Source organism: Falco cherrug, chromosome 3 (genome assembly GCF_023634085.1).
Source record: "Falco cherrug isolate bFalChe1 chromosome 3, bFalChe1.pri, whole genome shotgun sequence".
NCBI lineage: Eukaryota > Metazoa > Chordata > Aves > Falconiformes > Falconidae > Falco > Falco cherrug.
The window spans coordinates 9,022,131-9,310,488 of record NC_073699.1 but is presented as its reverse complement, the minus strand read 5'-3'; the positions used below and the strand labels follow the sequence as shown (position 1 = coordinate 9,310,488).

Sequence of the window (288,358 nt, the reverse complement as noted above, 5' to 3'; positions counted from 1 at the left end):
TTTTCCCATTTGAAGTAAAGTAATCTTTCGTGAAGTTTGGACACTTAACAAACAAACAAATAAAACCAAAACAAAACACAAAAAAAAGGAAAATACTACTTGCATTTTCCTTCCTGAACAATAATGCACTACTAAAACATACACTCTGACATCTTTTATGTCTTTTATAGGAAGAAGTGGATAAAAATAATGTAGTAATATTCTTGGGAATGATAGTTCTGATTTTATGCTTAGCAGCAGTACCTGTACTGTACAATTCAGTAACATTGACAACCACTTCTTTGCTTTACTTATGACTTTAAAAAGTCCACTTGATTTTATTTCCTACAAGGGAGGTGTAGTGTAACTAGGGGGAAAAGACATACAATATATTTTTTTCTTCAAATTACTTTTGAGGGCTCATTGGTGGTAATGGGTAAACACCACTGCATTTGGAATGTTAGAAATAGAATGGAAAAGAAAAATACCATGGTGTCAGTGAGACATAATGTTGGTCGTTACGCCTGAAGTCATGCTTTTGCATTTACTGTGTTAGTAACATAATTTTAGACAAAGAAAATGTAGAAGGTCCAGAATTGATGAAAAGTTGTGAAAGTTTTATATTTAATGATATGCAACCTGAAAATGCAGGTAAATATCTGAATTTCTTTCAGTGACATACATATCAATAAGGTTTTGAAATATTTTGCCATTATTAGGATTTTAATGGTTTCCCATTCATTCTTCAAATATGTCATGAATTTGAAAAGAGAAAGAACCTCTTTGGTGGTATTCTCCCTAACTAAGCTCACATAAAATATTTTTCAACATTTATAAAAAGAGATCTGGTTTCCTATAGACCAGTGATTCATACAATAAAAAGGCTTATTTTTGCTGGCTTTTACTAAATCAAACTATCCTGTTCTGTCTTCTACAGTGCAGCCTTCTAGCGAGTCAAAAAAAGCAGGAGTAATTGTTAGTAGCTATACTGTGAGCTCATAACATTACTCGTTTTCTTGGCTAGCTGACTGCACTGTGCATAAATAAGTGCTGTGGAAGACAGAATCTTGTTATCATTTTATACTAAGGTACAAGGATGACACAAAATGGATCACATTAAATGTATGCATAAACTGATATAATTTGATAAACTGTTGGTGACATCTGAAAGAAAATACAGTATGTGCTTAGTTACATTTATATCATAGCTAAGGCCAGAAAGAAAAGAGCATTTTTCCCTCTTTTAAAAATAAATCGGGATATGTAAATCTGTTATTTAAACATAGACTGTTCTTTCTATTTTAATTATCCTACATTTTAGACTTTATTGTTGAACAGATTTATTTCTGCTGGAATACAGAAACCCCATATATTTTATATTAGCAGAATTAATTTTATAATAAGCAATATATCAAATAAGCATTACATAATGTCTGGGTTATTATTTAATAGCTCATTAATATTTTTTCACTGTTGTCTGAGTTTCGAAGTATCCAGGTATTAAAACACCACCTTTATTAACTACAGCTGATATTTTATTAACTTCCAAGAAATCATAGGCCTACAAGAACTAAATTTACAAGAGTAATATGATTTGGGTTTGGGGGGGTGGGGGGGGTGGGGTGGGGTGTTTGAAGTTATCTCTGCTTGGAAATCAAACTAAAAATACTTCCATACTAGTTCTAGATATGAAGAACACTTACTTGAAGTAGTATCCATGTCAACACTTACTGCTATTTTTCTTCTTTAAAATAATCTAGAATTATAGAAATACCCTGCCTTCATCTGCAGACATCCTTATGGATCTGTGTGATTTCCAAACATGTTATAAAATAGATTCTGTGAGAAAGACTGTTCTTAACCTTAATAATCTTGTATTCTAGAAAAGGAAAATATTATACATAATTTGTACCATCCATTTTATATAAGTAGCAAAACCTTGAAGGCTGCGTTACTTTATACTCAGAAGAAAATGAAAGCTTTAGGCAAATAATTAACATATATTTAGTCCATAAAAATGTAGAGAGTGATACATGAATCTCTACAACACTAACATCCTTTGGAAATAATTTGAATGATCCATTTTCCATATCAAAACATGAAGCAGCATATGAATTTCTTATTGTGAAGACCATTGCCTTTTAATAGCAGCTAAGGCATATTATCTTAAGTGATTTTTATAATGGAGAACCTATGAATATTTCTGAGAAGCTCTGAAATAAGCAGCAGGATTTCAGGGAGGGGGGGGGGGGGACCGTTAAAAAGGGGAAGAATGTTTTTCAAAATTATTTCTTCTCTCATTTTCCACAGGAGAATTTATTTCAGAAGATGTTGGTCATCTCTTTCTTTTTTCTTTCTATTTCTTTAATTCCCCAAAGTCATTGCAATTCAAAACTAGAGTAGTCTTGCCAAAGCACTATTGGTCCTTAAATATATGTAACATAAATACTTATTTATATTTTTAATGAAACAATCATAAGACATTGCAAACTTTTAAAGCTTCTATAGATCATTAAAAAACTACCCCACATATCTCTTTTATGGGAAATTTTACAGCCTAATTATCTTTACAAATAAAAGCTTTCTTTAGTATTAATTTGCATTGGGCCAACTGGAAATAAAGTTTATAGCTGTGCACAATAATCTGTTAAATGTGAAATGACACACTTCCTTAAAGTCTTTGTGCTGTAAAAACATGAATTGTTAAAATAGCTAAGTAAGAAGACATATATATTATAAAGTTTTAAGTTTTTATTGTGTTGAAATGAAACTTTATTTTGGCAGTAGACTTCTACTTGATATCTATTTCCAAACCAAAGCAAGTATGTGTATTTACTAAGCCATGAATAGAAATTATGAGCTGAAAACTTCTCTGATATTCATAATAAAGGTCTAAAAATTGTTGGGTATTACACTGAAGCTGTACATAAATTGTTTGGGTTTTTTTTTATGCTATAATTTCAGTGGAAATACTAGTAATTATTTTTTCATGAATCTTTCCTTAAACTTTTGTCTTCCATGTGTAATTTGGCACTTTATGTTAATTTTTCTCTATGTTCTGAAAAAAATTAATTTTGTCAAAATTTCCTATGTCACATTCACAGTATGTTAGTTAGTACTTATAGCTGCCACTGTACATCTCTTTGAAAGTGTTTGGAAGTTAACTACTTTGAATTTGATCAACCAAAAAAGCATCTTCTTGACTTTAACTATATAGATACTATCATGAAACATCCTTAGGCCTGAAGTGAAGGCAGTGTTTTAAATTCTGTTCCAGGTCTAGATTAGGGAGATCACCTTGTGGGATGAAAATAGTGCATTCTCAAGGTTTTTATTAAAAAGAAACAGCCAACCACCATCCCAAGCCCTAGAATCTTCCTTTTAATTATGCTGTGAACTCCAGTCTTTAGAGTAGTGTTAGATACAAATTCAGTTAATGAGGCTAAGTAAGGCTTTTCACATGGTTGTACTGCTTTGAACAGAATTTAACCTGAGAGAGGTTCCTGGGATTCAACGGAGGACATCTAATCAGAACCACAAACTGCAAAAGGCCCTTTTCTAGAATAGTCGAGGGATAGTTAAGTACTGAAGTTTATACTTCAGATACTTAATACTGAAATTTAAGTCCTTCTTCTGGTATTTCACCATTACCTTACCATTAAGTTCTTCAGCCATCTCTGTCATCTCTGTTGGATTTAGTGAATAACTTTAAACTAGAAAGTTATCTAGGAGAGATTAAGCCAGTAATCTAGAGATTCCAATTGGACTCCCAAGTAGGCATGACAGCTTGCATTTAAGATCCTGGCTTTCTATGCATCAGAACAATCCTGTAAGTTAATGGGCCTTTTTATACCTTAGATGACCATTCTAACTACTGGACCATCAGACTTTGGAGTATGAGAAAATGTATAAATGCTTTCTTTTCTTTTCTTTTCTTTTTTTTTTTTTTCCTCTCCACAAAGTTGAAAAACCTTTGTCCAAGCGTATGCTGACATCTCAGTTATTTAGAGGAGGTGTAAGCTATTTCTTATCTAGCCTCAAAACATAAATAAAAAAATAACATAAATAAAATGTTGCTGGGGAAGAAAAGCCCTGAAATGCCAAAAGGCCCAAACCACTGGAAGAAAAGCCCTGAAATGCCAAAAGGCCCAAACCACTGTTGAGAGTATAATTTTCTGGAAAACTTCAATTCTGCAGTTGAATCATTCTGAAGGATGTGATTCTACTATTTACCTTGCTCCCTTCTTTCAGGACTTTAAGTTCTTCCTCACTGCTATTGACTTTTGGTACAGGTTTTCACATCTTTTGTGATCACATTGCAACTGTGATCTTTCAAATCACAGTTCATCTTCTTTTGCGATTATCTGGTCCAGAAAAGCATCTTCTGTTCTTGGTTTATAGATTACATATGTCAAGAAACCATCTTCAGTACACTCCGTATTATCTACTGATGTATGTGCCCAAGCCTAATGTCCTTCCAGCAGATACTAGAATTATTGAAACCCTGGTTGAACATCCTGGCTCTGTGTGACTCATGAGTAACACAATCCATTTCAAAAAACTTTCATAGGAATAATCTGAGGTTTGTCACACTTATCTCTTTGCAGCTATTACATATCTATTAGGCTATCAAAATACATTTTCCTATTCATTTTGTTTAACACATACATAGTCTAGTCACTGTGCTCTAAATGGTCTTTGACCACAGTTAACATCCTGCATAAAGGAAGTAATTATAGCCATTTAATTATTCATTCAGTTCAGTTTATTATAAATCATTCCAAAATCTTATCAGGACCTCAAAGATTTCAGTGGAATTAATGTTAACTGATTATAACCGTTAGACCAGTTAGTTCAAAGAATGAACATTATAAAAGATAAACAGTAATTATTTTATATTTTAGTTATTTTGAGTGTGAGTGACCTATACTTTTTCAGTATAGATTTCCTTCTAGATTATGGATTAAATGACAAAGCTTATCTTTGGTTTATGTCAGGTGTTTGTTTGGGTTGAGTTTGCTATAACATTCTGTTGTACAACTTTAAAGATCAGAAGAAACTGTATATATGTCTACTTCATTATTCCATAGGAGATGGTCCACAGTAAACAAGTAATTTTTTATCACACTTGTAACTTCCAAAAAGCATTGTTTCATTTTGGCAATAAAATGATGCAGACACTATCAAAATATTTCAGCAATGAGATGTTTTTCCAGTGTTTCTAGTCTGGAAACAAGGTGATTTCAAATTTTATTGTGGGTCTCATATTTAGTCTGTCTGTCTTAAAGTACATATTATCTTTCTGAAGATTAATCCTTGGTTAGGTACTACTGTTAGCTTTTTTCTTAACCTTTGCTTGGATGTACTAAACTGATTTGATTGTTTACCTCTGCAGCGTCAGCTAGATTGCAAATCACTTTTCTGCCTCTTCTGTAAAGGAATCAATACTCTACATCTCTACTTTGTACATTTTGTTCACTGTTTCCATGGGAAATTTTTGAAAATCCCGACAGTTGTGTTAGCATCAACTATAGAGACAACAAGCAGTACAATTAACGTATGTTCCATAGTGTAAGAGGTTATACACACATGAATTTCAACTATTTAGGGCTCAATGATTTCAGTAATTCTTTTGATATGGTTAAAAAAATATATCTAATTTATGTACAGGATTAAAGACTAGATAAACAAAATTAGGCTGGAAAGTACGTATTCAGTAAAAAACCCTTCTTATCTGCAAATAAGTTTTACCATGTATATTCAAAATAGCCCAATATTCTCTGAAAAGAGTTAGGTGTTGTATGAGAAATGCCTATTGTGAATGAAGACTCAGCTGTCACCATAAAGCTTGTTGTTTATGATATATTATCCCACTAATTCATAAGCATTAATTATATTTAGTAATTAAGGGCATCATGGGGAATCTCTTATGAGCTCTTAAACTGAATTACCCTCTGTGCTCATAAAACACGTTTGATTTCAGGTTGACCATTTGTCAGACACATATACCTGTTTGCCTGCCTTCTGCTGCTTTCTACTTTGAGTAATGAGGAAACATGAGCAAATTAAGTTATTTCTTAAGCCATACACTTAAAAAGCAGGCAAAAGATATCTTTCTGGTTTTACGTGTACATGTGCTTGTAGATACATATGCATACGTGTGTGTGTGTGTGTGTTTGTTACCCAGTAAATTTGATCAATTTTCTCACTAAAGTAATAATTTATAAAGTTATGTTTGGCTTATTAGAAGTGAATTGTATTCATAGCTTAGAATTTTCTCCCTTGTTACTTTCGAAATTTAGCTCTAGCTCTACCAGTTCTTAAATAAACACACTTAAGTTGACTCCAAGTTACTCTAGTTATACCTTCATGCAATGCAACAAAGTCACTGGTTGGGTTATACCATGATATTATTTCATTCTAAAGAAACTTGCAGAGATTATAGGAGATCTGTTTTAGATTGCTACCATTGTAGTTTGGAATTTTTTTCAGATTGTAATTTTTATTATTTTATGAAAATCTTACATAAACTGTATGACACCTCTGTGAAATAATCACTATCTATTACTTACGAAGAGTGCTGAACTACTTTGGATAACAGATATGAAGTCAAAATATTCCTACTATTTATCAGGGTCATAATAATTTTAATTTGCTTATTGTGTTACCTAACTTGAAGTCTATTTTCTGTTCTTCCAGTCAATCTTTATATCATATTCACATTCATAATTACAGCCACTGTACAGGGGTAGTATAAGGGTTGATGAATGATCATGTAATCTGAAAAAAGCCAATTATCTATTTCACTATTTTTGATGAGAGCAAAATTAAATTGCATGTTAAATTTATGCCTTCTTCAGTAAGTGAAAGGATGTGGCAGTCATACACAGGAATAGACATTATCTTACTCAGTTATAACAAACTCAGTAAAACAAGGTGTACTGCAAGTCATATTGTCATGCATTAATGACCTTTTTTAAGAAAGTACAATAACTGTAATTTTAAATGCCTGAGTATTGAAATATTTCCCTTGTTCATAGAAAAAATTACAGATTCATAGAAAAAAATCAAATATTTTTCTTTTAATCTTACTAAAGCTGCCATTAAAAAGACATTTATAATAAATACATATTTTGAAAGAGCATGTTTCAACCTATTGTCTGCCTCAAAGTTCTAGAAACCAATACATTATTTAATATCAACAATATTCTGTCCTTTTCATGCCGGTATAAGAGAGACGTGAACAGCAGTGCATTATTTCCCAAATAATGCACTTTATCAGGGAGACAGAGACAGCAAAGACACAAAATTTATGAAGAACAGTATGAGCAAACCCATAGCAGAGCTGGAAGTGAAGTTTACATCTCTGCATGCTCTCTGTGCATGGTTCTACAAACCTGTGGAAGATCTACTCTCTGTAATTCCTGAGTCAGGAATGTCACCTCTAAAATCCCAGGTATTTAATAATAAAATATTTTACCCCTTTCTATTTTTATGTGTGGTGAGGATCCTGTTCTGTATACATTACTGCTCCTTTCATATAGTGTAAGCATATTTTATTTATACTGGAAATGTCGAAGAATTCTGGAGTCAGTAGTTTACGGGTATCTTTCTACAGTGTCCTACAGCAGTATGATGGCTTAACAAGAAATGAAGATATCAATGCAGACATGCATGGCTGTATCATATTATGCTAGCGTGCTTTCACTGTTTTTTCCTACTTTATACTCTCCCATGTCAGCTAAAAGGACTTTCCAGGGTTTCTCCACAATTGTTATGCTATAGTAACACTTTCAGGGGTCTGGAGTCTGGCCTTATATCCTAGCTGAGAATGATGCTAATTCAGTATTTTGTGCATGTAAATCAGCCTTCCAATAAATACAGTTTTTCTTAATAAAAGGTAGAATCTGACTGATTCAGTGTTTCATGAGCAACAGAAAACATCTAAAGCAATCAGAGACCTTCAAAAGTAATAACACTCAAACATTTTGTGCACAAATTCCTTTATTTCTCTAGCATATAAGGCTTAGCCTTTGGATCTCTGTCATGTCATGCAACGCAGCCAAGTTTGTGTGGGTTATCTGCTACAATAAAATATATTTATTTTGTTGCTTTTATGTTAGCACTACAAATTCTTACAGTCAGTATTAACAGAGAAGTGTTACAGCATTAACAAATTACTGAGATGCATTAGTAACTCAGTGCAATCTGGATGTAAAAACAAAGCTAACTCCAAAACAATTTGAATGTGGTATAACAACACAAGTACTATCAAACCTCAGAGGAAGTATATCCAAAGTGTTGGCGTAAGAGGAGTTTTGTCTTGGTAGATACTATAAGTTATGACTCTTGGAAGTGTTTTTTTTTTTTTCAAAGTGAACAAGATTGCTACATCTACTTTTGTAGTTTTGGGGGCTAAAATTGTTGCTAGTCGTGTACTGTTATGCAAGGACAAAACCAATTTCTTCATACCATTTATGCTACATTTGGAAGGGAAGAAGGTTCCTTGGATTAATTCTAGTTCTTCTAGGGTATTAGGAGGAATATGAACTGAGACAAGACTGGAGTAGAGTCTTCTGGTGAGTAATATGTGGCTCACTGTAGGCAATAAATCAGAACAAAATACACTTTGCGTTCTTCTTTTTGAACTAGATGTGACTGAGGTGTGGGCTTTTTGCCTAAAATCCAGCAAAAAGAACTCAATCCTGTGAATTCATGAAAGAAGCTGAACTACTCATAGTGATTACAACATACATTGTTCATATTTCCTTTGTTTGTGAGAAGTAAAACTATTTCCTCTATAACTTATTCAAATTGCTTTACAGAAATTTCTGTTCGTATGCTGGTTGTTATCTATAAAAAATGGTGATAGATGGTCTTCTGCCAACCTTTATATTGGAAGACTTCCATGGAAATTTAGATTCAATGCCTTTTCCTGAAGTCAGACAAGCATGTGAGTTGAGTGATATATCTAAGGTATACAAGTTTACCCATGAGTTTAATCAGGGAGAAGATGCTGTTTTGGCAGTGTGTTGTACAGGAGATTCCTTCCAGCTCTGTGCCTTAAAATGCAGTCTGCTGCTCTTGCAAAAAGCAGTTATATAGGAATTAACAAATTTATCAATCTGCATCTTACAAATTCCCTCCCAGTCCTGGGGTGGGTTGACCTTGGCTGAATGCCAGCTGCCCACCAAGCTATCACTCCCTTCCTCAGCAGAACTTGGCAGTGGTGGGGATAAGATGAAAAAACCCTACCTTGTGGGTCAAAATAAAGGCAGTTTAGTGAAGAAATAGCAAAGGTCACGCACATGGAAGCAAAGGAAAACAATAGATGTTATTCTCTACTTCCCATCAGTAGGTGGTGTCTAGCCACTTCCCAGGAAGAAGTTGCTCCAGAAGACAAACGTTGTAAATAACGAATGTCCCCAATTCCTCCTCCTTTCTCTTAGCTTTTATAACTGAGCAGATGCCATGTGGTATGGAATATTCCATGGGTCAGTTTGGGTCAGCTGTCATGGCTCTGTGCCTCTGAAGATCTTGCCCACCCCCAGCCTACTGGTGGTGGTGGTGGAAATGTTGGAGAAAGAGCTTTGATGCTGTATGAGCCCTGCTCAGCAGTAGTCACAACACTGGTGTGTTATCACCATCTTTCTAGCTACCAGTACAAAGCAGAGCACTATGAGGGCTGCTAAGGGGCTCAGCCAGGCCCAGTACAAGTCCTTATCCCATAATTCCACAGGGAGAATCTTTTGGGGAGACTCTCACTTTGGAGGTCTGAGCTAAATGTGTACACTGAGAGATTTTATGCACTGTGTCGGTGCCACCCCTACCTGCCTTTGTCCCACCATTTATGTATTCACCAGAGAGAAGGAACAGCTTTTACTATACCAGTTGAGGTATTGGAATAAAAATTAGGAAAATTCTACATATACATTCATTCTTCAGGTTTTCAGAGGATTATATTACTCTATAAATAGGTACCTGGTAGTTCTGTATCCTTAGTCATCTATATCCAGGATATAGATGAAATATATGTGGCATTCTTCTAGCCATGCACTTTTTCTTTTCCTCTGAAAACCAAAGAAAGACAGAGTAGTATGTGCCAATGTGTGATCTGCAGATTGAATCAGGATGCAGCCAAAAGGTGGTGGTGGTGGTTGTTTTTGTTAAGCTCAGTTGACAGCTAAGTACCACACAGCTGTTAACTCACTGTATCCCCTAACACCCACTGGGATAGGGGACGGAGTAGGAAAAGCAAAACAAGACAACTTGTGGATCAGGATAAAGGTAGTTTAATAAACAAAGGAAAAGAGGAAAAAGAAAGACACACACCCAAACCCACAAAACAATCAATGCAAAGGCAATGACTCACCACCTCCCCCAAGCAGACCAATGTCCAGCCAGTCTCTGAGCAATGGCCACCTTCCAAAAAAACCTTCCTCTTCTCTGTTTTTATTGCTGAGCAAGACATTACATGGTATGGAATATTCCTTTGGTCAGCTGGGGTCAGCTGTCCAGGCTGTATTCCCTCCCAGACTCCTTCCAACACCCAGACTACTCACCTCAGGGGCAGAGTTGGAAAAAGAGAAAGCCCAGACTCTGTGAAAGCACTGCTTAGCAGCAGCCAGAACACTGGCGTGTTATCAACACACAAATCCAAACCCAAGCACAATACAGGCTGTTATGAAGAGGGTTAACTCCATCCCAACTAGACCAAATACAGAGGTGTAGTAGACATAATTGCTGTAGCTGTCAGGGCCTTGGATATTTCTTTCCAATTCTATCACAAAATTCATATCCCAGCTGGATCTTAATTTTGCTCTTCTGTGGTCTTGTCTCAGTAAAGGCTCTGCACTTAGATTATCCAAATGGGTCTTCACTCCACTGATCTAGTTGGGATTCTTTTATTCTGACCATGGGTGCCTGAGCAATTTAGATGAGGTGTCACTAGTGTCTTTTTAATAGTGCTGTCACCTATCTTTCTGTACTGTAAAAATATTGATTCATACATCTAAGGGATCAAGTTGCCTTTTTACGGAAGTCCATTTCAGTGGCAATTGTCTGTCACTTAGTGTCCTTTCCCTCAGTATTTCTGATTACTTGACTTCCCAATTAAGAGTTAGTATTCTCATTAATCCTCAACGTATTTCTTCTGTTAAACATCTCATTCCTGAGACACACCAGTCCGACAGTGTTTTTCAGTCCTTTTCTGCATTACTGATGCTTCACAGCTTTGTGCAGTTCTATTCAGGTGTCAGGATATTTGGGCTTTTGTTAGTAGGACTTGTTGTTCAAGCAAAACAAGGGTGCAAACAGGTCATATGGGTGCTGATATATGAATGGCTGGTTCTCTTTTGTCTTTCTGATATCACAGTTACTTTGTGCTGAAAAGAGAAAATCTAATCTTTACACAGCATTACAAAGATACCATGCCTACATGGTGCTGAGCCTGAACTAACTGCTCTTGGGACAGACTTACTAGCCCAGGCCTTGTGCCAGGCTAATGTTCTGCATTCTGGGTTCACAGCAGTATTGTGCTCTTTTGTGCTATGTGAATATACTAGCCCTCTGGGATGTAGCTTAAGGCTCCTTGTGTATGCTTCAGTGGTCCTTATAGACATAGACACGCAGTCAATATTGAGGAGACATGATCTGGAATAAAATATGGAAATAATTATGGTTATTGAACAGTCCTAGATGTGTATTATGTCCCAAGAAGGGCAACAAAGCTGGTGAAGGGTCTAGAGAACAAGTCTTATGAGGAGTGGCTGAGGGAACTGGGGTTATTTAGTCTGGAGGAGACTCAGGGGGGAACTTAATTGCTCTCTACAACTACCTGAAAGGAGGTTGTAGGCAGGTGGGGGTAGGTGGGTAGGTCTCTTCTCCCAGATAATATGCACCAGCACTAGAGGAAATGGCCTCAATTTGCACCAGGGGCGGTTTAGATCAGATATTAGGAAAAAAAAATCACTGAAAGGGTAGCCAAGCATCGGAACAGGCTGATCAGGGAAGTGGTGCAATCACCATCCCTGGAAGTGTTTAAAAACATGTAGACATTATGCTAAGGAACATGGTTTATTGATGGACTTGGCAGTCCTGGGTTAACAGTTGGACTTGAGGATCTCAGAGGTCTTTCCCAGCCACAATGATTCTATGATTCTATGATTTTAAGTATCCTATGATAAATGAAGCTACTTTCTTACATCAGCATTGCTTGCATTTCTAGAAGCAGTAGAACTGTGTACAGTCTGAGATTGAACTCAAGAGGGGCAAAGAGAGCAGGGTGGTAAAACCAACACTTTTGAGAGGCTATCAGGTTATTTTCCTCTCGAGGAGTATGAAGTCTACATCAGTTTATGCTAGACCCTGATGCTTTTTTGTCAGTGATTTATAGCACTGATTTAATCCATTAATACCAAGGTGTCTCCATGGTTTTTTTTCAGAAAACACTATCTGGATGTCAGCAGGATACTGGCCCACACACTTTGCTGGCTGTTTGTTTTGGTTTTTTTTAAGTTTCTAAGTTAAATAGCACAGTTTTCCTGCTCAAGGTATCATATTCCTAATAATACTTACTGAGCTATGTAAGCATGTGTTTATCCCCAAATGGAAATTTAGGCATTCATTGTTATTCACAGTGGATAGATGCACTGTGATTTTTGTTGTAGCTTGCAAGCTTCTTTTTGTTGCTAAAATTTAGATGATCAGAGAGCTTTTATGTGAATATTTAATTTTTTTTCTGCAACCAAGGTGTTTTCCTTAAGTGTTCAAGCCCAATCAGAGAAGGCAGAGAACAAATTACAAATGGTAAAATTAATAATAAACCCCCATATACTGCTTTGTGTATTTTGGTTTTCGTTATCTGATGACTGACAGTTGCTGTTCAGGCTGATGTTTTGGCAGTGCCTTTGTTTGTTTGTTTCTCTTTGTCTTTCAGTATTGAACTATTTTTTTATTCCAAAACTATGTATCAAACAGATCTCTGGCGTAAATCCATTGACTTCAACACTTATTCTTCAGGGCAGTATTTGGGGGAAAATACATATGTCTATTTCTAACTACTCTAACTCGTTCTGCAGTAAATTAGAAATTGAATTACATGCATGTTAGATCTTGGTAAATTCTTTCATTAACAAGTATAGTGTTATAGTGATACTTAGAAATTAAATGGAATGTCGATCCATTTTATATTAGACAAATATAGTCAATGTTCATCAAACAAGTATCTTCTAATCACTTACATAAGGTGTTCTAACAACTCTAGCAGTTCAGAGAGATCTTTTTTAATTATTTGAATAGCTCTCCTTGGCCTGAATAATTGCTAAATTATTCACCATATATTGTCTTCAATTGTTTCATATAATCTAATGATCAGGAAACCATTGGAAACTCTTCTTATTTTTTGCTTTAATCAGAAAGTAAACAAGAGCTTTAAAAATTACAAGTTTTACTTTTTATGTATGAGAGGTACTATTTAGCCTTTTATCATTATTAGGCTTCTGTCTTCCTTTTAAGTTTCAGAAGTTCTGAAACAAAGTAGAAAATAATAGCGGCATGTAAAAGTAATAGTTTTGTTACGTTTCTCTTGAAAATATAGGGAGGCATTCAGAACTGGAAAGGAAAAATTATGACACCTGAATTATAACAAGTTTTTTTTCTTTTCATTTTTCCACCAGCTTTCTTAGAGTAATAAATTTCTTGGCATAAACACTATTTCTGTTTTAATATCATAAATATAGCAGAAGGAAAATCTGAGGGAAAAAATAGTCATGCCTTATCTGGCTTGATTTTTTATGTCTGTTCTTGTGTTACTCTCTTGTGCTGTGGACAGAAATGATAGGATTAAAACCTTTTCATAATTTTAGCAAGGAATTAGGGGCAGAAATGTTAGAATGTAGTATCTTTTCTTATCTGTGTTACAGTAGAGAGTGTGAAAAATTATAGCTCACCTTTTGCAGTACTTGGTCCTTCTGTATTATAGTAAGAACCAATTCCTACCTTAGATGCGGTATAGAGATAACACAGGATAAAACAAACAAAACAAAAAAAAAGTGAAACCCTTGAGGACTGAAAAGAAAGCAAGCAACTTTCACAAAAATGAGGAACTTGATCTAAAACCTGTTCATCCTCTGTAGAAGTCAAATGACCTCATGATCAATCTGTCAGTGTGCTTAAGGTCATACAGGAAAGTTATTCCAGTACCAGTCACTGACAGTTGATCTGTCCCCATCCAACAGCTGCAAGAAGAATTTCATCCTGGAACCTAAATGATGGAAATAACAGGAGTCAATATATTCATAACATCACTAATACTTGTGGTAGACAGAACATTTTGGTCTTCTCTCCCTTTTCTACCAGCTAAAGCTGTCCTACTCTCTAGTTTTTCAAAGCAATAGTGAGCATTCCTCTTTTACTGTTCTTTCCATTATCTCCAAAGTTTTCTATTTTTTAAAAAGAAATTTTCCACATTAAATGAAGGTGATGTAGTTATGTCAGAAATTTCATTTAAGAGCTCTGATGTACTGTGTAGGATTTGGGTGGGCATAATTGTTTTTCTTCAAAACATTAGTTATCTGCTGCTCGCCTGTGCCAGTGATCTGTTGCCCCAGTCTTTTTCACTATTGGTTGTACTGTGGGGGTGTATTTTGAACAGGCAGAACCAAATTTGTACGAGGTATTTTAGCATTCAGCTGTTCTAAGGAGGCCCTTCTAAGACTTTTGTATGAGACTTTGAAGTCCATTCTTGCGTCTTATAAAAAATAGTTAATGCAAACTGAGCTTTATTCAAAGAGGTAATGGCAGATTGACATTTGACTGTTCTTCCATATGCAAATTATTATTTCAAAGCAAAGTCTTTTATGGTTTGTAACACCAATGTATTTTTTCCCTGAAAAAAACCCCAAAACACTCTGCTGCGCATTCAGTAACTTTTAAGTATGCATTTCCCACTTAAACCAATACATTTCTTAAAAAGTAAAAAAAAAAAAAAAGTGAAAGGAGAACTGTTAATTCAATTTTTTTTTTTACTTCAATGAAAGCAAAACAGAAGATAAGGCTATATGGATAATTGCATTGCTCTTGAAAGAAACATTGAGTCTAATATCCTGCTAAGACTCATCATACTTTGTTCTTTGTAAAACCTTGTTAAGAGGTGCTAGAAGGGAAATAAAAAGTGGAAAAGATCTGATGCCTCCTTTGATGTGGGTAGTTAAAAATAAGAAGCTGTTTCAGTGATTTTAAAAGGTCATATTTCACAACTGTTACTAAAACATAGCCATTTATGTTAAAGCGATTCTTATGGAGACCCCCCAGAGTGATAATTTTGGACACAACAATGAAGACATTTAAGTTCTTCTAACACCTGTAATCCTTTAATTTGATTTGTAACTATTAAGCTTTCAAAGCCTCACTGTTGCAGGACCATATAATTGATTTTTCTTTACTTTTTGTTCAGTGGGCAGATCATTGTAACTTGACAGAGTGTTAAGATATCCATGATTTCTAGGCTCGAGAGTAGCTGTTTAGCAATTCATTGCCTCTGCTTAGGGAAACCAGTTTACATAATGACACTAGAGTGTCAAGTTTTACTTATTTACTTTTTCAAGATTTTAAGGTTAGGATATTAATATTTAGATTAACCTTGTTTAGAGGACAGGAGTTTCTGAAGGTATGATTGGTTCAGTCCTGAGCTGTACTGCAGTTTTGCTTCAAGTGCATTTTTCTTCTGATTTTAATTACAAAGACAGGTTAGTAAGTTCATTGCTGAAATGCATTGTTAACAGTTTGCTAATGCAGTCACGGGGAGACTACAGTCTGACAGGAAAGAAAAAATCCTTAAACTCATCATGACGATGTGATTAGAAAAAGTTCGTGGAGCAGTGGACAGAATAATTGAAAGCAGCTCAAGTACAAAAGGAAAATTCCATTCTTCATTGTCTAGGACTCTGAACTAATTGATTAACTAGTAGATTTTTTTTTGAATGTTTTATATATATATATATCTTTAATTGGTGGGTATAGATTAGCATGGCATTGGTATCCCATGACTTTCAGATTTTCTGTATAATTTGAATCATTCTTTTCAATATTATTGCAATCACAGCAACAGTTCACTGCTAACAGGTAGCAGAAGTCTCTGATAAAATAGCCAAAGCTAGTGTAGTCAGGGGAATTAGATAAATGGCTCCCAATATCCTTTCTGACTATTCATTACTTGTTGAAACATAGATATATGAAAATACTGACCTATTCATAGTGTATTAGTGAACTGATAACCAGCCCGACTACCTGATATTCGCTTGCAGCTGCTCTTGGAAACAGAAATATCCTTACTTTGGGTGGGAGGAATTTGCTGAGGCTAGTTTGAGGTTCAACACATTCTGGTATTGCGCCACACATTAACTCAATTACAATTTGTATGAATTGAATAATGAAAGCCAAATTTGTATAATGATAAATTCTGTTAATAAGGCAACAACTTGGAAAATTAAGGTACTTTGCCATCTTTTGATCTTTGTGATCCTTATAATTTTTAAGGGCATTGCTCCATTCAGCATTTGAAGAACGTTCATTAATGCTAACATTTCCTCTGAAGATTTTTTAAGAGTTTGTAAATATTAATATTCTTTAAAATTAAATTGGAGGCAGCAGTTTTAAATGTATAAAAGATATCTACATTAGGTTGCAGACTTATCAGAAGCTCTAAAAATGGGATAGCAGGGTGTGTTCCCATGGGTGCAGTGTAGAGTCTTGGGTGCCACTTGAAATGCCCACACAAATCGAGACATGACCCTTACAAATCAGATTCATGTCTTCCTTTTCCTAACCATAATTGCCTTTTTGTAGTTAACTTCACGCTTAACCTCTGGTATGTCCTGTTGCTTTTTTGCTGGGAAGGTGGAATGCAAATTTTGAAATACAAATCAACATAATGGAAAGTTGCTCAAAGTATTGCATTTATGTTCTGCAATTGCATTCTGAAAGGAGAGTTTTACTGACCTTGGGGAAGGCAAGTAGAAAAATTGTTTCCACAGAAATTGGATGTGTATTTTCCAGGAACCTTTAGATAGACCTTATGAGTCTTTGATTAGATAGGCACAGCTTTCTCATTTTTGAGCTTTATTATCTAGCTGAAGCACTTTGAAGTAGTCCCACAGATTTCTGCAGCAGGAAAAAGTCAATTACAGTCTTGAATTATTAGCAGTTAGAAACCAATACATTGTCAGATAAATTCAGAGACCTCCAAATTAGTAACTTTTTTATTGCACAGCCTGAAATTCTCAGCAAATACATGTATCTAAATTTATTCCATTAGGAGCTCATATTGTGTTTTGCATGATTGTGTCTAAGCTATGAAGATTTAAAAATAGATGTTAATTAAACACAACTCAAATACACACTTTTCTGGGAAAACTACTCAGTTTTCCACAAGTAGGTGAATATACTTTTAGTACCTTAGTAAATGTATGCTGGACAACTGGTAAAATAATATGGGCAGAGTCCTAGGACGTGCTTGCATGGTACACTGACACTCAGCCTAGCTTCAGACAAGCTGTTACATCGGCACAAAGCAGCTGAGCGCAGTTCTGCACAGATCTACCACTTCAGGTTGCAGAGTCCCAGCAGACCAAAGGTCTAACGGTGCTCCCTTACTTCATTGGACTCGTCTACTGGGTTTGCATGGCAAAGTCTCAGTAGTGAAGGCTACAGGAGTGGCTTCTGTGAGAAGAGGACGAAAGGTTCCCCCACGTCCAACATAGCCAATGACAGATGGATGGACCCACTGCTGGCCAAGACTGAGCCCCATCAGGGACAGTGGCGGTGCCTCTGTGACAGCATATTTCAGAAGGGGGGGGGAAAGGCTGCACAATTGCAGCAGGAGAGAGGAGTGAGAGTATGTGAAAGCAACAGCTCTGCAGACCCCCAGGTCAGTGCAGACGGAGGGCAGGGGCTGCTCCAGGCACCAGAGCAGAGACTTCCCTACAGCCCATGGTGAAGCCCATGGTGAGGCAGGCTGTGCCCCTGCAGCCCATGGAGGGTAACGGTGGAGCAGATACCCACCTGCAGCCTGGGGAGGACCCCACACTGGAACAGATGGATGTCCAAAGGAGGGTGTGACCCTGTGGGAAGCCCACACTGAAGCAGGCTCCGGCCAGGGCCTGTGGCCCCATGGAGAGAGGTGCCCACACTGAAGCAGGTTTGCTGGCAGGGCTTGTGACCCTGTGGGGGACCCATGCTGGAGCGGTCTGTTGCTGAAGGAATGCACCCCGTGGAAGGGACCCATGTTGGAGCAGTGTATGAAGAACTGCAGCCCATTGGAAGGACTCACTTTGGAGAAGTTCATGGAGGATCATCTCCCGTGGGAGGGACCCCATGCTGGAGCAGAAGAGTGTGAGGAGCCTCCTGAGGAGGAAGGAGTGGCAGAGGCAGTGTGTGATGAGCTGACCACAGGCCCTGTTCCCCATCCCCCTATGCCGGTCAGGGAGGGGAGGAGGTAGAGAAAGCAGGACTGAAGGGAATAAAGTCCCTGGAAGAAGGAAGGAGGGTGGTGGGTGGGTGTTTTAAGATTTAGTTTTATTTCTCATTATCCTACTCTGATCTGATTGGTAATTGTGGCAAAATGACTACAGTAACATTATAACATTAGAGACATTTTAGGGTAAACCTACAGCTGCTACGTCCAGGCTGCAATGAGGTTGCTATGCACTCTCCAGTAGTTCCCCAGCCAACACAACCTGCAACCTTAGGACATGCTGAAGGGAACCGACCTGAACGGGGCGCAGGGTGTGGAGCGGGGTGAAGACACCACAGCCTGGCCCTGTTGTACCCCCTGCAGGGAGGGGAACTTGAGGATACCATTTACTGACAAACCACATAGTAGCTGTCAGGCAGGGAAGATAAGCGAAGTTGTCAGCTGTTGAGCCAGCAACTGTGGCAAGATCACTTTCCTCGGATGAACTTTGTTCATTATAAACTTATTATAATACCAAAATACACTTCCATCTCAAAGCTACCTGCCTCCAAGGTACAACCACACTTCGCTGAGCATGCACTTTATATTTTTATTTGACTGTACCTTTAGAGGTAAAGCGAGAGAATCTTACACCTACCAGTAACAAAAGTTCATATGACTAGAGTTGCTCAAGCTCCACCTAGAAAAAAAGATATAATATAAAATAAGTTAGGAAAGGGAGAAGTTAGGGAAGACTCCATCATATATGTTGGGACTGGTTGACAGGCCAAACCTGTTTTTTCCCCCCATAGGGTTAAAACTGTACTATACTCGATGCACACTTAATGATTAAGTCCAGCTGGCTTTTATTAGTGATTAGACTTTGTGTGTATACTATTTTATGCTTGTTCTTGAAGTTGGTGTACTATCCACAGCAGTCTTGAACCTTAATATTTCATGTATCTGAGTAATAAAAAATTCTCAGCTGAGGTCTCTTTTGTGTGAGATTCCAGAAACATGAGTAATAGATTTAACTAGTGAATCTGTCACCATGAATCCCTGAATAGGATGGGTGAATCACCCTCCGATGCAGTGTGCTGTCCAGTAGAGTCTCTGTAGTGAGCTCTTGTAGAGGAATGAGGGCAGTGGGTTGATCAGCATTGATAACATGCAGCTGTGGCCTTGCCACGAAGGCAGGGATTTGATTGACTTGGATGATGTGCAGGTGTAGCTCGTTCCCACTAAGTGGTTAAATGGCACTGAGGATTGTGAGGGAGGTGCAGTGTGGTCTGACCTCTAGAGGAAGGAGAAACAGCATGGACAGTAGACTCTGAGCAACAGTAAAGGCCTTGTTGTAGCCTGTTAGTTTGTTTGTGCTGCAACAAGCTCTGACAAGCCAGTTGGGTGCAAGGGTCTTATATTTCCTGGGATGTTGGTAGGCTAGTTGAAGGTAAAAGGTTGGTGAAAAACCTTCCCCCTTAATGTGACAGATAACAAATTAAATTTGTTTTCCTTGAGTTAAGTCTGCTTTGCCTGTGATTGGTGAATGATCTCTCCCTGTCCTTATCTTGACTAGTGAGCTGTTCTTTGTATTTTCTCTCCCCTGGCCAGCTGAGGAGGGGGAGTAGTAGAGTGGCTTTGGTGGGCATCTGGTGTCCAGCCAGGGATGACCCACTGCAACCTGTCACAAAGCTGGAATCTGTATGGCACTACTGCTTTGAGCTCCAGAGCAAGCTTAACTGCAAACTAGATTGATTTTCTTTCTAAAATGGGGTACACTGTGGTGAGATGGATGCTGGTCTGTTCTGCACTATCATGTGATCAGGGACAAGCCCCTTAGTAGAGGATGCTTCAGCCTCCTTAGTGTTCCTGTGAATTGATATAATAAGGTTAATGCACCTTTACTGATAACTGAAGGGGTTTGGATCCCCTGCTTTTTCTAAGAAGTTAGTTTTGTTGCCATATTCTTGGTGTTGCTACTACTAAGAGAGAACAATAATCTTGTCGTCTGTCATTATAGAAAATGTTTCTTCTGAAAGTTAATGATGATGTTTCTAGCCAGAGTGAATGACTATAGCTTTATTCATAAAGTTCAGGAAGTTCATCTCTACAAGATAAATTCATAAAGGAAGTTCATCTCTACAAGCTAAAATAGAATACAGAAATACATGCTCAGGAAAGCACCAAATTACAGAATTATAGAATCATAGAATCATTTAGGTTGGAAAAGACCTTTGAGATCACTGAGTCCAACCATAAACCTAACGCTGTCAAGTCCACCACTAAGCCATGTCCCTAAGATCCATGTCTAGACATCTTTCAAATACCTCTAGGGATGGTGACTCAAATTAGATACCATACTTGCAGTAGTATAAAGCTGTTCTGTTTTCCAAAAAGCTTAAAAATTTGAAATGGTTTTGTGAAAATTCAGTTTTGTAATTGTGTCTTCTAAATCAGAAGTCCTTCCATGTATTTCTGTGAGTTGCTCAAGATTATATATGAAGCTAGCAGGAAAAAAAATTGACCCTTATATTTTTGCGCTGGGTTGAACACTGCTGTATGCCTTCAAGCAACTTTGTTTTTATTTAACATTATAAGCTATGTATTTCTGTGAAATTATTAAATAATATTATAGGGTGCTTGAAAACTAGTTCACATCAGACATCCATGGGTATGAAGATGGACTTTGGTATGCATGTCTTCTGAGATTTAGCCAGAATTTTTTTACAAGAGGAGAACTTCATTTTCAGAAATATATCTATATCAAATAATGCTTTAGCTCTATCCTTTGTTCATTTTCCTACAGATGTTACCCTTACAGTTCTTCCCACAAATGTAAAAGTTCTCAATTCTGAAATGGCAGTATGCATTTTGTGATGATAAAATGATGTCACTTCAAATGCAGTGTATTTTATGTCGTGCAATGCTTAAAAGTTCATGTTTATGCACATCTCTTCATGTGATGGTGTCACACATACAAAGGACGAACTATACCAGCATGCATTGTTATGATGTATCATTGTTTAAACAAGTGTTATGACTGGCTGGAATAATGAAGGTTTTGGGTCTGCTGATCACTGTATATGAACAATATGAAGTGAGCCAGTCTCTGCCCTGAAAAATCCATAGCCTGAACAACAAGGTACAACAAGGAGTGGGGAGGGGCAAGTAGTTCTTGGGAAGTCCAAGGAAAGGATTCCTAGTAGAACCTTCCTGGAACCTTGAACAGACTTAAAGAGTCTTTTCTTCAAAAGAATGTCAATTCAACTTTGAATTGTAGATATATTGAAATTATACTCCTCTGTATAGTATAAAAACCCTGTTGTATTGACAACACCATACTTTCTTTCATCAAGGGACTCTGTATGTCATCAGTTAAAGTGTGGAGACAAGTTCAGTTTTATAGCCAGCTTGTTCTCATTTGCTTTTAAAGTCTCAAGTTGCTAATTAGCAGTGCACAGTGTGCTTCCATATACAATAAATGAGACAAAGAACCACCTCCTCACCCATAAGAGTATCTGTATTTTATATTCCTTTGTCATTGCAACTATTTATACTTTATTTCATGTTATTAAGCATGAAAGATTAATAAATGTTTATTTTTTTCTAAATGTTATCTTTCTTTATGATTCATTATCTACCCAAAGAAAACAACGCCAACAATAACTTCTACCCAGTAATTTCACAGAGTGAGAAAATAGTGGCTTCCTCAAAGTTAGGGAAATAGTCTATTTAAATTTGACAAGTAAAGGTTGGTTAAGGTTTAAATGCAGGATGAATAATATGAGGTAGCTCTTAATAGGTGGGAAAGTACAGTGAAATTTTAAACGAACAGAACCCAGCCTTATGGCATATTAAAGTGCCAGATTCTACCATGGAATGAGAAGATGTAAATGCAGAATAATTTCAGCAATTTAAACAGAAAAAATCCAGATTTAGTCTGTTAGTAATGACAGCTGGATCTGACTCCAGGTTCCTTCATTATTATGTGACCTTGGTGACAAGATTTTCTAAGACGTTCTGATAAGAGCCTTTGGCTCAGCGTGTACTATGCATGTTTAAGGAACCTATAATTACATTTCTAAAAATGGTGTCTTTGCAATTCACTGCTATGATGTTTGTTTCTTCAGTGAATTTCACCTCGCAGCTTTCTGGCAAAAAATGAAAAATAAGAACTCACAGTTGAGGTATAATGGAAAAGAACTGGATTCTGTAGTGGATTAACATTTATGGTATATATAAATATAAATTATTTTTAAATGGTCAACATTTTCATAATCCTCATGCTCAAATGGTGGAATAAGCATTAAATAGTTCAAATCCATACTACTCATGGTTTATGAACATTTCCAAGTAGGATCCAGCAGAAATGTCTCCTGTTATGTCCTTGATTCCCTTAAGGAGCCACACCTCTCGGTTATGATCCACAACACATCCATATTAACCTCAAAAATTTTGCTTTTTTAAAAATGTTTTATAATATTAACAACGCTAGCAATCTGTGTAACAGCTATAAACAACCTAATAAAATCTATAAAAGCAGTCTTTTCACACTTTAACCTGCAGGACTATATTCATATGAAAATCCCAACCAGAATCAGAGGCCTCAGAAAAAAAACAGAAAGTAGAGACACAGCATCCTTCTTACCAGTCGTCTTCGTAGACCAAAGGATGGGAGAGAGAAATCATAAACCCAGAGACAAATTAAGGTATATGGGTGAGAGTACAAGTGTGCTTTTAGTGATGTAGTCAAGAGCATTCAAGGATTCTTGCTCTATTAGCAATGAGAAAATGGTGTGAAAAATGGCTGGATGGAATACCAGGAGAGCTCATTTGTTAATGTAAGGCTCTGCAACATCAGCACTTTCTTTCAAAGTAGCTCATCAAAGATTATAGCCTTTACACTAGTTTAAACCTTTATTTCATACCCCTATACTGCACAAGATAAGCACATTCCCTTGCCTTGAAAAAGACTGCCTAATGAAAAAGGATGTCACTGGCCACAATTGCACTGGAAACGATGCCTTTAACAGTAAATCACTGTAAAATTTGCTTGCATCATTTTCTTCTTCTGTGCCTTACCAAGAATGGATGAATTTGTTGATGGCTTTTCTTAATGCTGGAAACGCCACTTGATCTTGTTTTTGTGTTCTTCTGAAGGCAGAAGAGAATCATGAATTAGGTTGCATGTCAGCATATTATCCTTTTCATGCCTCTTTTTCCCTTTTTCTTTGTTATTTATGGAATGTTGGCAAAGTTGTGCAGTATTGTTTCCATTTTCTCTTCTGTGTTAAGTAGGCAGGAACCCAATTTTAAACAAAAGGAAGCAGAGTAAATGGAAAATCACATATAATACCTTGATAAGAAAGCACTGAATGCCTTGATACCACACCATTAAAACTACCTGACAGAACAGCAACCATAGCATTCAGAATGACTAGCTTAGACATTTGAAATTGTTACGCTTGTTTAAAGATAACAATTATACAACTGCCTGCACTACAGAATACATCTTGTGTGTCAGCCTCTTTTGATTTAATTTTTCTATTCTTCCACAGAATCTCTAGCAATAATAAAAATGAACAATCATAAATCATAGTAAGTAAAAGAAAAAAAAAAAAAAAGAGTTCTGTTTAATGGAAGTAAAAAAAGGTTGGGAGAGAAAAAAAATACATTTTTATAGAGCATTAGATAAAGAGGGAATTTACTTCTCAGGGTTAGTTTCACAAGCTGCATGCCCTCAAGAACAACTTTTCTTCAGGAAGTTTTTCTGTGGAGAATTTCAGTGATGGATACAGCTTGCCCTAACCTACAAGAAAAATATAAAATGGGCATGAATGCAATTAAATTTGCAGTGGTTCCCCCCTCCACATACACATTTTCTGTGTATTTTTACAAATAACACAGTAAAAAATACTGTAAAAAATATATTTATACAGTTTAGTCGCAATGTGCTCATGGTGTGGCTAATTCTTTAACTGCATGAGATATTTTTGCAGCATATATAAAGCAATGTAGACTACAACACTGTTGATGATATTCATTGGTGGTACAAACATTTTTGTGTGTGTGTGTATATTGACAGTGGAACAGAGTTAAATAAAGATTGTTAGGTATGCTGAGTCTGGAAAGGCAAAAAGAAAAAGATGTACGTAGCTGGGTATCAGAAATAGGTCAAAGTGGCAGATATTACTGGATGATATTGTCCAGATTGGTGTGCAGCCTCCATCTGTAGGTATATTCCAAAAATGACTGGACACAGACCTGGACAACCTGCTGTAGCTGAGCCTGCTTGAGCAGCAGGGTTTGACTAGATTACCACAAGAAGTCCCTTCCAGCCTAAACTGTGAATTTTGTGTAAATAAATACAGAATATGAATATGTAGTAGTTAATTTTTTTAAATGGTTATATAAAGTAAAACATTGATTTTTACTGTAAGAATTGTAACCGATCCTTTAAAAAAATAAATAGAAAAAAATCTCTGCCAGGAATAACTGAGGGAAAGATATTAAATCGTTTGACACAACTGCCTGCAGCAGTACTATTCCAAAAAGGTGGGGTTTCCATCTCTGTCTAACAGTGTGCTTCTAGATTTTTGTTATTAGAAATTTTTCATTTATGTAGTCTACTTCAGTCTATTCTGTGGATCAAGACCTTTCTACAGTGTTACCAGCCTTTGGCCACAGTCACACATGATTGACCAGACTGTGATATTTCCCATCATCAGTTCTGCTTTTTCTTCTTTTTACCTTTTTTAATCCTGATACTTGCATACTTGGATGCTCATTGTACAGTTGGGCATTTGCTACTGTCCAGAAAAATGAAGTTGTTTCACTAAAAAAACCCAAAATCTATTTTTCTCCAGAATTCTTGCTTCTGTGGTATGCATGAACACACTATTCATATTATCTAGTAAGAAATTCTTGACAACTCTACCCTTAGCATGGCGCACATGTATTTTTTCTTTTCCTTTGCAGTACTGACTTCTCTGCTAGGACAAATAAAGGGAAGTGGATACTGGGAAAGATTAAGCTATAGGTACCGCTCACTGCGTTCTGACTCCATTACCACAGAAAGTAAGCTGAATCACAAGTACAACATAAACTGTAGAACAAGAACACACATGCTTTATACTTTAGTTTTATTGCATTATACTTTGGAAATGGTAAGGTTTTTTTCATATTATGAATACATTTTTATTAAGACAAATCTTACAAAGACAATGCTAGCTGAATGAGCAGAACACTGCTAAGAGAAACTCCCTTTATATAGTTTTTATTTCTTTCTGAGCAAATACAGACAATACATTTCTGGCAAACAGAAATTCCAGGTGCAGTTATATAAAGTTAATTAAAGGAAACTTCATTCTAGAACAACAACTTTTGGTTGTGTGGTTGCTGGCAGGATTATGTTTATGGGATAACTGACAAGAGAAAGATGGGAATAGAATTCCTGGCAAGAAACAAATGCAGGTTGCAAACATTTAATAGGACATTTTTAATGATCATAATGAGGAGGATGTGTAGAAGTGAATTCCTGCCTACATAAATCCTGTATGGTGCCAGACAAAACAATTGTCCTCTTGGCAGGACTAAACTAAAGCATTTATTATGTGGGATAGTATAATCAAAAATTGCATTTTATATGAGAAAACAAAAATAAAGATTGATAACTGTCATTTGTAAATACAAATAAAAGAGGGTTGGGGTTTTTTGTTTATTTAAAAAAAAATATAAACTAACATTCCATTAAAAAGAAGGAAGAAACTGCGTAGTCTTAATTATGATGTTAAACTATTCTACAGGTGTAGTGTAATTTCAAAGTTGCCTGCTTATTGTAAATAGTATCATATTTTTATTGTGACAGGATAATTCGGCTTTCCATAGCTAAGAGGGAAAGGATTTGAATGTTTTTCACTGCATTAGTAGTCGTCCCGATTCCTTTTATTTTTATTTCTGTTGAGAGCTGTTTTCATGCGGAGTGAAACTACTGTTGTCATGAAACAGCATTGTACTTTTAATAACAGTCATTTGGACAGATTCATACTTCTTGCTGTGCACAAATCGCTTCAGGACAGCGCATAGGAAGGGCTGTGTGGAATCACATCATCTCTTATGGAGCAGAAAAGACTTTATGGCTGTAAGCATCTACTACACTGTAGGGATTAGTTTAGCGTCTCACCAGTGTCCTTAGTCAAGTCACAGAGAGGAGGCAGAGCCCAGACCCAGTATCCTGCTGGTACAGAATTTTGGAATTACTGGGCAAACTGAAAAAGTCTTATTTGTGCAGCAGTGTCATTTATTGAAAATCAGGCTTGGAGAGATTCTTTTCAGGCCATTTTGGGACATAAGCACAATTTAGTCTAAAGAAGGGAGTTTTGATAACCTGAAAAAAACAATGACTGAGCAGAGAATTTGTCTGGGTGTTCAGGTCAATATTAAAGTGTGCTCTAAGATCCCAGCTAGCCGTGCATTCCACCTACATCACGTTTGGAAGGGTAAGGCTGAGAAAGATGCCTATCCATTTAAATCAGAGGTTCAAATCCTGACATGACGGGAGAGGCTGAAATTCCTCTGAGATGAGATTCCTCAACTGTCAGTATAGAAATGAAAGCTAAAGTAAAGAGAAAAAAGTCAAAAGCCATATATTTGTATGGGGTATGAGTATATGCTTAGGTTAAAGGCAAAGCTGTGTTTTTTTGGGGCCACCTCTGGTCTGACTTTTTCAAAGATGCTCACCTAAGATTTTTATGAAACTCATTACAGCCAGTCCTAAGATCAGAGTGTATCATTGTTTTTCAAAACAGCGCATCTGGAAATGCATGGAAGTTTTTAATTTTTTGGATCTGGGGACCTGTTTGGATTGTTTTCATACCGTGATATGGAGAAAAATATAAATGTGCAATTCCTCTAGTTCTCAAAAAAATGCTGCCTGCAATTTTCACCGGATGTATCAATCTTTACTAAAGGACAATACTAACACCTTTGCTCAAAGAGACAGGATGGTAAACAAACGACATTAGATGACAGTATGCAGGATTGAGTAACTTGGTGACAATTCTAAACATCGAAGAAATGTTAAAGTATGTCAGATGAAGTTCACCCGGACGGACTTTCCACTTTTGTCACTCAGTTTATTCCTTCACTTCTTTCTGGGTGAGATTCTAGTGATTTAATAAGTAGATTTATTTTAGTGTTTATCTTCCTGAATTAGTGTGAACCTTATCAGGAGACCTTTGCATAAAGCCGATGGAATTGGAAAAGTTCATAGCAAAGTAAAGCAAGTTCTTTCATTTCTGCTCAAAATTTAGGAATGAAATTTGCAAGGAACAAGTGTCCTGATAGGAAATTCTCTTCTCAGTGATTTATGGAAAAGATTCACAAGGCTTTCACTGCAATGTGCAGTAATGAGGACAAAGAAAGATGACTGAGGACATACTTGGATAACCTAAATAGAGAAAACAAATATGTTCTGTGCCCAGAAGGCTTGAGACAAGAGAACACTTACAGGGGAAAATGAAACAGAACAAACAAACAACAACAACAACAAAAACCACAACACAAAAAAACCAAAACCCCCCAAATAACTTTACAGCACTTAATGATTCAAAGCAACAGTGACTTTAATGTCACTATAACAATATAGGATAGGATATTATCCTATCCTATTATATTATAAGGATTATAACAATAGGATAAATACAATGGGCATGTTGGGGAAGAAAAACCTCTTTTGCTTTGTCCTTTGTACTGTCTGACCTGACTTAGAGCTGTGGGTTAATTTCTGCCTTGTTTATTGCACAAGAAGAGGTATGCAGTTTCCCCCTATACTTTTCTACTACAGTTCAAAAGAAGGACAAGATGTGCAGGGAACCATAGGTGCCACTTTTTGTTGCTTCCTGAAAGGGCTAAATGGATGGGATATGCAAAGCACAAGATGAGCCTGAGCTTCCTAACTTAGTGGGTAGCAAGACGTTCCACTTTGGAAGTCAGCACTGCAAATGAAATCCCTGCAAATATTGGTGTATGTTTTACAAGACAAAGTAATAAGATCTCCAGAATGTTCCTTGGTTGGGGTGTGATGTCTACGCTGTCCTTTATCTTATGCTTTAAACACATACACAGCAAGATGAGTGTTTCATTGCAGTACAGGCAAGGGTAGTCATCTTTGTTTCACCTTGGTGTCAGATTCAGCATAGGCCAGTAGCTATAGTACAAATACTTAAAGGGTGTTTTAAAGTGCAATTTTTGCTAACTTACGTAAGAAAGACCCTAGATAATGCTTATCACCCCTTCAGTTCTCAGTACTCAGTTTAATCCAATGATAAGAATACCTTTATTTCCAAGCCATGTTTTCCTTTATATAGTTTAATGATGCAACAGTTGTTAATATTGCGTTCCTAGTGTGCAAGAAATATTAATGGCTATATTAAACCCTTGTACTCAGAGTACTTAAATTGTTACTGTGGTAGTTTGACCCTGGCTGACTGCCAGGTGCCCACCAAAGCTGCTCGATCACTGCCCTCCTCAACCAGACAAGGGAGAGAGAATATAACAGGAGGCTCATGGGCCAAGATAAGGACAGGGAGATCACTCAGCAATTACCGGCATGGGTAAAACAGACTCAACTTGGGGAAATTATTTTAATTTATTACCATTCAAATCAGAAAGAGCACACACACACACCCCATCACCCCTCCCTTCTTCCCGGGCTTAACTTAATTCCCCATTACTCTACCTCCTCCCCCCGAACACTGTAGATGGATGAGGAATAGGGGTTATGGTCAGTTCATCACACGTTGTTTCTGACGCTCCTTCCTGCTCACACTTCTCCCCAGCTGCAGTGTGGAGTCCCTCCCACGGGAGACAATCCTCCATGAACTTCTCCAGCGTTAGTCCTTCCCAGGGGCTGCAGTTCTTCATACACTGCTCCAACATGGGTCCCTTCCACGGGGTGCATTCCTTCAGCAACAGACCGCTCCAGCATGGGTCCCCCACAGGGTCACAAGCCCTGCCAGCAAACCTGCTTCAGTGTGGGCACCTCTCTCCATGGGGCCACAGGCCCTGGCCGGAGCCTGCTTCAGTGTGGGCTTCCCACAGGGTCACACCCTCCTTTGGACATCCACCTGTTCCAGTGTGGGGTCCTCCCCAGGCTGCAGGTGGGTATCTGCTCCACCGTTACCCTCCATGGGCTGCAGGGGCACAGCCTGCCTCACCATGGGCTTCACCATGGGCTGCAGGGGAATCTCTGCTCTGGTGCCTGGAGCAGCTCCTGCCCTCCGTCTGCACTGACCTGGGGGTCTGCAGAGTTTCTGCTCTCACATAGTCTCACTCCTCTTTCCAACTTCAGGGGTTTTTTTGTGCAGGTTTTTTTTTTTTTTTCTCCCTTCTGAAATTTATCACAGAGGCACCACCACTGTTCCTAGTTAGCTCGGCCTTGGCCAGCAGTGGGTCCACCTTGCAGCTGGCTGTCATTGGCTCTATTGGACATGGGGGAAGCTTCTGTCATGTCACAGAAGCCCCTGGGCTACCAGAACCTTGGCATGCAAACTTGCTACAGTTACACAATCGGATATCGTGTCAGGAAAGAGAAGAAGCGTTAAGAGCTGGTGAAAAAAGCCAAAGGAAATCATAGGCTGGATGAATTTGAGACAGAATACACATGGCATAGTTCCACAAAGTAATTTTCATCTAGAATTTTCCTTCCCTACTCTTATTTTATTAGTAAATTATCTTTTTTTCCTCTCCTTTTTCTTCCAAAATCTTTTGTCCTTTGGGCATTGCACCATCATGCACATACTGTATACAGACCTTCGTCTTCATTCTCTTTCTGGCTGTGGATTTTGTGATATAAAAACAAATTTTCAGAAAGCTTTCTGTAATAGGATGGCTGAGGAAAGGTGAGCTGCATATCCATGGTACAAATTTATATGGCAATTTTAATGGAATGATTTTGGAGTAAAATACTAGTGCTCAGCTTAAAAAAGGATGAAGACTGTAGATCTGGCATGTTTTACTTGCCTTTACGACCCAAGAATTTGATTTGGGACAAAACTCCCCTCTTGAGTTCTGGGCAGGTTCATTGAACAGTCTGTGGTGAGGAGTGGAAGAAGGGTGGGAAGGAGGCAGAGAACATGGTGTGAGTGTGTGTGGGAGAAAACCCAAAATGCTTAATTTTGACACTTCAACTTGCTGTTTCAAAATGAAATCTCAACCCTAAATTTGATTAAATTAAAAAAAAAACAAACAAAAAAACCCCACCCCCCCAAAAACAACAAAACAACCAAACTAAAACCCCACAAAACAAAACTAATCACAACAAAATAAACAAAAAACAGGCAACAAGAAAAAAAAAGAAAAAAAAAAAAAAAAGACCTCTAATTTTTTTAGCTTCAGTAAAGAATGTTTACTTTGACTGGGTGTTATGTTTGGAGGGGATAGAGTGAATGCCATTTCTGTAAGTAAACCTAAATCCTTTATTTTTGTATCTTACCTAAATACTACATTTTTTCATTGTTTTTGATGCAGGAGACAAATCAACACAATCACTTATTGCACAGTTGTACCTGCAAAATTAATTTTGTAATCCTCATTCTAAAAACCATGTTTTTTTCCTAAATAGCATAGTTTTGTTATTATTAGTAAATTGTCTAATTTACTGTACATATAATTTAATGTAGGTACATTGCTTAGTCTAGCAGAAATTTATTGTAATTTAAGATATCATCTGTTGAAATTCTCTTAAGTACTGTGACTTTCAGATGAGATGCAAAGTGTGAGGTACAAGATCCTGGTTTTAGGTTGTAAGCAGTATTTTATTACATCATCATTAATAAGACTGTAGAACACCAAACTGCTCTGGATTGAAGCACTAAAAATAAAAGGTGGTGTCTGAAATTTAGCTTGATCAAGTACTTTATATAATTAAGGATACTTTGACTTAGTTATAAAGTACAGCACAAAGCTAGCCAGCTATCTATATTTATCATTGTTCTGGTGATAAAATTAATTCAGAATGAGGGTGTGCCATAAAATCTTTCCTGCTAAATAATCTATAATACAATATTAAAGGTGATTTTGTTTGTAACATCAGAACAGGAGTTTTCATACCAAGTTATGCCTACATAAATGAAATATTCAGCTTGAAGTCTGAGGCACAAGGGAAAGCCTCACTTGGCTTCAGGCTCTCATCACTGTAATTGTTGAAACTATAAATTTCTATGAAACTACATAAATTCATATGAACACAAACCCTAGGAATTCCAAGCTGCCAGTTTTACCCATCTGAGAAATGCTATTGAAGATTGTTGCCTTAAGACAATTTCTGCATAAAGTCACCTCATCATGTGAACTCCTACTGTTTTAATGTTTTTGGATGGGGATGAACAAATAATCATTCTCACAGAGGGAATCTAGAAGGCATCTTATACTGTTGATAGTTGATGTGACTGTAGTTCATTGGTTGGACCATTGCTAGAAGTCCAGCCTAGTGCTGAATTAGCAGTAGTGAGGAATAACTGGCTCTGATTTTCCCAAAACATCTGATTCTGGACCTGTCCAGGTATCCAGAGGCGGCCTGCATATTACAGCTTCCCCATAAGTGCTCTTTCAAGCAATTACACTAATGCACCAAAGGGAACGAGGCAGTGATCCAGGCCTTCCACTTCTCCTGTATTTGTTGTCATGTCCTGGGACAACAGGGAAGAACCAGATGTCTTCCTTGCGTTTTTCTAATTCTAAATACCCCTTTCCAGGCACCATCTGTCTTTACAACAAAATGATGACAGAAGCCCTAATGTAACACATGCTGCACTGAAGTATTATCAAAACCGAGGTTTGGTTTGGTGGTTTTTAATGGCATTAAAACAGGTGCTGTGATTAGTTGTCATGAGGTACCTCATGAATATTGTAGGTAAGGAGAAGATTTCTCTCCTGTAAAGGAGAATAGCAAAGAATGTCCTGTTCCATCCAGTGATTGTACAGTTTTCAACTTCTCTGGTTTACAAAATGAAATGCATGCAAAGACTCATTTCCCAAATTAGCTGGTACAAGCCCCACTGCTTGCTGTGAGACGCCTCTTGGGATGCTTTTTCTCCTCCACAGTTCCCACACTGTTTTGAAGAAGTTTGCTATGCAGCTAAGTTCCTATTGCACAATGGTTTAAATAACTTTGGCACATGTATCTGTTCATTAATTCCCAGCTGGATCTATTTGAGATATTGTGAAAAGGGTCCCTCTGCCCTCCATGACCAACATGCCTGTATTTATTTTGGTTTTCTTTGAAATATATTTGCTCAACCCAAACTCTTAGGCAGAACTGCCAATTAGATTTGCTGTTGGAAACCACTGGCAAAAGTTGCCTTTTGACATAAAAAAAAAATAAAATTCTTTAAAACAAATTATTGTTTAGAAAACATGTTATCTGTAATATATTGTTGAAATTAATTTCAGTAATTTAAAAAAAAAAAAAAAAACCAAACAAAAAAACCGGAAACTTTTCAGGCTGCTTTCCTGAACTAATTAATGTTGATGTCAAGGAGCACTTGGAAAATTTTTTAACTTCTCCCACCAATTTCAGATTAGAATAATTTTCAGAATTGTCACAGAATGGGGAAATTTTCTTTCCTCTTTTTTTACACTCCATTAAAAATCAATGCCAACTTCTATCTTTGGAATAAATAATGTGAATTGAAAGCTAAACCAAATAGTAAATGCTAAGAACATTGTAACAAAATTCTTGTAACAAAATTGTTCCCTTTTTAAATTAATTGTTTGTTTAGATTAACATTCTGTAAAGTTGAAAGTCATGCTAAATTTACATTTTTTCTCTGTCCATGTTTGATGAATGTCTTTCTGTGATCTTCTTCATTATTCAGCACCTTTTCGAAGTGGAGTTGACCAGGTTATTCCTGAGACAAGGCCGATTAATCCCTGAAGCAACAACACAGTGCATCCCAGCAGTCAAACCAATAACTGCAGACTGAAAGTTAGCTGGTAAATGGGATTAGGAATTCTGTTATGCGACTGTAGATCTACACACCTCTAAGATGTTAGTTTTCTCAGCATCTTTGCCTTAAAAAGCTTATTCATTCTAGCAGAGGTGAATGAGTCCTGCTTCTATCAAGAATAATTGAGTACTACATACTTCATCTTAATTATGTGGCCCTGGGATATTAGTCAAGCAAACATCCAATTATGTCCATCTAAAATATTAATAGTAAAATTAATAATGATTGGTTTAAGTGTAGGCTAAAAGTGAAGTAAAAGTTCCTTTGTGGATACAAGCTTCCAACTACACAAGGCAAATACCAGTATTTTTATCTTCTACCCTGTCAAATAAGTACATTTCTTGCTTAAAGGTCATTTCTTTGAAATGATGGGATAGTTTACATGAAACTATCACCTCTCGTAGTGCTTTATTAGAAGCAGTATACTATATTCACTTTAGGACCTTATACCCTTGTATGATATGCTGCCCTCAAGAAAATGTTTGAAAAATGCTAATAGGAATCTGGGGAAAAGGGAGAAAGAAATGCCTGTCATTCTTCAGGCTCACCTGCAAGTGGCACAGTGCCTGTTATAGGTTAGAACATTCCCAAAGGCAACCTTTGTCAGCTGCCAGGTATCTCCACAGGCTGTTCAAACGGACTGGTGAAGTGCGGGAGACCTAGCTATATATTCTTACTTTAATTATAGTCCCCAAATAATTACACCGGGGAAAGGTAAGGCATTGCTTTGAAAAACTCACCAAGAATGTCATTAAGAATGGGAGATCTTCAAATGATTGTACTGAGTCTAGGCTGGCATCTGGCTCAAAAGAAAAGTTGGCATGAAGAATTATGCTAGAGTGTAATACAGTTAAAAATGTATTGGATTAATTTGTCTGTAATTTTCAAATAAGAAAATGATAAGGCAAATGTTATTCATGGTAGAAACACTCCAAATCCATATTACTCTCTTCAGTAACCTTTTTTTATAAAAAAGAAAGAAAAGGGAAAGAAGTTTATCCATGGAACTACTTTAAGATCTTTGAAAGATTTTTCCAAACAGCTGAGGGACAGTCAGCAAACCACTAGATGACTCTTCTAAACCTAAAGATTTCAGGCTTGCTAATTTTTGCTATTATTTTGATTATGATGGTTATTTCATAACGTCAGTAAAGCTTTAATATTGCCAGTGCTGTCTACATGCCACACAATGATAGGTGGTGGAAAAAATAATTTGACCCCTTCTGATGTTTCATAGCTGTGTTTTAGCTAAGGATGCAATCGTGTTTCCACCTAGCATCTTGCTGAACCTTAACTATTAACCTTCTATTTGATAGAAACATATTAATTCGCAGCATGAGCATTAAGTATTGTCATTTCCTAATAAGTCTTCCATAGTGATTAGTGGCCACAAGTAAATGGACGTATTTATCTCTGTTGCTTTTAGGATCAACAAGCCAGGAGGAAAAGGAACTATTTAAAACAGAACGAAACCATCTAGAAAATTACTTCATGACTGCATCTGCATATAATCAATTATTTGTGTTGAGCTCATAAATCACATCAGTCTCCTCACAGAGATCTAATATTGACAAAGGTTTTGGTAAAGGGATGTACACACAATCTCTTCCTGGGCATGTTGTTGAGAGCCAAGTTCTTCAGTTTGCCTTTTAGGAAAGCACCAATAATATCAAAATAAAGAACACCACCACTACTGCAAAAAACCCTCAAGAAACCCAACCCAGACAAGGTGAAATCTAATTATACTGTGGGTAGAGAATTTTTATACTTTAAAGACTGTTATTAAATCTATAATGTGTATAACAGTAATACTAACTGGGGAAGAAGAGGACTAATTAAATACATACTTGTTTAATAAACTGGTAGGTATATTGATGGAATTTCTTGAATTAAGTATTTAAAATCCCACCTTATGAAAATGCAGTGTTAAAAAATTACTACATATGATGCTTTATTTAAGACCTGCTATCACTGAGGTTAGAAACCAAAATACAAGATGGGATTTATAATCACCCTATAAGAGTTTAGGGACCTAAAGTGGCCATAGTAACATTTTCTGAAAAGATGGTTCTTAATGCCGACCTGAGGCTTGCATCATTAATGAGGTTTGGAAGCAGTATTACATCTTTGACATTATTACTCCATTTTGTAAGGACTAATACAATTAACAATGTCCAAAATAGATTTATTTTTCAATTAGCAAAATAGAAAATGACATGATCCTCTGCAACTATTGACAAAGAAATAACTTGTCAAAAATTGATGCAATCTGATGTTATGAATGTTAATATTAATGTAGGTATGGATTTAAAATAAAATTGATTTTGTCAAACCATTCTTTAAACACGCCACATCATATGCATGTATAAGAACAGAACACAACCCACAATTTTAAATGTGATAACTTCTTTTAACTTAAAGGGAAAAAAAATAAAGATTGCTGTAATAGATGTTTATACACCTCTGGACGTTTTTTAATAAATACTTCTGTCTGATTGTTCTTTTCATGTTTGAAAGAACCCCTTGTGGTGATTTAGATCTGATTCCACAGAACATGCGCACCTTCTGAAGACTGTTGCAATTAGTTTTCCTAAATGGGAAATCAGTTCAAGAAAAAAAAAAAAAAAAGGTGATGTTTACTGAACTATCTGTTTAGTTTCATAGAAACTTAATAATGGAATTTCATTTTAATACTCATAGTGGTGGTCCGATGTAGAGGAATGAAGCTGGCTTAATTATCATTGATAATACACAGCTGTGGGTTGGCTTCAGGGGCTGTGGGTTGGCATATGTAGATAAGGTGCAGCTGTGGCTGGTTAAGTTAAGTTAAGTTAAGTGGTTGAGAGCCAGTGAAGAGAGAGCAGACGAGGAAGAAGCAGAGACAAGGGAGAGAACACATGCCCTGGATGAGGTGAGACGAGGAGAAGGCAGCAGAGGTATGAAGAGTGTGTTGCTATGAGATGGTAAGAGACCTTGTTGGTGTTTGATAGTTTGGAGAGTGCTGTGACAGTCAGATACATCTAAAGTTGTACTACACATGGGAAGTGATTATCCCAGCTGGACCCATACATACTATTTGTCATGTATGCAAGTTTTCAAGTACAAAACTATGTAATGAAAATTGAGACAGAATGCCTCTTTTGAAGTGCATGGTAGTTTCTCGGTAAATTCCTATTGGTATTGAACATAAACCAGTTCACAAAACAGTACTATATCTTTTGGCAGCCGAAAACTGGTATAATAAACTATAACAAAACAGTCAAAGCATGAAGAGTATAGGTGTGAGAGTGAGGACAAAGAAATTGCCAGTCTAAAGCAGCTGAATATTGTAGTGGGACTTGGCACTGAGACTAGACCAAGCCACCTAAAGAAGAGGTCTAGAAGAAATGAGATACGGTATTTTACACATACCACTCATATATATATATATGTGTGTGTATATATATACATATATAAATAACAACATAATAGCAAAGTAATATAATGCCAATAGTATACTACAGTATAATAGTGACAGAATGGAGAAGCCTGAAAGTGATGAAAGATATAAAGACAGACATGTGAGAAGAGTGGTATGTTAATTACCAGACTTTCATAATAAAGATGAGGGACTAACTACTTTTTCTCAGAGGTTAATTATTTTCCAGTGAATGTATCTTACTCACTTAGAGAATTTTCTGGAGAGAAAAGGAAAATTTTAGGTAAAAATCTATCTACTTTTTCTTTCCCAGCTCACAAGCAGTGTGGTGGTGTACTTTATTTTGTGCACCCCTCCAACACCTGACCTCACCCCAACCCTGCTACTGGTTACATAGTTTTTTAAAGCTATTGAGTTCTTTTTGTCAAGATGGAGGAAGTTCTTACTGATCCTTAAAGATAATTTGACACAAGGACAAAAAAGGGTATTTTTCACTGGATCTATTATGCACATAGTTGAAGGGAACCAGAACTATAGTAGAAAAAAACATGAGTGTGTTGCTTTTAAGTAGTTTGGTGAATAAATCTATTGGTGTTGACTAAGAGAGATAGGATAACAGTTTGAGAAAATTGGGTAAAATATCACTGCATTGAAGACAGAAAAAGTAGAATATGCTAGACCTTGAAATGGAGAGCAAAATATTAAGGAGAAAGAGATAAAAAAGGGAGGCATGGGACTTAATTTTCATATCTATGATTACTTAAGTGACACACATAGTAGTTAGAATACAAGGAAAGCCTTTCCCAGGCAGGCTATATTTGTGGAGTGTAATTCTGGCAATGTAGAAATTTTGGACTCTTACTTTTGGCGCACAGAATTTCATGTGAAGGTATCCATTACTTTGTTATGCTTTATCTAACAACTTGGAAAAGCATGTTTAGCTAGTGGACATGTGTTCAGGTCATCAAAGATAACTGTGTGTATGAATCCTTAGATTAGATAGCTGAACGGCCCGTATGAGTAATGCATAAAGATTACTTCATTTTTTCAGTGTTACTGATTTGCTTGATTAAGACTACAGTTCAAAATTATTAAAATTACATGGATACTTGCCACCGATGTCAGTATGTGTGTCTTGAAGTCCCCTAAGGTAGAGTCATCAGCATTTGCTGTGCAGAAATAGAAGTACTTAAATGAAACTGTACTAAATAATGTACATAGGCCAGTATTCACCCCTTCCTGGAAAAAATGGGTTTATATCTAAAATTTACAAGGAATTTCCATATACAGCTTAAACTAACAAATAATTCTTAAACTCAGTTGAAGGAACTATTTACCTTCCACATACACCTTAAACATTTCTTCTCAAAGATATTATGACTGTGAGGATCTGCTGCTGAATAGTTTCTGAAATTTGAAGGATTTTCACATTGTACTCTATTGGCATTCACACTTTAAATTCATAAACCTTATTAAAAACATGTTAAAGGAGTGGACAATAATGCAGATGCAAGATTTCACTATCTATTTCTCAACTGTTAACATTTTCCTATTAATGGTGTGCACATTTAAAAGAGCCATGGTATAGACAAACATGATTGAATTAATACAGTGAAGAGAAAACAAGTTTGTCTAATGAAAGAGCTTAGAAAAATGAAATGTGAACTGCAAGCAGAGCCATACCCTCTTTCTCATACTTCTACAAATAATAAAGCTGAAGTGCTCTTTCTCAGAGAAACTGCAGTGGAAGAAGAAAAATTTTTAATTGTGGCCTTGTGACTTTCTTCAGTAGAACATTTGAAATCCCTTTGTGAATTAATTTCAAAGTTTATTTTTTTTTGCCAGAAGGCTGAAATCTGAGATTGTGAAAGCTGTTGTAGACTGATATATTTTAGTATAGCTATGCACTAACATACGCCATCCCAATTTAAACCCATAAGACTTGTATGATATTCTTTGCTGGATTCATCAAACAAATATTGTATTGGTTTTGCATATATGTATAGAAATGCACATTTTGCTTTCATGCACAAATAGTCTCTGCATGCTGTAGGAACCCTACTTCAAAAAATACAAGTATTTCTGTTGCTTTAAAATGGAATTTTTGCTTGTTTGCCTAAAAGGTTTATCTGAAAATTCTTAGAAAATAAAAGCTTGTTTATATAAATCATGGGAGTGGGCAGGAAAGGCAGAGAGTAATTACATTTGTAATTAAACAGTTCTTAACAAATATTTTGAATACCTGTAGTATTCCTCTGAAACTGGATGATACTTGTTTTCAGTTCAGCTTCTTTTTTGTTTGCAGAATTGAATCTATAATTTACAGTAGAAATAGGGATTGCTGATCAGGAAAAACTAAAGAAAAATAGATTTGAAAAGTTTATTCCCGTCAATGAGTAGCACAGTTTCACTTTATGTTCTTTTATATTCTCATTTACTTCAGAAGTTAAGTGCTTCCTAAAAATGAATACAATTTTTTTCCTTCCTCTGAGGCAGAAAGGTATTATTTTTCCCAGCTTGAAATGAGAACCAGTCTCAAAGAGATTTGTGTTATTGAACAACTAACAAAGGAACGGAATGTCTGAATTTCATGGTTACTGCTGTAGAGCCAAGGCTGGCAGATTGGTATGTATGGTAGGGAACAATATGGATACTCATATTAGGAAAAAAAACCTAACACCGAAACAAAACAAAAAACCTAAAAGTAGAGACAACTGAGACAAAATCGTGGGATACTTTCTGTTATATTGATGGGAGAATTTTGACATTTAAAGAATTTTAAAAGGGATTAAGGCAATTGGTCATTTCTTTCAGATGTTATTATTTAGCTGCTAATGAACCTTTGAAAGTATTGCCAGGAATCTAGAATTATTCTGCTTATCTTTAAACACTGAATTGTGACATGCAAGTTAACAGACTACTTACTCCAGAGTCCCTCTGTAATTGATGAAGACAGCTTGCCTCATATGAGACTGCATTACTCACTGGAGGATCCTGTCTTATTTCAGAATACAGAAGGAGACTAAATCATTCTGAGAAACTAGAACCAAAGAGAAAAGCAGTATGTGTCATTAAATATCTTCCTTTTCTTTTTTTTCCTTTTACATTTTTTTTATTTTTTTTTTTACACCAGCTTCTCTGGTATGCTTTTAAAGCCTGCAGGTCATTATTCTTTTAGACACTCATTCTGGCATATTCATGAGCTTGTTTTCCTCTGAGAAACAGCTTTTTCAGGGATTCATTAATTTCTGAGGTAGAGAACGAAACTGTTCTTGTTAAAGAAGGAGGAAAAAATAAAAAATATATATGAATATAGTTTAACATATCCATAAGAGTTGTATTATAATTAAGTATTTACTGTGGTGCAGCAAAGAAAATAATCTTATTTCTTCACACAGTCATTTCTGATGCAGAAGAAAGGCTCATTTATAATTGCGTGTACAATGGTGCTAACTTCAGCTAGTTTATGTAACTAGATTCTTTCTGCCTAGAGCACTCAAAAAATATCTGTCATTTAATTCAGTTTGTTGATCCTCATAGATCTCTGTCCTTCATGTTAAAACAGGGAGCAGGAGAGGTTTTCTAACATACTGAAATGCATTAAAAGCTTGTTTTCCCCATAGGTAGCCAGTGACTGTCAGTGCCACGGCAGCCAGTGAAGCTTCTAAAATGGCGTAGTTTCATGACACAATTTCTCAGGAAAAGTGGAAAATGTTTGTCTTGTGAGAGTGTGAGAAAGCTTATTTTCATCTGGTAGTTCCCACTCATTCATGACCTCAGTTCAGTATAGACAAATTCCTACCTTTAACAACATCAGGTTTGGAGAATTGAACAGATTATAGATGTGCCCAAAATGTTTATGTGAAAGCACTTTACAAAATCAAGCCAAAATGAAAGTTTAACAAAAACTTTTCTTCTTCTTTGCTCTTGCAAATCAGTATTTACAGATACTATTACAGTAACAGGGACCAGCAATAGCCATCTCTGCCTTTGTCACTGTAGGCTATTCTACATATTATTAGCAGCTACATGAAACAGCCCAGCTGGAAATCGGAGATGGAGAAGGATATACCTGCTTAGAAACCTGAGTTCCTTTTAGAAAGTACATAAAACCTGTGCACTGATACCTGCACTACTACTTATTAGTTTCCAGACAAATGGAAAATGGCTTTTGGCCAGTGCAGAGAACACTCAAAGCAACTTCACGCACATCTACAAAATCCCATTATGGACAGCTGATGCCGTGTTGACCTGATTTGTTACACTTACAAAAATTGTTTGACAATTATTTTTTACTTTTATTTTAGACAAAAAAATGCATCAGAACTGCTTAGGCTATATCCTTCTTTTGTTCACAGTAAGAAAAATTCCAGGGCAAGTTATAGGGGTTATCATCCTGACTTTCAAAATCTGAGTACTTTGCGGTTATGTTTGCCATATAAGGGTTCCAAAGAATGATTTATTTATTTATTAATGTCTGGTAGAGAAAAATGTTACATAATAAGTAGCCTTCATGGTCTGTGTGGTTGAACTTGGTAAATGTGGAACTAGCATCTGGTGGAGTTTCTCAGAAATTTTTATGGAAATAAGTTGTGTCTCAGTGTGTTGTTTCCTTAAGTTCTGTTTTACGTAGTTGCTTTTGTTTGTTTTTTGGGATGCGCAATGGATAGAATAAAAAAAAAAGGCAAAACACCTTCTAAAGACAGGAATGGACTTGCTCTAATCCTTTTGCATGCTTGAGAGTTATGTAGTATGAATGAGAATGAAGTAGGTTAAGAAAACCACATAAAACTGATAATTGAGATTAAGGAAATTCTGAAGATAAATGCATTTTTAGTTTTTCAAGAAAAAAAATTTATCTCTGAAAACTAATAATAGTGAAGACAAAGTGTCATGCTGAGAGTCTTTGAAAGGTCACAGGTAAAATTTAAATTGCATCCAAAATGTAAAATTTTACATATAGAGTGCTGAAATTTTGGCATAGATGTCATCAGAACTGATGAGTCTATAAAATCAACCTTAAATTAAAAGGAAAAAAAGTATATTTGCCCTTCTTCAGCAGTACTTGTCGTGTAATTGCTCACCAATATGAAAAGGGCTTATAGTTTTTGCCATAATTCATTGAACATCCACCTGCCAACTGTAGTAAAGCAGTTCAAAACCCAGATTTGTGTAACTCCTGAGATATAGATGTGAGCAAAAATCATCTATTTAAACAACCCCCTGGCAATGGGATCAGAACACTATGGCCTTTTTTTTACAGCTCACCAGGTTCCTAGCAAAACCTCTGTATCCAATGAAACTACTGAAAACCTCAGCCCGTCTAACTACTCCCATGTGTCTGTGAAAAAGATAAATGGTTTCAGTCACTTCACAATGAATTTTGAAAGTAGTTGTCAGCATTCTTTGCTGACATTGAAATTTCTGCTTATATTCAAAACCACTTCACATCTTTTCCTTAGTGCTTTTGAAGTAACAGTGAAAAAATACTCTGCAGTGGCACACTGTGCGTTTACATTATTTTATAAAATGCAAAGCTTTAAAATGTAGACTAATCAATATAAAGTTGCTCATTCAAAAATTATTATAATATACTGGCAATATTACTAATGTACATATTATAATTATTTCTCTAGGAACTTCTTCATATTCATATATCTTTAGTAGAAATTATGATGCCATTCAAGTTTCCTGTGTTAACACGCTAAAGAACACAGAGTTTTAATGCTATCAGCATAACAAAATAATGATTTAAGGACATTTTAAATGTCTTCACACATTTATTTATTAAACTTATGAAATATTCCTGAGTAAACTGCCACCAAAATAACCCTCAGAGCAACAAAAAAGTGAAAGAGGGGCCGGGGGGAGAAGGAGAGGCTATGTTTAGATTTGCTGTATAGAGGACATGGCTGTAAAATGCCCTCTTCCTCTTCTCCACCCCCACCCCCCACCCCCAATCAAATTAAATCAAATGGTTTGTCCTTTTCCAAATTAATAAAGGTTTCCCATAGGACTCCTAACATAATCCTGGAAAGCTCTTTCTGTTCAGAATATAGTGTTACGAGGGTTGTCCATCAACCGCACTTTAGTTTATAGCTAAAAGTCTGTTCTCAGTGTCTGAATAAAAAATCTATTCTAACTCAAAGTGCTTGTCATTGGAACTCTAAATTGCATAATGTGTCATTAATAGTAAAAGCAAAAAAATTCAGACACACAAACATTTTCTATCAGTGTTAAATAATCATGAAACATGTTTAATTAAAAATTCATAAACAAAGCCAAGAATATTTCTGTGCATTATTACTGGAATAAACTGATGTCAGAGAAGGTTGTCTCAACATTTTGAAAAGCAGGTTCAGCATAAAGAAATACTCATCAAAGCTTACAATTTCTGTTCTGTGAAAATGTTTATATTTGAATGTCTGATTTCATTTTATAAAACAAATTTATGACAGTATTCTGAAAATATTATGGTGTGCTGTGTTTCCAAAAACTAATATGTAGCAAATGATACTGGAAATTTCTAAATTCCCGGATCCTTTGGGCTGCCTAATTCCAACCAAATTGGGACCCAGGTGCAGCAAGTTCTAGCCCAGGGGCTGTCCAGCGGAGGTAAGAACTGCTGTTAGAAGTCGATGCACTTTTTGCCTGCTTCATTTATGCACATAATTGCATAGGATTCTAAGAGAATGATCCCACTGTGGGCATTAATTTTTACCCTAACAATAAATCAGTACTAGAGGCAAATTTTGAAACTGGACACTTCTGTAAGATGATGCAACAGGCTTGTAAGAGCCATACCTTGCCTCTTGAAATGGTAAGAAAGGATTGGTTTTTTATCATGATTAAGAAATTTCTTCCTCATTGAGGCCTCTCTGATGATCATACAGTTAAGTTCTGGTCATAAATAAGCGATCACAACTCTTTCTGACTTGGAGTGATCTGCACTTTTGTCATAGCTGAATTTGGTCCGTTGCTCTTAAAGTTGTGAGCACTCATCAGGAGAATCATTACACTAAATTACAATAAATACAATATGGAGAGCTGTTGTCTGGTACTTGCTATTAATTTATGTTTGTGAAGTGCACAGAATCCTCTACAATTTTACTACACTTGGCACACTGTTGTTTTGGTAGGATTCAAGCCTCTCTTTGCAGTCAGTGAAACTACTGGAAAGAGCTCAGAGCCTGTTGATTTCTCATTAGCTGGTATTTGATTGATAAACCATTTTATTCTTCTTTCTGTCAACGTCTGGGCGGGCTGAAGTGACTTCATTTTTGATAGAATTGTTATCTCTGGTGCTAGTGTATCACTGTAGATTACGCAAGGCTAAACTCCATACACCCTCATATGATACTTTTTAAAATATTTGCAGATTTTCAGGATAATAGTCCTTTCCCATAACAGTATTTAAAAAGCTCAAGGCAAGTAAATAAATGCCTACAACAAGAACTAACGCTGAAAAACATTTGCTTTGTGAGAAGAATAGAATGAAGAACTTGTGTGAATCAGTTGATTGCTGCTGCAGACTGAACAGGTTAAGAAATTGTACTTGTATGGAATTTAACATTGGTTGTATTAATTCCTTTTAAATTTCAATCTGAATTAAAATGAAAACCTAATTCTCCTAGAGTTTATCAGGATTTCACTGTTGACAGTAAGGTTATTTGCATTTAAGCCTTTCTATGATCTATTGAACAGATTTAAAAAAATAAATGGTTGTAGATACATTGCCATTTTTAGATCTCATTTCTTAATATACTTAAGACATTTTTGTTACTGGTAGTAGCAAGTAATCTTACTACCTCAGGATTAATTGACAATATCCAAGATTACTTTTATGATGAAAACACATGAGAAAATAAGCAAGCATGCATGCGATATCAAGGAATCATTTATCTTAAAAAGTAGAAATAAGTCAAAAAGAAATACCTAATACTACCTGCTTTGATCTGTTTCTTAAAGGGCACTTACTAAGTGTAACTAAATCCTATCAGATACAGTGAAGTTCAATGTACTGTAACAAAAGTGTATCTGCCCAGTGTTTGAACACACCAAGGACCCTTCTCTACCTTGAGAGGAGCCTTACAAATCTACCAGCCATCTGAGGGCAGCAAAGACCCAGACGCTCCGAGTCAGTTAGGTGAGCCGTGGACAGAACCAGATGTGTCAGAGTGCCTTTCTTCCACTTCCCTTTTTCTTTTCCCAGCTAATTTTCGGAAGCTCATGTCAGTGATGGTGGAAAGTCTGGCACTGCAGTCTTTTCAGGTAAAACTGGACAAGCCTCTGGTGGTACATACTTGATGGCACACCCTTGCCGTGAGAAAGGTTAAATGGCTTTCAACAGGCATTTCCTACATTAATTTGTAATCCCAGGACATATTGGTAAAGCCTGTTTCCTCCACACTATGAATGATATGAACTGAATCGTGGCATAAGAACCAAAACTTTTCTTCTTTGTTCCTAAGGTACAAAATATAGGAAGTTTTCTTGTGGTGCACTGCTTTAGTACTATTTCTTCTTTCAACTAGCATACTTTGCTGTTCACGTTCACACCTGCTTTTTCTGTCACATTGATTACAACGCATCTGACTACCATGATCTTTATTATTGTTTCAGTTCTCTATAAATTCCAAAAATGGAGACTTTATGTAGTCTTATGAGACTTAATGAGCCAAGAGAACCCCCAAATATCTAAAGCCTTTTTAGTGCTAATTTATCTTAAATGACAAGAATATACATTTCAGTTTCCATATATTTACTTTCTACTGTTTACTTGTCAGAAAATGAACTTAAAAAGAAACGTATAAAATATAGATGAATAAGCATGTATAACCTGCAGCCCTCTTGGCTTGTACTAGACAGAAAATTTCACAACTGAACACATGAAAAGAGTCAAAATTTCTGTCAGGACTGAGTCAAGTTCCTCAGAAATGTAAAGCAATTGTTGTAAATTGAAATTCTAAAACCTGCAAGCTGTATTGTTTGGTATGTCACTGGTGCTATGTAGCTATTGTTAGAATGTTCGTGAAATTCCCATGCTTTAAGCTTCTTCACTCAATGGTTTTCAACCAGTATAGTGCCATTTTTTGAAACTTTTCTTCTGTTTTCATTCATACTAATTCGTGGAAAAAATGCTTTAAAGCTATGCGTAAGTACATGTATTTGGTTTAAACACATTTCCTGTTGAAAGTACATTTCCTGTTCCGATGCCAAAGTAGGCTGTTATGTTTTTGTATAATTTTTAAATGAAACATCATAAATATTAACTAACATAGTAAATTATACATGATCTCAGTGAAAATGTGTTCTGTACCTAAGAACAGACTTTGCAACTAAAAATAACAATTATTTGCATATACAAGGCTTGTGCCAGTATAAATCAGGAGTGTCTCTAGTAGAGTTTATGGTGTCACATTACTGTAATGGATGACACCCAAAGTCAAGCATTCAAAAAAATATATCATGTGATAAAATTATGTACGTAAAAAAAAAAATTGTTCAATTTCTATCTTTTAAGTAGTTACCTAGCGTATCCAGTTGCCCTGTCACTTACAGGGAAAAGTGTTCTGATATCTCATTAAAATTTGCTTACTGTTTTCCCATGGATTGAAATGAAGATATATTTTTTTTTTCTCCTAAATTTTACTTCTCAAGCTCTTGGTTTCTGAGCATTACAAGAGGAAAGCAGGAAACAGTTTCCTATGCATATTTTTTAAAATCATGACCTGCAGTAGGCTCTCTTACAAGTACTTCTTATGCTATAAATAGAAAACAGAACAATGTTCTTCAGTTACATTAAATAGTGCTGATCCAGCATGTACAGCACAGACAAAATGAACAGCTATCGAGCACTTCTTAGGAAAAAAACTTTTGGACTTTCTTTTATTTTGTAGTTACAGAAAGCAACTTCAGGTAAGGAAAAAAAAGTCAAAACAGTGCTTCAAAATTGGTTGTCGGACTAGGCATCTGGGTTTTCTGCTTCAGAAAATTGAGTCAGAGCAGCCAATCTATTAGCCAAACACTGAGAGGGAATCGGCATGTACCTGGGTAGATCTAGCTGGAGCATCTTCAGTCCCAGTCCTAAGAAGCATTTAAAGACCAGTCTGTATTTATTCTTGATTGATCAATCCCAATCTTCTTGTAAAATAGGTATTTCTGTCTTCTTGTCAAATAAACATTCCTCAAAGGAATAAATGAAGGTTCATTCTTTCTTGAGGCAGGGAAGAGGAGTTTTCTGGGGGCTTTTCAGAGCCTGTGAAAGGTGAAGGATTAGCAGCGGGAGAAAAACCCAGACAGCAGAGTGCCTTGCTTGTGAGCCTAACCTTTCCTATGAAGCATGTTGATTATTTTTACTGGGTATGGGATAATAAATCATGTGCTTTTTTTGCACACAATTATTACATAGCTTCAGGAGGTGGTGTGAGGAGCACAATAGTGGCCTCAATATGCTCGTGGGAGAAGTAAGATGCTTATTTACTGTAACCTTCATAGGGCATTAAAACTGAGGCTCTTAAAGTTCTGTGTGCATGCTTAAACTGCTGAGCTGTTGCATAGGAGGGAGAGAGTTTCTTGTTCTGCAAGGTTAGTTTTTTCTATTGTTTTGATTGATTTCTGCAAGTGACTTTTGCAGACTTTGTGATACGCTAGGCCCATTATGCATGGGATTTCCATTGACAGTTTACAAGAGGGAGGATTTCCTTCTGCATTTCAGCAGGATGTAGATGTGTTACTGAGCACCATCAAGGCTGAGGCAGTTATGCAAATTTAAACAGGAACAGGCATGGAGCAAGAGAGGATTTTTAGGATTACACTGCATTCTGGTTTGTTCTGCAGCTGTCTTTCTACCTTAACCAAAAATCCTCCATAGATTTGGTGGATTTGGCAGTCCTGGGTTAATGGTTGGACTTGATCTTGAAGGTCTTTTCTGACCTAAATCACTCTATGACTATTGCTGAGCAGTCAAAGCTTTATTTTTCCTACTCTGCCACTCCAGTGAGTAAGCTGGGAGTGCACAAGACACTGAGAGGGGACACAGCCAGGGCAGCTGACTGCAACTTACCAAAGGGATATCCCACACCACGTGATGTTATGATCAGCAGTAAAACTGCAGTGGTCTTCCTTACACTTATTAAACTATCTTCATCTTGTCCCATGAATTATCTGACTCCCACTCTTCCTATTCTACCCCACTTGCCTGTGAGTGGTGGTGTGGTGCTTAGGTGCTGGCTGGGGCAACCCACCACAGAGCCTCTATCATATCCAGAAAAGAAGGTAGAATTCTGAATTCCTGAATACAGAGAAAATTATAAGCATGATGGAGCCATGTTCAGCTCAGACTTCTAGCAAAATGGAGAGATCAGTCATGGCTCACAACATTTTATCTGTTTCATGTTACGCTGTTTCATTTAGTCCTGCAATGCTTTAGCACGAATGCATAAATGGTCTCTGAATTACAAATCAGAAGTGGTGTGCTATTTCTAGAGAGGCTGTTCTTCCCTACAGTCTTTACAGACTATTTCAATGGGAAGAATGGTCCTATTTAGTTTTTCCCATGTATGTTTCCTCTGTTGCTTAGTGTTTGAAACAGGGGTTTCACTCTGCTCATGACAACAGTTTTCTAGAGCTATTATCTAGATGAGTTGTCAAGTCAATACGTTGTTTCATAAAATTTGAGCCCTGGCAGGGCATTCTCCTCTCCATAACCATCAAGAAAAAATTAACACTTCTGTCAGCTTGGGCTGCAGAGCACAATCGTCCAGACAGGCAACAATTCAGACAAATCTCTGTGCTCAGTATCTGTCACTGAATATCTATGGTCAGCAGATAGTTTCATTAAATCACTTTTTGAGTTTACTTACCATGCCCTCTTGACTACATATTAGGTACTTCTGTCACATCATCTGGACCAAGAACAACTAAAGTATGTGAGCTGAGATCATTTAAGTCGCTAAAATCGCAATTATAAAAATTAGTCCTATAGAGCAAAATTAATCACTTACCAAATGTGTGACAGCATTACTGAGAACAATAGGCATTCATTGGTGAGGTCAAGTCAGCAAACCTGAAAAAAGATAAACTGAATTTCTGTCCTCAGAGTTCTCCTTTTAGGAATTGAAAAGTAATGTCTTGCTGTACTGTATTTGAAACATGTATATGTATTTCATTTCTCATTGCTAAATTTCCCTTAGTTTCATAGAATTTATTTTTAGTAATTTAAGACTAAGAAATACAATTGAGCTAAGAAATATTAAGCTGTTCTTTATATTTACAAAGGAATGCTAAGTAAAAATAGCAGAAAAATCAGGACATAACTCCAGAGTCCTTTACCTCCTTTTTATGTGTCCTTCCCTTCACAGAAAGTACGTGAGTTGCATACTGTAGAATGTGAGAAAATATACTGCAAGTTTTGATACTGCCCTTAGATTTTCCTTATTAACTTCATAGTCTGATTTCTGCTGATGACGGTTTGCAGCACATTAAGTTGGTGTTTGTTCATTACAAAACATCTTATGTAAACCCAAACTAAAAAATTTGCACCTGTACTGCTGCATCATGTATTTTTTGGTTAGAAATTTCCACCATGAAAGTTCAGCTGTAATCAGATATGCAGCAAGATCCATAACTGCAAGAATAAAGAACTTACAGGAGGGAAAAGATCAAACTTCAAAGTAACCCAGAGAGGCTAAAGCAGCAGGGATTGAAAACAATGAGAGCATTCTGAATAATATTAAATGTGTTGCCCTGCCTTCACTGACTACAGAGAGAAAATGAACTCCAAGGACAAAATTAAAAATGTAACTATCTACTGCAAGCATGTGACCAAATAATATAAGACATTCTGTTAAGGCATATTTATTTTTGATCTCTCCTAATATGATGCAATTTCCTCTCTATACACCTTGATAGCTTCAGAGAAAGAAGGGGATTAAATTGAATTATCTTTTCTGACAAAGGCACACAGCAGAAAAGCATGCATTTGGCTAGTAAATGTATAATACTCAACATGTGAGAACAGTTAATCACCTCTACTATTACAATGCATAATAGGAAAGCGGTAGGCTGCTCTCCTGAATAATGGACTAACACTGGCCACTCATCCAGCCAGACAGTCACTATATTCCCCCTTTTCTTTCTTTCTTTGTCTGTTCTCAGGACACAGGGAAGTAACCAGGACAGCTAATTAAATGAAAGACATGCAAAAGATGACATGTAGAGGTTACCATCTTCATGCAGTAATTATTTTTTAAAAAAAGAGTAAGCCAAACTGTCATCATCACTGAGCAGTCAGTGTCGATGTCCCTGTTAAAGACAAAAGCATGTAAGTACTATATAAAGGTGTTCAGAATTGAGGGAAATATGGCAATTACAATATTTAAAATCTGAGGGGAATCATAAAATATGAATCTATATATGCATGTGATGTGTCATAAAAAAAGAACTGGCTTTATCTATGCAATTTAGAAAATGAGAACTGAGAGAATGATGATGTGAGGATCAATTAAATTTACAATGAGGAAATACGATTGGTCAAACTGGGATAGTAACCTTTTCCAGCACTGGCATAAACTAATGTCCCAGCAAAATATCTAGGAACAGACCAGGTCATGTGACTCCTCCATACGCTAATCAAACACTGTTCAGGGACTCACTGGGTAAAACGGGACTCGCCAGATGGGACTCCTGTATTAAGCAACCCACAAATTATTACTTTTTCATTAATTTGTCCAGCCTCTTTTATATCCTATGTAAACTCTGAGCCTCCACAGCTATCTCTACTACTCATCGTGTGAAGGCCAAATCCATTTTTTAATTTACATCCTGACTTCTGCTTGTTTCATGAGGTGCCCCTTACTTCTTGTACTGGAAATGGCAATGAATAATTTATCCCTTTCCAGATTATTCACATTGCTAGTAATTTTGTAGATTTCTAGCCTATTCCGCCACTTCTGCCTGAGCAGTCTCTCTAAAACAAGTATTGGTTACTACGCATATGTAGTTATGTCCCTAATGCCACTGAGTTTACTAGAGGTTAGAAGCCTAAGTAGACAGGATGGTTTTAGCATGTCACAGAATAGCTGAGGATGGAAGATGCCTCTGGAGATCATTTAGCGCAACTTCCCTGCTTAGAGCAGGTTGCAACCAGGACAAATCCAGCTGGGTTTTGAGTATCTCCAAAAATGGATACGCCACAACTTCTCTGGGAAACATCATCCACTTCCTGGCATCCTGACAGTAAAGAAACATTTTTCTTACATTTTAATGGAATTTCTTGTATTTCCATTTGTGTGCATTGCCTCTTGTCCTGTTACTATGCAGCACTAAGTCTGGCTCCATCTTCTTTACTTCCACTCACCAGGTATTTATACACATTGATAAGATCCCTCTCAGTCCTGAGAGTTATTTAGACTGGGACCACAGCAATGAAAGTAAGATAGACAAAAAACTATCTGGGTATTCTATTTGCAAACTAATGTTGAATTAGAAAAGTTTATCAACAAAGTAAATAAAACATTCAAAAAGAAAAAAAAAAACAAACAAACAGGAACTCATCCTAGTTTTCCTCAAAATACTAACTGATGCTCATGTTCTGAAAGCTTATCTGAATTTTGGTTTAAATAATAAAAGAAATTAAATCAGGTTATAGATTTGCCATTAAGAGAAGGTGGTGAAGGGGTGTAATATAAACTTTGATTTTCATTCACACTTAATTGTCACCTTAGTAGGGTTATTATTAGGAGTTACTTCATTATTTGTTCTCATGAAGATCTGTAGAGCTCAAAAATATTTTTATACACACAGGATTTGAATGTCTCTGTCAATAATAATAAAAGTAAGAAAATAACTGCAAAGAATTTACAAACCCAAATCTCAGCATGTAAAATCCAGTCACTAATGTCATACGAAATGCCTGTAACCCAGTGGATTATTATATTTTCTTCCTCTATTCATTTAATAGAGTTTCATTATTCCATAGCAACCAGTCTTAAGAACTCTTTCATAACAATAGAGGTAGATCTACAATGAATATAGGATCTGCAGAACTGTATTTTTTGCTACTGTGAAGGATCAGTTGTGTTTATGTGGATTTGTACACCTTATTCTTAAGGCAAGAATATTTTCAAGGTAGTATCTGGAATAATACTATCAGTAATCTGTTGAGTCATTTATTGCTCTTTTTTCCATAATGAACTCTACTTGCATAACCTAGAGTAAATGCTCAGTAACTATAATTTTAGTTTGAACAGCAAAATTTAGAGCAAATTTATAAAAAAGTAGAAATTGTGAAAGTATAACATATTCAAACATCTTCCTGCAAGAAACATCATCTATTTCATTGCTTACCAAACCCTTGCTGCATTTCAAAAATAGCATCAGTTTCAGATTTGTGTGGTAGCATTCCTAAATCCAAATATTAGCAGTCTTTTGTTTTCTGAGCCCACAAAGACATTGTGTAAACTTTCCTAAGTAGTGGCATTTTCAGCTTTCTTGGGAGGGCAGAGAAGACATTTCCTCCTTCTCTGAAATTCCTTTCAAATGATCTGTTATACATAATTCTTCAGTTCTGTATGCCCACAATGTAAGTTTATCAGCTAGATTTCCTTGGATACTTCCCTTCTTAGCCGAGTGCTTTACATTTAGACTTTAATTTCAGCACCACTAGTGCATGTCATAACTAACTTTAAAAGTGGATTTGTTTGTGTCTTGAAGTATCTCAATGCCTTCATGTGCAGAAGGCATTTTATAAAATGTCTTGTGATTTGCAAGGCGGGGGGGGTAACTTCTGAGACATTTAAGATGATGCTAGATGTTTGTGCACATGTTTAGAAATCTAAACAAAAACATTTCACTCAGTTCTGTCCCTTCTGTGCCTTTTAAGCTTTATCTTAGTTTCCTGTCACTCTGGTAGAATCTGAGGTTTATGGCTCTGTCCACAATCAAGAGAAAGACAGACATCCACATTAACATCTTGATTGTGCAAGTGGTGGTAAGGACTATTTTGAAAATATAGTGCTTGAAAACTGAAGTAGTTATCTGATACAATTTACAAAGGCACTGGAGTTCCTTAATTCCGTTGACTTCAGGTCATCCCAGATACCTTGAAATATTTTAAATCTTGTAAATTCAATATTTATCTAATTACCTTTTAAAAAATAAAGTGTTAAAAACCTGACAAGCACCTTTAAGGGGGGGGGGGGGGGGGGGGAAGTGAGAGAACATGGAATTAAACACAGATTTCCTGGATCCCAGCTTACACATAAATGAAAAGTAATTATTTTCTTTAATTCTACAGAGCTGTTTAGAAAAAATACCCATTAAGTTAAAATTGTTTGATCACTCTTAAAAGAAAGGTCTTAAAAGATTTTAATTATGATTTTACAGGACAATTGCATTAGTAATTACATACTTTAAAAAAAAAAAAATCTTCCTGGAGGTTTATTAATTATATGGTAGAAACATCTCAATTACAAACCTCTTGAATGTCAAAAATGTTCATTTGATATTCAATTTGGTATTAAATTAACATACAACAACTCACTCTCAAATATTAGATTGCATGTAGCAGTATGTTTAAGACCACGTTTTCTGTCTACCCATGTTGGAAGTCAGGCACAGACTGTTCTGCTTAGAGCAATTGCCAACCTAGTCAAGAGCGGTAATGTCCACCCAGTACCCACTACAAATACACGCAACTTTCTCAGGAACAAGCATGCCACGATGTCAAAATATCAAACACTGCTCTCACTTATGCTGACTTTACTAGTGAAATACATGTAAAGGACTAATGCAGTTACTAAAAGCAGAGTTTGGCTGCAGGACTGCACACCTGTAAATGAGCAGTGTCAGATGCTTATTTTATCTGTGGCAGCAAGGTAGGAAGCATGGCCATGCATATGCTACATGCATATTTAGCATTGCTACCTACGTTAACAAGTGGGAATTTTGTATGAATCAAATTTATGTTGTAACTAGTAGCAATGTTTTGGGTTGGTTGGTTTGTTTTCCCCCAGAGCTCTGGTTTAGGCCCACTCTGCAGTATTATGTTGCCTTTGCTATTCTATCAAGATGTGCAAAAATTAAAAACATCAGTTTCCATATGAAAGTTGCTCTGCTGGTAAATAGGCCCTGCCACTCCATCTGCTTCCTTGTCCTGTGAAATGAGAGCTTTTGTTAGCTTAGTTTGCCTTTCAGGGAACATAGGATATCTTTGCTGATAAAGAAAAAAAAAAAAAAAAGACCTTTCTTGTTACCATATGTTGTGTCATTTCCTCAGCACTCTGCTGATAGAAGCTATAACAATTGTGGTTTTAATACCACCCTGTCCAATTGTACCTAACGATCCAACACTTATTTAAACTATACACCTTTTAAAGTTTCATTGGGATATTAATGTATACAGCTTTGAAATACCTTTACATTTCCCCGAGAGTAAAGGGATCTTTGTGTACATTAATATCAGACTTGTGAGCTAACTATATCTGGTAGTTATTAATTCTTCAGCAGCAGCAGAAGTAAGCTGTAGAGCTGAGGTGAATAAAAGACCTCTGATTCATGAAAGACTTGGGCTGACCTTGCCAGTGCCATTAATCACGTGTAGAGCTCAAGCAGATTATATAGCACTGTGGAGATTTTAGAAGGAGAATATAAGGATATATGCACTTTGGGGGACATAAACCATTTTCTTACAAAACATCTTTGCCTTAGATCATCAGTAAAAGTCACATGAAACAGTTTTACAGGAGATCTTTCATGGCATAATGCCTTGTGCATATCTGTATTTCTGTTACCTGTACAGCTACATTTACGCGTGGATATGTACGTAAAGAGTGGACAAACATACTGGTTTATATTTTTATTCTGCCTCTGTTAATATTTTGGCAAGAGCAAATTCCCTCTTCAAAAGGCTTTCTGAAATGTATTATGTGGGTGTGACAGTGATATGCAATGATATGCTGAACTGTAGCAGATGGTCAGTTGAAAAAAAACCTATCTCTATAATATGTGTCTATAGTACCTACAGAGTAACAATCTAATTGCAAAGAAAGTGATGTGGAGTTCTTTACATGTACTTCTTTAGCCGTAGTTACAAGGGAAAAAATTCTTGGTACTAAAAATACAATAATACTTTTAAGAAACCCTCTCCATTTTACATTCTAATACTAATCTAATTTTAAAAGAAGAGGGTGAGCCAAGGGAAAACTTCCTTCACATAAAGGAATAGCTGCTTTCATCTTTTAATTATTTTGGAAAAATGTAATATTTGCATGAACATTTTAAATATTCACTGATGTATGCTAAGATCTTTTCCTTTTTAATTTGGGATTTACATGTTCAGAGTGAGCAATAGCATTTCAAATGTAATTTTTCAGTGAAATTTTGGAAGAAAAAATATGACATCTTGACATATTGTTTTCTTCTTTTAAAAAAACCAAACATAATCCCCAAACACAATGTACACACAACCCACCCCCCCCACCCTCCTTAGTTTTAGTCATTAGATATACTCCAGGAAGTGATCTCCATTTTTGTTCTAAAAGAAGTCAGCACGTTGCTATTGCTTCTTGTCTTAAAGTTCTTGTCCAATTTACCATTCAGTTTTGTAACACCATCCCAGCAGACTTTACCACTTAAATGATAAAAGTTTCAATAGGCACTTTAGTGGAATTACGAAAAAGCTACCACTCTTCCACCGTGATGCCAGAAAGCTATCTTCTTTCTAAGTCAGGTCAGTAAACTGTACCTTGTAGGCCTGAGCTTGTCTCAGTATAATTCCAGAGTAACAAAATAACAACAACAAAAAACTGTGTATATTACAGGATTTATCTTTCCTTTGCAGATCAAACCAAAACTGACAGTATGATAAATGCAGTAACTTGCTGGAAACAGTTGCCGTCTTTTATAATCAAATGAATCCTGTTGTGTATAAAGCTTAGGTTTATCTTTTAGATTTGTTGTTGGTTTACTTTTATTTTTGTTTCACTGTTGTAGTTGTACTTAAGTGACTTTGTCAGGGTTATAACTTTCTTCTTCTCCAAACATGTCTGCCAAGATCTTAAAACGAGGTCCCCAGTCACTCAGATAGTCGTAATCCTGGTCTGCCTCTGTAGTAAGGGAGTCTATAGAGCTGAGAGACTCTGCAACAGATCCATTTCCTTCATAAGCATAGGTTGCCAAGGAGTCATAAGGGGGTGCAGTCGGATCTACATCATTTTCCTGCAGCCTTTGATTAATGAAATCTCTTATGTCTGTGTTATCTTCCACTGGTGGTCTCTGACGTGGAAAACGCAAGGTGTCTGGTTTTATGTCCCTGCGTATTTTGTTATCTTCAATCACTTTGGGATTCCTCAGGGCACCTATGTCAAAAGCCTGGGTGTCCTCTTCTCCACCTCCTTCATCATCATAATGGATAACATTATCTCTGATGTCTTCTTTAGAGGTCATCAGAGTGTCCTTTTTCTTCTGCCTCCGTAGTGCTACATACAGTACCACAATGACTGTAATGAGAGAAAACCGAAGTTAAGACATGCTCAAAAATAATTTGCCACTCTGATGACATACCATTATATCTTCCTTTGAAAGTTGCAAGCAATCAAAGGGACCTTTTTCCTTAGAGGATATGCTCCTACTATTATTTTAAAAATAACAGTGCTCTAGCCAATGAAAAGTCATTTGCTGTTTGATGTATGAGTCTAACTTTCCTTAGTGCTTGCTGTGCTTCTGAAGGAAGTAACAAATAATTGTCTTACTGGCCTGCTTTGCAAACAAATATAATTGGAAAGACTTCAGATTTTTAATTCAGAAAGGGAGAGATGGGATTTTTTTTAAAGTGTCTTCTGTTGCCAAAAATCCCCAAATATCCATATTGCAGAGCAAAAAACCCTCCATAATATTAGAGAAGGGGGGGGGGGGGTGTGTGTGTGGGCATGATGACGACTGGTGAGAATCTCTGAAGTGGAGGAAAAATAATCCTACTTCAGCTTTTTATAGAGCACACTGGTTTCTTCAGGGATCTGCTTTGAAAAATCCCATGTGAAATGGTTCTGGAAAGAAAAGGGGTCCAAGAGAGTTGGTTGATTTTCAGGTATCACCTCCTCCAAGCTCAACAGTGCTCCGATGAGCAGTAAATCAAGCAAAGGCAGCTGGAGGTCTGCATGGATGAATGAAAAGCTCCTGACTAAGCTCACATATTTAAAAAAAGAAAGACACATATAGGAGGTGAAAACAGACAGGTGAAACAAGAGGAATATACAGTGGCTGTCTGAACATGCAGGGATGTTCATTAGGAAAGTCAAAGCCCATCTGTCATTGAATCTTGTAAGGGACATGAAGGACAACAAGAAGGGCTTGTACAACATCAGGGGGAAAAAAAAAAAAAGAAAAAAAGAAAGAAAAATCCGGGCCCACTCCTGAATTAGGCAGGGGCCGTGTTGACAAAGGACACAGAAAAGTCCAAACTACTCAATGGCTTCTTTGCCTCTGTCTTTATTGGTAAAGTTGTCCTTCAGGAATCCCATGTCCCTGAGATCAGAGGGTAAGTCTGGAACAAGAAAGACTTATCCTTGGTGGCAGAGGATTAGGTTAGTGAAGACTTAAACAAACTTGACGCACAAGTGCACAGGACCTGATGGGATGCACACGAGTGGTGAGGGAGATGACTAACATCATTGTGAGGCCACTTGTGATAATTTTTGAAAGGTCATGGGGACCGTGAGAAGTTTCTCAGGACTGGATAAAGTGTCACCCCTATCTTTAAGGAAGGCAAAAATGAGCTAGGGAGCTACAGGCCAGTCAACCTCACCTTGATCCTGGCAAAGTGATGGAGCAAATAATTCCGGAAACTATTTTCAAACATAGCAAGAACAGGAAGGAGATCAAGAGTAGTCAGCATGAATTTATGAAGGTGAAATTCTGCTCCACTCATCCAATAGCCTTCCACAGTGAGGTGACTGGTGGATGAAGGGTGCAAAGTGCATTATTTTTATCCTAACTTTAGCAAAGCTTTTGATGCTCTTTTCTGTAACAACCTTCTCAGGAAAACTGAAAAAGCAACAGTGATCAATAGACCAAAGACCAGACGGAGGTCAGTCACCAATGATGTACCCCAGGGTTGATACTGGAACCAGTTTCATTTAACATCTTCATAAAATACCTGGATCATGGGATTGAGTGCACCCTCAACAAGTTTGCAGGTGTTACAAAGCAGGCATTGTGCCACTATTCAAAGGGACCTCACCAGGCTGAGGGAATGGGACAACAGGAACCCCATGAAGTTCAACAAAGGGAAATGCCAAATCCAACACATGGTGAGGAATAATCACATACTGTAGATGTTGTTGGCTGACTGGCCAGAAAGCAGCCTGGTAGAGAAGGACCTAGAATCCCAGTGGACAACAAGTTCACCATGAGCCAGGAATGAGCCCTTGTGGCAAAGAAGGCCAGAAATATTTGGAACTGTATTAGGAAAAGCACTGTCAGCAAGACATTCCCCTCTGTTCAGCCCTAGGCAGGCACATTTGGAGTTCTACCTCTAGTTCTGACGGACGGACGTGGACTTTCTGGAGTGAGTTAGTGCAGAGCAAAAAAAAAGATTATTAAGGGATTGGAACATCTGCCATACAAGGAGAGGCTGAGAGAGTTGGATCTGTTCAGCTTGGAGAAGAGAATTCTCAGGGGGACCTTACCGGTGTGTAAATTACCTGATGGATGGAAGTAAAGATGGAGCCAGATTTCTCTCAGTGGTGCCCAGTGACAGGAAAAGAGGCAATGGGCACAAATGGAAATACAGGAAATTCCATTAAAATGTAAGAAAGCTGCTTTACTGTCAGAATAGTCAAGCAAGCATTGATCATATTGCCCAGGGAAGTTAGGTGTACTCATTCTTGGAGATACTCAAAACCCAGCTGGTTACTGAGCAACCTGCTCTAACTGACCCTGCTGTAAGCAGGGAGGTTGGACTACATGATCTTCAGAAGTGCCTTCCAGCTGTGATTCTATATAAAATAAAATGTTACAAACTGGTTTTATTCCAAATGGCATCTCAATGGCAATCAGCGTGTGGTAGGTTTTCTTTCGTTGTTTTTGGTTATTTTCCCAATAGTTTGTCTTTGGAGATATATTTCATCGAATGCAAAATCTTCTTATACAAAACTGGCCTTTTATTATTTTTTGTTCCCTAAACTGCCTTTGGTAGAACTGACAGTGTTCTAAGTGCTGTTGGTGAAGTAACACAATAATGAATACAGGAGTTGAAATGATTATAAACTCATGGTCAGGCTGTGTGGCCTAAAATAACTCCTGATTCTGGTGATATGTTGACTATCTTTTTTTGTAGAAATTAGTTCAACAAGAATGACTTCAACTACTATTTTAATGACTCTGTTTGAGGCCAGGTTCATAGCAAGAAATGAAAACCTAAAAGGAGATTTTAAATTGATCAATGGAATAGTAAGGAGAAAGTCTGGATGTAAGATAGACACCATTCTCTTAGGTTACACACAGAAGTGGAGATCTCATTATTTATACATTAGTTTTTCTACGTAATATTACCAGGCTGATTAGAATGAAGCGGGTTATTAAAGGACCAAAACCTCTTTTCCAAGCCTAATCTCAGTAATTCAGTCTAGCAATCTGAGCAGAGTGGGAATTAAAATACCTTCATTAGCTTTGTATTTTCCAAGAGCATCAATCAGCAGCAAAGCTGGTAAGGAGTCCTTTGACATAGTTATTTTTCATTGAACATGCTGTTTTTTTTAAAATAACCTGTTTATTTCAACAACATTAGGGAAACATAAACACAGTTCCATTGAAGGCCTCCATGATGACCCAGCAAATCTGGAGGAAATTCAGGCTTCCCACTTCCCCAGATACTCTGCCATTTTTACTGGACACAAATGTGGCAGCTTGTCCTGCAGCTGTGTGTTTAGGGATTCTAGGCACTTTGCTCTGTAACATAGAGGTTAAGACATAAGTCAATCAGAGCTCTCTCTTCATGTGAAAATGTTAAAGGTTTTTTCATAGTGGAATTTCTTTGATGCTGAGGCTCACCCCTGGCTGCCTTTATCCAGGAAACCTCTACAAGTAAAAAAGTAGTCCCAAGGTAAAGGAGACAGCATTCTTTTTGCTTCCAAAAAAAAATGATCTGTTTGTTTTGTTTTGCTTTGTTTTAAAATTCTTCAGAATGGGTGTACTTGTTAGTAAGTTCTATTCATGGGAAGTATGACTGTTTGCCATTCTTCCAAGCTGAAACAACTTTTCTCACAACATAAAAATTTTACACAGAACAGAAATTCTGACTTTTACCCACTGCTACTCAGAAGCTATTATAGTAATTTACTTAAATGGTGGATTACTGTATTATTCAAATGCAAGGCAGTATCCATATGTTATATTCTGTGTCTACAGCCATTTTTCCCTATGCATTAGACCTGTGTAAGGAGTATTATCAGATCTAGGAAGCCCAGAAGAGTCATAGGCTAGCATCTGTAAGCATCAGTCTGTTTTCTGCAGCCTACGTTGGGCCTGTGTGAGCTACAAAGTTGGTTTTATTTTGTTATCAGTTCCTTAAGGGTACATTATAAATAGGTTGCACATGACTATTGACTGCTTTGGGCATGCAGTAAATAAGGCAATATTTAAATATAATGTAGATCAAATGACAATGCCACCTTATGGAATCCATGCCTGCCTGAAATTAAAATGTGCCTGTAAAGTTTTACATGGATCTAGCCAGTCACAGTCTACATTACAATTATTTTAACCTCTCTCATTTCTTTGTTCTGCTTTTGCTCATGCTGTCTTGAAGAATTAAAGGCCCTTAATAAGTACTTACTGCTGTTACTCTCAGTAGGACCTGTCTACCTTAGTAATTATTTAAAAATATCAATCCTTCAGGAAAGGTATTTAAACAACACTGTTTCAGAGTAAAAAAAAAAAATGGTTTGGATTCCACAGAAAGCTTTTTTGTTTTTCATGCAATAAGAAATACCTAGGTATTATTCAGATTCATAGTCATGGTCGGTGCTTTGGAATGTTTTTTCAGAAACATAGAAGCATTAAAGTACTCATAAACTGCCACACATTTTCAATGGCTTTTGTTAAATGATAGATGAGGCTAGTAACAACACAAATCAGTTCACAAGTGAATAATCAGAGTAACGCACTTCCCACAGTTTCATAAGAACTAACCTAGAAGTATAACAATACACAGCAAAATGGCAATCAGTGCTCCTGTGCTGAGGCCTACTGGCAGGAATATTGCTTCCACATTGCAGGATTGGATGGTACCATCAGAATCACATCTGCAAACACGGATAGTCAATGTGTTTGTGCTGCTCTGGACAGGGTAACTGCTATCTTCTATTACTACTGGAAGAAAGTACAGCTCTTGCTGCCTTCTGTTGTAACCATTTCTCCTGGTTTCAATCCCAGCAGTGTTGTCTGTAAAACATGACACAGTCATTACAGGATTTTTATTGTGTACGTCAATTCACCTTTGTAGTTTGTATCACCTTTAATAATAGGCAGCCATTTCATTTTGGAAACTCAGTGAATGACATGATTTATGTAATTGCATTGTTTTATCGTTACAGAAGGTATTGTATTATGATTTGGTACAGCTGTTTCTTGCAGAACATTAAGTAATATTCTGTTTCTTGTAAACTTCTTAGCTTGACAGCTGAAATTTTGAAGAAAACATAAATAATAATTTGAAAAAGCATTACAGGTATTATATTAGGAAGGCTTTTCAGTTTTTCTTTTCTCCTTATCTCCTTATATTCCAAGCCTGTGGTCCAAAGGACTTTGCACATGTATTTAGAAACATCTCAATTAATTCATTTCTCCTTCAAACTGTAAGTAATATAACTGGACAAAATGCAAAACCCCTTCAACATTCCTGCCCGATTAAAAACAAGTACAGAAATCAACTGAGTACTTCATAATCAGTATATTTTCCCTCAATTAGTCATGAGTGTGTTCAGAACTCCTAGAAGTTATGTTTTATCATTTCTTCCCAGTAGATATTCAGTGATCGCTGCTTTTCTTGAATCAGAGTAGCAGATAAATGATGTGCAGATTAAAAGAATTACATTGAAAATAAACTCCAAATGAAATTAGCAGAGAATTAATTAGCTGACAGATTGGAATGAAGGTAGCCTGCAGAAGTTGCCATTTTTCCATCTCATCCATGTTCTTTACTATATCTTTAGGAGAGGTCACTTGCTGTCTATGTTACAACTTTTATCCCTTGGAGTTTTGTCACTAGGTAGAAGGATTAAGGGCTCTGAATTCCACGCTGAAATACTTGTGTGCAGTTCTAATTAAGGACAATAAGAATGAACCCTAAATATCTGAAATCAGATATGTTATGACACCTTTGAGAAAGCACTTGACTGAAAAAAATGCTTATTTCAGAAATTCCCTTTTATATCAAACTCAAACATGGCACATGAACTCATCAAGTTTAGTGACATTTAGTTTTGAAAAAGTGTCTCAAAATTGTATGAATCAAACAAACTTCCACCTTCAGCTTGTTTTTTCCCTATGATTAATCATCTACACTATATAAAGATTTTTAGATCTATTTTGGAGTAATCCATCTTAATCTTATTTCTATTATTTCTATTTCTATTAACAGAATTATTACTGTTCTTTTTCTTTTTTTGTCAAATTTTTGTGTTGAAGATCACTTTAATACAATGCAACCATCTGACTTTCTCCTTTGAGAAGAATCAAATAGATCAAGCTCTTAAGTCTTTGACTTTGAACAATTTTTGTTGCTCTTCTATGACCCCTTTCAATTGTTCAGGGTCCTTTTGAAAATATGGACACAGACACGTTTGAACTCCACAGAGCAGCCTAGAGCTGCACCGCGAAGTTGAGACAGCTTCTGGTTCTTCAGTCTGTTGGCAATAAATTCATTTTCAGGAAGTGTGTGATAGTTTGGAGAGAAAAAAATTCCCTCTTACAGGAGTGACTGAGTGTGCTCAGCAGGGAAGCCCCCTCTGGAGAGCAGAGTGGAAAGAGAAAGATGGGTGGTTCAGCTGGAAGCACTCCAGCTCTCCCAGGCCCTCTCACTTCTATTCACCCTTGCTGAGTTGGTCTTAGCACTGCTGAAGGCATAGTCTATAAACATAACATTTCCCTGTCTTTACATTTATAGAGACTCCAAATGCAGCTTCTGTCTGGCTCCTGTCCTCATTAAGTTATATTTTGAGTACGGAACTCAGAAAAGTTTATTCTCTTGAGTGTGCTACAAACATATTACACCTGCTGTGATATCACACCACCCATGATTTTTAGGTGTATAGAATAACATTGGTTATTGATCTTCCTGACGTTTAAAAATATTAAATGACACCTTTACTTGTAACAGCATTAATTGTTACACAGTGGACAAGATTGTTTCCTAAAAAAAAAATAATAAAATATCAAAATTCCTTTCACAAAGTAGCTGCTTGGGACTAACATAATTGCTAACTCAAAAGATAATGGCATTTGTGTTTTTAATTTAGGAAAAAGGAAAATAAGGTTGTGTTATTATACTTTTAAATTGTGCACAGAGCAGACCTTCCAACTTTCTGGCAAACAAAAGGCAGAAGATATTGAAAATATTATACAAAGTTTCTGTTTGCACAGATTTTTCTAATAGCTCTGTAAATCATCACAAATTAAAATGGTTTTTATGGTTGGAAAATACTCCCCAAAGCTGTTTTTTCTGTCTTCCTTTTATTTCAGTAAATAGTGTACTACTTTTGTCTTTTTTTATTAGGTGTTAGGAAATGCTTTTAACAGTATATGTATAGGTACATACACAAACAAATATTTATGCATGAAAAATTGTGTGTCTTGGTGGCTTGTAATTCCATTTTAATGGAAATACTGCAATTGTTTTTATACAGTAGAGAAAGTTTCTTAGCAGACTACTGAGATCCAAAGTAATCTGGCTGTCAGTATTACTGGTTAAACAGGGAAATTTAATTATCTAATATTTGAGAAATTTCCTCATCAAACTCATATACTAAGCACACATCACAAAAGCTGTAAATGAGAAAGGTCATTGAGTTTAATTACTGTACAGTATTTTAAAGTTTAAATATTCTTTTGAGGAATTAAGTATGTTAAAATCACCTGAGAAGAACTGGAAGACACATTTAAAGCAATAGTTTGTTATTATTAAAAAAATAATAATCTTGGTGAAATTAAAGGGTATTTTAGGAAATGGACAGAAAGAAAGAAATTAAAGTTCTTGCTTTAAAGAAATTTTGACAAAAAGATCAGCAAAGGTATTTGGAAATATGTAGTATTTATGTTATAAGACCACGTAATTACAAAGGTACTGCCCATATGGGCCTTCAAATGTGTTGAAAAGTGAAAAGATGAAAGTAATTCATGTAAAATATTTGGATGATCAAGAGGTATATTTTCTTGCTTCTGTTAAGATATAGATAACTTTTTTTTCCTCTTTAATTATAACCGTTACTTATAACCAAAGTTTATTATGCTGAGTTTTCCAAAGAAATACTACCAACAGCTAAGTAGGGAACAGAAAATAACAGAAACTTCAGTGCAGCATTAATGAGAAGCAAACTTAAGCATTGTCCAAAATTATAAATCCAGTGGGACACAGATGTAAAACATTTAAATGTTTTTGGCATAATTATAAATCCAGTGGGATACAGATGTAAAGCATTTAAATGTTTTTGGCATAATTACAGTTAGATATCAAAATATCACAACATTTTTATATACTAGTAGCTGTTAAACCCAGACTGTTTAGAGTAAGCACATCTGGAGAAGAGTAATGACCTAATCTTCCAAGAGCAGAAGTAAGCCCACTTGAATCCATTGTGAGGTTGCCCCTCATACTCGTTGAGCTCTCTGTCTCGAGAAACCTATTTGAATGATCTCTGCTAAAATGCTGAGCTACATATTTTTGGTTTCAGAAGACACTATTATTTAGGTCTGCAATATTATGAATTACTATGGTTTCATTACTGTATTTACAAATCATTAAATGAAATTCTTTGCTCATCTGTAAAAGGTTTTAAGCTATCTATGACATACCAATATAAAATTCACCTAATACATTTGGGAATAAACTGTATTTGTCTTGCCATCTTCACAAAGGAGCTATATAAAAAGACAAAATAAGCACAGTTTATTTTTCTGCTGTTTCAAATCTATTTCTTCCTGAATTTTCTTAATGATAAAGGTCTTCATGATTAATAGCCGTGCTTATTTTGTTGGCTTTAATACCATATGACCAAACATTGACAGAAGTGTATGGCTTCAAAAGCAATGTAGGTGATATACTTGAATGGTTTTAAAAAAAGCTAAATAAGTGACCTCTGCAATTTTTTTCATTCTATGTATTATCCATTTCTAGTACTTTTTAGGACTTGGATTACTTAATTCTCAAGAAAATAACCTTTACATCATCAGTATTATGTAAAATTTAAATTAAAAATAATAATGAATAAAATTAATAAAATCTAAAAACATAGTTAAGAATTATATACTTTTTCTTTAAGTAATACTTATAACCTACATAGTTATATAGGCAAAGGAATGTTACTGAACTTTATTGGATGGTTTTAGGTGTTCTTTCTCTGCTAAGTGAACACTTTTTGTGAAAAGTTTATCATATCACAGCTTTTTAAAGATCACCTAATAGCTGATAAACTCATTATTTTTTTTTCTTTATTCGGTTAAAGTAATTAGTGGTGAAAATTTGCTACAGTTTATTATGATGTTTTAGATGTGTCTGTTCACAACTACATTCTTGAAGATGTTTATGGTAGAAGAAAAGATCAATTTTTTCATCTTGGGCTGTTCATTCCCATTCAAAGAAGCATTGAAGTGAAAAAGAAAAAAAAAGATGATCAGTTATGAGAAAAATTAGGGGCGAAATCAGATATGTTAATTATATAAATCTACAAATTTTTAAGAGTGTTGTGGGGGTGTTACACTGCAGCAGCACTGTCCATATTTAGAACTAATTCTTCTGCAGGACTATGCATCCTCCAGAAAGCACAATAGGTGGTACTTTGAAAACAGTTAGCAAAGTAATAGTATTTAAACAAAGCAGCAATAGTGCCTTGTTTAAGGGTATACCTGCATTGGCATATGGGTTCTTCCTGAGATTTTGAATGATTAAAGGAAAATAAAACAGGTAGCAGTGTTTTTGCAGGCCTGTAGGGAAATCTCAGCCTTTGGTGTTCTGACAATTCCTGTCCCCTAAAAATGAGAAAAGGTGCAAACCTGAATTTATATTAATGTATGTCCTAGATAGTTTAGCATTTAGAAATGTCAAATAAAATTAGTCTGTAGACATGACTGTAATACAAAGTAATCATGTTTGTCATTATAATCACAGCCTGCTGCTCTGAAAGAAAGATACATGTAACCAACTTACTTCTGTAGTCATGGACTGTGAAATTTGGTTTGTTGGAAGCCTCAGTTGACAGTCTGAAGGAAAACCTTTGCCCAGCGGGTGACAAATCTTTGTCTGCTGCAGTGACAGTCTGTATCACCTGAAACCAGATTAAGATCAATTCTGAAGTCAGTTCACTCTTCTAAAAGAAGTTTTGTAGAAGTGTAAAGTGAACATCAAATGAAGCAATGGAAGCGGAATCTTGTTGGATTACTCTCATTCCCCTAACATTTGGATGCTGGAGGCAAGACGTATGAATAGTTTAGCTTCCAGAGAACTCATGATGTCTCCGAAGGTCTCACTTTGACATAGCTGAAGGAAATCAGAAAGATTTACCTTATATTCATAGCAGAAGTATTCAATAATTGTCCTTTCTACCAAAATACTAGTGATTGTTTTAGGTGAGTATTTAAAGACAGTTCACTTTGTCTGCCACTCCTACTATCACAGTTATGACCAGTACATGCTGTAGTACTTCACAAAGCTGCACCCTAATTTTACTAATTACTAATTAGTACTTCTAATTGAAGTAGAGATGGTTGAAAGGTCTGCACCATCTAGGTATGAAGAAACTTTTGGGTCCCAGAGTCTTATCCACTAGATTTCAGGTAAGTGCAGTACTTTTAAAATGTTTCATAGTAGGATTGCCACTGATCTTTTAAAGAGGAAGGCATTTTTTTATGTAACAAAGGTGTAAAATAATATTTGACAGCTCAGTGCTTGTCTCAGCCTTCCCTGTGAAGGGTTCCTCTTTCAATTCTTAGTGCCTGGATAAGAAACTAAAGGTGTCTAATAAACTAGAAGTTAAATTATGTTGTATGGTAGTTAACTGAAACACATTAAACAACAAAAAAAGATGAGATAGGAATATCATATGAAGTCATAGACAGATCTGTAATAATAGCAGTAAAAATCACACAGACTGATTACATGCTACACACATACAAAGATAAGTCATTGATTACACAGCAGGCTGAATATGTTCCTTCCATGGCTGGCATCCACTCTCTAAGTTGAACAACTGAAGTTACAAGTCTTGTCTTGGAAACAGTATTAGCTGCTAATATGTATGATGGTGGGCTTTGGTGTTTTGCAGCGCTGTGTTTAATTACACAAATTTTGCACAGAAGGAGCACATGCCAACAGCTTCTCGGGCCAGCTCTACTAATGCTGGCATCACTTATGGTGTCAGGTGATATTCTGCATCTGAAATAGGTTTTGCTTGCTATGTATATATATTTCAAATTGCTTAAAAGACCCAAGCTTTCAGGAGGATTGTCTTTAGGGTTGTGCGTTCTTTTTCTCAGAATAGGACACTGAAATGTGTGTAATTCATCCTACTCCATTTATGCACTGTAGTTTTACCCTTGTCTTTAAGGAAGGGATTCCTTCTCCTGTCACAGCTATTAAATGCACAATAAAGAGTGGTTCAGGCTCATATAATCAGGGATAATAAAAATACATAGACTACAAATAGACTATAAAGGTCAACAAACAGCACTCCAAAACGTATTTCCAACACAGACATTTTATTTGTAAAAGAATTCTAACTAAGATGTCATTTTCAGACCCAGAAATTTCTATTGCTATAAACAAGCAAAGAAAAGGAAAAAAAAAAACCCCAAAACAACAACAACAAAAAACCCAACCAAAACAGCAAGTATTACAAATTTGAAATACCTGTCCTGGCTTGGCATTTTCACATACAGATGTCTCATACGGAACTGCAATTTCAGGAGGAAACTCGTTGACATCCAGGACATTTATTATAACGTTGACTTTGCTGGTTAATAGTGGATTACCTATAAATGATTTTTAGGACAAAAACATTAAGGGATACTATGTATGTTTGTTGCATCACCAGTGTCCATGGGCTGTCATAAACTGTTTTGATCCTAGTACTGGGGAAAAGCCCTTGACTTCTGTTTATTTCTGATTTGTACTAAGGAGAAATCAGAAGCAAACTTCTTAACATTTCATACCAGACTTTGATCTGTTATTCTTCATTGGGTAAGGAAGCAACCAACATGATTACATTTATCAGACCATAAATTAAAGGATTTGAACTTGCACTTGTAATAAAAGATGCAAACTTTTCTCAGATCACTTTTCACGAAGTCTGTGGGAAATTCTTCCAATGATTAAAACAGAATTCTGTTTTGCACAATGGAATGCAAAAAATCAATATTTATTCCTTAGCCAGTGTTTACATCTTCAAAATATTAAGGAGGTAAGTGGACCGTACCCATTTAGAAGGTGAGGAAAAGTAAGAGAGAAAGATACAAAGAAAAATCTTGCTGAAAGCCAGAGTCAGTGTAAACTTAGCAGTGAAACATGTAAAGCTATCAATCAACTTATGGTTAAACCATTAGGCTATGTTGTAACAGATATTATTTTTTAACTGCATAAGTATTTGCAAACAGCAAATGCATTTGTGCAAAAGAAATGGTAAAAAAAACCAGTATACATTGTGCTTCTTTCCATTGTCATAACAATGCAGATAGTCTTCACAAGTCACTAGATGAATTTTATAAACAAGTTTACTGGCAAATGCAATCTATGACAGAAAGACACACTAATTCAATACAAAGGAGACAACAGTCTTTTTTACTTTATGCTGAGACCTCTTGCAACATAGATACATAAAAAAACAGTTTAGCTGGTGAGTGAAAAGGGTAATTATTTTGCATAAGAGTGGCAGCCACTAAACAAAACTAACAGTTCAAGAAATATATACTATGAATCAAGGTGGTGTAGGAGTGACAGCATGGGGTCATGATTTCAAGTACCAGAAAAGTTTTCTTGAATCTTCAAGCATAAATCTTAGAATCACAGAATGGTTTGGGTTGGAAAGGACCTTAAAGATCATAGAGTTCCAACCCCCCTGCCATGGGCAGGGACACCTTCCACTAGACCAGGTTGCTCAAAGCCCCATTCAACCTGGCCGTGAACACTTCCAGGGATGGGGCATCCACAGCTTCTTTAGGCCACCTGTTCCAGTGCCTCATTACCCTTGTAATGAAGAGTATCTTCCTTATATCTAACCTAAAGCTACTGTTTTTAACAGAACTACGTGATCACATAGTGGTCAGAGTTAAAAGGACCTCTTAAGATCATCTTGTCCAAGCCCCTGCTAAAGCAGGTTCACCTACAGCAGCTCACACAGTTGTGTCCAAGCAAGTTTTGAATGTCTCCAGAGAAGACTCCACAACCTCTCTGGCCAGCTTCTTCCAGTGCTCTGTCACCCTCAAAGTAAAAAAAAAGTGTTCCTTGTAAGCAGATGGAACTTCTGTGTTGCAGTTTGTGCCCGTTGCCCCTTGCCCTGTCGCTGGGCACGACTGAAAAGACCCTGGCCCCATCCTCTTGACATTCACCCTTAAGATATTTGAATGCATTGATAAGATCCCCTCTCAGTCTTCTCCAGGCTAAACAGGCTAAGCTCTCTGAGCCTTTCCACATAAGGCAGAATCTCTGTAGCCCTTTATACATCTTTGTAGCCCTCTACTGGCCCCTCTCCAGCAGTTCCCTGTCTCTCTTGAACTGGGGAGCCCAGAACTGGACACAGCACTCCAGATGCAACCTCACCAGGGCAGAGTAGAGGGAGGGATAATCTCCCTTAACCTGTTGGTCAGGCTTCTTCTAACTCCCCCCAGGACCTCACTGGCCCTCCTGGCCACCAGAGCACACTGCTGGCTCATGGGCAACTGTCCACCAGGACTTCCAGGTGCTTCTCTTCAGAGCTGCCTTCCAGCAGGTGAACCTCAGCCTGTGCTGGTGCATGGGATTGTTCCTCCTCGGGTGTAGGACCTTACACTTGCCTTGGTTGAACTTCATTGTGTTCCACTATGCACCAACTCTCCAGCCTCCCCAGGTCTCACTGAATGGCAGCGCAACCTTCTGGTATACCAGCCACTCCTCCCAGTTTTGTATCATCAGCAGAGATGAACACTTTGTCCCTTCACCCAGCTCATTGATGAGTAAGTTGAAAAAGACTGGACCCAGTACTGACCCCTGGGGAACATCCATAGCGACAGGCCTCCAGCTACACTCTGCACTGCTGATCACAACTCTCTGAGCTCTTCCATTCACCCAGTTCTCAATCCACCTTACTGTCCACTTGGCCTATCACTACATGTTCTTGTGAAAGATCCCTCTCCAGCTTTCTTGTAGGCCCCCTTGAGGTAGTGGAAGGCTTCTGTAAGGTCTCCCTGGAGCCTTCTCTTGTCCAGACTGAACAACCTCAGCTCCTTCAGCTTGTCTTCATAGGAGAGGTGCTCCAGCCCTCTGATCCATCTTCATGGTCCTCAATGGACCCTTCAGATTATTTGCATTAGCTGCTTACTTTGTAGTTTGAATAAATCTTCACATTTCAGTTGTTTATAACTAACACAGCAAGGAGCAAAGTCTCTTCATGGTGGCACTGTAGAAATTTTACATTATTTCTTTCTTGGTTTTAGCATTTTCAAGAGGCCTCTGTCAAAGTTAAAAGGTATTTCCCAATGCTTCCCTAGTTAAGTAGGATCAGCTGCAAGTAGAAGTGTGCTGTACCTGCTTACAGGTAGTGGGTAAATTGACCATCTTGCAAACTCAGCTTAGAATCTAAAAAACAACAACAAAAAAACCCAACGAAACCAAACACACAACAAAAAAACACTACCCATATCACACAATATTTAATGTTACTTCCTATGAACATACCTAATTAATAGTGAACATATCTAATAGGAACTCTTTGAATCCTCATTCATTTCCAATTTAGAGTCATCCCTGCTCACAAAATGTCTCTTTGGAGAAAGGCATTGTGTCCTATGAATGAAAACAGGTTGGTCTAGCAGCTGGCAATTAGGCAGTGATTCTATAGATGCCTAAAGAGCCAGAAGAAATCTAGATCACCTGCTCATAGTTGAATTGTTTCCTTTGTATAAGAGGAAACAAAAAAGTTCTAAGAAGTTATTTTAGTCAGTAGAGTGCAGGACCTCGACTCTGAATATATACAGAGAGCAGAAAACCGCTGAGTAGGTCAAGTTCACTCAGTTACCAGCAGAAACAACCAAACTTGAAATTTCTCTCCTAGAAGTACTCATTGCAAAGAACACAGCAACTCACAGAGAGCAACTTAGGTTTTCCTTTAGGTTTTGTGTGTTTATTTTAAGGTAAAACACTGTCGAAGAGGAGTTCAGGATACATTCTTCACATTAGAGATTAATATGTTGCCATGAAAGCACAAACACAGATGTTACCTTGTTTCTTTTCACAAATATGTTAACAATGCTTTTCCAGTAAAATAACAAATGTATTCAAAAATTATGTATCATGTACATGGGAGATATTAGCTGATTTTGATAATTTCTGTTAAAGATATTCGTTTCCATAGTATCTTACATTTATATATATATATATTTTAACAGTCTATATATTATGGAACTGTATATTTTTAAATTGAACAAATGGATTTGACATACAGGGTTTCATTTTGAAATCAGCTGGCAATTAGGCAGTGACTCTATAGATGCCTAAAGAGCCAGAAGAAATCTAGATCATCTGCTCACAGTTGAATTGTTTCATTTATATAAGGGGAATGATGGCAAAGCCAGTTTAATGTATTTTTTTCTCTGACTTGATAGGGATAAAGCTGGTGGGCTTTGTTTATAACTGGCCTGTTCAAGAAATGACAATTTGCAGAATGACCATTAGGGTGCGTGTAAAAGTTGGTAGAGGGGTTGTTGCTATTATTGTCTCACAGTAAGAAAGAAAATAAGTATTTTAACAATAATATTTTTTTAAGTAACAGAACTTACTATTTTGGATCCTGTATATTTTTAAAAAGGTAAGTTCATGGAGAACTGAAAATACTTGGGTAACAACAGTGCCCGTTCCTGAGGGAAGTTTATGCAACTAATTGCAGTACTGGGCCACTTTCCTTAGATAATCATGTATTTGTCGAGGCACTACTCAGTGCACTTTTTCTCTAACAAGATATGGCAGTTTCATTGTTTCTATGTCAGCAGTGAACAAGTCACAATTATTATTATTTTTTGTAACAGAAGTTCTTGAAATTTATCAATTTGCCTCCCCTCTTTTTCTTCAGATTTTTCTTCCCTTTATCTTTTTTTTCGGTTGTATGCAGTATGTCACCCCTCAAACCCCAGCTTTTTCTTCTGTGCTAGCTCTTAGTCAGACAACTGCATGTAAAGTTTTGACAGATAGTATACCTTAAATCCTTCAAAATATTGCCAATTACTGGCATAGTACAGGTATGGCAATTGTTTTTAATGCTGTGGATAATGGTCAATGTATAAATATTTTGAGGTACACTGAAATGAGCCACAAATATGTTTTAATTGTAGATTCTTGACTAGGCAATTGTTAAAACTGAGAATTTCATAATATAACTTACCTGCTACAGCTCTACATAAACATTACGTGTGCTGGGAAGGTGCACAGACAAGTAAACACGGAAGTTTTAGCCAGCTTTAATTACTCTTGGGAATAATAAACAGATTTACATCAAGTTTATGAAAACTTCTGCCTTACTGCATTAAAAAAAATTACAAATCTCAAATGTTCTTTGCCCACCAACAAATCTATAATAATTAAGCTTTACTGAAACATAGACCATTATGAGACCTTCCCTCAGCATCTACCTGCCTTTCAGTTTCTCTGAAAACAAATTACAGTTCTGCTGGAATTTCTGTGTACATGTACATATATCTCCATATACTCAAAATCACTTGTGATAGTTGCCTCTGTTAGTGTATTTTTTGCCCAGACTACAGATAAAATTCAAGTGTTCATTTGACTGGTGACCTCATTATATTTTCAGGTTTCAGCGAGTGAGCCCATAGGGTTGGGGTTTTTTTTTGACATAACTACAACCAAGAATTTATATTTTTATTTTTAAAAATGCCTAAGTTCTCTCTTTCCAAAATCTCCCTCTTCCTGTTAATAGCATGTACTACTTTTTGAAGACTCAGTGCCAAGCAATACATTGAGGAAAACTTGTTGTTTGTTTTAGAAACCTGCATTTCTGGACACATAAACACAACAGCATAAATAAGAAATATAGCAGAGGTCCTCTTCTACAACCTGCTGATGTCAACAGAAAGATGTCTCTGGCATTTACACAACCACTGAGTGACTTGTATTCAAAGGGTTGTATGAGAATTTCAATTTGACAGAATCATGAAGGAGGAATAATGTACAGAAGGATGGCAATGAAGAAAGTTAGAGCTGCATAATACAGTGGTAAAAGGGAGTTCTTATTTAAAAAAACCCAACAAAACAAACATAAAAACACACACACCCCACTATGTAGGAGAAGACACAAAGACAAGAAATAAAAAACAAACACACACACACCACAAATCATATAGGAAAAGAAAACAAATGGTTAGGTGTAAAGTCTTGGGCAGAGAAAAGACAGAAGAGCAGTGATGCAGCGCACAGATTGGTTAATTTAGGGCCTTAAATTTTGACTCAATTTTAGTGGAATTTTTGAATGAGAATCAAATGAGTCTTCAATTTTTTCTGCCTTTCAAATGGAGATTGGCAGACCTGTTATTTGACTAACCTAATTTCATATGGAGTGAATTACAAAATCAGAACTCGGAACTGGAAGGTCTCCATACAGCTCCTCATGCTCTCTGTGCTGACAAAATGTTTTTCAGCTTCTGATGGAACTGCAGCAACATGAGGGCTGCTAGAAAAACCTTAATATACAGGGCTGTTTGAACGTCACAGCTAGCCTCACAGTGAGTCTGGTGAAATGATATTTATTGAGCCTTCTTAAATAATCTCTTTGCAAAACATGCACTCTTCACAGTATATTTATGCCTGAGCACTACATTCTGAAAAAAACACCACCCATTAGCATATTAATTCAGTTTGTGTCATACTTACTAACTTTACTTGCAATTATAGAGAAATTGTACTGTGCTGTGCTTTCTCTGTCCAGTAATTCATTAGTAGCAATGGTTCCTTCAGTAGCATCTATTGTAAAGTAGTTGTCCACATCATTCTTCCAATCGATAAAGTATCTGTATGTGAAAAATATTAAACAAAGTAGATGCAAATGTTCAAAGATTATTCATTTATCATAACAGCAGTCTAGCTAGCTCAAGTTTTGTTATTTTACTTTTCCCAACTACTATCACTGCAGGAAGAAGACAATAAAAAATGATTTATTTATTTCTTTTTTTGCAGAGTTGGAATGCTCAAGGGAAAATGGGATATGATAAAAGATTTAGTATTTCTGGTGTTCATATTATTTGAAAACTCTGAGCTCTCGAGAAGTTGATGTACAGCTTCTGTGACCCTGATCACTTGTACCAGTCAGTTTGGAAAGCACTAGATAGGCTTAGAGGGAAAAAAGAGAAAAGATACGTGAAATAGTGCTTAAGGTATGAATAGGAATGAAGAGTGGATCAGATCTTGTCTCTTTACATTCATTTGTAGCTGCAATAGGCTGGTAGTAGCCTCACAGGGTGTACAAAGATGTTTTCTAGTGGATGTATACAGGCTGTTGGCACTGAGTCTACTCAAAAGTCCATCTCCTAAGGGATGTTGGCATTCACAGTATGGGAGATGGAGAAGAATGCGGTTGTTCCCCCACATATATAGGAGCAATAAAAGACTCTTTGCCTTTGGGAATAATAGGCAACTTCAGCTTTCACTGGGGGGAAAGGGTGTGTGTGGGATATACCATTGGTTGTTTTGTTCTCCTAAGCCTTTGTCGAAAGTAGGAACACAGAACAAATTCAAAACTCAGAATGTGTACTTATTTGTTATTTATACTTAGCAAGGACTTAATAGAAAGCAGAGATGCACTTGTAAACATAGCTGCTTAAAAGCAATCTGATAATTATTCCAAACCCATCTGCCTTAAATGCTAATTAATTTGAAAATCTGTTTTCACATTTGATGCTACTGTTTGTAGGTATAACAGAATAATAATTTTTCTGATGCAGTGCCACCAGCTACTAATTTCTTTTACATTGCTACTCTCTTCATATCTTGATGATGTTTCTCAAAAGCTAGGCAGGATGAAACTGAGAACGCCATTTGTGAGCAGTAGGCAATAAGAACAAAACCGCACTCAACAGCAAGTACATTTAGAAGATCATAAAGGCCAGAGGAATGTTCCTATGGCATCTCATTGCATGTAAACTAATGAGAACAAGCATAAAAGCTATTATTTCCTTCTCTGATTAGTGTGATTTATGGAAAGAATATATGGGGAATATAATGATAAACAATGTTTACTGCTGTAGAAGGAAGCAGTGGTAGAAAGGGATATTCCCAAAGGAAATATATCAGATTGGGACTCAAGAATGCCAATAGCTCAGGAAGACTTGAATAGCAAAAAAATCACCAGTAAGGTACCATGGTCATTTGGAAACATTTTGTTTAATCAGAATTACAAGAAAATCCTATCTGTAGATGAAATAAGTTATTTATTCAATTGACAGGCAACATTACCAGGTTAACACTTTATTTGAAAAGCCTCAGAAAAATTTTGCTGAGGCAAATTTTATACTTTTGCGCAGCTGACCAGGCACATTTTCTTAAATGTGATATTACTGTCTACCCACATTTCTAATTTCAATTTCATTCTGCAAAATCTGTTTGACATAAAAAATTTTGAAAAATATAAGCCATTTAATTAGAAATATCATTACACTGAGATACTCTTTAGGGAGCAGTAAAATTACTCTTTCAGGCTTTGCATGTTTAATAGATTGTAGTTTCTTCCAAAATTAAATATGCAGCCACAAACAAATAAATGGGATCAAAGCATGAGAAAGTAACTTTGCTTATCTTTCCCCTTAGGAAGATTAGTTTTGTCTAAGTACTCTACACACCACAGCATGAGCCAGGGAAGAAAACTCAGGACTTATTCAAAGCACGGCATAGGTGATAGCCTCCTCCACCAAGAAGCTTATATAGAAAATAGAATATGAAATAGAATAGAATATAGAAAAAGAAATATGAAAAATATGAATATATAGAAAATATATTCAGTTTGAAGACTGTTGCATTTGAAGTTGCATTCAAGCATGAATATTTTTAGGATCTGAATCTGATCGTTTATACTGAAGCATTCAGACAGGTGATTAACTTCATGCACAAGCCTAGTATGCCTACTCCAAAACATAATCATTGGCAGGATCAAAGTCCACAATAAGCACTGCAAGATTAGCACAATTCCTGCTGATACTAATGGCAGAATTCCTCTTTGCTTCTGTGGAAGTGGGTTCTGTGGGAATTGAACAGTTTGATTAAAACAGAACTGTAGCAGTTGTTCCAAATTCATTGTCTTCACCTGTGGTAACACTGTGTTAACTATTATGTCAGCATTGTTAGCATTTTTTTTTTTTTTTTAAACTGTGGCATTATCTTTAAAGACATTGCTTCCTTCTCTTTCCATGTACTGCACAAATGGTAAAATCAACAAGGGTGGAACAGTCAGCTTCTCTCATCCTAAGAAGCTATATATTCAATTATACTACAGAAGAAAGAGGAGTAGAAATTATTGGAGATGTATTGTAAAATATATATATATTTACAGGAAAAACTGCAAACAAGCAGCCATTCTTTTTCCTTTCATTGGTTGTCCATGCGCCATACACATGAAAACCTACCTGGCAGAAAATAATCTTACAGATAGCTCTTCTGGACATACTATTGCTCCCAGATACTTTAGTAAGTCTGTAAGGCTTAGTAAAAGAGTTGACCCCATATGGCTGCTTTTCAAATGGGAAAATTTCAAATACTTTTCAAATTTCCCAAAGGGAAGTAATTTTGGGGGGAGGCTGTAAAAGAAATGCAGTTTCCTTTTACATTCAAAAAATACTCTTTCATATCATCTGATGCTCAATGTGAGATTATTTGTAAACAGCACAGCAACAGTTAGTCTCTTTCTAAGGCAAATAGTACTGCCTGAGCTCTGACTTTTACTTGGAAACACGCTTTCAAGAACAGAAGAAATGGGAAAAGCGTCTCCCATCAAAAAAATCAGTAAGTTTCCAGGTATAAACCATGGTATCTGGGGCATAAAGCCCTACATTTCCTGTTAGACTGTGACACAAAGGGGAACACTGTTGAAATACTGGTATTAGGACAGCTGTCTAGATCTTCTAGTCATGGTCTAGCAGTCTGAAGCAAGTGTGATGGGTCTGTCTGACTGCTCATAGTGCCTGAAAGACAGATCATGGATAACTGCACTAATCCCAAGAGGCAGCTCCCTCCTTGAAAAGTTAAGAAGTTACTTGTTGACATAGGACACAACAGTATTATTTTTCAGAAGCACTTAAACAGGCCTGCTTGGCAGCTCTGAGTACCAGGACATTGATATACATTTCATAGTCACTGAGAGGGATGAAACTTTGAACTATATGTCCCCCTGAATATTCTTCCCAGCAGAGGACTGTATTCCAGATCATATTATTCAAGGCAGAGGATGTGTGGGATAAGTGTGGAAGGATAACACCTTTGCTAACATTGTCTGAGTATTCTCAAAAATAACTGTATTTGTACATCAAGTAGGACAGAAATGATAGAATGGAAATATTTGGTCTATAAAATGACAAGAGTCAAGTCTGTAGGACTGTCATCCAGAGTGTTCACAAAGACACACGATGTCCTCTTAAGAGGTCCAAGAATAATTTGCATTCCTCTTGCCTAAATGGTGAAGCTGTGTGTAGCTCATGGGATCTCACAGGGCGCTCCTCCAAAAGAGGGCTCATCTTCTTTTAAAGAGCAGAGGACAATAGGGAAGACCGTGTGGACTCTACTTGCAGCACAGAACGTAGCAGAGTGCTTGATGGAGTGCTGTTGAATACATGAGTGACTGCAGATCACCCTTGTGAGGATAACAGGAACTCTGAGCCATCAAGCAGACAACTGGAGTTGCTTCAGAGTTATACCATGACTAAAAGAAATGGACAGCTATCCTGCTGCTGCTATGGAAATATGCATGACAACATGCTCAGGACGGATGGGAAGTAGCAGGAAGCTAGGGAGGCTGTGAAGCTCAGGACTTCGGTTATGTTTTTTGTCCTAAAAATGTGGAGGGGAAGACTAGTCACAGATGGCCTTTGGAACAGTGGGTGTCCATCCTCACCACCAAAAGTTTACAAACCTTGCCAAAGTCCCTCTTTGTTGTTCTGTCTTGATAGCGACAGCAGTGGTGACACAATGCAACAAAAGAATCATGTAACTGCATGCAACAACTTACAATATATCTTTTTTTTTTTTTAATTTGATGCTTAAACACAATGCAGAGTATGTATTTGTGTGTCCATGCATTGGCCCTAATTGGGAATTTACCAGCTGTTCCCAAAATTGCAGAGGAAGGCATATTGTAGCTTGGACATAGCTCAAAAAGGGGCTTTTAGGAGAAAGTTACAAAGTCCTTTGCAAGGCAATAGCTATTTTTTTCCTTTTTCCAAAATTCAGCTGAGGATTCTAGTCTTGCTAGTATTACCTTGATAATGAATAACCTATACTGTTACGGTTTCATACTCAAATCCCCATTGAATTCCATATACATGCACACATTCTTATGTATGACAAGTTTCTGTTGAATTTCTACCAGCTAAAAAAATACTAGAACCACCATCGGTACTCAGTATCATTTTCTCTTCCCAGCTCTCTTTTGATAGTGTTTTATTGTCTCCAGAGGAGGACAATTGCAAAGTACTGGCCTAACTGTTTTTTTCTATGCTTTTCAAGACCATAAGGACACCTTATTGTGAGCTGATTGTGGTTGTTGGGATTGTTCTAGTGACAGAAGCACTCTCAGGTCTTCTTTTGAACAGGGTGTCATAAATGCAGAGAAGGTAAAACTAACAAAGAATCAAGAGGTACCAGAAAAATTTCCCGGTTACACAATGCTGGCATGGTGAAAGCTGGGTCATATCAAGGTCTAAGCGCTCTCTTGTGCATTCCTAGCCCAGAGGCACCCCAATGTATTTATCCTTGCTTGTACTCGCATGTAGCTGACAACTACATCTATCCATACTGAAAAGCAGTATCCAGGTCTCAGTCAAGCTGCTTTGACATTTTAGACTGAAAGGTCCCAGAGACTAATTAATGGAGTGAAGTTGCAATACCTTGCTAATATACACCCATGCCTCCTCAAAAGTAAGAGCAACTAGCAGGAATAGTCTTGCATAACTGCCATTTCACTGCCTGTGAGACATGAGGGGACTTATGAATGTGGAGAAAAAATATTTGTTTCCAGAAAGTTTTCTTTCTGATACTGCACCTGAAAGATGAACAGGCAGAGCACTTGGCAACATGGCTAAACTCAGAGCATCTGAAATGGAATATGCAGTTCTTAAAATTTGTTCATGATATCACAGCCATGCAATTCAAGCCAGGAAATGAGCAAGGTAAGACATAAATAAGTGTGTGTATTTTAGAAGAAAAGATTGTTTTAAAACCAGACTGGGAGGATTAAGGCCAAATGACACTGAAGTAAAACTCTAAAGCATAAACCTTAAAAGAGTGCTAAAGCACAGATGATCGGTACTACCATCACTTACCAGTGGTGGCAAACATAAGGAGGAGAGCTCTGACCTGTCCAAGCTGCTGAAAGTAACAGTGAAAAAAAGACACCGTCTACACCCTTTGTCACTGTTTGTATAGTAAACAGGGAAGGGAAACATGGACCATGACCCTAGAGATGCTGTTAAGCTAAAGGCACTCAGACCAAACTTGCTTCTGCCACGATAGCATGCATAAAGAAAATCATCTGAAGGAGTAAAGCACATTATTCAATTGGAATTGGCATGAAAATGGAAAGGAATAATCCAATTCAGTGAGCAGTAATGCATTTAACGTTTAATTACTGGCTTTCCCTTTTTGTTTTACTGTTCCATAAATAAAGAATAGTAATCACAACCAGCCTCCTCAAAGAAGAAAAGAAAAAAAGCCAATAACCAAACCTCAACAAAAAGCGAGGGGGGCATTCCTTCATTTTTATTTTTTTTTTTATTTGATATAGAGCTATCTTACATCATCTGTCTTACATCAGCATATTCTTGTCTGTATTTCAATTTCCGTTGTGGAATTGTACCTTAAGCAGACTCAGATGGTGAATCTAAGAAAATCCAAATGACAAATTTTCTGTGTACACTCAATGACTTGTCTGCCAACCCCAGTTTAGAAAGTATCTTATTACTGCAAGCTGACTACAGCTTGTCAAACCCAAGCAGTGGAATGAAGAATTTTAGATGTAAGAAAATTCCTGATGCAACGGGAAAAAAAGAGATTAATTACTAAGAAAAATTATGCTTTCAACTATACTTTTCCAACTAAAAATTTTTTCCAAGTATGTACTTGGTGCTAATCATACTCAGTTACATATCTGCTCTAAGGTGCAGGTCCAAATATTTTAAAATACAAACATATATTTTTTGATTGCAGTTATTAAAAAGTAGAGAAAAAGAAAAATCACTGCTACAATGAGAAACAAGAAATTCAGACTTCAAGTCAAGCCTGAAAGAGATTAAAATGTTAGAGAATGTAATGTGTTGAAGCGTGCAAACAATTTTGTGTCCTCCAGAATCCTATCCTGGCACTGAAAATTCCTTCCTGCAATTATTAAAATGATCCATTCACTAAGTTATCTTTGTGTAAAACTCAAAATAATTGTATCACCATACGTACATACATATATATTTGAAAAAATAAGCCAGTTCTTTGTTGCTCTTCTCAAACGTAAGTGCTGAACTCTGCTTCTTACTGGAAATATCTTCTATTCCAGTTAAGATTGAGGAATGATTGTCATAATTTTGCTAAAGGTGCCATCAAGAATTTTTAGAACAAGTCCCCTGTAGACCATGCACGCTTAGAGAAGCAATTAAGTTAAAACAACTGTAATTAGATGTAATGAAATATTTTATTTTCCTTTGCTAAATGATACAGTCATCTGATTTATCTACTTTTAGAGCTAAATAGGATAGTTAGATTTGCAAAGTTTTCCTCAGAGCTGCAGCACTTGAATCAGTATCAGTTTTCTAGTTTCTTTTTCATACCTTCATTTGATTTAAGGATTACCCTTTTTTTCTGAGTCTTGTGGTTTTCTATTGACTTAAAAATGCTGGCTCATGGGGTTTTACAGGAGCAGCAATGGTAAATACCATTTTTTGTCCTCTGTACAGCGTGATAACATGAAATAAGATGCAATGCAGTACTTGCCTAAGAGTAGCAGACAATATCATGCAGCACCCTTGCATATCATTCATGTTGTCCTGTGTTAATACAACCCCAGGGTTCCTTCTTATATTTTTAAAGTGCCTATTATGCTGTACAACCCAGCAACTGTTGTGCTGTATACATACAAAGTATTATTTATATGAAATTAGACATTTAAAAAATAAAACACCTTTTCTTGAATAACACTGTTAATATAAAAAAAAGATTTGAATAAATAATTTACTTAATATAATGAAAAGCAATAGCACCTCTTTTGTGCCAAAATTCCTAGTTTTTTAATACCCTGGGTTTGATACTGTGTTGCTCTGTTTGGAGGAAGTAAATCCAGTCAAACTTATCTACTCTCACATAAAAACGTAATCTGATATATTCATAGTAATAGTTATTAGAAAAATCTAATTTAATAACAGCAAAATAACACCTGAAGTTCTGCTGTAAAATTTTCCTGTCATTAAGCAAAAGATGTAAAGTCTGTGGTAATGTTCCAAAGTGGCAGATGCTGCTCTGCTAGGATGCCTTTTTTTGTTTATAGGTTTAAATAATTTATTAAGCCACCTCCCTTAATGGGAACAGAAGCTTTTTGAACCTTTGCTGAGTATCTTCAGAACACTGCTGAGATGTTAGAGGTCAAACCAAAGGAAAACCTTACTGGTCTGCCATCAGATCTTATGCTCTGGGTAATCCCTTGGGTATTAGCTGGATCCCGGAAGAACCCTAACCATGCTGATACATAATAATCTCAATACTTAAGTTTTTGGGCTTTGTTTTTTGTTTGTTTGTTTGGGGTTTTTTGGTTTGTTTTTTTTGGTTTTTTTTTTTTGGGCGGGGGGGGGGATACCAGGAATGAAGAAAATATCCCCCAAAAACCTCTAACAAACAAAAAATAAACTCTAGCTGAAATGTTAAAAGGAACCAGCTCTGCCATTCACTACTATCTGACTATTGCCATTAAATCTTAACATTTCTCCTAAATGCCCAGACATAGTCACAGAAGGGTTTCTGCTGCTGTTCCTGTTAAGTTTAAATGGTTATCTCCTACTCTTACTTCCCTCTCTGCTTCTAATCAGTATTAGTACTACAGTTCTCCCAAATGCATTTTCCTTTTAAAATGGAATGGGCCAGGTTGTAAAGGAGTAGTTTGTTTTCAGCTGGTTTCTAACCTAAGCTGTTTCACAAATTGGGTTAATTGACAGTTGTGCTTACAGAGTTGATATTAATAAAGCTCTCATGGGTAATGCTTTGAAATGAACATCTCAAAGTTGCATATTCAGATGCAACCAAAAAATGAGCAGCCAATGTAGTTGGTCTAACGTGCTCTAAGCATCTTTACTACCATATCATAACACAAAACCAACAAGGTGAATGTAGGTAGAAAGGTCTTAGTGGCATTGCTTTATTCACAGGTAGCAAAACCTAGAGATTGATGTGCGGGTGATGCTATCTATGTAAGTGGCACAGTTGTCTTTCATATTATACCAATCACACTTGCCACACCTAAAAATGAATGCACCCCCAATTTACTGATATGTTAAAATATTTCTGACAGTTTTACCATGACGTTTCTTTCATCATTCCACTCAAAATGACATATTTCTTTATGATTCAGTAGAGATTTTTGAAGGTATGTAGTACAGCTATAAAGCTGTTGTAATAGTTCAAGCTGAGCAATTTTGAAGATCCCACTGAAGTAATGTCTCTACTCTTTTAGTGGAAGGATAACTTTGTATTTGTTAATATATTTTGGCTTAAAAAGCGGAGAGGTTTTGGATTATTTTGGTAGAAGCCAAAATAAGTTGTTGTACTCCTCTGTCCCCTTTTCCAAAGCAGTTCAGCAGTGTAATTTCTTGGACTGATATCCTGTGATCTGTACTTCAGCCTTCCCAGAATGAATCTTGTCTATACTGCACATCAGATAGGGGATGCCTTGAAGAAGGACAGATGGAATTGCTGTATTTTGGGAGAAAGAGCAACCACTTCTAGTCAGAATGTCCCATGTGTATCATTTTCATGCCTTTCTTATAACACAGGATCTTTCACAGGAAAAAATAACACAGTTTGAATCTTCTGCATACAGCATGACTACGTTCACAGTCCTTCATACATGGCTGCATTCCGTATTTCTAATCAGGAGATTGAATCAGGTTAGTGATTTTAACAGTCTGTAGCTTACCTGATCTGGGATGAGAGATACCAGTGCAAACAAATTATACTTTGCTCCTTTAGTGAAAATCAACCATCATGTAGAATTAGCTGACAAGGAAGCAGTGGCTGGAGACAGCCAGACTGCAGCAATGGGTCAGAGTCAAGCGAGGGAAGTTGTTCAACACGAGGGAAGCTGTTAAACTTTTCATAAGATTTATAAATCTTACATAAGAACTTTAGTAGAACACACTAAGCAATATAGAAAATAAAATGTGCTGCAGTTCAGTTATCAGCCCTTCCAAACTGCCAGTTCTGCCTGTCTACAAATTCCTGTCCTTCCTCCCCCCTCTCCCTTTAAAGGTTTTGTTCATTTGCGTATCACACCCTTCAGTCAGCTCCACTGTCTGATCTGCGTTTCTCATTACCAGCTGGCTATCTTATCAAAAGCCATTGTCATTTCGAAAATGCATTGTTTTTATTCAATTTTAACATCATTTTTCCTGCTTCATTGAGCAGGCATAACGGCAAGACAGTCAGGCAGAAGGAAAGCTTTGTCCTGTGGTTTAATGAAGTCTCAGTTGTTTGGACTGTGAGCAGCAGCAGAAGACACGTTGGACTTAACACCCTCACTCCAGGCATAGCAGTCAATATTGCTGTGAAGGGAAAGCAGCACAGCACTTTCTCTAACAGCACCACAAATTACAGGCCCTGAATACCATTTCACCCTGATTTTGAAAGGTGCATATTTGCCCTCTGCAGTGCTGCCCAGGGCCTGTCCTTTCCACCTTCACCCTGCCCACAGCGTCAAGGATCCGCCACCCGCCTTCCCCAAGGCACCCAGTCCCTGGAGGGCGTGTTGACATTCAGTGAAGAGCAGAGCAGAGCTCCTGCTTTGCTGGTTTTAGGTGGGCAAAGGGTGCGCTGGGCTGGGCATCTGGACGTGCATCGGTACCTCTATCCATGGGCAGAGAGAGTACAGAAAGAGAGGGAGCAAAGGATTCTGAGCGGGCCTCCCCAACCCTCAAGAAAGCTGAGAGAAGGAAAACAAATGTGATGACTTTGTCAGAAATTCAGCCTCAATATATATACGCTGAAACTTTATTTTGTACTTGGGCACATGGGATCTAAACCCCACAGCGTAAGGTGGAGATGCTTCCTGGGCCTCTGTTTCCAGGCCTGGCCTGAAATGCTTCATCTCCTGACAAAGTGCTAAGGCAGTAAGCAGCATAGCTGCCATAGAACAGAGCAGGCCTAGTGACATAAATTCAACAGGAATAATCTTTGATAGCTTTACTTTTGCATCATGTAAATATTAGCTCTGTTCTACATCTTTTGGATACTAAAATCTGAACAAATCTCTCATATTTTTCCCAGAAAAAAGCTGACGTAAAAAGCTCATGCTGAGACAATCAAAGAAAAAGCAAACAACAGCAATCGTGCTGACCCTAAAGCAAACTGCATCACCCAGCAGAGAATTTATTGCTTCCTTAGATCGTCAGCTGGGACTCACTTGACTTGTCAGCTGGATCTGCAAGAAGAAACACTCAGTGAAGTCGGGAACTGGAGTCTGCATTGTTGCTTTGAAGCTGGTTTGGTGAAGCTCTCATAAAGCAAGAGATTTTTCAGGACAGCTCTGACAGTGCAGGAGCTGTTGCATTTTCCTTTTTTGTTTCTCCTCTCCAATCCTCTGCATGTATAAAGGAACCCAGAATCTGCAGAGATCAATATAAGGATGGGGTCACCTTTTCAAAGGTTTTACAGATTTCATGAGGGCCCCAGGCAAAAGCTGCTGTTGAAGCACCTCATTGCCCCCCCTTGCATACTAATGGTCTGACCTGAGCCAAGTCAGGTCCCATCATTTGCCTCTAAAATTGGTTCTTCTCTCCTCCTAGCTGAGCCGGAATTTCTGCGCTGTGTTTCCTCCACACTGTTTTCAGATTTACTGCCTAAAATAATCTGTTATTATAAATCTGTAGATACTATTTACATGAATGCTGACATCAGTTTTTTAAACTATTTGCTTTTGTGTTTGCCCATACTGAACCTCAGCTTTATATTTAGATTATCTTTGCTCCTTTTCACATCCAGCCATCTTAGATGATTCTAGATTGCCAGTCTCTCTGTTTCAGCTTAGAGAAGATGGAAGTGGCAGAATCACAGAAGACTGAGGTTGGAAGGGAACTTTGGAGGTCATCTGGTCCAACCCCCCTGCTCAAGCAGGGTCACCTATAGCCAGTTGCCCAGGACCATGTCTAGGTGTGGGTTTTTTTAATATCTCTGTGGAAGGATGCTCCAGCACCTTCCTGGACAACCTGTGCCAGGGTTCAGTCATCCACACAGTTAACAAAGAATTTCCTGGTGTTCAGAAGGAACCTCCTGTGTTTCAGTTTGTACCCACTGCCTGTGGTCCTGACACTGGGCACCACTGAAAACAGCCTGGCTCTGTCCTCTTTGCACCCTCTCTTCAGGTATTTATATGCATTGTTAAGACTTCCCTAAACCTTCCCTTCTCCAGACTGAACAGTACCAGCTCTCTCAGCTTTTCCTTATAGAAGGGATACTCCAGTCCCTTCACCATCTTCATTGCCCTTTGCTGGACTCTCTCCAGTATGTCCACATCTCTCTTGTACTGGGAAGCCCAGAACTGGACACAGTAAAAATACAAGTATCTGAGATCTGTCTGCATCTACAGTCAGGATGTAACTGAAACTGACGAACACATAGATGCCAAAAAGTGTGTAACTCTCAAAACCCCTGTTGTTTAAACTTAATTAAAAAGCCTGAAAGCCAAAAAAAACCCAAAAAAACCCAACCAAAAAAAAGAGCAACGACTCCCCCAAAAAAAACTACAAAAACCCCACCCACAACACCCACCCCCCCCCAAAAAAAAATCCCAACAAATATATACGAAACTATATGCCATTATTATTTAAACATAATAATAAACTTTAGCATTTTAGGACAGGAAAGTAAAGCCAATGTTTACAAGCAGACCTAAAGGAGAAATTTAGATTGAAAGGACTTGGTATCTGACTAGGTTGCCATAGTTAAAATACTTATTCTTTTAGAAAGGGATGTAAGATCTTTAATTAAAAATGTTGAGAAACTTAATTTTATGCTAGGAAGATGGTTTCAGGTTTGCCTTTGTGTACCACTGTGCAGAATAACCAACTAACATCCTTCCCTGTAGCATGTAAGTTTTTCTTAGATGGTTTAAGTCCTAAGCCTTCATAATTCTCTTGGTGTCAAGCCCTGAGAGGTTCACAGATTGTGGTGATATGGCTACAGCCATTAAACCTCTGTTTTAATCTCACAATTGCTTTCTAGAGTGCTTGAGAAATCCGTTGCTGGAGAACTTTGGAATAAGAGCCCTTGATCAAAAATCAGGAAGACTATTATTTGAGCTAAAGTAAAATTACAGTGTGTGCCTCTGGGATGTGAACTGGCTTTGTAAAATCATATCACCAGGTGGTACAAGTGCTGTGAAGTAAACCAGACCTATTATGGTCATATTGTTCCTTTCCCCTCACTCTGGCTGCTTAGCTATTCTCAATTAATTTAAAAGCTTTTCTGCCTTGGAGCTGAATGCATGCTTCTTGATTTTCAGCATCCACTTCTCTCACAAACAGGTCATTCACTGAAAGCTGTGGTCCATGAACTTTTGAATCTATACATACTTCTAGTTCTAAACTGACTGACATTTTATAGGTTAACTTGCTATTTTTCACAAGCTTCAGTAAATTGATGAATTACCAACTGTAAATAAATTTTACTGACCTCTCTCAGTTTTAAAATTTGGGTTTAGCTTCTTTTGACTTGCTGGAGTTGGGAAATAATATTTCATGCTGCAAGCGCTTCCAGGACATGATCTAGAAAATATGCATGTCAAATGAATCCTAGCAATCTTTTATTTGGGAAAGCCTGACTTTCCTCTAGTGCAGGCTTTCTGACTTGTGCCAGAAAGTACTCACCTTTGCTCCATGTTCCTGCAAGTCCTGTGAAAATCCACACAGACCGAAAGTCAGTCTGCATGTGCTCCAAAATGACAAAGAAAGATTTTTCAGCTCAAGCCTCTTGCTGTTTTCAATGAACAGGCTTCAGCATCACAGAGGACTAAGTAACAGTACGTTTACCTTCCCCACCAAAGAATTCTGTGTGCTCCCTTCGGCCTTAAGTCCGTAGATTTAAAAGTAATGTTAAAACAAATCTTACTTTTCTTGTAGTGGCTACTTCTAGTAGCTTCAAGCTGATCACTGGAACTGAGGTACCACAGTCCTTGATTTAATACAACTGAGTCACTTGTCAACTGAGCTGTGATAACTCTCTGCTTGTGTGCACCTAATCCATTGCAAATGTGAAATAAAACATGTTAATTTAAAGTACCATGAAGGGGATTACCATAATAATTTGTTACACACACCTTGCTTCAAGGTAAAGGTAGAGCAAACAGATAGAGTCAGTTGCTGTTGAATAGAAGGAATTCATTAAAATGTAAGAAAACAGTTCCTTTTGAAAGACAGTTTATACACAGAAAAGGAACATTTTTCTGCCTTGTGTTTGAAGAGAAGTCACCTTTCTGTTCACTCATTTAAAACCACCCAGCTGCTGAGGAGGAAGCCAGCTCATTCAAATCTAGAGAATGGCAGAGCAGTACATGGGATCATATTGGGGGGAGCTTAAGAGGAAGACAACAAAGGCATGGAGGATGCGATTGCCTGAGGTCACGACGACGAAGTCTAGGAGCCAGGGAAGAAAACAGAGTCAGAGTGAGAAAGTCAGGGAGAAATAGAAGGAGGAAGTAGGAATTGGTTGCCCTACTATCATTTCCAGTGTTGCTGGAAGGTAGGTATATGGGGTGGTTGTTGTCTATATGGTAGCTGAGTGCTCACTGAGCCAAATGAGACTGGAAATTAGGGAGGCTGGTGGCGAAAGAGCAGATGTGTCAGCCAAATATATCCATTGAGATTCAGAGAAAATGTTGGGATAGAAACCCAGTTTCTAAAGTTCTAGAAAGAAGATCAAAGTAACTGGAACAAAGAGAAAAAAGGACATCAGACCACTGAGATCAAAAAAGATGTCTATCATCAGCAGAAGAAAGGAAGGCAGCAGAACAGGTCACCAATGAAGCTAATGGGATGTGGTTCAGGAAGAAAAAAGCAGAAGCCAGCTGTGGGAGAAGGAAAGATGGACCGTGAAATAGGAGACTGGTATTAAGACTGCCAGAGTACAGGACATAATAAGAAAACAGTGAGCTAATAGGAGGACTGAAAAAAAAATAGTAAGAGATCTCCAGCAGGAACTGAGAGGTACTGGTGCAGGGATTTGGACTGGCTAGTGGATAAATTAGAACTCGGAGGAGGTCTTAAAAGTGGTTGAGGAGACTGGGACTTCAGTAAAAGGCAAGGGATGGAGTGGAGGTAAAATTGTAACAAGAAAGAGACAGGAGGTAACAGAGCAAGTGTGCAAAACTTACTAGAGCATCTAAAAACCAAGCAAAATGCATGAGTCCCACCATCTTTTATCTGTGCAAAACCAACTGGCAAAGCATCTTGTTCCCCTCCAGTGTGATACCATACACAGAAAAATAGTTATCACTTAGTCTGTTATTAAATGAAGAGGCCTGGGGTGCTAAAACTAGATGTCCTAGTCTTTCTATGTATGTATGTAACTATCAGATATGTTTTGATGTCACAGGATGGGACTTTCCTTTTTGAAGAAGCAGCAAATTCAAAAAGTGGATGCAAAAAATAGAAGAATTATGGGACTGGAAGGTCAAGCACTTTCCTGTTACATATGTCATTTTAATTCATCTTGTCTGCGGTTGTACATTAAGATAAACTGTTTAAGGATTCAGGAAGAAACTTACTATTTGTATTTTCTTGATCTTTACATGACAAAGTATTGCACTGGGAAAACAGAACCTATCTGTGAAAGTTTTCGGTTCACTGTGAACTAGTTCAGAAAATAAATAAGGCTTTTTCTTTGGAAGAACATGCAGGGAATACAATTTTGTCCCCAACATACTGAGGGCAGGATTGACCCGTGACTAGTACACATGACTTTTTTCTTTCTTTAGTATCACAGTTTCATGACTCTGGACTTGGACAGGAAAATGGACAGTCCCCATAGCTTTCCTGCTTTGAGTCGTTCTTGTGGTTCATAAAGAAAAACTCCTGAATCAAGCAGAGAAGACCTGAAGGGCAGTGTTGTGGCACAGAATATGAAACTCATTGTAACTGGAGTCGTATCTGAGATTCACATCAGGGACAATAATCCTTTCATGCTTTATGCCAGAAGATCATCTCCAAGGAAATCTGACAGCTTCAAGGGTGTCAGTGCAAAGTTGTTGAACTTCACTCACACCGTTAGATAAAGCTGTTCTAGAAAATATTGCAGATTACTCAGTCTTGCTATCCATTTGCACTGTCTTGTTATTTAGACAACTCTGTCTATACATTTATGCTGTATGGACATATATAAATGCAATTTTTAGGAAGTCCTAAAATTCCTTTTACCAGAAGTACAAGGATCTTTACTAAAAACTTTACATATTTATAAATTACGTATGTTGTAATACACTACAATACAGGTGCTTTTCTTTTTTTTTTTCTTTCCTTTTTTTTTTTTTTTTTTTCTCCCAGACAGAAAGTAAGCATCGTAAACTAGGGGAGTTTGAGAAGAATATGAGACCATTGTTTTCAGAAGTGCTTTGGGATTTTTAATGGCCATGAAGTACATAGGACTTCATATTGACATTTCTGCTGAGCATTTCTTGCAGCACTATGGATAAAATGGGAATAGACAACATAGCTCTCCTGAGACACATGAACTCCAGATTTAACACAGGTTGAAAATTAGGTTCACTGGGGTAATGTTCCAAAACAGCTTCAAAGCCGTTCACCCTTGCTGGTGTTGAATACTTGCAGCCCCTTTTCTCCTTGTGCTTAATTTCCAGTTTCTTACTGAATGTGTGCTCTGTACACTTTAATTTCAACATCTCTAACAAATATCCCACAAAATGAACCTTTTAAATTTCCTGACTTGTCCAAAAACTTGATTCCAGTAACAAAAGAGAAAAATAATATAAACCACATCATATTCAGTGGCTTCTGGTAAATTATTTTTCTTTTTCTAACAGCTGAATCCAGTCTTCATTCTTAGCTGTTACCTCCCCCTTCTTGATGTGTCTAGCATAACAGAGCTAAAGCTTTTGTCTGATAGCATGGATTTAGTTGCTGTAACTAGTGCTGCTTCCTTTCACGTGCGCTGTTCTAGCATGTTTTGTTCTCCAGCATTTTGCCTTCTGTTACGTGCAGTCCAGATTTTTTCCAAATCTCTATTGTTTGGCAGCTTGTTGATTTGGTTGCTGTTGTAATGAACATTTTAATGGCCAAACTGTTCTAGAAAAACATTTCAGAGAAAATCAATTAATTGGTAGAGAAACTGCCACACAGAAAATTGTATGGAGTGTTGTTTCAAAGAACATTACTTTCTTTTCTATGTTTGATTAGAAGGCATATTTACTTAAAAGATGCTCCAACCTTTTTTGAAATATGATGAAGTTGATGGAGCCGTTCTTTATATCTATGAGTCGATCTGGATTTTAAAGAGCTGAAAGACCATAATTGGTTAAGACACATTAAGAAGTTTTAATCACATGCTTTGTAACTAGTTTATGGTTTTCAAACTTCTGGTCGGGTACTTTTTTTTCTTGTAAAACTTATGGAATATTTAACACTAGTATATCAGCAACTATCAATTGCATATAATTTCTTTTTCTGATTGGACTAGTCAGCATTTGGATACAGGTAGGTTCTTCCAGAGCATAACAGCATCATCTGATAGATACATTAGTAAGAAACTTATAATGAAATTGAAAAAGCGGGAGATCAAGCTGAATACAGAGAATCAAATATATCCTCAAGTAAATGAGAGCAAATAAAGATAGTTCGAGACTAAAAAATGAAAATTGATTGAAATAAGTGATCTTACAAAGCTGGAAGAAAGCTGCATGAAGAGGTTTCCAGCTTAATCTTCTCAGCATGTCAGCTGGGTTACTGGAATACATCCCTCTCCTTAAAGCAAAGTATTTCCCTCCAAAGTCCATCAAATTCACTGTGTAACTTACTTCTGTGTAAGAATGGGTCCCTCGGAGAAAATGGTAATACTGGAAGTATTCATGTTTTTCCCCGGACATGAACCAGCTGAATCAGTTAATAAAAAGTGACCCTGGGAGCATGTCCATAGTTTGTCAGTGTAAGGGGTCATCAAGTAGAGCATTGGGACTAAAATGTAAGGGTTTTTTAATAATATTTCTGATTATTATTTTTTTTTTATTCCTGATATTGTAACTGTAGAGGGGCATTTGGACACCCACGTAGTGATTTCAAGGTTAACAAAGGTAGACACAGTCACTTTAAAACAGCTTAGGATTCAATATTACAGTGAGCAGTGTATGGAGAAACCATCGTGAGACTATTTTTCGTGTGTAGTTTCAAATATAAGATCAGTAACCAAAGCCCTTGAGTCTCCTAGGAGGGTTTGTGAAGTAAAAGACTCTCACTGAGGAGTGGTTATCTATTCAAATGACTCTGCTGTCATATCATTATGACATATGAAAATATGATTAAAGGCTTGCTGTCCAGTTGCAAGAAACTATGGTTTCCAACATAATATTGACTTCAGTGGATTATTTTCATAGGCTACTACCAGGTAAAAAGGTTCCTACTTCATTCTTTGTTAGTATATATTTCAATCCTTTATCAGGGTCAGGGAAGGAACGTGTCTCACAGATTCATGAACAAATACATTTCTGTATTAAAAAAGAATGAAGAATGTATTTTTTTTTTAAACAGTGAAACAAAAACATTAGTAATAGTTGTAAGCAATAATTAACAGTGATTCGACAAAGCAGGAGCTAAACAGTCACTGTTACATGTTAAATTTTTGCACATGATTACAATGCATAATCTACCATGTTTATTGTACATTTTGAGAATGTATGTACTAAGTCAAAATACATATAATTAATAAACATGGATTAAAAAGACCAAATTAAATTTGGAGTCAAATATGCATGAGTGTGTATGCACTTGGTAAACACTAGTGGCATTTTCCTGTTCTGTCATAGTCCCATTTGATAAATATTAATATTTAAAGATTGATGATTTCCATTATGTCTGCAATATTGCTCATGAAAGTCTGGGAATAAAAATATTTCCTGAAGTCAGTTAGGTCCAGCCTGAATTGGTATTGGAAGTATGTATAATGACTGTCAATGTCTTAGACAATGTCTGCGCAGGAGCTTCCTTATTGGTACATCAGTCTCGTTTACTTTATAGTTTCTAATGTGACTGGAAATACATCCACAAAATCAATATACTACATTTGTATAACAGCTCCCTTCTCCCTTTTATTTCAGGAAAATAAGCTATACCAGTAAATGAGAGGTTTTGCTGGCAGGGGTTTACTTGTGCTGAAGTCTGCTGAACAGAGCCATGTTGGTCAGCAATCATGTCCCCACAGCCTTCGCCAAGACAGATGTAGAATTATTTATCAAAGCATTTGTTCTTTGCCAGATGTAGAATGTAAGTGGATCTTGTGAAAGGGGCAGTGCTCACTGTCACCCATTGAGGTATAACACAGACACAGCATGTACAATCCCATTTTCATTACTATACTTCAGAGCTGCTTTTGTGGAAGCACCAGACACCAGGCAAAACAATGTATTTACTTCCTTAGTCTGAGCACACCATCTCTGAAGTCATGTCAGTAACTTATGTGATCTGTATGATAAGCAGCTCTCAGCACTTCTCGTATTTTTTCCAGATCACCCACCCAAACTATCATCTCTTTTCTATATGTTACAGTGACAGACTTGGATCATTTTAAATCTTTTTACTAAGCTCTTTGCCACCAAGTCTCGCTGTCAGCAGCCCTTTGGGTTGTCTGAGAATTACTGAAGGAAGAAAAGCTTTCTTACCTAACCGAGCTGCTGCCAGCATCGAGGTCTTGTGCCGTCACTGCACCTATAATGGTCCCCACAGGCGTATCCTCATACACCTCCATTGTGTACGTAGGCTTGCTGAAAACTGGAGGTTCATCCATGTCCAACACATTTATCTTCACTGTAGCAGTATCTTTGAATGGACCCACCGAGTGAAATCGATGGTCAAGATGGAGATTGGAAGCCTCAACTTTAAAGGTGTATGCCTTTTTTGTTTCAAAGTCTAACGGCTGTGGAAAGAACAAAAGAAAAACATCAGATTTGACTAAAAATTAAACATTGCAAAATCACTTTGGTAGGATTAATCTGCCATAGCTTAAAGATGCCTTCAGTATAAACTTCAGCTCCCGAGCTAATTGCCTAAGCTTGTTTTGCAGTTCTTCTCATGCCAAGGTGGTTTCTGAAATAGGCCAGATAAATCATACCCAGGAAACGACTGTTTCTCCACATCAAAAAAAAATCGCGATGACTGGCATGGATGTAAACAGTTACAATGTAGGTGTCTGAAGTTAAATGAGTGAAATTCATGTCTTGCAAATGAGCTCTGTGCAGGTTAGCCAGAGATTTGCATTCACAACTCCCATGCACAGGCAATCAGCTGTCTTTAGCTGATCCAGTTCTTTAAATAGAAGATTTCGTTTGGCAGAGAAACCTTTCAGATGACCATGAAAATGATGGAAGTGAGCCCAAATGAAAAGTCTGATATATACCAATGGGTCAAACCAAACTTTAGGTATGGCTTGGAATGTGATTTAAAACTTCTTCTGAGCAAAGTTTTTCCTGTAAAATGTCTCAGCAGTGAGCTGCTATTCATGCCACATATTTGACCCACATGTACTCTAAAAAATGTGGACTTTGACTCTGCCTTATGATCCTAGATGTAATCCATAAAGTCTTGAAGGCAGCATAGCAGCTCTGGGCGTTTGATGGAAATGCATTGCGCAATCAGATTGTTTTGGGGTGGGTTTCTGTCAATGTACATAAGTTTAGTGCCTTTGGTTTTAAAAAAGCAATCATCTCAGAAACCTTAATGCAGTCTTACTTAGTTGAAAAGACACAGAAGCTTTATTTTCAGTTAAAGGGTTTAGCTGCACTGGCTTTCATGTTGTTTTTAACGTTACTGACAAAGGCTTTTCCTGCTGCCTGGGTAACACTGGCACCTAGTGGTTTCTGGCGATTATAGGCAGGTTGGAAATAAACTAACAGAAAGGATATGCTATATGGAAAAGAGCAGGATCACAAGTGTATGAGCAAGAATATGCCAATGTCTGTCATTTTTTTCCCAGCTGTCATTACCGCAGTGTTTCCAGTCATTTGTCACAGCCAGGATAGATCTAAATTCTGGCATTTTCTGCCCTTATGAAGTAGCTCCATTAAAATCAATCAAGTTACCTTGACTTACATTAGCTGAACAGCTAGCATAATAATTTTAAATCCGTATGAAAGACATCGTAATTTTAATAGACTAGATGGTCAGTCTTTTCTGAGCTGGGGATTTAAAATTAGCCATCCAAGTTTATATGCCACAGAAATAATCAGGCTTGAAAGCCAAGTACTACTAACTGATCCACTACCACCTGCAACCGTCCTCCCACAGACAAAATTTCCAGTGGAAGCCAGTGTGAGTTGCACCTTTATAACTGGACTGACAGAAGAGCATAAACAAAGACTAAAAAGAAACAAACAAAATTAAGTGTGGAAGATCTTGTGCCCCAGAGTTAAAACCCTAAGCTGTTGCCTTCACTACAAATGGACATGCTGCTTCATTGTCCAAATTGTTGCCACTGTCTTTTCAGTTTCTATACTAGTCATGTTCACTGTTACACGTTGCCAAAAAAAATCCTCCCCAAAACAAACAACTCCCCCGTCAAATGCTTCTCCAGCTAATTACATAAATTGTTAACATGTTTAAAAAAATATTAAGGGGAGAAAACCTAGAGTTTAAAGAACCAGTCTGGAGTGGAAGAAGTCTAAGTATGAGCGGTTAAGCTAGAGCTACATGATTAAGACAGAGAAAGTAAGAAATCTAAGCTTTCAATTAAGTAGACATTCTAACTGATGCCTTGTATGTATCTTTGATACCCCCCAAAAAAGGGTATTAAAACTGTTCAGACTAGCTCCTGTGATGTATGAGAATATTTACAGATAGATGTACTAATGGTAAGAGCCATAATTCCTGCGGTCCTTGCAGGCTGTCTTTCACTGAGTTACTCTTCAAGGCAGGAGTACCAGATCACAGTCCTTGGCCAGTGCCAAGTCACAACTTTCATAATGTAAGGAGAACAGAGTGCTTGTTCGAGGACGGACAGAAAGGAATAAGGTTCCAAGCAATTCTATGTACTGGTGTGCTCGGGCTGGCATATTTACTGAACAGCAACCCACTAGACAGATAAAGTGACTGCATTATTTCTATCCCCTCAGCCTTATGGGGCAGCACTGATATATTTTCGGAAAGACGTTTGCCCCAAGAAAAGAAAATGTTTTGCCTCTGTAATATCAGAGCAACCCATCCTCTCTTTCTGTCCTTCTATGGGTCTGATGATAAACACAGTTAGAGGTTAAACAATACATGGCCAATGCAAAGCTCAGTTGGCACTCAGAACAAGAAGAGAGAGGCTGAAAGTGCTGAGCCATCGTCAGAGAAAGAAATCAGTGACAGAATTCCACAAAAGAGCAGAATTTAAACTTTTAATATAAGTGAGGCTAAACTGCAACTGAAATGTCTGTGGAAAGATGGGAAATGTTGCAAATGGTAAACTGAAGATTTTTTTTTTTTTTTTTTTTTTAAGATTTTATACAACATATATAATGCAGCAAAAGAGTATGGCTTTAATGTATTGTGTTTATGGGAAGTCCATGCTACAATCTCCTGATCAGTTCTGGTCTTCCCAGTTTTGAAGAGTTGAGACATATAGATAGCTATTGACAGTCTCAAATTTTGGCATTTGTCTGATATGTCCAGTCTATCTGAAAACAGAAGAATTGAATGTCTGTCTAGTCCTCAAGCAAAAACCTTTTGGGTTTTAGTTTTAAAGATGTTAAAATAGCATTTCTTTGGGTTTTGTAATTTGGTGTTGTTTTTTGGTTTTTTTTTTGTGGTTGGGTTTTTTTTTGTTTTGTTTTGTTTTTTTGTTTTTTTGTGTAGTAGATCCCACTAAAGTCTGTGAAGAAAATGAGTAGGCTACACAATATTTTAGCTGCCTTTTCTTTTTTTTTTTTTTTATTTTTAAACACATATTTTGCTGTTACATAGTAACTGTCTGACAGTGCTCAGTACTATTTTCACCTAAAACCTGGAATGCTGCTAAAGGGTACAAACATAGCAGAATGCTGGAATCTCATAGAAAAAAAACCTATGACATTATTGAAACATCTTTCAATTAACCAGATTTTAATGGAATGGTTTCATAGAAGTGTTGTTTTATAAATAACCAACAGGAATATTGATTCTTTCTATTAAAAAAATATATTCAGAAAGCTAAGTTTGAGTAAGGCTTTTATTTTACAAAAGTTATGAGTTTTTTCCAATGTAAACAGCAATTTCGGTAATACTAAGTCAATGTCCTATTAACTGTGAAATATTCAACAATTAGAGGAATATTTCTAATTGATATTCTAAGTACCAGTGACAGAATAGATGCATTTGGCCCCCCTATCAGTTCTTACCTGCCTTTTCCTATATTACAGTTACAAGCTGCTCTATATAGTCACATAGTAAAGCACTATCAGCATACACACAACTGTGTGCAGCCAAGGCATTCTACAAATCCCAAAATCAAATAACACATACTGACAAATCACTTTATCTTGCAACTCTGGAAGTACCATGAATAGATTTAGTATGACTAGGAAATCACATAAACAGCACTGTGTTAGAAATAAATACATTCTGAAATATTGGTTTCCCGTCTTCAAGGTAGACGTTAAGAAATGCTACTATACAGATGTATCTGTCTAAAATTACATATTAAATAGATAGATGGAAATATGGGTAGATAGATAGATATAAAGAAGTAAAGAATTGAAAGAAAAAAAAAATGGGCTGAAAGATGTAATGAATTCTGAGAAGCACGGCAAGAGTGAGAAAAGAACTATCCCGTGATTTTGCTCTGCTTTTTATCCACACATAAGAGATACAACAGCACTGTTTGTGGCACAAGCTTTCACAATCCACACCTACAATGATAGAGAAGCTGTATTTTGGGATGAGGTTGTAAGCCCTAGGTATATGGATAGTTATGGACAGTAGCACTGGGTTGAGAGAAGGTGCGTATCGTCCTTGGCTTGCCTTCATATTAGCATTGTGCAACTGTAGAACAACTCTATGTCATATGTGCCCATCCCAAAACCTGGCAACACTTTCCCCTTGAAGGTGAGTTGAAAGTCTATATATTTTGTGAAATATTGCCATCAAAGTGTTTGCTGTGGATTGACATGTTTCAGTAACTGCACTTCTGCACTGGATTTTAAATCGCATAAGGAAATAATTGGTATTACAGAGCAGGTTGATTTATTAAAACAAGCTCCAGATGAACCAGGAGCTCTCATTAGGTAGGGAAGAGAGGGCACAGTAAAAAATGAGATCTATAGGCCAGATCTGAAGTGAATATTTCAAAATTTGATGGGAAGTGGGCAAAATATATGTACGCTCTTATCTGGGGAAGGGGAGAAGCTGACCAATGTCAGCGATTGAGCTGTCTGTTGCTCTCAAGCCTCTTACCCATTTATGCAGGTGCCTTTCACTGTTCTAGAAAAAAAAAAAAAAACAAACCACAAAACAAAACAAACCTAACAGCTGTATCTGCAAACTACAGAGACTGAGCATTTCCCCTTCCTCATTCTTCCCGTCATTCTTCTCTGTGGCTGTCATGGTCTTTATGATTGCATCTGCACCTGGATCACCACTTTCTGCCTGTACAGAAGGATTTAATATCAGCTGCTTTTCCTCCTCAAAATGTAAAACCACAATTCCCACGCACAAACTCGAGTTATGATTATAGGCAGACAGTGCCTATGCACACACATGCAAAGGATATTCTCTGCCTCTGGAGAATCAAGGGGTGGAGTGAGCAGTCTGTACAGTCTTGCTAGTAAAGCAGTTAGTAGCTGTAATGCAATTCTGGCTGAGGGATATCAACAGTCTGCCTTATGCTCACCGTTGTAGTGTACCGATGCTATCAGACTGCTCTTACATTATAGCAATATCATACATGGGCTATCCCACAAGCAAGACAATTTGGCTTAGTCGACAGTCAAATTACTACTTGCTGACTCCAACTAAAGGCTTTTTAAAAGTGGCCCCTGAGGTTCCAAGGAAGCATACACTCCAAATACCTTCCTGGAGCTACGGAGTCTGTTCATTGTTTCCCCAGTTTCTGTTATTTTATCGTCACTAAAGTTATTGTTTCTCATTATGTGGTGCTATGTCTGCCCCGACACCGTGATTTCATGGTACTGCTTTGCCATCTGATCAGTTAGCAGTGGTACACAGCTTACAAAAAATAAGATGCAAATGTTCCCTGAGTTTCCACTGACCTACGTGGAGAAGCTCAAGCAGTACAGTACAGCAGTGTAGGATCATACCAGGTGAAGCCTAGAAACACTTTTTTCCTGGGTTTAATGACAGTCTGCACTAATTAGTAATGTTTGAGCTAGACTCAGTGCTTGAACCCTGATCAATTACTGGATTAGCTCATGCTGAGCCAGTTAAGGGGCTTCTGCACATAATAGGTTTATTCTATAAACTTATGCTTAGTTTAATAAATTTAATGCCAACTGTTCAGTGAAGCTTGGATCCTTCTGTTTTCTGTTGGATGTGGTCATTAAGGATTTCTTATCAGTTTCAATAAAATCGGGAGCTTGCCTGGGACTGACACATTTTCCCCCTGTACCCGGGAGCACTACCCCATGCTCCACCTGAGGCCACCACACCTGGTACAAAGGAGATGGTCCCTTCTGTCACCCTGCTTCTTGTAGCTTACACTCATTGTAGTTTGCTGACACATTCAGGTAGGATGACAGATAATACATAAATATAAAACTCAATAAAAACTTTATTAAATAGCTCAAGAGAAGGGAAGAAATTGGTCATTCTGTTCCTAAAATAGTAGTATTTCTACTTTTACAAACAACTGTATACAGCACTATCCTAAAGTCCACACTCTCCCACACTTTTTACCAATACTATTTTCTCTTTTTTTGAGAGAGAAGGGAAGCTCTTACAGTACTAACCACACAGTGGTGCTAAATAGCATTTGGATTTTTCTTTAGCAGACTATAAGAAAAGCTATTCCATTTTTAATATATGTAAATAGCACAAGAGTATTAGTAATCAAGCTTATATTGGATCATAGCATGAAAATAAATTAGCAACCAAAACAGATGACTTAAGATGTGCACATTGTCCAGCTGTAGCTGTTTGTGCCCATTTAGTGTCCTAGAAGCAGAGAATGGCCTTTTGCCTCCACCAATGCATTCAGCATGCTGAAAAGAACAGCTTGGCTTGTGCAATTTTTTATCATCAAATGTATTTTCCACCAAAAATAAATGCAGTCCAGGAAGGCTTCATTTTTCTCAATTTTGATATAGAAATGTCTCCATCTGGTTTTGCATAACAACAGAACACAAAAGCATTTACACAGTGAATGACAGTTTCTGGCTGCAAGAAATTTTTCAGGAAAAATAAAAGCAAACTTTATAAATGGTTTTGAAATGGCTCAGCACTGAATTAATGCAGTACATCCAACATCAGGATATGTTATGATACCAAAACCAGTCCAAACCGGTTTTTAAAGCACAGGTACTTTTTATTAGTGTCTTTGACTATTTATTATTTATAGCTCCGAATTGAAAGTGTGGTCGTATTCATTCACCAGCTTTGACTTAAAGAAGGACTAAACGCATACCTAACTTAAATATTTGCGTAATCCCACAAGGTCAAGTCAGTGTTTTGAACACCATGCAATGTGGAATTGCTTCTCTGCAGGCAAATGAATAGTGCTGTTGCAGTCTTGTACAGTTCAGGTAACATGCATTTTAATAGGTGTTCACAAAATTGTGTTTGTCTAGCACTTCTGAAAATCTGAAAACTGCAACCCATAAAGGCACATTTGTATTATTACAAGCACAGAGGACAGGAAAAGACAACTGAGTTAACAGTATCATTATGAATCAGTATTGCTCTTGTTTAACCAGGATCCAGTAAGGAACTTAAGTGGATGGATTTTGGGTGATTCAAAAATGTCTTAAAACACTTGGATCATTTAAAGCTTGGTGAAAGGGAGCTTTTCCTAGAGAAAGGGTTTGTGAAGGACAATGTGTAGAGTCTGTATAAAGGCATTCTTTATGGGATGACCTGCATATTGGGTTTATTTTCTTTCCACACTCCGGCATAGAACAAGGATAGTATTCCCTGACCTTCACAGCCTGTCACCATCCCCAGGCTCACTACGATGAAGAAGATTAAGAAGGGATTAGGACTATATTTTTTCCCCCTCCTCTTCAATGGCAGAGAGCTAACATTTACATTAGGCAACATCAACTGATGTTCTGCTGTTGTAAAGGTGCCCTAAACTTTCAGATATGCTGTATCTCAATACTGAAAAGGCTGAATAAATGCAGTAAAGTATCTGGACATAGAACTAATTATGTTTGTTTGTTTGTTTGTTTGTTTTAATTAGTGGTTCATACAGACATTATATAATTCCTGATGTAGCAGTCTCAAAAGTACCAGGTGTTTTGCCTGTGCTGCTCTTAAGATAACTGTGTCAGGCAAATTCATATGTGAACACGCTTCATCAGTAAAAACTACTATATGTGTGCTGTTTGAATCTGCATAGCCAATTTGAATGTTTTGACTGTACAGTCTAATACATACCTACTTAACCATAGGTATGGAAAAATTCCATTGCTGTGTATAAAAACAGTCAGCACAGCTGAGACTTTGAACTAACCCAGGAAGAACTGAATCCTAGCAAAAACCTACTTCTGATGCTCAAGCATACATTTTTCAATGGTTCCCACTCATTGACATTTGTGATTGTCAGTGCATACAGAGGGGCATGCAGCTGGTCAGCCTGACAGTCCCAGGTGGAGCTATTTTTGACTCATCTGCACAGAGGGGAAAAAAGTGATGAGAACAATTTTTAAAAATTAAAAAAAAAATTACAAATTCACATAAGGAGGAAGCAGTACATTAAAACTCTTAGTCAGAAAAGAAGGGGGTCTGTGAAGAGTGGAAAAAGTTTGCGTCTCATTGACAAATTACATCTTGTGGGTATCGTAGCTTCTATTTTATGTCACTTAAAACTAGCAGAAGAGTAAGTGACTTGACATCATCTGGTCCTTTAATGCACCTATAGATAATTTACTTTTTTCTGTGTCAAGAAGCTAAAGCCAGGAATTTTGCTGTTAGAATGAGTATAATGCAAATACAGATCATTGGTCAGAGCCAGGGGAAATTTAATTACCTAAATTCTAAATTTTATTGGAACTAACACTTCTTTACTCCTAAAGCTTGTTTTAATATACATGTCCAGAACTCTTTCTTTCCCAGACCCTGACGAAGTGCTCAGATCATAGATGTGTTTATTTTACAAAAATTACACCTGCAAACATGAGCTGTCTATGAAACATAACCTGGCCTTTCAAAATGAGATGATGGTTCTTTCTGCTAAACAAGTTGATCACTGCTGTACATGTACATGCCTGGGCTCAGAAGACGATCATTGGTTAAAATGTGACAAGTCCCTATTTTGGATCTCTACTACTGAATGCTTTAATCACTAAATTCCAAATCACATTTATCCTTTCTATCTTCAAAATTCATAAATTCAGTAATCTTGAACTTACTATAGTACACTAAAGCAACATCAACAGCTGAGATGCAGTGTGCCCCCTTGCATGAGTATCTGATAACCAGCTATTTGGGATGCTATTAAGAGACTGGAAGTAGGACTTGTCGATTTGCAATCATCTGGGACGACTCTACCCTGAGTAAAAACTCTGTTCACCACAATACTGTACAACAGCTTCATTATTAAAATAAAAAACATAGCATCAAAGTTTTCAAAACAAAAAGTTTATAAGTAAAAATTAAATATATTATCTTAAACATAAAATAAACCTCTTTCATTCCATGTTCTGAACGGGAACATTTTTCATATGGTTTTAGATGGAACACTTCCCACAAAAGAGAAATTTTACTTTCTAGACAGAGATAAGAATTAGTTCTCTGCCATTAAAATTGACATTATTTATGAAAAGTCATACCTGATTGTATATGAAAAGAAACACTACCAATTTCTTTTAAGACTAAGGCCACAACCACAGATTCTAATAAAGATAGAAACTACTATGTGTTCTTTATGAGGTATAATTGTACAACATTTACTTCTCTTACCTAATTTCTCACTTGAGCCACAGGTACATACACCCCATCAGTGCCACATACCTTTTTCAGTTTGATGACTCCTTCCTGCGTGTTCTCATCTGTTGTGATGTCAAACAAATTTCCTCCATCTCCTGGAACTATGTTGTACTCAATTTCTGCATTCTTCCCGAAATCAGGATCCACAGCTCTGATCCTTCCAATCGCAGAACCAACATGGGAGGACTCAGGTACTTTTAAATGGAAGATACCTGTGAAAAAGTGGTAGATAGTCATTCTTGGGATTTCTTGATAATTAACACAGTATGCCTTTTCAAAACGATGGAGCCTGTGCAAAATAAACAGACTTAAATCATCTAGTTAAAATGATGAGATCAAAACAACAAAGGATTAGAAAATACATATTCATGTTTTACCCACCGATTTCCCCTAATTTCTAGATTTAGTCCAGTGCAACTGTAAAAACCTTAGCATCGCTATCTATTGAGATAGCTATCCGTATTTCTATCTTTAATTTTACCCACATGGTTGACTCTTTTGAATTAAACTCCACTTGTAGACAGTACATGTTAATAAGCATTTCCCTCCTGTGTTTAACGGGTTTTAGTATCTGAATTCGTATTTTACTGAGAAAATATACACACGCATTTCACAGTAGTTGAAAGGAAAAATTCAGTGGAGAAAGGATTGATTTCCACTCATTTCTGTAGTAGTCAGTATTACAATTAGATGTACAACTCCAGGGGAGTAGGAGGGCCAAGGGAGATGACAGAGAGTAATGTTTATACATTAGCCACCAGAGGGTGCTCTGACTAAAAGTTCACTGCTAAATATAATTTTTTTTAGCTCTGCATCTTTTATTTTCGGTTTATTTACTATCAGTGGTAATAAAAAACCAACACGTGAAATTTACACACTTTAAAAATAAGCATTACTACTGATACGTAAGGACAAAATGATTTAATTCAGAGAAGCAGCTCTGCTGAAAAAGCACAAGACATGACAGATAAAAGAGCTAAAAGAGGTCCAAAGTACTTTGAGTCAACCTTGACTTTAACGACATCCATAGCAGCAGCCTTAATTTAAAACAGGGTGCCCTGGCTTATTACAGCAGTGCTGCAGTGCCTGGCTCCCCTGCTCGCGGCACCCCTCGCTGCAGCTGTCATTTTGCACAGCTGCCAGTGCCCACCGCCACGACCAGTATTTCCAGTGGGCAGGTAGTGCTCACCTTTCTTCATGCAGCAGCCTTTGCTGTCAAAACTACCAGCAGCTTTTGGAGCTGATTTCAGCGGGCCTGGGGTATTTGATTTGCTTCATCCTGGCTCTCAACAAAGCTAGCGTTTTGCTTGCCCCATCATTTTGTTTTCCCTGGTCATTCTCCAACAGCTCTCACAGAACAGCCCCTCCAGCGCAGGAAAATATCGGCAATGGCCTTCCCTGTTCCTCTGCGTGTAAACACGTAGGAGGAAATTTGCACCTCTTTTTCAACAGTATAGAAGGGCAGGCATCTGTGACTAGTGGGAGGCATATTAGGGGGTTGTCTCAGAGATTTCTGCCTGGTAGCGGTTCAGTCACACTTCACAAAATAAGGCTCTGAGAAGTTGTATATCATGCAACAGCAGGTTAGATGACTTTCGCATCCAGCCGCTGAATTAAACAGCAGACATGGTTCCCTGTCATTATCTCCTCACAATGCATGCTGTGTCAGCTTTTTCAGCTTTACAAGCTTTTTCTAGGTGAGGAAAAAATTGACATTAGCACTGCTGGATTAGGAGCAAAACTACTGTTTTTGTGAGCTAGTAGTTTGGGCTATGGTACCTATAGAATTGTCTGTTTGAATGCCTCTGAAAAAAATGTGTTTTGCCTGCTTTCTCTCTCTATCAGTATGCAAAGTATACCTGAAGGCAAAACTTGCTTTAATTGTTTGAGAAAATCCCTGTAAGTAAAGTGTGTTTGTGACAGCATCCACATTTGGACATTACCGTGTGTAGCTTTGTAGTAATCATTGAGTGAGCTACCTAAAAGTTGTGCAATTATCACTTCACTTTCTTCCAACACAACATAATAAAGGAAAATTTCCTTCTTTTTTCAAGGGAATGTACTAAAGGAACCTTTTGCTTTAACAGCTGGAAAGGAGCATTATGACACAAAGTATCAGCAAGACAATAGCAGTCTCAGCTATTTCTTAGTTATACTTCAATGAATGAGTAAAAAAATAAAATTTTAACATGGTATGCAGAAGAGTCACAAATCCTCCTATTATTTAATGTCACAAACGTGTGTATTGCTGGGTCTCTGCTGTGCAAGTTATTCAGAAGAGGTGGAAGTAAAAGGATCTAAAAGGGCTTTGCCTACACTTGAATCTTATATTATATTTCCACATCACAGTTCTAGCCCTGATGCCCAGATCTTTTACAGACACTTAGATTGGATGACAGAAATCATTGCTGCACTGTTTGCTCTTTACAGCCACAATTTTGGCAAACATAAAATGTAAGAGCATATGATAATGGATTTTTCCTTTTTTTTTTCTTTCGCCTAGTTGATCTGTTCTTAGTGAACTGAAGAGCACTCAGATCCATTAAAACAAACATTTCTCTATAAAATATTACACCTGGCTGTAAAGCACATGGGACTTAGATGAAGTCAAAGAAACATGGCATTACTCGTTTCAGATTGTTTAGGCTTTTATCAGTTATTTTCAATGACTTGGCATTTCATCACTTCCAGAAATTCAACAGCAATAAAGATGGGGTTATCCAGATTAATTTGAAACTCTGAAGTAATCGTCAACTCTGCCAGAGTTAGATCTCTGAAGATGTAGTATGTAATTACACTGCCATTGTCCTCCTGTAATATTATTTTCACAGCATATGGAAGCTGTTAATGGTGCTACTGCGACAACATACTTTCAGAATAAAATAAATGAAAACAAATAAAGTGTATTGTTGCCACCTCAGGGAAAAACTTAAAGAGAATATAATGTATAGCATGAAAAACTTATTTTTTCCCTGTCTTTGTACAGAGGACATTTGAAATGATCACATGAATGCTGCATATGAAATATAACAAAAGGACAGTTTTGTAGATTTTTATTTTTCTGTCTCTAGAAGACATTAGTTCTTGCCCTAGACTTGCTGTGACAGTTTAGCATTATTCAGTTTTTATTGTCCATTTCGCCTGTGTACACTACTACCTCCATTTGCTATAGAGGTATATTGAAACAGGCCTGAGTAATAGCCTTTTACTCCCAAAGGTCCTGAAAACCTTGTTCTCTGCAGCTTCTAGGAATGATGGAACAAGCAGCTCAGCCAACGTTATGCAGCAGCTGGTTATGCTACTCAAACAGTTCTGTCAAATTCTGTAGATTGTCTCATGTGACTTCTCTGCCTACAAAAATCTACTTGCATAAATCTTTTTAAAATATGTTTTCTACGTTTGATGCTGTCCTTTATAGAGGATGAGTGATACAGACGTACCAAAGGAGCAAGCCCTTACATCCCTCAGACTGCACCATGAAACTGGACTCTGCAACTAGTTATCCTTTTGATGATTTCAGTCATGTATATTGCATGCAAGTCAGAATATTTTCACATATAGGAAAGATAGTAGCAATGCATATTGCCTGATCAAGACTTTTTGCTCTGTTGTACAAGCAATTTTAAGAAGAAAAAAAAAAAAGTGTTTTTAAGGCCAAAAGTCATATGCCAGTTGACCTGTTTAACTTATGCAACATTTTGCACTTAAATTACACTTAAAATTCAACCCAGAATCCAAAATTAGAGAAAGCCCAGTGATTATGTATCTCAGCATAAGCATTCAGGCATTCCCTTACAAAGCCTGTGTAGCGCCTCTGTGATTCAAGGTGTGAAATTTCTTCAGAGTTTCAGATCGAGCAGCATCAATGAGAATGATACAAATAAACGAGTGATGATGCTATTGAAGATTTTAGGCTGCAATGACTGATAGGGCTTATTACTCAGCCCAAAAGCATTCAGGAAAATGTAGTTAGAGGCAAGCTAACAACACATACAATCTGCCTCTGAGTTTCTAAACCAAAGATGGTTCCAAAGTGCATAGTGGGAAGAAATCAGAGCTGAGTGACAGGTAATCAGTCATTTTGACTGAAATTCAGCACACACTTACAGTTCTTTTGACGTGATTAGATTAGTTTTAGTTCTGAAGGCTCAAAAGCTGTTCTGGGGTTTGATCTGTCCTTAGAAAGGTTTTTTTTTTCTTGTTTTGTTTTTGGTTTGGGTTGGGTTTTTTTGTTTCTCCATACCTGCAGTTTACAGGTACACCATCATTTAACAAAAAGGTTTTCAATTCTGGTAAGAGTAAGAAATGAAAAGCACCATTACATGTCATCAGCAAAACGATCAGCAAGAAATAATCCATGTTAGCATCTAAGGACAAGCTAAATGCATAATGGCCTTCAACCAAACAGATGTAAATGCTGTTTGAGGGTTGTTTTTTTTTATAATTTCACCATACATGTACTGTGTGTATGCAAGATTACCTTCTCCTGCTTTTTTTTTGTCTATATTTTTTTCACTTGTCTTTGGCAACTGCTGAAGTATTGCATTGCAGATAATCATAGCAGCATGAATCTTACAGGAAACAACACTGAAATAAAATAATTTCTTTCTTTTGGATCTAAATCTTTAATTCTTACTCAGGGAAAAAATAATCAGATTATGTATATTATAATATTCTTGTTGGCTTAAATTAACAAGGCATTTCAGTTTTTTATCCTGGCCAGGTCATAAGGGCACTGATTTCTGTCTGTTTAGGAAGAATCTAAAGACAACTGTTCATATTCACTCATTGGTGTTTTAACAATAGTGTAACAGGCAAAAGAAAGGATGCTGTAAATACAAGCGGATAGTGTACTAAACCTGTTACATCAGTGTGGTGGTTTGATGCTGGCTGACTGCCAGGTGCCCACCAAAGCTGCTCGATCACTGCCCTCCTCAACCAGACAAGGGAGAGAGAATATAACAGGAGGCTCATGGGCCAAGATAAGGACAGGGAGATCATTCAGCAATTACCATCACAGTCAAAACAGACTTGACTTGGGGAAATTAGTTTAATTTATTACCATTCAAATCAGAAAAACACCTCCCCCCATTCCCTCCCTTCTTCCCGGGCTTAACTTAATTCCCCATTTCTCTATCTTCTCCCACCGAGTAGTGCATGGGAATAGGGGTTATGGTCAGTTCATCACATGTTACTGACTCTCCTTCCTCCCCACACTCTTCCCCTGCTCCAGTGTGGGATGCCTCCCATGAGAGACAACACTCCATTAAGTCTTCCAACATGAGTCCTTCCCATGGGCGGCAGTTTTCCCCACACTGCTTCAATGTGTGTCCCTCCCACAGGGTGCAGTCCTTCAGGAACAGCCTGCTCCAGCATGGGTCACCCACAGGGTCACAGGGCCTGCCAGCAAATCTGCTCCAGCCTGGGCATCCCTCGGATCACAGCATCCCCCAGGCATCCACCTGCTCTGGTGTGGGGTCCTCCCCAGGCTGCAGGTGGGTATCTGCTCCACCGTTACCCTCCATGGGCTGCAGGGGCACAGCCTGCCTCACCATGGGCTTCACCATGGGCTGCAGGGGAATCTCTGCTCTGGTGCCTGGAGCAGCCCCTGCCCTCCGTCTGCACTGACCTGGGGGTCTGCAGAGTTTCTGCTCTCACATAGTCTCACGCCTCTCTCCTGGGGCAATTGTTGCGCAGTGGAACCCTTCTTAATGTGCTGCCACAGAGGCACTACCACTGCTGCTGCTGGGCTCAGCCTTGCCCTGCAGTGGGTCCCTTTTGCAGCCGGCTGGCATTGGCTCCCTTGAACATGGGGGAAGCTTCTGCCATCTTCTTACAGAAGCCACCCTTGTAGTTCCCCTGCCACCAAAACCTTGCCATGCAAACCCACTACGATGAGCTACAGCTAATCAGCCTAATAATTAGTGGCATGTGATGTACATGCTCCTAAAGCTGGGAAGATGTTATTTAGCATAGCAGAGAGATACATTTGTGCATCTCCTAGCTGTGGCTCTGACCTGCAGGGGGCTGGAACTTGCAGGGGGCTCTTCCCCTGTAGAGAAGAGGCCAGATGAGCTTTGTCACCTTGTTCTTTGTGACAGATCACATCTCAAACTGACTGTCTCAAAGCTTGTTAGCTGAGCTCCTGCAAAACTTAACAATTGTGAACAGGTAAGGAGCCAACAGCTGCCTGACATCAGTTTTTGGCCAGGGTCAAGGAAAGAGCCATGCCGCTGCTTTGAGGGATGTGCCTGGAGATGGACAATCACACCTACCCATGCAGTAATCGTTTGTGCCCCACGGAGGAATGTGGTACGTGCCCTTGTCTGGGAAATGACCCCCTTGAACTCCCTATAAAAGACTGTGTCACCAAACAACAAGTGGTGATCCTGAGACCCCTGCCACTGATGTGAATAGAGACTACAGACCAACAGGACGCTGCTGCATCCATGGTGGTGACCATCTCTTGCAACTCTATCCCAACTGCTTGCTAGATTTCCTTCTTTCCTATCTTTCCCTCTTTCCTAACGCTATTTTCTTACCACAACATGTGAATGTTTTGTTTACATAAGCACACGATAAATTTGCTTGATCAGCGGCATTTAACCTTGTTTGTGTCTTAATCTCACTCTGGGTATAACAAAGAATCTTCCTGGCTAGGGTCTTCCCAGACCAGAACATTCTTTCATGCAGTTTCATGCATGATCTGGCATAGGCTGGTAAAATTTCAGTTATGGCAAGGCTTCTTCCATCCTCAAACCTACTGCTCTGAGTTAGGGTTTATGGCCTTATTAGATAACAACAACAACATAACCATTCTTAAAGTTCCCAGTTCTCTGCTGTGGATCCTGGTCCACTCCTAGCAAGAGCTGCATCTCTCCAGACTGAAGAGATCCTGGATGTCCAAGGGTTCCCAGTTCTTCAAGGGAAAATGAACAGAAGCAAAACCCATTCTGGGTCTGATCTTGCTGAAGTCTAGGGTGATCCACATGATGGAGGTTCCCCAGATCTGGCAGCTACTGAGTCTATGAGGACCTCAGGTGAACTAGCAGACTGGGGTTTTGAGGCTGTCCTCTTTTTTCCTGAAAAAAAAAAAGTTCATCATACCTGGTGTAATTTTTGTATACCGAAAAAAATCAGTTTAACCATTTGCTGTTTTTTCTACTGATAAGTTGTCACAAAGCTTTCTAAAAATAAACCTCCCACTTGCATGCCAGAAACTAATTCCCCAGAGCATAATACCCTCCTTGTTGGAGCAAGAGTTCAGGAAATGGGAAATGCCAGTTCATTTTCTCATCGGAAGATATTCAGACCCAATGCTTCTGTCTCCAAAGAGTGCTGGGTGTAGCAAAGACGAGAGAATATTCTGTTTAACAGCTCACTCAGCGTAGAAATCTAGGAGCAGTTGTTTGAAGCCACAGACACTCATATGTGTGTGTCCAAATACCTAGGCAAGAATAACTCTTAAATCTTCGAAGGATCTTAAACTTTCTTTTGTATGGTAGCACAGTTTTACTAGAAGGGGAAGAAAATGGGTTTTTTTTCTAGAAATCTTCATTATTATAATTAAGGGTTTCTTCTAGCCAATATGGAGCTGATTTCTGACAAGCTGAGGAGACCAAATCGATTTCCTGAGTAACTGTTTTAATTATGCAAATATTACTGTGTAGGAAAGACCCCACCATTATCACTTCCCCTTCCATTGGCCTTGCTATATGGTCACCTGTGCAAAGCCTGATCTGTGAATGTATTCATGTGTTCTACAACGTGCTTCCTGGATCTCTGAGGGCTTGTGTGGAAAACCAGTTCTAGATGATCAGTTTCATTATGTATCATGACTAACAAAGAACTGTTCTGCTAATACACAGTCTACTGATTAAGAAATTATTCCCAAACAAAAGAAGGCAGTAAAAAAAGTCAAAATACAATGAGAAAACTAATTATTTTGGGTTATAGTCTAAAAGCTTGAATCAAATGTTTTTATGTAAGATATATATAGTGGTTATAAAGAATTATCAAGGTGTAGCATGCTTTATGGATAGAAAAAGAATAGTTTTCAGGATAAACTGTCTTTCCTTTTTCAGAATCTCAGGCAGCATGTAATATTCATTTGTCAGGTAGGTCTATTGGTAATATTTTAATGATCACACCGTCACCATGAAATAAATCAATACACTTATTCCCTCTATAAAATTTAAATTCCATGATATATGTGAAATGTGAACATGATAAAAAGTATATTGCCAAGGATGGGACACAGAGTTTGTAATGCTCTGCTTAACATCTCTGCTTCTTAAATACCTTGCGGGAGCTTTCTCATATATTCTTTATTACTCTGGCACAAAAGATAATAACACAATCTTACTACAATTCATTCACTCTTAAAAATGTGGTCAAACCATTTACTTCAGGATCTAAGCCAAGTGCTCTAAATCACCTGTACTGGAAGAATCATTTTTCTCTCCATCGACTAAAGAAATAAGGTCCCTATCTTTAGTCCTCCAAGTCACACCCAAGTTGCACATCTAAAATCACCTAAACAAAACATGCTCGAATCCATATTACTTAGAAGACTCCCTGTGAAGCTTTGATTTTCACATGCTTATTGGGTAGATTTTATGTAAATGGTTTTCCCTAAAATATATATTACTTCTTTTTTCACCATGTTAGCACAGTCTGAAGCAGAATATTATTTTGAAATATAAAAATGTGAAATAATCATCAAGTGTAAGTGCCTAATAGTTGGGTGTTCTTTGTTTTCAGTATTGGTTTACTGTATGCAGTTTCCTTAAAATACTTGAGAATTAGTGTGTGATATAGACCAAAAAATAATGATACAATAAGATGGCAATTGGCCTCACATTTGTAGTCTTTTACATACTTTACAACAAGTATGATCAACTTAGCAAAAGTGATTTTTATGACTTCCAATTTAAGTGTTTAAAGTGAGATCTCTATATAAATACTGCTGCTTCTGCAAGGAAATCTGTGGGTAGTGACTCCTTTATTATAGATCCTTCTCTTGAGAGTGTTGGCAATCACTTTTATAAGATCAACAAATTTGTTATGGAAGCCACTGAGAAAAAATATAATTGTCATGTATTCAAGAGAAAACTTGAAAGAGTTCCTCTAGGATATTTCTACTATTTTATTTTTATTTTTGTAACTTGCTCTAAAAAAATTCAACTACATGTGTTTTGGACTAAAGGGAAAGCAGTTTCAAAACTGCTCAGTATCTGCAGCTTCTAGGGCTGTCAGTAGGAACTTTGGGATTGTCACAAGCATTGTTTTGAGCATCCCAGTTAATGATCTTGGAAGGAGTGGGGCACTCCTGAAAATCTAACTACAACTGTGGTTATTAGGTATTTCTGAAAATGATGAGCCTAAACTATTGTGATTATAATTAGATAATTACTTATGGTCTGTTTCATTGCATGTTGCACAGTAGCCTCTACACCTTTCAGAAAGCAAGCCCACCACGGTCAGAAGCAGAACGGCTGTGTTCATTTCTTATTTGGACAGAAGGCCTTGAGGAAAAAGGCAGATGCTGCCAGAAATTATAGTGATGCAGCAAGTGACGCTGTAGTCTGTGAGTTACTTTGCAACCAATTCTCAAGGCATTGCAAGGCAACCCCATGCTGTTAAATCCGTAGCCCTAGCCACTCTTCAGGTTCAGAGAGTGGGTGGAGATGCATGGTGCTTTTCAGCCATCCCAAGGTTACCGTGGATAATGTTATGCATCCAGTCTAAATACTCTCTGCGTTTTGAATGCATAATTTCTTCATCGCTCCCCACAGAAAACACATTGGGGTGGAATGAATGTCATGATTCCTGCCAAAGGTTGTTGAATTTCTATGAACTGTATTTGTTTACACCTTCTATACAGAAGGTAGCAGATGTAAAGTACAATTATTAATGATAATAATCTACTATGATGATAATGATGTGTTTAAAAATAATTGACCTATAAATCTTACTGTTAATGATCAGTTACCACTTAAACCTCATGAAACGGGGCTAATGAATTGGATAAGTGCAGACTAACAACAGGATTTCATGACCAATAGATAATATTTAACTTCTAACCACTATTGTGCTCATTTGTATTTCCTGGACTATTGCTTACTGTGCAATCAGAGCATTACATTTTACCAAGCGATCTGTAAAATACAAATTACCTGTATTTTCACTGGTTATAGAGTAGTACCAAGAAATAGCTATATTGGTTTTCATGCTCTGCTTTGCAGTTGAGGGTCCAATCTTTCTCAGTTTAGAGCTTTAAAGAAGTTTTTTGTTCCATTCAACCAGTACTCTAAACAGTCCTTTCTTCTAAGCTAGCCTTTGCTAGTTATGCATTCTTGAGAAAGTTAAAAAAAACCCAACAATATAAGTGTAGCGTATCTGAGAATCTCTGGCAACTGAATATTTCGCCCTCCCGTTTATTTCTCAGGTTTTTGGTGGTGTGGGTGGTTTGGGGGGTTTTTTTGTTCTCCCCCCCCTCCCCCCCCCCCCCCTTTTCAAAATACGATGCTTTAGTTGGCTTTTGTGTCATTGTTCAGTCTGAATCAAATGTTTCACTCTTCAAAATGCTGCATGATCAAGATCATGCAACAGTGACAACTACCAAAGAAAAAGAAGTTTCTAGGGAGCTTTTACTAAGACTGCCTCCACTTTTGGGGGCAAATCAGATCTCACTGAAAGTGCCTGAAGAATTCTTACATGGAAAGGAATAAGCAAGAAGTAAGAGAAAGTTGGTTAAGTGTAAGAAATCTGTATCAATGTAGGTTTTTATGTTAACTCCTTTATGTTGCACACACACAAACAGTAACAGAAGCCTACTTAATTGTCAGGTGCTGTGACCCAAGATGGGCTGCGTGGCCTGGATTGGAAAGCATAGGCTCAAAAAGTTACAAGTGTTCAAAGAAATTTCATGTGCCAGCCCAGAAGCTACCCAGTACAGAGTGGCCTATTTCCATGTTATTAAATTCCTTTACCCACACCAAAATAGGTCAGCTTCATGGAATGTAACTGCTGAGAATAGTTCCTGATCTGCACTAATTTCCCCAAATGCCCTGAATTTGTCTAAGAAAGCTTTACTTGGTGTTGGTCAAAACTGTGCCCAGTGCCTGTGCTCAGGCTAACAATACTGATGACCGAAATGTCCAGGGACTTTCCCTGACACTCTCATGTCATTCTTTAAGTCTTCAAAGGAAAATATAATGAGCCATTTTATACCTTCTTTTAGTCTATGTAAAAATGTTTACAACTACACTGGTTAAGTGGAGGTGTAGGGGAAAAAAAAAAAAAAGAACTGAGGTTTTTTATGAATAACTGTCAAATATGTAGCTAATACAGGTGGGTTGAATAGAAACAGCAGGCAAGGGTCACTGAGCTGTACGACAGTGCAGTGGCCAAACCAAACAAGATGGAACTATAAAAAGCTTATCTGGGATGGTGAAGACTCATAATCTCATTATAGCACAAATGTCAGGAGACTCAGAGCTGAAAGTGACCCAGCAAAGGATGGTGTTGGTTTAGCAGTGTTATGGCAGAGAAAAAAACCCAAACACTTGGGGAGCAGGAGGAGATGGCTGCACAGTAGTTATAAGATGAAAATGAGATCAGGGATAAATTTGTGTCTCTTTCAGGAGAAAGGAGACAAGAGTGCATGTTAAATGTAAAGGTAGACAGGGTGAGGGGGAAATAGAAAGCCAGAGGAGGGTGAGAGATGCAGACAGTACAGAGGTGTGGAGACTTGGAAGGAACCTGGATTAAAGAGGTTACCCTAACTCCTCCTCTAATTCCTGTAAGAGCACTGTGCAAATGCTGGTCTGTTAGTATTTCTTCCCTTACTGATTTGACTATTGTATTGCTGTTGTTAAAGCTGTAGTTAAGTGACTTACTGGTATTAAAATCCAGAATTATAATGAGCTCTTCATGGCTGCTGGATTCATGATTGGCTTACAATTGCATGGACCTGTTTCTGGAGTGTTTGTGTTCCTGTCTTCCATAACTCCTTGAAATGGTTGGTTAAAATATATGTTCAATTAAAAAATAAAGTTTTAGTTTACCCAAAACTCACAGGTAAATGGAAATTAGACTCACTGATTTTCTGATGTTAAAAGATTTAAGCTTGGTTTACAAAACCAGGCTGGTGCTTTTGTTTCCCCTTTATGTCATATGGCACAGTAGTTAGAAAAACTAAAAAGTGTGTAAGACTAGGATGTAACCTTCTTCCCTTTATGACTGAAAGCAAGCTCTGACATGGTGTCCCTCCTAATCACAGCCTGCAGGCTTGTCTGCTATGAATCTGTCCACCTGTCCTGTGTAAATATCTCCCATTTGGTATGAAATAAGTAATTAGTTGCCGGAACTGAATTAAGGCCTCTTGTCTGCCAGGAAAATTCTTTAATCAATGAAAGATGCAGTCATTTTCATTCCAAGAGCCAATGAAGATGCAAGTGCTATATACAAAGCACAACTTTCAACAGCAGAAACAAGAGAAGCCATATTTCCCTATCTAAACTGCACTAGGTAGAATAACCTCCCAGAAAGCTGGGCAGACTTGTTAAAATATTTAATTAGACATATCGGAGCTCTGAACCTTAATCCCAAGTAAGTAGGGAGGGAATAAATCTTCCTCATTTTTTTTAATCGAAACTTTTTTGTTTTAATCTTTAGACTAGTGAAGACAATAATTTTGTAATCACACAATCCTTTTCTCTAAATGCCTGATTTACTGCTGGGTGGGATCTGCATTATATACTTCTGAAATCTTTAAAAGCAGATACCGTTATCTGAGGAACTTCTCTCATAGGCCACTCATCCAAAGCAGTGTGTTAAAAGGTTTTTATTTTTATCTCACATGGACCAGAAGACCTTTTACTTGCACTTTGCATATGAACCCAATTTTGCAATAAAATCTGAGCATGACTGGTTCAAAGCCTCATGAATCAAATCAGTCACATTAGTTTACCAAGTGAACAAAATTGACCTGCTTTTATATAGTAAACCCTATGCTAAATTGTGCATTTGCAATTTCTGTAATGTACTAAGCTTCCCAGAATATATAAATAAATAAACATAAGAATTTTCTATCTACAGAGAGTGTGTTCATAAGTATTTATAGACAGGCCATTCTAAGTTCAGCAGTCGGTGGTCTTTTCTTTCAAAATATTTCTACAGATCTCAGTACTTTAAAGTAACCTATTAAAATATGCTATGAACCAATAAATAATCACTGAAAAAAGATGCTGTCTAAAAAGTAATAATACTCAACTCTATTTCTAATATTATAATTGTGAAATAGACGATAGATCTATATAATAGACCATCCAGATAACAGATCATTCAAGTAGCATGCAAAGGTTATATAACTAAGAGGAAAAAAAAAAAAAAAGGCTCTTTTTTTCTTGCACTGAATTTCCTGAAATTGCATTGATGAAAGACATTTTTTTTCCAGTTTCTGAATTGTCTGTTTTGTTCGCTCTTCCATTTAAGTTTATTGCTTCCTCTGCTGTCTCCAGTGGAGGGTTTAATGCATTATGTAAAATGCATTGTACTGGCCACTTTTGAAAGCCAAATCCAATCAACTGAAAACTTCTACAGTATGGACAGGCAGATGACATGCAAGGTCCTAGGAATGATCCTTCAACCTTGCCTTATTTAAAGTGTCGTTGCCAGAAAGATTAATTTCTGTTTCCAAGCATGTTAGCATTCCTGGAAATTTGCCATGCTCTTTTATGCAAACTAACTTGAGGATTTCACTAGGATGCTTCTGGAAAGACCAATGACAGCAAAAAAAAAAAAAAAAAAAAATGGCCTTTGTGATGTCTAGGTGTGACTCTACACCCATCTGAACTTTCTAAATGCGGTTTCAAAACAACTCTGAGGTAATGGTTTCTGAGCATGAGAGACCTGGGTTTTTTTAAAGACAGGACATGCAGAAGCAGACAAATTTCAGAATTCAAGTATTGGGTCCAAGCCTTAATTGATTTTTCTTTTATTAAAAACAATTCTCAATCATTCCCCTAAATATAGACTTCTCCTATGAGTTGGAAAGGATATGATAAAACATAGCTTTAGCCAAAGAGTTCTTTTGAATAAAAAAAGTAAAATCAGGGTGTGTCACCTTAAAAATAAACCAGACTTATTTCTGACTTCAAAAGACACTTGAGAATGGTCTTTTATTTACCAATATCAGAATAAAAATGGTATAACTTTTATAATTCTATTGTACTTCTTCTATATCAGGGCTTTATCCTCTAACAGTATATTTATGTCACATTAAAATAAAAAGACATAGCGTTCCTTTGACTGAAGTGATTCACATGTGCCTTTACTGCTCAGCATATAAGGGTTTATTTCTCCAAATTGCTTTTGCAGCCACTCTGCCATCAGTGTACAAAAGAAAGACAGGAAAACTGAAGCACAATAACCTTACAAAATATGGATCAACCACTCCACTTAATTGGTTTTATTCCATAAAGTGTAATTTATACCAACTAATTATACGGTTTTTGTCATTTAAATGCCGAAGTAAATATAACCCATCCATCCTTTCTTGAAGCTTATTTTAAGAGTTGGAAACAAGCCACAGCTGTCCTTGCAGTTAGCTCAGACTGGTCTAATGCTTCATGAGTTAAGGCCATTAGTTTCAAGGGAGGATATGCTGAACTGTCTTTGTACTTAACCAGCTATTGTGTATGTGAGTAGCTGAGACAGAAAGGCCATCAGTTCCCCTCTGAACCAGGATGCATGCCTACAGATAAACAGCTTTTATCCACTCCTCTCTGTTCAAAGATAGTTTTGTATTACACCAACTTTTCATTTAATTGCTTGAACATCATTGCTATGATAGGAAAAGTACTTCCCCTTTCAGTCTTTACCTTATTTTTTCTGGTTTTGGCAAGAATCAAACTTTTGTATGAAACATTTATTTTAGTATTTATGAAAATGTTCTAACTTTAACAATGAAACATGCACAGTAATGCAGAAAGTCAGTGTACTAATGGAGTCGGGCAAGACATATATAAAACACTTTTGAAAATAAATTCCTACTAATAAATTCATTCAGATTTATTTTTCCTTCTAGTTATACAGAAAATACCAGTTTTCTGAAGTGTCTCAGCTTTCTGAAATGTGGGCCAATAGATACCTGCAGGTCATACAACTCTGACAGAAATATATAATGTTTAGAGGTTTCCCCTTGTTACACTCCTCATTACTATGAGACATGCAAGGTGGGAGTTCCCCACTGAATATCTTCAAAAGCACAGGTTCTAAATAAAAAATTCCATGTTCAGCAGGATAGTCAGTGGTTTTCATCACTGCATGCTGATATCCCAACCGAACCTGCCTGTCTCCTTAAAGGACCCTCTATGAGATGAAGGTGTTCAGTAATACACTTTTGTGGCAAGCTTGTAATGTATTATTTATAAATGTAGCATCTTCCAAGTATTAATAATGTATATTCTCCCACTTCTGCTGTGAAATATTTTTTTTCAGCTTACCTGGGTTCAGAAATTAAATTTAGACTTTATTTTGTTATAATTAGTATCTTCTGATTTGATAGGGTAATCTATAGCACGGTATCCTTGGTGTAAGCCCTTTGGGAAACTGTGGTCCTGATTATGTGATGTAAAAATATTTACCCTGCAGTAGTTAGTGTTCAATGACCTTCAGTCCCTTTTTCAGTTTGCACTTGGACTTCCTGGCTTTGCTGACCAGTGATGTGATACTGGAGGTCTCAACTTCCAGCAGCAGTGACGGTTCTTGAGGTCTTGCCAGGCTTGAACTTGGCACCAAGCTGGACCTAATTTTAAAGGCTTATTTTTCACATAAACTAAAATTCTGCACAAGTATACTTTTAGATATGGTAGTCAAGCCAAAAAAACCCTCCATTTCTTGGTAGGTAGTTACTCTGAATCATTGCAATGTTTTCAAAGAGGAAAACTGAAAAATGCAGTTACTATATCAGAAATAAAATCCAGGCTCAACTTTTTTGTCTATCAATCATATTTGTTTAGCTGCAATTAGCCTTGTGTCTGTGAATTTCAGGTACAGTATATGTCATCCCCCATACTGCTTAATCAAATAGGACTGGCTAAGTAAATCCCCATTGATCAGGATTTTTACTTTTACTATTTTGATTAAGCAGAAGCCTTAAGTTTACAATAATATAAATATGTTGCCCTGTAAGGTAACACCACACACCCCTATACACACACACATCCACACACCTCACCCCAAAACAAAAAGGATGTTTCAGGTAACTGTCTGCCTTGACCAGTCTTGTTCCAATACACTGGAGTCCCCACACTGACATTTTAGCTTGTAAGCCATGCAAAATATTTATTATTTTCAATATCAACATGAGCTCCCAATATTATTCTATTCTGTTTTTCTGAGAGTCACTGCTATAATTCAGCTTCTATGACATTTGATATAATAGAAAGAAAAGGTTTTCAACCCTATTAACATTCAAAGCACAGGACAAGCTTGGTCTCTTGGGTTTTTCACTCCTTCATAGCAACAATTGGGCAAAGACATCATAACTACAGTGTATGCATTAAATGAGACCTTAAGACTATCATCTTCAAAGAGAATGATATATTCCATGATTTCTCTGTGTCATGAAAACTGTCTGAAGTTATGTGAGACTTGTGTATTTTTGTAGCACCATAACAGATGAAGGCATACAATAAAATAGAAAATTACTAAGGCCCCTAAGAGCAAAGAAAGTAAAATATGCAACTGAAAATCAGACATGGGAAAGAGCACTGGACCCAAGGATCTTGCCAATGCACTGAGTTTTTAAATTTCCAGGCAGTTACATTATTTCCTTTTGCACCTGTGGTACCCTTCCCGCAGCAGGGTTTCCAGCTGAAAGGAAGGAGCAGACTGCAGTGCTGGGTGGTTTAACAAGCATTGAAGATGAGGACAGTGGGAATGTTGGTTCAAAGAGACCCTCTGGGATGATCTGCTTCCAGATCTGGAGCATCTCACAAGGGTTTTGACAGAATGTCAGGCAACGCAATGAGGTCCATGTGAGCACTGAGAAAATAAGGTAAAGCTGGACAGACATCCTAAGGGTGAAATATAGGCTGGCAAGCAAAAGCTGAAGTTAAGGACATCCATAGTAGCATAGTCTGAAATTGTCTTACTATGTACAAGGAAAGACGGAAAGGCAAAGCTTTCAATGCCTGGCTGAAAAAAGGTGTAAGGAGAAGGCATTCCCATTATTGGAAAGTAGTGGTGCTTGCTAAAGCATGGGTGCCCATAGAGAAGGTGCAGAATTCATTTTGTTCATAGGATAAACAGGCTTCAGAAAGTTTAAAAGAATTTTCTACAACTGTTGTGATTCTAGCTGAAAATTTCAGGAAAATTCAATTCAAAAAAATGCACAATCCCCCCCCCCCCCAAAGTATATAGCTCAGATAAAGAGTGTAGTTACCAGAATTCTGAAGAATGCCTCAAAAGGTGATGGTAGGCCAGTAGGAAATGCAGTACTGGTAGATCATACAGAATCAAACTACGGTCCAGTAAAAAGGATAAAAAAGCAACAATATAAAGCCAAGGGTTAAAATGGGAACTATTATGGGTAGCTTTAATGCCCGATGCTAAACAAGAATATCAATATAATAGGCATGTTCGAAATCTGTGGGGAAAAAAAGAAAGGCAGGCAGGAGCAAGATGCACAGGAAAGGCAAAGTAGACCTTATCAGTGGAGGAATAATGATGGTTTTTAAATTAAGTTCTAAGTCAAATAAGACTTAAGGAAGAGAACCGTATTAACACTAGCTAGTTAGGAAAGGTTCTTTAATTCTTCTAAACTTTACAGCAGCCATAATGAGTTTAAACGCAGCATCTGTGCAGAAGCAATAAGAACCAAAATTAAATTATGATTGTATTCAGTTAAATAAAAATAAATTTTCAAAAAAGTGGAAATAAATAAAACTGAGGGATGTTTTTATAGAAATTCTGAATGGGATAGCTAAGAGTTAAATCACTGTGGGTGCTGTCTAGGGACAAAAATGCACAACACCCATTAAAAAGCAAGTTTTTTAAGGGTAAACAACATAGCTAATAAAAGCAAAAAGACATCTGTCAAAAAAATGAAGTTGTATCTCAGAGAGGACAATAGAAAGAACCATAAAACCTGCTTTATCTATAAAACCACAATAAAGACAAAAAATGAGTTTGAATAAATCTCTGGCAAACAAGCTGATAATAATTGTCTTTTAAAGACATCTGGAGCCAAAAGCCTGAGAGAACTGTGTAAAGCCAACCCAAAATTGAGATATAGAAGTGCTTAGAGAAGATAAGATCACAAATGTAAAACAACATATTTTTTTTCTTTGTGATCAGCACAGAATTGCTGGAGAATTTTTCTGTGCTGGAACCCTTCTTTACGGAGGACTCATGAGAAGGTTAAATTAGCTATAGAAGCAGTTGTGGAATGAACAGACATAACAGTAACAAATCATTGGGATTAGCTGTTAGATGCCCAAGAGCCTGCAGGATAAAATAACTGAAATATTATGACATGTAATATTTTGCTTTAAACCGTTGTGGCACAAGAAAGCTTGGAGGTGCTAATATAACACTGATTTTTTTCCCCAGAGACTTCCATGGTGTTTGGGGGAGCTAAGGATGAATATGCCTGACATGTACAGGGCAAACCAGTAGGAGCAGGATTGATGGACTCACAGAGAATATCCCATACTGAAAAAAACTCAACAGAAGTCTCCTAGAAAATGGTTGTATTTTGCAATGTTTTCTGGATTCTTTAAAGAGGCCGACATGCAGGTTGATATGTAGGGATGGATTCAAAACAAAGGAGGAAGCTGTTTGTTGTGCGATACATGATTAATCTGTGTACCTCACTAACATAGGATGATGTGGACTTTGTAATTTTACATACATTTCAAAGCAACAGGGTAATTTGCTGTGAGAAAAATTAATTGACAGTTGTTAAAGACAAAGACACCGACCATCTGGCATAAAAACTGTTAAAAACTGAGAAAATGTTCTATAGTACTATTTGGCCTGTTCTTATGCATACCCTCTAGATGTCAGTGTAAGAGAGAGAAGGCAGGGCCAGATGGATCTTTGTCTTGGTCATTTTTACATATCTGCAAAAATGCAATATATTCTCATACTGAGGAAACCCCAGAATTTTTCTGGTGTGGTTTGGTACCTAAGGAGCATTTATAATAGATAAATGGGATTACAACTCGTGCAAGAAAAGAGACACAAAGTAAAAAGCTACCATGATCTTCAAATTCACATGAATGTTCTAACATGATTTTGCCTTACTAACAACTTTTAGCAGCTAATTGTTATGGCATAGTTGTCACGGTTTATGCTTGATTAGTTTCTGCATTTCAAAGCTACAGAATACACAAAACTTCAGTAAATTTAAGGAGCGCAGTAAGTGACAATCTTGCTAATCATACTCAGCCTACGAAACTTTAAATTAGCATACTTCTGAAAAGCCTCATTTAAACTAACGATATGAAATGTTATGAATTGTCAGCGTATGATCACTATTTTCAGTCTGTAAGTGTTTTCAGGGACAGATACAATCTTCTGAGCCAAGACGTGTGAAAAAATCCATTCTGATTATCGTAATAACAATGCTTAGCGTGAGCCAGGTCTATCTTTGGTACCTGGAAGTCTCAGGTTATACCCTTTTGTCATTTGAAGGGGATGATCCACCTTCCCTTAACAAACCAGTATTTCCCAAATAATTTTTGAAGTGTAAATGAAATACATTTTCAGGCTCAGGATGGACCTGTGAAATGATGATATATTTCCTCTTAAACGATCAAAACTCATACTTTCAAATAGAGATTTATATTATTTTAAAAAAAACAGCAGTATATTATATTTTTTTTTCACCGTATACTATTCTTCTTCCTGGGTGTCAATTCCTTATCTAAAGAATTTTTCACATTAACACTTTCAGTCATGCTTAGTTGAAAATTAGTTCATTTGGAATACAACATACTCTTAGGAAATCTGGGTGGGTTGTCATTGACATCCGTGAGAGTAATGTTTACAGTGGTAGTACCGGCTAGTCCTCCCAGCTGTCCTCCCATGTCCTTGGCTTGGATTAGAACTTGATATTGTTCTTTCACTTCTCTGTCCATATTTGGCAAAGCTGTTCTTATTACACCTATGAGAAGAAATGGGAAAGAGAAAGTAAAAGTAAACAAAGGGCTGTGATTGTCTAGTACTACATTTTAATACTGGATCTCTTGGACCAGGAATGGAACTCTTCCTAAAGGGTTGATCACATAGAAACATGCATATCGCTTGGGCCTTTAAAAATGTGCTCAGCAGCTACACAGCCTTTCAAAATGGCTGCTGTGTCTGTTCAATCAGGACACGAATGGTTGAAAAAGATCGGTGCATTTTCACAAGGAATGTGAATGGCGTGAGCATAGGTTTGCCACATTGAGATGGAAGTACACTGCATTTTGCAGAGCAGGGCAATGCAGGAAGAGGTAGCAATGCATTTCAGAGCCTTTTCAAACAATTATTTTCAATTGTTTCCAACCAATCACTTGCCATCATAGTTAAGCTAGTGTAGGCCAAGACAATGTTCCTTCTGTAGAGAAGGAAGTCTTTATTAGAAGGAACTTCCTTTGCTTGAGAAAGGTTTCTTGATATAACACACAGATGCAGTGAAAACTTTAGGAGTTTCCTTAAAGAAATGTAATTAAAATATAATGGTAAGATGTTTCCCAAATGACTCTTAGTCTTCAGTGATTTTGGATAGCTGATATCTAAATAAGTATGCCATAATCTCCCTTCTGATATATTAAGAATGTATATGATAAAAGGAAGACTTGTAGAGAGTAAGAGGTACTACTGATCATAGAATTAACTGATAAGGTTGTAAAAAGCTGTAAGGATTTGCGTGCTCAGGTCTTTCTGTTGAAACCAAATTTATATGAGAAAATGCATTTCTTTGTCAAAATTTGACAACTGCATATTATATTGCAAAATGCTATATATTCAAAAATGGTTTTCAGAAAATGGCTATCTGGACATTGGTGCATATAGCATGCACAACTGAAAAATAAACCATTTGGAAGCGTGCTTCTCCTCCAAAGTTATTATTGTCTTAGAAATTATTATTTTCTACTATTAAACCATCTGGGTTTTCCCCTGGTGTTATAATGGGACTGGAATGATAAGAAACAAACTTTAAGGGTCATTCCTATCTTCATAGCAACTAACCGCTGCTGTGTTCACAAGTAAGAATAGGAACCATTAGCTTACAGTACTTATTCAGAGTCTAGAAATAAGTTTGACCTAAATCTGCTATTTCTGGAACCTATTAAAAGTTCCCATTGAATTGAATTGTCTAACAATTTCCTTTCTCTCCACTTGTAACACTGGTGATGATAACAACATTAACAGTAACTACTATTTTCTACCTCAGGATGGCATATAATATAGTGCATAGATCTGGAATATAACCAGCAAATATTTAAAAACATTTTGATAATGCAATACTATTATTTTGAGCTTTTGAAAACAATTAGCGTTGTTCAATACTTTGTTAGTTCCAGACAGAAATCCTGAATTGTAAAACTGTAAAAATTTGTTCATATTCATGTGATACTAATAAAAAAAATCTTTTTTGCAAAAAGGATGAACATTACTAGGTTTCCTCTTGAATCTCTTGATCCATATTTTTGCATTGTGCAGACTATATGTTCCACAGTATTTTGCAAGACCCTTGGTATGCTCATTCTAAGGAGAACTATGAGAATTAAATACTTTTCTTGTTATACTAGTAAACCAAAAAAACAGTATATAGAAAAAACTGAAAATGGGCAGATGGGTTGTGAGCCAGAGATGCAGTTCATCTGATTGTTATACCTGTTTTAGGTACAATTGTGTGGCTTTCTCAGTTAGAAATATTCCAGATGGTCTTCATAAAATGAAGTAGTAAAGTTTCTAATCACCCACTGTTTATTCCTGTCTGGAAGTATAAGGGCATTCTATATATTTTTTCTGTAAAAAACATTTGTCTCCAGCAAAAAAAAAAAAAAAAAAAAAAAAAAAAAAAGAAAGAAAAAAAAAAAGAAATCAATAAGAATAATTTTAGTGTCTAGCATTTTGTTTTCTACCTCTTCTATTTCAAAAACATAGAAAAAACTCCTGAAAAATACTATTTCTACCAAGATCATCAGTTCTTATGGACAGGGCAAAGGTGATTTACTGTTACCTAACCAGCAAAATAGAAAAATAAGATGGAGGGAAAAATCCATGGGAAAGGAAGGACTACAAATTCTGGTATTCCAAATTCAGCTTCACAAAGAATATCCAAAATTTAAATTTATAAATGTAAAAGTTTATAATGTGGAGTCATTAGAAGCGTGTAACAGTGTTCTGAGTGTTTTCAAATCCTCCTACCTTAAGATTTTACAATAAAGATTGCTCAGTTCCAGAACTGAATAACTTTGATCTTTTATTTTTATTTTTCTAAATGTCAGCAATATCAAATGTGCTGAAAAGTATGGTCTTAATGAGGCTGCTAAAAACTGAAAATAGTAGGTATGGGACCTGGTACAGAAGACATACTCTGCAAAGCTATTAAGCCATAATTCAACAGGAGATGATCGACTTAACGTGGGAGAGAAAATTCAGGTTCCATGAAAAAGCTCCTGAATAAATATTAACATCAATACTCCTGCTGATACCAATTTGGATGTCATTAATATACCTGAGGTCAGAATATGGACTAGAATACTGAATCCAAGAAAAAACTGGATGGAGACATCTAGCCGTAAGAATATTGACCTCATAAGTGCATAAGAAAATTGGGTGGAAAAAAGTTTGTCAAAAGGACATTTTAGTAACAGAACAGAATGCACAGACAAAAGATAAGGGAGGTTATCTGTCTTAAGAGGAGTGCTCTATGTTAAAGAAAACTCACATTAAAATCTGAAAATCAATTTCAAAGCATCCAAAAGTAACCCCCACGTATAAGATCTGAGGCCTTAAAAGGCATCAGTCCAACAGCTGCTTTCCAGAAGGGATTGTAATGCATTTAACCTTCCTGCAAGAGCAATAACAGTTAACTCTCCCATGTCCACATAGTTTCCTTACCTCCAGCAAAGCACTACAAAAGATTAGGAGGTCAGTAAAGAACAGGAGTAAAGGGACAGCTGTAACATTCAGACACAAAAAGGTTAAAAACTATTTAAGTGTACTAGATTCATAGCTGAGTTAATGCTTATCATCTATCAGGAATGATCTGAGAAAGGAGAACGTATAAAGTCATGTGCATGCCAAACCCAATCCTTACTTCACTCATAAAGTTATGGTCAGTGATTTCACCATTACTACTTTGCGATGAGATATTGAGGTAGGAATAGAGACTTCCACAAGCACATCAGGTTTTGTGTGTAGAAGCTAATAAGTGAAGAGAATATTTGGGACTGTTTGGAAAGGAATAAAGAACAAAAGTATCATCATTCAACCATTTTATACATCCATATGAGCTGCACTCTTGAGTACTGTGTGCACTTTCTCATCCTGAGGAGAAGGCTGATCACTGTTATGGAATGGCTTCTGTTTAAAAGAAGCCTTCAGTCTAGAAGAGTCGCAACTGGGGGAGAATATGGGTCTGTAAGGTCATGGGGAACTGATAAATAGGAATTAACTGTTCCCTGTCTCATGCAATGAAGTGTGAGATAGGAAATCAATTAAGAGGTTTTGCATTCCAAAGAAGTAACAGGAGCTGGTTCTTCAACCCAAAAAAACTTTTGCTGTGGAATTTCTAGTCACTGAGTATGTAGCTACTGTGCTCCTAAAGAACTCTACTGGGAAGTGGACAAGGTATGGAGGAGAAATGCTATCAGAGTTTTAGTTACGTGGACACTGCTAATCAGCCAGGAACTTCATAAGAACAAGTTGCTGAAGACCAGAAGAGTATTCAGGAGATGCATTACTAAACGATTATTCTTTTATCCTTCATTAGAGCTAGGCAGGCCATCACTTTTGGAAACATGATACAGGACAGCATTGACCTTTGATCTGACCTGGTATGGATGTTCTTAAGTTCTTTGAATAACTACAAGGGAATGTATCAAAACTGTCACTGGAATTCAAGAGATGGCAAACAAAAGCCAGCAACAGCACCCAAGGAAATGCTTATCCATCTGCCAACAGTTCTGAGTCTGTCATTTTGTACCCAAATGGCTTTCTTCCCTTTCCTGACAAAAACACTCAAGGCAGGTGTCTGGCAGTAAAACTGCAGTGAAAAACTATTGTATCATCTCCTCGGTTACAAAATAAAGAATTGGAAATGCCACAAGATCTGTGGTGCTGCCCAAGATTTCTGGATTTTAAAGCAAGTCAATGAGCAGCATCCTGTGGATTATTCATTCACATACTGTTTATCTCTACAGTCACTGCTAGACCCACAGATAACTCTCATATTGTAACCTTTCTAATGCAAGACAGATTACAGCACATTATTGTTGCTCCTAGAAGCACGCATCTATATGCTTTCTTCTGGTATAGAATTGTAAGCTATGTTGGGCTAGCTGACTCCTGAAGCTTCCTTTACAGCTGTGTCCATTTTTTTACCACTAAGGTCCACCTGGGTAACTCATTAAAGATACTTACAGACAGATGTGGAAGCACTGGGTTTGTTTGATGTTTCAGGGCTAGTAGGGTCCAGGCCATGACCTATGGTCCACTCACTACTCACTACTGAGTAACAGGCATATGATACAGAAATTCAACATGCCACAGGAAAAAAAAGCTTTTATTCAAGTGCTAGTAACTATTAATATTTTTTTCCATGGGAAACTTGTACTAGAAATCCAATTGTGGCTCCAGTAAAGGTTCTCCTTGCCATTTAATTCCTCCTCAATCTTTACAGACTGAAAAACATAAGTATAAAGGTAAATACCTTTTTTTTTTTCTCCCAGACACTTGAGAAGTTCCATTCCATTTTCAAAACTAAAATTGTTCACTGAAAATTGCAATATGATCTCCTGCTAAACGGGACATGTGAGAAAGGATTGTTCCCATTGGAGATAGTGTGCTAACAGCCTTATGAGGCTTTTACTGCCAAAATATTGATTGATTGGTGATAAAGGCCCTTTAACACACAATTTGACATGCAAGTACAGCTTCACTGGGAGGAGAAACTATTTGCTGAAAGGGGCATATGGACAGCTATGCCTGTAACACATTCAGGATGACACAATGTGTGGCATTCACCATGTAGGTTATTGGCTCCTGAACTGAATTACTAATTATAGAAACAAGAATTACATTTAGAAATATAGGACAAGATACTTAATTAACATGTCTGCCAACCTCCCACATACTTCAGCCTCTTTAAATGTATTATCCTTTTCTGCTCACACATCCAGTAACCCCAGACAAACATACTATGCCTCAGGAAAAGAGGAGAGCAGGAGATGATTAGCTGTTCCACAGTTTCAGATTAGCTCTATGTAGCAAAACAATTATTCCTAGACAATTTCTTACTGTAAGTTCAGCAAGTAAAATGCTGAGAAAAAAGAATATAGACCCAAGATACAAAACTGAATCTTCAGGGAAAAAAACAAAACAAAAACCAAAACCAAAAAGTTGAATGCATGTAGCAGATAAAACTTTAGCAATAGAGAACTGATAAAGCATTAAAAAAAATTAAAATAATTGCCCAATGTATACATATCAGATATTCCAGGATTGATGCAATTCATTCAAAACCTAGTCAACACTCAAAACTGAATCATGTGCAATTACTCTACTGGCTTTTGGCTGTATCAGCCCAGTCCATATTTACTAATTGATACTGCCCACATGAATCAAACCCCAAAGTTTAAATCTTCCATTGTTGCTGATAAACTATTTACCTGTCTTCGGATCAATGGAGAAATACGGTTGTCCCTGAAGAATGCTGTAAACCACTCTAGCACTGTTTCCATAAGTGGGATCATCTGCATCTGTTGCCTTTACTTGAAGTACATATGCTCCTGCAAAGAAACACAGGAAATCACATTTCCAGTATACAGCAGCGATCAGGGTCATCTCAGACACATTAGTCCTGTTGTTAGTGGATCCTGTCATAATTCTTGTTCCACTGGAAACAAAGTGATAATAAAACAGCCAATTCTTCACCTCAGTGCTAGCAACCATCTAGTTAACAGCTGAGGCATAACGGGAAGGAAAGGGAAAGCATCAGTAGTTATTTATAAATAGTTCACGATGTATGTGTTGTTTACAAAAACTTTTTTTCCCAGCACTTATAGGATAGAGGTCTAGGGAAGTGCAATATTGGATTTTGAAAAATGAGTATACTCCAAATTTTTCTGAAAATGTAGACAACTGTGGAAGTAAAACATGTGAGTTGCCTTTAAAACAAGTATTTGACCAAGCAGCTCCTGAATCTGCCAGTGAACTAATCTCTATGTACCTTAGAATAAACTATATTGCAGCCTTGTAAAGGTGGAATTTACATTTCGATTGTAGGATGAAATTAGGTGTTTGGTTCAGCCATTTGTCTTCCAAATCCAGGCTTGAGTCTTCTTGCCTTTCCCATACAGCTCATTAGGAAACCAAAATATTATGGAGGACGAATCTCCCCTTGACACTCTATTTTCAGTTGTGGTTATAAACCAGACCTAGTGTAGTTTGCTTTATATACTGACTTAAAGGGGAACCATGGAGCAAAATAACTGCACATGAAAACAGAAAACTCACTGGAAATGGCAACAGTCTTGCAGAAATATCTTTTCCCTCCTACTAGTTAGCTGCTGAGCAATTTACCTGCATTGCCCCACAGCACCATAACGAAAACAGTGCTCAAACTATAGTCTTCAGCAAAACAAATAGCCACATATTTAGGCTTTCCCATTAGCTTTGCATAATTAAGTGGCCTATGATCTTCTGTGCAAATGAATGTTGGAATTTGCAATGCTGATTTGATGAGTGAAGGTTAAGACAACCTACATAAGAGCACAAGAAGGAGTGTTATCTCCACTGTTCTCGTTTTAAGAAATGTCCTGCATTTGGAGGCCATTGACATTTTTTCAAGAATATCTATGGAATACTGCAAGCACTTCAAGACTGCTCCTTTACTGAAAAGAAAACTGTCAAGTTGCAAAGGATGTTCACAATCTAAAATTAACCTTAATGGACTTCCTGAAGTTTTTTTCTCAGAGTGCCTCACTGAGAGATGCTCCATGTGAAAGGTCCTACAACTTAAGACAGGAAAGTAACTGATAGCAAAGGTAGCTGTTTGGAGGATTTTCCCCCTCACTCAATCCCCTCTCCCAATCCCCTCCCCCAGTCTCTCCATATGGGGATTGACAATGGTGGTGAAGGGTTTGGAATTAACATTGTAAAAATACTTGCTGCTTGATGGCTGGTCATACAAGACTACTCCTGTTACAGTCGTTTATTGAATGAAAAGGTATCCCAAGAGATATTATTTCTATCTCCTGAACAAGACAAAGAAATATAAGTGTTATTTGACTAACAATCACTTTTAAAGTCAATAGGTTGATCATGGTGTAAGCTGAGGGCAAGTTTCCTTAAAATCAACTTCTAAAAGAAAAAAAAAAAAAGAAAAAAAAAAAAGATTAGCAATCAACAAATAAATGAAAAAATAAACCACTGAGAAGGATTCAGTTAACTAAAACCCTGAGGTTACTCTCTTGATTTTCTGGATGTGAAGGGTGAAGAAAAATACATGTTAGAGAAGAGAAAGCACAGGTTCAGTATAACGATTGTGGAAGCTGTATCTACTCAAACACTTCTGTCTTTCTTTACATAACACATAACTATAACTATAACTGACTACACATTAAAGAGCTTAGACAAGCCCAGCCAGAGGAATACATTTTCCTATTGGAATGACAGACAGAATCTATCTAATACTTGTAGAGCCTTTGATGGCTTTCATCTATTCATGTCCATAAGGATTATCTTTGTAATAGGATCTCCTACTTTCAGTTGATTTCTGCTTCAGAAATTAAGGGAGCCACAGCAATAACTCAGTTCTACTCCAGTGACCAAGATTCCTCCTTTCAAATTTCCTCCCCGTTCCCTTAAAAAAATACGTTCACTATATGTGGCACCTTTAGGCCCTTACTGCTGTGGGAGAAAAAGCAAGATCTGCTCCTTTTGGAGCAGTAACTTTGACAAACCATGTCATGCTCGTTCACTGTACAGTACAACATCCCTTCCCAGTACACACACACCTGTCTTCCTTCATTGCTACAGTATCTCACTGCCTTTCCAACCTAAAATATTCAGTCTACTTTTTCCTCTGAAAAGAAATGATACCTTTTGACATAGTTGCTGCCACCTTTCCTCCTTACCAAATTGTTCAGTCTTCTACTGTGTTCTGACCTTAAGCTGCTGAGTTTTACTCCCCTTTGAAGCGCTGGAGCAAGGCACCAGATTCCCAACACGCTGAGGTCTGAACTGGAACGTGGTTACTGAGTGCTCTGGCTGACAGGTGTGCTTCCTCAGGACTGGTTTGCTGAAAAAAGGTGGTACTGTCACACATTCCTGAGTCTCTCCTGGGCCAGGACTCATTTCTGATGCCACACTGGGTGCTACCTAAGGGAGCTGATTTTAGTTTGCCTTCTGAGTACAAATGTACAAAATTTTATCATCATGTTACCAAGACCTTTACTTTGCACCCTGAAGGGAGCAACATTTTGCATAAGAGAACAGGACAGACAGACCGAGATTTACAAATGCAAGGGCAGAACCTAAGTTTACAAACAAAAGTGCACCTATTTTCTGAAGTGCTGAGCACTGGGAAGAACTCAAAGGTCAGGATTTAAAAATCTACTGTTCTGGAAGGCTAGCCATAACAGCCTGCCTTCTCACAGGTTATCAAGAGAGAACTTGCATACACCATAATGAAGTTCTCATGAACACTTGAGACTATCTGATAAAACAGTAGACCTGTCACACAGAGGCCATCACCTCAAGGGGGCGAGTCACACGTTTTACTAGTGACTTCATGATGACTCTTTTCAACAGATAAAAGGCTTTTGAAGTTAGGTAGAGAGGAAAATCACATGTTACCTAATTAATACCTTTGCAGTACTTTTGGACTTTAGCATCTATCATCTTTAAGAGTTTTGCTTCACTGCACCTCACTTGCAAATCGAAAATACCACATAATATGTCTGTATGTCAGCTTTTTTTTAAAAAAAAAGAATTCTTAAACCTAATGTTGTAGTGATCTTGAGATTTGAAATCAATATTAACTGATACATTGAAGCTGCAATGAGACAAAATAAATCATAAATGTGATTCTGCTTTGAGGAAATTATTTAAGAAGAAAGCATTGTGCCTTTGAAGTACTTAAGGAGTTAGCTAAATAGCAATGCTTGTTTTCTATCCATTTCAGTTACAATTCTGTAACTGTATTTATCACTAGCAAAGCTTTCCTTTTAAACCTTAGAAGCTCACTTCACGAAAAATTAATGACAGTGTACTTTGAAAAGGACTGTAAAATATGCTAGTTTGCTATGCTAGGTCATATTCAGAAGGCAGATTTAGCTCTGGTAAAGTTTGTGCGAAAAATGTTGCAGTCCTTTTCTTAGGGGAAAAAATATGTATCCTTTAAGAACTTTTTACTTTTGTATGAACAGTGTGATTTATTCATTTCTTTATAGAATTATAGATGAAATTCCAACTCATTTATTTGCTATATTATTTTATCAAATCAATACCTAGAATAAATCTGGTATTGACTGCTTTTGGTTAAATGACATTTCATTATTGTTGTTATGAAAGAGATCAAGAAGGAAGATTATGTGTATTTAATAGCTAAAAAGTTATTTATATTTTATCTCATTATGCCTACCTTTTTATGCACATGGTAGAGTACTTAATTCTATTCAGATCTGCAGTAAAATATAACCCAGAACAAAAAGTCGTATGTGATGAATAAGATACATCAGCATGACACTACCTGCTAGCATAAGCGGAATTCATAAATGTACTTCCTCCGGGTGAAATAAAACAGAAAATAAAACTCAAATCCAAAAATTGTAATTGATTTTAATACTACCCTACAGAATAACCTTGTTTCTAAAATGCAGAGACATGGAATTGATGAGTGGACTACTCAGTGGATAAGGAATTAGCTGGGTGGTCCCACTCCAAGAGTTGTGGTCAATAGCTCGATCTCTGGGTGACCAGTGGTGTCCCTCAGAGGACTGTATTGAGACCAGTCTTATTTAAGAACTTTGTCAGGGACATGGACAGTGGAATTGAGGGCACCCTCATCAAGTTTGAGGATGACACCAAGCTGAGTGGTGTGGTTGATACTCAAGGAAAGGAATGCCATCCAGAGGAACTTTGCCAGCCTAGGATACGGTTGGCTTTCTGGGCTGTATTCAACTCTGGGTCCCCTGGCGTAAGAAACATATAGACCTGTTGGAGTGAGTCCAGAGGAGGGCCACAAAGATTGTCAGAGGGTTTGAGCACCTCTCCTGTGAGGACAGGCTGAGAAGGTTGGGGTTCAGCCTGGAGAAGAGAAGGCTCTGGGGAAACCTTATAGTGGCCTTCCAGTACGGGCCTACAGGAACCCTGGGGAGGATTCTTTGTCAGGGATTGTAGTGATAGGACAAGGGGTAATGCTTTTAAACTGAAAGAGGGTAGATTTAGATGAGATATTAGGAAGAAATTCTTTACTGTGAGGGTGGTGAGGCACTGGAAGAAGTTGCCCAGAGAAGCTGTGGCTGCCCCATCCCTGGAAGTGTTCAGGCCAGGCTGGACGGGGCTTTGAGCAACCTGGTCTAGTGGGAGGTATCCCTACCCATGGCAGGGGGGTTGGAACTCGATGGTCTTTAAGGTCCCTTCCAATCCAAACCGTTCTGTTATTCTGTGATTTACGACTGAATGCAGGGATTGCTAAGACTTCAGAATAAAAGGAACTTTGCAAAGCATACTAAATTAACACAAATCAATAACTACCCACTCAGTATATTCATCAGCTTCTCCCAAGTTCAAACAGGTTTAGGTAAGAAATGTTAAATTAAGATATTCAAGCAACCTTAATTTTTCTTGTTATGATGTAAATATTTAAGAAGTTGTCATGTGAGGTATTGAATGTGTTATTGGGAGAATTTTTAATAAGCAATGTTGGCAATTTTTCATAAATTTAACCCATACATGTCTTGGGAGACTGAAGTAACAGATATAGCAGTAAATGTGTTTGTCTGTTTCTGACTGTTCAAAGCAAAGCTGCTGTGGCTGTGAATGGGTTTTGGAGCTCATCCCTTATTCCATCATTTATTTCCTAACACCTAGTAATAGCAGCTTAAAACCAATTAATATCTTTTTAACAGAGCAGTGACTATCTCCCCTTTCCAAAACTACCACGACAAGCCAGTGGCTCCTACTATATCACCAGCAGCAACTTCCTCCAATACAGAAATCATTTACTAAAACAAAGATTTGCTAAAATAGTGTGAGCCACAAAAAGTGCTTTCACCATGATACTTATGGTGGAGTTCATGTAATCTGTTATCAGACTTCTACTATATAGGCATCCACACTCATGCCAGGCACCTGTAGCTTGCTTTGCACTAGGGGCTGGGCACAGGGAGCCTGGTAGCACTGGTCTGCATGTACCAGAGATGAACAGGTAGGCATGTGAAACATTGCAGATGAATCCATATCTAGGTCTAAGCTCTCACACAAAAATGCGATGTTGCAAGGTGAAGGAAGCAGCCAGCAGCAGCCAGCAGCCTGCCTGAAAATTCTGCCAAGGACCCAGATGCCTGATCATCCCTGCACATACCAATTCCTAGTTGCCTAAAAATATTAGTTTATGTTTTCTTAGCTACATGCTCCTGGTAATTCAACCTTGTTACACAAAAGAAGGAAGAAATGCTGATTTACAAACCAGGTTTTATAAAGGCCGAGATTCAAAGTCATAGTCTAGCCTGATAAACAGCAGGCACTGAATATGAAAAATAATTCATTTCACAGTGACAGCAATTTCAATGGTATTAATTAATCTGTCAGGTCTTTTACAAAAAAACAAATAATATGTAAAGCTTATATTTTTTATTAGAGGTCATTCACAACAGACATGTTTTTTTTGTTGTTTTGTTTGTTTGTTTGCTTGTTTTAATGTGCTTCCAGTCATTTACTAACTTAAATACATACCTAATATTCTACACAGGTTTTCTGAAATTAGTTTCTCATCCTTTCAATATTAGCAAGCATTGCTCATTGTATCTAACAAGCTTTCTACTTTACTGCAAAGCGTAAACCCAATATATTTTTAAAAATAGACTCTAAAATCTAATTATTGTTTTTCCAGGCAATAATACAGGGTGCTACAGCTGTAAATCTTTAATGCACAAAGGTAGTGATGGAGGATCACATTTACTATAGCTCATGACATTTTAATTAAAATATGTACTTACATCACTACACGGAATAATCAAATGAACAAAACAAATACAATATTTTTTGTTCTTTGGAAATAGCTTATATGATAGCATCTAAAAAGACTTATATTTATAATTTTTTATGTGTAATCAATAAATATTTGATGTAAGACATTATAAAATGCAGAAGAATGGAATGATGTGCTTACGTAGTTATCTACATTTAGAAAGAAAAGAAAAATGCTAAACCATTCACATGGCTCAAGGTAATGGTATGGAATTTTAATGAAGATTATATTTTCTTTAAAATAATACAGACAATATTGAGGACTAACATTGTAAATAGTTGGTTTAGTCACAGCAAACACACTGGCCTGAATTTTACTCTGGCTGAAGTCCAAAGGCAATCTAGCCATAACTGCAAATAGAATGGGGTCCAAGATCTCTAGTTCATTGGCCAAACTGACTCAAATAGCACCAAAAAGCCTCACAGTTTATATTAGAATGACTGGAGGGAACTATAAAAAGCCTGAGTTTATACCATAATGAGAATGCTTATGAAATAAGGATTTGATTTCTAGAACTATTACCATTTTTTCTGACAGTCTTTCATTAGTAAAAATGCTACTTCGCCGAAATCAAGTCTCTGGAAGAAGAGAAGCATTGATTACATCTCTTCCCATTCAACGAGCACTAGAAAGAAATATTGAAATTTTCTAATATACCCGGTTTGATATTTTCAAATTGCTTATGAATGACCAGGGAAATTTTGATAAAAAAAATACTACAAAATCCAGACCTTCCCCAATTTAAAAACAGCACTTAATTTATTGATTTTTTTTTTCTTATAAAATACTAAAATATTGACCTTTGGTACTCTTTCAATCTGGAAGTAAGTTTTGCCATCACCAATGTGTAGATGGGGTACCTTGCTGACTGTGGAGCTATTGCTGGCTTCCAAAAAACCAAAGAGGAAATCAAATTTCTTATGCTTAGCTTGCTGAACTAAAGGGCATGACCAAGAATTCATAAAACTCAACTGGAACTAGATAAATGAGTTATTTCACTGTAGAGGAAAATGAGACAATTCAAGGCTAGAAGAATAAGACAACAGAATTATTTAGACATGGTTCCTTCAAAAATAAGGTATAGTCAATTGAATTGCGTAGAAGAAGAAAGGAGGTGGTGATATGTCAAGTCTTTTCTCATTAAGCTTTCACTAGGCCTGCAAATCCCATTAAGTTTGGTAATGAATACTAAAATTCCGTTAAGTAGTGGTAGTGCATTATTTTTCACAAAAAGTGAGAGGGACCTGCTTTGTGGTTTTGAAGAGGCAAAAGAGGGCTGGATGGGAGCTGTAAGGTTTGGGGTAATCAAGAAGGGAAGGGATACTGAAATAAGAGCAGGGCTTCAGCACGTTGTAAGTGTTCCACAGGCTCTGGCTGGAACCTCTCTCCACTCCATGTAGATCAGAGGTTCAGTCAGGGCAGGTTGCTCAAGCCCTTGTCCAGACAATTTTTGAATATCTCCAATGACAGAAATCCCACAACCTCTTCAGGTGTTCCTATGGATCCTTCCAGCAGTTCCCGAAACAAGCTCAAGTTTCCTTTTTTGAAGTCGATGGCTGTGATTTCCCCATTTGTCTTGTTCGCTTTCTTTTGTGTCTCTTGTTAGTAGGAAATAGTATGAGACATTGTATGTGAATTTTCATGGAATTTTCTTTTTGTAATGGACTATTAAGGTAGTTGCATCTGCTCATGGTGAGTAAAGATCAAACAGCATATCTTCTGTCATAAGCTTTCTTTTTTTTTTCTTTTTTTTTTTGTTTTTGTTCCCCCAACATGGTTTTCTTGTACAGGTAGACGAGTTGTCATCATCTTACTGTGTCTCCTCTACCACATGTGTGATTTGATGGTTTTGTCACTCTGTTGGTGTCTAGTACTTTTGAAAGAAATCAGACGATTATGCAAACATTTTTTTATATGGACAGGAGGAAGGAGGGGCATAGCTGTTGGCAGAGAAACTCACTACTTTGTACCATATTATTCCTAAACAATTCCAAGGATAGCACCTTGGCAATCCAAACAACTTCCATCCTCTTTACAGAATTCAAGTAAGAACCTAATCAACAGGTATCTTTCTTGTGGTTTTTTTCTTTCTTTTTTTTTTTTTTTTTTTCTGGGATAGAGTTAACTTCTTAATACCTGGTGCAGTGCTGTGGTTTGGATTTGGTGTGAGAATGATGTTGATAATATACTGACAGTTTTTGTTGTTGCTGGTTGCTGGGTGATGTTTATACTGTCAAGGACTTTCCAGTTTCTTAGGTCCTGCCAGCTGACCCAAACTAGCCAGGGGTATATCCCATACCACAGAATGTCATGCTCAGTATATAAAGCTGGAGGATGAAGAAGGAAGGGGGAGATGTTCGGAGTTACAGCGTTTGTCTTCTTATGTAACCACTACGTGTGACGGAGCCCTGCTTCCCTGGGGATGGCTGAACACCTGCCTGCCCATGGGGAGTGGTGAATGGATTCCTTGCTTTGTTTTCCTTGCATGTACAGCTTTTGCTTTCCCTATTAAACTGTCTTTATCACAACCCTCGAGTTTGTCACTTTTACTCTTCTGATTCTCTCCCCCAACCCGACATGGGGGGAGTGAGCGAGCTGCTGCGTGGGGCTTGGTTGACAGCCACGGTTAAACCTCAACAATGACTCACTGCAGCACTACATTGCAATTCAGATCAGGAGATCCCCTGTCTCAATAAATATTCCCCTGACCTGCCACTAGCAGTTTTAGCAAAGCTCCAGTACTGGGAGAACATGTGCATCTGTAAAGAGGGATGCTGACATTGCCCTTTTGGGGCTTATCTTTTATAGATGAAATTACCAATAATATGTTTTGAAGATAAACTCCTGAAGCTGACTCACACAAAAGTAATGTGAGGAAGGCATATTTTACTTGGAAAAACTAGTTTCCAGTTTATGTATTCATGGCTGTGCAGCCCTGATAATAAGACAAGCTTGCTGGCTCCATCAATATCTTGAGTACTAGACATAATCAGGGAAGTACACTTTTCCCCTGTTTTGTATTCCAGACATCCCACTGAACATATATATATTTTTCTCTCAGCTGTCAGAAGCACCCATGTCCACAAAAGTAATACTGCCATTCCCTATTGTAATTGATGAAGAATGGCAGCTTTTTGCTAATACTTTTCTCTGCTGGTAGCTAAAAGCAGCTGTTGCAAGTCTCAGCATTTAGTGCACAAACATATTTCTAGTATCTCTAGAATAACATTTGATTTACGGTGGCAACAACCCAGGGAGTATGGAAGCTGGCTTTGTTAAACTGCATTACATATGCACTCTGATTTCATCTGGAAAACAGTGCTTTAACTCTTGAGGGTTTTTTCTTGGTGAATTGGAAGACATGGCATTGTGAAGGAGAGATTTTTTTGTTTCTCCTTCCTTATGCCATAAATGCGTTATAAATTAGAACTAAGGTTTTAGAAAGAGTCAGCACATTTTATTACCCACACTGGTTTTGTCTCTTAAAATCTTTCTTGCAAATTAATTAATAGGTCACTTTCTTCTGGCCATCCCTGTCTCCCTCAAGGATGATGAGGGTAAACAAGGGAAACCCACAGCTGTGGTTTTTTTAGATAATTATTTAGCTTGGAAATCAGCAAAGCAATTATTTTCTTTTCCCTTTTTTTTTCCTACCCTCATCTGTTGGGGTCGGCCAGAGTTAAGCCACTAAGGGCACACAATCTAGCTAAGCTAATAATGACTCTGTTAGGATTCAATATTTATTTAATTTATTTATTTTTATTAATTTAGGTTATTTATTTATTTATAAAGACATTCAGCTGCTTACACAGTCCCAAGGCTGTGATAATGTTTACAGAGGTTGCACTTCTGAAGAAAACGAGGAGCTTGAAATAGCAGCTAATAGTCTATACCCAGTACGCGCATAAAGGAGTAGCCTGGTAAAGTAACTGCTGGAAATAAATGCACAAGGAGCGCAGCAGAAGAACCAATTAGCAAATACTAAGCTTAATATCCATCTGTTTGAGAAATACACCTCTTGAAAGTGATTTTTCCTTTCTGCTTTCAAGTCTGTGGATTGTTTTCCTCTTACCAATATGACAGAAGTTCCTCTCACATATATGAAATCTAGCAAATAGAGAAACATAACTTTGACTTTTGCTTTTATTATCTTGAAAACTTGATAACTTTTCAGGCCATGACTCAATAGGGATTTAATTTTGCCAGTGTACCCATCATAGCTAGGATGTGGGAGATAAAAATAACCAAAACACCCTCTAAACACGATAGCTATGCTGGCAAAACCCAGACTGTGCTGATAAAAGCATTTGTGGATTTATGTTTTGTAGGGAGGTGGTATAAGTTTTATTACAAAAAAGAACCGTTCTGGTATCAAATGCTGATGACAAAATCTATGAACTAAAGAACTTTGCCAAAAACATTGCATGAGATTAAATTTACCCTGTATTTTCTTCAAAAGAATTGTGAAATGTCAGCTGTTAGCCATACTTGATGCGCTGAAATCTTAAGGGTTTGAGGAAAAGTGAGTCATCCCCAGAATAATAGTAGAGCTGGTGTTCATTTATTAATCTGTGAATTGGTTTCAGTGTGATCAAAATATTTTTCAGATGCAAATGTTCAAATAAAAGGCTAGGTATTAAGCTCAGTTTGAGTGAGGAAAGCGATACACTGAAACGGATTCCTAGCTTTTGAATGCTAATGCAGCTTGGTGGTTTTCATGTTGTGGATCTGTACAGCAGCAGTTAGTATCAGCTGCATGCCTTTCAATGACATACCACCCTTCTAATGCCAGATGAAAAAGTACCAGCAAAAGAAGCATTTCTAAACAATCCAGGAAATGACATTCACTTTTCTCATGGAAGATCTCCTGGAGATTCTTAAGGTGTCGCAAAAGTCTTAAAATTGTGATACTCCCCCAATCCCATATTAAAAAAACCCACACAACAACAAACAAAAAAAAAAAAAACCAAACCCAAAACAAACACAAAAACCCTTAACACACACACATCACACATACAACTGGTAGGTATCACAGAAAGAATTCAGGAGAAACCATGTAGTAGTGTATTTCCATTATTTTACAGTTTGAAGTTTTCATGAGCTGATGTTTCACACCTCTGTTCTTCAAATGTCAAATGATTTATTCAGAATTCAGTAATAAGAAAAGTTGAGCCTTACACAAGACACAAGAAAAAAAATGGTTAAAATAACTTTGCTTTGATTCTCAGTAGATGTTCAGATGGCATATGCAGGCTGGTTTGCTTCATTTATTTTTATCAGATGTTGGACATGGTTAGAAATAATTTAATACTATGTTCACCCAGGCATCTTCACCTGAATAAAGTTAATTTCTACATCAGAATTTGGTGAAAAAATCTTTTCAGTTTTGAATGACAGAAAGAAGTTTTTCAGGACATTTTGGCCAGTTATATTTTAATAGAGTCATACACTTAAGATCAAATTTTGGTAACCAAATTTCATGCTAATCTGGTGACATTTCAAGGAAACGAAGTTTGGAGATGTTGATACTGAGCACTCTTAAAGGTTGTTTTGCCTGCATCAGCTCTCTTCCTACCTACTTAAAGAGTTATGTCTAAATTTCTCGAGAAGAATGTGGAGTAGTCTTCATGAACATTTTTTCTTTTTTTTCTTTTTGTATTTACCTTTAGACCTATCTCCTTCTCAAAATCTACAAATCTTCTAAAGCAAACCTGGATTAGGTAGAGACATGATAACATACAAAAATAACCCCAGAACATAACAGTGACTTTTACACAATCTAGTACGCAAGGTGATATTCTGTGAATGGTCCTAATTTTTCTTTATTTTTTTGATCAGAACATTGCTTTGAAGATTTTTCTGCTACTTTAAGATCAAAGCACTGAAGAATCTGTGCAATTTTACTCTATACATTTGCATTAAAATTTTAAATCTCATCTGATCCATTCAGTGACTTAATTCATAGTTTCTATACTATTCTACATAACTTCCTACATCAACATCCAACTACACTAACCTTCTAGCAGTGACAGGGAACAGTAACCCACATGCTCATGATAGGGGTCTGATAATAAAGATTTCGGAACTTGGGACACCATGGGCATCCTCAGGCCTAACAAAAGGTTCCCCTTGTGCAAATTCGTTTGCAAAGTAAGAAAAATGGTAGAAGAGGCATTGTTGCTTCAAGTGACAGCAGGCTCAGCCTTCATCACAAATGGTATTTCAGAAAAGAAGGTGGAAGAAATCCACCTTTTTCTCAGGGTAATATGGCCCCGTGTAAGTCCTGGTCTGATTCCTGCAATGGTTGATTTAAACCCTGAAACACAGGTCGTCATATGCTTTCCAAACATCTCTTACTTTTTACCACAGTAGTTGGTCCTTCATAAAACAAAAATACGGAACTAATTTACCCTTCTACAGGAGCAAGGTCAGGACCAATGAACTGACCATAGAGCAATGAAGACAGATTTTTAATGGATGTACAGAGACAGCTTGCACAGGGCTGACTGTGGTGACTTTTCTCCTCGGCTGGGCTTTCTGTTCCCTCTTAGTGATTAAGAGAGATAAGAAATTGAAAACACAAGGTCATATTAAACATATGGAAGTTTTAAATATACCCACTTAAAATTAACTGTGAGTGTGACTGTCTTGCCTCAAATATATCAATGTGAAAACTCCCTTCTTTTCATGTGTCTGCATTGTCTTCTTTTCTAAAATCATATTACAACTCTCTTGTGTATCAGTCTGACTTCTTATTGATCTGAACAGTAAATCCAGTTTTGTATTTACCTCATAATTTGGATCAATATAATGTTTTGACAATACAGTATTGTTAAACAAAACCTCAAGCATCCTTCACAGCATGCAAATTTCTGGACTGTGTGCCACTGGACTAGGGACTTACAACCAGTTTTTTTTAAGAAAAGCCCAGTGAGCCAAAGAAAATGTCAGTGTTTCACTGGAGAAATGCACTTCCCAGGCATAACTAGGAGGATGTTCTTTGCCAAAAGGCCACAGAAACACGTCTCTGTTTCAAGATACTGCAGGCAGAGTTTTTCTCAGCATGAGGAAAGACAGTGACTGAAGCAGAAGACTGGAATAGAGAGATCTTGCCCTGTTCTTACTTCTATACCAGACTGTTGACAAAGTATTTATATATTTGATAGATTCCCCATGATAACATGGAAACATAAGCCTTCACACTTACAGTGGTAGATGCTGTTCTAAGACAATTTAAGGCATGGTGATTTTTGGTGCTCTGTAGTGTTGTGATAACAGAAAGTTCTTCTATTATATTACTGGTCATGACATAGTAATATACATAATTCAGAAATGTAGCATTGGGCAGAACATCAGACTATCCCAATCTAAGCTAATTAAAGCAGTATACCACAATATTCAAATTCCTTAAAGTCCTATCTTTGAAAGAATTACGGACTACAGTCAAGAAGCACACAACAATCTCAAGAGCTAACAGAATTACAAAGCATTGCTTATTTGTGACAATACTTTATGATATCGTAGGAGGCATACTTGATTTTGTTTGTTTGTCCTCTTAAAAATGGAAAGATAAAGTGTGGCTTTTGGAACAAACAAACAAACAAAAAAAAAAAACCTCAAGCAAAACCAAGATTTTTCATATGTGTAACTGCTTATAAAATTTTATGTTTCATTTATTTAATTATTCACAAGTTTACACACCTGTTTTCTAAGACAGTTTCCTGACTCTCATGGAATGTCAATATTTCTTTCATTTTCTCCTTCTCAGTTTCTTCTGTATAAGCACTCCTGATTGATGGAGTCTCCAAATCTAAGCGTTTTCAGTAACATGGAAAAAATATTAACAAGTGAGCCTGAAAGACAGCTATCTACCTATCACAGGTGGAATCAGACCACTGCTAGCAGAGAAATAGAAGGAAGTTGGATCTTCTGCATAAATTTCACTATTGTATTTAAAACCTTTCCTAGAATATTTTTGTGTGTATAATCAGCTAACTGGCAAACAGTTTCAAGATATCTGGAATTGAGCTTTTAAGTGAATGAACTCTTCACCAACACAAAAAAGCCTTTATTAATATTCTTGTCCTTTGTGACTCGGTTTTTATCTCCTAAGAGAGATTCAAGGCAGTGCTGTGATCCCAGCATGAACTACTACTGTGGCAAGTAAGAAATGTGACGGAGTATATGGGGAAGAGGGAGGTTTGATGCATGGGACAAACCCCCCTCCTTTTCTGCTTAGAGAAGACTATTACTCTAAGATAACTCTATTTCAAAATTAGTATAGTTTTCATCAGTATGTCCTAATTGTGGGTGCTGAAGTTTTACTGCTCAACTTCAGGCACTTGAAAATTCAATCTCAACACTCTAAAAGTTAATGCACCTGCCCACCCCAAAATAGAGACAGTGTTTATCAATTAAATCTTCATTCAGCCCGTGTCTAAAAATAAATGTCTGAATCCTTACAAGATAGTCTGTGTTATTGACTGCGTGGATTGTGGCTGCAAAACTTCAATCTGGAATTATGCCAGTTTGGTGGCAAGTTAGCCAGCGTTCCTGGGGTTATTTTAGGTGATTTTAAAGGCTGTATTCACGTATGTGCCACTGTTGTAACCTCTGTGTGTCAGTGGTAAATCAGAAAACCAGACCTCTGCTCTCATAACTCCTTCTTCTAGCCGTGACTGGCAAAGAAAACTGTTCTTATAGCTAGTTGAAGAGTGTATCTTCTGGCAAATTGTAATTATGCTCCTTGCTTTTTTCCCAATTAAGAATATTTCAGCTCATGTTATTCTGCACTTCTTGTTGTAAAGCCATGTTTGGGAAGGGTGAGATCCTGTTCATCCTAAAATTAGCAACAAAACTCTCATTACCTTGGATAGTGAAGGACATACATTTAGATATCCTTGTTGTTTTGAAATTTGAAATCCATCTAGCTCTGTCACTCTTGATAAAACCAGATGTTCCCCATGATGTTGACACTTACCCAGAGAAACTGGATTAAAATTAAAATTTTCAAACTTGATTTTGTAAGCTAATTATTGCTTTTGAGCAGACCTTCTGGAAGGAATATTGACTCAAAGCATTGCTTGAATGATTCTGCAAACATTCTTTTCTTCAAATCATTAACTATGCAGACAATTTATTCTGCATCCAAAATACATGACTGAACACTGTGGGAACTCTTAAAATATAAAACCTCCTGTCACCTGACACAGATACATTTCATTATTAATGCAAACAAGAAATACAATTTCAAAATATTTTGATCCCTCTTACAAAGTGGTATGCCTTTGAAAAATAACATTAAACATCTTTAAAAAGAGTTCTGTTTAGAGTCTAAAAGATTTAAGAAGATTTTATGAGTGTTTTATTTTTACACAAATAATTTCTCGAACTTTCTATATCAGCTTGAAGATTTTTAGCACTTCCAAACACAAGGTAGCCCAGGTCATTTTACTAAATTCAGTTGAAACTGATTCAGACCAAATGTACTTCAACTTGTAAGTGTATCATGGATGCCAGAGGAGAAAAAAAAACCCCAACAAACACCAACAACCCCCCAAACAACCCTTAATATGTTATTATTTATATCCTAAATCTAAACATTTTTGACATAATTTTCTTCCCCAAGAGCCACAATCACATTTGTCAACTTAACTGATCCCTGAAATGAGATCCAAATTATTAAACAGGGTGATAAAATTAGTAAACAGGCCTCAGGCATAAGACAGCAGTTGGTTTTAGCATTCATTTTTGCTTCAGTAACTACTACAGGCCTATGGCAAATGACATAATTCAGTATTACATAGGATGATACTGCAGTCCACTTGAACAGTCCCTTATTTCTGCAGCAGAATATTCTTCCCACCCCTCCACCCTCCACCCCCCACCTCTGGAACCCTTTAGATGAAGTGGAGCCTGTGCATTTGCAAGCACACATTGCAGCTTCAGGAAGAGGTGCTAAAATTTCCAGGATCTGAAGCAGTAAGTTCTCAATTTTCCTCTTCAAACTTACTAAGGCTTCTGCTCATGAGACAACTTACTGTCTAACAGCAAAACCAAACCTAAAGAAATAAACATGTCAAATCTTCCATCCAGCTGCTAAAGCATTCTCTCTTCTTTAGAGAGAAGTGGTACTTGACCTAGACTGATCACAGGTCTCCTCGGCTGCAGAGAAGACTCATTCATACCTTTTGCAATTTCCAGAGGCCTACATCTTTGACTTCTGTATTCCTGTTTCCATAGACTTGAGCTGGTGAGCCACACAGAGCAAAGTGATTTTCTGCTCCAAATTCAGCCAATCTAACCTGCACTCTTTCATGTTTACTTACTACATTAGCTTATCCTCCTCGTTTCTCCTGCCCCATGCCTATTGTGCCTGTTCTGCAACCATCTTCCTCTTCCAGCTGCATCTTTCTCCTCTGGGACTTCCACTCTCAAACCTTGCCCAAGCCCAGCTCGATAAAATGTTCTTTAAGCAGCTCCTGCTTTGTCTAGGTTTCTCTTGACAGAACAAGAAAGCTTTTTCTGTAGTCTGTCTCTTTCCTAGAAAGCAATGCTTCTTGACACAGCTGCCATTCAGCTGCTCAGTCATTTTTCATCCTTCAACTCTAACCAACCTACTTCTCTTGTTTTCACCTTTTTTAGTTTTATTTTATAGTGATATTTGAAATCACTATTTTTGACACATTTCAATGTTTTAAATCAATTATGGGATTAAAAAAAAGTGAGATTGTATTTTCTGGTAATGTATTGCATATCAAATAATTGACACTGCTCCACAACTGGAGTTTTTTTCTGGCCCCACTGCATCTAATGCCAACAGTACATTTCATGTCAAGAGGCTGGCAAGAATGAGTGTGTGTCACAACTAGCTAAACTATATGGAATTTTAGTGAGAAATCTAAGCAGCATCAGGCCACTTCTAATTGGCTGGTTTTTTTAATTTATTAATGTCTCTTTCTCTATGGGCCTCTATGCTTTTCCATCATTAAAAAAAACATCGTGTGAATGGGGACTAGTTGAGGAGAAACTTACAGGAAGACAGTGGAGAAAACAAGCTCATTCATTTAATTGTTATTGCAGCTACACATAATAGAGCATACAATCTGGTTTTCTTAAAATTCTGTAGGCATGTGAAGACTGCATTGAATGAGGGAATGCGCTCTTTGACCATTATGTAAAAATGTTTAATTAATTTTCATTTGTCGCTTTCAATATGTTTCTGTTACATGCTTGGGACTATTAGGGTTTCCAATCGTGACTGAATTCTGCAGCTGCAAATTACTGTCCTTAAGTAATTCTAAGTATTTTCCCACTGAAAACTCACAAGCACACATCAGTTGCTAGTTGTGGTCACAGAAATAAAAATCCTGCTTGGCTATACTTATTCTTTTACATTGCCTGGAATATGATTTGTTTATTTAGGACAAGCACAAATTTTTGGGAAAGTGTTCTGTAATATTTTCCTCTACTATATAATGTAGATGGCATAGATGTTAATTTTCATAAAGTAATCATTCCTAAACTTTCTTCTCATGGACAGCCAGGCAGTAGCAATGTTTTGTATGGACTGCATGCTGTTTAGGCAGAAATGAGCTCTGTCAGTACATGCAGTTCAGCCAGTTACCTGGCAAGCTACAGGCAGTGGAATGTAGTAGTGGAATGGACGAGCAGAAGGCACCAGAATATGCTGTCTTCAAAGACCACTGTGGATTCGGTCACCTGTCTTATCTGCAGGAGAGCCCCTGACTGATTAACCGAGACTTGCACACCACTGGTAAGCTGCAGAATGCATTTAGCAATGACTGTCATCATTGAGAATATGTCTGTCATCACACTTGAAAATAAATTACTACTACAGAAAATCAACTGAGTTGTGCTGTAATAAAATAGTAAATGACGGAACTTGTACCCAAAAAAAAACCCCAAGTTGTATATATTATTTTGATTACCTATACTCTATTACCACTTTATTTGATAGAATTATTAAATAATTTCTTTACTAGCTGGTCATAGCTCTGAACAGATAGTTCAAGTGAACACTTAATAAGCTGTTATAGTTTCTGAGTAATTTTTGTTGTTCTCTTAAATATTCACATGGCATTTATTATGCAACAAATAACAGTAAGCTTCCACAGTGGTCAATTGTGGCAGTTATATTGTTAGCCCCTAACACCTTTTTTCTCCTCTTACTTAATTTTTATCACATCTTACGAAATATTTGGGGTTATGGTAGATGAACAGCCTCTAAATTTCCATTAGAAATTTTCCAAAGAGAACATCCATGAGATGGTGCCATTCTCCGAGCAGGATACAGAATTTGGTCCATAAAAGCTCTTAATTCTTATTCATAGATATTTTTTAATAATCTATATCTGCACATTCACCATTTTATCTACATCCTATGCATTTATGAATGCTATGCTTACTGTTATTAAAAGACCTATGCTTATGACAGCATCTGTTTCTCAAGGCAGGGCAGATGGGCACAGATGACCCACTATGTTAGTCAGCAGTAGAGTTGTCTGCTGTCATCATTTGCTCATAACTTCCTTTTTTTCTTTCCTGAGGAAAAAAACCCTCATGTTCTAATGCAAAACCTGCATGCAATCTAGGGGGAAAAATAGTAAAAATAAAGCAAAACTTTATACCTCATTCCCCTGCTTTTTCCCTCAGTATCACTGTTTAGGTTTGTCTTCCATAATTGCTCAGAATGTCTTACTGTTGGCTAATATTTTCCTTTTTTTTTTTTTTTTTTAATAAAAAAATGTGATCTTAGATTTGACAGAAGCTTGAGCTGGCTCTACCCATTAAATAAATAAATAAATAAATGAAAATAAATTACAGGCTTATTCTGGTTTACTTTAGAAGATATAATAAATTTGAAGTGATCATTTAAAAGAAGCATCATTTTACATCTATTGTTAAAGGTCCTTAGGGTTGAACTAGTGAATTCAAGTCCAGATTCTCATTTTAGCAAGAACTTTACCCTCTTTTTATCCTCATGCCACATCTTAATGTGACTTCTGGTAGTATCCATGGTTTTGCCTGACCCTTCTTTTGAATACACCAGAAGACCATTGCACACAGTCTTATGCCCTTACCTGGTCTTGTCTTAATGAAAGCACTTTCCTCAGCCTAATGTAACATTTGTCAGTATGGGGGTCTTCATCTGCCTCCATTCCCCAGAAGTGACTCCCACCTGCTACAGGCCACCTGTCCTTACTGTTCCTGGCCCAGGTATGTCAGTAAACCAAACGCACCTACAGCTGACAGCGAGAAAGCTTGAGATGCCTGGGGAACAAGGCACATAGGCAGGCATAAACACTGCACTTACCGAGAGTGCGGGCAAAACAGATTAAACTGAAAACACAAACTAGACGGTTTGGTGCTAATTCTGGACACTCTGCTATGTGGCTACGAGCCAACACAGGGCTAAAAGCCACACAGGCATAATAGTGCCAGTCTACCCACCTGAGATACGGGACGTGACAGTCTCTGCACAAACGTGGGCTAATGCGCATGAACAGCCTCGGGAGCAACGCGGCCCCTCGCACCCTGTGAGCAGCAAACTCTGAGTGGATCCAAAACATTTCTCTACTTAGTGCAATAAATGTATACATTGAGACAAAAAAATAAGCATCTTTATATAGTCTGGTTTCAGGTTTTTCATAACTCTGGAATGACCTGTAAGCAAAGACCTCCAAGGAAATCATCTGCTTTCTCAAAAATGACACTCCTATTTAAACTTGGCGTCTTTCACACTTTACTCAGGGCAACGCTAATGGATTTTGGCAGGACTGTCACTTTTATAAGCATGCTTTCTGCCTAATCCATTCTCAGAACACCTTCACTTTTACCTTCTCACAACTGGTTCTCAGTATATTTGTTTTTCTATGGATATTTCCTTAAACTAAATATCCTTTCTACAGACAAATGTAGTCAAACTTGTTTCCAGGACTTAGACATTCTACTTTCGCATACACAAATGCATGCAAGTTGGACTTGTGGCATGAATGTAGCATATATGTGTGTGTATATCTATCTATATGTCTTCCGTTACTGACCTGACAAAGAAATCTTGTCACATTTATAATGTGTATGATTTTATATTGTATCAAGTTTCTTGGGATTTGTTTTTTTTAAAAAAAAAAAGATGGTACCAGTAACAGGCTTTCATATGCAAACTACACAGTGTCAAGGCCGTATATATTGAATCACACAATTGCTAGAAAAGCATCATGTAATAGTTTCTCGGGTTTTTTAGCCTAATGATTCTGAGTCAGAAAAAGGAAGATTGATGATCACTTTGAGTTTTAAATTAAAAAAAAACCAACAAACTAGTAAGAAAAGTAAGTCATGCTAGTTTCATGCATATGCGGATCAAGCCAAATCTGTTGACCCTGACTAATTTTTTTCAGGCCAATACTGCTTTCTACAATGGACTGTATTATTAGATATATTTCTAGAACAACTCTTGTCTTCTGAAATTGAACTCAAACGACAAGAACCACAACGGTGTGGAAAAATTGACAGGTATTATGGCATTAATCCAAAATTTGACAGAATCTGACTTTTACCTCCAGTGTGCTTGTTCTCCTTGACTGTGGTTCTTTTCCGTATCTCAGATTGTGGGAAGGATGAATGAGAATATTCAAAGATTTTTTTTTTTAACTTTATTTTATTTTTTAAATTTGCCTTTAGTGGAATTAGTTGCTGTTCCTCAACTGTGATGCAAGGGCTGACTTATGCATTCATTATTGCTCTTTTCACTGGGGGAATACATTTAGTTAAAGAACAGTGACAGTGCAAGAAAGATGACTACGCTTACCTGGTCTTGGCTTAATGAAAGCACATTATTTCTTTCCTCTGTCTTAACGTAGCATTTGTCAGAGAGGGGGCCTTCTAGTCTACAGACTGTATCTTTGAGAAATACTTCGTTTTATGTACAGTGGTGCCCTTGTGGCAAGATAACCATCTCTTTATTCAGAGTTTTTTAAACAAGCAAAAGAAAATAGTGTGGTTTAAACAAAAATAAAGCTATTAGTTGCCTCTTATTGCCTTTTTTTGACTGCATGACAGTTATTGGCTATGAGTAATGAGTATTGTTTACAGGGTTTGTGGCACAAACCACCAAGGAATTGTTCTGACAGCACACTACACACACTAAGGACTCCATACAGATGCTACTGATGATCTGGGGCAGAACTCACTCAAAGGGACTCACTTCAACAACGTTGGAAGTAGATATCTGAAATCATATGCTTATTTAATTTCTTCCCCCCACACCCCCCCCCCCCCCCCAGTATTTATACACTGTATGTTCTCATTTGGCTTCAACAATGTGTGGTCATTAGAACAACATCACTCAAATTATGTCTCATTTTTCACCCCTTTAACTTCCTGATTATAATGCACTAAAAGAAGCATTTGTATTCCTATCATTACAAGGACATACTGAAACAAGTACGGGATAATTTATCTTTTTTGTTCTTTCATGCCCCTGTAATAAGAAATTTGTGCCATCCTGTATAAGAAACTATGGAATAGATTAAATTATCCTTTTTTTTTTGATATAGCAAGCAACCAAGCTATGTCACAGTAGGACAGACTTCCCTATATGCAACCTCATGAAAGGAAAATAACTGAAAATTACAATGTTCTCATTATTACTATGTAAGTCATATGATAGCTGGCAAAACACTTCTAATCATAACTAAGCCTTAGTTTGGAGGGGAAAAAAAAAAAGCATGAAACGATGAGCTTTCAAAATCCTTGGACTCTCATATATGAAATATAGAAACTGAACACACTGTACTAAGTACTGTGTTAAGCCACATAGGGCCATTCACCATTAGTTTTTTGCAAAATAAAAAATTACAAATACCACTGCTCAGAGGCAGCAGCACTATGGCAACAAGTCCCTGCTCCAACATAAATCCTGTAAAGCACACTGTCACCCTTGTGAACGCAGTGCACTCCATCATATTTGCACAGAGCTAATTTAATCGTATGTTAATAAAACATGCAACTTAAAGATTTATTCCTATTGATACAATTAAGTATTTTCTACAGAAGCAATCCCTCTTCACCAAACGTGAAGTCGGATGTTCTGTTCTAGATAATTTATTGTAGTTTCTCTGGGCTCAGAGTTTGGTAACACCAACACTCATGTAGTTATCTTCATAACTAATTGTTGTCACATTTGCTTTATTTTTCTTGGTGCACAGAAGAGAAAGCTATTGATTTATCTTCGGCAACCTACTGGTATGCCACCATATGGCATATGAGAAAGACTTACCAAATCTCACCTTCATATAAGTATATCCAATGACACACTTCCATCTCTTCTTACCACAGGAAAAAGTCTCTGTAAAGGATACCAGAACTGCAGAAAGGCTAGGAAGCCTTTTGTCCCTCCTTTTCAGTATGTACCTAGACCTAATTCTCAATAACTACCGTTCAATTCCCAGGGATAAAGCTTTGGGTCTGCTGACAAGTAGCTATTAGCACCTTATTACAGAGCCTTTCTGGGGACAGAAAAATAGGCAGCTGCTCAGGACAGCAGAGCACAAGGAGTGACAAAGAGTCATAGCCTGTAACCTGCTGCACCTGCTGCCCATTTGGCCTGCAGTTTCCATCCCCTGCTCTTTCTGTGTGTGCTTTATCAGGTAACACTCACACTGGCCTCCTGAGCAATACAGGAATTCGACTTGCAGGATGTGTAAAACAGCTGGCTACCTGCAAAACATCTAACTAGCCTGCTCAGGTGTTATCCAGGAACTAAATGGGCAGATATTTTTTTTCCCAGCCCTCTGCAGTCATTAACCAATAAAATAAGTATTGTATAACTTAAACATTGCACTAAAAATAGTCATATGGTGAATGTGTTTTAAGCTTTTATTAAAAAAAAAACAACCACAATTATGTGTATGAATTTAATTTTATACAAAATTTAAATATACTTCTCTTCACTCCTGCAGTTGACTATATTTTTACTTTCTCTTTAATCTGCGCATATCTGACTTTTATCAAATTAAATGTAAATATGAAAGGAAAATCTAACGAACATGATGTGTGCTGTGCCCTTTTCTCTGCTTCCTTCATGTGCTGAGAAAGGATTTTGTTCCAGAAATGTTGCTTTCAATTCCTTGTATTTTCAGGTCATTATATTAAAACCCATACACCACTTCAGTTTTCTTCTATTATAACACATTTGATTTTAAAAAGTCTTTAGGCAAAATTCTGTTCTCAGTTACACACATGCAGCCTGACTGAAGTCACTAATTACCATTAAATCAGATAAATAACTTATTCTTAGGGAAAGAAGGTAAGAATGAGAGCAAGGGCAGGAAAATGAAGGACTCGGAGCTCAAAATAATAGGCAGACTTGCAGAGATAATTTAATGATATAGACATCACTGAGGCTGAATGTGAATGCTCCTTTGATTTTGTGAGCCAACGTTCATTTAAGATCAGTGACATGTACATGTTTTGTCAGTTTAATTTAAAAGACAATGGGAAAAATGTGTTTAGCTGTGATTGCATTTATAAGCACCATGCTGGCTTTCAAGTTTTCACTATCGCTATTTGTGGAAGGTACTAAATACTCTCAAAGCAAAGGGATGGAAGATCAGTTAAAACACAAGGGTCAAAACACCAACCCCTAGGAGTATAACCCCCCCCCCCCAATAGAAGTAACAGTGGAAGCAGTGATGCAGACAGATTACGTGCGTTGCTACTACAACCTCCTCTGCCCCTGAAGTAAACTATCTAAAATTACCTCATTCAGTCTATGCAGCTTCTTGTCACCCTGTGCTGAGATGAGTGAGACCCTGGCTAGGTTGTAAAAGAAAAAAGCCACAATGCCAACATCAACCACCCCAGGCAGGGAGCAGACCGCTTTGGTTAACTACTTTTAACGTTCATAGTGGTTTCTTAATGTTGTGTTATCCCACAGCCAAACAGCTACCGCACCACCCTGCAGCCATTCACTAGCAGGGTTAACAGCAGGTACAATGTGGATATTATGGGCCGCACAGTTGTCCAGCTACCATTGCACCCAATCATCAGGAGACACAGCACCCGGGCTGCTCCCACCCATGCACTTCCACACACGCATTTATCACCTTCTCTAGGTCAGACCTTGTGCAGCTGAGGAGCCAGAATCTTGGCTGAGAGCTCTCTGCACCTGCCCCCAGTGCAGCACCCCCCAGCCTGGCTGAAGCAACCTTCAGTAGGCGCTCAAGACAAGACAGATGATTTGCGCCTAAAGCAGATGAGGAGTGTTCATGTCATTCTTTCTGCTTGCTTAAACATGGGGATGGTACTGCTGAGGCACAGGAACTTTTAAAATTGCCACAATTGCAGCAATTGCCTGATTTTGGCCTTTTATTTTTTTTTAAACAAAAAAAATGCTACCAGAAGCATAACTGCATTGGCTGGCCAGAATTTATTAAAACACTGTCAAATTACATAAAATTTACTAAACTGTATTTTCAGTGGTTAGCATCACATGCCTGGCTTCAGTGGACTTCAAGCTTAAAAATTTAAAAGCTTTTTGTCATACATACTGTAACTGTGTATAATAATACATTTTCACTAGTCGTGGATGAATTTCAAGAATTTCAGAGTTCTGATTTTCATCAGATATAGATTTGGGACTTTGAAAGTTAATCAAAAATTCTTTCTGGATCTGTTGAGGATGTAAAATTTAATTTGAAAACCCATGAGAAGAGACTCTTTCAAGTAAGTTTCTAATACTCTGCAAGCAACCAGCCAGGAAAAACTGCAAAACATTTTTGCTTATGATTTCTCAGAATTTTTGACACCACTCTCCATTAGAAATGAGGTGAAGACACACATGAAAATGATCAAATAATGGAAAATAAACATTATTTTCAGAGCATCTTTGAATTTTCAAAACTGGATTGATTCTAGAAATGTGTTAGAGGAATGCATGTTTTTCACTTAATAGGTTTGTATTTACCTCATAATTTTAAAGTATATCTAAATACAACACATAACTGACAAAACTGCTTTTAAAGTGGCTGCATATACCTTGTCAGATGGTCTCAACAATGCCATAATGGTCAAATGATGAAATAGTGGAAATGGTTCTCTTCATTTATCTTATAAAATCTAATACTTGCTAATTATATTGTGGGTTTGGAGTTGGTTTGGGGTTTTTTTTCTTCTTTCTTCTTTCAAGCATGAGATGTAAATAGCACTTCCCTGCCATAGACCTCTGTTATTTTCTTGCTTTTCAGCTGGCTGCAGCATGAAGCTTAGTGGACATCCTACATATTCACCAATCAACAATCATTGCAATTCTCTTATACAAGATAATTAAAGACAATACAGTCTGAAAGACTTCCTTCCAAGGAATGCCAAAACAGAAGGCAATGTACAAGAAGGAAGCCTCACATGGATTGTGAAAATCTATTACCATTCAAGCCTCACACAAAAACTGACTTAATCATGTTTCAGTTATGTTTCTTGACAGTGAGGTTGCAAAAATGTGTTCAAAACCTCCTCAAGAAAAACATTCTGATTCACAAAAGGAGCCTTCAAAGTTTCAAATCTATCTTCAGTCCCCAAGTTGTATACTTTACAAATTTTAACATCATATACTACTAAGTCTGGTGCACAGCCCTTCTGTGAACATTGCTTTTAAATAAGTAAAATCATTGTGTTCAAGAAATGACAACAGAGTAGACAGACAGTACCTGACTTTAACTTTGTTAAATCTCTTTAAAAGCAGGTGATTACAGGGTGCTGTACTGCAAATCCAAGAGGTTTCACATAAGCTTTGTTTATTTTTTATTTCTTTTTAATTCTGTGGTAGATCAGGCTTAGAAAGGTGGAGGAATAACACAGGAACTTTTAAATTAAAATTTTCATTGTCTCAAATGCTGTGAAAAACGTGTCAACATTTATGGCAAATGAAGCATGGAACACAAAACTGTGAACACAATGGTTGAACTGGGCAAGTAAGTATTCTGCCTTAATATCTTTTCAGTGTCAGATGTGGCTAAACATTTAAAGTATGGTTCTACTGTGAAAAGAATCTGTCAGAAAGTAAGTGTTTGTTACTCTGGAGATCTGTTTCTTGTGTTTACTCATGTGACTGAAAACATCAGACTCTATTCCAGCTAGTTACATTCATTTGATCTGCAAGGCTGGCTACACAGACATGATTGAGTGTGCTTACTTAAGTCTCTGACAGCACGAACATAATTGTTAATTAGATTCCAAGAACAAAATCTTAATTGCTGATAAAGATTCTGTATCAAAGCACAAATGAGCAGTTTCACTCATGACAGCATTTGGGTAACGTGAGTTTGATATGTCTAGGCTTTAGACTACCCCAAGCACGTGAATGTTTAGTACTTTAAATTAAAGCTGCAATAAAAATTAGAGTGCTTGAGTTTGCTTCATATTTTAGTAATCGTATACAAACATTTCAAATGCTTCTTGTGAAAAAAACTAAGAAAAACCTAAAAAAAAAAAAAAGAACATTAGAAAGACAATCTATGGGGAGCCAAAAGAAAACTTTCTTCCATATCCACCCCAAGCTGGCAGGACATCTGCTCAGTGCCCACCATCTGGGTGTGTCTAATTAGAGACTACCTGGAATAGGCTCTCAGAGAGCTATTGCAGAAACAGCTCCACAGCAGATGCAGCCTCAGTCCCTGAGGGCTGAAAGATAAGGCTGCAAGAACAAGGGAACCACTGAGCAATGGGAATATTGTATCGCCTTGTGCAGTAGTTCTGTACAGCGAAATGCTTCCAGAAGAGCCAAGTATTGCTTGCACTTGGAATTTACATGAAATCCAACAGGGAGTGATGATCACACAGACCAGCAAGTACAGACAGTGAAACAACACACTGAGACATAATAAACACATGCAGTCCCATACTGATACCTCTGATGCATCACAGTTTAGACTGATGTGGTACCATTTTTTTTTTTCCTTTCTTTCTTCCTTTTCTTTCTTTCTTTCTGGAGGGGGGGTGTTTTGCCTTGGGTTTGGGTGTTTGGGTTTTTGTTTGGGTTTGGTTTTTTTTTTTTTTTTTTCATTTCTAAACTATTATTTCCAGATTTTAAAATAAATCACTTCCATTTCAAATCATATTCAGTTGAAATTTAACGCAGGACTTCTCCATTTAGTTTCCCACACTCTGGCCAAAAAATCCTCTGGTTTTCAGAGGTTAAACAAATTAGCATCAGGGGACAAAAAGTTTTTTTCTTTTTCTAGGTTTTCCTCCCCACAAAAGTATCATGCTAGCCTAGCATAGCACTTGGTGCTTTCCACAGACTGAAACACAACACTCAGCATCTTTAGGTAACTCATACTGGTGAAAACCAGACGCAACTTCGGTTTTACTGGAGATGCATAAAACTGACATGGTATATGTCAGAGAGCTCAATTCCTTTTTGACTTTCAGATATTGATATGGATCTTAAAACGCCTTCATTTTGTAGGGCTTGCAACAGGGAAGAGTGAGCTGGGGTCTGCTGGAGCCCTGTTTGAGCCAGCCATGGACACGGCATGAGTTGGCTCATGGTTTATGGCACAGTGCCAGCCACAGAGCCATCCAGTCACCTTCAGTCCTGTCCACAGAAGAGCCATCATCAGCCCTACCACCTTGTTAAAATACAGCCATGCTTTTAAAAACACAACCCGTAAGAGCTATAACATGTCACAAAGTTTATACCTGCTCCCTGAGCTATTTTGGTTATATTTTGCTTACAAAATACCTGCCATTGTCTGGGTCTTTCAGGCTATGTTGTGTGTCTCCAGTTCTTCACTCCGGCTTGCCTCCACTTTGCACAGCAGAGGGAACAGCACCTGAAGGGAGATGACTGCAAGGTCCTTAGCAGCCTGGCCCCCTGATGCTTCTGCTCTTTGGGGTCCACAGCAGCCTGTCTAGCGCCCGAGCTGGCTGTGAATAGACACTTCCAGATACTCTCCTTTTGGACTGGCAACAGATGTGGACAGCTGAATAAGGTCCCCTGTAAACATCTGGAGGAGCTGTGGCCAGCTGCAGTTGCCTTGGCCAGAGAATCACTCACTCTATTTTACTTGAATCTTTTGCATTCAAGCATTATAATTTTCCTGCATAAGAGGGGATCTGAATACAGTGTAATAACATCCATTATGGAATTGTAAATATAAACGATGTTTTTACCTACAGCAATGGCAATATTAACTAAATTCTTAGGAAGAGAAATATATTCCTCCTTCAGGTTAGGCTAATTTCAATTAGAATTCAGTGCAGCTTCTCGGTATTATCACCTGCCTTTTACAGGCTCAGTGGGGTTTTCAAGCATAAAAAGGTGATTTGTCAGGTTCTTACTGGTAGCTTAATAAAACTGTGAATTAGTGAAAGCCACTTTAGCGAGTAAATTTGAAGACAGTTGGAGATCAGTAGCTTCAGCTTTGACCGCACAGTGCACCCACATGAGAGTGATCAGAGCTCAGCAGTCTAATGACGAGCGCAGGAAGGCATTAAGCCAGTTGGGACCAGAGGCACATAGACAAAATACTAAGCGGGTTGCAAACCACTTAGCTATACCTGTACTTTTAAAATACTCAAGGCACATAGAAAGGGTGTAATTCTAAGCTTCTTCTAGAGGAAAAGGAAACCTACTTTCTCCACTAATATTTGTCATGTGAGAGAAGCTAAAAATACTGGTAGATGTCTACACACACACACATGCCACCCCAAAATCCTAGTAACATTTAATATTTATAAACATTTTAAGTATCCTTACAGATCTGCAGTTATATACCTTTTGCACACTGACATCTGGGATAAAAGGCCGGTTACAATTCTGCTGGGAACTCTACTGTTAAAAATGCTTTGATACACACAGTAGACACCATGCAGTCCCCAAGCTGATCTCAGATCCAGTTCTCACTGCACAACCGAGTCTACACAGAAATTTGCAATAGCCATGCGGCAAAAAAGAATCAATCTTCAGCTAAGATTTTCATTTTAAAAATTTCCAAAATTTAAAAAAAGTTTTCAAGGTTTTTCAATGTTTTTTGACTTTCAGAACACAATCCTAAACACTATTTGGATTTTGGAGGGTAGAAAAATGACTCAAAAACTGAGGTTCAGCTTAATCAAAGATATTTCCAAATTTATGCTGAACAGCTTCACCACAAATTTCTCTGAAATAACACTTAGAAAGGTGAAAGCATTTCGTTTGGAAACTTTCATGCTTTGATTCCAAAATAAGTAATTTTTTTAGGTCAGTGAAAGAAGAAAAAACAGTTACTTGTACAGACCAACTTGTATGTCATAACCCAGTTTATTTATGTCTCAAAAAGCAATTTTAAAAGAACGGTAAATAGTTTTCACATACATCTCTGGCTCGCCAATAAGATTAGGTACTGATAACTCTGCAGGGCAATAGTATATGTATTTCAAAACATAGGCATAGATTTGTGAAACAAGAACATACAATGTCCAAAAATGGACAAGAAAGGAAAATTCAATTTCTGATCACAAATTAAGGAACTGCTTTAGGAAAGGGACCAGTGGCAAAAGCAAATACATTGTACATTACCAAGGTGTTACATGTCAGTTCTTATTGTACAAATGTAAAAGAAAGGCAAAGTGACCATCTTCTTAAAAAAAAAGTGAATGAAAAAAAGCATCTGTAAAGGTCATCAGCCTTTCATATGGCCTGTGGCCAAAAAAGAAAAAAGTCACTGAATGTTGTATGTCACCATAATGCTTAATTTAAAATTGCGTTGAACTAAAACACATGTGAGAAAATATCCCTTGAGACAAAGAGCTCTGGCAGCAAATGCCTGACATGCTTATATTATTTCTCTCTTATCTTAAATGCTACTAGCAGAATTTTCCTCAGTATACTTAGTTTAATAAGCATGTAATCAGTGTGGGTCTTTTGCTATTCTACATATTGTATGAATATTTTAGACAAGCAGTAGTTTAAAATTAAAAGCTGTATGCTTCAAATCTATTTTAAAGAAGTATTTCAATATGTTTGAAATTGATGCTAAGATTAAAGGATATATTGCTTTGCAGAATCGGGGCATAAGACCTGTAGGAATACTTGGGAATTTGCTGAAAATTAGAACTAATTGACAAAGACAGCGGGAAAATGTTCAGAATTGATGTGAACAACTGTAAAAATAAAAGTTCATGGGAATTTATCAGCCTAGTGGAAGATAAGTTCTTGGTAACTTTCCCAATTGTATTTTCAAAATATACTTCTACATGCAGTACTCCCTTTGGTTTTACAGCACCTAGTCTCACAAAATTCTGTGGATTTGAAGAATCCTGTTCCTTCTAAAAATATGGTGAGCTTTTTCAGAAAATGGAATATTTTTGTTTGTTTGTTTCATACAGGTAAATAACAAAAAAAGCATATTTACTAATGTACACAGATAAGATCATATGTCCTGTGGAACTGGAGAAACAAAAGATGGAACAGCAAACAAAACAAATAAAATTAATATGGGCCTGGGAGTTCTGGCTAGACTCCATTTCTAATATTGCAGTACTGCTTCAATGTCAGAATGGAGTCCCTAAATGCGGATGGGAGATCAGGGGAAAAACTTCAAGGAGAAGAATGAAGTTCTGAGTTGCTCACATTCATAAATCTATCCAAGAGCTTGAGTTTATCTATTTCTGCATGTGGGAATACAGTTGCAGATCTGTATCTCTGTTTCCCCTTAAAACTGAAATCCTGTCAGATTCTGTTTTGAATGAAAAATTTGAAAATTATTTACTTCATCACAGTAGACTTTCAGTAGATAATATTTGGTGTTCTGCAAATTGGAATATGGTATCTGACTGTGTGTAGCTCAGGTACCTATGAAAAAATAGAAATAAATCAAACTGGGAGCCCCATTTTTTCCTCAAGGATTTTAGAAAACAAACACATATCCAGGTATCAAACAGTTAAGATCAAATATTGGTACCAAGAGAATTAATTTGATATGACATTTTATTTGTCTAGCTTGGATGGGACAGAGCACAGTATAGACGAGCATCTAGTATAGATCGGATTTTGAAGATAAACCATAGGCATTTTTAAACCATAGACATTGGTTTATCTTCCTGATGATAAAAGGTATTTCTAACAGTGAAACAATATTTGTTATTCTCTATCATATAAACTTTATGACAGGGATGAAGTATTCCATCTTCAAGACTCTTTCAAAATTAAAAAACAAAACAAAATACTGGAACATATTATGTTGCTGATTTTCTAGAACTTGATGATTTCCTGACTGGTTGCTCAGGACAAAGCTACAGCATACAAGCATGTCATTCTTCCTGCAAAATGTCAATAAAATAACAATAACAATAATAATAATGATTATTATTTAAAAAACCAAAACCAAACAAACCAAAAAACAAAACCCAAAACCAAACACAAAACAAAGCAGACCCTAAATGCCACTTCTTTTGACATGCTAATAGGTAATTAACAGTAGGAGGAGATTTTCGAACTATCACAGCCTGTCAGGCTTTCAGTACTACACCATTAGGAGATTGGATACAGACCACTATTTACTGGGTGACAATGAGGCACCTTCAGCCATTGCGATTTAGGGCTGGGAATCAGGCAGTGAACAGCCACGCAACTATGAAGGTTTGTTAAAAAAGCTATCAAGTGGATTTTAATAATCCATGCACAGTCCTTCCCATATACATGAAGACAGACAACATGGTTATTGTCTTAACTCTCTAAAGTAATCATGCTCAGATTTTTTAATGAGCATTAAACTCTTACCCTGTTATTCATCTATTAGCTGCTTCCTAGCTTTTTATTCCATATTTTCCTATTCCTCAACTTTCTTTGTTTCTTTTTTTTTTTTTCCTTGAGTACTTCATAAATGTATTAAAAAAGACATTCTAATTCTTAAGGTGAACTTCCCCTAATGCACTTGCACATACATTCTCACATGTGTTTTTTCAGTTCTGGTAACATATATGCATTAAGAAACAAGCTGTGTAATGAATATTCCTTCTCAGTTTTCACCATCTTCAAGACTACACCTATATAACAGAGAAGTAACATTACACGATGCTTTTATACACAACTACAGCACAGAGATAACAGAGGTCATGAACCATAAAAAGAGTCACTGCAAAATACAGTAAGACCAGATGGAGTTTTTGTCTACCTGGTGTTATTTGGATGCCTAACAATAAGACACATATAAGAGAACTTATTACTGAAAAGGTGCTGTAGCCTGTAAGAAGCACTAATGAGAAAAAACGTATTCTAGATACCTTCTTTCTCAGAAATTATTTACTGGAGAAAAACAATTTTGAACCCTTTTCTGTGTTAACAGCTCAAACCAACCTTATTCTGACAAAATGCAGAAGCCAATGATGTTTCCTCCTGAATGCTCAGTGGATGCATGAGACAGATTATTTTAAGACACTCTTCTATGGTGGTTCAATGTTTATTTCCTACCTCTTCAGTGAATGCTCAGACCATCACTCTCTTGAAAAAGGAGGAAGCTGATCTGTTTTATATAGGATCTTTAAATATTCATCAGGCTAAAAAAAGGGAGAAGGGAGAAAGGCTAAGAAACACTTTCTGGCCTCTGGTGGTTAAAACATGGGGAGGGGGTATTTGATAAAGGAAAAGATTAAAGCTGCATCTGCAGCATCTTGTGTGAGCTTTCTACCTGCCTTACTGCAAAATCAAAATCATGTAACCTCTCCTCAAGCCACATTTTGCATGTGATGTAACTCTGAACTCTGAAAATGTCACTGACTGGCTTCCAAAAAAGAATTAAGTATATCTACTTTATGGTTTCTGACAGTGCTTATGCATTAATTGGCATCTAGTTGCTCAGCAATGTAAAGTTCAGATGGTTCTGTGTGCAAGCAGATTGGGGCCAGGCTTAGGCGACATTTTAGGCACCCATGGAACAATTTTATAGAAGTTTACTTTTTCCATGTTCAGGCAGGCACTAATATGCTTCATTTTGAATCAGAAAAATAAATCCATGTGGACATCTAACCCTGAATGGCATACCCCAAATAACCTACTGTAGCAGTGCTGAGTCTGATCCATGTCTGATCTGGTTGGGCTCCCAAGACATTGCTCTAACTGCCTGGCAAAATTTCCAGAACATTTTGGTTCACATTTATAATCCATGACGCAGAATTTAGGTGCCTACACATTAGGGATGCTCGGCCTGGCTTGAGGAACTTGATGGTACAGCTCAAACTACTAAAAGCTATTTGGGAGTCTAAAGGCTAACTGCATCATTAGATTAACTGAATCATTAGATTAACTAAATCATTCAAATCCATTTACGTGCCCTGCATTTAGTGACATCAAGAAAAAAAACCTACAAGATGCCTATAAAACTCTTTCAGTGCCAAGTTAACTTTACAAGTCTGGCCAGAGAACATGCTGATGAAAGACTTTCACTAACAAGATCTTACTAACAAGTCTAAAACCTCTTCTGTTGAATAGCAGTACTGACATCACACACGGTGTCCACAAGTAAGTCAACACCCAAATCATAAAACAGATTTGCAGTGTGGGCAGGAAAGCCCACGTGGGCTTTAATGCAGACAACCTGGGTAGCAGTAGCACTGGAAATGAACCATTAGGACACCCCTGCAAGGTAGCTGGTCAGTTAGTATCCTGAAGTCCCTTGTACTACAGCTGCCATAAAACCTATCCTGTCATCACTGTTACTGTCCCCTTGTGCTATCAAAAATAAATTGATAAAGGTGGCTAAAATATAAAGCATCCAGATCGCAGTATAGGTATTACTGAACTGCCACAACTTCAATTCTACAGTAAATCAGTAGGATGTGCTGCTGCAGTTCTTATCCCATATCCTTCCTTTAAATCAGCAGTTCAGAGATATCTCATTGCTGTGCAGTGGCCCAAAGAAAAAGTTCCCTCTTCACAACTTGCCAGTTCAATTACCAGCTTTGTATGGATTTTGGAATTTAAGGAGCTGATGCCTTGCTGCCACCTTTTCATTCAGGCAGAGAGCCTGACATATTGGCACCTTTCAGGTCATTTACGAAAGGTTTTCTTTGGGAAGAAAGGTTAGAACTTGATTTTGTTTATTTGTTACAAAGAAAAGCTGATGTAGGAACTTAGAATCCAACATTTTATATTGGGGCAATTCCTAGTACACCAGTGTTCGAATCTTGGTCGTGGAAAATAAAAGCAGCAAATCATGTATGTTCAGCCACTGCCTTGCCCTCCGCATTAACAGTTCCCATCCTTATTCCTCCACTAGTACTGCAAATAAAATGAACAACAAAGTTCTTTAATATATCATAGTAAAGCTATTTTTTCTTCTCAAATAGAGGGAAGTGTGGTGGTTTTTTTCTCTCCTGTTGTATTAGCAACTGGATGATCTTTTAAAGGCTCACAGGAACATCCACTGTTAGAACAGTAAGGCTCTACATCTCACTACATTATGCTCAGTGATTAATATTGCTTTAGGACTTAAAATCTGTGAACAGAGGATTCATTGAGAATCACATGCAAGAGCCATGAAAGAATCCCAGGACTATCAAACATCTGCTGAAAACCATCTGACAGGGTTTGGTTTGTGCTCAGGCATGAGGTGATATGGAGTGAAAGCAGTAAGAAAAAGTGGATGAATCTGGGCCTACTGAACCAGAGAAGTAGCACGTGGGGCTGATAATTTGAGCATCTGTGTATGTATCATCACTTGCCAGAACATAATTTGTTGGCTTGAGGACTTGAACCTGCCCTTCAGGCATCTTTCTCATCTGAATTCTCTCAATACTGTTGAAAATACCAATTACCATTGTCCAATCACTAAAAGGACAGTAGAAACAAAGGGGGCTTAGAGGCAAACAGAGAAAGTGATTGAGACGTGAAGAGTTTTCCATGTAGAACTTTAAAGATTTCATCTGTTTAATGTAGAAATGAGACAAAAAGATGTGGCATGCTAGAGACGTATAAAGTAGTTAGGATTATACCAAAATTAAATCATCCATTGCTATTCGTCTTTTATCTTCCAGACTGGAAGTTAAAACTGTTAAAAACAACAAAAGAAAATGCTTTGTAGAATGGAAATACACAGTTGAGGAAATATACAGTCACTAGACCTAACAAAATGGGGATCAGAGAAGTATTTGACATGCATGTGAACCCAAACAACAACCTTTTTAACAGAGTTAGACAACAAGTAAGTAAATTGTGCTTGGATACAACCTACTCCCAAACAGACTGTGACACGATGGTCTGCCTAAATGTGTGTTTAACTTTACTCCTATCCCCTACTTCTGTCCATTTACAGAGACGGGAAGATAGATAGGCTTCTAAGGTGATGTTCCTACAATATAGGATTCCTAGCTACAAAATTATCTCATGTTTCAGATAAGTTCAGATAAGTTGGGATACTCCTTTAGATCAGAACAAATGGTATTATCCTTTACCAGTTAGATTCTTTATCCCCAAAACTTCACGTCAACCTCAGTGGGATGACTAGCAGTCAACACACTATTTCTAGTGAAAATCATCAGTTGTGAAGAATTGTCTACCAAGATGCAAATGTTTAACTGAAATTACACATCTGAAAGTATCTGCAACAACATTCTCTGTCACTGACTGGTGCAAATTGGTGTCAGGCAGTCCTTGCCGGAGGTCCCCTTGCCTGCCCCATGCTGTTTCCCTGCTCCCTCAAGATTGCTCCATAGGAATACTCATACCTTGAAAGTCATGTATTTATGCATCAATATCCTTCCAGCTTCTTATGAAAATAAAAGGATTGTCCTGAGGTTTGTTACCAAAAATGATAGCAGTCTCTTTAGCAGTGCCAATCTGAATCAAGTCCAAAGCAGTATTAAAGGTGTTACATTCCTCTCCAGTAGCTCCTGAAATAAAATCTGAACAGTCTGTAAAGCTTCTCATCTTCCTCTGCTGTAATTCTTTACTTTCATACCTGCCCGAAATCAGCACTGTTTCTGTTTCCAGTCTTCACCTTTCTAACCCTCAATGATTTCACTTTTACTGCTGGCCTCTGCACAAAAGGTGCCCAGAGATAACGGGCAAGTAAAGATGTCTGGACAGTAGAATTTTGCCTTACTGGGATATTTCACATAGTTTTGGCCTTTCATTTCATGCTGCTTCACTCCAGGGGAAAAAAAAAAAAAATATTTGCACACTCCAGAAAACGATACCAGCACTGCTTAATTTTTAGCGGACAGTTTGTTTCATTTCTATTAGTCTTCATCCTACTTAGTTATGACCTGTTTAGCCTGCAGACTGACTAGCTTGTCTGGGAAGCATGGCAACCTGCCTTATCAACTGCACAGCAGAGAAATCAGGGAACAGACAAACCTGCCAGGTTCCCAGCTCCTGAGAAGACTGCCTGGCCTACAGGTTCTCAGCCAGGCAGTGCTTGGCTTGTCAGGCTGATATAAAGAATGCTTCTCTACTAATTTGGGAACCACCTGTTTAATTTGCCAGTCACCAGCTGACCTGGGGGATGACTCACCAGGCAGCCATCTGTTTTTTCATAAAAAGTTTTGACAGAATTACACTTGCATCTTTCAGTTCTACAGAAACTTAGCAAAAATGGCTCTTGTAGAAAGGTTTCAACCATCTCTGTCAGAAACTTTGTTATCAAAGGCTGGAGGGACGTCAGGCTTATGTTCCCACAAGATCTTTAATGGTTCCTTAGTTAGGAAAAGCCTACAGTGTATGAGACAAACATTGGGCCAGATTGCCCATCTATGCTGTTCCTTACTACGAATAAGGAGAAACATTAAGTATCTAGGATTCACTAAACCCATGGTTGACAGACAGATACACCTACTAATTGGCTTACATGTCATTTAAAGATACTCTAGTATGTGCTATTCCTCATTCTGCAGATATTTTTAGACCTCTGCTTTATGTAGACTTTCTTTTCCTAAGGTATTACTTTTAACTGCAGTGTCTTTGCTTTTAGACTTTAAGCCTTATGGGATTTTCTAAACGGAGACTAATTTGTCCTTAACAGAATATTTGTGATCAGTGATTTTTTTTTTCTCTTAGCTCTCGCTAAGCCAGATTCTCACGAACACTTTTCTTATCACTCCAGGCCTTCCTAGGATTACATCTAATTTGCCACATGGAGTTATTTCTGCACAGAGAATTAAAGCCCTTAATCATATTTGGTTTAGTGACTCCCATTTGCTTAGCAATCTTGAGACTATTTTGCCTTCTGTTTTGTCCTCCTCTAGGGCTGATGATGACTTGATTGATTCACACAATCCATCAGTGACTGATTCCTTAGACCTGTTATCTTAGAACAGAATATCATTCATGTCTGCATTTATTATTTTGGTTTACTGCACTTATACAGAAAAATGGGTGAGAAGAACACTAGATATGCACACACTATCCATGCAAAATATCCATAAAAATCCATTTAAATTTTGGCTTGTTCTCATTACCTGCAGTGTCTTTATGAGAAGATGGCTAGGAGATGATTACTTGTCGTAAATGAAGAGCTGCCTTGTGCCAGTGAAACCTTGCCCTTGTTTCTTCTGTGAAAAATTATAAATAGAAATAGGCTTATAAGAAAAAAAATAGCTCAGTGGCTAGAAAGCAACTTTAAGGAAAAATTATGTTCACAGCCATGCAGGCAGGAGCTTGAAAAGCAGCTTTTATAAAACATATTTAAGTTTTACAGTCACTCAGTGGCTGAGAAGAGTAATACATTTAAAATATGTTTAATGTTTAAAACCGCTTGGTGGCCAAAAGAACAGCTCTTGCTGAAAAGATATTTAATGTTCAAAGTAATTTTGTGGTAAAGAAAGGGCAACTTCTTGTTAATTTTTAACATTTACAGCTGATCAGTGGCTACTAAAACAAATATCAATACATGTTTTATGTTTAGGGATGTTATGTGCCTGTATAAAAACAATTCCTATGTCTCTCAACACTACACTAAAACATGCCAATATCTTTCAGCAACAGTATCACTGACAAAAACCCCCCACATAATCCCAACAACTCTAATGCAATATATCTTGAACTTAAAGATGATTATGCAAACCACAAGACTGTACTAATAATTACAAGCCTCTCCTTATATACTGAAAGAACTAATACTCAGCACCATTAAAAATACCAATATATACATTTAGAGAGAGAAAAACAAACAAACAAACACAAAACCCAAACACCAGAAAAACTTAATTTAAAAAAAAATGAAAGTATTGGTTCGTTAACCTAACAGAGGGCTCTGCATCAAAAGAGTCGGGTGTGATAAAATATAAAATGTTATTTGATTTACACTACTGACCTGAAGTTAGCATGTGGATAGGAACACTGGCTTTATTTGCTGTCATGAGTTTTTAACTTTGTCCATTTCCAATTACACATAATAACGTAGGTTTGGATATACATGAAGTAAGACTCAAATGCTTTGCATGAAATCGGCACTAATACTGACATTTTGGGACTGTGAAACTAGCTAGCAGAAAACATTTATACAGTGTATCACCTTTTTAACAGTAAAAGCTGCTCAGACATTCTGCTGTGTGCATGTTTATAAGGTCCTGTGTGCCACAGCTTTCATTTTACATAGATTCCTTCAACTAACAGTATTGGCCAAATTTCTTTATTTTGCTGACAATTTACAACAGCCACAGTATATGAAAAGAAACTCACAGTAAGTATGACAATAGCCATAACCCTTTAAACAACAAGCCTTCATTCTCTGTATTGTTTTCTTCTTCCTTTTGGTCTAAAAGGATTTTGTTTGGAAGGTTTTTCACAGTAGTGGAAGCTGCCTAAGTCACCTAGTGATCTATCGTAATGTGAAGAAACACTTTTGTTTCAAAAGCTTTTACTGCCTACTTGTAATTTTCTCTCAACACCTCAGTGTTTCATTTTTTTTTTAGTTTTATTTTGTTTTGTACTGTATTTTTGTGCAATGTCCCTTATACATGAGGAAAAAACTCTTGGACAAAAGGCTAAGCAGCCATAACCTGCCTTTCCTTCTGCTCCTTCCTTAAAACTCACCTCTCTCTACAGTGGCGATAAAACTTAATCTGATGATCACTGCAGTAGCTGTTTCTTTTTACAATTAAAAAAAAAAAAAAAAGAAAAAAGAAAAGAAAAAAAAAAAAGGACAATATCTGTAATTAACAGAGCTTTTCTAAGTTAGAAACCACCAAAACACCCGTTGTGATGGGTAAACTGCAATCTGACATAGCCCCGGGACAGAGAACTGAAAGACAGTGATGGGACATGAACTTTTCTGGTGTGGTCTGTATGACCTAGGGGATGGATGAACTTGTACAGTCTGTAATAAACTACCAAATTAGAGGACATGTGGATATGACACTGTAAGGATGGACTCAGTACAGCTTTGTGAAGAGAAACTGCCCTTCACAAAACCTGTTAAATGTTTTTGGTGGCTCTAGATTACTTGCATAGGTAAACAGTATCTAAATTTCCAAAAAATAATTTAGCCAAGCTCCTAAGCAAAGGCTCTTAAAAAAAAAAGGATAGATTGAGGGAGAACAGCTTTTTCTAAGATAATATCCAGATAAAAGTAGAAATCAACTGGTAGGAATAAATTGCCGGTCTTTATATGAGGGGGGTTTCCGCTGGCATCTCACTTGGATTTGAACTCATACGTTGCCAGTACAAAAGAATACTTAAGCAGGTGAGATCTTGACAAAATGAAAGCTTGACTGCAAAGTGTTACAGGGGAATCTTAACGTAATAAGTAACTGGGGATAGGGGATTTAAATCTGAGAAATACAAAGTAAGAGGCATTGAAAAAAAACACCTTATCAGTACTTTCATAGAAGTGGGTTGTGGCTCTGTTGCCTATTAATTCTTCATCTTGAGATTCATCACCGTGGAGAACCCTCCAAAGTTTTCATCTCAATGATCAACAGTGGACAAAAAAAGGGGAAATGATTGATGGGAATTGTTGGGCAAGGAAAAGAGAATAAACAGAAATATTCAAGATATGTGTATCTTGAATATGACATCCAATTCCCATCATTGTCTCTGAGGGCTTGATAACACCAGAAAAGAGCATGGAGACCAGGCTGGAGCTGGAGGGCCTGCAAGACAGAGACTGACAGATCATACTACCACTTCTCTCTCCATGAGTGTGTGTAAAACTATCCAAAAACCTAACATCTTCCACAACAGCCTGGGTATGTTTGAGAAAGTCCTTAAAACAATATTGCCAGAAGTTAGGAACCTATATAAAGGGAAGGATGGCTCCATATTTGCTCCAATGCTTTACAGTCCTTCCTTCCCCAGCCTCTGCTCACTGTAAGCTTCAGGCTACATTCAGGCACACGGTTCTAAGCTATTCCCAACTGGACTGCAGGTTCCTACCCACCAGTTCATTAGGTTAGTTTCCCACACAATGTAATTAATCCTTTTGCATGCAACTACATAGATGGATATATTAAATATATGTTCCATTTGTGAAAGTATGTATATAAGCCTTCGTCAATGTTTAAATATAAGCTAATTGCATATTCACTTCAGAAAGAAAACTGCCAGAAAATTTAGAAAGACTATTTTTAGGCTGTCAGTACCATGGGAAGCAAATCCGTAACACTCTTCAAGTAGCTGCCTTGCTCCATGGAGGGTACCCAGTAAAAATAACCTGGTATCAACTTTCCTGTACCATTGACCACTTTAGTGTTACAAGATAGTGTTACAGCTGAGGCAGTTTCAAACAGAATCTTCAAGCCTATTCTGTAATACAGCTATTTAATGTGAACATATTCCATTACTTGTTAATTAATAACCTAAAAAGCAGAATAATTGCTATGGTGATCTGGAGTTTGTAGAGCACCCCTAAGGAATAAAGAGTTAATCTAGTGGAAAGGTATGAATTGAAATTGCCTGGGAAAGAACATATGGAATCTATCTGTTATGGAATTAATGGGTTTAGTACAGCCCTAGCTGGTTTGTTTATAAGCATAGAGGAATAAGGAAAGATCTTAGAAAACATGAGACTCTGACAGTAGAAGTTATAAATTTGTCATATGTAATACATGCAATTAATTAAAATCAGCATATTTAGTGAAAGAAATGCATGAGAAATGCAGATGCATTTCTGTGCACATTTTTCTGTATAAATATATAAAAACCTATAAGATTTTTCCTTACATACAGTGTTTAACACTGGTATGTCCCTAATCAGTCATCTGAACCAATAGCTTTAATAAGGGGATAACCTTGGTTAAACTCACCATACATTTGCATGCTTACATGAGGTATATATTGCAACAGAAGCTGGCACAGATGCCAGAAGCAAAACCACAGTTGATTAAACTGTACTTAAGGACAACATATTTTGCTAATACTAACTTATAAATGGGAAATTACAGCCCCATTTTCAGTTCTCATACATAAATTTCCATTTCTGGTTTGTTCTACATTTTGGAACTCTTATAAAATCAAAACAATATTTTCAAATAAAGACATTGACGAAACCAATCCAATATCAGAAAAAATATATTAGGAGTTCAGCCTTTAAGCTTTTATAAGCCTCTTATTAGGCATAGGATAACAGCATAGCAATCTCTGTTTTTAAAATATTAGTTCTGCATTGTAATCTGACTCCATCTGCTGTGTTTCTCTGCAAGGAATTTCACGTCATTATCCTTTCCAGAACAAATTCTTTGCTGTAAAGTATTCTGCATCCCATTTATTAGGTGAGCAATACACTGTCAGCTTTGGAAGTACCAATACCCTTCTGCAGCTATACAGCAACTATACACACTTAGGAAGTACCAGAAATAATGGAAGTCATAGAAAGGTACAGTTGCCTGCATGCTGGTAACCAAGGGCCTTTTCAAAAGAAGATATTTTTTTCATTTGTTTGTTTGTATGCGTGATTGACTGTCCTCTCCATTACACATGAGCAAATTGGAGTGCACGTATGGAAGGAGTGAGGCTAGCTGGCCACTCAAGCCTCTGGCATAAAACCCGTAGACATGCTAGTTTGTAGTGGGCTTAAATCAGAATTTTAGAGCACTGTAAACATCCTGCTAACATTTTTTTCTTAGTAAAAAGTATATGAGGGAATTTGGCTCCCAGTAAGGAAGGCACCACTAAGTAAAAATGGCAATCCTAAAATTATAACTTCAAAAAAAGATAAAAGATATGCATTACTATAATCTTTTTTAAGGAGTCATATCGACTGGAGAGAAAAACATACAAACCCCAGTGTACAGCTGACAGATATGTCTAAATCATATCTATGTGCAGGAAGCCAGATATTGAGGATCCTACAAATTTCCGTCTTTTTTTACCTTTTCCAGTAAAAAGTCACCGAGGTCCAGGATAAAGCTGATGCAGTATTTTACTCTAACTTGATGACTGGAACTCTGAATCTGAGGATGAATGCTACGGCATTTTTTCAGCCACCAAAGCTTCAGCAACAGCAATTAGTACGGAGGCTAGAGACATTACAAAACTGAGGACAATGCAGCCATGCAAATTTCTAAACTGATTGTGAGGGGTCTGAAGGACACTTTTCTTCCCAAGACTTCACAGCCCCATGCAATCCTCTCATGTCTGCAGACTGTGGTACTTCAAGGGTGTTTGATACAATTTCACTGTCCAAATGGAATATATACTGTTTGTTTACACTGGGTGTTAAGTCTTGAGGACTGTATTAGCTACTTCTCTGCCCCTCTATTCACCTTTCAATATGAACTCTGGCATTCATACTTTGCTCCTTAGTACCAATAATCTTAGGAGAAACTACAAAACTGAGTAAACCTTTGCATGCCAGTGTCATGGAACAATAAAAGACTCTATCAATATAAAAAATAATAAAAAGTCACTAGGCACAAAAGCTTGTCAGGCTCATAGAAATGACTACTAAGGGGGAAAAAAAGTCATGTTGTAATGCATTTCCCACCATGGAAACAGTGTGCATGAGTGCAGTTCATAATAAACACTGTTGCAAACGTACAGTAAATGAAGTTTAACACATTTGGGAATTGAAAACTAGCAACTAGAAAATGAAAATGTAAAAACATAGATAAGAGGAAGAGTTTATCAGGGTTTTTGCCTAAGCCAAGAAAAAACATATGCTGCACCAACTAAAAAAACAAAAGTGATTTTTAATGTCATCCTCGGGCAGTCATAGGTCTAGGCATCTCTGTAGGTGCAACTAAATGCTACTGATGATACGCAGCAGTACTTTAAGATCCTTTGAGAAATCTGTGCTTGCACAAGGCAGCAAAAGCATGGGTAAGAGCAAGACAGTAGAGAGACCTACATCTCAGAAGGCCCAGTCTCACAATCTCCTGGCACAGGATAGGCGACAGAAGGTATTTCTGGATATTTTTGCTGCAAGACAACCTAAGAGCAAAAATTGTTATCTGCTTTAGTAACCACTAATTGGAGTTTAGGCCTCCATTTAGGGCACAATTTCCTTGCCTTGACTTTTCTGATCAATTTTCATCCATCTTTTATTTTCTTATAGAGGAAAAAAAAAACCCAAAACCCTGTTATAAATACATCTTACAGACATTGTGAATGTGACTGAATAAAGTGAAGATCACGAGGATGCATCTTTGGCATGGCATTTGCTGCTGTTCTCCCAAAGGAGAATAAATTGAAAAACATTTCTTTTAAAATGATGTATGCGTGACACAGCATATTCGGTTGCATCTCATTTAGTCATGCAGCTGCCGGTCAATGTAAAAGCCATAATGCATGGCACACCTTGAAGAGAGTTTCCCACAAAATAATACCACTGTTAGCATTTTGTCTGCTACTGCACACACATACTTAAGAAAATAAGAAAGGAATATGGAGAGAACAGTGAGAGACTGAATGCATGTACTGCATTCTACTGTGTAAATAGCATTATTCATTATTATTTTGCTTATTTCTCTCTGATAGTGCCTCAAAAACAATCTAATAACTAACCATACATTCACAGGTGAGAAATTTTTTCTCTAAATTTGCCACAGAAATAGATTTGAATATACAACAGATATTTTCCATCTATAAATAATATAACAGTAATATTACTAGGCATCTCTATAGGGGCAAGAACAATAGTGCGCCTATATAGTGAATCTATAGATGCACCTCTGTGGGTGACTATACTAAACCCATCTCAACACTTGTATGAGATTAAAAAGATCACCTCTACATGTCTATTCGTATCACATTTTATCACATTCTACTACTTTTTATCACTACAGTTAGAATACCACCTCACTAATTCCATGTAACAACTTGTGTAAATAGCTAGTTGTCTCCTGGATTGTGTTTCAGAACACCACCACCTGAGCTGCACAGCTGAAGGGACAACAGGATCCCTCTGCACATTTAAGAGTCAGAAAACTTCTGAAACTGTTAGCAGCTACAGGGAGTATTAAACGACTACTGCTGGCTTGTGAAGTACTGGGAAAAGACAATTTAGGAGAGAAAATGGCAATAAGCTGAAACTAGCATTGGGAAGTTAAAGGCCTCCCAGCCCAGAATGAATTAATTTCTGGTGCCTGCAGGGAAGCCTGAAGTGCCATCTGGCAGCAGGACACAAGCAGTGTGCTTGTGTTGCAAACACACTGCTCAGGACCATTCCAGAATCAGCCATCAGGCAGTGACCTGAAGGGCCCATTTAGTCTATTCTCCTGCTCCAAAGCAGGATCAATACTCTTTATGTCTTTCCCAGCAAATGTCAATGGTAGTGTCAAAACTCTTCAAACAAAAGTGCTTCAGTATCCTTACTACAGTCCACTTTTCTTTGGAAAGAAAATTGTTCTCTCCTCTATATACTAGCTTCTTTAAAACTTACCATGTTTCCAGTCAGTCTTCTCTCTCTGTTTTTTTGGGGTTTTTTTGGTTTTTTTTGGTTTTTTTTGTTTTTGTTTTTGTTTTTTGTTTTTTGTTTGGTTTTTTTTTTTTAACTTAAGTATCCAATGCACTCAATATTTTCTTCGACATCAGGTTTTTAAGACCCTGTGCCAGTCTTGCTGAGCCTCTCTGACTCCCGTTCTTGCACTGTGGAGCACCAGGTTGGGGCAATCATTGCTTTCAACACCCACAGTGCAGCAGGATATGGATAAATAATTGCCTCCTAATTCACAATTAGGGGGTCATGCAAGTGCTGTAGGACTTTAACAGCCACAAATAAAAGAACAGTAATGGTAAGATGCTGTTGTACCATCTAATTCTGTACAGTAGACAGTCAACGTAAACTAGGAAGACAGAAGAATGTACTTCATTATGTGAAATATCAGGTTTGGGGGTACACAGAACTCCTGGACCTTAGATACCTGCCTTGAATTTATTTTTTTTTCTCCTCCTGTCCTCAAAGACTGACAAGTATTCATTTTGCAGGAGAATGAGTTTCTAAATAAGCAAATAAAGCTAAAAAACCCCTGTAATCTATATATTTCTAAGAACAAAGCCAGACATTTCTAATAATAAGTTTTAGAAGATACATTTTCATGTCAGCCTTCTTTTTCTTTCCTCAGCAGGAAATGCACATTGAGACAATTACGTAATCTGCAAATAGTTATCAAAGTGTTTAAAGCTTCTTACTCACCCACTGGAGACATTTCTGGGACACTGGCAACATAAGGCCCATCCAGGAACTTTGGCTCATTATCATTAATGTCCTGCACTTTGATGATGAACTCTGATTCAGGCTCTAGTGGTTTCTTGGTGTCAACATCTACAGCCTGAGCCCGGAGTGTGTAGAAAGGTTTTTCTTCTCTATCTAGGCTTCTTATGGCGTGGATGTCTCCTGTGGTCTCATCAATGGTAAAAACCGTGCCAGCACCATCTCCTGAAAGGGTATATTTAACAGTGCCCACTCCCTTGTCCAAGTCTGAATGAAGCTTGAGAATACAAAAAAAAAAGGGGGAGGAAAAGAACATTAATGGCTTTTTCTAGGCTGGAAGGAGCTTTTTTTTTTCTCTCTTATGTAATAAAAGGCATTAGAGGAACCAGTTTCAAAGTCTGTAACTGCCCCTAAGTGCAAGAAAAAAAATGAGTAGCACATTACCTAATTTTTTTTTATCCCCATCTAGTACCCAGAATAGAAAGCATTTCAAAATTCCACCTGCTTTCTCTCATGAATAATGTTCACTCCTAAAACTGCAATGAAGCAGGGCTTTAAATTTGTTATAAACTGAAATTTCAGACTAAGGATGGAAAACCACCAGTAAGCACATCAAACAAACATGAGATGACATGACAGTGTCAAAAGTTTTCACAGGCATTTGGTTTTCTAAAGAGTAGAAGGGAAGTCTCTAATTTTCATTTAACATGAAAGACCTTGACAGAATCCTAAACTCAGTCTCAGACCTGGTTTTAAAAAAGACAATATAGACCTCTTAATTACAGTAAATGCTAAACAGAATTAAAAATACTACCTCTTACACAGAGAGGTGATTGCTTGTTTCTGTCCTTTCTGAGATAACCACATTGTGGTCAGTGTTAAGCTAGGAGTTCTCTTGTTCATTGGAATAATATAAGACTCAATCATTCCTTCCTTAACTCAATTATTTTTGCCTTAAATACAAATATACCCATTTTTGAGGCTATAAGTATGTTAAATCTCTATTTCTAATTTGGAAAAAAGAAATATCTGACTATAGGTTCTTGGACATTTTTGTCCATTTGATCAGTGTCTATACTACTGTAACGTGGCCTTAAACACTATGTCAAATACAGGAATTTTTGTAATCAAAATACAGTATGATTAACTTCTTTCTCAAATGCCTTCATCTGTTTCACGTTCATTCTTTAAATACATCTAAATGTTTTGAATATATATTCAAGGTTACATCACTGATGCTGAAATAGCTTCTAAAATATTCACCTGCTTGTCCCATCTAATGAGAACTAAAGAGATCTGCTATAATGGACACAGGTTGTAGAGTTTTCAATAGTGAATTCCCTTTAGTAGTATAGTAAAGTGATTATGGGTATAGGCTTTATTTACATTATATACTGCCCAAGGTGAAACACAATAGAGGAAACACAGGACATGAAAGGAGATTATGTAGAAAATGAATTACTGAGAAACTAAATGGTTTTGGTAATGGGGCAAGAAGCTAAGCTACAGAGAAAGAGGTAAAGGCAATTATTAACATTTATAGCTATCGCCTTGAAATTGAAAATAGGTCCTTGTGACCGCGGAAGAGGTCATGGTTTGTGGGACAGAGCGAACATGAATATAGCCTATCTATGCCTACTTTTTCATCTCATCATTCCTGCTCAGTGAATATACTAGATTCTGATCTTTATCTAGCTGCCCCCTGCATGTGATTTTAAATTATCTTTCCAGTCTGAAGTAAAGCATTTTGTTTCTGAGATGTTAAAATATTTCCTTGCTTGCAAAATGAAAAGATAATGCAGCCTGACATAATTAATGCCTATTTCTTCCTCATCATTTTAAGTGGCTCACAAGTTCCCTGCTGTTCCATTATACCTTGATCAGTTAAAACTTATAATTTTCCTTCTACTATCATATAGAGGCTAACAGATACACATGAAGTGGAAAAAAATAATGTTGATGACAAAGCTCAAAGAAAAAACGCTAGAAATTATACCACACCATTTTCTTCCCCTGTGTCCCTGTATTAAATAAAATATGTCTGGGCTTTACTGTGAAGCCTACCTTGTTCCATACTCCTGGAAGTAAAAATATCACAGAGCAAAGGAATGTGGTTTCAAAGCAGTGATTTGTAAACAGAGAAGTGTGCCAAGAATATTGTCTCTACTCCCGTCTCCTGTCATCAGATTTGGCTCTAAAGCTGAGATGGTTGAGTATCTTTCTGATTGCCAGCTGAAGGGTTTATGTTCAACTAGTAACAAATAAGGCTGCGTTGCATGTGTTATCCGAACACTTGGATTATACCAGAGAGAAATAATTATAGTTGCTTCCCCTAGCTGGGGAAAAAATTCAAGAAGTATAACAAGAAAAAAGCAAAACAAGGGCTCCTAAGAGGAAGAGTGAAATACAAAGACAAGCACAAGCATAGCTTTTTTCCAAATGCATTGGAGAAAAAAAACTTTATAACTGGCAGCATTAGAAATTCTACAGTTCTAGATGTGTTTACTGTGCTTCACACTCAGCTAGTATAACCGAGGAACCATTCCATTGATTTAAGCAAAGTTGTATTGCTTTACATTAGCTGGGATCTGTCACATTGTATTTATTCATCAAATCTTGCTAATCTGCTGATTTCGATACAGGCTTCTTTAGATGCCATTGCTGAACAAAGCACAAATGTATGCTATTTGCAACCCACATTGAGCTATTTGTGAGGCAATTCAACATTACAAAGTCCCTAATTACTGCAGGGGAATAGCTGATTGATTTAATTAAAAATGAACTGAATTCTGCAATAACCAAAGGCATACAGTACTGAGATTAAATGGAAGGATGGAGAGTGAGGAACTAGCATTGGTTGGACTTGGGCAAACTAATTATCCTGACTTTCAATGCCTGAAATTTCAAGAAAGCAGTTTAGGCTAAAGACTCAGTGCTTGCTAGTGTGTCTCTGATTTATGTATTACAAGCTGCATTGCACTGGAAGAAAATACATTTATTTTTTGTGCTGAAAAATATACAGAATATTTGTCAGAGACCAGCTTTTCTGACACTGTGTCCAGCAGTAGTTTTGGGTTTGTATCCTGTTTTCTCTTTCTTGCTTATACTGATTTTCTAGTTCTTGCTCTTCTGCTATTTGAGCAAAGCTACAGGGCAAACAAGTGCTCAAATCTTACCTAGATCCCCCACGCATGTTTACATTTCAGAATTACTTGAATTTACTACAACAGGGTGGTACACGATTGTATCCACATGGATTTTCCCTACTGTTACATTTTGTTTGTAAATTTTGAATACTAAAAATGCCACAAAGGTTTGGAAATGCGAGGGATTCATTTGTACTTTTGCTCAGTTCTGCACCGTTATTCTCACTACCTAATTAACACAGAGTTTATTGTCAGATCTTTGGGCAAATCCACCTCAAGTGTAAAATCAATCATTTTTTGCAGCAAACTTTGTTAGTGCAGAAAATCATGAATATTTTTCTGTGATGACGAAGACATATCATCCCATAATTCTTGCTAATCTGTGCAAACAAAAACACATATGGCAAAAGAAAAGACTGATAAAAAAAATCAAGTATGAATAATAAGATGGAGACAATTTGTGAAATAAATTGCATTAATCTATGCAGAAACTGTAACAGTGTTCTTGAATCATATCCGATACCAGATGCCAGACTGAGTCAGTCTACAAATCCTTTCTTGGGTAAGATGCAGAATGAAAACTAAGAAGGCAAAATAGTCAGTCAACTCAAGTTATTGCCTAAAACTGCAAACAGGATGACAACCTGAACTGAGGAAATAAGAAACAGCCATTATTGTTTGGAAAGCATGGATGCAAGCACAGCTATTTTGGCAATCCTCTACTGCAAAAGTCTATGTGTTGGAACAGGGATGCCCACTACATAAGAGGAGGGTGTAAATAAGTCTAAAGAAATCTTTAATACTAACCACCCAAGAAGACTTTCTATTTGGAATATTGCCCTTTTAAAAGATATTTATTCTACACATATTTTCTATTAGCAAGAACTTTATGGTCTACGCAGGTTGCATAGTTCCTTTTAAAAACTGGTAATTAGATTCTTTCACAGTGTTTTTATATAAATGTATTTTTTTCCTTCTCTCTAAATATATAAAAAAGTTGAAATTTTTGCTGAGATAAAAGTTGGAGGGAGGTGGGGGGAAGTTTTTCAGAGACTAATTCGGGAAACTGAATAATGAAAAACAACAATGCAATTGCTGCTAATCAAACGGAATCAAATATATTTTCTTTCCTCCCCTCTCCATCACACACCCACACCTACATACAACGCTCCAAGGACAATTAGGGACAAGGCAAAATCTGCTCACAAATCTGCTCAGTACCAATGTTTCTTGATCCTAAAACTATGAATTACCTTGGGCATCTTCTGAATAGTCATTTAACATGCATTAATCAGGCAAGACTGCAAGCTAAAGCTTGTGCTGGGAGGAGTTAGGACACTATTACAAAATGGGTCATATGAAAAAGAAGTTGTAAAATAAACACATGGAAAAAAGTAATAACTAAAATCATAGAATCATAGAATAATTTAGGTTGGAAAAGACCTTTAAGATCATGGAGTCCAACTGCAAAATTATGAGGTGAAAGAAAAAGGAAAAAAAAAAAGAAAAGAATGGTTTTTAAAGGTTATTTGGAAAAGATGGTTTTGTTTCCTCTTGAGACTGAAAATTATTTGCAATGGGAAGGGGTGTTTTTGTACTAGCTCTGTACAGGGCTTTTACAAGCGACCCTCATCCATGACTAGGCTTTCTTAGTGCTACGAGAATTTTAAACAGCAATTAAAAATGTCAATTAAAGGATGTATGTGTGTGTGTATATAAAAATATACCAAGGATAAAAAAAATAATTATTTGAACTAGCCAGCTGTGCATATCTTATGACCATGATTAATTTTCTTAGGGATGTATTGCTATGGTTTCTTTTCCTATGTTTAGTAAAATGTTTACTTCCATGAATTGCATACTTCTGTCTAATTTTTATAAAAATAGTAATAGCCAACATGGTTCTGCATTTTGAAGTATCTTTTGAACAGTGTCCAAATTATATTAGAATATGTTCTTATTCAAAAGGAATTAAATAACAAGGTTTTCCACACTTTTTCTAATGATTTCTGTTTGGCAAATAAAGCTGAACTTTATTTAAATTAAACACTGATTACCCAATTAAATAAAATATTATCTCCTTCTGTCACAGGGATTTAGTTTAAACATACTAAGTCAGACCAGACTTTGCCAATAATGAGTGTGGTTGGCATTTAGTAATATGATGGTAAATAAGTCATTAGCAAGGAATAAAAACAGTACCTGACTTGGTCAATTCAAAGGAATCCTCAACCCTATCAACATCACTGACTTGAGGGGTCAGGGACTGTTATTTTTCTAATTCAACTCTACAAGTATGGTTTTTTTACATTATGCAGATTTCAATAGTAACTTTTGCAAAAGCACATTCCAAAATTAGTACTTTTTAAAATGAAATTTCATTTCCTATAGACCAAAAATACTGCTAAAGAAAAAAAAAAAATGCACTAGTAAAATATTGTAATAAAAATCTATCGAAAATATGTCTTTATAGATTAACCATACAAGTAATTATCTATGTAAGTTATAACTTGCATATATTTCTGATGGTGACTTTTACATCACCATTTCAGTTGGAGTTGATACATATGGAAAGTGTCCTGGTTCTCTCTGTTAAACTTTAAAGTAAGAATCGATATCAGAAGTTGGTTTTTTTATTATGTTATTGTTACTGAACTCATATAATACCACGTTATGATGTGCTCTGTGAATGTATGTTGATAGGTTTAAGGCCACAGTTATGTTGAATTCCATTTGAGAGAAATGTTCTGCAGAATGGTTACAGCTGATGGGACCATGAATCGACTGAGGCCTCTAGGCATTGCCATGGTAAAGCAACAACATAATCACAGCTTCCAACAACAAATTTCAGTATTAGCCGTTAGACAACAGTGGAAGACAAAACTTGAGGAAATTTATCAACTTCTAATTTCTTCTTTCTTCAATGCACTTTTATACATCCTGCTGAACTAATACCAGCTACAATGAAATGTGCAGCTGCTGATGACAGCTCAGTGGCAAATGATCTCACCATCTTTTTTTTTTTTTTTTTTTTAATTTCAGAGTTTTTCAGAGTATTTACAGGAACAGAGCAGAGAATTGAATCTGAAACCTTCACAGTCCAAAGACCTTAGTGCATCAGATGGGAAAGGTGAGGTCACGCCACACATCTTCATGCGCAGATGTGGCCTTTTCCTTTCTTTTCACTACTGTGTGCTTCAAATCTATGGTAAACCTATCTTCTGGTTCAAAGGAGTCTGTGCAAGACATCACCTCTTACAAATTAATGCATTTCAGTTGGCACCAGTGGAGCTGGTTTGATTTACATCTGTGAAAGCACTGGCGCTCCCTCCGTACCAGTGCCTGGCTGGAGTCCCGGTGGCTAAGTGGGAGCATAACGTTGATGCCTGAAACTGAGAAATGAGGGAAGGGAATTGGCCACAAACAGAGGTCTGGAGAAAAATCATCACAGCTTTCAGCAGCAGATACTTGTATTCCCTTTCAAGGAAATATTTCTTTCTCTTTTTTTTTTTTTTTAATTCTGAAAACTAAATGAAGAAAAGACAACATTACAATCACATTCTGAATTCTTGCTATTTAATTGTGCAAGACCGGCAAAACACCCGATGGCACTGCTGTAATTAATTAAAATGGTAAGTATCAAGCGGTGGTGCTCTTTTTAGGTAGTACATATGATTGTACTATTTCTTCTTGAAACAGGAATCACTGTAAGAATATAAAAATGCCCTGCGTGTCGCTGGATGCTACATACTGACAGTAATATATTATTTTGCATTATGCTCCCTGCCGTATCCTTTCTGGAACATATATAAAAGATCAATGCACGAAAATACAAAATATGCTGTATGAACAAATAAAATAAAAATAGATACTAGAGACTTAGGAAGCCTTTACATGAAACATGTTATCTTCATAAGAAAAAATGTAAGAGACCTATTAGAGGAGAATTTATAATCCCTAATGACTACCTAATTATATTTATGAAGATAGTCTCTCTGAAGATCACCAGATAACCACTGTTCAAGAAGTTGAGAACAAGCAGGAGCTTTATTTTACAAAGTGTCACTGAAATTAAGCAGTTGGCAAGGTTAGATATTTTCAGTCTAAAATGAGGTGTTTGTACTTTGAAAAGAAATGACAAAAACTATTTGCTTTCAAGGGTGTGTGAATGTGATCCATTTTCTGTAGAATTAGACTCTATAGATGTCTTAAGCTACAAGGTATAAAATCATGGTTTATTTTCCTTATTCCTTATATGGTAACTAGTTGGGCTTTACATGGAAAATATACCATTAGCATCAGAATACACATGCTTGAATACCAAGTCCAACATGATCAATATATGAGATGCCTCATCTCACCTAATAATGCGTCATGACACTGTGAACAGGCTTTATTCTTGAGATTTAATTTCCCATAGATGCTATAACTTCAGCTGCTCAGTTGCACAACCATTTTCTCTCATAGGAATTGACCTGCTGATGCCAGTTGGGAATGCCTTTCTGTAGGCTGTAGGATTAGCTATGAATATGTCACAGAGAAGGCAGCATACTGTATGACATCCTGTTGCTGAAGTGACAGAAAAAAAGACAGACGCTTATTGACAGCCGCCATGGCAAACAGGGGCTATGGAATGAAATCCAATGCTGGAAGAGATAATGGCTCTGCATAGCTTCCCATTCCTTCCTCTGGTTGCTTTTACTCCTCCAACCCAAATGTCTGGAGCTAATTGAGTTCCTTTGAACTGCTTTATATCATACTGCCCCATCTAATTAAAGCAGCTTTGTAAGTCTGGCTCTTCTGAAATTAATTATGGAAAACTCCAACTTCCTGCTGGAGATACACTTCTGAGGAGGCAGCATCCTATGTGAAGGACAGTAACTGTGGAGCAGCATACATTTCCACACCACAGCTGCAACTAGGAGAAGAAATATATCTTCAACTATGCGTTCATAAAAATTTAAAGGAACAGTAGTCATGAAGACAGTTATCTTCTTCCATTAGTGAGTCCTGTGTTAGGGGACTGTGGTTAGGAGTTAGCTGACCTCCATAGTTGTAGAAATGGTGCACCTGACCACACTCAAAGGGAATCCCAAGCCTGAATCTGGCTCCCTGGCTGAGCTCTGCAAAATATCTAGTAACAGATTCTCTGGACAGTCAGAGGTTCAGTGTAGCTCCTAGAAGCACATCCTCTGTAAGGCTCCCTAAACTAGGTTTACCCTGCTTTAGGAAGCCACAGTTCTCTGACCTGCAGAGACATGAAAGGACACAGATCACCATACAGACTCCTGTTGCATTGCCCCATAGTCTACATACGCTGCAGACTCTGTGTGTATGTCTCAAAGATGATAACATTAACAATAATCTTTTAAAATCACTGATACATACACAACTTTTAAGTACTTTTAATGGTAGCTCTGTCATAAATCTAAAAGAACAAGTTCCTGTCGTTAGGACATGAAAAGAAAGACTAGATCTGTCGGGTGTCCTTGTTTTTGAGTAAACACAATGTTGGAAACATATGCTGAAAGAATAGCAGTTTAAGTCCATTGCTTTGGAGAGGTCAAAGATTCTAAACCGATTATAAAAGCTTATGTTCAATTTGACATTGATTGCAACTTTAAGTAGCAAATAAATCTTCTGCTATTTCATTTTTTATTTATATCAGTATGCTTTTCCATTCCAGTCTGATCTTGGGGGGGTTTAGAGCAAAGGCCTATTAAATTCTTCTGGTGCTGATTAAACTTTCTTCATTTTGATCTTTCCCATAATACATTTTATTTCCACAATTTCAAATATTTTTCTTCACTGACAGCATTGGAAATTAATATAAAAACTCTCTTCCTCATGTATTTAAATTTAATGTTATATTAAATACAAAAAAAACTCTTCTGTTAATCACACCTACTGTACAGCACTGGCCATTAAGGTGTCTCTTTTTGGTTTATGACACACTAGAACAGGCAGGAACTGACAGAGTAGAAAGATTCTGCCTCAACCTGCCCATCACTGTGACAAGGCATATTGTCATGAACTCTGTGGCTACTTCTCTGTTCTAAATAGGAAAAAAAAAATCTTAGTTCTTATCACAGAAGTGAAAAATACTAATTTTAACACATACATAACAGGCGTAACTTTAGGGCATTTACAGGCACAGAATTGTATGAGTGAAATATTCTACTTTCTGAATTTTTAATATCTTTGTCTTAACCTAAGTTGGGTAAAAAATCCCCAGGAAAACAAGCATACCACGACACAAAATAAAATGCAAAATCATCCAGCAGTCATGAATCAATAATGCTTAATGTGTATGAGATACAGGAACAGAAAGCACAGCACAGAAGCTGAAAGAATTCTTTTGCGCCCAGGTGTCTCAATTCCAAGCAAGCGCAATCATGTGACCCATGTTCCAGCTGTAAGGTTTTCTCAAAATAATATTTGTAAAGGCTGTATTAATGAAATCAGCTTTTCACAGAGCAGCTGTTGATTTTCCTCAGATTCCAGAAGCAGCATAGGAAAGGGTTATGTTGTATGTATCTATTTCATTATGCTGAAACAATACAGGTAGGTGACACACTGCATGGTTTGCATTTTCTTCCAGCTTGACCAATAGAAACCTTTTTTGGCAGTTTTGCAGAAACAGTTATTTTCTTTCAGTGGGGTCTTTTAATCAATTGATCTCTGGATGGGAGAAAAGCAGGTTCTTAAGACACAGGTAGTGCCAGATAGAATTCAGGCTTCAGGCTTGAATTATTTAAAACAGCATTTATATGGCACCACACAGAACTGAACCAAATCAGAGAAAACCTGTATATATTGTAAATTATGGATACATACATATTTTACATATCATTAAGCTGCACTGCGCAAGAATACTGGTTGCTTTCTTTTTAATAAAAACGTCACACATATATACTAACAAGCAAAAGAAAAATATCTTCCACAGCTCAAGACTAAATTATTTCTGCTTAAGTGGAGCAGTTTAATTATAAATCTGAATGGTGATTGTCTCTGCTGGATTGTCCCAATGCAATCTTTTAAAAAATGCGTTGAGTTTACATGAAGTTATAGCATTTACTTGCAAGATTTACTCATGTTCTTAATGGATAAAATAAATGTTCTGAAGAAGTAGGGGAAAACACAGTATAATAGATAGAAAAAAATTAAAAATCTTTGTAATTGGGAACAGAAATTATTGTATGGCTGTGGTAAGATCTCCACTTTCTATAGCTGTGGCTGTACTTTTGTTTTATACAGACAAAATAAAGAACAACCACCTCTGCTGCTGCTATTGGGGATGGACAAGGAAGAGACAAGCATAGAAGTCATTTTACCCCAGACAGAGGTTGGCAAGTTTATTGCTACAAAGACCTTGGGAGAGGGAAGAAGCAGGAAGCAAGGCAGAAGAGTGGTGTCTGGGTGAATTTATATTCCATCCTTTTCTGAAAGAGCTGCCCAACAAAACAACAGAGGTGTTGATTTGTTCCTAATCCTTCTGCATATGGTTCTTCCTGAAGTCCTGGGGAAAATAATTTTCCATGGCAAAATCTCTCCAGGACCCAGGGAAGCCTAATTGTGCCCATAAAGCTTAAATCTTGGCCTTGAGAAAGTCAATGGCAAGCCTCCTATTGTCTCCGGTTTTATTCAATAATAATTAGGGCCTTGCAAGTACTAGCAGAATACTCTCCTGCAGAGTGCTAGCGGGGTACCCCCCTGCAGAGTGAGAATAAACATTTGCTTTGTTTAAATTCACACACTCAGGTAGATTTTCTTTCCACTTTTAAGTTTTAACAAACTGAAGATCTCACAATAGAAACAAGTCTTTTCTTGTGTGGAAATAACTCACCATGTCTCTCTCCCTCTCTCTCCCCCACCCCTCTGATTTTCCAGAACCTCAAATAAAATTATTTGATTGCTTCAAGATGGAAGAGATACGATAAACTTGATCAAATAATGCTTTTTTGCAATTTTAACAATAAAACTTCAGTCAGACAGAAATTACAATAAAATCCTTCCACTGGTGCAGGAATTACTTGCTATGTGACAGGGGTTTTATCTGTTTATTACTGTTCACAGAAGTAAAACTTCTTTCACTGAAAGTACTGCAGATATCAATAGTTAATTTGGATTTTCAGTAGTTGCTAATTATGTTCAAGGAAATAATATTCACATTTTTTAGTAATTTTTGTAAAAAAAAATATCCCTTTGGTGTGGCAGATGATTTGCACATGCCTTTTTTGAACATAAGAACAACCTTACCTATTAAATAATAAATTTATGGGCTGGAGACCTTCTAAGCATCAAACATTACCTATTTCCCTTGCTGTCTGCCTTTAAGTTCTCATGGATTTGCAAGATAGTTCTCAAGTTCACCATCTTATTACGCTTGCTCCAAATACAGAAACCAGGATTGAGGAACGTGTTAATGCCTCTCTGAAAAGGCAATGTAAACACAGCTTATGGCAAAGAACAATTTTCTGCTTTGTTCTGACAAATATTTTTACTCACTGAATAATAGAGAATCTCTACTGTGAATAAGGCATTTTAAGCAAACATACAACCTAGCAAAAGATGAATTTTAACTATACCTGAAAGACATGTGTATAGAAACTACATATTCATTAATGAGATCACAAAACACTGGTACCTATTTAGAATTAGATCAGCTAATCCTAAACTAATTAGCATCTCTTTGTTTATGAAACTCTTACTCTAGCAATATTTGCACCATAAATCGAACTACATTTAACAATAAAGGATAATGTATTCTAATTTACGTAGGACAATAAGTCAATTACTGGAAGAATCCAATTCATTCAGGAAGGTAATACATTAACAGAGTGTTCTTGCTTAAACCAAATCAAAGAATGAACAGGTAATTACACATTGACTAATGAATTTGCCAGAAATAAGCAAGCCAGAAAACTAGTTATTTCTTTTGCTCATCTTTTTTGAGAGGAAAATACTCTAGATACACAAATTACTGAATCTGTGGAAAACTAGTGTCTCTAATTCTATTAAGATATTTATTATTAAAATATTTGTTTTCAGTGCAAAGTTGTTTGTTACAAAATCTCATTTCTTTCAAGGATATCTGATGGTGATTACATTCAGCAGAACTGTATTGTATAGATTGAATTCAGTGAAAACTGCCTTACAAGAATATTCTCTTGTAAGTATTGCTTACAGTATTTGAAGAGTATTGCTCTCTAGCACTGAGGCAAGCTGTATTTTCCTATCTTACTCAGTAGGCAAGATCTACCTCCTGGATGATGATCACAGTGTCTGACTATATGAACATATCAGGTGCAGCCTCTGAAAAGAACAGTGTGTAAGCCACCTGTGGAAAGGCATGCAAGGAGTACTCTGTAGTATTGCATTTTATGTGTAGGAAGTAGCACATAATTGCCAAAAACCACATCCACAGAAGAGCACAGATCTATTTGTACCAGCCACATGCCCCATAAAGATTGTTCTGTGTCCTGGTTTCAGCTGGAAGAGGATTAATTTACTTCTTAGTGTCTGGTGCAGTGCTGTCTTTTGGATTTGGTGTGAAAACAATGTTGACAGCACACTGATGGTTTTGGTTGTTGCTGGGTGATGTTTATGCTCAGTGAAGGACTTTTCGGTTTCTCAAGCCCTGCCAGCGAGAGCGCTGGAGGGACACGGGAAATTGGGAGGGGACACAGCCAGGACAGGTGACCCGAACTAGCCAAAGGGATGTTCCATACCGTATGACATCGTGCTGAGTATATAAACTGGGGGAAGAAGAAGGAAGGGGGGGACATCTGGCATTATGGCGTTTGTCTTCCCGAGTAACCGTTACGCATGACGGAGCCCTGCTGTCCTGGGGATGGCCGAGCACCTGCCTGCCCATGGGGAGTGGTGAATGAATTCCTTGCTTTGCTTTGCTTGCATGCGTGACTTTTGCTTAACCTATTAAATTGTTCTTATCTCAACCCCTGAGTTTTACATTCCTTTCTGATTCTCCTCCCCATCCCGCTGGGTGAGGGGAATGAGTGAGCGGCTGCATGGGGCTGGGTTGCTGGCCGGGGTTAAACCATGACATTCTGTTAAAGGAACAATGGGGATTTTGACTCAATGTGAACAGAAAAATGAAAAAAGCTTTATGTACAGAGCTTCCCACTCCTACCCTCACCTTCCACACCTGCAGAGGGAAATAGCCATTCTTGTTGAGCTGCTATGAGACCCAATTTAGAGCTACATCCTTTACTCTAAAACTACATCTTTTGAGAGGCTGGCTCAGGGGTATGAAAGGAATACAGCAATCACTTGCAGTGGGCCTCTTCCAGCTTTCAGAATAGATTCATCCCTTGCTGGCATCCAGCTGGCCTTGTTTTGACTGCTGCAAAATATGCTTTGAAAAATCATCTAGCACAGACAAAAGAAAATATTTAGGCAAAAATGAGCTTTTAATTTAGTATATGTGTGCCTTGAAAATGAATATTTTTTGTTTTAATGATACGTTTACCAGAAGCATGAATTGGTGTGGGATGCCAAACATCTGTCACAATGAAATTTTATGCTATGAAATCATGAATAAACTATGTCCCAGCACACCTACTGCCTTATCAGGATGATGATCTTCTGTAAGAATTTAATTGAATAATAAATTTTCTATAAATGTACTTTTAAAATTGGTAAAATTAGTGAGAAACCCTTGCTAAGTATTTTGAAATTCATAAACGCATCAAGATTTCTTTGCTAATTTGTTCATTAATTTCCTGATCTGGTTAGACTGGGCTTAGCCAGTGTGATTAACAAGCCATTATAACACCAATCTTCCATAAGATAAAAATAAATTTAAGATTAGTTTGTATTAAACAGGACTTCTTAGTGGAGTTTTCATTACTGGAACAGCTGGTACCTGGAGCAACAGTAATTTACTTTCTTCCTAATTTGATATACCAGCTGCAGCTAGTAGCAGTGTAGCATTTCTGTCATTCTGAAGCATTCATTTCGTAGTCAACTGTGTTAGTACTGTGGGCTCCTGGTTTTTTGGGGACTTGTGTGACTCCATTATTATCAGCACCATGGAACTGTCCATGGAGTATGGGAATCATTGGGATTTTTCTTTTTCAGTATATAATCTTTACCCCTGTAAAGATAAACCTACACAAATCCATTCTTAAGTGTGATATGAATGTGAAATGGCATTTGTATTTTAGAAGAGAAAATCATAGGAGAACTTGAATACCTCTCTTCATTCCACAAATAAAAAAATGTTTTGTTCATACACATAAAGAACATCAGAAATGCTGATTAACCTCCCTCTCAAAAAAAAAAATCTGATACATGCCCTCTCTGCTGAAGCAAGTTCGCCCTGTTTGCCTGAAAAGGCACTGTTTTAATTTTTAAGAATGATCAACAAGAAACATTTTTGGAAGATGGAAAAAAAAATATACAGAGTGGCTCTCCAGCTTGCCCGTGATCTGTGAATGTCATGACTTTAATAGGCAGATGAACAGGTGTTTCAGCTAGGCTGGGCTGTACAAAGCACAGCTAAGAAGAGACACATACCCATCTATAAAGAGGTTATAAAGAAGCAGCTATGTATTTCAGCTGGAGGATATTTCTCCCCATGACTGCAGTGCTGCATTCGAACATACATTGCTCCTCAGCACAGCAACACAGACACACCAAAACCAGAGGGAAGCTTGTAAGGTGCTTCCAGATGACTTCCTAAAAGTGAAATAAAATATTTCCCCTCCCCATCCCCCCCCCCCCCCCCCCAAGTATTACTATGTTTTGTGGGATAATCCTGCTGCTACACCTATCTCTCTCCCAGATAGTATCTGTGCTGTGTTGCACCAGGGCAGCAGATACCAGCTCTTTCTCTACTTAGTCCGCAAGAACTGCTACATTTCCTTGCTGAGCAGTACTGCCTGCTGTGAAAAGAATGGAAAAGCACTTTTCCCTGTGGACAAAGTAATAAACTAGTCATGGCAACAGCAAATTAGCAGCACATATCAGCACTGCAGGGTGTATGTAGGATTTGAATAGCAACACGCTGTCAAAGTCCTGGAGGTATTATGAACTTTGACTGACTATTATGAACTATGAATTGAAAGTTAATGATGTTCAGGTTCTACAAACCCATGTTTATTTAAGAGCTATAGATGATAACTGTACATTGATTTACAGATGGTGTTATCAACCCAGTTTAGAGGAAGGGGAACAGACAAAGAAATAGAATGGTAGAAAGTAGCTCAATGGTACAATCTGTAAACAGAATTCAGTGAAAAAGTAGTGACTTTAATGGCAGTACGCTCATTGTTTAGCTGCCTTCCAGCATGACAGCAGCTGTAGATGAGCTTGTTTATCATTGTAGATGAGTTTGTTTTTCATTCAAGCCACAGAACTGCAAAGATCACAGAAGTGAAGCAGAATAATCTAACTTTGTACAGATTCAGCTGGGCACACCTAAGAGATGGTCAACCCCAGTAACTCCAGCTGATTCTGAAGACCAGAGATTACGATCTCAACAGACCACCAACTAAAGCAAACTTGTCCTCCTTCCATATGAAACTGGGTCAGTTCAATGAAGGTTTAAGGATGAAAGCTCTAAAGGTCAAGACAGTGGAACCAGAGGGACTATGAGAAGGAAATCTGGATCATTTATCAGAACAAAAGTGAATAATCAAATTAAGTTTCCCTAGCTGCTGGTTTTACACATACAAACATATACCCACATGGTTTGCACATGCTTCTTTTAGAGTAGTTCTTTTCCCAGTGAGACATGGAAGAGCGAAAAGAAAAAAATAAACCCAAACAACATGATCAAACATGTGTAAATCATATGCATTACTAATGGATGCTGCAAAACAGCTAGAAAATGTTTCCAAAAGAAAGGGCAGATGAATTTTACATAGCCTGTATTTTAAAATTACACATTTTATGAGACTTTAAGGAAAAAAACGATGGCTTTTTTGACTGTGTTCTACATACAAGATTTCTCTATCACAGATTGTGAATAATGTATACATCCTTTCTCTTTCATATATAAAAAGTTTTGAAATATTAATTTTTGTAGTTTAGAAAAAAAATACAGGGAATATTTTCAAGAGCACATATTCAGGAGAAAGTACTTGCTTCCACAGGAATAAATACACTATTAAAAGCATAAACCAATGTTTAGAAAACTATGTCAGTTCTTCATAAATCCTTTTATCCTTTTTTCACACCTAAATTTTTCTCTTGAAAAAATTATCTTTTAATTGGGTTATTCTAGGTTTTTTTCCATTAAAATCAATAAGTAAATAAATAGACTTCATATTATCTTTCATTACTGTAGTGAAAAAACCCTATCTACATAGACCATATTTCAAAACCAAATATATCACAAAATATTTTTCATTTCTTTCATGATTCTAACTTTGCGTCACCTGTTTCATACTTTGTCGTATCAATCAATTTATTAAAATTGAAATCTCTCAGTGGCTTCAATGTAAATTTGACCTGTCTCATCATTTTTGTTGTTCTTTGTATGTTTTTTTATTGTGAAAGGTAATGGCTGAACACATTCTAACACAAATAAGACAGACAGTTAACAAACAAAGGCATATGGGCAAACGTAACTTTTACTCAGGCTTCATTTTTTATTTGTAGTCCCCCTGTAGAACTCACAGGCAAATCATAAAGATTTTTTTTTAATATATACGTGTATACTTACATACACACACACATATATATTTGTACTAGACCCCCACTGAATATAATTTTGGGGGTTATTTTTTTTTTAATGTAATTCAACAGCAGAATATACAATTGAAATTTTTGCTTAGGCATCTCTCTTGTCTCTGTACTTTGGAAGCTCATTTCTTCTAACTCAATAGCCTGTCTCTGCTCTGATTTTGTTCACGAGCATTGTAGACTATGAGGGGTGTACTTTACAAGCATGGAAATATGACATATTTATGCATATAAATTGTATAAATATAAATTGTAATACGAATATCAGAAAGAGCTACTACAAAACTGTGACCATACTCTCCTACTTTATATTACTATTCTGCATAATTTCTTCCTCTCCTTTAGAGACCTGATTGTATAAATCACATCTACTCAGTAGGTCTTCTTAAAAGGACTGGAAAATTATAGCTAAAATTTAGGAGAAGAGGGCTGACTAAACATGTCAGCACTGACCTAGCCTAAGGTAGTTTCTCCCTATCTACTTTTTATTAGACATGAGGTTCACCTATGTTAGCAAGTAATGTGAACCTGTAAAAGTGGATCTGTAGAATGAAGCAGTTGGTGCTGAGGAACAATTCCTACAATAAATTCACCTCAGGGTTTTTTTTTGCTGCAGGCAAGATCTCATCTAGTTCGATGGACTAAGTATCAATTCCTGTAGTGCATACTCTTGGCTTATTTTTATCCAGAAGTGATCTAGTCTGTACTCTCCAAGACCTCTCCTGAAGTGAACAAAAGTACAGTAGGTCTGAATGATGAAGAGATTTGCCTCAAAAGTGCACTTGAGATAGGAACAAAAATTGGAGATATGCCATTTACCAGGTAATGGGCAAATGCCACAATTCTGAAACACCGTCAGGATTTCAGTATTTAAGAAGGAAAATATCCCCTTCTTTATTTTGAGAGAAACAAAAAGAATTTTTCAGGAAAGGTCCAGTTTATGTTTTGGACACAGCTCAAAATGGAAGTGGGCTTTAGTTTATGTTTTTGTTGTAAGCAAAAGCAATTTCTCTTTAAGTAAAGATATACAGCTCTCATCAGCTGGTTATAAAATCGGTGGTGGCATCATGTGAACTGGATTTTACCAGGAAAAAATGAAAATTTAAGTTAAAATCCCCAAATCTGAAGATCCATTTTCTGAAAAGGATTTGTGTTAATAAAGTCTGTTGATGTGTGTGGGGTATTGGCAGCATTTAGACAAATGTCATCATTATCTTTCTTTGCAGGCATTGTTTTAGGCCCGTCTTCATTTTGTCCTCTAGTTTATAATACCCATGAATATTAAGACTATAAATTACTTTCAGCTATTTAAATACATGATCATGATATAATGTCAATGGCTTTGCAAAGTCCTTGTATACTTTTACTTATATTTATCTTTGTAACTTTTTTTTCTTCCTGCAGTTTGAGCTAAGTTACTGGAAAATAACACTGGAGATAAACTACTGAAGCAAATAACTTCTGCATACTTATCTGACTCATAACATACCAACTATTCATCATTAGCAAACATGGTGATAGAGCCCACACAAACACAGAATGAAATAATCTTTGGTTCCTGTCTTGTAGATGTCAGGCAGAAGTGTTGCAGGCTTCTTTTCCTCCAAATAATACCATTTTAAGTTTTCCCTAATAGTAAAAATATCTGTATAATGCATAAAATGTGACCAAATGCACTACACATTTCTTATTATCTTGTATAGCTCACAGGAAAAGCAAAGCCAATAGGTTAATTACTTATACCATTATTTTTTACAAGTTTTTAACCACTGATACTTGGAGATAATTAAAGAAAATGAGCAGCCTGTCAGAATTATTTAATACGCTAAGGAAGCCATTACTTCAGAGTCAGTCTCTGAGGCTGGGCTCCCCAAAGAAACGTGTTAACAATCTGTTCCAAGGAACACAAGTAAAGAAGCGTAAAGCATAATGCATATAGATTATTATGAGCACAACATTTTTGATTGCCTGTTTTCTTTGTCATTTTAATAATTTTGTCATCTAGTCTGATGATCCCTGAATACAGTAGGCTAACAAGGAATCGACAGCATTGCCCTTTTCTCCCCTTCCCTCTTTTGCTTGAGCTTACTTCAGCTTGCAGTTACAAATTTGACATTATTAATGTCAAGACTAAGAATGGACTTGGATGCTAACTATTTAATCTAAAGAGCACTGCAGTGTCTGGATGTAGAGGAATTAAATCATTAATCCTTTATTTCATTCCAGGTAGGCAGATATGCCCAGCTTTCTCAGTGACCGTGTTGTTCAGCACAGACAGAACTCCCTCCTTATCAATTCAGACAATATTCAACTGTAGACCATTATTTCTATTAAAATGCATATAAAAATAATAAAAAATCAGAAAGACTGACTTTGTAGTCTCTAGGGTTTCAATATAATTTTGATAATTGCTCTGACAAGTAATTCAGTCTTTCCTGTGCTTCAGCTCCCTACTTACGGAAAGAGCTAATGCTTTCTTGCCTCACAGAGCCACTGTAAGGATAATCATTGCAATGTTCAGATGCCTTAGTGATGAGGCCCATAAAAACACCTCTCTGAATCACAGTACCCTATAGAGATGGTAATAAGTGTAGAGAACAGAACAATTCAATTTTTTTGTAGGATCAATTACAATTTCTTAACCAAAAAAAAAAAAAAGTTCCTCCAACATAAAAGACTAGGTTACACATTATTTTTTAATTGAAAAAATATCTAATTTTACTACCCTGGGGAATAAAATTATGCTGTAGTTGCTAAAAGGCTCATCTGGCAGAATTTCACACTTGGAAAGAAGAAATTATGTAGGAAGTGGAATTCACAACCAGACCTTACAATAGCTTTCAGACATGACAAACAAAGCATTGCAATGAACATGGCAAAATGGCAAATACATTAAACCAGTCCTGTTTGTATCCCACATGAAATAACTTATTTTTGATTCTGCATTTTGTTATACAAAAAAACCCAAAATTACTTTTTCAAACGTAGATAGCAAGTGTGTTATTTCCCTTTAACTTTTTGATAATACCAAATTAGTCTATCAGCATAGAAAATCCTCATAAGTAAATACTGTACTTTTTAAAAATGTCAGCCACACATACCTTTACTGAAAAGAAATTCTTAGTAAAACTGGTCAATGTTTCAAGTCTCAGCATCTTTTTTACAGTTCTTAAACTGCACAAATGCTGCCTGCCAGAATTCATTAGGCTTATGTGGGAATTTCCTAATTCCACCAACACTCATTGATTTTTTTCTTGGACTCTACTACTGGCGTCAATTAGGGTTAAACTAGAAGCAGTTTACCTGCTGTTAAGCTGATACAGCTGGATTTTACAAGCAGGAGCTACTAACTGGCTTATGTGATGGTGCTGCAAAAGTGCTCTCCGATACTAGAAGATACACGTTCCATTAATAACTTCAGTGACACTCTTTTTCTCTGCTTGCTCTTTGACAAGTTTATGCTTCAGTTCTCACAGTAAGGAAAAATTTAATGTAAGAGTAATTAGACTGCTCTGCACCACTTTTTACATTGTAATCCTGAAATCATATAAGCCGTAATAAATAAATATGTAAAAGCCGTAATTTTTGAAACAATAACTCTTGTTAACTATCCAAATATTTTGACACCCTGAAGAAAACACCTTTGGATCCTATGCTATGAAACACTAAAAAACTGTACTCTCTTCAACACAGCAATTCTACATCAACACCAAGGTAACAAGGGAGGGGGTGGTAAACCAAAACCAAAAAAGACACATAAGTATCTGTGATCAACAGCTCAGACATCACTGCTCAAAAGCAGCGACACCAGTAAAATTTGAATAGAACAACCTCTGCTGAATGGCACAGTGCCATCGCCAGGAACTGTGGTTTACTCACTGCCATAATCACAGAGAGAAAAGACTACTAATTAAAACACATCTATTGACATTATCCTTTAAGATACTGGAACAGAAAATCCTCTCATCTTGCCTCACCTTATTTCTTTAAAGGGCATGGAACTGGCACAGAAAAGAAGACCCAGAGAGGTAAAGAAAATTCAAAAATCAAAAGGCTGGTGTACACATTCCTGACAGGCCTAAAATTTTATTGAACCAGCACATAAAACATCTACTCTGGTTCAGTTTATGTGGTATTCCTTTTCTGTCTAAAGATTGTATGAAAACATGTAAAGAACTCTGAAGGTTTTCAAATTTGCAAGACAATGACTTGTTCCACAGAAGCAGAAGGTATAACAAAAGCTTCTTTTCATTTACTTTTTGCTTTTCAGCTTATCAGTCAGACTTGCATGATGTGATTTCAACTCTTACGCACTTTCAAGTGGTCATTTTAATTTCATTAAGCAGATTGCAACATATGATTTAAATGACCTATTGCATTTTCTGAAAAGGGCGTAAGATTCGTATAAAAAAATAAAAACAACACAGCAAGAAGACATACAGGAATATTTGCGCATTTGATCTGTCTTGTGCAGCCTAAGTTTGTGCTTGTGTACAGGTACTGGTGCAGTTTAAGGGTTGCCACGTTTGTGCTGTATGCAGATGTCAAGATTGTTTGGGAGGTTTCATTGCACCTGATCGAGTCGCCTCCCATCCCCAAGCTGGCCTGAGCTGGTTCCCTCTTGTCTGGAGGCTGAGGGAGAATCACAGAGGCAGTATGGAAAATGGAGTGTGCAGGCAGCAGCACAAGCTCCGTCATCAGCTACCAGGGCAGTAAGTGCAGCCGCAGCCATGCCCAGCGCAGGCGTTCAGTGACTAGGTGCTCTGAGCTCTTTAGTGTTAAGGGATCCTCTGAGGGGTTTGTAGGGGGCCTGAGCAGGCTCAGCTCTTCTTGAGGATCTTTATGAAGAAGACCGTCTGCCATTTACATGGACTAGAAAACTAAAGAAACAGTGTGAAATGGTAGGTAGTATAAGATCTTGAAAGGCATGACTATTTGCAACAGTATCACAAGCCTCTTTCTAACTGGACTTTTTTTCTCAGGAACACATGAGAATGCTGACCTGCTCTACTGTCTTAAATCTTTTGAATGTAATATTTTTACTAATAGAGCTGCATTCACCACACAATCAGTACATTGCCAAATGAAGTACTGCAGATATTTTTATTTTTCGTATAAGAAGTAATGTTTTTTATTTTCACAAGGAGAAATAACATTTAAGGAAATACATTTTTCTGTTTAGAACTGAATTGTTCCTTGATCATATTCTTGCCCATCAAACTGTCCAAAAAACTTTCAACAAAGTTAAATGAGTCACTTTTAGGGACAAGACCAATATAAAAACATCTCATTATTTTCTCCTAAGTGGAGGAGAACGTCTGTTACTGTCAACGGTCCCCACAGAGCAATGATGTGCTGCGCTGCGCACAAGTGGCCTCCAACCCAGAACTCTGTCTCTGGTAAAGTCCAAAAGTGAGTACTCAGAGAAAAGCGTAAGGTTAGCAAAAGTACAGCTCACCCCATAATTTCCAAGCCTCCAGTAGTTTCTGGAGACATTGGTGGTGACTGTAGTTATTAGCCTTCAGGATATTGATTTTTCATTAACTTCTTCACTTTCTGCTCACACACGTGAAAAATTCTATATATCCATAGCACCCTGTGGTGCAGAGCTACCTATTCGGGATTTATAAATTTTGTGAAGAATAACTTCCTTGTCATTGCTCTGACTGTGCCACCTGTTGGCTTCATTTGATGTCCCCCATCTTGCATTGGTGAAGAAGGGATTCCTCCTCCTTTAGCCTAACCACTCTGTTCTAGTTATTTTGGAAACCTATCACATCTCCTCCTCTTTGTCCCTTTTCCAGGCTAAGGGAACTATCTTACTCAGTCATTCCTCACCTAGGAGTCAGTCCAAAAATACTGACTGCCTTTGTATCCTCTGTACTTCTCCCTCTTCTTTGGGACACATGTCCTCTATGAGACCAGAGAAAAATAATTCACACATGGAAGATATAGGCTCACCAGCAATTTAGATACAAAGCTGTGTTAATGACTTTTATTTTTTTCTGCCACTGCTAAGAATTTTTAACATCCCATTTGCTTTCTTGGCACTTACTCTGCACACTGAGCAAATGTGCATACAGCTATCATAAACCAAAATCTCATTTAAGAGACATTATGGCTTCCACAGAGCACAACATTTCATTAATGAAGTTAGAATTATTCCCCTCCTCCCCCAGTATGTACCACTTTATATCAAATTTAATCCCTAATTTTAATCCCATTTCCTAAGGTCCTTCTCCCATTTTTCCCATTCAGCCTTTGTCTTTACAAACTCAAATAGCTTAATATGAACAGCAAACACGGTCAGCTGGATATTCACAAACCTTCCTGGATCATTTCTGATCATGTTAAACAACATAGGCCCCAGCCTAAATCCTTACTGATACTGAATATAGCACAATAATGTCCAGGTTGAAACAGTCATATTTTTTTCAGTGATCAGTTAAGTATTTTCATGACACGTGGAGGAATAATATATCTGTTACTAAAAATCTATTCTTTTAGCAAGCAGTAGCAAGGTCATAATGGCACTAGTTCAACAATATCAGTAATAACTCCAGTTTACATATTCAGGGACTGACACTTAAATACAATGTACACATGAAATAATCTCTGTAATTAAAGCTGGTGCTAGAAGACAGGAGGTTTTTTCCAAGCTTGGCTTTGTTCTCTAGACACACTTTTTTCTTGTGTTGTAAATACAAGAACAAGTACTGCACACAGCTGTTTGGACAAAACCCATTGTACTTCTGGAGCATTTTTTACTATTTAAGCTTTCACTGCCATGGCTCAATCCATAACATTCTGACTACCACCACTGGAGACCATAACTCCAGAATACAATGAGGTACAGGTATGTGAACCTAGAGGAAGAAAAATGTCATTGTTTAACAATAAGATGAAAAATGTTAATGCAGGGAGATAAGAGTTTGCACACTATGCTGTCATGTATGGGGGGATCCTCTGCAATCCCACTTTCCTGCTACAGTGGCAGGGGTCCCACCAGTTCTAAAAGAACCAGGTTCTTGACTGCATCCATTACTATCTACACATTTATTACTACTAATTTTTAAATTTGTATAGAACTGCCTTCTCATGCCATCTTATTTCTTGAGTATTTCTCTAAATCTTATTCCATCCATTCTATTTTAACCTGTTTTTTTCCTACACTTTTTATATTTTATAGTGCAGCAAGAACCAACAGGGTGTTTTTTTTCTTACATGTATTTATCAAACAAAAACTCCTTCAGCAGAGAATTAAATTTAAGGTAGTAACTAATAATTAAAACTATTAGGTTTACTTTCAGCATGTGTCAATACTGGTAGGCATTTTCTTCATTCATTATTATGTCTTTCAACTTTTCTCCTCCTTTTCTCACCTTCCATGAGGTATGAGCCCTTGGGCTGGGTGGAGGAGGGAAAGTTTCGACTTCAATGCCTTTCTCCTCAGTCATCCTCTCTTGCCTATACAGCACTATTATATATATATATATATATCACCGCCATGCAGTGGGCATAGAACACATGCTTCTGGTACCACACAGTGAACTAAACCAAGGAATTTATCAGAGTTTAAAAATAATCCTGGAAAGAAAAAGAGGAATTTTCAACCAGATTGTGTTTATACTTGAGTTAACCTACCCTTAAAACCAGCATAACCACTTGTTTGTAAAAGACTCTACAACATTGCTGGATTATTTTGGATTTTATAACCTAAATTTAGATTAAATAAATATTCAGGAAGAAGTGGCAACATAGAGAGAACTATGCAGGAGCATTCCTATAACAAAAATATTTTCCAGTACTGGGACATCTGAACAATACTTATTTTAATATAATATTTTATTTCCTCAGTTTTAGTCTTGTCACTTCCCACTTTTCTTTGTTAAGACTTTTCTTGACTTTTAATTCATGTTGGGATTTTTTTCCAGGTGAATGTAACCGAATCTGCTTTACACAAAAATTATTATGTAGCAAATGCAAGGATCATTTATGAAAGCAGTTCTTTTCATTAGACTTCCACCAACAGATGGAAAAGGTAAGCAAGCTTTTGAGTACACAAGGTCTATTTCCAATCAGAAGAGAAGGCGTGGAGTTTGAAGTTAACTGTAAACTGGGTTCATTGCTCACAATGTAATTGGATATGTAACAGACCCTCCGTAAAGAGGAAAGGAATCGTAGCTTTTGCAGCAGAGTAGATGTCTGGTACAGGGAGACAAAAAGAAGGATTAAGGGATGGTTATCTCTAGAGGGAGAAGACACAGGTCATTTACAGCCTGTGGGACATGGAAGTGGGTGAGGGAGAGGGAAACAGCACATGCCATGACACCAACACCTGCTCCAAGTTCATTGCTTTCCTTATCAGTTAAGTGTTACAAATTGTGGTTCAATATATATACTTCAGAAGCACAGGGGGGGTTGCACCTTAGGATGTCTACTGCGAAAAGACTCTCAGGACCCTGATGCACAAACTGTGCTAGATGCAATGGCAGCACCTGACAAGACTGCCAGTTCCAACCATCTCTTCTGTTTATGTCTTACATACAAGGATATTAACTACAGTGGCAGAAAATGGGATAATCTTCCAGCTCTTTAGCTTCTCCTGTAGGTTAGTGCTGAGCACCCGATTTTCTTGAAGATCACGCTCAGCTTATAACTGACTGATTCTTGCTAGGAACATGTTTTTGTTTCAGGATATCTAGCATTTTATTTGGAAAAATATGAATTTAATTTTGAAGTTTGTTAATAAATTTTATTTTATACTCATATATTGTTTATGAATTTCAGTGGCCATTTTTCATGCTATGTTTTCATAAAATGTAAATAATTCTGCGTATTTTATTGAAACAATGAATTTAAATGATGTAAATATTCACATTTAAACATTTCTGGTTTAAATTTTAAGTGGAATTATGAAACAAATTTTATCAATTTAAATTTTATCAATTTAAATTTCTGAAATTTGCTGTTCTAATTTGTTTATTGAAAATATTGTTTTTATACCAGATCAGTGTCCCTTCAAAAAGAGCAAAAGAAACGAAAGTCCACATTTTGAAAATATGAAATAATAAATATGAAATCCTGAGCTTTCAAATAGTCTCCTATTTAATTATTATTCTTTATTTTATTATTCTTTCTTTAATATTTCTGTATTTCATTAATTCTTTCATTAATATTTATATACTTACACTTTTCCTGCTAAGAATTTATACTTTTGTTGCATGTTTGAGTGAGGTATTACACTATTTCCTTGTTTTTAACACCTCACATGTTGCAGCAATCATAGATTTTATTCCATTTCTGAATCTCTTTGTTACTTTGGTTCACACGTTGTTACCCAGATACAGGAATGGCTACAGGTATGTAATACTTTTCCACATTTTGCTGACTGGTGAATTCTACTGAATTACTTGGCATTCTGATGCTCTTCCAGAAAAGAGATCTCATGATCTCAACTAGTTTCTCCTTCAGTTCAATTGTAATTTATGATCTAGGTTTCACTAGTTATAAATTCAATTTTGAGTTGCTGACATACGTAATACATGCCTATGCCTGATCATTCATAGTATCAGAAACACTATTTCCAAGGCTGGCAGGTCTGTCAGCAGTTCTCAGCCAAACTCCAAATTTAGATGAAATAAATTTAACGTCCTCAGATTCACTTGGATGAAAAAAGGAGACAATATTTTCATTTGTCTATCCACCCCAAGTCCTTCAAAACATTTCATACATCTTTTTCTAAAGCATTCTTTCACATATTCCGTAGTTCAAATGAACGTCCTTCGCAGCTGAAGCCATTTATACAAAGTTTCCAAATAAATAAAAGGCTTTGCCTTAGCAGTTTTATTCTACAAGCTCATTTGTAATTCTCCCTCTGTTGACAACATAAACTTCAGACTCAGGCTTGCACCATTAGCACCATCCATTCAGCCCTACGCAGAGGTCTGGTGAGAGCTGGTGATTTTGTGCCAACAGGATCATCTCCACAGGCTTTCAGTCTCCTGCACTGATCGCTGAATTATTGGGCAATAAAGCCTTCTAAGTTTGAGAGTTTTAACTATTTCAGTCTGTGACCTCCTTAGGAGACCAGAACAATGACCACAACCTTTTACATTCCCTAAAATGTGGGTTACAGCTCAGGAAGCTGATCCTTTCTTTTCAGTTTGCTCTCTCTTGGTCCTGAACTCGCTCTTTCTCCTCTCTCATGCAATCAATGAAAGCGCAGAACAGAGTTCTCATCTTTGTTTCATCTCCAAATACCTCATATAATTTTCATGAATGCAAGGACCACATGCAAAAGGTGTTACTACTATCAGTATTTTGCTTCCAATATTCCCGCTTTGAGCTAACCAAGTAAATCAATAAACAAGTGAAGACACTAGATCAATAAGAAATGTTCTGTTGTGTGCAAGCTGTTCATCTCTAGCACACATGACAAGAAAACTAGGTCTTTATACCATATACAAATACAAGCTTGCAAAAGCAAACATTAAATGCAAGTCTGACTTGCTCAAGAGTGTTTGTGTTTCCATGGTCCCACTTCCTTCTCACACTTTCAGGTGCAGCTGTCAAATTGCTTTTTGCCTCACATTATGCAATATACAGGATGCAAAGCTTTTAAAGTCATCACATTTTTCACCAGCCAGACATACCTGTTAGAGACAACAGTCTCAGCTCAACACAGCAAGATAAGAACTCTGGAGTTCTGCCCCTAGTTCTGACTCACACTTTCTTTTACCATTTAATTTCTCCTCATCGATTTTCCTATCCGCAATAAGTTGTGACAATCCTTTTCCTTGAAAATGTGCATGGTATAAACTCAGTCAGTCAGTTTAATACACCAGACTAATGTGACCATGCCTGATCACAATATATATTATTGCCTAAGGACCAAGCCCAACAAGAATTTCACTATAATATCTGCAGACAGAGGTGGGTATATGAATTCCTGTGTGTTACAGATGTACTGATCAACCTCATTCTTATAAATACTATTTGGGAGACCTTTCATATTAAAGTCATCCAGGAACGAGTAACTGTGATGTTCTGCATCATGCGAGTCAACACATTACTAGCAGTGTTCCCTGAAACATTTCTCATCTCTTGGAGGATGGCACTGTACAAATGTCTAGTGGAAATGACATACAGGTCTCTCTCTAATACTGTTATTTCAGATGTGGGCATAAAATCTGATAAGCTAGGAAAAACTCTTTTGACAGCTTTAAATATTATTATTGTGACACTCTCAGCAGAAATCTAGTAGAAATACATTTTTTTAAAAACATCAGATTAATCGAGGTACTGTTATGAACAGAGACTTAAGCTGGTTTTGGGGTTTTTTTTCTTCAAAGGGCAGTAGCTTCAAATTCACTACCTATATTTCTTTTCCTTTAAATTTATTTTTTCTTCCACATTAAGTCAGTTCTTGTGAGTAATACCAAAATGATAGTCACAGCACTATAAATTTGTTTCTCTGAGAACAGATTCTGCACAAGCAGTGCAAAATTTCCTTCACAGACTGCCCTGTCACCCAGGCACTCATGCAACAGGGAATACAACTGTAAAATCCGAGTGTGCACTCTGAAACAGGTGATGATTTAAGCCTGGTGGAAGGTGGTCAACATTAATTTCACTATATTGAAAACTGTCCACTAAAAAAATGCATAAATGAATTCTATGCTCATATTTCAGAAGTAGAGGATAAATTACTAGGTTTCAGAAAAGCATTCTGTTCTGGTCACAGATATAGAGCTCTGCTTCCTCCAGATCAGAACTGTTTCTGCCTTGATATATGGGGAAACCTGTGAAGATGATGAGGCTTTCTCAGGACTGCGTCAGATGAAAAATACCATATTGTTATGTGCACCCTGTAGTGCCATAGGACAGTTGTGACTACTACATTTTTCAGCTGGCAGGGATCACAACTAAAAAATATCTGTTGTAGGTTGCATGTAAGCATGTATAATGTAGTGCAGGTTTGAAGAACAAAATGTTGGAAAAGATATCGGTTATTCATTAGCAAGATACTACCTAGTAAGCTGAGAATATTTTGATTCTTGCACACTGGAAACCAGAACAGAAACGGCCGTTATCTCAAAGAGGACTTCGCAATCCTTTCCTATGTACCAAGCCAGTGTTCAGTAGGAGTTGCCACACGCCTGTCTCTGCAAGCTTAAGGACAGCCAGCAAAAATCCTTACTAAGCAACTGTACAGGTGTGCAACACAAGAAAGATGTAATGTGTTTACACACTAGGAACACAAAGACACATATATAAATCCAAGCGTGCTACATGTACGACAATTAAAACTTTTGCTAGCATTATCTCAATAATGAAGAACCTGCACTGTTCTTGCCTATTTTGTTCTCTTGAACTTTCATTTTCTTATGCTGCCTCTGCATGCCACTATTGAAACACATCAAGCAAGACAGGTTGCAACAAGATTTATAATATTCTGGTGGGGTTGCACCCCCTTGAGCTAACCCTGCATAAGGGCAAATAAAACTGCTACCTTGTTAGTAGTTAGAAAATTTTGGGATGTGGCCATGCTTGAGGATCTGATACTCAGGTAATTTATCTCACCATTCAGTGAGGACTGAGCTTTGGCACGAAAAAAAGAATTATGAACCTTTTTATCTGATTCCACACATGTGGCACTTCACCTGGCCTTCTGGAGCTTCACAGTATTGGGAAGAAACATAAAGCACAGCCAAGTAAGTACATGAGCAAGCCTTATTTTACAAGCCTTCTAGCATCCCTTCAGTTTTCACGAGTCACATGGCAACACCATATTCCAGTTCTGCTTTTTAGCCTGGGCCTGCTTACATGCCTCTCTACTAAAGGGAGCTATCTTTTGTTTGGTAATCTGATGGATTTTTATGGCTCTTACATATCATGAGGTTTCCAAACTTCGATTTAATATTCAGGTTAAATGCTTTTAATGTGTCAACATGAAGCACTATTTCCAGATCTCTAACTGTGAGCTAGACTAATCCCCATCAGTTTCTAAACTATATTTTGATTTGCAATCTGACACTTCTTGAGATAGTCTTCTAAAAACGTACATAAAAGGAATTAAGCGCATTGGTCAATAAGAGCTGACATTGTTGCTGCAAATCTGTGTTCTTTTACAGGTGGCTCCCAAAATTAACTACTCTCCCCTAACCGTGTAGTGAAATTGTCAGCTGATTTAATAGACACATTAAACTCCTGTTTATAAATTACTGTGACATTATTAATGCAGCAATTCTACAATAAGCAATATAAACGCCAATGTGCATGTCCCTATATCAAGTCTGGCTACAATGGCTGGAAGAAGACGACAAGAGACCTGCGATTTCAGGTCATATGAAATATCCTGCACTTTATCATATACATAATATCGCTTTAAAATATAGCACAGTAGTATTATAAAAATAATGACTTTTAAAATAAATTATTCTGGAATAAATCTAAATTATGGTAAATATAAATCAAATTATTTCTGTAGTCAATCCAGAACTCAATTGTGTATCAAACCTTAAAAATTTTATGTGATTTTTAAAAATTACATAAGATCTAAATATCTTGAATATCCACTGTTGAGTACATTTCAGTATGTTCACAATGGTTTGGATTGATATTAAATTATAGCATGGCTATTAAATTTATACTAAATTAAAGCATGGCTTTAATTGTCTGTATTTAAATGCACAATTTCTCTAAAGAAGTTCTCCCATTCAGTTCTCTACCTTCTTTGAGAGCTTTGTGGAATATAAGGAGGAAAAGCTAACATCTCTATCTTGGGGTTTTTTGTAGTTTTGGGTTTGGGGGTTTTGGGGATTGGCTTTTTTCTTAAAAGATTAGGCAAAGATGACATTCAAAACCTGTCAGGTTCCTTTTTCTGGTATATTGAAGCAAATAGTTTATATAGATAAAATAAGTTCTAATAAGCATCCAAAGGATATTTAGCAGGTAATGAACACTGTTGAAAAAATTATCACCTGCTATGAATTGTATATTTGGGAAGCAGATTTTTTGACTTAATGTTATTGATGTACTAACTAAACATCCTAATTTATTTTGTCTTTCATCACCAAGATCCTTCCATATTCTATTTTATTTACTAGGTAACAGAGGTATACGACGTCTTACCAAGAAACGTCACTATAGCTTGTTCTACGCTGCAATTAGATCTTTCCTAATTTTTGAAAAGTGCTATCTTACTATCTTGCATAAAGGAATAAAGATTAATGAATTACAGGGGTGCAGCAATAACATCTCTGTCTTCTGAGGTAAAAAGCATAGCAATCATGTTGTCTGTGTTACACCATCGAATGTGATTAGAGTCTTTACATCTTTAGCTAGTGGCCAGAACAAAGGTATGTGTTAGAACAAGTGTAAATTTGTATCAACTGGGTGTCACAAAGATAAAACGTTTCATTACGGGATCCCCCTTCAGACTGTAAAACAAACTCTTTATATTATCTCTGTGATATAAACATACACCTTTGTAAATTGTTTTGACTAGTATGTTTCAGTGCTTAGCACTAATGCCTACATGTGTAATATCTAAATACATTTTTGGGTGGTTTGTCAAATCATCTAGTGAACCACATGTAGTCTTTTGCTGTTTTACTGTGTAGGGAAGTGGCATCTGGGGACTCAGGCAATGAATCCCTGACCTCTTATTTTCATTGAGTAAGGGCCTTTATTTAAATTCATACATAGCATCCAATTATATACTGTGCTACTTTTTTCTTCAGGTCTCACTTTCAGCTTTCCTTTCTGAAAAATCTGTTATTTAAATTCACCTCACACACCCCTTGAACAGTTGGCTATCAAATTACTTATGCCTTATTACAGAAACGGTCATATAATGAGAGAGAGAATTGCATAAATTCTCTGCATGTGTGAATGTGCATGTCTGCACACAGAGTATAAAAGCTATAATGCAACAGTTTGAATTACAAAGCAATAAAACATATTTGAAATACTTGAAAACAATCTGAACAATCAGAAATAAAACCAAATGATGCTAAGGCATAAGACAGAAGAGAAAAAAGCAGGTATCTCTGTTAGTTGAAAATGGACTTGGAGTAACCATACCAATCACAGAAATGACTGTGCATTCTGGGCTACAGATTTCTGGTTGAAATCTTATTTCTGATATCAGTCCAACATTTGTTGCTAAAAATCAAATGTGCTATTACAGCAGATTCAATTAAAGATATTTGTGCACCACAAACTTATTTCAGAACTCCCCCCTCTTTTTTTTTTTGTTTTTGTTTGTTTGCTTGCTTTATTCCAAAACCAAGGATAATGAAATAAGACAAACATAGAAAGGTAGAAAGTAAATATTATAATTTTTTGCACTAAAAATAATAATAAAATCTATAGTGGATATATGAGAGGTGGAATGGTAAAGGGGATGAACAGAAGGAACTCCTGTCAGTTGAAGAATTGCCCCACCAGAAATAGGTACACCTTTATAGCACATTTTACTATTTGTCTGTGTTAATTCAACTTTTAAAGAAAGAGTAAAAAATTACCTTTCCCACATACTGAGGTTCAGAGCCCATGTACTCCTCCAGCACAAAAAATTGATTCCACACCCAGCCTCGTTTGACTCGCTGAGCAGATGACCTCCTCCCTGGCATTGGGACAACATTATCTCTTGGCTCTGCTTCTAAAGTTTGTTGTGGTTGTGGATGCAGTGGCGTCAGGAGACCTCCATCAAACAGGACCCAGAGAAGCAGGGATAAGCAGTTCCTTGTAAGCATTGGCAACGGCTTCCCTACAGCAAGTAATAAAAACTCCAGCACTTAATGCAGAGCAGAGGAATCCAGGTTTGAGGTGTCTGTGGCCTCCACCACTTAGCTTCTGATTTTATTGCGGAAATGCTAATGCAGGCATTAATCCTTCTGATGACAAGGTTTTTGCCGCATTAAATTCCATCTAAAGGGACCTATAAAAGAGATTTACATGGCAACATCAAATTACATAAAATTACATTGAAGCGTTCATCAAAATTCTCACACCTAGTTAGTTTCTAGAGACAGAGAAAAAGATTAGGAATCACAGTTTTCAAAGATTGCTATTTTGATTGCAGGACAGAGCTGCTCTAGAACATTCTAGTTATTACAGGAATAGCTCATTCTTGCTCTGCTTAGCATTACCTTTATGTCTGTCTGAGGACAGGGCCATAGCCTTTGCTTTATGACCCAGTTATCAGACAAAACTGTTATCCATCAGTGATGTAAAAATTATTTATTCTGGATTTACACAGAAAATATTGGAGAAGAGAAGACCCACTCTTCACCCTACTGTCTAGGGCAGGAATGCTTTGCTTGTTGTCTCTGCCAGAAAGGCATCCTGGGGTTTATTCTACGGCCTGCTGTTTGTCTGTGCAAGAAATACTACTTGTAGGATTTAAGATGGATGCATTTTACATTTTTAAAACAAAAATACAATTTATATCACTATGGAATTCACCACTTTGTTAAGGCCATATTGTGTTATTGATTTTTAAGCAGAAGCTTCTACCAAATCAATGAGAGTTCTGCTTAAAAATCAATGGCATGATATAGACCTTAGAAAAGAAGAAACAGTAAAGTACCTAACCATATATATTTTTCATTTTCAAATAGTGCCAAAGATTATATTTTCCTTATAAATAATATTGTTACTATACATAACAATAAATAATGTAGAAAATCTTATTTGTTAGGTGCATGCTGAAGTATCTAAATAGAAAGGATTTACAATTGGGAACCTGGAAAATCTAACAGGTTTTGAAGAAAAAAACCACCACCCTAGAAAAATAACTGCACTCCCTTTTCTAAATTTAGGGTGAGATTTTCTGTTCTGATTAGAAAGGCTATTCTAGGTCTTACCAAAAAAGAAAGTAAAAAAATGTGGTGAAAAGGAATCTAGTGCAAATGAGTATTTTAATGCTACCTTCAGAAAGGATTAAAAATGAAGGAAGAACTATCTGCTCATAATCCTTAAAAAAACCCAAACAACAACAAAAAAATCTTTTGTGTTGAAGACATTTCAATTTTTTTTTTTTTTTCATCTAAAGGAAAATATTCTAAGGTACAATGAGCGCAAACTTCCACTTGCATTACCATTTGTACTTTATGTATTTTATTTCAGCAAAGAAACTTTAATATAGGACCCTACCACAATAGAGAGCTGCACTCAATATTAATATATTTGATACGTATTTCTATTAGCAGCTTTTTTAATTTAACAGTTCACATGACTTTTTGTGCTTCTGTCTTCAATGCATTCAGTGGTATATAACATTAGGTTCAGACTGTGTTCAGCCATAATTCAGTTCCAAGACTTTCAAACTCCTGTGCCTTTCTTGATCCACAGTTGCAGGGTGCATGCCTAGTTTTTATGGCAAAATCATAGTAATCATGAAACACAGGGAAAAAAAACCCAAAACTGAACAAAGAACTCAAAGCACCTTTCTGAATTACCCAGCCATAGATGCAAGCTGGAAAAAAATGACATAAAAAAGTTCTGGGATAGTCTGCACTGCTTCATACTGTATTCAATTTAACTGCTATACCACTGCTCTTTGCCGAGGAGGCTCTGTACATTACAGTTCTCCCAGCGGAGCTCTGCCTCCGGCCATGTCTGTCAGTCTGGGAGCTTTTAAAATGTTATACAGCACCAAAAGTAATGCGAAGAGATTGAAGAACTTCAATGAAAGGAGAACAATTCCCCCTTGGCTGGAAGGTTAGTTACCAAGTGCAAAACACAGAGCACTTTAACCCTTTCTCTGTCAATCTCCTAGGCTGCCTTCCACACCATGTGCTGCAGAGCCAGGAGAGAGCAATGCCAGTGCTTGCTTCATTCCCTACAGCTTCACAAAGCTGGTGAATAGCAGTATCAAAGAAAAATGGCAGGCTAATAGGTGTTGCAGGTCAGGACTGCAGCATGAGATACCCTCATCAGCTGCAAAAGAGTTCACCATGAAGAATTTTCTTTTTTTAAAATGTAAATCTCAGCTGTTAGGAGGCCAGTAATTGAGATCCCAGTACTTCAGCCCTCAAGGGAACCGCTCCAGCTTGAGCAGTAGGAAACTGAGACACAGGGTCATCCCCTGCCACCTCTTCTTCTCCAGCGTTTCATTGCTGGCTTTGGAGTGGTGAAGTGGCCAAACAGAATATATTTAAAATCACAGTTTGAACCTGTACAGCAATTCAAAGGTTAAGGCTAATATTTATTTTAGTCTGAGTGTATTGTTTTGCATTTTCTTTTTAAGTGTTACTCTTCCAGCCAGGATACCTAAACCTGTATTGGTGTTTTTATGTTGTCATATACTCACTAGACATTTAAGTCTAGCACCTTTATATACTTCTGCCCTGAAAACTGCTATGAGAGCTGGAAGATAAGGATTTAGAAATCCAGTCAGAACATTTAGTCATAAGGAAAGTACTATATTTCCTATTTTTTTTAAGGAATTACTTCCTCTGATGCTTATAAAGAGAGGCTTAATTAGTAAGAGAGTTTTGCACAGATATGCCAGATTTTTCTTAACTCTAGTTTTTTTCTTTTTCAATATTAGCTGTTGCTAGTCATTTCTTCAGACAGTCTTATATGGATTTAAGTACCTTTACGCATGACTTAACCCACAAAAAGAGACACAGAGGGAATGCCTGTATGAAGTTACCCTCCCTGCCCCACACACATGCTTTTATGCAGTGAGATTACATTTACTCTTTTCCACAGTTCAGAAAACTGAAGTGACCCAGCAGCAATCATGGACAATCTGTTAAAACACGGTAATTAAGAAATCTCGATCCTATGTACTCTGTGCCCAAAACTGCACACTTAGAAACTCATAAAATGCAAAGGATGAATTAAATATCACTACTGTGATTATTTATTGAGAATAACGAAGTACAGTATAAATGGTTCTCCTGCAAGAATTTTGATACTGACCTGGATTATACTGCAGTTAATCTAAACAGCCTGAGCAGAGGAATGTTTTCAGAGTAGCAAAACTGATGCATGCTATTACTGCTGCAATAACACTATCAACGAGAGCCATAGCACTGCAGACACAAATGGTCTCACCAAGCTTGCAAGGGTTATCCCTTCTAGAGAGGACAGCTATACATCCTCTGCAATCACTAGTACACAGATAAGGCCAGATTTAGAGAAGTCTGAAAGGAAACTCTAAATGATCTTTGATTTTGTCATGGTTTAATCCCAGTAGGCAATTCAGCCTCACCGAGCTGCTCACTAGTCAGTCCCCTTGCAGTGAGATGGGGAAAAGAAGCAAAAGAAGTAGAAAAGTAGAGAAAACTCATAGGCTGAGACAAAGACAGTTTAATAGGGAAAGCAAAAGCTGCATGAGCAAGAAAAGCAAAATAAGAAGTTCATTCACAACTTCTCATTGGTAGGCAGGTGTTCAGTCATCTTCAGGAAAGCAGGGCTCCATCACGTGTAACAGTTACTTGGGAAAAAACCCACCATAACTCCAAATGTTCCCCCTTTCCTCCTTCTCCCCCTGAGTTTTATTGATGAGCATGAAGTCATATGGCATGTGATATCCCTTTGGTCAGCTGGGGTCAGCTGTCCAAGCTGTGTTTCCTACCAACTTCTTGTGCACACCCAGTCTACTCACTGGTGGGGCAGTGTGGAGAGCAGGAAAGGCCTTGGCTCTGTGTGAGCTCTGCTCAGCAATGACTAAAAGATCTCTGTTATTAACACTGTTCCCAGCACAAACCCGAAACACAGTACCATACAAGCTACTATGAAGAAAATTAACTCTATCCCAGCCAAAACCAGTACAGAACTGTATGAAGCATCTACTTGCATCAGACTGCAGATACCCGAATGTCACATGCACACAAGCAAGAAACACTACAGCTCCACGAAGCACTCAAAAATGTCTTTAGCACAACAAAGCTGATAATTGCATCTCCGTGAATGGAGGCAAATTGCTTACTGACAAAGTATCCATTATATGCTGATGGTGGGAACATTTCTGCAGCCACCTTAACCATAAATCTACCAGCACAGAGAATGCTTTTGCTTATGTGAAACAACAGCTAACGTAGAGCAACCATCTTCCTACCCGAAAAGAGGTTTGAAAAACTTGGCAGTACTGCAAAATGGTTGATCCATGCCAGATGGAAAGCCAGTTAAGATCTATAACTGTGAATATGCTGTAATAGCTGACCATCTATCCTCACTTCTCTGCAGTATCTTGAAATAAGAATATACAACAACAGAAAAAAAGTCTGTGCTGTCAGTATCTATTAAAATTAACTGCTAAAGTATTTGAGAAGATATATCTTGAGGTTAAAGGAATGGTAAAAGTGCGTGGAAAAGCTCAGTTCATCTCTCACCTTCATATGCTTTCTCTCACCTTAGGCACATCAGGATGATATTCTCAAAGGTATTTAGTTAAAAGAATTCCTATTTGATTAGACTCTAGATATCCATATCTTTTTGTCAGTTTGACTTTATTGAGCATCAGAACCTATCTAGAGACTTTGGAAATAAAAGTAATTTTTGTTTTTTCTGCCTTTTTTTTTTTTTTTTAGTTAGGGTAGGAAGTACTCGGCAACATCAAAACAGAGGTTAGGAGGGGGATTGCAAATGAACAGATTTGAAACCTCCAACTACGAAGGAGAATAATTCTCAGTATCTACATCCTACACGTCAGAAGACTTTCAACAGAGTGATTGAGCAAACCCCACCTCTACAACTCCAAAACCCATTTGTCAAGTGTAACATCTGGAATCCGTGACAGGTAGCTCTCATGGGGCTTAAAAGAATGTATGTCTCTACCTGTTAAGAAAATACCTGACTTACTGGAGTCTTAACATAGAATTACAGAATCACAGAATCATCCAAGTTGCAAATGACCTTTAAGATCACCATTAAGTCCAACCATTAACGTACCACTGCCAAGACCACCACTAAACCATGTCCGTAAGCACCACATCTACATGCTTTTTTAAATACCTCCATGAATGGTGATTCCACCATGTCCCTGGGCAGACTGTTCCAATGCTTGACCACCCTTTCAGTGAAGAATTTTTTCCTAATATCCAACCTAAACCTCCTCTGGCATAACTTGAGGCCATTTCCTCTTGTCCTATTGCTTGGTATCTAGAAGACTTACCAGTCTACAACCTCCTTTCAGGTAGTTATAGAGAGTGATAAGGTCTCCCCTCAGCCTCTTTTTCTCCAGGTTAAACCCCAGTTCCCTCAGCCAGTCCTCATAGCACTTGTGCTCTAGACCTTTCACCAGCTTTGTTGTCCTTCTCTGGACACACTCCAGCACCTCTGTGTTTTTCTTACAGTGAGGGGCCCCACACTGAACACAGTATTTGAGGTGCAGCCTCACCAGTGCTGAGTACAGGGGGACAATCCCTTCCCTTGTCCTGCTAGCCACACTGTTTCAGATGATCCAAAAGAGTTATTCCTTTACCTCTGTTTGTGTGGAACACAATAAGCCATAGAAGCTGTTGTGGTTTAACCCCAGCCAGCAACTAAGCACCACACAGTTGCTTGCTTACTCCCTCCCACACCCCCAGCAGGAGGCGGGGAAGAGAACTGGAAAACCAGATGTGAGAAAACTGGTGGGTTAAGATAAGTACAGTTTAATAACTGAAATAAAATTTATTGTTATTATCATAATAATAATCTTGTTATAAAAAGGAAAATAACAAAAAGAGAGAAATAAAACCCAAGAAAGACAAGGGATGTACATTAAAATAATTGCTCACCACCAACTGACCAGTCTCCTCAAGTAGTGGCCCCTGGCCAACCTTCTCCTTTTGTTGCTGAACATGATGCTATATGGTATGGAATATCCCTTTGGTCAGCTGGGTCAGCTGTCCCAGCCGTGTGTCCTCCCAGCGTTTTGTGCACTCCCAGTCTGCTCACTGGTGGGGTGGAGTGAGGAGCAGAAAAAGCCTTGGCTCTGTGTAAGCACTGCTCGGCAATAACTGAAACATCCCTGAATTACTAACGCTGTTTCCAGCACCAATCCAAAACATAGTCCCACACTAAGTATGAAGAAAATTAACTCTAGCCCAGCCAAAACCTGCATAGAAACCTAGAATGGCTCTCTAGCTATATAGGCTGACCCCTCATGAAGCTGAACACCTGAATCCTGGTCTCTGCATCAGTGGTTATTTATATCAAGTTGATGATGAACAGGAGGAACAGAAACCCAATACCCTATACAAATTCCAAATGCTCTGTAGCTTATTGATGACAGCACTCTGATAAAATGTGAGAAATATGGATAGAAAATGCACAACTGGAAGATGAATCGTGGTGTTTCTGTAAGATATTTATAATCATCTGGAAGAGAACTATACTGACTGAACTACTGGACAACAAGCAGATGACTGCCTTTCTCATGCAATAAGGTGAATTTAACTCTCCTTTTGTTAAATTCTATTACAAAAGCCCTCAAATCCTAATATTTCACATCAAATATTGTGCTTGATATAAAGTTACTAATTATGCAACTAGGCAAGAAAAATATGAGTGTGATTAAGGCTATGATTCTGGGATTTGACTTTCAAAGCCGACGCCTCTGTATATTGAATGGATATTTGCAGAGTTGTATTTTCTATACTGATACAAGAGTTCAATTTGAATGTTAGTTATGACTATAGATATCAGAAGTGATAGTGATATGAATCTGGAATACTCTATTGAGTTTTTACTGGCATAAAACCAAAGTGAGATGAGAATGATGTCCCTGATCTTCAAGTATGAATACCCTTTTAGCACATTCATAAGAAAGTTGCCACAAAGATATATTATAGTACAAAACCCATGTGAAATACTATACCAGTACCCAATAAACATATTTATGAAGTGCCTAACATTGGAGAGGAGTCTAATTATATTTGGCATTTCTAAGCACTACAATAATAAAAGTATTATAGCTCTGCAGACATGCATTAATAATTGGCTTTCTAGTATATAAAAAAGTGATTACTTAAGAGAGTTTGGAGACACAACAAAATCAAACGACACATACTTCCAAAAAAGCATAGCTATACAATGCTGAGGGTTATAGAAAAAGTAATGAAAAACCCCAATACAAAAACATTCTTTGTGAGTGCAAAACAATAAATTGCTTCTATATGCAACTATTTATACACAGTGTCAGCCCTATCATCATTGGCAACAGTTACAAGAGATCGTTTATAACTTAAATATAAGCCATGGAGCCATCATCTGCTACATGGGAATTTATCCTCTTTAACTCACAGCATGCGTAAGAATATCAGGGACATAACTGTTAAAAAAAACAAAAAACAAAAAAACAAAAAAACAAAACAACACAAAAAAAACCCAAACAAAAAAGACTGAAACTTTCATTATAAAAATGAAAATACATCAAGGCTCCAAGGTTCACTGAACTCTTGAAAGCTAATTCAGGTAAAATGAAATTTTCACTACAGGTTAAAAATAATTAATGTTTATTTCAGTGAAATTCAGATCAAGGCCAGTACTACTCTGTAAATACATAGTGCAGCTCTACAACTTAATAATCAGTTAAAATTAAGAAAAAAAATGCCTCAGAAAAGCACAGAGTTTCCTTCACTTTAGGAAGATGGTCAGATGATGAAGTGACATCATCAATTTTATTTTTATGGTGTCTTGTATCATGTCATGTTAGTCTTGTCTCAGAAAAGTACTATGTTGATTTTGTACCTACTTAGTCAATGATCTAGAATCTGTATTTTTGAAGAAATTATAAACATTTTCATTTCTGGTAAGAATCTGTAAATGTAAATGCTAAAGTACAGACAATCAAGAAACCATCCTTCACCCTACTGTCCTATGTTTTCTTGAATGAATACATGAGATGGGGGAAAGGAGAGAAAGGCAAACAAATCAAAACCTTTCAACACATTAGCAATATCTTTAGGGTAAGAATTAAGAGATCTCAGGCTGCAACTCAAATATATTTATAATTTTGTAAGTAACGCAGGATACTGAAATGAATGTGAGCACATTTTAATGTGCTCTGTAACATAACATTTTGTTATTTCTTAGGGTATTTCTGGTTTGCCCAGCCTGTCAAGAATTCTATTAATTACTTCATATTGCAAACATACTTCAGCTAAGATCCCAATATTAAAAGACTTTCTGCTATTGGTCAAACTGATTATAATACATTTTAAATAATCCATTATAATTTCTTGTGTTAGAAGGACCACATAAATATACTAACTTACAAAACTAACTCAAAGTTAGATATTTTAAAATGAGTCCTTGCAGACTTTTGTTTGTTTATTGTGTATATAATTGCATAATTATTGCTTAATACAAACGGTGTATAACCTTAGACACTTAAAACTGAAAATATGGGTCTTCTATCGCCAATTATTGCAATATGGATAAAACAGACTTAAATGTCTCTGTCTTCCTCACCACAGTATTAAGTATTTAATTCTTAATATTCCTTTCCATAATACATTATGGAAATCCATAGCTCAGCTTGTACTCTCGGCCCAATTCTTAAAGTTTCTTCTGGTCTTCTGGAAGGTTAATAGATCTGTGCTGACAATACTGTGTTATGTAATTTACTGCGTTATGTGATTTCAGAGGACGGTAACCCCTCAGGAAAAAATTACAGACAGCAGTTTTGCCCAACAAATTTCAAGGCATTAATCTTGTGAATATTAACAGGTAGCCCCAGAGACAACAGGACTGAGAGATAACCCATCAATTATCTTAACCTTGAGAACATTCAGCTCAGGCCTCTAAATATTCTGGAATCACCTAGTTTACACTGTGCTTATTCCAATGCTCAATAATACATAACTTTTACGCTTAGTAATTTATCTCTTTTCACAACTCAATTTGACTTGTTTTTACCTACCTACATATGCTATTAGGACTGGCAGTTGTAATGACCCTATGACTCTTTTCGGACCAATGATGAACTAATTTAAAAATAAAAAAATTTCATGGATTTTAAAACATCAGAAATAGTAACTCTAGGGCTTTTATTTTTATTCCTTAGAACAGTGTTCTCTGTTTTGCCCACCATTACAGCATGGGAACATAAGGTCATCACAGCAACTGAGCCAGGCTGTAGTTACACTGAAACCAGCTATTCTAACTAGAGTACAGTCATCTATAAATAACCTCAGCCAAAGTAATCCTTGTTTGGTTTTTTGTTGTTCAGAACCAGGCATGTTTCATGAAAACTCACCAGCTATCAGAGCTGTATGCGAATAGGTAGTCTCTCCTCAAGAAACCTTTCACTCAAGTAAAACCTCCCACTCTCCAGTCAACGTGGAATTGTTCCCAACCGAAGTCAGTGATTAAACTCAGAGATGTTAAAAGCAACCACAAGGCTTTTTGTGTACAGTGTCTAAAAAAGATAGAAAAATATTCTTGCCTGACATTCATCTTTATAAATCCCCGTGTCTCTCGTGTGCAATTGTTCATTTCCTAAATTCAAGACTAATGAATTGGGTAATTTTATGACAGATGCCTGCTGTGAATGTCAACAATTATGGCCTAATGCAGACAATAGATGAGATGGTGTAGGAAGAAATAGAGGGCTCACTTTGATGACACACAAGCCTTATCTGTCTTGTTCAGAGAAATAAAAGCAAATCTTATTTGTGAAAATATTGTTTCATAGTATTTCTTACTTTTCTTAATTTTAAATTAAAAGGACAAGAAAAGAGTATATTAGAAGAAAGACAGGTCTTGTCATCTATTAACACTCAGCAACACTCAGAAATTAGCATTCAGCACAATAAATTATTGGAGTCTTCCTCTTACTGACCCATTAAGGCCAACCATAAACCTAACAAGGTGCACCACTAAACTATGTTCCTAAGTGCCACATCTACTCATCTTTTAAATAGCTCCAGGGATGCTGACTCAACCACTTCCCTGGGCAGCCTGTTCCAATGCTTGACCACCCTTTCAGTGAAGAAATTTTTCCTAATATCCAACCTAAACCTCCTCTGGCATAACTTGAGGCCATTTCCTCTTGTCCTATTGCTTGGTATCTAGAAGACTTACCAGTCTACAATCTCCATTCAGGTAGTTATAGAGAGTGATAAGGTCTCCCCTCAGCCTCTTTTTCTCCAGGTTAAACCCCAGCTCCTTCAGCCACTCCTCACAGGACTTGTGCTCTGGACCCTTCACCAGCTTTGTGGCCCTTCTCTGGACACACTCCAGCACCTCCGTGTTTTTCTTGCAGTGAGGGGCCCAAAACTGAACACGGTATTCGAGGTGCAGCCTCACCAGTGCTGAGTACAGGGGGACAATCCCTTCCCTTGTCCTGCTGAGCGCATAATTTCTCATACGTAATAAGCAGCTTGTTTACTGCATATATTTCTTTTAGTTTTTACAATAAGCATAAATTGTAGTTATTGCAGTTTATGAAACTGTGGTTTAGATAGGAAATCAATAATGTCTTTTTAAGGTTAAGCTCAGTGAAACAAAGTGCTGAAATAGTCCCTGATGAAATTGCACCTTAGCTGAACTCACAAAGAACAGCATTATGGAGAGGATAATGTCATACTTGCAGCATTATAGATTGAGGCCAATCAATCAGATATATTGTGATCGCTGAAGGTGCAGTCCTATTGTACTAAAAAAAATACCTTCAGGCCTCAAGGTAGAAAGACTGACACATTTAGTCTGAAGAAACCTAAATCCGGTACTTCCCTAAAATGAGTGAATTCACCTTACCAGAGGACACAACCCATAGAGATACACATATTTATTTTTTTTCAGGTAGAACTGGAGTACTAGACCAAAGACTAAGCTAGAAGAAAGGCTAATACCCTCTACTGAAAAACCACAGAGGGAGCCATTGCTTTTGTGGAAATAAACATATAATTCCTCTGATGTAATTTCTGACAAGTGGTCAAGTGTGACCCACTGTATGGTTCTTCTCAACACAGAATCACAGAAAAACAAAATGGTTGAGGTTGGAAGGAACTTCTGGAGTCTATCTAGTTCAACCCCCCCGGCTCAACCAGGGTGAGCTACAGCAGGTTGCCCAGAACCACATAGAGCTGGGTTTTGAACTCCCCACAGACAGAGATTGCATAACTTCTCTGGGCGACTTGTTCCAGTGGCCTGGCCCTTCTTCAAGTTTTTGATCTACTTTGCTGCCCACTTATCAACACTTCATCAGTTTCTCTATGAAGATATTTGCCAGATAGTGTGAAAGCCTTTTTAAAGTCAAGGTAAACAACATCCACACTCTCCCTTTATCCACCGCTCATTATAGAAGGCTAACAGGTTGCTTGAACATGATTTCTCCTTTGTAAATCCATACTGACTACTCTCAGCCACTGTCTTGTCCTCCACATGTTTGGAAATGGTTTCCAGGTTTCCAGGGCTTCATTACTTTCCTAGGGACTTAGGTGAGGCTGACTGGCCTATAGTTTCCCACATCTTCCTTCTTGCCAACCAACCTTGAAGGTACGGGGGACATTTGCTTCCAGCTCTTGGAAACCTCTCTTGATTGTCATGACCTTTCAAAGACAACAGAGTGAACTTCCAATGACTTCAGCCAGCTCCCACAGCATAGATGCAACCCATCAGGCCCCATGGACTGTGTACATCCAGAAAGTGCTCCCAACCTGGTCCTCCTCCACCAAGGGCAAATCTTCCTTGCTGTATTCATTGGCAGCAGGTACTTCCTGACTTTGTGGAGTTTCAAAGTCTCACCCTCCAGCACAGTGACCAAGCCTCTTCATTTTGTTATTCAAGCCAAACCACTAGATGAGTCAAAATAAACTCTCATTTGTCAAACCCCCATCTTTTCCTCCTAGGAAGGGAGTCTTTGAAAGTACGAAGGAATTTTGGAGAAGGTTTTAATACACCTTTCAATTTAATCCCCAATTTCTTCTTTGTAACTGCATGAACCTCTATTTATTATTACTAGTAATTGCATTTGTTAACACAGGAGCTCAAAATATAGGTATATGTGCTACACCAGTTTGATTTTTCAAAGCCACTGTAGACTTCAGATGCTTGGTGAAATCCTTAGAATGCTTTCAAGCAAAAGATTTACAATTTCACAGTGATAAACATGCAGATACTCTCTACATATTAAATGCACTAAATAAATGCTATTTGGAAGACAGCATTTTAATGTAATGAACCAAAAGATTACCTCACCTGTGATATCTAGAATACTTATATGATTTTTTTTCACATAAAGCTCTAAATTTTAATACTTTGGGGCCATATTTTATCATAAACATAATAAACTTTGGTGACACAGTTGTTATCTGGATAATTTTCATATGTAAGTAAAGAAAGCTCAGTTGCACAGAGAGCTTTATAAAACAGATCTGTAAATTAATTAATTTATATCTCTAATATTCTTTAAAAAAGGTACTCAGCTTCCTATATTTCTCTAACAGAGATGATAAAATTATTTCTTATCAGTCTATGACAGATTATTCAGAAATAAAAAGTGAATAATTAATATACCATAACACCAAGAATTTGCTTTTTGGGGTGTAAGGTGTTAAAAGCAATTGATGACATGAAAGACAGTAAAAGATTATCGCTTAGAGAAATTCCAGCTGAACTGCTTTTATGACTTTGCCTCACTTTAGTTAAAATTTTCTCTGATGTTAGAGCTTTTGAAATTCCTGGGAGGGTTTTATCCCCAGGAAGAATCTTATTTTCCATTTCAAAAAGAACTAAAACAATTCTTTATTTTTAGCCCTTTTGATACATATACACATTTTTATATGGTTTGTGGCATTAAAGTGCATTAAACCCCAAACCTTGCAACTTAGAAATTGAATAAAGTTTAACTTTTCAGATTATGTCGACCATTATTGGCTTTTCTACTCCTTTGTGTTAGCAGACGAAACATAATGCAACAAACTCATGTGAGCAACAAGAATTTTCATTGATTCACCACTTGCAACCCTGTATACCTCAGCATGTGCTAAACTACTGGATATGCTTCCACCTATTTACCTGCTAGCTTCATTCAGACACAGAGACAGAAAGAAATTTCTGGTAAGGACCAAAGCAATACAGAGACCAGAAAGGAGCCCAGCACCTCTCACCTGACATGTGTGAAACAGGATCCCTTTCAGCATTTTAAAACCTGGACTGGCATTAAGGTCACCCACTTGAGAGCCCTAACTATATTTTTATAATACTGGAGAAAGGGGCTATCTGTGTATTTTTCCTTTCTGTTTTGCTAAATGTTTGGAAAGTCTCATTTTCCATCTCAGAGTTACTGAAATTTCCTATGTTTCTGTATGAGTAGTTACCACAATGTTTCTGCTTACTTGTCTGAGTAATGATGGAAAGCTCAGAAACAGATCTATTGTCACCAAAGCAAAAAAGAAGGTTCCAAAAGTCAGGTTTGCCATTAGCCCAGAATAAGCAATTCATCCTCTAGGATACAAATGCTCCGAATACAAAAATTACTATGCCTTTTGAAGGCCCTTCCCAGAGCAGAAAAAAAGGCTCTGCTTCTCTGTTATGTGTGTTAGCCATCATTATGGTATTCATGCATGACTAATGATAATTACATATTTAACTAGCTAGCATCTGGGGCAATAGCTGGCAGCCTGGCTGGGCAGTAGCTCCTGTGAGCAGCAGACAATCAGAGCAGAAAGAGTTACTGTATTATTTCTTAATACAGTGCCTGAAATGGCTCTCAGCTAATCAATGAAATAGACTTACCTACTCAGCCCTTGTTCAGAAACAACCTGAATAATAGTTATGCAAATAAGAACTTTCAGTCAGATTACAGAGACTTTCATATTTTACTGTTACTGAGAAACAACCACACCACAGTTATGTAAGTGAACCTGCAGACAAAAGTGCAGAGAATTGCTAATTGCCACATAAATACAAAGACAAATGTCAGCAGCTGTGTAACATCCTGGTTGTCTAAGTGGCTCAAGTTACATAAATTAAGACCAAAATAAATCTCCAGCGTTCCGGCTTGTCACCACATTGATCAACTCACCCCTTTACTGCTCACTTATTAATTGCCTTCCTTATCTCCCTCTCCTACCTGCCGTAGCCAATCTTTGAACCAGCATTTAGAGTAGGGCAAAGGGAAGAGAGAGGAAATGGGACTGTCCTCTTTATTCAAATGCAACAGTTAACACAAGACATGAAGTTGATGGTTAGGCACCTGAATTACAGAGGTTTGCTTCAGAGACTGTATGTGCAGAGTACTTTGGAAAATCAGGACAAGTATTTAGATACATGGTAGCATAGGTCATGATACATCTTTTCATGATCAGTCTGTACAGGAGGCTAGACTATATGCCATGTTAAAACTTAGGGTTTGTTTACTTGTGCAAGTACTGGGGAAAAAAATTCCAGTATCCTCAACGATGCTTTAGTTCACATGCTTGCTCTCTGAAGGGATCTTTGAAACAGAGAGACCAAACTGTGACCAGTCTGATTCTGAAGAACACTAGAGTCTTTTCAAGTATTTGCAGCAAAACTGACACCTTTTCGTTGTTGTTAATTGACTTTCAGAGTTAATGTCCCTTTCAGCCTAAGGGAGGTAGCAAAGTTTTGCCTCACAGATGTCACTTCTGTTCTGCAAAGATTAAGTATTCCATTTCCCACAGAAAAAAAAAAAAAAAAAAAAAAAATTACTTTTCTCAGAGCAAAACCAAAGCCAAGTATTACAAACTCTCCTACCAAAATCTTATCGATTTTTCCCCCCCTTCCTAGGAAATCAAGACGAAACCCTCAGGTCTCTAAGTTTCTTTAACTTACTTCAAATATCAAATTATTCTCAGTCATTCATGTAATACAATCCCTGCATTAGGCAGGACAAAGCTTTCATGACAACTGCATTTGTTTTGGTCTTTATGCCAGAAATTTCAGAACAAAAAAAATTCCTTTATTTTGTATTGCTCTATGTGTATATTTATACATAAATACACACACACACACATATATACAAATATTTGTATATATGCCTCATAAGAAAAATAAAAGTGTATTCCTTACAGGCATGCCTATGAGTGGTAAATCGTCGTAAAAATCACCAAATATATTTGCTGCTGACTAACATACAGTAACTTTCCCAATACAGTATAAAAATTCTTTCTACTTCTAAATGAGTATGAAGAGTAATTATTTCTGAAGGACATCACCAATGATATGATTTCCTCAGACTTTTTTAAGCTGCAAGTTTCCCTTGCCATACAATATCCACTCCAAAGAAGACTCTCAGCAACTGAGTTGCTGTTCTGCAGTGGGAAAAAAATCCCAAAGCAGCCACTTAGTACATCTTCCACTTTCCACAAAGTGCAGTAATCCAGTGCCTAGATGTGGAAATAAGAAAACGAAGTGTATTCTTCTACTGAAAAAAACCCTGAATATAATGCATTATCCCAAAGATTATAATCTCCCTGTACAATACTCATATGCACCTTCTATCATTTTGTCTTGTGTGCCAGTAATGTTTTTTTTTAATTTTAAAGCACTTACTGTAGCACTTCTACTTTCCATGCTTCACTTTTACATTTTTTGGGGGGCAAAACTGGAACTATAGATTTAATTTTGACGTGGAAAAGAAATAAAATGAAACCTAACGTGGCCCAAAAGATTCCTGAGGTTACAGGAGATGAAAAATCTGAAACTGAATGGATAAATTTTAAACACAATAGATGCTAATATACAATTTGCATTCTTGCAAATTAAGGTATTAATGAAAGAAATAGTTCTTGCTTCTTAAATTCTCACTGCAGTACTCAAAAAGTACAGCACAGTTAAGAAGGCCAGAAAACTTTAAAGATGTGACAAGCAGAATTGGATGCTTACTGAGTTTTAAAGATTTAAAGACATTTCAATGACGTAACATGCTGAGTAACAATTTTAAATGGCCAAACGTTTCATACACTCTTCTGAGATATTTTCTTTTCTTCCAATCCTACTTCAGTAAGGTTATTATATTACTGCAATGAGAAATGAAATAAGTAAAATCTACCACTTTTAAAGGAAAGTTTGGTACATTGCTTCATGCTACAAGAATGAGATGAAAGTTGTTTTTTAACAACCAAGTGGTGATACAGCATTCAGCGGTGGTGCAGTAGAGAAAATTACTTTTGTTAGCCGTACGGATGTGTTAGATTGCTGCTGCTGCATGCCAGGAGATGCACATCTGCTGTTTCTGCAAAGGAGCCAGCCAGAAAGCCCAAGAGCTGTAACAAGTTGACGTGCATCCTGGAGTCAGAAAATTTCTGCCTCTAAAATATCTGTCTCAGCTCTGAAAACAGCCCCTCAGTAGCTATGGTGGTGCCAGCCTGGATTTCAGAAGACAGTTATTCTCGGGGAAATTTCTGCAGTAGAATTGCTGCTTTGATTTCTGGTCACAGCAGAGAAGCTTAAGGCTAACCACTGTGGTGAACTCTCAATTAACCCAATGGAAGTCCTCTTATCCGTAAAATTTAATCACTAGCATCAGGAGCTCCTGTTGGGGGGTGGGATGAGAAATGTATCTCCCACATGGCACTGCATCTTATTGATATCAATATATCTTATTGATATTGATTTTTAAACTGAAAGGGGACAGATTTATATTAGGTATTAGGAAGAAATTCTTTACCGTGAGGGTGGTGAGACACTGTAACAGGTTGCTCAGGGAAGTGGTGGATGCCCTGTCCCTGGAAGTGTTCAAGGCCAGGCTGGACGGGGCTTTGAGCAACCTGGTCTAGAGGAGGATGTCCCTGCCCATGGCCAGGGGGGTGAAACTATATGACCTTTAAGGTCCCTTCCAACCCAACCCATTCTATGATTCTGTGATTCTATGACAGTGTGGTGTGGAAAGGCTGTGTCTGTATTGTGGGATTCTGGGATCACTGAAAGAGTTAATCTGATAGGTCTTCATATGAAAATCCCCAAATGTAAGTTAAAAAACATTATTACTTTTTAGTTTGTAGAAAACAGAGGCAAAGAAAGGAGACATGTATACACTAGCAAAAATAATTCAATTAATGGAAAATATGCTCTACTAGTATTGTAGTAAGTAGGACGTTTCATAAGGTGAAAAGCTCTCTCTTTTTGACCTTCTAGATCTGAACTGTCCCTCAATTGTTTTTTGAAAATTACGACTGACAATTTGCATGAAAACCTTCCTATCAGACAGTATTGTTCTTTAAGTTAAACCCCGTAAAACTAAATACAATTTATTTTAGAAACACAATGAGGAAGTATTTTTTAAATGCTGATCCCTTTCACAGTTTTTGAAAATAAATTTTTTCAGACATAAAGTATCTTTTAAAACCAAAATATTTTTAAATTAACAGTCAACGTTAAAAAGTCTATTGACCTCAAAACTCAAAACCTAAAAAAACCCCACATGTTCATTTCATACAGTATTTTGAAATTTTATCTTTTATTTGTAAACTCTGCTTTATTCAAAAAAGACAAAAGATTCCTTCCCTTTTAATATTATCAGCTTTTTAGATCAACCCTATGTTGAAATCAAGAACCTTTCTAAAACAGGGTTTGTTTCCAAAAGGATTTTTAAACAGAAAAAATACCCCTATTCTTTAATATTATAAAGCATTCTAGGGTAGGTCTCTCATGAAAACAGTATGGTGTGGTGTAATAAAAGAATTGTTTTCCATTTTCTGTTAATAGAAGAAACTCTGCAAACTTATGAACAAAAACATCAGAAAAAAAAAAAAAAAAACAACCAAAAAAACCCGAAGTACACCAGTAGCCCTGTATAATGGAATCACTGCTATCATAAATTAAATGGAGTGCTGATCAATTTGAGTTATCAGTTGTGGGAGGTAAAAGCAAAAAAGAGAGAAGATTACAAGATGTCATCCAACAAAGCAAAGTAGAAAACAATAATTCAATATAGAACACAAGCCAGAAGTCTGCCCAGATGGTTTAATACGTCATATCATCAGAGAGGTAAAATCTACGTCCCTATGATGGGCAATAACCTTATGAGTTAGACTCCAGAAATTCAGCACCTACACTCACAGAAGGCTCAGCAACAGAAAAGAGTTATTCAAAGGAGGCTACAGTATTCCTGGAATGCTGCAGGAGGAGCAAGGACTCAGAAGGAAAGATTTTGAAGCCAGCCTGTGTTTATGTTCACATGATTGAATACTGTAACACAGCAGCTCTAAATATTTCTCTCCATAAAAATGACAGTTTAATTTTATAAAATCAGCATAATTTTCGTGTACCAAATGCTGAGTTGTGACATAAACCACTTATTTGCATGAATTTCCATCATGCTGTCAACACCAAGTTTCTTGGCAAACCTATATGCTTGCACCTGCTCTAGTATTGAGGCTAGCAAACCAGCCTCACTAGGGCCCATAACCTTGGCTTTGCTTTCTTCATCTACTTTTGCCACTTGTGTTCTCCCCTCATCTTTCCCCATTACATACAGTAACAGCAAGTCCTTGCTTTGAGTTAAAATCCACTAAGTCGATCAAGATTTCTGTCTTACAAATCACTGCCACCCAAAACCTGGTGCTTCCGATTTAGGAAAAGGAAAAAAATAAAGATAATGGTGTTAAACAGATTTCACTTCACTCTTTAAAAAAAAAAAAATAGTGGAAAATGCTTAACAGAATTTAATCTTTATTGGATTTGACGTTGTTTTTTTAAGAAATAACTATTTTACCCATTTTTTTAATGTCTGAATTAAGAAACCCTTCTACACTTCGTTCTCTACCATTAAAGTAGTAAGTGAGTATATTGATTGAACAATCTAAAGAGCTGAAAAGTTTCAATTTCCAATGTCAGTTTTCTGATGCAAGGGAAACCAGTCATGTTATTCTGCATTTAATATAGCCTTAGTGAAGATTAGAATCTGGCTCTATATTCTTATTCTATATTTTAATTTTATTCTGCAGTCATTCACAAAACTTTGGAAGCCTAAATAATACCTCCACAGTCCCACAGCTACTAATCAACAGCTCTGAAGAATGAGGAATAAAGTGCCAACTTCATAGACCAAAACCATTTAGTTCAATTACTTGTGGAGTTATACAAATTAATATTGGCCTTTTATAACGTTAAATGAATTCTGAGTTTGGCCCCACATGTTTATTTACCAGCTATCACTTTTATAATGAACTACATTCTTGTGAAGAAAACTATTAATAGTTTTCAAAGAAAAAAGGGAAAAGAGATTTTGTATTTAAATGATCAACTAAAATAGCTGAAAAGGTCTTAAAGTCTGTTATGCCTGTTCATATAATTTTGTAATTGTTCTTTACAATGTACAGTCCAGTTTTAAATGTTAACTGAGTTAGTAGGTAGCTTTCAGGTAGCTATCCACTTCCGTTAAGAGACAATTCACCAGTTCACTGATTTCATTATATCCTTATACTTTCCTTTTTATTCAATTAATTGTTTCTTTACAGATACAGTACCTCTTAAGATAAGGATCTGGTTGCCTATACCATACTTAAAGATTTTATGTTGGAATGAATAAAATACACTGTTGCAGAACAGAGTACACACACATAGTATAGGGATGATTTTGATCCTAAACTTTATTTTTCGTTCCCCACAGACTTACATGACCAAATATTTCTGGTGGTTGGTTTTGGTGGGTTTTTTTCATAGTTTGGGTTTTTTTTAACAAAAAATAAGTAAATCACAAAAGTAGTAACATCACTATAAGTACATTCAGCATTTCAGGGCTGCATAAATTAGAGATTCCTTAGCAAAGTCTGCTCTTGTTCCCATTCAGATTCCATGAACTGAAGCTTGGCAGGATATTTGCACATCATCTTTAAATAGAGAAAAACAGGCTTCTTAGGCACTGTCTAGGGTGAAAAACATAATCAAACAGCCTGAAGTTGCTTACACTCAATTCATTCTGATTGTAACAACAGAGCAGATTTAGCCTGTTGAACAGAAACTGCTTAAATAAGTTCATCGCCCTACTTCAGTCTCTGTTATTCAACAGTGTCTAAGATTAAAACTGTGATTTGACATTATTGCATTAAGACTAATAATTTTTTGCTGTCTACATAAATATGCATGAGAATTATAGTACCTATTCATACCTTCAAGTATTCATACATAAACATTTTATCAATCTACATTAAAATAATTATTGATCTGTAATAGAGTTGGTACTCTGAATCATTGAAGTCAGTCAGAAAAGTATTAAAAAGTAATTTTTTCATGATGTGTCATCTATGCTTTATTTCATTCTGAAAGCATCCTTTGGCGTCTGTATGCCTACTGGGATTCAGAAATCTGTAAGATCATTTTACCACAAAAAAAGACTCACTTCGATGTAAACAGCCTGCCACTGAGCTGACAGCAGACTTCATCAGTCACAATTCTCTCTACTTCTATCTCCAACTTTTTCAGAAGTGAAAATTCAACTGTTTAATGGGTTGGGCAAGAACAATTACTATTTTGAGACTCCATATGAGATAGCCACGCTCTCCCTTAGGAGAAGGGGTACCTGTGATCACCATATGTCACTCCAGAGAGCTGGTCTGAAAGGGCTGACCTTGTGTCTCTTTCCGATGCTGCAAGCAGAAGCCTGACAGGACACTTACCCATCACCGTTAATAATCAGAGAAAGCCAGGCTCCTGGAGCACTGTCTTGGCTGAAGAACAAGATTAAAGATGGTTACAGATTTCCACATGAGTTATTAGCTGTTAGGCTGATGTAAACATGACTAACGGATAATGGAATTAGTTTGGCTGAGCAGAAATCACCCGGACGAGCCTAACACTTCTCTTCCACCGTGAAATATTTCATAGAGGGAGAAGGGTAGGGAAAGTCTTGCATGTCACTTTGAAAGCCTGGGTGGGTTATGACATTGCTTGAAACACAATCCTCTCAAGAAGGCAAATGTGCTTTTTGTCTTTGCACAGGCAATTTGGAGCTCAGTGGAAAAATAAAATTAGCATGGGGATTAGAAAAAATGACAGAAAATGTTTCTGATCTCAAATTGCTTTCTGATAGACTCACCTACTTCAGTAAACGTATTTCAGTAAACTACTGACTGGTTTTGTCACTATGCATTTGTCTATGAATTTGTGCATTTATTTTGTTAATAAATTTTTAGCCACTTAAAAGTCAATGATGTGGGTCTTACTGGTTTGCTGCTTTATTTTTTCTCTTTTTTTTTTTTAAATTAAAAATTTATCATTTAACTCAATAAGCAGTAACAGACCCAGACCTGACACTTCATTGTTAAGCAGACACTAAGCAAACTGAATTTAGTATCTTGCAAACTTGCCTGCAGGAGTCAACCAGTCATTTTTTTCCTGAGCAATCAGTGATCCAACTTTAAAAATAAAAGATCAAATGTTCTGGATTTCAGATATACAGATAGACATCTAGATAACCACCAAGGACAAGCAAGTTGTTGATACAGTGTTGATACAGATTTTTATCAGTGTAACTGACACACAAATCTGCTTAGGCTTATTAAAGAGGCTAGAAACATACAGTTGAAAAGTATAGCATTCACACAGCCTGCAACAACAACTCACAAAACAAAATAAATAAGGGGCGGGGGGGGGGGGGGGGGGGGGTGGGGGAGGCGGAGGGCAAGAAAGAAGGAAGAATGACAGGCTAAACTAACTTCACCTTCCACCCCCCTTTTTTCTTATGAAGAACAAAGAAAGAGGATAGGTAAACATGAGGAAAAAGAAGCACAGGGAGGACTAGGTGCTAGTGAAAAATCTAAAGCTCTTCCACACCCACATAAGTCATTAAATCAACAGAATGTCAGTTGTCTATAATTCATCTCTATGAGTTCATTATCTCCCTTTTGTTTCACTGAAGTTGATCAGGAAGAAGGAAAAGGTGAGGAGAGGGGAAACATTTGTGAAAATGATGCTGAAAAAAGCCCAACAAATAATTTTCCCTTCCACTTTTGTTGCACGCATTTTAGAGCAATGATATGAATGGCAAGCCAAACTTTTGTGATTACAGGATCTGGAAAGATTTTTAAATGGCATTTCAGAAGAAGAAAAAGTAGCTTGCAGGGGCATTAAAAAAAAAAAAAAATCAATGTACATCAGTTTCACCTGGAATGAACTCCTCAGGTCCCTAACATCCCGAAAAAAATGATACATAAGTTTTCTCATTCTTATACTAGAAAGATTGAAAAACATTATACATACTCAGTGCTGCAAATTTTGGTAATTAAGGATTTGGGACAAATTTGCTTTCAGGATGTAGTGCAATTGCAGTTCTATGAATGGTTCTTATAAAGGCTATAAATTTCCTACGGCTCCTTTTTCTGCATACGGTTACTGAAGATAACATATCTAGGACATGCAATACTTCTTCTATTCAAAACAGCTGCAATGCACAGTGGGGTGTGAATATGTAGTGCCCTGGGTGAACAGCATGACCTTCCTTTGGTCACTATAGACCTTTTTCCCCGATGTTGCTTTTGGTTCTGCTCATTCTCTGTTCAAAAGCATGTGCCCACTCATTGCACAAACTCATTTCTCCACTCAGAAGCTGAAACACTGAAAACAGTCTTTTCTAAGCACTAGATTCAACCATGGGAAAGGCAAGTAAAAATGGGAAGAGAGAAAAAAAAGGTGAAAATATTCTTCCTTTAAAAAATCTGTAAATCACAAGGTAACTAAAACTTCATTCTTCAGACTTCATAACATAGTCTTTTGCATCCGCCATAAATAATAATACATTAAAGGAGATTTTTTTTTTCCTGCTACCTTTTCAGTTGAGCAAACAAAAACTGATGACACTCCATTTATTTTTCCATTGGAAGATGTAGGTAGAATTTTATTCATGTTTACATACAGAGGTAGTTAAACTCTTCTGTGTGGTAAAATACCCTTCCATGGGCCTCCTCAGCACACTGTTCATTAAAACCAGGTTCATAATATTTACCATGTAAGTTTTTGGCAGAGCTTCCATTATAAAGGAAATAATTTCCTCTGCATCTAATACACTTAGTATGCACCTCCTGAAAATACTGACACAAGTGAAATTCTACTGTAAGCTCTACAGCTAAATCGTTAATAGATACCTTACTATTTTTATCCTGAACTCTGTTCCTGAACTTTTCTGGGGAAAAAACCCCAACAAACTGACACAGCATGGTAACAGTAATGCAGGCAAACCAAGGAAGTACATGTTACAAGGTAACAGAAAGTGGTTTTCATTTTTTTCTATTCTGTTTGGGAAGAAAAAAATAAACAACCCCACAAACAACAACAAACATGCTTGTGGAACTAGTAACATATAAAGAAAGCACAAACGAAAGCGGTTTATAATACAGCAATGTGGTTATTCACAGCACAGTTTGATGGTGGTGAATATGAAGCACATCAAACTTCTTAAAGATTCAAGAAAAAATATATTTACTACATAAAAAGTTGTTTTCATCATCTTTCAAAGGCAAAAAACCAAACAACTGATACACATAATATTAAAGTGGTGTATATAGTAGGACTGTTCATTTACACACCCATCTGCCCATCTATAACATATAAATAAACGTTTTAGAGTGTAGCACGTGACTTTCTAAGTATTGATGAATAGAACTTCTTGACAGATCCTCACAGAATATGAATAACAGTGACTATATTTCACAAAGAGATAATCAAAGATAGAGCAAAGTGATCTGAAAAACACCAACGGGGCAAGCAACAGAATATCCCAGGGCTAGGATGTGAACTAAATCCAGCCCTGTACCTTCAACACCTGCTTGGTCCTTCTTGGCTTTAACCAAGAACCAAAAAGGTTCATATATAAAGGTTATGTAATTTTAAAAAACTGTATCTTGAGAATACAAAATAGAATTAAGAGTTGACAGTGTTACATACAAACTACATGGTCTAGCACAGCAAGTGCTTTCCTCAGCTTCTGAGGTTTCACTTCTGACATTGCCTTGTTGATGCCTTTATGTGCAAGTAGTCACCTGCACAGAGCATGCAACATGCTTTTGGGTTTATGATCTATCATGCATGTAACCTTGAAATGCCCACATTTAATCAAAAAGAAAGCGTCTGAAACACCACCAGTTTCTTTAATAGCTTAGAAGCTCCACAAGAGCACAAACCAAGGGTTTTTTTGATGAAGGAAAGCCATCCAGGGAAAGGAAGGGGGGTGGTGCTGGTGGTGGTGGAAGCTACACTTCATTTCAATTTTTCAGGCTGACTGCAATCTGTAGAATACAGATTGCACAACATTTATTGGTTCAGTTATAATCTGAGGCTTTTCTAAACTGTGTGTTATGTCCAAAGGGATATTACTTTGTAGAAAAGAATAAGAAACTTTAATAGTGAGCTGTGTTATGAATACCACTGAACTCTTCTCCCCCCTACTGACAGTGGGGGGAGCGCCCACTTTATAGAGGACATAGCCCTCTACAAAACCTGTTCATAATAATTACATTTTAATAACTATGTGCGTAATTTGCTGCTTTTATTTAATATATGCTACTCTCTTGTATCCTACAGAACCTTGCTGAAATGTGCCATTATTTTCCAGATGAATTGGTTATATTTTTTTAGCATGACTTATTCGTGATAGTCCAGCGTTATCTTGAATTTGATTTCTACACATTCACCAAAAATCAGTTTTCTTATTCATTTCACGAACTATCTACACATTTAAGGTGCTTAACCTGACCATAACCTCTGCATATTTTAACTACCGATAACATGATAATCACTAGGAAGGAAGTATATACAGCTGAAAGAAAATAACAAATGGGTTGTAGGCATCAGAGTAAATTTCTTGTATAAGAAGATCACACCTGCTTTTCTGATCTTTATGGTGCCTGATCTATGCAGATGAAGTGGGGACTTACTCTACTATCTTCTGGATGCCCCAAACACTGTGTTGGAGAGTTAAGATTCAGTTTGTCCTATCCTTATATCAATAATATCTTAGCACTAAGCAGTTACCAACACATTTAAAAATCTCTTTAACTGAACCCAAGTTAAATGCATATTTCCCCTCCCTCTTTCAAAATAATACATTTTTTTTTCTCTCTCTCTTCAAGTCTACTAATTATAAATGTGTTCAAAAGAGAGTTGGTCTATTCAGCTAAGGTTAAACCTGAGTATTTTTTTCCCCTTCTCAAAACCAGCTATAGCTGCTATGTTCTCACAGGGAAGATGGCAGTAAGGCATTTATAAACTTTTCCTTACTTTATACCCCAGCGAGCACTCTTAAAGAGAACCTCTGCTCTACTGCCTCCATCAAAAATCATTACCTTTCGGTGAAATGTTTACATTCCTATAGCCATGCTCCCCCATCAGCTCCATCAAAGCACCGACAGTCTTTCTCCTGGAGAATTACTGTATTTGCTACCTATGCAGGAAATCAACTGACTGTGCTTTTTGAGTAAAATAAGTACTTTTCTGCTTCCTTAGATATGTGTGTTTTTCATATCCTGTGCTTGACTGACCAATTAACAACTTTTTACTCAGTCAGAGAAAAATTTCATCCCCTCTCTTCCTTTGGTGAACCACTGATACATTTCATTGTGATATATAATCAATAAATAAAGACTACTTTTATATATATTTTTTTCCATATTAACAAACATACCTGAGAAATATTTCAATACTATACAGCTATGTAACTCACTATTATTATTAAAATATGGTGGTAATTAGTCATTCTCAGGTGACTAATCTTCAGATTTTTTTTTCTAAGCCATTGTCAACTTCTTCTCATGACAACCTAGCTTTTACCTGTACAATGATCAGCAGACCTGGGCTTTTTGCATTCATTATTGCATGCTGAAGATCACTGTCATTTTATTTTTTGCATAAATTATGTGGATTACTGACTCCCACAGAAGCCTACTGTCAATTTTAATATTTTTTTTACACAAGACCTTCAGTACTTTACTGCATGAAATCTCAAACTGAAGTGACAATATGATTTTTCCATTCCTATTTTTTTATTTATGGTATTACTAAATTGAAAAGGCCACAGCCATACAGGAGTGTGTGCTGGTTTTGGCTGGGCAGAGTTAATTTTTGTTCACATTCATTAATAAGGGGCTATGCTTTGGATTTGTCCTGGAAACTGTTGATAACACAAGGATGTTTCAGTTACTGCTGAGCAGTGCTTACACAGTCAAGGCCTTTTCTGCTGCTTCTCCCAGCGAGTAGGCTGGAGGGGCACAAGAAGCTGGGAGGGGACACAGCTGGGACCACTGACCCCAACTGACCAAAGGGATATTCCATACCATGTGACATCAAGCTCAGAAATAAAGCTAGGGGGAAGGTTGGCCAGGGGGACTGCTGCTCAGGTACTGGCGGGGTATTCTTGGTCAGCTGGTGGTGAGAAATTATTTTCATTTGCATCACTTGTCTTTCTTGTGTTTTATTTCTCTTTTTTTTTTTTTACTTTCCTTTTCATTGCATTCTTTATTATTCTTATTTTTCATTTATTTTTAATTATTATTATCATCATCTTTATCATCTTTTTAATCAATTATTATCATCATTATCATTTCTGTTATATTCTATTTCAATCATTAAATTTTTCTTATCTCAACCCATGAGTTTTCTCACTTTTACCCTTCCAGTTCTCTTCCTCCCCATCCTACTGAGGGGTGAAGGAGTGAGTGAGCGGCTGCGTGGTGCTTAGTTGCCGGATGGGGTTAAATCACAACAGAGTGTAATTTTTTCAGATGGAGATGGTGACTAAAATCCTACATTTTGAATATTACTTTTCTTGTCTGCTTTCCATCAGCTTTTCAAAGGACTCAAGTTTGTATAATGTATTCTTAGCTAACTGAGCATGCCCAGCACAGACACTAAATTAAAGTCATATTATCATAAAATGTAACTAGCTAGCTCTTTTTTTTTTTTAAAAAAAAAAAAAAAGTCAGCTGCCTACATATTTTCCATTACCAGCAGAAGACACAGCCCAACACATGGATTATATCTTTGTTCATGCTGTCCTAGAACGTGATTATTTCAGGTGATTGGCAATCTGTCATTTTGCTAATTCAGTGTATGACAGTATGGGACAGCAGCTGAAAGACCTGCATGACTCTCCTTCTTTGCAGGTTGCTGGATTTCTTTTTAAACCTCTGTGAATCCTTGCTTGCAAATGGAATAAAGCAAAAAACTGTATCTCGTCCTTTATAAGGCATCACTTCAGAGTGATTCATCTGTACCCTGAATGAAAGTGTAAAGGTTACTAGCAAGTTGGCAACATTTATTTTTTTTTTACAAATTTAAGACAGCCAAGATTCCTTTGGAAGCAAGAAGTGTTACAATTGCTGAGTAAGAGCTATTATTATTTGGTTTACTAAAAACCAGTTTACACTCTGTAATCTATACCTTGCACTGTTAGCCTATACAACAGGCTTTCATAGCTTGTTCTATTTCCTTGTGCACCAGAGGCTCATATAAATAGGTCAAACTTTTTGTTGTTGTTATTCAAATAACCTTCACACACTGTAAGGAAAATATGTTTTTTCTTCAGTGCCACGGTCACAAGTCTACTGTCTGTTTAAAATCCTAGTTTGTGGTAACAGCAGCGTATGGGGTTAACTTTGAAAGGGAATATATATAAAGTCCCAGACTCTAGTGACTTAACTATAACCTCCAGTGTCTCATGCTCAGTTGCTGCTGGGCTGCACTGTACTGAATGATAGGTGTGTAATCAAGCTCCCACCTTTGCTCCATGAGAATGTAAAATGTTGTAAAGAGTGCTATGATTTGTGCAAAATCTCACACTCGGAAAGATCTTTTCACCAAGCTACTAGTCAACTTCAGCAATCCTTAATATCCTTTTATAAAAATATACATTTATATATTGTCATAGGTCATGGCTGAAATCCATTTCTCATTTTGAAAAAGTTTCTTTTCATCCTTTGTTCACATTTTAATTACCAATTTCATGTTATTACTGCAAAATATCACACACAATATCTGTGCCAATATCCGACTTGGAAGAATCAGCAGACAACCTGAATGTTTGCTTCCTATAAAGATATTTCATGACTTGACCACTTCACTGTCTCAAAATCCTTATTGAAAGTTGCATTTTACGTCCCATGTATCTTCCAAAATTAAAAAACGGGGTTTTTTCCTTATATTTACTAATCCATGGATGAGTTGTACCCATACACTGCTAAAGCAGGTATTCTAGAGATGGATTTAATCATCTTGAGATATATTTGTACATCCTTTTATTTATTATTTCCCTTATTATTTTTCTCTACTTTTACTGCTTAGTATTTCCCTATTTTCCCTTTTGTGTTTTATATGGTCTAAATTCTTAGCTCTTCCCAGTGCTGTTCAGAATCTCTGGTCATCCTCCTCCATTTGTTTCTTTCCCTCAGATTAAATATCAAATACGTTATCTATTATATCAAAAAAAGTATATTTCCCAGAAGATATCTTAGATGCCAAAGGCAAAAAGTAATCTCAGGATTTATTTATTTTTTTTCATAAAAACATTGAAAAAGCATGTCTCCTAGAATTTTTTCTTTCTTGGAGCAAAAAACCTTCCTTTTCCACATTTCTTTAATTATTTGACTCTCTCTATCTGGAAAGAATTCCATCATAATTATGTTTTGGAGGTACAGGTGATTTGGTGGTTGGTTTTGTTTGTTGTGGTTTTGGAATTTCACTTTTCCCCAGGGAAAGGGGGAAACCTCCAGCTACATGAATCATGGGTAGGGTTGGAGTCTTTCTTTGACTTTGAACTTTGAAGTACTTTGCATCTCCTAAAATGTTACAAGAACAGTCTCTCGGCAATTCCAGCTATTTAACCAAGTAGTACAAGCTGTCACAATTAGGACACGCTGTCACTCTTTCTCCCATTTATTAACTTACACATGTAGTTCAGATATTTTAATAATATGGGTAAAATTGCCACTATATACCATGAATTTTAACTTCTCACTCCGTTTTCCCCTGCTTGGTAACTTTTTCACTATTTCTGACGTAGGAGTGCCTGTATCTGAAATTAGTATTTTTCCTATGCAGATAGATTATTCTTTTTTAGCTGTCCTATTGATCACTTGCACCTCAGGAGAATTTTTCTCTTGTAAAAGTATTCCCCCCTTTCCAGCTCTAAACACCACTATCCCTTGCAAGGCCGTAGTCTTTTCAGAAAGAAAAGAAAGTGACTGCATCTTTTTCCAGATAGGCTTGTATTTACTCATGTCTGTAGAATAAATGCTAGGGGTTTATAGTTTCCAGTTCTAAACCGCATGCACACTTCTGCCTCACGTATTTTTTCTGGGGCTGTTGGTAGTGTTCTCAAGCCCGTTTGCTTGTTTCCTAGCCAGAATCTTCACTTTTCAAGGAAAATATAACAAACCTCATGGCCAGGTGCATATAACGTGATTGCGTGCAAAACAGCCTGTAGGAACAAGCAAGGAACAAGAGATAGGAGTGTTTTTGAAATCCAAGCAGAACACTCTGCCACATGTATTTAATAAGTCTAGACAGTGTCTCAAAGTGTCTTGCTCATACTTTTCTCTCTCTTCCACACACTAACGGGTTCATTTAAATTGGCATTAATCTGTCCCAAACCCTTGGGACTTGAAGTCATATATCTGAGAACAGAACTAAACATGGCATTTTTCAAGTTCTGCAGCAGATCTGGGTACATCAGACTGACACAAGGACACTTAAAAGCAACTTCAGGTAAGAGGGCCTTTTTGCCTGAGAGAAGCTCAGGCTGTTAACATTTCTAGCTACCCTTAGTGTATTGATACGTAACAATGACACAAATTCAAAGAATCAATCATAATTAGTTTTGCTTTTCATTCCATTTTAAATTTCTCATTAAAGCTACCAGCCCAAAGTCAGATGCACATGGAGCAGAACACAGACTTCCACACATATTTTTGTATATATCATTTCTTTGTGGCAAGAATTTACTTTGTGGGTTTTGAGCAGTCAGTAACGTAACGCAGCATCTCTCTCAAACTATTCTTTCAGTTTTGCACACAATACTATACATATTGGAAAGTGACCTAGTTTTTTATCAGTCCATAAAGTTACAGATCATAAATCAGATGATTTATGACTAGCTAGACTATGCCTGAAAAAGTTTGTGAATGCAGATTTATAGGAAGGTGACACTAAACCAAAAAGAAGCAGCTCTGGATTTAACTACACATGGATGAAGTAAGTTTCAAATTTTAGCTCAAGGTGTATGATTTCTTGGATATACTTAACTACACAGTCATGAGATGGATTATTCTTTCAGCAATTTTTTTCACGTCTTACGATGTTTTTTGCATCATCCATGTTAGATTCAGCTGCAAGATTCCTCACACACAGACCTTCATATGGCTTGGGAAGCCACAGAGCCTCTTACACGAAAGTATTTCCTGACCTTTTACTTGACCAGAAGACCAACTTCATAAAACAAAAAATCAGGTTGCCCTGTCTCTCACATGATAGACATACAAATTATGTGACTGGATACACAGAAATTGCACAGTATGACATGATGCAATTACATCTATGTGATGCCATCACACAACTGGGTGTGAACCTGCCACGTGCCAGACATACTGCTAGTGATATGAGAAGCAAGAAGCAAAATAAGGGAAAAGAAGACATAGGAGAAAAGGCCATAAGCAGACCACCATGAGAATGAAACCAACACTGCTCACATCTAAGGGACCACTGAGCAAAGAGGGCCACAGACAACACCTGTTGGACATGTCTGTCCATATAAGGGTGTATTATTGCTTTGTTTTATAGCCTTAATAAATATATGGGACTTTCCATTATATACAAATATGTAGAGATTCTTCTAGCAAGATACTTCTAGCAAGAAGGAGAGGTAAGCATAGGGTGTAAACACCTCAGAATCCATTGGGGCCCAAAACTAAATGTTGTGACTTACATTTTGTAGAGTATGTAAGTAGTAAAGACGTTAAAATATGTATGTGAATGAGAGTGCTAACATCAGAAGTAGCTAGGAAGTGGTCTATATGTTTTTACAGAGATTTGTAGTTAAATTTTGAAGATTAAATAATAGTCCAGAAAAAAAAAAAATAAAAAATCAGGCTGTAGGCTATAAATTCTAAACTGTGCTCAGAGTTGCACAAATAGTAACTGTTTGCCAACAACTGGTGTACATACACATCTCAGTTTTCACTGTTACCTCTCAGGCTCACAAAAGAATTTAAAAACTGTTTTAACAAATAATCACTTTTAACAGCAATGTTAAATGAATGTATATACGCATGTACAGCCTGGTTGTCCTATCAAGACACTAAAGATAAAACTCTAGCAGTCCACTTTTGATATCATCAAGTCACAGTAATTAGCTAATTTTTAGTTAATTAAATATGCAGCAAGTAGCTAATACAGTGTGTAAAAACTCTTATCCTCCTTGAACTGCACACCTCTCTAAGACCTGAACTCTCCCTCCAAACCAAGTACAACAAAAAGGAAACACTGGAAAGGGATGAGAAGAACAGAAAGCTACTGAATAGCTGAACCGGGACCTGTGTGGGTTTTTTAGATATATATATTCATAGCATTTTATTCCTTTTACCTTCAGAGACAGAGCTCATTGAATTAAACCTAAAAACATGCAGTACTTCATTTAGTCAGCATTACATTTCCAGTGTTCTTAATATGTCATCACAGTGCTATGCATCTGCAACCTTCTACACTTCGGACCCTGTCTTTGTAATGGAAGCTGAGGTCAGATTAGAAAGATTATGAACATTATTTAAATATCTATTTAAAATATTGGTGAATCTGTGTTTACATTACAATACTTCATAAAAACACCATTGAAATGAAAATCACCATCTTTCAGGATTTTTTCATTCCTGAGCTGTAATTGCCAGAATCATGTCCCATTTAACTTTTTAGTTTTTCAAAATGGAGTAGTTGTGGCTTCTGATGTTCACTCAGCACACTCCCTTTGCTGATAAAATGAAATAGACAATAGAAAATAACCAAACTATGTGACTGAACATTTTAGTGACAGAGAAAGGAATCACAATTTACACACAGTTTGCTTCCCTTCTACAAGAAGCTTCAAAAATCTATATTCAGCTTTTGAAATATAGTAAGTTTCTATCAACCTCATTGCATTTTGGAGGGGCAGGGGCTGGGGTCACACTCGGAGCCTTCAAAGAAGCCTGGAGGAGTTGCACTGTAACTGTTCTGCTTCATATATATGGGGTACCTTATTTTATATTTATTTCTAGTTCACCAAAACCAAAATCTAAACCTTGTCTTGAAGACTGTGTATATATTTAGTGATGTATATGTACATACCATGTGTATTGTTCTATTATATAAATACATTCAATAATAATGAAAACCAAATGCACTTAGCCTGTACCCTAATGGTTAGCTTCATTCAGCTGAGATCTGTAACTTCAAGAGAAGTTAAGAGAAAATGTACTGGTGGAGTTGAATTATTGACAGCAGTGGCTTTAATTAGGCTTCACTTCGGTTCATGTCATCACTACTGCTCTTTCTAGCTGCATACAGCTCGCTCAGAAGAACTATAGAGAACTGTCTAGCCAGTCTTAAAAACTAAAGTCAACTGTCATTCATGCTTCCCACAGCCATGGATCTCTGGATTGTATCTGACACATATTTCTGTATTAAGGCTGTCATTATTGACAAGAAAAGTGCTGATAACTTTTTCTTTCATAAGAAAATGCTGCCGTGGTGGAACACCCACTCTTCAGCATATCAAAAAAGAACTCTCAGAGAAAAAGAAAAGACTTTGTTATCCGAGAAAGAAAAAGACTCTATACAGAAAACATTTTATCCAGCACTAACCAATGGATCAATATGGAAATTAGTATTTAGAATTAATTTTTGTCACCTTATCATCAAAAAAAAAATGTTTTAAACTCATGAGACTGCTTAGTTACCTTCAAATCATACGTACTGTGATAGTCTCTCCTGGAAAAAGTTAAGCCCAAAAGCATTTTGATATTTTCCTGATTATTATTTTTCTGCTCTATGGTGGTTTGGTTCCCCCCGCCACCACCACCTTTACAGCTGATTTTCTTTGTACATTGCTGTGACAAACAAATCCCTTCGGTAATTATATGTCTCATAACTATTGTTAACTTGTTATTTTAATGATATTTTAACTTTCAAGTTTAATTTTATTGTGTACATTGGAGTAGCCTAACACTACTATCTAGGGCTAATTAATTACCAATTTTACATTTTAAAAGAAAATTTACATTTCAGAAAACTAGTTTTTGAGGGTTTTTTTCTTTTGGTTTGGTTTTGGTTTTTTTGTAACAGAACGTACCATTCAAATACTCTTCTTCCTTTTGTTACTAAGCTTTGCTGGCGAAACAGATTTCGCTTTCAACCAAAGGTTTGTGTGCTTTTTTCTACTATTTTATTACATAAACAAATAAAATCATTCTGTAATAAACTTCTGAAAATTAAATTATTAAAAAAACCCACCAAAACCATACCAAACCAGAAAAACAAAAACCCCTTTTCTAGGGAATAGATTCACACTTTTGTATTATGCAACCATTTGACCGTATGAATGTTGGAATATTCTAACTTGAAATCCTGCGCAAGTATTTGGAGTTGAAAACAGAGCCATAAATCAATGAAAATTTAATTTCACCTAGATTTACAGTGAGAGCTCAGTTTTGATCTATGACATCCATGTCCCAGCAAACTGGCCATTCTTAATGTTATCATGCTTCAGACGCATGCTTCCATCACCAAAAAATAAGGTTTAAGGGATATTTGTATCACTGGTACAGAGCTACAATAACGAATTAATAAACTGAAAGTGACCAAGAATGCTTTGAAGAATGCAGGTATGATAAACCGACATCAATCAGCATGCTAAGCCTCTGATTCAGCCAGTGTTTCTGTCCCAGCCCCAGCTCCAAGCATGGGAGCACCCCATTGATCTGAGACAGCCACAGACCTGGCACAGCAGGGTGCACTGGAGGAGCAGGGGACTGCTCCAAAAACACGAGCCTGCCTCAGCTTTGGTCCTATTAGGGACAAGTCAGACCTGTGCAGTGGCAGTAGCAGCAGCAGATGGGGACAGCAGGCCTGGAGACTGGGGGCTTGCAGGGAGGTGGTGGCTGGGTTTCCTCATAGATGCAAACCCACAAAGACCTTGCATCCTGTGGAGCTGGATGGTCCGCCTCCCTCACCACTCTGCCCTGTTCACACCTTACGGGGTTTTGGTTTTTTGGAGTTTTTTGGTTGGTTTTGCTGTGTTCATAAAAGGCAACTTCAGAAAAACGGAGGTATATTGATGAGTCAATGTACACAGCTAATAGATCTGCTGCTCAGCTCGTAGTTGCTCACACATTAAATTCTACAAAGATGAAGAAATCTCCCTGTCCTGAACAAGTCACTAGTGTAGCTAGCATTATAAACCAGAAAACAAAGAGGCAAAAGGTTTATGTGGCAATATGTAATCATGGGGCATTGAAAGCAAGGATCCTGTATTTTAGACATAACAGAAGAAAATTAGGAAAGATGCAGCAAATAAGAAATCAAAATTAAGCCTCAGCATATGAATAAGGGAGCAAGATACAGAGAATTATACTACAAAAATTGGGGGGGGGGGGTTGTTAAGTGGAAGAAAGAGGGAGAGAAAGAGGAGGAGAGTGAAAGAAGGGGAGAGGGAAAGAAGAGAGGAAGGGAAGAATGTAAGAGAAGAACAGATCTACAAAGAATACTGAACATAGAGTTTCTACTGCCCTGACTACAAGCCTGGTCTCGGACCAGGTTTTGTGACTAGCCAGGGCTTTTGCTGACTCCAGTCCCAAGGGTAGTACTTAGCTTACCAACAAAACCACTTACTTCAGGCAAATTCCAGCCACCTTGTCAAATTCCAGCCACCTAAGGCCTGCAGCAAGACTTTGATGGAATTTTAGGTATTCTTAGTCCTTCAAAAAAATCCCCATGAAGTCTTCACCAAAATTACTAGACTTCCACATTGGTTCCAAACCAATATTATTTTAGAATAAAGCAGCCTGTTTTAAGGGTCTTTTTCCCCTTCTTTTCTTTTGAAATGTCTGGTTCTCCATCCCTGCCTGATATATGTAAGATCATAACTCACTATACTTCTGGGAGACTCCTGACTTCTCATACGGCAAAACAGTTTAGCTTCAACCATAAAGAATCATTTAAAAAAAAAAAGACCCTTCAAGCATCACAGTACTTCAAATAAGTCATAAAATCTATTAAATCAAACCACCAAGAAATTAAAAAAGCTAAAGTGCAAGGTTTTGCTTTTTATCAGATATCAAAACAAGCTACAAGGATAGTTGGTAAGAACTAAAACCATTTATCTTATTTTCTCTATCTGAAACTAGGGAATACCTGTGTAAGTAGAATTTTTCAGACATTGGCACCAATTACTCCGTTTTTCTGATCACCTAAGTAAGTGACATCAGTGCAAGAATTGAGCCATTTGAACCCGAGTAAACTATAAACTTAGTTTCAAGTTAAGAAATCACCCGTAGTATTATTGTGAAGGTTCTGTATTACCTCTTTCATAAGTTTTCATTATATCCTAATATAAATTTGAACTTTGTCTGAAGAGTTCACATTTCCTTTCAAACTTTATGTAATTTTCTTGTATACAGAAGTTGTCTTGTCCACCTTTTTCAAATGGCATACCAAAGAATAAAATGATTAAGTAACTCTTTTATAAATACTTAAGTACCTAAATACAGGCAGTCCAAATTATATCACTTTTAAAGAACTGGGTATTAAAAATTAAATTCTTACAATGAAGTACATTTTAGATTGAGAAAAAAAAATTGCCTATTGGCTCCTAGACTGTGTGCCAATTACAAGCCAAATTATGCTGTTCAGTGCTATTTTTGTGAGATTTTTTTTGTTTAATATAAAGAGCTAATGCAATAAAGCTGAATGAAAAATAATCCTGCTCATCCTATTGCCATCATTACTGAGAGTATTGCTAGTTGAGAAAGGGGGAAAAAGAAACCAACAGGAAATTCAGCTGCTAATGAACACCTCTAATCTTAACTACATCTATGAAAAAATTTGCTTTGCCTGACAGTATAACTGAGCAGAAAAAGCGGGCTTACAGTGTTAAAAAAAAAAAGACACCTTCAAAAATTTTATAAACAAATGATCTAATTCCACAAAAGGAGTTTGTATGAACTTATTATTTGTATTACCTATGAGAAGACTGAAGCTTATCTGCTTCTATGTGAACAGAAGGGATTTATGGATTTGATTGCAGAATTCTAATTAAAGCATTAGTGTAAGATTAGGGAATGATAAAATTTCCATTTAATCTAAACCACTATGTATTATAGGGGGAAAAAAACCCCAACAAACGAAACTGCAAACCCTAAAATTCTCTCTCCTGCCCTTCTAAGGGCTTACTCTCATTTAAAAATATAACCAGTTATTAAGCTTGTCAGAAGTTTTCACATTGATCTAAATATTTATCTTCATTTTAAGACAACCAACCATAAATGTTGTATTCTTCAGTTTTTCATATTCTTTAATAACATCTCACATTACTATGGGTGCATAAAAATGGCAACAAAACATTCTGTAACTCATCCTTAGTAGCATGTTTTTCTTGTACCAGTACAAATATTCAAATGAGCCAGCGCTGAACAGAAATGCAGCCCTCATGTTCTATCTTAAAGAAAATCAATTTACAATATCCCACATGAGCCTCTCATTCTGTTTTTGTTTGTCCTTGTTTTCTCCCTATTAAATGAAAATTGCAAAAACTACATTTTTACTGCTGATTTATTTTTGTCAATTAATGAAACATGCATATCTGTTTTAAGAGATAAGATTAAGGGACTTAGTTTTAAAAAACTGTATGAGTAGTTGGATATGAATTGTATTTCTGTAGAATCTACAGTACATTAACATTTTTGCTTGACTTAAATTCCTGGAAATAGACATAGTATACAGACAATTGTTCACAAAGACAATTAGAACATGAGAAACAGGCTATATAATCAAAAGGAAAAATAAAATGTTGCACTCTAAATACATGGAGATTGGTTTTGGTTTTAGTTTAGTTAGGTTTGTTTTTTGGTTTTGTTTTGTTTTGTTTTGTTTTTTTTCCAGCAAGGCACTAGAAAAATAATATGCGTCTATACAGTCTAACTTAGCTTTAACTCTCTTCTGCCCTGTAACTTCCAGACAAAACCAGCTCCATCACAGCCTTTCTATGATCAAAAATAGAAATCTGCAGAAGCTGGCTACAGGCAGCCTTCAGGAATACAATAGCAGAGTTGGAACTACACAAAACCAGCCCTAGAGTGGGAAGTGAGGGAAGACTTGACAGCCCACCAGCCCAGCATGCATATTTAATCAGAGGAAACGTTCCTGAGATGTCTCTAGCATAGGAGTCATCTTGTCCCATGCCTGGGGGTTCAGCAGCATAGAACAAATCTCATTCACATAGTAAATGGAAGTAACTCATGTCTCTTCTTCATCTTAAGTAATTTCTCTTATTTTTTATTTTTATGCCTTAATTACATTGGCATCTTCCTTCCTCTGCCCAAAAAGTCAGGGACTGGCTGACTTTGTACAACAAAACTCCGTCACTTCTGTTTTTCTGTGTCATTCTAGTTCTTGATTATAATAATTCTGAATTATTTTAAAAATCTCTGCTCTAAGCCACAGCCAGGTCTGACATATTTACAGGAAATACATACTATGAAGCCTGCAATTTTAATCAGTGGGTTTTTTCTATCTAAATTCCCCAACATGGTATTCACACCCCGTCATGTGAGCACTTTCCAAAGCACTGCACTTAAGGAGCTCCACTCTCCTTAAGTACATAGAGAACTGTCTTCCAATATGCCACGAGAAGTAACTGGGTAAAAGATTCTTTCTTCATTTTAGTTAGCCAGGAAAATATTTTTTTATTTGTATGGTTAAATAAAAATTATGCAAATAAAAAGTAATTTCTATACAGAACTTTTTCAATATTCATGTCAATGTATTAGGACTGTCTAATACCATTTTAACTTTCCTAATACTTTACTACATAGGTCTGATTAAAAAAAAATAGACACATTAGACACCTGCTTTTGCCACACATCTGTTCTGCTTGTACTTTTATAAATGTAAAAAACCAAACCATCTTCTATTTTAAGCCTGTTGCATACAAAGTTTCTTTTTTTTCTTTTTTTTTTTTTTCTTTTTTTTTTCTTTCCACTGGCAGAACAAACTCTAAACTGCTGTAGAAAAGTAACTGATTCATTTTTGGGTCATGCACTATCAAAGCAATTACTATTTATCAAATCCATATTATTCACCTCTTATTGCACAAAGCTGTTAATTTCAGTATCTGAAGTGATTAACAGTGACCTCCTTGCATGACCATGAAGCACTGTACAGAACAGAACCCCGTTTCAAAAGATCTGTTGGCACTCAAACATGTTGTTATTATTTTTGTTAATTCATGGGAGTTGGTGCCTTTGTAGACTAACGCGAGACAAAGAAAATAACTCTTCCTTAACCTTAATGAAGATTACAAGATCGGAAACCTTCCAAAAAATGTCTAGATCACTCTGGTGATGCTGTGTAACAAATTATCTTTTCAAATTACAAGCTGAGTTAAGTTAAAGGAAGCAGGGAAGTGAAGTATCACCTCGTTGTACATCTTTCTAATCAGAAATGCATGAAAGGCCTAACTTCTGCATTGGCAAGTTCAGAGCATGTTCCCGAAGAAACCCTACCTGAAAGATCCACAACAGTAATTGAGACCTTGACTGCATTTGCCCAGTGCCCAGCCTGAACCATTACATGGTTGTGGTATGTGCTATGAAAACAAACCAAGCACAGATAATTGTTGTGGAGGGGCTTACCCCAAAGCTCTGGGCTACACCTGACCTGCTTTAATGAGTATGTATGCACAGAAAAGAAACTGAGAAGCACAGATGAACGTGGAAGAAATTTGTGCCCAGGTAACACATTTGGAGCAGAAAGCCAGGAGGTGATAATAACCCAGGTAGCAATGTCCAGATGGTTTTAGCTATGGAGAAAGTAAAAGAAATTGGCCTCAGGTGATGTGACCAATGAAGCTATTGCTGGTTTACACCAAGCAGCTATGTTAGAAAGTAAGCAATAAATAGTGAAAACAACAGCCCCTCATGGAGATCATCCTTGCACAGAGATCCTGTTCTACTGAAATATATGGTTTTCATCATATGCCATTAAGAGGGATGGTTCTGTCCCTGTGGCTTCCTCACCCATATTAACTAATCTAAAATATTCAGTTCTGTAAGCCCCCATCATATCCTGTGGTTTAGTTTCCCACTAGGATCCTAGGCTTAGGTGGCCAGTAGCATACCCAGCAGAGACCCACCACATTGTGACTAGAACAGAGATGCACACTGTAATTTTTTTGCAGTCTTCCATCAATGAATTGTAGCCCAGAACAGCTCCTGAGCTTTCCAAGGTTTCCACTGCACCTACAGCAGCCACACAGGTAGCAGCATTGCCAAAAATCTGATTGGTGTGCTGTGATACTCATGAATCAATCAATTTTTACTTCGAATTCTTACAATTGAAACAGTCCATACTGGCCTCTCCCAGCGGTGCTTCTATTAGAGCCCTTGTACCCAGAAAACAAACTCTTTTGAAGCATCAATCCTTGCACTGTGCATCTCTTTCCCTTTCCCTATGCCAGTGTACCTCAGGCTGATAAGAATGCTAATTAAGCTCCTACTGTCTGATAACATATGCACGACACTATTTTTACAGTATTATCCAAATATTTAAAATGTTTTGACAGACTGTGCTCTGAGAACACTTAACAGAATATCAAATGACTAAATCACAGGAGTTCTTTAGATGACATTACAGCTGATATGCTGTATGTAGCACAGGCACATGCTCAAATACAGTAGATGGTATTTATAGTTTGTGAAATTATAAAGATGGCATTAAGAGATTAAATATAAATCAATGTTTCACTGTTTTGGGAGGATGAAACTGTTGCATTATTGCTTTCAGTGTTTTTCTTTTTTCTGTCTGAAAACACAGGCATATAAATCTGAATTTGTCAGTAGATACTAAAAAAAATCTGTGGCAGTTAAAAAATACTACTTGCCTCCCAGGTTACAAGGAAAAGGATATATTGTTTTATCTATTTACCACAGTAAGGTACAAGAAAAGGTACATTATTGACCTTTCTCCCCTTTGATTTTTCTCTAAATTATTGAAACATTTAACATTGAGCGTTTTGTCGCCATTGTAGAAAATAAACCAAACTGAAACTGAGCAGTCAGCCTCAGAGGTCTGTTCTCCCATCCCTGTATGCACATACCCTCTATTAGCATTAATGAGAATTATCCATGTATATGGATGAGAGATCAGACCCCTTAATTTGTTTAGATGAGACCCATTTTAATCAGTGTGAGCTAATGCATAATTTTGTGGTTCACTTGTGTGGTCGGACTCTTAACACGTTTGAGGTTTTAACTTCACATTCCAGGAGTGCCTATGCAGGCCGAGAATTTTGAAACAGAAGAATGTCAAAATATTATTCAAGGATATTATTCTCAGGGCGCTTGTCCCCTGCTGAGAAGAGGAGCCATAGTGACTTTGAGTGACCTCACAAAAACAAATTGGGACAGAGAGCGACTGTTGAATGCCAGAAGCATGATTTTGCATTGAATCTCTATCATTAAAAAAAGTCCTACAGCTGTCACTGGGGTCTGTTGTAATAAATCATTGCTCTTGTTTATTATACACAGGTCAATAAAGTTGTATTCTTGGTGAAGCCTCAAAATTTGCATTACCTCCTAACCTCACAGCAACCTCAAACCAAGCTCAGTAAACATGTTTATACAAACAAAACAAACATCAAGAAAAATTATTCAAATGCATTACACAAACCCCAAAAACACCGTACAAGGTAAGACCAAATACCTGCTCCAGGAAAAACTTACACTTTGACCTGCATTTGAAAATGAGTTTTAGTCTCAAAAACAAAACTCCACTTTTACGTCACATACACTTTCTACTGCTTAATTTTTTACTGGTAATCATTTTCCTAACTCACTTCCAACAATCTTGCTCCAAAGAGATCAGGCTTTTTTTGAGATGCATAATAGAAGACATTGCATGTTTCCACAAATAAAAAGATACAGACAGATACATGTAGAAACTTTTTTTCCCAAGAGAAAATACTCAAGACATCTCCCAAAACTGCAGAGAGTGGGTAAGGGACAAGAATTTGCACCTGTAAAAATGTACCTATATAAGAGAGCATCAGTGCATACCCATTTGGAAGATGATGATCCATAGTTGCAATTAGGCCTTTTTCTTAATCTTTCCTTCAAAGTTTCACATTATTGGATGTTCAAAACTTCTATTTTAAAAACAGTTTTCGGCTATTCTCTTGTGCTTTCCAAGGCTCTGTGTGAAGCTATGAGTAACTTGTATGGATCATCTTAAATAAAGGTCTATGTAAAGGTCTATGTAACCTTGTACTACACCCCACAATTAGCCAGTCTGAAACATACACAGGCAACTAAAAACACAGAAAAAAGTTTAAAGAGTTCTAAAACTATCCTCATGTTACAGTTTTTCTGCCTTGTTCCCACAAAGAACAAAGAGCTATTCCTCCTGAATTCAGCACAACGCCAGCAAGATCTAACCAGTAACTGACACGGGCACACGGTGCTTCAGTTTCAAGAGATAATATTTTTAGCCCATCAAGTGACGGAGAAGTGAGCTGTCCACCTGGAAAGCTGGATTCTTCTGTTCCACCATGTTGCATCACTCTTGACGTCGAAGTGGGGAAGTGGGGAGAGAGAGATGGTATAAACACACATGGAGGCATACACTCTATGCTGTGTACATACAAAATGCCACACACTTGGAGATTTGCAATTTAATATGCAGTTTTAGGAGAATTTATGAAAGGAATCAGGAGCATGTGGCAAAAGGCCCGTTATAAAGGCAATTAACACACGAGTTTCACAGGAGGGTGCATTTTCTTCTTATATATACACACCTTTATTTATTTATTCCAAATGTACTATTCCACCAAAATCATAAGTGAGTGATAATAGAAAGAAAACTACAGTATTGAGGTGTATTTTTCATCCTAGTAAAGACTGAATGTTTTTTAACTTAGACAACATGTTGCACCACTGATTTCTTCATGTGAAAAGAGTATTTTAAAGTCAATACTGAGATTCACAATAAAGCTTAAATACAAGTAATAAGAGAAATTCCTCTGAGATATCTGCTTGGACTAACTTCTTTAAAGAAGTATTACAGAGTGTGGATAAAGAAGGGAACAATTGGGCAGTGAAGTTAAGTATTTGCATCAGAAATAATACTTAGTAAATTATTAGCAACTTATTCTTACAAAAGATGTTTTCCACATTTTACAAAAATATTTAAACAAAAGATTGTTATAGGCATTTTCTAAGTGAGTCATATTTAACTGCTATCTAAATTTAACGTAATATAAATAAGAACTTATTTATGTGAGTCTGAGGGACAAACAAGCTGTAGTGTGTAGTTACAAGAAGGACTGCATAGCTTATCTTAACTGGGGATGAAGAACTCACATTTCTGAATCCTTAAAACTGATCCCAGCTGGATATCATACTATATATTGGGAGGTTAAATAAACTCTGTCCGATAATCCCCAAATAAAATCTATGCACAAATAAATTAATCTCACGGTCTCCAAATAATTTCTCATAGAGTTTCATTCCCCTCCCAAGGCCAATCTATGTTCAAGACACAATCCAGCACATATGCACAGCATTCCAACAACCTTCCCAAGCTATAAGTGTAGTATCCAATGTTGTTGTATCCAAGCTGTACCTTCAAATTGCACCTGTTTACATAGTACCTCTGGATTCAATGAGAGGAATCTCATCATGTTTATTTAGTTCTCTGAACATTTAAACCAGACACCCAATAAAACATATCAAGATTACACTTCTTTTGAGTGAAAAGCTCAATGCCAGCAACAACTTCTAAATTAAATAATCTAATGTTTCTAGTACCTCATTGATTCACAGGGCTGGACTCCGACATCTTTTAGTTGAGGTATTGGAGGATTTAGCACTACTGAAAGGTAAAAGCTAAGTTCCTATTCTGTTCTGCAGAAACAGAGGCAGAAAATAACAACCAAGAGAACTTTCAGTGTTTACTAACCAGGTATGTAGTCACAGATCTATTAAACAGAAAATTCTCTCTATATATATACTAGTCTACCTGTATCTATAAATACTCACATTGTGTATTTGCTATAGAATAAATCTAAAGGATGATGCTCTACTGTAGATGAGGCAATTTGAATGGAATCCAATAATCATTGCTCAAAAAAAATAATTAAAAAAGCATCCTTTTATGAACAACTTTGTTTGGATTCTTCTCTATTGCTTCAAATAAAGTACAAAGTATTTTCCCTTTTCATACCTTTAGAAAGTTACAGTCAAGAAGGTCTTCATCTGGTAAGTAATTTTTTTTTTCTAAATCTTTAAGAATCTTTCCAGGGTTCATTCACTTATTTTGTGAATTGGTGTTGTAACAAAGACTTTAAAAAATGTATTTTAAAAAAAAATACACATGGGTAATAATCCATGGAATTTTACTTATAGTTTCACTTCCATCTGTTTTATTTATAGTACTCTGTAAATGATTTAGGGTTGTGACCATCCCACTGTAATTTAATTTAGCCTTAATTGCATAAAAATTATTAAGACAATAAAAATAGCATAGTTACCTGATGAAAAAAAAAATTAAAAAAGTAAAAGATGTTATTTTGGTTACAATCCATGTGTATAGATACATCTTAAAATTAACAAGCAACTCAGTGGTGGAAACCTAATGAGGAAACACTTCACTGAGGAAAAAACATATGACGCGAAAGAAGTTCATAAACGTTGCAGCCTTTCCACAGAGAATTCACATCAGGGCAAAACTAATGTTTGTATATTTGTAAATTCTGTGGAGAGACTTATTCCTTTCCCATCAATTTCTGTAAATACCTTAGTCACCATGGCTTAAGTAGATCAAATATTCTGATGCAGTGAAAGAACCGACTGAGTAGCTCTCATGCTTGATGCAAAGGAAATATGTCCCACACAATTTCCTTTCTTTCTTTCTTTCTTCCTTTCTTCCTTCCTTTCTTTCTATCACCATTTGAAAAAAACCTTTACCTGTATCTGCACTTGCAAACAAAGTTAAAATTAAGGACTTTGCCTTCAGAAAGCTGGAAGCACATCTACAAAATCAATTTCTGGTGAAGTTTAAAGGCATAGAAGCCTGGGAAAGACTCTGGGATCACAGAGCCACTGTCACATGGCAAAGAGCCACAATAGCACCTGCCAATGCTAATGGAGAAAAAGAGGTTAAAACCTTCTGGGTCCTGGATCCCTTTCCACCCTCTCCAGAAATCTATTACTGAGTAGCTAATACGCCCCTCAAAACTTATAGATATAGGAATTCATGACCCCAGTGGACAGTGAAAATCATAATCGCTCACACAGCCTAGAAATGCAATTGAGTCCATAGATTCACAATGATCTTATATAAATTGAGTTAAATTCAGTCACACTGACTCTGAATTCTTAGTTACAATTTTGCCTTGATATTCTGCATATTTGCAGCTGCTCCTTTCTATAGCGATAAATGTAAAATATCGGAAGTCAGAGAGCCCTTTAATTTTACACTTTGGTCATTTTTGTCTGAATTTTTCATCTGTTTTACACAGGTTAATGTTATAACTTTTTTGAAGAAAAGGAAAAAACAGCAAACAAAAAAACCATTGATACAAAGAGATATTTAGTGCTCAGAGTTATGAAACAGACTTTAGAAAAAGGTGCACCTGTTCATCACCTACTGGAGCCATGCTGTGATGGCACAAGTCAGAAAAGGAATAGCCCTTTTCTTTCTCTTTCAACGGAGAAGATGCTTTTTTGAGGGCTGCTTCAATTCAAAATAGTGAACTGGAAAACTATCCAGTTTTGTGTCCTTCTGTGACTTCTTACTAGAATATCAGGTATGTGTAGTTGCAAGTTAAGCATACCAGTAGTCTTACTGTACTCATCACCAACAGTCACATGCTAAAATATGCCTGTAAACTGTTTTGATTAAAGATCTTAACTATTTCACACATAACAGCAGAAGTAGTAGTTTATGAATAACTATAAACCTGTTAATCATCAAAACTAAAACTATTAATATCAGATATGAAAAATTCTGTGCCAATGTCAATTAAAGCAATTATGGATAAAACAATACAATAAACCAAATTCTGATGCAAAAGACTTTCTAAATTCACAATTGAACACAGTTTCATTTTAAAAAAGATGTACTGTTTCTCAATTCTTATACTCCACTAGATCTTCTGAACAGCATTTGCTATTGAAGTGCAGTTGCACACACATAAACATACCCACACAAAGACCTGTTTTGATGCTAATTGAAAAACATTCAGAAACTTCCATCACAACATAATAAAGCTTGGTAGTGAATTGTAACTGAAGTGCTACCAATACCTATCATACCTCTGAAAGAAACTGCTGATTGCCATGTAACTGCTTACCATGACACTTGATTAACTGCATGAATGTATAGAATTTCTAGGGTTATGACATTTGGAAGAAGGGGCAGGCAACTCAGGAGGAGTACAAAGATGTTGTGAGGTTATGTGGGAGAAAATTAGAAGGGCCAAAGACCAGCTAGAACTTGATCTAGCTACCCCTGTAAAAGACAATAAAAAATGTTTGTATAAATACATTCACAACAAGAGGGCTAAGGAGAATCTCCATTCTTTATTGGATGCAAGGAGAAATGTAGTGACAAAGGCTGAGGAAAAAGCTGAGACTTTTAATGCCTTCTTTGCCTCAGTCTTTAACAGCAAGACCAGTTGTTCTCCAGGTACCAAGCCCCTGAGCTCTAAGACAAGGATGGGGAGCAGAACAAAGCCCCCATAATCCAAGGAGAAATGGTTAGCAACCTGCTACGCTACTTAGACGCACAGAAGTCTATGGGGCCGGATGTGATCCACACAAGTGTACAGAGGGAACTGGAGGAAGGGCTCACCAAGCCACTTTCAAACATTTATCAGCAGTCCTGGTTAACTGGTGAAGTCCCAGTTGACTAGAAGTTAGCAAATGCGGTGGCCATCTACAAGAAGGGTCAGAAGAAGGATCCTTGGTCTGTCAGTGTGACCTCAGTGCCAGGGAAGGTTATGGAGCAGTTTATCCTGAGCACCATCACATGCCATATGCAGGACAACTTGGGTATCAAGCCCAGCCAGCACGGGTTTATGAAAGACAGATACTGATCTCCTTCTACAACAAGATGACCTGCCTAGTGGATGAGGGAAATGTTATAGATGTTGTTTACCTGGACTTTAGTGACACCTTTGACACAGTTTCCCACAAAAATTCTCCCAGATAAACTGGCTGCTCATGGCTTGGATGGGCTCACGTTTCACTGGATAAAAACATGGCTGGAGGGCTGAGCCCAAAGAGCTGTGTGTGAATGGAGTTAAATCCAGCTGGCAGTCAATCACGAGTGGTGCTCCTGAGGATTCAGTATTGGGGCCAGTTCTCTTTAATATCTCTATCAATGATACAGATGAAGGGATCCAGTGCATCCTCAGTAAGTTTGCAGACAACACCACGTTGGGTGGGTGTGTCTGGACAGGCTGGATCAAAGGTCTGAGGCCAACAGTACGGAGCTAAGTGCTGGGTCTTGCACTTGAGTCATAACTCCACGCAATGCTGCAGGCTTGGGGAAGAGTGGTAGAAAAGGACCTCCAGGTGCTGGTCAACAGCCATCTGAACATGAGCCAGCAGTGTGCCCAGGTGGCCAAGGCGGCCAACAGCACCCTGGCTTGTATGAGAAATAGTGTGGCCAGCAGGACAAGGGAAGTGATTGTCCCCCTGTACTCGGCACTGGTGAAGCTGCATCTGGAATACTGTGTTCAGTTCTGGGCTCCCCAGTTCAAGAGAGACAAGGAACTACTGGAGAGGGTCTGAAAATGTTTAGGAGACTGGAGCATCTCCCTTATGAGGAAAGGCTGAGACAGCTGGGCCTGTTTAGGCTGGAGAAGAGAAGACTGAGAGGGGATCTTATCGATGCATTCAAATATCTTAATGGCAGATGTCAAGAGGATGGGGCCAGGCTCTTTTCAGTGGTGCCCAGCGACAGGGCAAGGGGCCAGGGGCACAAGCTGCAACACAGGAAGTTCCATCTGAATATCAGAAAGAACTTCTTTACCTTGAGGGTGCCAGAGCACTGGAAGAGGCTGCCCAGTTGCAGAATCTCCTTCTCTGAAGACATTCAAATCTCGCCTGGATGTGATTCTGTGCAACCTGCTCACTCCAGGCAAACCTGCCTTAGCAGAGGTGGGTTGGACTAGATGATCTCCAGAGGTCACTTCCCCCAACCATTCTTGACTCTGTGATTCACAGAACTTATTTTTTTTACCTTTCTAAATTGAACTGAATCATCACCAATTTCATAGGATAAGCTTCAGCTTTCATTATTTTTTCATTTTTGTCATAGCTTTGCAGACGTAAGTGCAACATAATTAATGAATTCTGTTATCAGACTGAGATATGCAAGCTTCCCCCCAAAATGTCATACTGCACTTCAAATACACCTCTTTAATGTATACAAAGATCACTTACGCTTCATCTTTATTTTCTGAAACAAGCAGCTACTGGACTAGTTGCTTCATACAGTCTTTAATTTTATATTCCTTAAGGATGGGTGATCCATGGTGGTGACTTAGACTTGAATTTTTAAAGTTACAATACACTAAGGAAATTCACATTTGCTTACTGCTAAAAATGACAACCAACATGTTAACCTACTCTTCCCGTTTATTTTTTTTTCTTTCCAAGTACATATTTCTTACAGCATTCTGCTCTTGGGAATTTATTATATATATTTTATATATATATATAACTGGAAATTATTTTCTGGCTATCTGCAAGACAGAGTTTGAGCAGTGTGCATGGAAGTGACGTACACAGTCATTTCATTAAGAACCTTATCTCTTTCTCTGCTTCTCAGTCTCATCAAGAAGAAAGAACATCAGTACTGATGGGAATTATTAGGATGAGAAAGTTTCTGTTACATCAAAACAAGAGAACATTGTGGGATTTCAAGTTTAGCAGGTATAAAATTCAGGAAAAAAACCCCAAACGCTTAAAGGTGGGTAGCATAAAGCAGCATGCATTTGTGCCTTGATTGCTTCAATTTATCTTTTATGATGACTGCTAATTTCATTTATAGAACTTCTCATAGAATTAGTGGAGGAATAATGCTAGAGTATTTTCCTGTTTTATTGATACAGAACTTGTTTGTTTACATGATGAAAGGGGGGACCACAATCTGTAATTACTATCTCTTCCCTCTTCAATGATACATTTGCATCTACTCCCACTCCGTGTTGTTGAAGTGGTTAATAGCTGAGACATGCTATATAGCAGTTCTCCCTACCTGATGCACAGTGGTTAGAAAACCAGAGTTATATGGACTGCCTAAGGGCTCCAGGGAAGTCAATAAGAAAACCGATTCCATCACTGGGACTTGAATTAGTCCTAAATACACAGAAGAAAATCCAGCTGGTACTATAGTACTTATGTTCATCTTACAATTCAAAGAGAATCCTTACAAGCATGGACAAGTCAGAACTAGCAATAAGAATTTTCTGTAATTTACTCTGAAGTTAAAAGTTACTCTAAGCAAGTAGGAGGAGAGGCTAGAAGATAGTACGAATGGGGACTTGTATTAATTATAACACAGAGGAAGTTATGGCCAGCTATTACCACAAGCACTACATACACCATTTGATTTGCACTAGCAGTAAATTATTTCTTTAAATTCAGTTAGAGGAATTAATGTTTATAAGACCTGTGGAATAAACAGATTTATGCCCAGTATCTTGTATTTATAAGACTCCTTGAAAGAAGGTAATGAGGGTCTCTTGCAATAATAGGTTCACATAATGAAATCAAATCAAGTTATTATTGTTAGTGCAGATATAGTAGTGCAGGTAGAAGGGAGAGTCTTGACTTTATGTATAGCAAGTTATAGGAGTGTAGAAAGAACCATCAGTGTCCTTCATACTATCTTCAGAACTGTTACTTTTGATTTTTGCATAGCCAAGAATAGTGCCTATTTCCTCATGTCTTCTGGAATATAATACGTCTCAGAAAGAATAAGCACTGTAATTTTCTTCCACTGAGAAACTGAATTGATGCTACCACATGTCTGACCTGCTCCTGTCCTGAAGGAGACTCGGGAAAAATTCAACTCAGCAAAGCAAAACTCCAAAGAGAATCTTTGCTGAGATACGGCATACAGGGTGACAGGTCTGTATTGTCTTCATCGTAGCCCACTGGGTAAAACACTGCCTGACCTCTACATAGTCTAAGTCTTCTGTTCAACTTCTGTATATTAATACAGGTTACATAAGAATTACATGGCTACTGAACTTTAGTGTAGGACAATATGAAATGTTCCTTCTTAGTGATCACACATTGTAGAATTTGAAGTTCATTGACGTAAGAGTGTACACTGATTAACATAGCAGCATATTGCTCTGCCATGGTTAGCATAGTTTGGTTTTTCACTGGAAAATAATATTTTACATTAAAAGCTTCATGCTGTATTTAACACTCTATGCTTTACGTGTTGGTATGCTGATGACGCAAGTTTATTAGTGGGAAAATTCAACTACAGAGCAATACAAGAAGACAATTGTCACAAAGAGTGCACACTGCCTCCTGATACCTTCACGTTTTTGAAAATCTAAATCTGTTTTCTTATAATTGCTTTTGCTTCAAAGGAGTGATTGTGACATTGATGATCATAATATTGAGTGAGATGCTGACAAGATATCTTGTCTACAAAGACAGCTAGCTCCTCCTGTGTTCATAAGACTTGTTTTGTTTTCTTTCACTTTTGAAATACAGAGTATCAGATCTTGATCCAGTATCACTGGAATCAATATGACAAATGTTTTAGTGGATCAAGATATGGTATTCTCTTTATTTTTTCAACATAATGTAAGATTAAATAGTTGCTCTAAATCCAGTATAGTTGATAAAACTTATTTAAGGAATTGTCCCAGTAAATGTGTCATTGATCTCAGTGTGAATAGCTTTCAGTGATGAAATATAAACTACAAGATGTCTAGATACCTAGGCATATGACCTTTTCTAATTTCTTCCATTTACATGAAAATACCAGTTCAACCTGAAACAGCAGAAAATGCCAATGTAATCCTATCAGACAGATGCTTCCAGTTTCTGGCCTTACGGAAACTAACAATATTCTGGAATAACCTCACTGAAGTCACTTGATTTAGTTTGTATGTTTGATACATGATATACTGTACCTACTTGAGAGAAGAGTTTACACGCTGCGTGCGGTTTCAAGAAGCACTCTCAAACTGCAACTGCTAATGTTACCTAGGTGGTCTTCACAGTGAAATTCTTGAAAGAAATGACAATTTAAACACAACAGAGCAAAACAATGAGACTGCAATCCTCTGGGTTTGGAACAAACAATTTAAAGACATTCTATCTTACTTACATGAGGCAGATTAAAGACTCTGTCTATTTTACCACAGTTTTAGGTGAACATCAGTCATTTATTGCAAAGAAAAATGTAAAACAGTTGATACACATTGAACATAAGGTGTTCGATTTTGAGACAATATCTAACTTGGTACAATTTTTACCCACAAATATGGTAGTGTTATTTATGTACATGTTCATAACACAGAAAATTGTACAGGGCTGGTGGTTAGATAAAGACTTATTCTAGCCTGGTTTACATGCAGTTGAGGCACTACGATTGTTCTAGCATGTAGCATGGAACTGCAGCACAGGAAACATTAACTCCCTTCGTGATCAGAGGAGCAGAGCTTTGCTTCTTTCACACCCTGAGAGAGCTTAAGAAAAGATGAACTAGTCTTACAGACACTCTATAGCCTGTCACCTGCATGATTATGGATTAGGGATTTTAAAAATTTGATCTTATCATAGGAAAATGTCATGTCATGTTAAAAAAAATAAATATCACTGCTACCCACTTTTATAGTGTTTCTTGCATTAGCAAAGCACAGACTGGGAAATCAACAAAAATAAATGTATTATTTCTAGTTCTTACTGCCTGAATACTTCTGCTATTTAAAAGGTGTCTGTAGACCCAATAAATGAAAATCAGTTCTCAGGCATAACTTCGAATCTTTATTCTATCATCACAGCAACAGCTTCCTCTCTCCTTTCATTCCATGCAGTCAAAGGAGTTAAGCAAAAGAGAGGGGAAGTATTTCCCTTTACTGACAGACTGAAATTTTTACTTTCAAAATAATTTATAACAAGCCCCTAGTAAAAATTTGCAGTCTGATCATCTGACATTCAGTCACTGTTTGCATTTATGGGGTCACTGTTATGGGGACCATTTCTCAGGTGCTGTTTCTCTGCATTCAAGAGTCCATTTTGACCCCAAAAGCATTAACTCAGCGAGCTCACATTTCTTCCTGTACTGTCATGTAAGATGTACTCTACACAAAATAAGGAACATCGACCTTGAAAGGAAATGGGGGGGTGGGGGTTTGGGGAGGATAAATAAATCCCACAACTAAACCCATTCAACAACCCAGACTGAGATCTAAGCTCTGTCAAAATGATTTCTTATTCCATTTTACTGAAGCAGTGCCATGCTTTATCACTTCTGTGTTCATGTCTTACAGCTGAGACAGCCCACTTGAATTGGTAAGTTGTTTTAGTTAAAGTATACACATGGTATTCACATTGGCAGTATGATTTAAAGGGGCAGACCATTTTGCAGGTGAAATACAGCCAGAGCTGCAACAGGAAGCTGAAATCCAAACCACTAAAGCACATGGAACTAATTGCTGTGTGTCTCACTCTGCTCCTTCTCTTCCCCATTTACAGAAACACTACAGTCAGTCTCATGACACGGGTGACTCAGTGGTGGAGGTGGCAGCTTTAGATCTTGCAGGAGCTTCTGCTGAAGACTCGTAATTTTAAGTAGAATTGGTCAGGTAATCTCAGCTAAACCTAACGTACTACTACTGTCTGTATCATTACCTCACTGCACACACATTTGTACACAAACTGCAATATAATGTGGACAAATGCTGAATTTGCCTCGTGACTATGAAATGTGCAGATGTTGAAAGACCCAGATAAATTATGACTATAAAAAAGGTGCTTTTCAAGTCACCAAAGTCCTCAGTTTACAACCAATAAAGTTTACACTTCGTTACACCAGCTCAGAAGTAGTCGTGTTTATTTACAGATATTTTTACAGAGGTGGGTTAAGTTGCTTAGCTTCTTTGGTCCAGTCATGGTGCTGCTTTAATAGGATAGATCAAGTATTACCATGCAGGCATAGACACATGTTTTTTAAAGCAAAAGGCTCTCTATTAAAAGTGCAAACCATAGCTAAAAAGGGCTATTTGCTCAAACAGCAAGGAAATGAAAGGCTTTTTCTTCTTTTGATTTACAAATAAGGAAACTCAGATCCAGAATGCTTGAAATGCCCCATAGCGCTGCTTAATTTTATTTTAATGTAATTGAAAAGTCTTATGAAGGCAATGTTGAAACTTGAGCTCATTTTCTATTACACTGCAGTACTGTACCAAACTCTATGCATTTCATGTAAATTAACAACATTATCAGACTACAATGAATCTAAACACTCCTCCATCTGTACTTTGTGAAATGTAAATAAATAAAAACTTGAAAGTAATGCAAATGAAGTCACTCGCAAAAGAGCCATAAAATTCAGAACTAGGTCAAAAGTGAATGCACTAGTTTTCAATATAATTTTGTCTTAGGTTTTAATGTTCACCTTCTTATGTTCTTGCTGCCAATTGATTATCTTTCAGTGAAGTTTACACGTTACCATTAAATGTTAATAATGCATAAATATTAAACAGACCATGGTAAAGTTAGCAACACTATAAATATCCTCAACCTCTGTAGCCAATACTAGAAATTACTAAGGTCAGTATCAATAGTCAGAATCATAAAAAAACCTGTCTTTCTGGAATGGATAGCAATAAACAATGGACAAGGTACAACTGTTATTTAATACAGCTATCTCTTCCTGCAGAAACGTAGAGAATGGGGGAACTGGTGTGAGGAAAGAAAGCTAAAACTTTTAAAACAAGACATTCCTCAATGTTTCATTATTTTTTTATCCTTTTGTCTGTATATAATACTTACAAAATGCTTTAACCACCTTAAGACATTGCATGTTCTGAACATCCTAGGGATATTTTGTTCTGTAGTTTGCTTAAGAAACAAACAAACCAACAGCCAAAAAGCAGCCCACTGCAGATCCCTGTCAGACAGGGCACTGTTAAAAAAGCAAAGACTTAAATGTGCATGGTTGCTATAGATTTCAGTCCCACTAGGTGACAACAGATAGCTAAAGTATACATGTGCAATAAGCTTTACACTTGCCCAAGTGTGCTAAATCATTGTGTTGGCTCAAATTTGTTTTTTAAGAGCTTTGTTGACTTCACAGCTGGTGAGTTGACACTTTCCATCACTCCACCGCTTGGCAACAGATGCCTCTTACTTATGCACAGATGCCGAGTATCCACCCAACCCTAACATTAGTGTTGTGTTTTGAACTAATTGGGCCAACACAGTTGTAATTAAGATTTGAATAATTAGAAAACTAACATGATTACTTTCACAATTAATCCTTATATAGTACTACTGTGTTCTTTTCGGTCTATCCTGCATAGCTCTCATTTCATCAGGTCTTCTAAATGCATCAGCCTTCTAAACAGTGGAATAAAATCATATTTTGCAGATAATATTAATGTCATTTTAGAGGGCTGCTTTCACTCTGATTTTAAAGAGTTACTGTATATAATTGGACTAATATTTCCTTTCACTACATTTTACCATTACACGGATCCCTTTACAACCATTACACAGGAAGAAAAAACATACACAAGAATGAAGAAAGATTTTTTTTTAAAACCAGCATGTGAGTATACATGGATTTAGTGTAATATAAAAGATCTTTAAGATGAGCTGATCTGATGCATCCTGTTGTACTCTTTGACTTGATGACTGTTTTAAAATGATGGGTGTTGAGGTGTAACTGTTAAGCAAGAGATTATAGCTGAGGGGAAAGGAAGAGTCTCTTTTAAATGGTGAGTCTGTCCTGTGGAAATGGCAACTGTAGGACTTGCAAACAATAGCAGATAGTCTGGTTCTAGAGAACACGTAAATAAAAGAAGAAATAGTAGGAAATAAACAATTGAAAAATGGATGTGATTAGGAAATGTCCATTCAAAGCATGAGGGGTGTAACGCTTTCATCATCCAAAGCATCTAAGGATGGATGAATGTGTAAACATCTCACGCTCTGGGTATTAAACTAATTTTAAGCAATGCTCAAGATTTATCTGACAGTAATATGCAAAATTAAGGTGTTCATGTACGTGTATGCTGACAGAAATGACAGCATTTCTTCAGATGCATTTACTATCATATACACACAATAGGAACTCTCTTATCTGCCACTAAAAATCACCACTAGTTAAATTTTCATTCTTTGGCATTACAAAGACTGAGAACAATAAAGAAAAAAAGATAATAGCTGTATAGGAATATTAATAAGAAGTAAGATTTAGAAAATGTACATTCTGTTTATAGAAAGTAAAAGATAAATCTTTTTTTCTTTGGCATTCTAGCTAATCTACACAGTTTTTGGCACAGTGCAGGAAGCTTGGTATTTTTGAGTTACAGATCACTTTTAAAGGTAAAAATATTTTTTTCACATGACAACTATAATCTCAATTGTGTGTTACAAAAAAAGCCAAGGAAAAAGTTAAATACATACTATCTGCAGTTGGAATAAATTGCATCCAATTATGGGGAGGAGGGAGAATTTGTTGCAGGTATCCTCTCTTGAACTAAAGATTCATGTTTTCTAGTCTTCTCCAGGTGTTTAAAGCATATTGTTTGCACAGATACCTAAACTTGCTTTAAAGGGCATTTCAGGAACATACTTATCAGGGAAAGCAAAGAAACAGGACCAGGGAAGGAGGAGTTGTTCAAAAGAGTATATTAAGTGTTAAATGGCAGCAGCCAGCAGCAGCTCAGCCTCCCCTCAGATAGCAGAGTTCAGTTCCCCTGAGGCAGGAGAATGAGAAAAGGCTATAATTACCGGCTAGCATTGTTAGTGAAAATAAATATACCGCTTCTATATTCCAGAAGAAATATAGCCTCTTTCCCCACCAATTCCTTAATCCAAACTACAAATGCTGCTTTTTATGGATATGATAATCCCCTGTTAATATCTGACATAAGAGCAATTTGTGATCACAAAACAATCTCTTGTAAAAGTTTGAGTTAATTGTTGTCAAGACAGTGATTCATTATTTCCTTAGGCAAGAAAAGGGAATATGATGATAAGAAGCTGTGGAAGGAAACAGGATTCCCAGAAAGAAGTTACGCTAGCCCATTACCCTTCATTTGCTAAATGGGGACAAAATGAAAGAAGGAAACAATTTCTTGACCTGTATGTTGGGCAGATGGAGGACTTTTTAAATGTTGGGAAGAGAAACCTGTCTGTGGGCAACGTAGGGGGAAAAGGAGACAAACCAATATTCAATATTACATGGCAGAGAAGTATCAGCAGAGAACAAAAGTAATTTAATTGCTGATAAACATCAATTTGCCCAAGACAAAAAACTCAAGAGCTGATAGCATCACACAAGTAATCAAATCCTCACCTAAGTCTCAAATTGTCAGAGCTGCTGTACTGTCCAGCACAGGGCACTTCTTTGGCTTAATGACCCCTCAAAGAAGGAGCTTGTCTATTACTCAACATCCTGGCCACTGTATGACACTTCAGCCCCAGACCTAACCGTACAGTAGAAAACAAGATGTAATAGGTCTGAGGCTTTGGCATTGTTAAGACAGTCAGTGAAACTCCAAAGCTCTCATGAATGCTTATCAAACCGACATGCTGAGATCTTCTAATTCTATCAATCATAGCCAGCATACTTCACAGCCATACCCTGATCCAGCTCCTGTTGAAGTCAGAGAAGGTTAAATTGATTCCTCATCAAGGTTTGACTGTTCTCAAATTTAACTGTAAAACAGATTTTGCCAGTTATTGCTGTAGGTTTTGCAACTGTGTGGCAATATACTGAGCAGACTCCACAACATCTTTCCATTGTGTGGTTGGTAAACATGAAATCCATTTTAATAAAATTAAAGCCAGGTTATAGCTTTACTGTAGTAGGGCTGCTTTCCAATGCCTTCCATAAAACACAGTGTATTGTTTCAAAAAGGGTTGAATAAGATTATCTGATTATAAATCTCTTGTCAGTGATTATCAAATAACATTTGGTTTCGTAGAGAGCTTAAGAAGTTTTTACGGGTTTAGAATATCAAATTCCAACACACATATGTTTATATTCTCATATAGAATTACAAGGTCATACTTCAAATGATACTTAGTTTCCCTTCCTGTGGCTGTGTTTTGCTTCAGTATCTGAGAGCTATATCATTTTGCATAATCAAGAAAACGAGTATTATAATTTTCATTTGTATTCCAAATTATATTCAGAACAAAAATAATGAATTAACAATGTTTTAAAAGTGATTACAGGGAAAGAAAATAATGTTGGAAAACCCTAATGCATCATTATGTATTTGAGAAAAATCTGAAAACTAGAACAATATTTTTGATTACTAACACTTTCTTTTTTGACAGGAGATATTTCTCTGTTTCCTTGCATTATGTTTTACCTTGCATCCTACTCACAACATCCATCTTGGCTTTATGGCGCTCTCTGCCTTTTCAAATGTTTGGCTTCAGGGGTATTTATGCTACTAAACATTATATTTGGTAGACTTGCTTTAAAAACCACTTTCTTTTTTTATTTCCTGACAAGCTATTTAAAACATCGCATTCATGCCTTATGTATTGCACTTTTAAAAAATATATCCATGTATTCCATGAAATCTAGATCCGTCTCACCCAAATTTGTTTCTTTGCAAGAACTGCAATTTATATTTGGGGACATCATTGCTAAAGAGGTATGAAAGAGACATTTTCCAATACAAATACTGTAGTTTATTTCTACTAGGGAGGGGGAAAATTTCCTATCAGAAAATTTAGAAGAACAGCTCCTAAAATGGCTAGTTTAACTATGGACATCAGTAGTACCAGACCATTACAATTCACATTTAGAATCTGAAAAAAAGGAGGGCAGGAAAATCATACAAAGGATATAACCTTCAGCACTTGTATGTTTTATAATTTTAAATGGGACAAGCCATTAAGTTCTGGTTTTTAATTAATCATTTTTACAGAAGACAGAGACAAAAAGTCAGAGGCGGAGAGTAAAAGAATAATATATACTAAATTATGCTTTGAAATGATAAAAAGCTATTTCTCTACCATGGTATCTGTCCAAAGAATACCTAAAAAACAGCTGGTAGAAAGAGAAATGCCTGGTGCACCTAAAAAATGCATTCAAAAATGTTTAGGTAGATCAGTTTGTGTTTTGCTTGGTAGAGCCTGCACTGATGGAAACAACTGAGGTAGGCTGCATGGTGACCGGCTTCACTTGTTCTTTAACCAGTAAGACTATATCAAGTTAGATTCATTAAATCTCAGCTCTTAGTTCAATTAATCTCCTGTCACTAAGTATCTGAACAACATGAACCCAGTTCTTACCTAAACTAGGCAAAAGACATGCACATATTTAGAAATAGGTGTGAGAAATTCCATTCAACAGAAAATTATTTTTTACCTGAGCTAGCATCCCTAAGCATGTATCACAGAAAGGGCTGTACAGCCACCAGGCAATAAGAAATGAATGGTAATTCTGAATGTTCAGCATCCCCTTTCCAACCCCTCCACACAACTGTAACAGCAACATTTAGAAAGACAGTTAAGTGTGTGAGTTTTCGATTTAAAATATTCATGCTCATTGATTACAAATAGGGCAAAAAAATGTCATACAGTTATTACAGGAAAAAAAATGAGTTGATTAAAAAAAGAGTGACCTTTAGAAAACATTTACAAAAAATGTCCATTGTTTGTTGGAAGATGCTCCAGGGAGTTCCAGACAGAGTGAAAAAAAAATAAAAATCTAACCAAATAAATATACAAATCCACCAAGTTTAAATAACAAGCTTGGAGAAAAATGCTTCCATGGGGGAAGGGGGAGGAAGTTTCTGATATTTCCTTTGTTGTTGGGTTTTTTTAACTTTACCTATTAAACACATCCAGATGCTTGCCCTGATGTCTGTGCTCCATTCTGCTATACATAGGATCTCCTCTACACCTTGGCCAGGATTACTCATGTTCAAGGCTGCTGGAACTCAGATTATGTCCTTGCCTGTTACATTTTGGCTTCAGGGTAAGAAAGACTGACAGGTAATTGTTATGTGCTACATCTGAAGGGTTATTCAGAGTAGGATTGAAGTCCATTGATGGACCTGAATTTAGTTGCTTACATGTTCTGTGCAGCAGATGAAGGACATTTCCATTCCAAACAATAACAAAAGAGAGGAGGGGGGGTAAGGGCATGAGGAGACACAAAGACAAATATAGAAGAAAGTGATGGTGCCTGGAAATTTCAATCGATTTACATGCAGTGAGGACCAAAAAATGGGATAGAAGTCTTTACAGTGAATCACAAAACCAGCAAGGAGAAGTGATGGTCTTTAAAAAGCGTTGCAATTAGCAAGCTCATTTGAATGTTTTCCTTATCAGCACATACCTACTCCTCACCAGCTCTTAACCTCTGTATTTATTCTGACATACCAGGTATATAGCATTTTATCTTTATTTATTTGACATATGTCTTCCTTCAAGTGAGGCAGAAGGACCAAATTACCAAAAGATCTGTTTTATAGAAAACCTGAACCCCACTGTCTAGGAGATCAGATTAAAAAAACCCAACTATTTACAAATGAGAGTAGGAAGCACAGTTGTATCCCAACAGGACAGCTTCTCAAACAGTAATAGAGAAAAGGGGTTCTTTATCGAAAGGCAGAGGGCTTTTTTTGGTTTTATTTTTTTCTTCCAACAGTGACAATCAGGACTTCTGTAACATTTGTTTAGAATTACAGCAAGGTAGATCTACGCTAGATAGGTTTACTTATGCACTAAATGAGTACTATTTACCCAGAAAAGGAATAAGAACTGTTACTTGTAACAGGGAATGCAATTAATTTATATTCCATTTACTATTTTCAACAGATATAGTTAAATACTCAAAAATTATGGTAAACAAGTACCAAGGTTACTATTAATATTTTAGGGAGAAATAAAAAGACAGTTAACAAGAAAAGATACAAGTTTACTAAATGGAAATGAAATGGCTTTTCCAGTTTAATGATTGAAATGTTACTTAAGCTTGAAGATTTTTTACAGAAATGTTGTTGCAACCAAATTTCAGTGAACTCAGATTTGGCAGAATGGTTTCATCATCACATATCTAGCAAAAGTACTGAGTAAAAGTCTGCTCAGGCTGTTCAAAACAATGGAAATTTTAGTTAAGAAATACTAGATTTTAGCTTTTCTTCATGCTACAAATATTCTTAGAAAACTGTAATTGAATTTTACTATCTGGTATATTTGTTCCACTTAACAGTATTGGGTTTATTTGCATTATTTTCTTAATATAGGAAAAATGAACCATGGGATAGAGCTTTTTTTTTTTTTTTTCCTTTTAGATTACACACTGAACTAAATATAAAACATCTATGAAAGAGTGTAACATGCATGCACAAAATCAGTATGCCTGAGGACATAATGCCAAGGTTATTCTTAATAAACTTTGTGATCTTTTTATAGGTTTCTGAGAGTTGCTTAAAGTGCCATCTCAACCCCATATATAGAAACACTGTATTCTATATGTATTAAGGATCCAAGGGGACTGAAGAACATAAGGGAGTGGTAAGAGAACTCAGAACCTGGGTCACCAGTTCAAAGTCCTGTGGGTAGTCGTTGAATTGCATAAACAAACTAAAAACTTTGAGAAATAAATAAATGGCCACCGACAAGTGTTCAGCAAATGTGTGTCTGCATTTACAATTACATTTAGCACTTGCTGGCAGCCTTCAGAGAACAGCAACTAAGAACCTACCTAACGCTTATAGACTTGAAATGACCTGTGTCAAAAAGCTGGATTTTGGGATCAGTGCTGGAGCACACTGTTGATCAAGAAAGGTCAAAAGTGCTTTCTGGAAAAAGAGTGGGTTTGCATCCTTATTTACCTTCACAGGTGGGGGCGGGGGGTGGGGGGGTAGGGCGGGGAGGGAAAAGAAAAAAAGGAAAGTATTTCAAACATTTTTCTAACCAAGTTAGCCACAACTTTCTTTTGTAAGTACATTCAGTGTGCTGGACATAGTATTAATGTGGTCAATGAGTAAATGCATGCATCAAAAGAATAAAACATCTGATTTAAATTTGGAAACAAAGCCTATTCATCCAAAAAAATTGAGTATTTGAGTATTTACCATCTGCTTTGGAGACTGTTCTGAATATACCGTACTCTGAAAGTTGAAGGACAATGTAATTCTAGTATCTAAATTTGTAACTTCAAAACTTAAGTGGGATACAGCAATTTATTGTAAATCAGATGCTTTGATACTTCCTTGTTTTGAATCTCAGACCTATACATTTCTTATGAACGTTTCCATAAAAGTTTCCATTCTGAGCTTTGGCTCCCAGTCCGGGCCATTCAGGACAACAGCACAGAGATGAATTTCAGCACCCACAGACCCCAAATCACACTCTGCTGGGACACAGGACAGTAAACATTGTTTACATTATACATATGTCAACCAGTGTAGTCATTGCCTTAAAAAATATTGACAGCTGACACATCTGCAGCAGAAAGATGCCCCTGCAGCCCCGGAACTGTCTGGTGTACATCAACAATTCTGATGTTTACAGGAAGGCTCTTTTCCCCATCAATACTGAAATGATACATTTGAGAGAGACTGAACCACAGCTGCTCCTAAAGTAATCTGACCAAGTCACAAGATACAGTACCGTAGCTCCCATCTGGCTGGGAGAAAAAGAAGCCTCTTTAAATGATCCACTGCAATATTAGTATTGTAAAACATATGTCTTTGACTTCTGCTAAATACCAAGTCCAGTAATAAATATGGCGATGAACAGTTTGCATTTTATGTTGATAAAGAAATTATCTACATGAAAGAGTAGTGCCTCAGCCCCCGCAACTACCAGGCTTGAAGATTCAACATAAAAGCAGATTAAAGCTTTCTACCCTTCAGAACACCACTTCAGCTTCAAAACTTCGCTACAAAATTATTACCTCAACAAATATTCATGCAGTGACACATGCCAAACCAAATGCCTTCAATGAGTTAAATCTCTGCAAATCAAGTGGACGTTAGTGAAAGTTTCTATTTATACAAAGGAGGAGAAGGTCTGAAACTCATTCTTCAATATGGTGCATCTCTGAAGAAAAGCAATAAAAACAGAAGACAGGAAAAAGCAGTAGCAAACACTACCTTTGCCTCTAAATCAACCAGTTATGATTCTGAGGAGTCATTCAGAAGCTGCAACTTTTCACATTGGCTTGAAAATGACAATGCCTTTGAAAGTATGCTGAAAACTTACATATTTGCAACGTATATACAAAAATATATGCTGCAATATATGTTTCTTTTTAACTGGAAGATCTGTGTTTGCAAGAGCGATGACATCCTGAGTTACCCGAGTTAAACCTTGCAGAGTTTTATTTCCATGAAGCAGTTAAGAGCATGCAATTTCTGCAGTGTAGACACATAGACTCTGAAACTGGAAACAGAACTGGCTCTTACTGGGCTAGCTACTTACGGTACGCTGAGATACTGTACACAGAGCCCCTGATGCAAAGAGCGTACAATCAAAAACAAAGTAAAGAAAAACGGGATAATGACACGGTAGAGTGTGGGAGCACATACATCCCATTCATGTGAGCACTGGAGTGTTTTCATGGGGGGGTGTGTCTGTTTCAATTAAAAAGAAAAATTTACACAGGTGTCCCAAGTGAGAAAGACGATGTCCTTGCAGCATCAAAGGAAGGAAGAGAATGGATATGAAAGTGATGAAGCATTAAATTGTGGTAGATGAAGAAAAGGAAAGGAATGAAAGAGGGAGAATGCTAAGAGGAACAGAATGAAAAGAAACACAAATCATTAGGAAGAAAGAGAAGCTATATAAAGAATGTGGTACTCAGAGGTGCAAGAATAGATTCCCAGGAAACAGACTATGATAATAACAGCAGGAGGGATGACAAGAGTCTGGTGGGACACAGTGATCTTGCTATGAAAGCTGATGGTAGTTTTCCAATGCACGTTAATAACCCAGGCCTTGAGAAGCCTCCCTTTCTGGTAAAGCAAATATATCTTTGATAAAGAAAACTGGGGAAACTCACAAACACCTGAAGTTTATTCTATCTCACTCTCACCCTATCCTCTTGAAATGGCATCATATCTCTCTTCACCTTACATTAACTGGATTATTAAATATAGTCATCAACAGTGGTTTTCTTTTTCATATATGTCCAGCACTGGTTTAGCAGGATTGTTCCTTGCTGCTCTATGGTTGGTTTTATGTCAGCTATGACAGCTCCCTTTGCTTTACCCCTTTTCAAATCTCAATTTAATAAATTTCCTTTAAAAAGTTCCTAAAACATTAAAGCATTATCATCAAACACTAATTTTCAGTGGAGTTGGGTCAGATAGTATTCATACTCATCTGTCGGTAATAAGGAGATGTAGCTAGAGGCAAAAAAAATTAACACTGAACTCAAAGAACTTGAAATATCTGGAATGCAGCTGAACTTTGCATACAGCTACATATGTAATACTATTTGATATGGCCTTAGAGTTAAAAAAAAAAAAAAAAAAAAAAGGTCCAGAAAAAGGAACTAGGCTATACTGACATGTCTTCCACTGCCTTCCTGTGTAACCTATGTTCCTGTGTTTAACAAGTCTGAAAAGCTTCAATGAGTCAGGTACCCCAAATTATTTGTTTAATGAGAAATGGTATTTCCCATATTGCTGAAGTCACTTTTGGACTGTCACCACGTATGAAGAAACCAATAATCCACCAATGGAAGAGATCAGAAAATAATTATAGCATTATTGTCTATTTTTATCAAAACACGAGGAAGCCCAGCATTTCCCTGTATTTTGTGAACTGTCATATCATACAATCTCTGAGGCTAGCATACTGGAAAGTAAGTGCTCTTCACTTAGAAGCAGATAGAACATCTGATCTTGTAAAATAATAATAGAGATGTAAGTGCATTTTAAGACTTGTTTAGAAACCCACAGACACACTGCCATGAAAGCGTGATTTATTTATTTTTTACTTACAGCAACAGCTTTGTGAGACAAAAGGGGAACAAAGCCATCACGTCAAATAGTGTAGTGTTTGTAGTCAGTCCTTGTGAAAGACTGAAATGGAAGTTTTGCTATGTGTATGTAACTTGAATGTCTGCAACTGCAAAGGAATTGTTTACACTATAATTTTTTCCATGCGGTGCATTAAGTTATTGTCTTTTGATTTTTTTTAATGAATAGTCTAATGTCTATTAATGAATACTAATTATGCCAAGATATCATTTCATGAAAGAAAAAAAGTGAAGACAGGTATAATGGAAGCTGATTTGTGCATTGAAATATTTCTGCCTTGGTCAAAAATTGCATCTCTGGGTAGAAACACAAAACTTAGTAAATGTCATATAAACGTAACGTGAAAAAAGTAGCAAGCCATATGTTACACCAAAATGAGGATCAGTGCCTATAACTACTTCCAAAACCAACCTATTTTAGAAGAAAACAGTGAACCTATTGAGTCACCATATAAACAAGCACGACTTTCAGAAATAATTTTTAAGAAGGTAAATATACTGATAGGTAAAACTGTTTTTATGTCTTAATATTATTATGTCTTAATAATATTAATGTCTTAATACATTCCTGCAAAACTTCACATCATTTTCCCATATGCTTATGTTTTTGCAACAAATAGAATGTGGTATTTCTCACTGAAAAAGCTAACAGAATAAGTAAGAAATCTGCAGGTAACCAACATTTCCCCAAATTGCCTTTTTTTTTTTTTTCTTGAGGAAGGGTGGAGTGGAGTGGGAAAGGGGCTTGGTAGGTATTTTTGGTGAAAAAAATGCATCTCCATATTAGGTAGCTGAGCTTTTAATGCAATATATATTGCTATGAATTATATTACCAGCATTGGATGATAATCAGCAATACAGATACTTAATGACAGTAAACCGTATCTGCTGAAAAAAGCTGTCCAATTAAGCCACACTTTTATAATCTACCCAGGAGTTATATATCTGTTTAAGACAGCAAGATTTGAAATAAGTTAACTTTCCATTGAACTGTTTTCCCTATAATGACAGATTTTTAAACACATTATGTTAATTTTTGTGGGAAACAGAAAGAACATGGCCATGTTTAATACAATAGACTTTAACTTGGTCCCTTACAGTATTGAAAAGTTTGGGCTGTTTACTAGCTCCTTAATTACGTCCCCTGACAGCATGGCTATTAAATGTGAACTTGACTCAGACTATCAAATTCAGTTCACTTTAGGCGTTTTAGGATGGATACGCCACAGGCACACCAGGTTATTTAACTAATTCCAAGCTGTGCAAGCATCTCTCACTTTTTCATATTAATCATTTAATCTTTCAAGACAGCCTCCCTCATGTACTCTCTCATTTCTTTGCAGATAAAGATCTTGAAGCACCAGTCTATTTCTTTCGATGCCACACTTTCTATCACCCCGTGAAAAATACATCCTCTCCCTCTTCAATCCAACACTACTCCCCCCCAAGCGACTACCAAATTAATTTTCTGAATTTTCTGGCCACTCGTATTGAACTAGCACCCCCACTCACCCTTATCCTCTTCCTGAACTGCTAATCCTGCAAAAACAACTATCCAAACCCCACCAGCCTCCAAGCATAACACACACCAGTCACAGCCCTCACTCTGATGGTAACCTGGAAAGCTGCATGCATATTCTTGATTCACATTTCAAAAATCCCTTTCTGTCTTGTTTAAATGCCATGGGACTTTGAAGCCTTGTGTCTGTGTGTTCCTGCTTGCACAGGAGCAACACTCCTTATTCAAAATAAAGTTTTACCTTTGCTTTCCAGCTGCTGTGCTTCCTCAAGTAAACGTACTAAGCACAAAGGGGGAAAGTGCACTTTGCCTTCCCTCCTCACACTCCTGCACATTTCTAACATTTTTACTTTTTTTTCCTCTAAGCTTCAGATAACCACTGAATCGGAAAAAAACCTGCAGCCATTCATAAGAAGCTGCTCAAAACCTGAATCCCTCCAGAAAGGAGTTCCAGGCTGGGACACTTGCCTCTGCCCCCAGCCCTCTCCTGACAGGCAGCCCGGCTCCCTTGCTGCAGTGCAGCCCGTCAGTTCACTCAGTTTGAACTTTCAATGCAGAAATTCGGCATGATGCAGTCAGCCAGATAAAGCAGCACTTACCTTAATTGAAATCTTTTCTCTGGTAAAGCTGGAGCATCAGTCAAATCAACAGTGATTTGGGGGTAATCAAAGTTTCAATCAACACCCTCCGGGTAGCTGCATACTGCTATGCCTTTTTTTCCTTGATGTTGAACTCTTCACTGTCTAAAGGAGAGAGAGAGAAAAAGATAAGCTGAAATCCTCAGAGGCTCCTAGGGAGTGAGAGAAGACGCACCAAAGCAATGTTTCTTAACATGAGATTCTCAGCAAGTGTGCTCAGGTCTGGAAGATCGCGTAACTGCTGTGATAGGCTCCTGTCATGTCCCCTGAGCCGTGAGATGATCATTGACCTGATTAGCTCCGAACACTCCCTACATGCAGAGAAAGCACTGAGAGGATTGGTGGGTCGCAAGGGAATTGGGAAAGGCACCAGGGCCACTTGGGAATCTTCATTCTTCCAGACTAATGGATGTGCTGCAGCTGAGGCTGTGATTTGCGAGGAGGTTATGCACAATGTTAACCGTCTAAGGACTTAAACAAATGTGCTTTTGCATGCTGTTTCTCAAGGTGCACCAGCATTCAACTCAGGGTAGAGCTGAGTAATTAGAGACTGATGTAGCCGTTTCGTAATACATGGCTCACTATATGCAATGTTCTGTAAGATGAGAGATAAAGTGGATTCATACATTTGTCTCTGACCCTGGAGACAATAGCAGTTAATGGGTGGAATAAGTGAAATTAGCATGGTGGGCTCATATTAGCCCCCAGATGGCAATCAATCACCATGGAAAGAAAATGAAAAGACCAGCAAAACCCAAACAGACTAGAATTATTTAACAAGTGTATGTGGCAATTTCAATAAAATATAGAGAAAGAATGCCAAATTAGTACAGAAAGGACTCTTCAACACGGAGATAAAATCAGCAGCAATGCACAATACAAGTTCTCTTCTATGCTTGCAGTAGTGGGGGAAAAAAACCACAAAGAATGCATTTAAAGGACCTAATTTGCCTTTTCACTTATGCTGATACAAATTAATCTATTAAAGATGACAGCTTAAATTTAGATGGTAAAAAAAAATGAGGTGTATTTTTTACCTGGTTTTGGTTCTAGGATATTACAAAAACTAAGCTTCTGTGTACCAAGTATTCAGGCTTATATGGTCAAATGAGTTCAGCCAAAGTATGCCAACTTTTATGACTGTCCTCATCTGTTATTTTCCTGCTTCTTGGATGCAAATATGGAACTAGCCAATTGACTCAATTTTCCATTCAGATTTATGGAAATACCAGTTTGTGAGTAAGAGAGGAGTTCACAGAATAACCTATCTAGTGGTGGTAGTCTGATACACCAATATAAAATGGATACATTTTAATTTTGATAGCAACTAAAGAAGAATATTTGGAACTTATAGCGGCAATGTTAGTTCAGATGTAGTTGTCATAAGTTACTCTATGAATGCTAAAACGATAATCATAAACATATATTGAAATTCTTAATCATATTTATTTACCTTGGATCTGTTTTTATCATTTTTCAGGTAAATTAGTATAATTGTATTTTAGTAGATTAAGCAGTCAAAAAAGCAGTTTTGAAATTTTTAAGCGGAAGAAATGGATTACATATTCACTCTCTCAAGGCATTCACATCAGAATTCTTATTATTACAGAGAAAACAGTATGATGTGACTTACATCACTCGGAAGCAATGAGAAGAGTTCGCACCTCCAATTTATTTAGCAAGAAACAGAATACAACGATTTCTTACCTTAACTGCAGTCACCCTAACTGTAATGCCTGAGAAACAGGTAATAAATGTAAGTGCCCCATATTACCACTACACAGCCAGTATGAAGAAACCAACTTTTCTATCCTAGCAGTGCTGGCTATGTATTTTTCATGATCCTCTTCTCAAAGTGCCTCTCTCTTCCTACTAATAAAAAGCTCTTCCATATAGAAAATCTGGATAATAAGATTGTCTTTGGCAATATTTTATATTTGGACAACAAATTTTTTAGAATGTAAGTTATCTTTTATTATGATTTATAGAATGCCTATCACCCAGGGATTCCCATTTCACCTGGGACTAATGGTAACAAAATAATCAAATAAGAAGGCTTTCACATGCATTAGTATGAAACATAAACACATTCTTGACCTTGAATAAATGGGTTTCATTTGTCAGAACTACAGTGATTTGCTGCTACAACCCTCACTGAAAAAGAGGTTACTTTCCTTACCCATAAATTTGTATCACAGAATGGGCAGCAAGTCATCCCAACACCCATGATCTTATCTGTTCTGACATGACATCCTTCATGGAACAGGTAATCCACAGACACACACTGTATTATTTATGACTTCAAATACAAAGAAAGAAATTAAATATGAAAAAGACCTTATTAAGACAATTTCTTTGCCATTCCTGAAAGCTTCCAATTTCAGTTTTCTTGCTGTTGTGTTTAGTTAAGTCCTAACTCTCATGAGCCCTGAAATTTTCAACACTTCTCTGAAACTACTCTTCCACCACCCATGAGATCCTCATATTAGGAATACTTTTCCTATTACTATCCCCTTTTCAAATATCTTTCAGTAGTTTTACACTAAAAATTCCATTTTTATAATATAAATTGTAATCTTTCTCACTTAATGTTCAGTTTATCTTTTTAAGGTTTAAAAGTCAACGTTTGTCAGAAGTCAATAGTACATAACTGAATTATTTTAATTGTTTCTTAGAACAAGTAAAGGTCTGAAAAATAAAACACCAGGTCCAGAAAGGGGACTAAAGCACGAAGGGATGAAATTTGAAGTGACAAGGTAATTTATGTTGTTGCAAAAACAACTGGGACTTACTGTTGACTTGGACAATTGGGTAAGAAACTGGCATCGTTAATTAAGTGTTAACAAGTGGAACAATAATTTGAATAACTCATAAATCCGGATGCAGTCTAAATAACACAAGCGAAGCCACTTGTTTTGGGTCCTATTCCCAATCTGAAATATAACTTAAAATGTTGAACTCTGTTCCTATCAATCATCTAAATAAATGGACAGAGGTTATTCAGAGCAAGGATCAGAAAAGGAAAATACCTTCAATAAGAGACAATATAATCACTTATACAGATACAAATAATTAGACAGCCTTCTCAACTCATCATTCTTATATAAAGGGGACAGACATTAAACCAGTAAATAATAATAATAATTAAAAAAAAACACACCAGGGGAAGAAAAAGGAATAATTCTCAATGCAAACCATACTTAACTTTCTGAATTCGCTGCCATAAGCCATGACTGTAGCAAAGAATCAAAATATACATGTATGATAAAATATTGAAATCACAACAGGATTTAAAATGTATATACAAGAAAAAATTCTTTGTTTCAGGACTGTTCTTCAATGAGAAGTAAAAATATTACTTCATGGGCAAGACAAAATAATAACCGTAGGAAAAAATCCTCTACCAACTAATATAATCTAGTAGCAAAATTTAGAAGACCTTTACAGTGTCATTGCATAAGCCATGGTATTTTTACTATCAAAGGTCATTAGATACTCATGCTTCATTAACAGAACAATTTTGTTGGTTTGGAGTATATTTTAACAGATTAATAGCATTTTTCGTAAGAGCTGTATTTCCCAAATTCATCATTTGAATAGACTGAATGCCAAAATAAATACAGAACCCTATATTAGTGTAAGTTTCATAACATTCACATAAAGATCTTCAGTTCAGAGACATGAACTACTGCAGCACGATACTTCACCATATATCAATGTAAATTCAATACAGAATAAAAGGCCATAGAGCAGGGGTCCTCAAACTTTTTAACCAGGGGGCCAGCACTTGGATGCAGCGGCAGGCAGTCATCTGCGGCTGCTTGGTTCCCCCCCCAACCCCCGGCAGGGCGGGTCTGTAAATATCAGGGGCCAGATTGAGGACCCTGGGGGCCATATCTGGCCCGCGGGCTGTAGTTTGAGGACCCCTGCCATAGAGGGACAGTAAGAAAAGCGACGGAATCACCTACATGCTAACACATTCACAACTTCTCCCTTGGCCCAAATCCCACAGTCAGTTGCCTCAGCTTTGCTGATGCTCAGGAACTCAATGAACTACAATTGAATTGTGTCTACTATATCCATAGCTTCAACATAAAGAATATTCTTTTTCTACAGTGAAAAAGATCTTCTGGTAGGAAAAAGATATACTATACCATGATATATTGAGAGTGTCAATTTGCCCAGTAAATTCCTTTTTAAAAAGTAATTAACAAAAAAGGCTATTGTCTGCTTCATTTTGGCTGGACAGACAGTAACTAGCAATCAGGTGTGAGAGTACTCTAGGATAGCAGCAAATCCAGCACAATAAAAGACTTTATAGAAAAGACTGAGTAAATCCATCTTTATCCCTCATCTCTCCTGAGAAAAACCTATAAATAATAAACCAATTAATGATATTAACAATGTTCTGAAGAAAAAGAAAACCATTTGAACTTTCACAACCATTAGATTTTCTGCATTTTGGCAACCAGATTTTCCCCATGGCAGCCAGAGACGAGTAATTCTCAGTAGTACCTGACAATTGCCATGCATTTTGGCACTGAAATTTTGCTCTCATCCTCATTAACGTCAAAAGCACAAGCTGAGCGGATTCAACTTCAAATTCTCAACTGGCTTACATTACCATAACTGCACTGATTTAAGTGGAACTGTACAGCAGATTTATAAATTAGTGAGATCTTGTGTAAAAGCAATACAATCTGTCATCAATGAATAGCACACTAAATTTCAAAGATCAACCTTCTAGCAACATCATCCAACTTGTTATTTTTGATACGGATTGCTTTCTTCCAAATTTTATAGCCACAGTGAGTACAGACAACACAGGAAACCTGTTTGCATCTAATAAAAAGTGTAATCTTGAACATCCGCCACTTTAGTTCAGCAACTTGTTCAACAGGTTCTTGACGGTAAGATAAAGATGTGATCTAGATGGAAAGAAACACGTGAATCCTAGCCACACTCAGTATACAACTGCTCACTTCATCAGACTTCTTCTGGTAGCTCGAGAGGCTCAAACACATTCAAAGTGCTCTTGCTCTTACTTGATCACTGTTCTTACTCCCAGTTTAGCAACAAAATAATCAGTACTCTTCTTTTTACTTAGGCCAAACTTCCAAAGATAAGTAAAAATAGTGCTTTAAGAAATTTCTGAGCATGTTATGCAATATACAGTTTGAGCTTTGTTGTACACTTTTATTAAACTAGGGTGGTAGGCTCAAGCATTTCAGTGTTAGTGGTCTTTACTTCCTTGGAGGCATCCTCAAAACATTGGAGATATTTAGGAGGTACAGGTAACCCTTTAAGTAAAGGTCCACAAAATGCATAAAGAAAGAAATGTAAATTTTGGAGCACTGTAATAAGAGTGGAACCGTTCCAAAAGCATAATGACAGTGGGAAGGCTGGTGGTGACTAAATACTCCACAATTCGGTTCTGGAACATGTTAAAGAATATTGTTCTTCCCAAGAGTAGGGAACTTATGGGTAGAGAAGGTACATAGCCCTGTGAGTGAAAGAAAACGTGGAAGGACAAAGTTTTGAAGGTTGCATTCAGATCTGGTAAAGAGGGAAATAAAGGTATAAAGAAGTGAAATGGAAACAGGGCACCACTGTTTTGATTGTCTCTTCAGTTTTACTACCATCTGAGAAAAAAATACTTTGTATCACAGAGGAATACAGTTTATGTTCAAGCACCCAGTGAATTATGTTTTTACATAATTATAACAAAAGAAACAGAATGGACAGTTATTTGAATATAATATGTGCCTACAAATCTATTTATTTACAGATATGTATTATAAAGGCAGTTTTGTCAAAACATGGAATCCAAGTTCTGTTCAGTCTGGTATGTCTTTCTGTGTGAGAGAACCTCAGAGCTGCTAGAATATACTCTACAGAACAGAGGAAATTTCAAATCTGAAGTTAGTTTCTCTCTTGAATAATTCTGTCAGTAATACACCTATAAAGTTCAACTGAAAACAAGTTACACGGCTGTAACAAAGCGCATGGTTTTGTAGGTAAGCGTGACATGTAATTTCTGGTCGGGGTCTCCTTTTTGCTGGGGACTATAGACCTTTACGCATAACAGCGAAACCAGAAGCACCCTGCAAGTTGCATCACAGGAATATTGTGGGAGACAGAATGACTCAGAGACATCCTTTCTAAAATACAATTCCTCCCTCACATCTTTCTTGTTCAGGTGAAGGGAACAGCGTGATTTGTGGTATGACCTGTCTCAGCAGCAATTTGCAACAATTTCCCAGTAAAATCTGTCTGCTCACTCCCTTTTGCCATCCACTTGTTCTAGCATGCAGGGGTAGGGGAGAGAGGATAGTGCAGAAAGTAGTGTGCAGGGATGCAATACACTGTTTGTAACCACATAAATATCTTATACCTATCCATTAGCCTCCATGTTCCCATCTCTCTGAATAAGGAGGGGTTGCTTGTCCCCTTGAAGGGGACAAAACTAAACTGCAATTTAGTCTTGGGATTCTCCCTGGCATTTTTATAGCTGAAGCCTGCTCTGCTACTTACTCAGACTAATGCTATAAATCTAACACACTTTAAGGGCCACATTTTCGGTGCCATAAACCATCATATCTGTCCATTTTTCAGGGGAACCACAGGGCTTTTATAATACCTAGAGAAAATCAGTTCTTAGGAGGTGACAACATCCCTGTCTGAAATTGTTCAGATATTTTTGGTTTCTGGGAAGGCTCAGAAAAACATAGTAACAAATATAAACATTATTTAAACCAAACTTTCCAGCAATCCTAACTTGTGTGTCTCTGACTATTTTTCAGTCTTCTAACTTCAAAGGAATTTTGTTTGGGGTTTTTTGTTTGCTTGTTCTGTTTTGTTGTTTATTTTTAATTTTACCCTTGGCTGTTTTTCCTCACATGACGCCACTCCTCTTTTTCAGTTTGTGCATTTCAGAGTCGTCTTTCAATCTATTTTTTAAATAAATAAAAAAAATATCTTTTCTTTCTCTTCAAGTTATTCTAATGTACTCATTCTCTAGGCATAGGAAACATCTTGTTCCTTACCTTAACCTGCTCTCTTTCCACTTACTTATTCCTTATTGTTTCTTCCTACACAATTCTAGTACTGCAAGCATTTCCTGTCTTTCTTCTCTAAGGATTATTGGCGCCATCTCTCTTAATGTTCCTCCCTCCTTTTTTTCTTGCTGGGTTGTTGTTGGGGTTTTTTTGTTCGGTTGGTTGGTTGGGTTTTTTGGTTTTTTTTGGAGGGGGGCAGTCTTGGAAGGAAAGGTATTTTCCTTCTGCATTTTCTGGCAGTGTTAGAATGGATAGATATAGAAGGAGAAAACAGAGGGGAAATAACAGCTGCATTTTTTCCGTATACGCATAATAAATTCTTATGTAGGAAAAGGAATGAAGTGCTCACAAAATTGCTTTTATCATCACATTCCAGTTCAGGAGGAGCTGGAAATGCTGTAAAGGAGCATGACTGGAAAGGTTTTAATTCCAAGTTCTCTCTTGTTCCACATGGTCTGAATGAAGTTTTCTCTCATATAAGAGACACTGGCCCCTTGTCTATATAGGAAGACTGCCTTCTGTACAGCCAACAGGGAAGAAGACTAGGCTACACTATAGAAAGTACCTGTAACATTATTTTGATGCCAAACCCTGAAAGAATAGACTGATGGGAACAGTGTCAAGTATGACAAGCTCTCATTTGGGGTCAGCTCTCTCCTTCCATGTGTGCCCACACTGGTTAGCGCTCAGGCTAGGTTCTGCTGTGGGAATACCCAAGCTACACCACACCAAGCTGACAGTGGACAGGAGGGGCAGGTAGTCCCTCATCCCAGTCTTCTGAGCAGAGCAGAACTTTTGGAGCCTTTCAGGAATGTAAGTAATTTACTTCCTTCCATGTGCCTAATGGCAAGATCATTACTCCTGAAAGTACTGTAATCTGTCCAAGTGTCTAATAAGTTAAGTGGCTTTCATGACGTCAAGAAGCTGAACTGCATAATGCATATAGATCTTATTTTTGGATACCTACAAAAATGAAGATTCCAATCTGGTACACAGACACTGAATCTAGTACACAGACAGTGACACACTGCTTAGCAGAGCCTAACCCTGTAGAGTTTTCTTCTTGTTTGTGCCACTCATACCATTAACCCTTCCAATGCCCTCCTATTAAAGGTAGCAGGCTACTACTGCATTAGTTTGCTATAGCCTATAATAAAATTCTGAAGAACACCGTTGCTTCCTTCTGAACAGCTGTATGTTTTTCCCAATCTGCCTGGGGTTTTGATTCTATCCTGCACTTCAGAAACATCAGTCTCATGGGCCTTTGTGATCATCAGGTTTCCTAAGATTTCCCTTAGATGATCAGCAGAGATAAAAGAATGAAAAGGTAATAATATACTAAACTGCCTTATAAACCGTTCCCTCCTGTAGTCATCATTTACAATCGGATCTATCAATGCCAACATTTTAAAAGCTCAGAAGGCACAGAAATAGATCATGATATGAAATGTGATGCTCAGTTCTAGCTGGCAGGAAACTGAAGGGGGCAGGAGGAGAACAGAGCAAAAAAACCGTCCTCCTTAACTCAGGCAGCCCCTTCACTCAGGGGCACAGAGACTATGGTCTGGCAACATAAACTTGGGCATCACATCCCACAAAGAGAGTAAAGACATAGCCTCTTAAACTCCACTGCAGCTTTCTGCCAAAAACCTGTACAGAGCATGCTGGAACACAGTTTCTTTGATACAGTCTTGCTGTGGAAACATGTTGGAAGATAACATATTTTCACAAAGCACAGACATCCTTAATCTCTTTTGTAGATGGCATGGTTTGAGACAGTTGTTTAAGTAATAAAATTTGGCCTCCAGTGGTTAAACTGAATAGAGTTCTCTAGCCACAGAAGGCAGATACATCATACAGTACATTAAAAAAAAATAATGGTTCAGGTTAATAATTATAGCTTTTCTGGACAGGAGATATTATGTGATCACACTCATTTTAGAACATTACCCTTACTTCCCCCTTTTTCTGAATATGAAGGAATGAAAGACGGCTTAATTATAGTACTAGGAAATTACCTTCCTTTTGGAGGTGGGGTGGAGAAGATGGTTTTATAATCACAATACAAAGTTGAGACTGTGGGATATTACCTTAAAATATTTATTCTCAGTTAGTCTCTCTGTTCCATTTGCATCTGTAATAAGTAACATGTTTAAATGACACTCATGTATATGGAATGAGACTAGAAGAATTTGGAAGCCAGAAGGTACAGGTCTTGCTTCCCAACTTCACAGAGTTGCATTTTCTTTCATGGTTACAAGTTCTGATTCATGACTGATGTGAAAATGTGTAATATTAACATTGTCTGTTTAAAATGTTGGGTAAGAAATGTAAACACTACATATTCATTCATGTTAATTTGTCTCTTTACAAGCATAGCCAGCTAGCCTGTGTTCAGCTATCTCCAGAACCATCTATACTGATTATTAATCAGTTTGCAGCAACTCTGCATCTTTTTTTTCTCCCTATTCATGAAGACACTTCTGAGAATAATAATTATGCTACTTAGCCTTTATCTAGTGCTTCTCATCTTTCAAGTGCTTCACAAATATTAATTCATAAATTAGTCTTCCCAACAACTCAGATTACTCCCATTTTACAGATGGAGAAGCATTAGCAGAGGGCAAGTGACCTGACTGGGGCCATGGAGAGTACAGAAAGGGGAGAGGACTAAGGGGAAAGGTGCTTATAACTAGAAAGGAATAGAGGCAGATGGGACAACGATGTGATGGTTCAACAAATAATGATATGATACCAGTGAATAATTTGAGATATAAGAGGGCACACAAGAGGGCAAGCAGTGCTAGCCTTACCATGTATATGCTGAAGGATCCACAAATAAAAACATCGAACTGACAAATAAAACATATTGTGTACTTTTTTTAAAACAAAACCCAGTCTGTTCGTAGATACTGGCAAAATCTTGAAAGTAATCATGAGCAAAAAAAAAAAACCTAAGGTAAGGAAAATGGAAAATTCTAATTTATAGGGCATCTTGTTTGATGTAGGGCTAATGCAAAGACTGCCCAATACTAGTGACATAAGTTCAGTTAAGAGTGTTACACCTGGTTCATTTTGCATCTAGGGAGGCTGATAGAAAGCATACTGTCTGTAAGACTAGATCTAGATCTCAGACTTAGTTCAAAATGAATGCAATAAAATAGACTTGCCTCTTAAATATTGCCTTTCTGCTTTCCAAATAACCTCCGATAAATTCTCTAGGTATCTCGCTTACTTCTTGTTGTTTTTAATGTTATGATAAAAACTTCCTTTTAATACAGACCTCCGAAATGACTGCAGGAAAAAAATACTTCTACATTAGGAAAGGAGAACTTGCATTAACATTATTGTATGGTACTGCTGACAGGAAGACTTTTTCATTAAGGCTGTGAGAGATACATCATTGCCTGGAATTTAGGACAGCAACTGGGGATGCGAGATATCCAAGCTAAACCCATGATCTGAATGACTGAATGATCTAAGAGCAAAAACTGTTTTCTATGTCACAGTTGATAGGAACTTGGGGATTGGTTTTGGATTGCGGTAGAATCCTGACAAGTATTCTCCCCATACCTACCCAAATCATAAAGCTCCAAATGGTTACAAAAAAATTCAAAGTACCTTATGCTCCATGCAGACTGGGAACAAACTAAAAAGGCACTGAGACCTGTACAAAATCCACCAGATATACAAACAATTGGCTAGGGTTGAGATCACTTTTGCCCCTTTTTAAGAAATTTTGCTTTCTGCTCCATTGATATGGCAAATGCTTGGTTCAGTTGCACTTTATGCAGACATTGATGTTTGGTATATAATGCTGTATTTTGCTGATCAGTGACAATAGGGTCAAGGTGGTGACCAATCTGTATACACTCATACTCAAAACTCTCACACTGCACTGACATCATAAAGAAAGCCCCAATAAGAATGAAAAAGAGAGAGGAGGAACACAGAAAAGCTCCTGTTAATTCCAACCACTACAGTAAGGTATGTGCTGCAAGTTTTAGGGCTAAGAGGAGAGGTCTCACTCCTGCACTCTGTGCATTTCTTTCTCAAGTTACCCCCTTGTCTGAAGATGCCCTTATAGGGAAATATATTTACCTATGGAATAGAGACACCCTCTCTGTATCTTGGAAAATTATTTGCTTCCCAAGCTCTAAGAACCTGGGAGAAACTTCTTATTCCAAAAAGGAATAATCAAAACATACCTTTCTTTGCTTCTGTAAGATTTTGAAAGTAAAGATCATTGTTTTCTTTCTTTCAGAGTTCTACATCCTCTTAAAATCAATTTTCCCTATAAAATTTATTTAAGACACATATTAAGGAAAAGGTGTCCTGTAAATTGCAAGATGGAATAAAGTCTCTGTTGGTGTTATCTTGATGTTACTAGCACAACTTTGTCATGGTTTCAGCATTTGTAAGCTTTGCAGCCACTATGCATGCTTACCAATCCAACCACTGACAACAGCAAGCAGCTTACCACTTCTGATCTCAAATTTTGTAGTAGTGAGAAAAAAATTGACTGGGGAGAGTTTCTGCAGCATTTTGTAATCAAAATGACACTATTAAATTTGTGATTTCATCCAGTGATTAATTTTTTATTACTTCCTGTGACACAATGGGGTTTATGTTGTTACAAACGGGTAATGATCACAAAACCTCCATTAACAGGTCACATACACAGGTACAGGACTGGTGAGAACAATGCTTGATCATGACAAGAGGGTATTACACCAAAACCGAATACTGCATTTTGGCAGTGAAGTTTAGTCAGGTTTGCTTTGCTTAGGCCAGCCTGTTGGAGGTCTGTGTAAGGCCACAGACCACTCTCAGTGAAATTCAGAGCACTGTGCAGAACCGACTTTAGCAGACAAAAAAAGTGGCAAAGAAAACAAAGCGCCTGGCTCAGCTGTGATGTGGCTTAGCATGGAGGAGAAAAACCTTGTTTATGCAACAGACATAAAACCAGCAAGGATAGGGAACAGAAGCCCTGAGTTTCTTCCCAAGCGAGTGCTATAGCTGCCAGGTTGTGCATAAACTGCTGCAGCTTCATCTTGTGTTCCCTTTCTTCAACACATTTCAGCTCTAAGAGGAAGATCTGGATTTTATTTATATGTCTCCAGGATTATATTTGGAGGCTGCTGAGGAAAGACAGAACTCAGAAGTGCTGCTTATAGAAACTTAATTACTGTTTTAGGAAGCAAGTTCTTTTAAACAATGATTTATTTTACATAAATCTGTCAAAAAATAGGCAGTGTTATGCAGTTCAGTGCTGTAAGTTAAATGAGTAGTTACCAAGGCAGGGTGTATGCTGGTTCTTAGATGTTGGAACCTACAAGTAATCTTTACATATCAGCTTATCTGTAACAAAAAGTTGTTAATACAATCTGAATGCTGCTGATGCTAATATTTTGAAGTACTTCAGGCTATTCTAGGCTAAGCAGGAAAGCGTCAGTTTTCTTTTTCTATTACTCTCTATATTTGCATAAGCTTTAGCTTTGTATTCTTCAACTAGGAAACAGTATGTAATTATTTTAGATGTCTTCTTTTATTGCTTAATTAAAACTATAGAAAATGGAATAATGTAAACTATCACACTGACATTTGCACAGCAGCACATTCGCAATCAACCCAAAGCATATTTGTCGTATGTCATTAATGATATAAAAGATACAAATTATTTATGATATTAATAAAATATTGATTAGTTGAACACTATATTAATAATATATAATTCTGATCTCCATCAACATGATACCAGGATGAAATTGCTTTAATTTGGTTTAGAAAATAATTAAATACAGACTTACACTCATAGAAAAGAACTCTTCTGCCTTATAAACAGTAATAAAATACATGCCTTGGAACAACCTCTAAGTAAGCACCTGCATAAGAAGTGTGTTGTAACGATGAATGAATTTACAGTGCTGTATCATTGAGCATTAATTCTGAAAGTGCTACTTTTTCAGAGAAAAGGTTCTGCATTAATAAAAGACATGCAAAATCTAGAATTTGAAACGAACACCTGAAAACAAAATAGAAGAAAGCATCTGTACGTTGCATAATTTGTTTTCTAATTCAGGAAAATATATGTGTGAGATTAACAATAAATCCGCACACATTACTTCTTCAAAACCCTGAATCTTCAAAACAGGGAAACAAAGAATAATGAAATGACAGCTAGGATGGGTCAGAAAAAATCCCGTATCTCAGTATAACTATGGAATTAACACAACAGAGATTCATAAGCAATGCTGGCCACAACTGACAATCTCTAAAAGTGAGTGTATGTTGCTGTTCTTCCAGCAGGTTTTTACAGTGCTTCAGTCAGTCTCCCAATAAGTAAAATACTTATGAAGGTGGCCTCTCTAAGTGGTTGTACTGCTTTTCAAGTGTCTGGGGCTTTCCCATTGTTTATGTCTACCTTCACCTCAACTTTTCATCCTTTATATCTAAATATGTTCAGCTGGTAAATTAGCTTCCTTTTTGTATGCATCTTTTTCCAAACTTTTTTTTTTTTTTTTGAAGTGCACAGGAAAGCTACAGCAACAGTGATGACCTCTGTACCCTTTCATTTGTAGCACAATGCTGCCCATTTCTATGCCTCATTCTCAATACTAATAGGCATATTTCCAGTCAGTTCGCTTCCACTTGGTATCATATACATTAGCAATCTTTTTATACAGGTCCCATACCAAAAAGCTCAAGAGTATCACATTTTGTAAAATATCAGAAGCAAATATTCATATTCCAGAACTTGTAAGTGATTTCATCCTCAACAGCAAGCAGACCGGGAATGGTTGCAAGTCACACAGACATACCTGAATTCGTTCTAATTAGTTCAAACACCAGTAACAGCATAGCAGGGCTCAAAGAACTAACTGCAAGCTAGCTGCCCAAATACATGCTTTACAATATCACACCCAGCAAACAGTAAGTTTGAGACAAAAGGAATAACATGGGATGTAACCCTCACAACCCATCAGAAAAATCCACCCCGTGGTTAAACTTGTTTCGCTACGATCTCAATGAAAGTTGTTCCAGTGAGGTAAGTGAGATCATTTAGATGAAATTTGTATACCAATAGATTGTGGGCCAGACCCTGAACAAATTTTTTGAAGACACTATCCTTACATGTGCCGATAAGAGCAAAAAAATTTCAATGAACTCATTCACTTACATTTTAACATTTCCAAGACTGACTTCTAATGTCATAATCATGTTCGTAAACATAGTTTACTCAAATTATTCATGAATCATAACTCTTGAACAAACGAAAAAAGGCACTGGTATTATATATGTATACGTGTAACTAAACTGAGAAACTTCTTAATAACTCACTGCTAAAATATGTTATATAAATATTTATGCATAGGTGGAATTATTCATAAGAAGAAAAGGTGGTATACAACATTCTAAACAAAACCAAAGTATTCAGAAGTTTTCAGAAGGTATTTTTCGGTGCAAATATATTAATTTTCATAACTAAGAGTTCCACTGTAAAGAATGCTGTAATATTTCTGTATGCCTTGAAATATCTTAAAACTGTACAAGACTCTCATGACTGATTTATTTAATTGAGTTTGCGCCATCATAATCATTCTCCTAATTTAAGCTAGTCATTTATGCTACTGATAGTCCATTATTAGAAAAGAATGTCAGTAAACTTTCTTCCACCTGAACACAGACATCTTCCTCAGAATGAGATTTATTATTCTTGGCTGGCATGTAGC

The 288,358-nt window shown here is 37.0% G+C and overlaps 1 protein-coding gene across 4 annotated transcripts; it reads right to left on the bottom strand.

The window, feature by feature from the left end:
- Nucleotides 1-53,251: 53,251 nt before the first annotated feature.
- CDH12 (cadherin 12) lies at nt 53,252-273,965 on the bottom strand. 4 transcript variants are annotated; one of them, XM_005444481.4, is made up of 13 exons: nt 273,743-273,965; nt 273,529-273,672; nt 207,561-207,976; nt 175,151-175,445; nt 128,995-129,114; nt 123,105-123,272; nt 103,115-103,302; nt 93,640-93,893; nt 74,193-74,329; nt 67,974-68,095; nt 66,276-66,393; nt 61,046-61,297; nt 53,252-56,355 (listed from the first exon to the last, which is right to left on the bottom strand). In XM_005444481.4, the coding sequence occupies exons 3-13, from the start codon at nt 207,789-207,791 to the stop codon at nt 55,856-55,858; spliced, it is 2,385 nt and encodes a 794-aa protein (XP_005444538.1). In that variant the 5' UTR covers nt 207,792-207,976; nt 273,529-273,672; nt 273,743-273,965; the 3' UTR covers nt 53,252-55,855. The 4 variants fall into 4 exon arrangements, with proteins under 4 accessions (XP_005444538.1, XP_055562167.1, XP_027668809.1 ...); XM_055706192.1 differs by having other exon boundaries at nt 273,529-273,965; XM_027813008.2 differs by lacking the exon at nt 53,252-56,355 and having other exon boundaries at nt 61,041-61,297.
- Between the last annotated feature and the right edge of the window lie 14,393 nt (nt 273,966-288,358).

Coding starts and splice junctions, on each gene's coding strand:
- CDH12 (XM_055706192.1), bottom strand. CDS start 207,791: ATGCTTACAAGGAACTGCTTATCCCTGCTTCTCTGGGTCCTGTTTGAT. Junction 175,446..207,560: donor AACCTCAGTATGTGGGAAAG/GTAATTTTTTAC, acceptor TGTATTCTCAAG/CTTCATTCAGACTTGGACAA. Junction 93,894..103,114: donor GAGTCATCAAACTGAAAAAG/GTATGTGGCACT, acceptor TTCTTTCCACAG/CCGTTAGACTTTGAAACAAA.